This window comes from Pinus tabuliformis, chromosome 1_2 (genome assembly GCF_031772625.1).
Source record: "Pinus tabuliformis cultivar Carrire ecotype Pingquan chromosome 1_2, CPIR1, whole genome shotgun sequence".
Taxonomy (NCBI): domain Eukaryota; kingdom Viridiplantae; phylum Streptophyta; class Pinopsida; order Pinales; family Pinaceae; genus Pinus; species Pinus tabuliformis.
Window position 1 is genome coordinate 705,581,935 of NC_142298.1, and position 288,358 is coordinate 705,870,292.

At 37.0% G+C, this 288,358-nt stretch overlaps 2 protein-coding genes across 2 annotated transcripts; both read right to left on the reverse strand.

The window, feature by feature from the left end:
• Positions 1-139,106: 139,106 nt before the first annotated feature.
• Positions 139,107-139,928, reverse strand: LOC149207684 (uncharacterized). Its single transcript, XM_089398119.1, has one exon. The coding sequence runs from the start codon at positions 139,926-139,928 to the stop codon at positions 139,107-139,109; it is 822 nt and encodes a 273-aa protein (XP_089254245.1).
• Positions 139,929-142,099: 2,171 nt separating this feature from the next.
• Positions 142,100-143,113, reverse strand: LOC149207685 (uncharacterized). The gene has a single exon (XM_089398120.1). It carries the CDS (start codon positions 143,111-143,113, stop codon positions 142,100-142,102), a length of 1,014 nt encoding a protein of 337 aa, XP_089254246.1.
• Between the last annotated feature and the right edge of the window lie 145,245 nt (positions 143,114-288,358).

A 288,358-nucleotide genomic window follows, 5' to 3' on the forward strand; every position in this document is an offset into this window, starting at 1 on the left:
ATGGTCAAAATGTCATATTTAATGAATATCATTCTTACTACTAGAGGTAGTGATTTGTTCTTCCACATTGTTGATTTATTCCTTATTTTATCAATAACATTTCTCTCAATACTTTGCAGTACGTCTTCCATCTACTAGAGAAAAGCCTAGATAAATTGTATGAAAAATAAATCGTCTGTAGAAAATTGATTTGTCTATGATAATGGTAGATGGTCTGGCCTGTGGGTCTCTTAAATATTTCGATGGATTTTTTTATTTCTTTGGCTTCTTTTAGACTAACGTATCCTAGAATTAGTACATCAACTTCAAATTTTAAATGGGAAATAGGTCTGGAAGTAGATGGGATTCTTAATCGTTCCAAATGTTTTGATGATGGGGCATGAGAGATGATTTTTATAAGGGTGTTAATTTCAATAACCCAAACTACTATAACTTTTTTATCTAGAAAATCACTTGTCTCAGTTAAATTGACCAGGGATAAAGTTATCCTTAACTAACTAGCCATGCATAAGTGAAAATCTCACACATGCATATCCATTGCATCCTATTAGCCTCACATACTTGAAGCACACATTTCTTAGTGATGACTCTAAGGTTGGCATGCATGAGTGGATTGATGAGCTAGTGGTGCATGTATAATTGGACTCTGCCAAAGTAATTGAAGTGCAACTAATGCACAAATCAAGGAAAAGTGTACACGTATATGGTTGTTGGAGTGCTTTATTTCGCCTATTTTTCTTTATTAGATGACTTTTTCACCTTTTGGACCATTATTTCATTGCTTGGGGAGAAATTTTCCCTAGTTGTATAAATTTAGCCATTGTCTGAGTCGTTTTCTCTCTCCTAGTTGGTCAGAATGATCTGTCAAAATTAAAACCCACAGTGACCGGGGCTCAAGAGGATTTTTGAAAAATTCATGGATTTATTTTGTGTTGATGCCTCATGTATGTTTTCCTTTTGAATGGTAACTACAATTGCAGAGAATTTCACTTTCATTTTGAATAATTTAGCGAAAAAAATTGAGTGCCAAGAAAGAGAGGGAGAGCCATGTTTTCATGGTGAAGTTAGCCGAGTAGGTCAAATGTTACGATGGGTTTAGTTCCCCCTCCAGCTGGGTTCTGTTGTCCAGAGACTTGTTAGCCTGGGTGGAAAAAAAATTGAACGTGTTTAAAATCATGATGAGTAATTCCTATAAGCCCAAAGGAGCAATTTCTTTTTTTTTTGAAAATCTTGATATTGAGGTGAATAGTGTCAATTGTTGTGATTTGACTCCGGGTCTTGCCCAAAACAGTTGTCCAAAAAGTTATTATTTCAACAGTTACCATAGAAAAAAAAAGTTGGAAGGTGAATGGATAAGGTTGTAGATAAGGTAGTCTCCCTAAATAAGAGAGGGAATGCACACTAGTAATTAGGGACCTTGGGGATAAGGAAATGCACAATAATGGAGAGGAAATCACCATGTCACTACCTAGTTAGTGCCTCACTACTACTGTTACTATGAAAATTCTTAGCAAGTGTACCAAAAGTGTTTCACTTAAGTCACTAGTGATAAGTAACTCTAACAACAAAACATGGTCATATATGCATCAGATTTGCAATGAAAAACAAAGAAAAACCTTATAGAAAAATAACATATGCAACCATAAACATATAACAACAAAGAAAAGGTGTAGCATCCCTATGGATCATATAAATAAGAAAAATTTATTAATATAAATGAAACACCTGATGAGGAGAATTTATAATCTTGGGTCTACAGATCCCCCTCCATGGGATGGGTCCTTTTGATGTCCTTGTGCTTCAACGATCTATTTCTCTCTCTTAATTTGCAATGGGCAGAAAACAAACAATAAATAGCTTGAACTCAAGTGGGAGCTCAAATGTGATAAGATGATAGTGGTGCCGATGAGAATGATCAAGGTGAAGAATGAATGGAAAACCCTCATATTTGTAACAAAGTATTGTGCCCAAATAAGGAATTAGAAAATAATAAATATTATTGACCAAATCAAAATCTAGTCATTGGGAATATTTTATTATATTTTTTGAGAGGGAAAATATATTCAAAATGGTCAAATATATTTATTTAGAAAGTGGTTGAAGTAATTAACAAATAAAAATGATTTATTAATCACTTTGAGAAAATTAAGAAATAAATAATTATTAAATAGTGGTTTAATAATTATCTCATAAGGAAAATATGGAATAAATACGTAATAATAAATAGATAGTGATTTATTTATTTATTCGAAGGTGATTAAGTCAAAATTAATTAAGGAATAATTATCAAATAACAATTTAACAATTATTTCTAGAGAAAATTAAATAAATAATTATTTATTTCAATTATTCTCATGGGATTTTTTAATTTTAATAAGAAATAATTTAGGAAAAATGGTTTACTAAATTATTTCCTATGGTGAAAGTGGATTTACAATGGTAAAATTAATTGTACATGGTGTATTTTGGTCCACCTAGTAAGCCATGGCTATGTGATAATTTTTTGGGTGATAGAAGATTGCCCCCCAATGTAAGAGTATCAAGAGCAAATCATATGACCGCAATACGTTGTAGGTCGCACTCTCATGAGACATCGAAGGGGAGAGAGAGAGAGAGAGAGGGAGAGAGAGAGAGAGAGAGTTGAAGCAAGGCAAGGAAGGACTAGGAACGGAGGGAGCGAGACCTACTTAACTAATAGAAGTCTTCTTTTATTGGTAAGTACATAATCTCAAATGAGGCGGGGCAAAAATACCCATACCCGCTGAGATAACTATTTACAAATAATAATTATGTTCCCAACAATGTGGGTCTAAGAAAAATACATGATATTTTGGCATTAATGGGCTAGAAAGTGATACAATGATGCAATGAGTCCCATACACATAATGTGTCTGGAAAACAGAGGATCTGATGATATGAGTACATGAGATATAATGCCCCTCAAGACGATATGGTGAGGGGAGGCCATAACCAAAGAAGCCCTACTAAATAGGAAAGCGCTCTGAACATCTGAATAGATCATTTGAAGGAGACTTGCATGTTGTGGGTGCTCCAAGCAATGGAAACTGAGCCAGTCAAATTGATGGAACTGCATCTAAGGTTGGACCATGAGTTGTTGACATCCATTCATGTGGGGGGATACCTAAAGGGCCACCCCCTCATGAGGTCTGGAACATCTCACACACACCCGGGAAATGTTGGTATAATCTGCTGGATCACTGGACCATCAAGCATACGATTCTCGATCGTGCGATAATGAGCTCGAGTCGAGCATGCAAGGAACAACCATGTCAAAGGTAATTAATGATTCACATTTCTTGATCTGAGGCACTGAACAATGATGAAGGATAGAACCAATGTATGCCACCCTATAAACCACTCTCTTAGAATAAATGTGTTGAAGTCGACAAAAGAGGGCCACCAGAGTTGAGGTAATGAGGATTCCTCAACAAAGACACAAGGATCATCGTAATGTGACTGATGGACTGAAACCAAGGATGAGGATGGAAGGATAAGATGTGAGTGGTGGATTGAAAAATTCCCTTGTCAGAGCATAATATGCATGGTTGACCTAGCAGCAACTGACTTGATTCGAGAGGGGATGGTTAATTACTTAGATGAAGGCTTTTCAAGGGCACATTAGTATAGCTGGAGGAAAAATATGAGAAAAATAGGACGAATGCGACACAAATATGGATGATACACCATAACAGGACTAAATGAGACTCTAAACAAACTCCATGGATGCAAGGGTGACTCATCTCATATTCTCTCAACAAGGGTGACTTGATAATGTTGCTACATGGGAGAGGCCCGAATGATACCACAAAAACATGAGTAAATAATGGTTACTCATGATGAATCTTGACACATAAGTCAACAAGTGCAATGGAAAAGTGGTAATAGAGTACAGGTGACTCATATGAAGAGATTCAGTTTCAATGGGTGGTAAAGTGAGACCTCGTGGAAAAAATGGCTTCCTAGTGAAGTTTCAAATTAACAAAATCAAAGAGAGACCCATTATAGAGCTCGGTGAGAGATTTCCAACAATGTTGACAGTTAATGGGCTAGCAGCTGAAGAGGATTCAAAATTAGAATTAGAGATCATGGTGTTGAGATGGCAGAAGCATTGACTTCAACGACCTTTTTTCAAGAACGAGCCTGACCTCCCTACATTAGCATTATACAAGAAGTGGCTAACCAAAACAGTGGAAAAGAACCAATTTCAAGAGTCAAAACTTCTAATAAAGAGTCCCTGACAACAAGAAGCACCAAACTGATTGAATGAACACCATTCCAAATTCCCAATACATAGAAAATGCAATTGATAGACTTTAAACCCAAATTTCACCAACTTCCTCTAACCGAGAGGCTCCCGCAGGACAACAGAAGGGATATAGCTAGAATTAGTGCCAATAGCTATAGAAAATGAGCCAAATTTGGTGGGGTTTCCCTTCATACTTGGAATGCTAGAAGTTTCCAAATTAGACACAAAGGACTCAGAATTACCTTCAAACGAAGGAATCCATAATGGCCTAATGCCAACTGGAGAGGAGAGCCTAAACGTAGCCAAGGTGCATTGTGAGCCAGAGATACCCTTGTACCAAATAACCCACGAGATGAAGTGTCGAGACCACAGATGCATAGTCCCAAAAATGAAATCCTGGAACCTATAACGAAACTCTTTGTAGAGTGTCTAAGGGATGCATGTATGGATGCCACAACTAATTATAAATACATAACTACATTAAGATTTTCAAAGCCATGAAGATGGAGAAGAAATGCACATAACAAGCTCGTTCATGAGTGAAGCTAGAGCCAAATTTGAGAATAATTTAACACAAATTCGCCTGTCCTTCCACATGATTATCATCATTCTTTCATTAATATCACCTATGTGGCCTCCAAAGAAATCCATCATGGATCTGAGCAGAGGGCTATTCCAAGATTTTGTAATCATAACTGCAAGCATGCGAGAAGGGAAAAACAACATAAGCATAGCAACAAATCCCTTGAGTTCCCACGTCAAGGGAATTCCAAATGCAACTCATCAACCTTATAAGTGAGCCTTCAGAAAGCCTGACGAGGGAGAGTATCCCTTGACATGGAAGAGGCTACATAAAATAAATAATAAAGATGATGGGACAAATATTCCTTGCAGGGACCCAAAAGTGGAGGAAAGGAGAGGAGCGGAAAGGAATATGGAGGGGATAAGGTGGAGGAGGGGGATTAGGGGGTAGGAGGGAGAGACGATAAAGGGGAAGGAGAGAACGGTTAAGGAAATAAGGAGAAATTTCAAAACTAAATTTCTTAAACATAAACCGAGAGAAATACCAAGAACCGAAAGTCATAAGGCCTTAAGGGATGGGGAATAAACTATATGAGTCATTGGTTTCGAGCTTGGACTCTTCCAAGGAGCAAGACTTATCTGCTTATGAGTCAACATCCACATTATTAAATTTGAGAATATAATAGATTTCTTTAGAATGGAAGTAATTAGCTAATTCTCTAATTCTTTGACGCACTTGTGCGAGGGAGTTTTCCTTTAGACTGTCATCCTTAACAAGGTAATGAATTGTGATTAACAAGTCGCCTAGAATGATAATATCTTTGATTACTTTGTCCTTGGCAATGCGTAACCTTGTAGGAGACCATACATCTTTGCCTGATTATTTGTTTTCCTTCCTAGACACCATGGAAATTTAGTCTCAATTATTCTATCAAGATTTAGTAATATCCCTCCCCCTCCTACCACCCCTAATTGAAAGTAAAATGTTATAAAATAAAATATTTATAAAATATTTTGATTTTGAAATGAAGTGGGAAATGGGGGAAACGCGACTAGAGATGGAAAAACAAAGGGTTTACGGCTACAGTTAAAAAATGGGTCATTGTGGCTAGAGTTTTCAGAAAACAAAGGGAAAAATGGTGTTATCATAGATAACAATGGCTCCAATGGGGATGTTGCACCCCTGTGGTGCGCCAAAGAACCAGTAGGCCAGTTGCCTTATTGAAAACTGAAAATTGACGACATAATCTCCAAGTTTTTATGGCCTTCACTTCGGGCTCAAACTTGTCAATATATCATCCACACCTACAATTGAGAAAAACAAAAAAATAGAATATATACAATGGATTTTTCTTTAATTAGATCAAGAGAAATAATGTTTGAGAAACTTGTCATTAACAGGTCCGCTCGCATATAATTGACCATCCATCTCTTGCAATAAAAAATTATTATTCCCATGGTAAGTTGAAATCTTATACAATCCCTTCTAGAGATTCTCAAACTTGTCGTGTTTTCCTTTATCCTCAAGCTTAGCTTCCCACTTCAAAACTACATCTTGAGGACTGAAATTTTCTGCTTTGATATTTTTGTCGAAAGTCTTTTGATTATGTTCTAAGATTGTTGATGGTTGCTATAAACTTCTTCTCTTTTTTCTTGCAGAGCAATTAATTGATTGATCCTCCTTTGGATAGCATTTGGTTCTTCCTCTAGTCCCTGCAACAGTTTCATGACCAGAAATCTAAGCGAACTAGGAAAAACAACTTCCGTTCCGTAGAGTAACTCATCAAGAGAAACTCATATAGATCTTTTAGTACAAATTCTATCAGCTCATAGAGAAAATTTAAACTTTAAATGCCATGACCTTTTATTTTCCTGCAAACTCTTTTTGATGATTCTAACTAGGCTTTTGTTTGAAGATTCAGCTAAGACATTACCTTGGCGATAATAAGCTATAGAATGACCAAGAGTGATATTATACTGGTTACAGAAACTTACCAGCCTTTTTTATTTGAAATCTTGAGCATTGTTAGTGATGATGTTCATGGGGTTACCAAATCTTGACATGATGTTATTTTCCAGAAATTTAATAATGACTGCATCTTTAGCTTGTCTTGTGGGAATTGCTTCAATCCACTTTGTGAAGTAATCAGTGGCTATTAAGATCCAATGATGTTGGCCTAAAGAAGTAGGATGTATTTCGCCAATAAAATCTAACCCCCACTTCTCGAAAGGGGCTTCCACAAAAACAGGTTTTAAAGGCAATGAGAGTAACTTGCTTTTCCCTTCAAATATTCGACATTCATGACAAGCATCAACCTTTTTGTATACATCTATGAACATTGAAGGCCCATAATATCATGCTCTAAGTATCTTATTCACTGTTGCTCTCAACTAATGATGTCCTCCACAATCACCTTTATGAAATTCTTCGATCACCTTTTCAGCTTCATCTTCCAATAGACAATTAAGAAGTATTCCGCCCAAATCTGTCCAATACAAACATTTATTCAAAATACAATATCTCATTGATTTCAACTTGACAAATCTGGATTTTGATTTTGTTAGTTCATGCGGAGATCTATGATTTTGTAGTACAAAGTTAACATCTTTATACTAATCTGACATTGTAAACTTTTCTTCAACAGGGATCAAATCTTCATCTTCAATTGTATCTGAATTTTCTGCTACAAAATTAATATCTAGATAGTGAAAATTTGATTGAGTCATCAACTTTGCCAATCCTTGTCCTTTTACTAATTTTGTAGGCCTAAATCATACTCCAGTATATTAGAAATCCATTTACTCCTTTTACCATCTGGATTAGCTTGAGTTAATATGTCTTTTACTATAGCATTAGGTACATAGCCTGAAATAATGTGTGAATGAATGACATACACCATGAAATATTTAAGAGCTTTCACCAAAGCATAAGCTTGTTTCTCCATGATGTTATATTTCAATTCAGAATTTCCAAGTGTTCTACTGAAAAATGAAATAGGTTTTTCATAACATTGTTTTCCTTTCTGCAACAATACTCCAACAATTTTATGTTTTGAAGCAAAAGTAAAAACCAGAAAATGCTTTGAAAAATCAAGATTTATGAGGATTAGAGCCTGAGTAAGAGCCTTTTTATTTCTTCAAACGAATGTTTAGCCTCTGCTATCCATTTAATATCACAATCTTTCCTAAGCATCTTTGTGATGTATTTCACAATTTCCGCAAAGTTAGGAACAAATCCCCTCACAAAATTTACTTTGCCTAAAAAAGATTGGATTTCATTTCTATTTCTGGGAAGACCAATTTTCTGGATAATAGAAGCCCTACTTGGATCAATCTTAATTCCTTCCTTTGATATAATATGACCCAACAACTTTCCCTTTGTCAAAGCAAAAATACTCTTAGTTGGGTTTAAACAAATACCGAATTTTCTACATTTTTGAAATACTTTCTCCAAGTGCTTCAGATGTTCTTTTTTTTTAGAAAACATAGTGATATCATCCAAATATACCACTACAAACGTGTTTATCTCATCTACAAATGCAATGTCCATACCTCTCTGAAAAGTTGCTCTTGCATTCATAAGTATAAAAGGCATCTTTGCATGCATAAATGTTCCCCAAGGTGTGGTAAAATTTGTCTTCTGTTGATCATCATGATGTACCAATATCTGATTATAGCCTGAGAAACCATCTAGCATTGACATCCTTTGTGATCCTACAATGCTTTGCAAAATATGATCCATTTTGGGAAGTGGATAATTATCTTTTAATGAAGTTTTATTCAAGTTCCTGAAATCAATGCATATCCTAATTTTCACATTCTTATTTCTCACGGCACCAAGTTAGCTAGTGATCCGAATCGGATCCATAAACGACTGTCATAGAACCATGACTATATCAGGATGAAACAAATCCTTGAAGAATCCAAAACAGCAATTGAAAACACCCTGAACCAGTGGCCATGGCAGCCGGCGCGGAACGACGAGGACCTCGGTCAAAGCGCGCTGACCGAGGCCCATGGAGACTGCGCAGGAGGTCAAAATAGCCCCTAGGAGCCCGGATTGGGAAAAGGAGCTTATTTTCGATGCGCGTTAGCTGGGCAAACAGGGCCGAAAAGGAGGAGCCTTAAGCACTCGGTCGCGTGGGGGAACCAGAGGACCGCGGGTGGAAAAAGGTAAAGGCGCTAAAGTACAAAGGCGGGACCCGTGCCCTGGAAACTGGCGGTATTGATCAGGGCGCCCTTGAACGGTAAGCGGTTTTGGAGAAAGTGGAGCGATCACACTCAGCGATCAACGCGTGGCAGTGGAGGTGAGAGAAAAACCGTCGTGATCGCGCATTATCAATTGAGCAAGTCAACCACGCTCGGTGTGCGAATGATGTTGGATCTGGAGGAGCCCAAATCGGACAGCTGAGATTGCGTCCGATAGACAGAGCGAAATTGACAGGGGATTAAGTTGTGATTTAAGGGGATTTGGAATCTGTTGACCGCCATGGTGGAGAAAGAAACGAATCGACGAACAAGCTGGCGCTGTTCCAGTGAGGACACGTGGCTACTTCTCGAGCGTTCATGTTGACGCCGAATAGGGAACTCCAAACACATAGGCGGAAGGCGAATCGATGCAGGCAGGAGAGGAACCGAACAGGCATGGAGGTCGAATGGCTAAAGCCATGAACAAAGACAGTTGAACAGAGACCAAGAGAGAGAACGAAGAGTCCAAGCGACCAAGAGAGACAGTGAACAGTGAACCCTGAGAGGAGGACTGAGCACAGAGAGCAGTAAAGCCAAGCAGAGGAGACAGAGGGCCGAGTTGACCACAGGCAGCATCGAGCACCAGAGAGCTTGAGGAATCAAGCCTTCCCATAGAGGAATCTGTCTGGATTGAGCATCACAGTTGGCTCTTTCCATTGTAGACCGAGGGTCACAGAGCTAGTAGGAAGAACAAGAGTCTGTGTACTCCAAGTGGCTTGGGGAATCCAAGAACCACCCTGCCAAGCAAAATCTACTTCAGGAGAACTCATATTGAGTCCCTGCATTGTAATTTCTCTGCTAAAAGACACAATAAAATAAGGCCACCACTGAAGCTGGACCGGAGACGTAGCCCTGGAGAATAGGGTGAACTCCTTATTAAAAACTGTTTGTGTCTTTGTGTTGCTTACTGTATTTCTCTGTTGTCTTTCCTTTTCTTGTCTGTGTATTGGCAATCTGATCGATCTGTTGTTTCAATAACACAGAACACACACCAACACATGGGTCTGTAATACCTTTTGTTTAATAAATCTTCACTGAGGTCACTCATAGGGTGATTATTAGATCAAGTGGTATCAGAGCTCTAGGCTGTAAGTTTAGACAAGCTTGTGTTGGTTTAGCTGTGGATGCTCACTAGATAAAAGCTCAAATTAGGAGAAGGAGAGTTGGTGGAAACTAATCCTGAAATTGGGAGAGTCTATTCTCGAAAGACAATGTCAGAAGAAGGTTCTATAGGGCCAGACTCTCAATTCATAGAAATTTTCCTAGCTATAAAGTCCATGGTAGAAGAAATGTATAGGGACTTTAGAAAGCATAAGGGTGAAGATTCATCAGGCTCTAAGCAAGATAAAGAAGAAGATGAATCTCATTCCCATGACCACTCCAAAGGAAAGGGGAAAGAAGAAAGCTTCCCTACACCTCCTAGTAGCCCTGTGCATAATAAGAAAGCATCTTTGATTAAGTTAGATGTTAAATTTGATTTGCCTATATATGATGGAGAGTTAAATGTTGAAAAGTTGGACAATTGGATAAGACAAATTGATGTGTATTGCAGAGTACAAAATATAGACTCAGACAAGAGCAAGATTCAGCTGGCAAGCCTTCGCCTAGGGGGCACTGCCTTGGTATGATGGGAAGGCAAAACCCAAGCTGATATGAGGAAGCATGGTAAGACCTTCTCTGTTTGGAGTGAATTTGTTACTGCAATCAAAAAGTAGTGCTATCCATTGGCCTACATGCAACAAGCCATGATGAGTTGGCAAACTCTTCGACAGTTCAAAGGGAAAAGTGTACAAGGGTATACTCAAGAGTTCAAAAAGAGATCATTGATGTTGGGTATTTCATTAGACTCACCAGAAACTATTTTGAAGTACATTGGTGGTCTACACAGCTACATGAGGCATACCATCGTCATGTTTAATCCCACTAGTATAGATGAGATATCTGTACAAGCTACTCATCTAGAAGCTAGAGGAAAGAATGGAAATCCAGAAGTTGGGGGACCATCCCAACCCACTGTAAGCAAAAGCGAGGAGAAAAGAAAGCAGAAGTGGAAAGCAAGGAAGGCTAACACTGCACAGAAAGGAAAAGCCTCATGCACCCATTGTAAAAAGGAGGGGCATGATGATAAGCATTGTTGGATTCTGCATCCAGAGCTGAGACCTAAGAAGTCCGAGGGCAAGAAGAAGAAGACTGCTGCAGCTATTCAGAAAGATTTGGGGTCAGACTCGGGAGATGAAACAATCATTGCAGCCACATGTATAAAAGGTAAGAATTCTAAAGCGTCTACTAGTAATTCTGCTCAATCTATCATTGATGAAGAACATGAGAGAAAAAGGCGTGATCTTTTCCATATTCGAGTTGTTTCCAAATATCAAAAGATTGATACTTTGTTTGATAGTGGCTCACAAGTAAATCTGATTTCTGAAGCAATTGTAAAGAAAGTGGGATTAGCAACTACACCTCATAAGAAACCATACCCATTAGGATGGTTGAATGATAAAGCACAACTACAAGTGAATAGACAGTGCAAACTCAAGTTTTCTTTTGGGTCAACATTTGTAGATGAGGTTGAGTTAGATGTAATTCCTTTGGATATATGTGGAATTGTTTTAGGAAGTCCTTACTTGTATGATAGAAAGACTATTTTCTATAGAGCTGAGAACAAGTATCTACTTGTCAAAGATGGAATCGAATATTTTGTAAGAGCTCATAAGCTCAAAAATAATTATACTCTCATAAACTCGGGACAGATGAAAAGAATGATAAATTCATGCAAACAGTTCTTACTAATGGTTGTAAAGGAAAAGAAAACTGATAAAACCAATGTATTTGAGGGCTGTAATTCTGATCAACAAGCTGATATAGAAAAGATTGTTTTAGAGTATGATGTCTTGTTTCAAGAACCTCAAGGTCTGCCACCCAAAAAGGGAATAGCACATGATATTATTTTGTAGCAATATGTTCCATTGCCTAACATTGGGATGTACAGGTTATCTACTTTAGAGAATGCTGAAATCAAGAAGCAGGTGCAAGAGTTGCTCGAGAAAGGGTTCATCAGGCCTAGCACATCACCATGTGGGTCAGCAATCGTTTTGGTGAGAAAGAAAGATGGCTCGTGAATAATGTGCATTGGTTATCGAGCACTGAATAAAATAATGATAAAAAATCGTTATCCCCTTCCTCGCATAGACGATCTTTTAGATCAATTGAAGGAAGATGTTTATTTCACCAAGCTGGATTTGCATAGTGGATACCATCAGGTCATAGTTGCAGAGCAAGATGCATGGAAGACTGCTTTCAAAACAAAGCAGGGATTGTATGAATGGCTGGTTATGCCTTTTGGCTTGACCAATGCCCCTACTACTTTCATGAGATTAATGAATGATGTACTCAGACCTTTTCTTGATGATTTTGTTATTGTGTATCTGGATGACATTCTGATTTTTAGTAAAACGTGGGAAGAACATTTAAAGCATGTTAAGCAGACATTAGATGTTTTGAAAAGAGAAAAACTTTGTGTTAAACTCTCCAAATGTGAATTTGGCAAAACCTCTCTAAATTATTTGGGTCATATAGTAGGGGGAGGTGAATTGAGAATAGATCCCTCTAAAGTGGCAGTCATTGTAAATTGGCCTAAACCCAAGTCTGCTACAGAAGTGAGAAGCTTCTTAGGAGCAGCACAGTATTGGAGGACGTTCATTTCAAATTTCTCCTCAATTGCAGCTCCCTTACATGCTTTGACAGGATTGAATAAGGTGTTTCAGTGGGGAGGCAAACAGCAGAAAGCCTTCGACACCTTGAAAGAAAAAATTAGTACAGCTCCTATACTAGCACTATCAGATCTACAAAGACCATTTGAGATCCAAACTAATGCCAGTGACTATGCCATGGGAGCAGTGTTGACACAACACGGTAAACCCATATGTTATCCTTCTGAGACTTTTAATCCTGCAGTAGTTAACTATCCTACATATGATAAGGAATTGTATGCATTAGTTCAAAGTGTGAAAAAGTGGAAACATTACTTAATGGGCAAAGAAACAGTAAAACATACCGATCATCAGCCACTTCAATATCTACACTCCCAAACTAAGTTGCAACAATCAAGACATTACAGATGGATGGGTTTTCTACAACAGTTTCATTTTGTCATTAGATATAAAAAGGGCATACATAACAAGTTTGCAGACATGTTATCTAGACCCATTATAAATGCATCTACCATACTTAAGCATAATTATGTGCTACATGAAAGCTACATAAAATAGTATGCTCAGGATATGGACTTTAAAGATGTATATGCAACTTTGAGTCAAGGCAAAAGAGTAGAAGAATTGGACTATCATGTGAAGGACCGACTCTTATATCATTGTGGGAAACTCTACATTCCACAAACTGAGAGAGCAAAGATAATTAGGGAAGCACACACTTCTCTGATATTAGGTCACTTTGGGGTAAGTAAAACAGTTGCACAGCTGCAAAGGTTATGTTATTGGCCAAGAATGAGTGAGACATTTTCTAGATATGTAAAGGGGTGTGCTATGTGTGCTAAAAGCAAGCCCAGCAACAGAAAACTAGGCTTGTACACTCCATTTCCAGTTCCTTCTCACCCTTGGGAAAGCATTTCCATGGATTTTGTAGGAGGACTGTCTAAATCTAGGAAAGGTCATGATTATCTATATGTTGTTGTGGATAGGTTCAGCAAAATGTGTATTTTGATACCCTGTAGTAAACAAATTACAGCTGAACAAACTGAAAAATTATTCTTTGAACATGAATGGGTTCATTTTGGATTACCCACTTCTATTATATCTGATCGAGACACCCGATTTGTGGGAAAGTTTTGGTCCAGTATGTGGGAACTAATGGACACCAAATTAAAGAAAAGCACAGCTTTTCATCCACAAACAGATGGCCAGACAGAATTACTTAACAGGACAGTGATCCAGTTACTGAGAGGATATTGCAGCAAAAACCCTAAGCTTTGGGATGAACACTTGTGTTATGTGCAGCATGCTTACAATAGAGCCAAACACTCTTCTACCCAGAGATCTCCTTTTGAGACCTGTTTTGGTTTCATACCAAGGTCTCCCTTGGATTTTGTCTTTGGTAAAGATACCATGGTTGATGGACACAATGATGTGGACAAAGAAACTAGGTTCATTGAACAGATCCACCAGGCAGTACAGGAATAGCTGGAAAAGAGCCAGGCCAAGTACAAGGCTAGGCATGATAAGCATCGGATGGAGCATAGTTTTCAAGTTGGAGACCAAGTCTGGCTGTATATCAGCAAGGACAGGATGCAAGGTGAAGGTAAGAAGATAAAACCTATCAGGTATGGACCCTTCAGGATACTTGAGAAGATTTGTGAGAATGCTTTTTGCCTTGATCTACCAACTTACATGCACATCTACTCAGTCATGAATGCAGATTGCTTGAGGTTGTTTGAACCTTCAATGGTTGAGGACCCTGAAGAGCAGAGTCAATTGCCTTCTGTTGATGACCTACTACCTGAATATCTTAATGAGTTGCAGGAATATACAGTGCTGGACAAGAAGGTAAGGACGACGCGCAGTGGACAGGTGGAGTACCTCAGAATTGGGCTTAAAGGTTCGAAGCCAAGCAGTCTCGAAGTGGATTGAGATTGGACAAGTGAGACAACGGTTTCCTCACTTAGTCGATGCTTGAAGAAAACCAACTTTTGGTGGTCCAAAAGCTTTTCAGTTGGGAGGTCGTGATCCGAATTGGATCCATAAACAACTGTCATAGAAACATGACTATATCAGGATGAAACAAATCCTTGAAGAATCCAAAACAGCAATCGAAAACACCCTGAACCAGTGGCCATGGCAGCTGGCACGGAATGACGAGGACCTCGGTCAAAGCGCGTTGACCGAGGCCCATGGAGACTGCACAGGAGGCCAAAATAGCCCCTAGGAGCCCCGGATTGGGAAAAGGAGTTGATTTTCGATGCGCGCTAGCTGGGCAAAGAGGGCCGGAAAGGAGGAGCCTTAAGCACTCGGTCGCGTGGGGGAACCAGAGGACTGCGGGCGGAAAAAGGTAAAGGTGCTAAAGTACAAAGGCGGGACCTGCGCCCTAGAAACCGACAGTATTGATCGGGGCGCCCTTGAACGGTAAGCGGTTTTGGAGAAAGCAGAGCGATCACACTCAGCGATCAATGCATGGCAGCGGAGGTGAGAGAAAAACCGCCGTGATCACGCGTTATCGATCGAGCAAGTCAATCGTGCGAATGACGTTGGATCTGGAGGAGCCCAGATCGGATGACTGAGATTGCATCCGATAGACAGAGCGAAATTGACAAGGGATTAAGCTGTGATTTAAGGGGATTTGGAATCCGTTGACTGCCATGGTGGAGAAAGAAACGAATCGACGAACAAGCTGGTGTTGTTCCAGTGAGGACACGTGGCTACTTCTCGAGCATTCATGCTGATGTCGAACAGGGAACTCCAAACACACAGGGGGAAGGCGAATCGACGTAGGCGGGAGAGGAACCGAATAGGCATGGAGGTCGAATGGCTAAAGCCATGAACAGAGATAGTTGAACAAAGACCAAGAGAGAGAACGAAGAGTCCAAGCGACCAAGAGAGACAGTGAACAGTGAACCCTGAGAGGAGGACTAAGCATAGAGAGCAGTAAAGCCAAGCAGAGGAGACAGAGGGCCGAGCTGACCATAGGCAGCATCGAGCACCAAAGAGCTTGAGGAATCAAGCCTCCCATAGAGGAATCTGTCCAGATTGAGCATCACAGTTGGCTCTTTCCACTGTAGACTGAGGGTCACAGAGCTAGTAGGAATAACAAGAGTCTGTGTACTCCAAGTGGCTTGGGGAATCCAAGAACCACCCTGCCAGGCAAAATCTTCTTTAGGAGAACTCATATTGAGTCCCTGCATTTTAATTTCTCTACTGAAAGACACAATAAAATAAGGCCACCACTGAAGCTGGACCAGAGACGTAGCCCTGGAGAATAGGGTGAACTCCTTATTAAAAATTGTTTGTGTCTTTGTGTTACTTACTGTATTTCTCTGTTGTCTTTCCATTTATTGTCTGTGTATTGGAAATCTGATCGATCCGTTGCTTCAATAACACAAAACACACACCAGCACATGGGTCTGTAATACCTTTTGTTTAATAAATCTTCATTGAGGTCACTCATAGGGTGATTATCAGATCATCTAGCCACTTGGAAAACCTCAATGGTACTATGATCTTTGCTTCAAACAACTTTTTTATCTCCTTTTCAATCAATGGCAAAAGCAATGGATTTATCCTTCTCAATTTCTTCTTGAAAGGTTTTTCATTTTGTTTTATTGGTATTGTATGTTGAATATAATTTGGATCATAGCTTTTTAAATCAACATAAATCCATGCAAAAATATCTACATATTTCTTCATCAAATCTAGATATTTTTGTTTTTCCTCAAGAGAAAGAAATTTGGATAACTTGACATTCTTTGGATTTTCTGCAGTACCAATATTATAAGTCTAAACCTCCTCATCATCAGATTTCACCTTCGGGTTTTTGGCCACATCATTCTTGTCAAAAACTTCTCAACAGGAATCAATCCCTTTGGGATACAATTGTTTTTTGAGCTGAACAACTTAGGTATTGACTTTTGTTTCAGCAAAGATGTTTTACTGGTCAACTTGAATAGATTCAAATTCATCTTTCAATTCCAAGAAATTTCTGACTTGTTGATCATTATCAAACACTTTCCAGTTTATTATGTTATCAGGTATAACAGGTCTATGCCTAATTTCAACTTCATATTTATTGTTGGAATGAATTGGAATTGTAAATAAACTTGCTGAAACAACCAAAGAATCTGCAATATTGTTCTGTTCTCTAGGCTTGATGGTGAAATTATACTCTTCAAAATTTTCCAGTAATTCAAGAATCAAATTTATGTATGCTCTCATTATAACATCCTTGGTTTGATGGGCGTTGTTAACTTGTTTGATCATCAATTCAGAATCACCAAAAACAAAGATTTTTTTAGCACCTAAATTCTTCAAGACTTCTAAACCCAAAACCAATGCTTCATACTCTACCATATTATTTGTGCAATCGAAATTGAGTTTATAAGAGAAAAACTTACTTTCATCTCTCAGGCTAATTATCCATATGCCTGCACCAACTCCATCTCTTCCTGTAGCACCATCAAAGCTCATGTGCCACCACCCTTTCCTATCAAACTCTTCAACTTGTTGCTTCTTTTCTGCATGCCGATTTTGCATGTTGTTGGTGATTTCATTAAAGAGTATAGATGAGTCCAATTCAGTCTCCATTGCATATACTAGAAAGTTTGAGGTTCGTCTTTGTTGTTGACCATATATGCCATCCTAGAATCTCTATACAATCTCCTTTGTTCACCAAAAACTGGGATAGTAGCATAGGACATATCCATCTGAATGGTTCCTTTGACTTTGGCAGCCCATGATCTAGATAGCAACATGCCAAACTTTGGTGGAATATCAGCCACAATAATATCCATCAATATAGTCTTAGCAGGAATTTGACTTAAAGCAACAACCACATCTTTGATTAGACCTATACATTTCACCCTTTTTGAATCAAATGAAAACAAGTCTTTGTATGGCCTGGTTATGTCTAAACCCAATCTTTCCATGATGACCTTAGGCATTAAATTGTGTGATGCCCCTGAATCTAACATAACATTATGTACTGTCATGTCATGGATGTTTAAACTCACATAGAAAGGTGGTACCTCTTCATTCTGCTCATCTTCTGCTCTTGGCCCTAAGAACGCAGTATGACAATCTTCATGTAAATTCAAAATATCAAATGATCCAGCTTCAGCATTAAGCATTCTAACAATTTTCTTTCTATATTCTGTAACTCTTATTATTTCTCCAAAGGGGACAACAATCTTTATCTTTGAGATTTCATTCTCCAAGTTGAAAATTGGTTGTGTCTTCTCAACTTCCTTTGCAGGGGTTTCTTTCTTTTGTTCTGTAACCTTTGGAGCATCTTTCTTAGGCTGATTTTTATTTGCAACTACAGGAACATTTTTGTTTCTCAGATTATACTGATTTTGCATCTCTAGAATAGCATGTTGATAGCCTTCTAAGTATTTTGATTGTGGCTCAGTTTCATCACCATCCAAGTCATTATAAGACTCATCATGTTCTTCTTTTGTTAAAAACATTCCTTTTTCATCTTCATCTAAACAATGAATGGTATCTTCTCAGATCTCTGGTTTCATTTCCTCATCATCTACCATGTTTTGATGGAAAGGAGGCCTAACTTGTTGGTTAGGCTGATTTCTCTATTCTCTTTTCCTCTGTTGAATTTGACCCCTTCTGAAATTTGGATTTCTAACTTGTGTCTCGGGTTGTGCAGCAGGAGGATTGTTCCCAAGGGCTAGTCTATCAATGAGTCTTTCCATTGTTTTCATTATGGTATCAAATTTAACATCAGAAGATGTAGAAGGTTGTTCTTCCTCTCTCACTTTTACCAATTTTATACCTCTTTGATGCAGCCATATTAACTTCTACTTTCACAACATCATTCTGCATGTCAGCTAAGGTAGCAAACTCTCTCTCTCTTAATAGAATGGAAAACTCATAATCAAAGGCCTCAACAAAATTTAACTGAGAAACTCCTAGGGGAGGCTTAATGTGATAAGGAATGGAATTATAGACTTTATTGAATATTTTTGAAAAATCTTGTACTGATTCATGGCTTGCTTTCTTCAAATTGTTATATTTAGTTAAAGCTTGTACAAGATTAACTTTACTTCCCCATTTCCTTAGGAAAGCATCTTCTAATTCATTCCAATCATGTAAACTTCCAGGGGTTAAAGCTTTGAACCATTTTTTCACCTCACCAATGAAACTCTGTACAAACAAACTCATTTTAACATCTTCATAATGATTCTACTTCTTCCCGGTCTATAAATTCATTGAACTAGACAACATGTTGTTTTGTAGTTATCCCCTCCTCACTTCCAAAAGTTTTTATTCTAGTGGAGTACCCTTGAGGTAAGTCGTGAATTACGGTTTGTAAAACAAGAGGAACATATCTAGTAGGGCCTACCATAGCAGAAGTACTTAGCAGAAATTCCAACATGAGGGGTAAAAAAGAAACTAGTAGGGGTAGTGATGAAAGCAAATGTACTCGAAGGGGCTTGAGTGACAAATACTTTTGTACTTCTTTCAGGTAAATGGAAACCAATTTTTTTTCTTGACAAAAGTTCAAAAGGATCAAATTCTTTTAGTTTTTCTAAATACTCTTGTTCAAGTACAATTCTGATGCAACAATTTCCCAAAACCTATCTTTAACTTCTTTAGGAACCTCAAAAATAAAATCTAACTCTACTTTTGGTAAATCATTCTCTGATTTAGATATGAGAAATATAGGCTTATACTCTTCATCAAATCTAATACCTTCAATATTTTGAATATCTCCAAAGGGTAATTAGGTAGATCTTAAGAGAAATGAAGTACCTTATTTTGATGAGCTAACATCTTTCCTGATATTTTTTTCTGGATCATCAATTATTTCTGGTGGATTAGGGTTTGGACTACTCCTTGTATGCATCTTATTGGAAGCCACCTTTAAGTTGAGAGTACCAGTGGAGTCGCCAAGGTAGAAATGCATTCTCGAACAATCTGATCTCCTGCTACCTTCAAGAGCTCAGCTTTTGAAATGAAACATCCAGGATGATATAACTTTCGGACTCTCGGCAGATGCACCAAAATGTTATCACTTGGCTGGGACAGGTTGGGCTATATCAACCTTCAACCAAATGTAACTATTTCAAACCAACTTTAGACTGGAAGTTAGTCCTTCCAATCTGAGAGGACTCTCTCAAAATATTTATAAAATGACTTTTGATAAACTCAAAATTCACATGACTAACTCTAATCTCATTTTTTGATTTTATAGGTGAAGAAAAATGTGATGACTGCCACCATTGGGCATGGAGTCAAATTAAAACATATTTTGATAAAAAACAGTGTTTAATGGAAGTTGAGGCATCTATGACTTTAAAACTGATACAAATGGACACCCACAGTGATACACAATAAATGAAGGATATTGGAGTTGTTTGACATATTTCCAAGTAATCAAGATACTATGTAAGACTTGAAACAACATAATAAAAACTCATAAAATCCATAACACGAATCCCAGGTACAAAAACATAGTTGCTACTGATTTTCTATTAAAATATCAAAATATCATAGAGGGTCAGTTTTTCACACTCTCCATCAACCCCTCTCAGAGTCAGAAATCTACTTGTTTATAGAGAAAGATCTCTTTACATCTGTTGCCACCTGGACTAGATTCAATCCATTTTTCTAGAGACACGTTCCTATCTGATTAATAAAACTTTGAGACTTCATAGCGATTTTTGTTACAACGGAATTAGAATACAAATGGAAGTTCGTATGAACAGAGCCTATCTAACAGTTACAATTTTTCAGAAAAATAAAATTGTTGTAGTGTTGGCGCTGTATTTGTGGAAATTCAGAGCATTTGACCTTTCGAATTCTGTTGTGCTTTTTCTGGGCTTTTAAATGAGCAATATTGTTTATCCTGCTGATAGGCATGTTGTTTGTTGTTTGAAATGTTTTTGGAAGTGCCATTACTGTCCCACTGTGTCTCTGTCCTATTTTCTTGTTGTCTCTTTGATGACCATGCCACTGGATATCTATTGAAAAACACCTTCACTGTCCTCTTTTCTTGTTGTCCTCTTTGATGACCATGCTTCTAAAAAACACCCTCGCTATCCCATGTAGTGGAAGTGGAATGGATATTTTAATGTTCATTGATCTAAGTTGTTGTTCCAGGCTGATTTGATCTGGGTTGTTGATTCGTGCCTGATTCGATCTGGGTCGTTGATCCGAGCATGTGGTCATCGTAATCGCAATACTCCATCGGAAAGCGAAAAGGAGCTTTGACATTGATTTTATGGTGATTTCCCATTATGACAGACCTGAAATTTCTCAAAACAACAACACATAAAATTTTGGATCCATTGCAATCACAAATTGGAAGGGAGTTCGGTAGAGGGGGGAGTTATGTCTGTGTGATCCCCAATTGCGACATTGCAATCGGCGAGGGGATGGAACTTTATGTGATCACCGGGGAGGAGGAAATATTGCGATTAACAGGAAGGTCTTTATCATAATCAGCGAGCGGAGTGATAACGTGACTTAGATATAACAATCGGCGGAAAACTGTGATATGCGATATCGACAACGGAAGAAATGTATGTGATATCGCAATATGCGCGGGGGAGGGTTATGTGATATCGCAATCGGTGAGGAGACAGTGCAATATCGACATAAGAAAGTCTTTGCGTTTTTCAATATCGCAATCGCAAGCAAATGAGGGATACGACAGATATGGTTTTGCATAAGGGAAAAGGCTGATTGCGATATAAACTGCAGGTCCTAGCCTTTAAAAAGGCTTACGACATGTTTTATTAAGGTTTTAAAGAAATTTCAAAGGGGAATGGGGGAAACGCGGCTAGAGTTGGAAAAACAAAGGGTTTACGACTAGAGTTTAAAAATGGGTCACTGTGACAGAGTTTTCAGAAAACAAAGGAAAAAATGGTGTTATCATAGATAACAGGAACATAGATAATGAGTAGATCACTTAGATAACAGGAACATAGATAATGAGTAGATCCTAAGTGTGTGTGTGTGTGTGTGTGTGTGTGTAATATTGAAGTAACATATTGTGTTTACTGTTGGACTCATATTACTTATGTTGGAGTGCTTCAATTATTGACTCATAAACAACAGTGGATGATGAATTGGTGTATTCGAGATTTGCATGCTTATAGAAGAACATATAGCAAAGAAGTTTTCACTCAACATTGCAGTGTTAGAATGAGCCTTGTAACCACAAATAAACAAGGGTCTCTATATAAGGGAGAGAATAGATACCAAGATTTTCAACTCTAGAAAGTATCTATGTTAGTGAAGTAAGTGGGATTTAAGTCCCTCATTTAAGGATCATTATTTAATGTGGTGTTATCTAGATGTGGTGGAAGTTGGTGAAGGTTGATTTTCAAGATTGCCTCAAAGAAAGGATTCATGATTTTACTTGCTAGGAAAGAGTATGCATAGGTGAAGAAGTTGCAAGATTTAAAGAGGAACACCTACTTAAGTGTCTATGTCAAATATTCTGGGTAGAAATTTTAGGGAATTTGCATGAACGGTTGGAAAGGTTTGCAAAGAAGCATCAACATTGACCTTCGATGTGCAGAGTTGGGTTAACAACCAAATATTTGTCAAGGATTCAATAATATAGTTAAAATGGACCCAAGTAGTGGATTTTAGGCATGAAGATGTAGTAGAAGACCATGTTTTGAACTTTGAAGTAGAATATCATTAGTTTTTAACCAAGGCCCTCAAATATTTTAAAGAAAGACCATTTGGAAGATTGATAGAAGAAATGCGAATGTGGATAAAGAAATTGATGGTGGAAAAGGGTGTGTTTCTTAGCCCTGGAAGTGTAAGGTTTTCATGGATGGGAAGAACGGTAATAGGACTTGATGGTAGTGTTAGTATCATATGCTACTCAAAGAGTTAATGATAATAAAAGTAGTGGATTCTGAAAGAGAATGGCAAAAGCAACATCAAATGTGTATAGATTTTATAGCATTGATAACAAGAAGAAATGGAAAGAACTTGTACCAAGTAAGAGTCATTATTGAGAGGTGATGGTCCTTAACTACATCAAAAAGGTGAGATGATGCAAAGGATGATGAGAAATTGAAAGAGATTTTGTCAACCTTGAAAGAAAAATTCCAAAAAAATTATTCTTGAGAAAAGAACATGAGTTCTCAAAGTGAATAACTTTGAAAGAAATGATTTAGTGACCATGATGGTATGAGAGACATACATACTACTATAGGTACATAAATATTGCCCAAGTCTATATGTTGTTGCAAACAAATAGAACAAAAAAGAAGCATTTGAAAATGTGTTTGAGTTTATATCTATCATAAGTCATACCCCTTATAACTTTTAAAATTTGAAAAAATACCACCATTATTTTGATTAAATAAAGCACAAATATATGAGTAATTACTATTTAACCTAATTCTTCCACCATACCAATGTAACATTCAAAAAAAATTATATAAAAGTATAATTTAAATTAAATAATTTATTAATATTTTAACTATTATAATTTCCATATTTATTAAATTTTATAATTCTTAAAATTACCATTATTAATGTTACTGAAAAGGACATAAAGTATGCTGATTTGTGTTAGAAAAGCCTTCTATCTCCTTCTATAAAATTAAAACCAAAACGTGAGAATCTCCCTCACCACAAACCAATTTAAGTAGTGGCATTCTGATATGAAGGTTCTCTTTTAAAAAAACAAAATCTCAATTATTATTTCAATATCTGCAAATATTAGTATAATATGTCAACTTATATTATAAATAACCAAACCCATTTTCCACTCCGATGTCCTTTGGCCTATATTCTATGGGTCGACAATTAAAAAAACCATAATTAAGTATATTTATTTAATTTCCATGTCCATTGCCTCCATAATATTAATAATATTTAATATTTATTTATATAAATTTTAAATAAAATATGTATTAATTTAAATAGATTTAAAATTAAAAATATTACTAATAATATTTAATTTATATAAATTAACCATTAAAAAAACTTGATGGGTAGAAAATTTAAAATATGTCCTGCGGCAGTATTTTTTTATTCTTTTCATGATTGCATCTCTCCCCTATTAAATAATATATACACCATCGTTTAACCTCTCTCATTTTTTATTAAAACTCTTGAAAATGCAATTTATTGCATTATATATTTAATGAAAATAAATTTATATACGATTGACTATTGAAAATTTTATGATATAGCATCCGTATCTCAAAATAAATGTAGGCGAAAATATTTTTATTATTTTCCGTTTAAAGAACGAGTTTAGCACCGTACGCCCAAACCTAACCCTTCAATTTGTTGTGATCAAATTATATGTTTATCCATGTGACCAAATGCATCGAATAATGAATTTTGTTTTTAGTGTTAGAGATTCTGTAAGATAATTGTTATGTTATAAACTTTTTAACAATGGTTGACTAATTACAATTTAGTACTCTTATGTTTTAGTTTAATGAAAATATCTTCATGGAAATCTTTTGATGGTGCAAGGCATAGATTACAAAAATAAAATGTAGTGTTATAGAATTCTAAAATCCAATTATAATATAAAATATTAATTAAATTAGTTGAGTTTGTAGGTAAATTTTATATTAGTTGAGATTGTAGGTAAATTTTATATTATTGGAGCAATATTATTATGTTGTTGAGAATTTTTGGAATCTTGTGTGTATTGTTTAGGAAGAGTGCTTGACTAGAATATATAAAGAATGTAGGAAGAGTGCTTCACCGAAATATATAGAGATGGGGAAGAATTAGCCTAGTGAGATTAAAAGGACATTGCATAAATGATAAAAAAAAATTTAACTGTAATAGTTAATATATTTATAGATCAACGGTTGGGCCATAGCCTAATCAACCGACATTACAAAGAGACTTAAGTACAATGTACCTTTCTATTCCTATCAATTTCCTTCGAAGTTTTGAGACTTCAAGGTACATCGCATCGGCAATTGAAGATTACAAAGAGGCGCCTTAAGACACAAAAGGGAGCGATTATCGATCCCCGAGCAATCGCATCGGAGGAGAGCTGTCGGCGGTATCGAGACAAAGACCAAGTCTTTTACTGATGCGATCAGCCCCCGAAGGTTAAGGCCCCTAAATACTTATTGGGCTTAAAATATTGGATGTATATAAATAACACATAAAGCCTTTCGTCAGCGTTGAATCATTATAAACCATTATGATGAGAGTGTCTGCAAAACAATCCTTTCCGCCTTAGTACGATCTTGGCACACATTCTAATGTTCCACCTTTATTGCTATCGGGACTCAACACATCCGCGGCTCTCTTTACAACACTCCTCCTCCACGACCGATATGTGATTGAGCTGTCGGACTTCAAACTTTTTAAGCTCGCACACATAACCACTTTGGGTCTGCACCCATCAACCCTTCACAATGGCTTGTGGCTCTACCGAACCCCGACCCCGATCGGCCAACTTGCATATTGAATCTCCGTCGTTGATCTACTTTGGTTAGATCCGACAGTTCTCTTATGTTTCGGACTTCAAAATTTTTAGGCTCATGCACATAACCACATCAGGTCCACGCCCATCGGCCCATCACAAAAGCTCTTGACTCTACCAAACCTCGATCCCCGATCAGCCAACTTGCATGATGAATCTCCGTCGTTGATCTACTTTGATTAAATCCGACGGTTCTCGTATGTTTCGGGTTGATAACACACCTGTGGGTTAACCACCCGATAAAGCAGTTTCCCAGCCCTCCATTGCTGCTACGTGTCCTCCTCTTAGTGGAATCGGAGCCAAGCTCACGATACCACTTACCACTGCTAATGCAGCCCGAAAAACCACTTGACAATAGAAAATCGCCTTTTCGCTGCGTTAACTTCTATGCTCTTTCATGAGCACTCAATAAATGATCATTTTGACTAACACTGTATTGAGAGAAATAATCGATTTAAAATTAAAATTAAATTATAATTTATTATAATTCAAAAATTTGTTAGGTAAATTAAAATCCTTGAAAAAAAAAAATATATATATATATATATATATATAAATAAAAAGATTAAAATGAATAAATTAAACTTAAAAGATTAAAAAAAATTAATTGGTCAAAATTCAAAAAAAAGGGGCAAACATTAAAATTAAAACATATTATTATTTTATTAATTATATCAAAGGCATAATTAACTAATTATATGATTTATATTAAAATGAAAAAATATAGAAATAAAACAAATTAAAATGAAATTCGATTATAATATATAAATGTTAAAATTATGATTGGAGAACATTTGGAATGAAATATTATTTAAATTATTAAATAACCTAATTTTATTAATTATATCAAAGATAGTTAAATAGAAAAGGTAATTTAATAAGCACGTTAACTTCTGTGCTCTTTCACGAGCACTCAATAAATGATCATTTTGACTAACACTGTATTGAGAAAAATAATCGATTTAAAATTAAAATTAAATTATAATTTATTATAATTCAAAAATTTGTTAGTTAAATTAAAATCCTTGAAAAAAAGAATATATATAAATAAATAAAAAGATTAAAATGAATAAATTAAACTTAAAAGATTAAAAAAATTTAATTGGTCAAAATTCAAAAAGAAGAGGCAAACATTAAAATTAAAAAATATTATTATTTTATTAATTATATCAAAGGCATAATTAATTAATTATATGATTTATATTAAAATGGAAAAATATAGAAATAAAACAAATTAGAATGAAATTGGATTATAATATATAAATGTTAAAATTATGATGGAAGAACATTTGGAATGAAATATTATTTAAATTATTAAATAAACTAATTTTATTAATTATATCAAAGATGGTTAAATTGGAAAGGTAATTTAATAAGCAAATTAAATTAATTAAATATTATAATGAGGGATGTAACGAACTATGTAAAGGGAAATATTAATCATGAGAGGAAACCTGTAAGGAATGGAAAGGGGAGGAGAAAACTTATCACGGAGAGAATTAGAGGGAAGGGGTTAGGAAGGGTGAGAAATTAAATTAGAGGGAAGGGGTTTGGAAGGGTGAGAATTTAAATTAGAGGGAAAGGGTTTAGATGATAAGAGATGGATGGTTTTCTGGATTGGCTTAATTGGTATCCATCATCTCAATTAAAATTATTAGGATGTTTTCCAATTTCAAATGTCTCCTTATTAATCGGATGGAATGATATGGGGCAGAAGCAAAGATAAGGCCAAAGCAATATTATTAGTTTCTTTTAAGATAATATTTCTATTTCATGTATAATACACTGTTATGGTATCCATCATCTCAGTGAAAATTATTAGGATGTTTTCCAATTTCAAACGTCTCCTTATTAATCGGATTGGAAAATCGGATTAGAATGATATGGGGCAGAAGCAAAGATAAGGCCAAAGCAATATTATTAGTTTCTTTTAAGATAATATTTCTATTTTGTGTATAATATACTATTATGTTTTTAATTTTGAAAAAAGTAACTATAATTTTATAATAATTATATTTAATATTTAATTATATATAAAATTATTTTGAGTTTATTTTAAAATTTAAATTTAAAAAAAAACAAAAATACTTTAGATTTTTCAAAATTTATTTGCAATATGTTTATGTTTTAAAATTGTTTTTATTTAAAAATTCATCTTTCTAATAATTCTAAGTGACTTAATTTTTTTTAATAATAATTATGAGTCACTTTGCTTTAACAAATTACAACCGATGATAACTCTCCTCACTATTAATTTGACAAATTTTCAACTGTACAAATAAACAAAACACTCAGACAGCTGAAATGAAAGCCAGCACTGACAGCCGAACTAAATAAAAATAAAGCGTTTTATAGTGCAGCCAATACCTCGTGGTAGTCGGAACACAGGGCCTCGTCGACTGTCGCCCTTGGAATTACAACCCCGGGCTCTTGGAAGTTGTAATAGTGGGCAGCATGTTTATCAGATAAAGCGAAACACATAAGAAAGTGGAGCGTAATCTGCACGTCAATGAAAATAATTGTGGCGGTGCTGTAGTTTAATGACAGAAATTCTGAGTACTACTTTATCACATTATTATTTCCTCATATAAAGATGTTTTTAGTAATAAAGTTGCCTTCCATTTCGGTTCACATTATCAGACCAGACAACAAGAAGTTCAGTTTCCTCTGAGCGAGATGATAAGATGTGAGGCAGCGTAGTTATTAAATTGTATTTTTGAATGTATAAATGAATTTAGTGTATTATGATGGTTATGTTGTTTAAAAATTTAATGAAAATAATATTTTGTAAAAGTTTTTGATAGAGATAAATATGAATGCACATATGATGAAATGATGTCATTCTAAAATTCTTATATGCCTATTATTATTAAATAAATTCTAATTAGTGTTTTTAATGAAGTCTTCCAAAACATTATATGGTCATATATGAAGAGAATCTTCCAAGGATTATGAGTAAACAAAGGGTCATTATGTATCATGACATTTGCATAAATTACTCTAAAATTGAATTAGAGGTTGGAAACTATCTATTCATATAATCTTCATAGTCCAGAGTAAGAAAGTCATCGTTTTCCATTGACTTATACAATTTGTAGTAGTAATTAGTCATTGATACCCATTGACAAGATTTGTCAATGGGTTATCAATGAGTAATGAATTGTAGTTTATGAATGCTTAAGCATGCATATATATATGTGTTGTAACATTGAAAGGAATATAATGAAAAATCAACATGGTAGTCTTGATTTTGGGATCCACGGGAAAATCTTTGTGTATTTGTTTTGTGTTTCTTGCCATTGTATATTTTATGTCTTTCAAAAATTCGTTTGCAGGTAATTTCTGTACAGGGTTAAAACCTACAGTTTTTACATGTGCATATGACATTAAACAACAGTGGATTATGGATTGGTGTATTCTAGATTTGCATGCTTATAGAAGAGCATAGAACAAATAAGTTCTCACTCAACATTGTAGTGTTAGAATGAGCCTTGTAGCCACAAAAGAACAAAGGTTTCTATATAAGGGAGAGAATAGAGACTGAGATTTTCAACTCTACAAACTATATATGTTAGGGAAGTACGAGGAATTTAAGTCCCTCATTTAAGGATCATTATTTAATGTGGTGTTATATAGATGTGGTGGAAGTTGGTGAAGGTTGATATTCAAGATTGGCTTAAAGAAACGATTCATAATTTTATTTGCTAGGAAAGTGCATATATAGGTGAGGAAGTTGCACTATTTAAAGAGGAACACCTATTCAAGTGTCTATGTCAAATATTTGGGGTAGAAATTCTAGTGAATTTGCATGAATGGTTGGAAAGGCTTGCAAAGAAGCACCAACATTGACGTTCAATTGCATAGTTGGGTTAACTACCAAAAATTTGTCAAGGATTCAACAATATAATGATAGTTGACCCAAGTAGTGGATTTTAGGTATGAAGATGTATTAGAAGATCATGTTTTGAACTTTGAAGTAGAAACCCATTAGTTTTTAACCAAGGCCCTTAAATTTTTTAAAGAAATACCATGTGGAAGGTTGATAGAAGAAATACAAGTGTGGATAAAGAAATTGATGGTGGAAAAGGGTATGTTGTTTAGCCCCACATAGATGGAAGTTTAAGCTTTGCATGGATGGGAGGAATGGTAGGAGGACTAGATGGTAGTGTTAGTGTCATAAGTTATTCAAAGGGTTAATGATAGTAAAAGTAGCGGGTTCCGAAGAGAATGGAAAATATGTGCGTAGATTTTATAGCGTTGGTAGCAAGAAGAAATGGAAAGGACTTGCACCAAGTATCTTGAGTCATCAATGAAAGGTGATGGTCTTTAACTACATTAAAAGGGTGAGGTGATGCAAAGGATGATCATAAATTGAAAGAGATTTGGTTAACATTGAAAGTAAAGATAAAAAACAATTATTCTTGAGAAGAGAAGAGAACATGAGTTCTCAAAGTGAATAACTTTGAAAGAAATGATTTAGTGACCATAATGGTATATGAGACACACATACTCAAAGTGAATAACTTTGAAAGAAATGATTTGGTGACCATGATGGTATATGAGACATACATACTCGAACCATAAGTGCATAAATGTTGCCAAAATCTATTAATTTAGATATTATTGCAAATGAGTAAAATCTCCTACTTCCTTTTTCCATATTAATTTAGATATTGTTGCAAATCAGTAAAATCTATTAATTTAGATACCAAAATCTATTAATTTAGATATTGTTGCCAAAATCTATTAATTTAGACACTCATGGCAAGAAAATGTTAGTTTTAAGCAAAACAACTTACAGACAAGTTCAAGAAGCAAACTAGGCACTAGATGGGAAGGATTGTGCAATTTTTTGTGACAAGGAGGACTGGTTTCCTGTGGGAACTGTGCACTGTGCAGTCCCGGCAACCAAGGTGGAAACCTGATGGTTGAAACTCTGCAATGTGCAATTCTGCTTGGGCAGAGGCCAGGGAGAGACTGCGCATTGCACAGTCTCAGTGGCAAAGCTAACAGGCTGGCTCCTGGAACTGCGTAGTGCATATTTGGAGCCATCTTGGATTGCATATTGCGCAATTCCAAAGGCCAAGCTTGAGGCTTGAGTCTCAGGATTGCGCAGTGTCAACTCGAAAGAGTGAAAACTGACTAAGGGAAACCCAGATCTTACCAAGGGAAGTGTGAAAACAAGCATATCTAAGAGATAGTGGGAGGTTGTGGTCCGGATTTAAATAGGAAAGCAACAAATTACAGAGATAACCATAAACACAGAGATGCAACGGAAATAATACTTCATTTAATTAATGTAAAACACTGAAATATGCTTACAAACAGAAATGGAAATAAATCAGCTAGGGCAATGGTAGCTTATCTCTGAGAAGAGATGTGGTGGCTACATGCCTCTGAACTATGTTACATTGAGGCTTGAAGGCCTATTTATTGTTGAGAAACAATGGAAAACCCTAAACATCCAAAAACCTAACCCTAGAAGATGAAATGCCAAACTGTGGGCCCCGTTTTGGTAAATTGGTACATCAGCTTCCCGGGGTCGTAACTTTGGCATACGATCTTCGTTTGACGTGCACAATATCTCATTAGAAAGATCTATCTAAGAACTACAACTTTGGGAAGAGCAACATGCAACATGGGTCCTTGGATCCATGTTGCTCCCAGTTTTCCCAAAAAACATCGTTTAGGGCCTCAAAACGGCTTTGGAAGTTCATGACTCGAAAACTGCTAAAAATAGTAAACTGTGCTACAATTATGGAAACTAAAAAGTTGAAAGAAACAATGGTGGGGGTCCAAGTGGACTTGGTGGGTGCCCACCAATATCCACCTGGATCATTCCTCCCCCCTCTGGAAGCAATGGTCCCCATTGTGTTGAGTTCCTCCATGAGATGAGGAAACTTATGCTGAACTTGGTCCCTGGTGAGCCACTTGCCTTGGTGAAGGAGTTGGCCTGCTTTGACAACTCGATACAGTTGGATATTGTGCTGGTGAGTGTGCTTGATCTATGTGTCCATGATCCGATCAGTTGCAGCTTGTTCCATGCAATATGGATTTAACTATGTGGGTGTGAGTTGTTCTGCAATGTCGGATGTGTCGAGTAATGGTGGAAAGTATGGCCGAAGGTGGTCCACATTGAACATGGGGTGCAGGCCAAGGAATGGGGAATGCTGAGCACAAATGCATTGTCTCCCACAGCTTTGATAATGGTGTAAGGACCATAGCAGATTAGTCTGAGTTTCCGATAGGCTCGGGTAAGGCGTTCCTTTTGCAAATGCAACCAGTGTTTGTCGCCCACCTGAAACTTGTGTGGCACTCGATGTTGATCATGTCGCTGCTTGCACTTGGCATTTGATTTCTCCAAAATGTCATGGACCTATTGGCGAATATGTTGGATGTGCTCAATGAAGTTGTTTGCCTTGTCTATTTCGAACTGGACATGAGCCGAATCTGCGTGAGTAAATGCAAATGGCATGGCCACATCAATGGGGCATAGTGGCTGGAATCCCAAGCCCCCACCTGAAAAGGGTTGTGGGCAGTCAAGCTGTGGAGAGCTTGGTTGTAGTTGTGCTAAACATAGGGGAGGCTCTCGTCCCATGTGCATGGATGCTTTGAGTTGTACATGCACAGAATGTGTATGATCATCATGTTGACAACCTCTGTCTAGCCATTGGTTTGAGGATGGAAGGCTGTGGACTTAGTGAGTTTGGTGTCTAGCATCGACCAGAGACTCGACCAAAATGTACTGAGGAACCTATTGTCCTGATCTAAGATGATAGACTGTGGGATCCCAAAGTGTACCCACACTCGTTCAAAGAAGAGTTTAGTAATGGCTTCTGTTGTGATATTCTTCTTGCAGGCCGTCATAATGGTCATCTTCGAGAACCTGTCAACGACGACAAAAACACAGTCGTTTCCATGCTTATTCGAAGGAAGGCCTGACATGTAATCCATGGAGATGGATTCCCAAGGTCGACTAGGGGTAGACAGCGGGGTATAGAGGCCTTGCTTCTTGATGGTCAGTTTGGAAATGGCACAGGCAATGCATGATCTGATGTACTTCCCGACATCTTGTCGAAGGTTTAGCCAACAGAAATACTTATTCAATACTGCCACCATTTTCTCGATCTTGAAATGCCCAGTAGCCCGACTGTATTGTGCTTCCCAAATCATTTTGGCATGCTCGCTTGAAGGAACACAAAGGTGACCCAGGTGGCATAATAGGGCATCCTGGAGGTGAAACTCTAGAACATGCTGACCCTCCAAGAGTGTCTGGTATGTCTAGCCGAATTCTGGGTTGCTTTTGTAGAGAATTGGCCAATCAGAAGTCTCGTGCCCACAAGAGTTAAGCACGGTGGTTAACTCCATGATCGGTGGTCGACTGAGGCAATATGCAACATTATTGATGTTGCCCTTCTTATACTTGATATTCAAATGGAATTGTTGCAAGTATGTGGATCACTTTTGATGGCTATCATTCTACAATTTCCCTTGGGTTTGTATGAACTACAAGGGTCAGTGGTCTGTGTGGATGACCGTTTCCTTCCCCAAAATGTAATGCTTCCATTGTCGGCAGGCCTGCACAATGGAATACGTCTCTTTGTCATAAGTGGGATACTTTTAGACTGTGTCTAAAAGTGTCTCACTGTGATATGCCACTGGATGCCTGTGTTTAGTAAGGATTGCCCCAATAGCATAGTCAGAGGCATCTGTCTCGACCTCAAATGGTTGTTGCAAGTCTGGTAATGCGAGCTCTGGTGCCGAGCAGAGGTGATATTTCAACTCTATGAATGCCTTCTATTGAGATTTAGACCAAAAGAATTTTGCTTTTGCTCCTCCCTTAGTGACTTGACTCAAGGGCCAAGTGATATGAGAAAATCCCAACATGAACTTGTGGTAGAAGTTGGAAAGACCTAGAATGCTACGGAGCTCTGTCAGAGTGGTTGGAGATGGCCAATCCCGAATGACTTGGATCTTGGCTGGATCCACATGCACCCCCTGTTTATCAATAATGTATCCCAGATACTGAACCTGGGTCATGCCAAAAGTGCATTTATCCAAATTGGCACATAACTTGTGTTGCCGCAGTGTTTGGAGAACCTGTCGGATGTGGTGGAGGTGTTCTTCCCAACTCTGGCTGAAGATTAGGATGTCATCCAAGTATACCACAACAATGAGTTGGTGAATGGCTGCAAGATGTCATCCATTAGCCTCATGAAGGTTGCAGGAGCATTCGTCAATCCGAAAGGCATAACCAACCATTCGAAAAGGCCCTCCTTGGCTTTGAAGACAGTCTTCCACACATCGGAGGATTCGATTGGTACCTGGTGATATCCTGACTTCAAGTCGATCTTGCTGAAATATTTTGCTCCCTTCAATTGGTCCAGGAGGTCATCAACCCGTGGGATAGGGTACCTATTACTGACAGTGATCTTGTTCAGTGCTTGATAGTCAATACAGAGTCTCCAAGTCCCATCCTTCTTCTGTACCAACACGACCAGGCTCCCACAGGGCGATGAACTCGGACGAATGTGACCTTTCTGTAACAACTCCTGAATCTACCTCTTGATTTCATCGTTCTCCAAAACGGAGTGCCGATAGATTGGTCCATTGGGCAGCGATGCACCTGGGGTCAGATCGATGGAGTGCTTGACCTGATAGTGCAGAGGAACCCCTGCGGGGGAGGTGAAGATGTTCTCATACTCCTCCACGACCTAGTGCATTTGTAGTTGTCGTGCGGAGGGGCCCTGTCTAGAGGTCATGGCCACCGTCTTTTTCTTTCCTTGAGGGCTTATCATCAGGAAAACAAATTTCCCAGTTTTGGAAATGAGCTTACTCCATTGTTTTGTAGTAACCAAAGAGATGGCGGTAGGTGGTGCTACCTCTAATATCCTCAACAACTTATTTCCCAAAGTAACAATAACAACACGAGGCCTTGATTCATACACAACATGTCTCTTCCACAAGTATGGTTGTCCTAATAATACATCACAAACTTCAAGGGGACGAAGGTCACCCAATACCTCATCCGTGAAGGGCTTGATGTTGTATGGAAGGCGACATTTCTTGCTCACATGAAGATCTCGTCCTTGGTGAAGCCACCCGATGGTGTACGGTTGTGGATGTGCAGTGGTCGGTAAGCCCAACCGCTTCACGACCTCTGCCGAAATGAGGTTATTTTGGTTCCCGCTGTCGACAATGAACTATAGAGGGGAGCCCTTTACCCACATCTGGGAGTGGAAGATACACTCCTCCTCCTCTGGATCTTCGTGATGGCAATGGTGGCATTGGGCTCCGCATCGATAATTTGCTTCCCTTTGTCAGTCCCCTTGTCGGGTTCTGACACAGAATCGGAACATGCATCTGATTCTGAAACCTTTAGCTCAGCCACCAGTGACTGCTTGGCCCGACACTCACTTGTGTTGTGAGTGGAGCTCTTATGGAACTCACACCACTTTCCCATGTCTTTTTTCGGCTTTGCGGCGCTATTCTTTGCTTGCAGCGTTTGCGGGTTGTCTTCGGCCACCCCACCTTGGCTTTGTCATTTGTTCTACGATTTGGGGGCACCTTTCCCTTGCTTCGCATTCATAGATCCAAAGTCTTGCTTCTTCTGTTTAAACTTTTGCTCGACCTTGACAACATATCGGTATGTCGTGTCGAGCGAGGAGATGTTCAGGGATTCTATTTCTTCCTGGATGTACTTGTGCAGGCAGCCGTGGTATTTCAGTATCAAATTCTATTATGAATCCTTGATACCCAACTTTATGTGAAGGGTATGGAAAGTATTGGTAAACTCTAGCACGTCTTGGTCCCTTCCCTGCCGCAGCGTGGTCCACTTTATGTCTTGATCCTCATAGCTTACGATAGGGTAGTACTTCTCCTTGATGGCATCCCGGAATGAATTCAAAGTAGGTGGGGCTGAAAATAGTGAGCCTGTACTTTCATCCTTCTGCTCGCAGTAGGTTTCCCACCAGTCCTTGACGTGGGAGGCTACTTTGAGAAGAGCGAAAATAATCTTTTCTCGACTGGAAAAATCATGAACAAAAAAATAACCCTCTAGTAGATTTAACCATTTATTGATGGCATCTGCATCTATCTGACCCTCGAATATGGGGATTTCAAAATTAACTTGTACCTTAAATGGTGTGGTGTTTCCAGAGTAGTTGTTCGAAGCTGATGCGTCGCCCTTGGGTAGTCGCTGAAGGATCTGGGAAAAGTTGTCCATCATCGCATTCCTTTGTCGCTCGAGGGCTTTTTTCAGCAAGATTTTGATAGGATCTCCTGCCCCCTCGTCTTTCTTTTCATCCGCCATGGGAGGCCGTCAGGATTTGCGAGGCTGGTCTTGCAAATGTTCGACCAGTTCAAGCCCTAACTCCTTATATCCCGACCTCGTTGGGGACATGCAAAGAAAAAACAGAGAAAAAGCAGACCTCTCTGATACCATTGATCCATATTTAAACAGGAACGCAACAAATTATAGAGATAACCATAAACACAGAGATGCAGCGGAAATAATACTTCATTTCATTAATGTAAAATACTGAAATATGCTTACAAACAGAAATGGAAAGAAACTAGTTATGGCGATGGTATCTTATCTTTGAGAAGATATGTGGTGGCTACATTCTCCCAGTTTTCCAAAAAAACGTTGTTTAAGGCCTCAAAACGACTCCGGAAGTTCAGGATCTGAAAACTGCTAAAAATAGTAAACTGTGCTACAATTAAGGAAACTGAAACGTTGAAAGAAACAATGGTGGGGGTCCAAGTGGACTTGGCGGGTGGCCACCAATATCCACCTAGATCAGGTTGAGTGTAGATATGACTAAGTGTGGATAAATGCATGTGAATCAAGTGTAGAAATTAATCAAAATAGAAGGAAAACGAAGTATGTGAGAAGGGTCGTCGCAACGACGACCATTGGTGCAAAAAATGAGAAAACTAAAGCGACACTTGGGAAATGAAATCTATAACTTAAAAAAACACTTCTACAAGTTAAAACAAGTTAAAATGCCAGCAACCATGAAGAGAAACAAGTGAAATGGCACTCAACAGAAAAACCGGCAAAAGACGATAAAAGCAAAATTCACCCATAAAAGTGCCGACAATCGCACTGAAGGTTCCTTGATCTCCTCGTGAATGCTAGAGCTCCAAGATCTAATGTGAAGATGAGCTCTAGAAGTATCAATTAAATAGATTTGGACAAACTAGGGTTTATGAAGCGCATGCCTAAAATCAACGAAAAAGCGACACTTGATAGAAGTTTCTAAAAATAATGTGAGTGCATCCTTTGGGATACTAAAAATAGATCCCTATTTTTAGGGGTTATTTTTTCTTCTTCTTTTTTTTTCTTTTTCCAGGGAAACTTTCCATGCACACTGTCGGGAAAGACTATGCAGTTATGGGAACTAGGAAACTTTTCGGCTTAGTGCACTGCGCAGTTTCTTAGCTCAAGGAGGGTTGGGAAATTTCTAGGCTCAGTGTTGGATTGCCTCCCATGACTGCATAGTTTCTGAGCTCAAGGCTCAGTGGTAGTCAGGATTGCGCAATTCCCATCATCAAGGTTGTTTGCCCTCAAGGATTGCACAATTTCTGGAGGCAATCCTAGAGCTATTGTGAGACCAAGGTGGGAGATCAACTTGTGACTTAAAAGAATCAACTAAGTTAACAAACACAAGCAAAAATGAAAATATAAGTCTCAATCGAAGCATGAATACCTGGATCAGTGCGAGATGGGCTGTTGTGGATAGTAAAGAAGGCTCCAAAATCGAAGCATATGCAAAATTTTGGAGGGTTGTTGTAACTGCTACAACATATTCCTTAGGACACCCATTTTAGACCTCAAATTTTCTCTATTGAGGAATCATCATAAGAAATCATTCTATCCAAGTAGCAATAGCATCATAAGTAGTCATTTCATCTAGCCTTTCTAAAATAACTTATCTACGTTTGCAACTTTAAGTCTGATATCCAAAAACTATGGGGAATGCAAACATATATTAAAGAAGATGGCCTAAAGATGGCATAAAAAATTAATTTTGTTAAAACTTCAGGTTTCTTTATTAGTGAATTCCCAATGCTTGAAAACTAAATATTTTGTAAGGATCTCCTCTTTCTACTATGGAACTAGTCAAACAGTACTCGCAAGGACCTATTTATTTTGACAAAATGACCTATCATATGGAAATAAGGCATTACATAGAACTATAGTTTAATATCTCTCTTTATTTCCATGAATTAGATGGATTCTTGTACTAGAATGGTTCTTATGGGCCTTGGAATTTCTGGTTTCGTATGGAATAAATTTAGTAGAACTTCATATGGAATGAATTTTGCCTAACTTCGAGAATAAATTTGGGTTTCTAAGAGGTCGAGTTTTCTAAAATTTCGTATGGAATAAATTCATCGAAAATTATGGAATAACATTAGGCACAAAATGCATAGTATTGTTTGCATTCCCCACTAACTGTTGGATGTTGAGATAAGCTTGTCGGTCCTCTAAGTCTGCCTCTAAGTCCTTTACAAAAGTATCTTTAATTTTTTTCCATGTCAGTGATGATCCCTTCTCCATAAACAACTGAGTATCTACATACACTAGCAAATAAACTAATGTTTTCTCAACTGCTACCCCAGTACTGCTCTCAGTGGTTTATTTTGATGCAACTCTCTTAAATTCCATGGTAATAGTGACTACAGGAGAGGTGCTCAACAACTATTGTACCTCTGAGACAGAAAGGACGCTCATGGCAAGAAAATGTTAGTTTTAAGAAAAACAACTTACAGACAAGTTCAAGAAGCAAACTAGGCACTAGATGGGAATAATTGTGTAATTTTTCATGACAGGGAGGATTAGTTCCCTGTGGGAACTGCGCACTATGCAGTCCTAGCAGCCAAGGTGGAAACCTGATGGTTGAAACTTTGCAATGCACAATTCCGCTTGGGCAGAGGCCAGGGAGGCACTGCTCATTGCAGAGTCTCAGGGGCCAAGATGACAAGCTAGCTCCTGGAACTACGTAGTGCATAGTTGGAGCCATCTTGGATTGTGCACTACGTAATTCCAGAGGCCAATATTGTGGCTTGAGTCTTAGGATTGTGCAATGTTAGCTCAGAAAAGTGAAAATCGACCAAGGGAAACCCAAATCTACCCAAGGGAAGTGTGAAAACAAGAATATATGAGAGATAGTGCGAGGTTGAGTGTAGATTTGACTAAGTGCGGATAAATTCATGTGAATCAAGTGTAGAAATTAATCAAACAGAAGGAAAATGAGGTATGTGAGAAGGTTCGCCGCAATGACGACCATTGGTGCAAAAAATGGGAAAACTAAAGCGACCCTTGGGAAAGGCAATCTATAACTTAAAAAAAAAACACTTCTACAAGTTAAAACAAGTTAAAATGCCAGCAACCATGAAAGAAACAAGTGAAATAGCACTCACACAAGCCAAACAACAAAAAGCAACAGAAAAACCAACAAAAGACGACAAAAGAAAAACTCACCCATAAAAGTGTCGATGATCGCACTGAAGGTTCCTTGATCTCCTCGTGAATGATAGAGCTCCAAGATCGAATGTGAAAATGATTTCTAGAAGTGTTGATTAAATAGATTTTGACAAATTAGGGTTTATGACACGCATGACTAAAATCAACGAAAAAGCGACACTTGGCAGAAGTTTCTAAAAATAATGCAAGTGCATCCTTCGGGATACTAAAAATAGATCCATATTTTTAGTGGTGCTTTTTACTTTTTGTTTTTTTTTTTCTTTTTCCAGGGAAACTTTCCATGCACACTATCGGGAAAGACTGTGTAGTTCTGGGAACTAGGCAACTTTTCGGCTTAATGCACTGCGCAATTTTTTAGCTCAGTGAGGGTTACACAATTTCTAGGCTCAGTGTTGGGTTTCCTCACAATTCCCATCATCAAGGTTGCTTGCCCTCAAGGATTGCGGAATTTATGGAGGCAAGCCCAGAACTGTTGTGAGACCAAGGTGGGAGATCAACTTGTGACTTGAAAGAATCAACGAAGTTAACAAACACAAGCGAAAATAAAAATATAAGTCTCAATCGAAGCATGAATACCTGGATCAGTGCGAGATGAGCTGTTGTGGATAGTAAAGAAGGCTTCAAAATCGAAGTATATGCAAAATTTTGGAGGGTGGTTGTAGTTGCTACAACTTATTCCTTGGGAGACCCATTTTAGACCTCAAATTTTCTCTAGTGAGGAATCATAATAAGCAAACATTCTATCCAAGCATCAATAGCATCATAAGTAGTCATTTCATCTAGCATTTCTAAAGTAATCTATCTACGCTTGCAACTTTAAGTCTGATATCTAAAAACTATGGGGAATGAAGACATATATTAAAGAAGATGGCCTAAAGATGGCATAAAAAAATTATTTTGTTAAAACTTCAGGTTTCTTTATTTGTGAATTCCCAATGCTTGAAAACTAAATATTTTGTAAGGATCTCCTCTTTCTACTAGGGAATTGTTCAAACAGTACTCACAAGGACCTATTTATTTTGACAAAATGAACGATGATATGGAAATAGGGCATGCCATATAACTAGAGTTTATGATCTTTGTTTACTTCCATGAATTAGATGGATTCTTGTACTATAAGGGTTCTTATGGGCCTTGTAATTTCGGTTTTCGTATGGAATAAATTTAGTAGAACTTCATATGGATTAAATTCTGCAAAACTTCGAGAATAAATTCGGGTTTCTAAGAGGTCGTGTTTTCTAAAATTTCGTATGGAATAAATTCAGCGAATTCAGGAATAAATTATGGAATAATACTAGGCACAATATGCATAGTATTGTTTGCATTCCCCACAATCGAATATTCAAACATGACCAAGGCAAAAAAACTTATACAACTTACAAACAACACCAACAACAAAGAACGACGCAACTTACGGTTACACTTTAGTGTGGGTGACGTCGACCTGCACTCTTATGGTTGTTGGATACATGTTTCATAATTCGGTTATTTATAAATAGTTTTATTTATAATTTAATTGGATATAAATTAAATCAATGAACATTTAATGAAAATCTATAATTATAATCATATATATTAATAAAATCTAATTATTTAGTAATAAAAATAATAATCATTATTTTATTATTGTACATACAATATTTTAAATAGTCAAAAGCATCATGCTTGTATTATTAATCCTTTGAGTATCACATTAATTCAAAACTAAATTAGAAAATAGAAATAAAATAATATATTGCTACATTGGTTCATTTCCACATAGTAATTCATTGTGAGTAGATCAAAAGAAAAAATTGCATTATAAGTAAGTAAAAGAATAAAATGTACATTAAATTTATAAATTAATGAGGAAATAGAAATATTTAAAATAAATAAGATAAATAAAAATTTTATATTGTTATTGAAATGATATTTCTAATTTGATATAGTTTTTGGGGTGTAGATTAGTTGACTATGTGGTGTATTATTAAGGTATTTTTGTGATGTGATTGGTTCAAATTCTCGATTAGCTCTCTGCCTTGCATGAGGAGTCACATTGGTATGTGTAGAGGTTATAGTGATAACAAGGAATTGACTCCCTTCCCTATCACACATGTATAAGCCCATCTTAGTTGTCGATTCGGATAGTTCAAACAAATTGATAGATATAAAATAGGTTATACAATACTATAAGACCAAAATAAAGTGAAAAGAAACAAATTATAAAAATCATTGTGAAAGACTACCGTAGTATTTTGACATATCTTTTGTTCCTCTAAATGAACATGAAACAATGTGAAATACCAAATATTTCTCTATAATGAGCTTAAATGAATCCATTGAATTGTGTTAGGGATTCTATAGGTTACAACAAACAACATGTAGTAGCCAAGAGGTGTAGACAGAATGCTACCATAATACAATAATGCTAAGGACACTAGATTTGTTGCAAATAGTGTGAAGAGTCTCTAGTTCATGGAGCTAGTTTTAATAGGAAATGATGGAGCATAAACACCAAATTGAATATTGGAACTACCATTTTAAATAAACCTAGAGATAGGAAAAGTCACAATGAATGCAGAGCCATAGGGGATTAAAGAAAGAGATAGAAACATAAGGGTGAATAGAAAAATCATGTAGGATTTGTCCAAGTAGTATGGACTATAAGCTTCAATCCAAAGCTTAATAGGATATAAAACTCTTGTGAATATGTAACCTTTATTGGGATTATACCTAGTCATTATAATAGTTTTCTATCAAGTAAAAATGATAAAACCTAGGGATAGTGGCAACCTCTAATACTACAAAGTACTAGACTACAAGAGGGGTGGCCACACCATAAGGTGAGATAATTTTGACTATAAACATGTACTTCCAAAGCTTAGCTACTCCTCTCTTTGTTAGCCCTACCACTACTTGACTTGAGGTTATGGATGACTATGAATCACCCCCTCCTTATATTGCCACAACATTGTTTATGGAGATTATGCAACCCTTCTTCCTTGGGATCATAATGTGGTATAGGAATTTACAGCGTAAGTTCCTTAGATAGAACACCAAAGGACAATGCTCACAAACAGATCACAAGTCAGTACACCAGTATTCTTGACGTGGTTAAAACCCTCAAAGAGGGAAACAGTCCATGGCCTGAGCCAACACAATCACTTTGAGCAATTTATTAATGTAAAAGAAAGAAAATTTACATAAGCTTCTCTCATGAATGGTCACCTAACAAATTACCCTCCATGCTCTTTAAAAAGATATCATGGACAATTTGGGTGTTAAGCCACGAATCAAGTGTCGATAATACCGAGGAGAGAATGAACCTTCGGATCACTTCATGTCTATAACATATCATGACCATCAGATTGTAAGTTACAAAAAGTACCTACTAAAGAAACACACTTTACCTAATTATACACTAGACCAAGTTATACTTAATTATTTCCTATGTGTTGGAATATCCTAACATCCCCCCTTAAGAACAACTTGGTATAGGATTGAAGGATGTACAAATATGACACAATAGGATAAGGAAGGAGGCATTAGAGCCTATCCCCCCTTAGTGACAACTTCCTGAACTCCAACCATAAATCGAAGTTCAGTAAACTTCGCCTCTGTGAGAGCCTTTGTAAAGATGTATGCAACTTGATCATCAGTTGAATAATATTTCACTTCAAGAACATGGTCATGAATGAGCTTTCTGATGAAGTGCATGTGTAGTTCAATGTGTTTCTTGTGTTGATGTTGGACTGGATCATTGCATAGTTGAATGACACTTTGATTATCACACCAAATTGTAGTCGGATGTTGCTGCTGAAAACCAAAATCTGACAAGATCTAACGAAGCCACAAGGATTCCTTACTAGCTTTAATGGTGCCACGATACTCTGCTTCTGCTGAAGAAAGAGAAATGGCACTTTATTTCTTGCAAGCCCGTTGTAATAGGTCCAGAACCAAGAGTGAATACATAACGTGCAGTAGACTTCTGCTCATCAGGGTCACCAGTCCAATCAGAATTAGTGAAACCAACCAATAGAGGAGATGCTTCTGCACTGTAATGAATCACAAACTAAATTGTACCTCAAACATAACCATGTTCTTAATGCCTAACATCACTCCTCTCAGGTTTACCTTCACCAGTTGATCAAGCTACATGTGCTTCTCCATGGCTTAGTCCATAGCAACATTAATGTCTTATTCTTTACTTACACTAATGCACACAAGTTTCTAAAGGAGTAAGGCATTGTAGCCTTCTTCCCTCTATAGTACATGTATAATTATCCAATAAACTTGGTACACATTAACTCTCATGAAGACAACAAAGGTTCAACACTAAACATGAATGGATGGAGTTGAGCATATGATAAATAATTTTGTAAATATATTGCCCCATAAAGGACCTGTTGACGATGCTGGACCCACCAACATTAAGGGGATCTCCTCGATATGAAGTCCCAACTAGACCTCAAACTGTTTGGAGTAGGAGTCCCAGCAATGGGTGGTAGTGTAATGCCTTGACTGTGGTAGCACATAGAGATAAGTAAGATAACTTTGGGCGAGAGAAAGTGCGTGACCCTGTGGAGAGTCAAGTGTTATGCATGAAGGTTCTGACAAATGGAGGAGAAAAGGAAGTGTGCCCCTTAGAAGCCTATAATAGTATACAACTTGAAAGGAACACACGAGCATAATGACATCACAAGATAAAATGTCGATTAGTCCACAAATCAAAGTGACGGTTAATCCAACAACACACATTCAACAAGATTCGTACAATTTCATACAAAGTAGTTCATAAGAAAATGCATAAGTTAAACGACATACATTGCTAAAGCAACCAGAATAGTCCAGCTACAATAACAACATATGCATGAAAACATGTTGGCTCTGTTATTATTATTATAAGTGAAATTTCCATCAATACATACACCATTGATGACCACTAGCCCCAATAATGGAACATTACAGTCAAGAACACCTTCTCCTCCAAAGAAGTATACTCGCTCTATGCTGTGGAGAATCCAAGGCTTGTCATGATTCTCCCAAGCCTTTTCTAAGCCTAATCCTACCCAAAAGCTTGGCTCCCAAAAGATCGTTCTATGAGTTATGAGGTTCTATTTATAACAAAAGGTCGGGTGACCATTGACATTCCCCTTTGTGACTCTTTGACTACCCTCATTAATCTTCAATTTCCTTACAAGTAACTCATTACATAACATGATAACCTTTCACATTCAACTAATGACACTTGGAATTTCACTTACAACATATTTACAAATAATATTACATTTTCCACATGTACCCATGTAATACAAAATAGGTTAGAGACAACCTAACAAGACAAAACATTATGACTCCGAAGTTTGGGGAAAGACCAACTCAGCAACATCCATTCGCTGCTTCTCAGTCACATATTGATGCCAAGCTTGGTACTGTGCGATGATGTCCCCAAACTGCTTAATGGTGTTTTTTTGAAAGCGGACTCTTACCCCTGTGACATTCGGGTATATGGTCTTAGAACCTATATCCAACTCATTTTGAAACATGAGCATCGTGGTGTTGACCTTGACAGGACCACCAATGTACTTTTTCATGTTATGTGCGCTCAGCTCCAAGTCTTCCCTAGTGACCTCTCACCTCAACTGCTCCATCTACTCATCGATCTCTAGCCAGAGTTGGTTCTTGGGTTTAGCATCGATGAGGGAATTGATTGATGAGATCCTATGCTTTCTCACCATGAAATCCAAACTATTGTACAACCACACATATGAGGCATGTATGTTGCTGATGAATGGGGTGAGCTGCTCATAGTTCTGGATCAACATTTGAAACTTTGCTTTCTCTAGCTCTGCCTGTGGCTTTGTCTTCTTTTCTAAGTCAAGCGGGGCCCCTTTGTACCGCATTGTCCACTCTTGTACATGGGTGATGGCAGCATGCGTTTTCTTGAGAGTTTGAACAAATTTGTTGCTCGGCTATTGTAGACCATGCACATGGACAACTTCTTTATGCACGGTGATAAATCCGTCATAGAGATTCTGCATGGTATCACCAAGTTTTGATACATCAGTAAGTATTGTTGTCCTTATCTTCCCCAATGCAGAAACTGCATTCTCCATTAATGCTCGAAGTGTTCTACCTCTTGTCTAGCAGCCTACAATTTATTTACTATTTGTTCATTCTCGGTCATTGGTTACTGAACATTTGAGCTTGTTTCTCCTGCATAGGCCAAGTTGGCTTGGACAATGGAAGTTGGATGTTTCTTGATGTTCGACACTATCACGCTTTCCTTGATGAATGTCCTCCTCTACTTTTGGTTATTCTAACTCTTCGACCTGTATGGGCATTTTTTCCTCCATCATTGTGCCTTGTCTTTGTTCTTCTTCCTATTTCTGCTTCTCTTCCTCTTATTTCCTCCTCGGCTCCTATTCTTCCTTCGGTTCTTGTTCTATTTTCTATGATCTCAGTTTTGATACCTGCAAGCTCTACTTTTATCTCTTCCTCCGCTTTGATGTCTGTGTCCTCTGCTTCCCTTTTCTTCTGCTACCAAAGTTGCCTACATGAAGATTGAATCTGCTTTCACTCTACAGCTTTGTTCTCCCTCTATTATGTCAGCAACTTCCTCTTTCCCTTATCTTGACTAGATTTTTGCCTTTTGTTATTATTGTTGGACTTGCTGCCATGTTAGTGTTGTCTCCTTTTCTATGAACAGTTGAGTGTCTACATATATTGGCAAGTTAACTGGCGCTTTCTCAATTGCTTCCCCAATACTGATTTCAATGGTCTGTCTTGAAGAAGCTCTCTTTGGTGCCATGGTATAATGCCTTCTAGAGAGAAGTGCTTCACAAGTGTCCTACCTACGGGAAAAAAAGGAGACTCATGGAAATCAAACATTAGCTCTTGCAAATCTAACTTCATAGCATGATCAAGTAGCAATCAGGACATATTATGAGAGGGACTGCGCAATTTTGACTGACAGGGGTGACTGATTGACTATGGAAACTATGGACTGCGCATTCCCCCCAGTCAGTGTGGAAGCTTGATGACTGGAACTGCGCAATGCATAGTTCAATTTGGGTCAGGGCTTGGGAGAGACTGCGCATTCCACAGTCTTAGTGGCCAAGATGGGAGACTGGCTCCTGGAACTATGCAATGCATAGTTAGATCCATCCCAGGCCATGCTCTGTGCAATTCCAAAGGCCAAGCCAGAGGCTTGAGTCCCCAGATTGTGTAATGCATGTTGTGCATAGTGAGATTCAGGCAAGGGAAACCTAGATCTGCCCAAGGGAGTGTGAAAAACAAGCAGATCTAAAATATGGTGTGAGGCTGAGTGAAGATATGACTAAGTGTAGATGCATGCATTTGAAACAAGTGCAACAATTGATTAAACTGAAGGAAAATGAAGCATGTGAAGAGAGTCGCCACAACAACGACTGTTGGTGAAAAAACAGGAAAACTCATGCAACACTTGTGAAAGGAAATCTATAACTTGAAACAATACTTCTACAATATAAAAAAGTTAAAACACCAACAACCATGAAGAGAAACAAGTGAAACAACACTCACACAAGCCAAATGACAAAAAGCAACAGAAATGCGACAAAGAATCGATAAAAGCGAAACTCACTCGGAAAAGCGATGACAATTCTTCGAAGGTTACTTGATCTCCTTGGGAATGATAGAGCTTGATGATCAAATGTACAAACGAGCTCTAGGAGTGGCTATTACATATAATTAAGCAAATTGGAATTTATGACGTGCATGCCTAGATCAAGGACAAAAGCGATAATTGGGGGAAACTTCTAGAAATAATGCAAAGTGCCTCCTTCGGGTTACTAAAAATAGATCCCTATTTCCTAGGGATGTTTTTTTCCCTTTAGTTTTCTTTCTTTTTTGGGGGGGAACTTTCCATGCATTACCCGGAAAAGATTGCACAATTCTGGGAAGAACCAGGAAACTCTTTGACTCATGCATTACACAATTTTTTAGCACAGTTGGTTCTGTGCAATTTCTGGGATGAGTGGCTCTGGGTTTCCTCTCATATTCTGCGCAATTTCCCAACTCAAGGTTAGTTTTCATCTAGTTATGCACATTTCCTGGGCACAAGGCCCATTGTCATTCAAGACTATGAAATTCCCAAGAGCAAGGTTGGTTTCCCTCAAGATTTGCACAGTTCTCTAAGGAAAGCCCACAACTGTTAAAAGACCAAGTCAAGAGATCGTCTTGTGGGTTAGGAAAAGAGCTAAGTGAGCAAACACAAGCCAAGATTGAAAGAATAAAGCTCAGTTGAAGCACAAGTACTTGGATCAGTGTGAGATGAGTTGATGTGGTTTATAAGGGAGGCTCCAAAATGAAGCATAGGAAAAAAATTGGAGGGTGATTGTAGCCGCTACAACAGGACCTTAAGAATTAGAGAACTCGTTCCTACTATGTAGTTAAGCTATGGACCTAGTCCCTACGAATATGAAACTATGAGCCACGGCCTGTCCTCTAGTTAAAATACCTTTGAAGACAACATTTACAATGCTCTAATGGGTGAGCCAATGTTTTCATATACACCCTACCTTGTGTTCCATTAGACAAGATATTTACTCATTGAATATGGTGTTCATGTATCATCTAATGAGAAAATTTGTTGTGGTCACCCTTCTTAATATGTGGTGTATGTAAAGTAATTGGTCTAGAAATAAATCATTATAAACAAAGCCATCTTCTCATAACTTAGGAGTTGGAGTATGCTAGTAGCCTTATCATAAATATGGTAGGAATAGATTCGTTTGTGTGTCAATGACTGGAACATAGATAGTGAGTAGAGCCTAAGTGTGTATATATATATATATATATATATATATCTATATATATATATATATATATATATATATATATATCTATATATATATATATATATATATATATATATATATATATATATATATATATATATATATATATAAGTAACATATTGTGTTTATTGTTGGACTCATATTTCTTATGTTGGAGTGCTTTGATTGTTGATACTATAGACTCGTATCTCTTTGAGCATAAAATATTGCAGACCAAAGAAGAATTTAAAACTTAAAGAAACCAGGCATAGGCAATCCTTAGATGTTTTCTTGGTGATGAATAATTAAAAAGCCAACTCAAAGGCTTGACTACTTGTTAGTTATTTTTTACATGTCCATATGACATTGCGTGATGACATTAAACAACAACGGATGATGGATTGGTGTATTCTAGAATTTCATGCTTATAGAAGAACATAGAGTAAGGAAGTTTTCACTCAAAATTGCACTGTTGGAATGAGCCTTGTAGCCACAATAGAACAAAGGTCTCTATATAAGGGAAAGAATAGAGACCAAGATTTTCAACTCTACAAAGTATCCATGTTAGTGAAGTAAATTGGATTTAAGTCCTCATTTAAGGATCATAATTTAATGTGGTATTATCTAGATGTGGTGGAAGTTGGTGAAGGTTGATATTCAAAATTGGCTCAAAGAAATGATTCATGATTTTGCTTGCTAGGAAAGTGCATACATAAGTGAGGAAGTTGAAGATTTAAAGAGGAACACATATTCAAGTGTCTATGTAAAATACTTCGGGTAGAAATTCTATTGAATTTGCATGAATGGTTGGAAAGGCTTGCAAAGAAGCATCAGCATTGACGTTCGATGTGCAGGGTTGGGTTGACTACCAAAAATTTGTCAAGGATTCAACAATATAACGACAATTGACCCAAGTAGTGGGTTTTAGGTATGAAGATGTTTTAGAAAACCATGCTTTGAACTTTGAAGTAGAATCTTATTAGTTTTTAACCAAGGCCCTCAAATTTTTTAAAGAAAGACCATGTAGAAGGTTGGTAGAAGAAATATTAGTGGATAAAGAAATTGAAGGTGGAAAAGAGTATGTTTCTTAGCCTCAAATAGATGGAAGTGTAAGCTTTGCATGCATGGGAGGAATGGTAGGAGGAGCTGATGGTAGTGTTAGTGTCATAAGTTACTCAAAGGGTTAATGATAGTAAAAGTAGTGGATTCCAAAAGAGAATGAGAAAAGCACCATCAAATATGTGTAGATTTTATAGCATTGGTAGCAGGAAGAAATGGAAAGGACTTGCTCCAAGTATCTTGAGTCATCAATGAAAGATGATGGTCCTTAACTACATCAAAAGGGTGAGATGGTGCAAAGGATGATGAGAAATTGAAAGGGATTTGGTCAACAGTAAAGATCCAAACAAATTATTCTTGAGAAGAGAAGAGAACATGAGTTCTCAAGGTGAATAACTTTGAAATAAATGATTTAGTGACCATAATAATATGAGAGACATACATACTCGAACCATAAATACATAAATGTTACCAAAGTCTATTAACTTAAGCATTGTTGCAAAAAAATAAAACCAAAAAGACGCATTTGAAAATATGTTTAAGTTTTAATCTATCATAAATCATACCCTTTATAGTTTTAAAATTTGAGAAAATTCCACCATAATTTTGGTCACATAAAGCACAAATTTGTAGTTAATTAGTAGTTCACAAACCATATAAATGTGGTATGTCAAAAGAAATAAAAAAATTATTATTTAAATTAAATAATTTATTAATAATTTAACTTTTATAAAATTTCCCATTTATAAAATTTTATAATTCATAAAATTACCATTATTAATGTTGCTGAAAAGGACATTAAGTATACTGATTTGTGTTCGAAAAGCGTTATATCTCCTTCTATAAAATTAAAACCAAAATGTGAGAATCTCCTACCATAAACCAATTAAAGTCAAGTCGTGTCATTCTGATATGAAGGTTCTCTTTTAAAAAAAACAAAATCTCAATTATTTTTCCAATATCTGCAAATATTAGTATAATATGTCAACTTATATTATAAATAACCAATCCCATTTTCCACTCCGATGTCCTGTGACCTATACTCTTTATATTCTATGGATTGACAATTAAAAAGACTATAATTAAATATATTTATTTAATTTCCATGTCCATTGCCTCCCTCATATTAATAATACTTAATATTTATTTATATAAATTTAAAAAAATATATATGTATGGATTTAAAATTAAAAATATTATTAATAATATTTAATTTATATAAATTAACCCAAAAAAAACTTGTTTGATTGAAAATTAAAAATATGTCCTGCCACAGTATTTTTTTATTCTTTTCATGATTGAATCTCTCCCATATTAAATAATATATACACTAGCATCCGTATCTCAAAATAGATGTAGGCGAAAATATTTTTATTATTTTCCGTTTAAAGAACGAGTTTAGCACTGTACGACCGAACCTAACCCTTCAATTTGTTGTGATCAAATTATATGTTTATCCATGTGACCAAATTCATCGAATAAGGAATTTTGTTTTTATTGTTATAGATTCTGTAAGATAATTGCTATGTTATAAACTTTTTAATAATGGTGGACTAATTACAATTTAATACTCTTATGTTTTAGTTTAATGAAAATATCTTCATGGAAATCTTGTGACGGTGCAAAGCATACATTAAAAAATAAAATGTAGAGATATGGAATTATAAAAATAAATTATAATATTAAATATTAGTTAAATTAGTTGAGTTTTCATGTAAATTTCATATTATTGGAGCAATTATTATGTTGTTGAGAATTTTTGGAATCATGTGTGTATTATTTGGAATATATAGAGAAAATAGGAAGAGTGTTTGATCAAAATATATAGAGAATGAGAAAAATTAGCTGTTAGATATAGTGAGATTAAAAAGACATGGCATAAATGATCATTTTGATTAAAATTATATTGAGAGAAATAATTGATTTAAAATTGAAATTAAAATATTATAATCCAAAAATTTGTTCGTTAAATTAAAATCCTTGAAAAAATGAATATATATAAATAAATAAATTAAAATGAATAAATTAAACTTAAGAGATTAAAAAAAATTAATTGGTCAAAATTCAAAAAGGGAGGAGAAAAGATTAAAATTGAAACGTATTATTATTTTATTAATTATATCAAAGGCATAATTGATTAATTGTATGATTGAGCCAAGAGGCTCATTGAGGCCTAGTATGATGTGTAACATTGTAAAATTGAAATTTTGGGCATGTCTGCCAAAATAAAATAAAAAATAAAAAAGTCTAAAAAGATTAAAAAAAAAGACTATATAAAACATGTAAATAAAGTGGACTCATAAAAAAATTTACAAGTGAAGAAATTGGATCCCTCTCCGCTAGTGTTAGAAATGGATCTATGCTAGTTTATATTAAAATGAAAAAAATTATAGAAATAAAACAAAATTGGAATGAAATTGGATTATAATATATAAATGTTAAGATTACGATTGGAGATAGTCAAAAGTGCAAAGGTCAACATTTGGAATAAAATATTATTTAAATTATTAAATACCCTAATTTTATTAATTATATCAAAGATGGTTAAATTGGAAGGGTAATTTAATAAGAAAATTAAATTAATTGAGCCAAGTCTCATTTTACAACCCAGTACGATGTGTAACGTTGTTCGTCCATCATCAAAATTGAATTGATTTTTTCCTCATTTTCGCGAAAATAAAAATTATGAAAAATCTAAAAATAAATAAAATTAAATAACTTTACAAAACATTTAAATATTGGATCCATCTCGGCTCATGTTAGATCCGTATTTAAGATGGATATTAAATATTACAATGAGGAATAGAATTGACTATGTAAAGAGAAATATTAATCATAAGAAGAAATCTACAAGGAATGGAAAGGGGAGGAGAAAACGTATAAAGGAGAGAATTAGAGGGAAGAAGGGGTTAGGAAGTGTGAGACTTTAAATTAGAGGTAAAAGGTTTAGATGATAAGAGATGTATGGTTTTCCTGATTAGCTTAAGTGGTATCCATCATCTTGGTTAAAATTATTAAGATGTTTTCCAATTTCAAAGTCTCCTTATTAACTAGGTTGGAATTGAATGATATGGCCCAGAAGCAATATTATTAGTTTCTTTTAAGATAATATTTTTATTTTATGTATAATCTATTATTATGTTTTTAATTTTGAAAAAAGTAACCATAATTTTATAATAATTATATTTAATATTTAATTATGTATAAAATTATTTTGAGTGTATTTTAAAATTAAAATTTAAAATAAACAAAAATATTAAAGATATATCAAAATCTGTTTGGAGTATGCTCTAAAATTGTTTTTATTTCATTAAAAGTTCATATTTTAGAAAGTAAAAAACAAATTAAAAAGCATGAGTGAAAACCTTTACATATTACTAAGTGATAATTCCAAATGGTTTAATATTTTTTAAACAATAATTAAAAATCACTTTATGTTAGCAAATTACAATTAATAATAACTATCCCACCATTAATAATTTGACAAATTTTTTCACTCACCAACAAAACAAAACACTTATACGGCTGAAATGAAAGCACAGCTAGCCCCAAGGGTTAGCTAATCAGTGCCTTGCCATCAAGAGGTCACAGGATCCATTCTCCCCGAAGTCCTTCAGGTTAAGCCTAACTAGTGAACTTGCGGGACTAGATTCCCTTCAAAATTAATCAGCCCACACAAAAAAAAGCACTGATAACTGAACTAAATAAATATCAAGCATTTTATGGTGCAGCCAATACCTCGTGGTAGTCGGAAGACGGGGCCTCGCCGACTGTCACCCCTCGGAATTACAACCCCGGGCTCTTGGAAGTTGTGGTAGTGGGCAGCAGCTTTATCAGATAAACATATGAAACACTCCGTAGGTAGTAGTATCAGGGGAAAAAGTGGAGTTTAATCTGCACGCCAAAGAAAATAATTGTGTAATTGCGTTGGCACTCTAGACGTTTATTCAGTTTACTCACAGAAATTCTGAGTACTACTCTATCACACTATTATTCTCTCAGATAAAGATGATTTTAGTAATAAAGCTGCCTTTGTTTTCACTTAACATTATCAGATCAGACAACAAGAAGTTCCGCCGTTTATTCAGTTTACTCACAGAAATTCTGAATGCTACTCTATCACACTATTATTTTCTCAGATAAAGATGATTTTAGTAATAAAGCTGCCTTTGTTTTCGGTTAACATTATCAGATCAGACTAGAAGAAGTCATGTGAGACATGCCGATGAGCATGTTATGTAATATAATTTTTTTTATAAAATTGTATTTTTGAATGTATAAATGAATTTAATATATTAGAATAGTTATGTTGTTTAAAGATTAGGGATTGTTTTTAGTGAAAATGAATTTTTGTAAAAAAATTTGATAAAAATAAATATGAATATACATTCAATAAAATGACGTTATTCCAAAATATCCATATGCTTATTATTGTTAAATAATTTTTAATTAGTGTTTTTAATGAAGTTTTCAAAAATATTATATGGTCATATATGATCTTCCAAGTATTATGAGTCAACAAAAGTTCATTATGTATCATGACATTTACATGAATCATTCTAAAATTGAATTAGAGGTTGGAAACCACTTACTTATATAATCTCCATAGTCTAGAGTAAGAGAATCACAACTTTCCATTGACTTATACAATTTGTAGTAATAATTACTCATTGATACCCATTGACAAGATCTATCAGTGAGTAATGGATTGGGGTTTATGAATGCTTTAGCATGTATATATATATGTGTGTGTTGTAACATTGAAAGGAATATAATAAAAAATTAATCTCGTAGTCCTGGTTTTGGGATCTAGGGGAAAATATCTATATATTTGTTTTGTGTTTATCGCCATTGTATATTTTGCCTTTTAAGAATTTGTTTACAGGTAATTTCTGTATAGTGTTAAAACCTACAATTTTTACATGTGTATATGACATTAAACAATAGTGGATAATGGATTGGTGTATTCTAGATTTGCATGCTTATAGAAGAACATAGAGCAAAGAAGTTTTCACTCAACATTCTAGTGTTAGGATGAGCCTTGTAGCTACAAAAGAACACATGTTTTTATATAAAGGAGGGAATAGAGACCGAGATTTTCAACTCTACAAACTATCTATATTATTGAAGTATTTAACTCCCTCATTTAAGGATCATTATTTAATGTGGTGTTATCTAGATGTGGTGGAAGTTGGTGAAAGTTGATATTCAAGAATGGCTTAAAGAAACCATTCATGATTTTACTTGCTAGGAAAGTGCATACATAGGTGAGGAAGTTGCAACATTTAAAGAGGAACACCTATTCAAGTGTCTATGTCAAATATTTGGGGTAGAAATTCTAGTAAATTTGTATGAATGGTTGGAAAGGCTTGCAAAGAAGCATCAACATTGACGTTTGATGTGCATAGTTGGGTTAATTACCAAAAATTTGTCAAGGATTCGTCAATATAATGATAGTTGACCCAAGTAGTGGATTTTAGGTATGAAGATGTATTAGAAGATCATGCTTTGAACTTTGAAGTAGAAGCTCATTATTTTTTAACGAAGGCCCTTAATTTTTTTAAAGAAATACCATGTGGAAGGTTGATAGAAGAAATACTAGTGCGGATAAAGAAATTGATGGTGAAAAAGGGTATGTTGCTTAGCCCCATATAGATGTAAATTTAAGCTTTGCATGGATGGGAGGAATGGTAGGAGGACTTGATAGTAGTTTTAGTGTCATAAGTTATTCAAAGGGTTAATGATGATAAAAGTAGTGGATTCTAAAAGAGAATGGAAAATATTTGCGTAGATTTTATAACAGTGGTAGCAAGAAGAAATGGAAAGGACTTGCACCAAGTATCTTGAGTCATCAATGAAAGGTGATGGTCCTACATCAAAAGGGTAAGGTGATACAAAGGATGATTAGAAATTGAAAGAAATTTGGTTAACCTTGAAAGTAAAGATCCAAAACAATTATTTTTGAGAAAAGAAGAGAACACGAATTTAAAATGATTTGATAACTATAATGATATATGAGACATACATACTCGAACCATAAGTGCATAAATGTTGCCAAAATCTATTAACTTAGGTATTGTTGCAAAAAAATAAAACAAAAAAACATTTGAAAATATGTTTGAATTTATATCTCTCGTAAATCATACCACTTATACTTTTAAAATTTAAAAAAATATCCTAAGTCATACTCCTTACACCTTTTAAAATTTGAGAAAATATCACCATAAATTTGATTACATAGAGCACAAATGTGTGGTTAATTAGTAGTTCACATCATTCTTCTACAATAATAATAAACCATACAAATGTGGCATAAAAAAATAGAATTTAAATTAAATAATCTAACTATTATAAAATTCCCTATTTATAATTCATAAAATTAGCATTATTAATAATGCTGAAAAGGATATAAAGTATGCTGATTTGTGTTCGAAAGCGTTATATCTCCTTGTATAGAAAATTCAAACCAACATGTGAGAATCTCCTCCCATATTAAAAAAAAAAATTAAGTAGAGTGTCGCTATGATATGAAGGTTCTCTAAGGAGAACAAAATCTCAATTATTTTTTCAATATCTGCAAATATTAGTATATTATGTTAACTTATATTATAAATAACCAATCCCATTTTCCACTCCGATGTCCTTTGACATATATACTCTTTATAATTTGACGATTAAAAAAACTATAACTATATTTAGTATATTTATTTAATTTCCATGTCATTTTGCCTCGATAATATTAAGAGTATTTAATATTTATTTATATAAATTTATAATTAAAAATATGTAATTAGTTTAAATAGATTTAAAATTAAAAATATTTAATTTATATAAATTAACCATTAAAAAAATTGACTGGTTGAAAATTAAAAATATGTCATCCCGTGTATTTATTTATTTATTTTATTATTTTCTTTTCATGATTGCATCTCCCATATTAAATTAAATAGTGATATATACACTATCTTTTAACTTTTGTCATTATTTATTAAAACTGTTGAAATTGCATCATGTATTTAATAAAAATAAATTCATATAGGATTGTTTAGTGATTTTTTTTATAACAAACATAGTTTAGCATCGTATGACCGAACCTAACCCTTGCATTTGTTGTGATCAAATTATATGTTTATCCATGTGACTAAATTCATGAGAATCGTTATGTTATAAACTTTTTAATAATTAGTCAATAATTATAGATTAGTACTCTTATGTTTTAGTTTAATGAAAATATCTTCATGGAAATCCTGTGATGGTGCAAGGCATATATTAAAAAAAATGCAGAGTTATAGACTTGTAAAAATAAATTATAATGTTAAATATTAGTTAAATTAATTGATTTTGCATTTAAATTTTATATTATTGGTTTGGGTATGGAGTATGTTTTAAAATTACTTTTGTTTGGTTAAGAGCTGGTATTTTTCTAATATAAGGAATTAAGTTAACGGCCCAAGGCTTAGAGACATCTCTCAAGGGTGAAAGTTTGCTCCTTACGAACCACCAACTGGTTATTCCAGGTGGCATGGTTTTCCTTGAATAAGGGTGATGAGTCAAATAGCAAGCAGAAATAGATTTTTTTTTTTTTTGAAGAAAACGTTGTATAGTATTATATTATAATCTAAAAAAATCTGTATATACATATAATAGCGAGATTATATCCCAGGGATAGTCTCCTAATCAGAAAATATTTTCAGTATTTATATCTTTTTGATCATATTCAAGTATGTGGTCTATATAGAGATCATATCATCTTTAGGAAATATTCCAAAACATTTTCAAAATTATGGAAACACCTAGCGAATAGTCTCCTAATCAGAAAATATTTTCAGTATTTATATCTTTTTGATCATATTCAAGTATGTGGTCTATATAGAGATCATATCATCTTTAGGAAATATTCCAAAACATTTTCAAAACTATGGAAACACCTAGGGAAAGGACTTTTTGTCCAGAAAATAGGAGCATGAAGCATACTAGATTTTTGCCCACTTTAAATACCTGGCATTGAGAAGGGCTGAATGATGTATGAATGATGTATGTGGAGGATGTTGTAGAGATACTCAGATGCCACTTACCATATGGAGACTGCATACCCTTCTTTGATAGTTCATCCGCTTGCTCATTTTGCCCCCGCTTAATGTGTGTGATAGGGAATAGTGAAGGCTTCCTAGAGAAGTAATCCTACCCAGCCATCCAAAAAAGTTGTCATTTTTTATAGTTTGATTTCCCTTCACGTGTTCTATGATTATTTTGGAGTCACCCTATATATTGATAGGGCCGATGTCCATGAATATGCAGAAAAGAAGCAGACCATGTAGAGCCATGGCCTCAGCTTTGTTATTGGTTCCATTGCCACCATTCCAAAACATGAAATAGATATCTTCACTACTAGTTTGACAATTGACTTATGATAGTTTTTCCCACCCTATTAGAAAAAAATAAATAAATAAATAAATAAATTCATATTATTGGAACAATATTATTAGTTTCTTTTAAGATAATATCTTTTTCTATGTATAATCAACTCTTATGTTTTTAATTTTGAAAACAATAACTATAATTTTATAATAATTATATTTAATATTTATTATATCTATAAAAAAAATTGGTTTATTTTAAAATTTAAATTTAATAATAATTAAAATAAATAAAATTCATAAGATTTACTCAAATCTGTTTGGAGTATACTTTAAAATTGTTTTGTTTGGCTCAAGACCCAGAGACAAAACCTGCATCTTCCCAAGAGTAAGTAATTCCAAGTGACATAATTTTCTTTGAATAGCAATAATAAATCAGTATACATTCAAAATTAGAAATAACTATTATTATCTCACATTTAATTTTAACAACTAAATATGAAATAACTATTATTATCTCACATTTAATTTTGACAACTAAATAGGATGAATCAATCTGTATTCAAAATTAGAAATAACTATCATTATCCAGCACTTACTTAATTTGACAACTAAATTATACATTTTAACATTTCTCTAAATGAAAAATCTGACCGCTGAACTCAATAAAAAATCAGAGTTTTATACTGCAGCCAATATCTCGTGGCTACCCATAGTCGGAACACGGGGCCTCGCCGACTGTTACCCTCGGAATTACAACCCCGGGTACTTCGGAGTTGAGTTGGAATTTGCCGGAACTGTTACACTCGGAATTACCACCCCAGGATTTTTGGGAGTTGTGGTAGTGGGCAGTAGGGTTGGAATTTCAAAACAGATTTATTTGTTAAATTTGATGGTTTTCACATTTCTAGATCAATTTTCATAACTTCAAAAAAAACTTTGATGATCTTATAAAATTTTAAGCTATATTTAACAAGTAAATCACCCCATGACAAACAATTCACCCATCAAATTCCATCCCTATAGATAGCAGCTTTATCAGATAAAGTGACACATATGAAACACTACGTAAGTAGTATCAGGTGAAGAAAGTGGAGTGTAATTTGCTCGCCAATGAAAATAATGGTGGCGGAGCTGTAGCCGTTTATTCAGTTTACTGACAGATATTCTGAGTACTACTTTATCACACTATGATTGTCTCAGATATAGATGTTTTTAGTAATAAAGTTGCCTTCGTTTTCGGTTGACATTATCAGACCAGACAACAAGAAGTTCCGTTCCGTCTGGAGCGAGATGATAATCAGTGGGCAGGCCGACTTCACACATATAACATGACAAAGGATACAGCCAGTACGTTGTGTTTGTAATTTGGTTGTATTTTAAAATATATAAATGAATTTAATGTCGTATTTGTAATTAAGTTGTATTTTTAAATGTATAAATGAATTTAGTGTATTAGGATAGTTATGTTGTTTAAATATTAGCTATTGTTTTGAATGAAAATGAATTTTTGTAAAGATTTTTGACAAACTTAAATATAAATAAATGATGTCATTCTAAAAGATTTCATATATTTGTCATTGTTAAATAAGTCTTAATTACTGTTTTTAATGAAGTTTTCAAAAACATTATATGGTTATATATGAAGAGAATCTTCCAAGCATTATGAGTAAACAAAGGTTCATTATGTATCATGACATTTGCACAAGTCACTCTACAATTGAATTAGAGGTTGGAAACCACTTATTCATATAATCTCTATAATCCAAAGTAAGAGAGTCATAGTTTTCCATTGACTTATACAATTTGTAGTAGTAATTACTCATTGATTCCCATTGATAAGATCTCAAGAATAGAATTCTATCCAAAGTGTGTCAGACATTCACCAATAAAAAGATGAGGAAAAACCACCTTATTGAGATGACTATTGAAGCACTTCTCTATATGGTTCTCATTGTAATAACTATATCTCACAAATGTATTTTTTTATTTTTTTTTTTCGATTAAGACTAATTCTATTAAGGAAAAAATATAGTACAAGAGGATACATTGCAGAGATGCAAAAAACCGGCCACCGGAAATGATAGGACTATCAACCTCGGTTCCGGAGAAGGAAAAAAGCAAGCAAAGAGCTACAACGAGTCACTGGTGATCTACAGGAGCAGTGATTCCTACCCTGAAAGGGTAGAGGGATCAACACGAATCTTTTTACCTTTCCTTTTTTTGACTTCAACCCAACCATTTTGGGGTGGATGAGCAATAATAACTTGAAGATTGGGTACCTCCCCAGGAGAACCTTCCTTTTCTGAATCAGAGGAAGAGGACAAATGGACACGTTTCTGAACAATGGCTGAGTCAGTGGAAGGTGCCGGACCATCTGTGGGAGGGGCCTCGAAATGAGGCGATTGAAGCAGCTGTTCATCACTGTCTTCATCTTCATCTTCAGAGCTGGAGGAATCAGAATTCTCGACTGGAGGAGGAGAACAAGGAGCCCATTGTTTAGCCTTGGGCTTGGAGACGTTGGCCTTGTTCTTTCTTACTGGGCGAGATGGGCATGTATCTTGCAAATGCCCCGATTGGTGGCAATGTCGGCACCGGAAAGCTGTATTCTCGTAGTCTAGTGTCTGAGTCCATACGAAGTCGTTAATCTTGAGATTGATTTGTTCTGGAAGTCCTTTGCTCAGATCTAATTCTGCACATATTCTTGCATATGAGTAGAGACCTTTGGATTCCTGCCACAGATCACCATTAAGGAATCTGCCCAATGTGTCTCCTATGGCTCTGAAGACACGAGTACTCCATAGATGGGCAGGGAAGTTTGGAATTCGGATCCATACAGGCGTCTTAGTAATGACTGCTGTAGCTGGATCAAAATCTGGGAACCAAGGAGTCAAGAATAGTCCTGCAGTTCCCATGAACCAAGGGCCTTCTTCTAAGGCCTTTTCATAGTGCTTACTATTGTCAAATAAAACAATGAAATAACCTTTGGAACAAAAAAAGAGCTTACAATGATGTGTCCAGTTTGCGTGGATCCATGCATAAAGATCTTGAGATCGCGGCCACAATCCATTGAATTTGCATATGATGGCTCTTTCTGCAAAATCTTGAAGGTGGGAAGCCAGTTCATCATGCCTGAGTTCAATAAAGGGAATTTCTTCAGCCCTGTCAACCAAGAAGGCCTTAGATTTAAGGGCTTCCTGGGTTTTGGGGAGCTCAGAGTGAACAGCCTCTTTGTATGAGAAAGGCCGAGATGAGGAAGGCTGACCCGCTGCACCTCCTCTCAAACGAAGGGGTACCACTACAGTGTTGTTCCTTAAAATGCTGTAGGCAGAGAGGGAAAAAGGGTCTTCAAGTTGTTTACCTTGAAAGAGGAGTCGCTGAATACCTGTCGGGATCCCCATTCTGCTCTCTAGTTTCAGTTTAAGATCCTGCACCAGATCTGAAGGGCTAACCCATTGCATGATAGTGCTGCCTGTAGGCTGGGAGATCTGGATCTGAAAGGTGTCAGATGAGGGCTTTGAGCTTCCTTGAGCAGATCTGCCATCGCCATTTCCCATCCAGGGGAGCAGATCTGCAAGATCTTGGTCAGGAAGTGAACAGAACTCTAGATCTGGCCAGAGCGGGGGCTGTTCTTCCTTCTGGGTAACCGGATCTGGCTGATCTTTGTCTGATCTGAAACCATGACAGTGCTTCGGAGGGCACGTGTTTTCCCCAGATCTAAACAAAGACCAAGCTAACTTTGTGATCTCCTGCTCTGATTTGTGGCCACATCGCATGGTTAACTGCCCGGTCGAGGCTATAGCGGCGTGTGCAGATCTGCTATAAGGCCATAATGAACCCGGATTGAGCTTGCAGCGGCTGCCCCAAAAGCTGGATCGGAACGTTTCTTGACGGATTTCTGCAAGATCCCGCTTCGTTTCAGTTTGATTGCAGAGTTTATTACCGGTCAACTCATGGGCTGCCATTCCTTCATAGCCATCTTGAGCACCGAGAGAGGCCCTAACCTGAGCGGCTAAAGGCGAAGACGAGGATCGCAAACCCTGCGCCGCTGCTGCGTCCATCGTTCGAAAAGCCTCTCGGCCACTGTATTGCCAGATCCATAGCGTCGCATTCAGATGGGTTGATCTAGCGTTCGATCTCCATGCGTTCCTTGTCGTTTCTGCCTCTTCGCAGATCAGCGTGACGGCGGCACCGTAAACCCTAGCCATCCTTCTCACTCCCAAATCACCCGAGTTTTGAACAAGTTGAATTAGGATCAAACCATCTCACAAATGTATTTTTAATATTCAAAACATAAACAATTAAATTATTTATTATTTCTTTATGAAGATAACACGATAAGAAATTTTACCAAAATCAACATCATCCAATAATAATAATAAATAAAGCTCCCTCATATTATCTAGCAATGAATTTTGAATTTTGTGAATTTTGAATTTTGTGATTGAAGCTTTTACATAGCACAAAAACCAATTAGAGATTAAACACCCTTCTTATTTCCATAAAATGATCAAAAATAAAGTGGAGAAGAAAAAATAAAATCACAAAAAAGACCAATCCTCTTTTCTTTCACAAATTTCCCTTAAACCAAACTTGATAAACCATCAATCCTCTCCCTCACAAATTTCCCTCAACCCAAACTTAGTAAACCATTAATGAAAAGTCATAACTTTAAGCAATGCATAGTCCACAGTGTAAAAGGCTAAGATGCCAATAATACCACAACCCAAAAGAAGTGATAAGAATCTTCATTGAGTCTTGTTCTACTTATATCCCCAAGGGAATGGAATTATATTTTGTTAAACATGGAATTATATTTTGAGCCCATACTTATAAGTTGCATTTTAATTTATTCATAGAACATTTAACTTACAAGTAATACAAAATGGCATTTCAACTCTTTTAATAAATGAGGTTTTACATTAACTTTTAAATTTATAAACGCTACAACAACTCCTTTTAATAAATGAGGTTTTACATTAACTTTTAAATTTATAAATGCTACAACAAATAGCAAACAAGTAGTACAGATGGAATTTCAACTCTTAGAGTGAGATTTTATATTAATTTTCAAATTTATAATATAAACACCAAGATAAACAACTAATTCCAAAATATATATAACATTGGCTTCACGTCTAATCATACCATGTGACACACAATTACATGCAAAAAGATCAACCACTCAAAAATTTGAAAATCATTCTAATTATTTTTTACTTTTGATAAATCATATAATTCTATTAGAAAAACTGGAAGTAAGCATTCACCCTCAAACAAATGGCCTTGTTTAACATTACATATTTGGTTACAATATCTATTAGCAAATGTTTTTAAATAAATCCTCACATTATGGTAAAATCTTATAAGTCTATGAATTAATTTGGAAGATCCACCCATGTTAAATCCTTTAACATAGTGATTAAAATTTAAAAAAAGGCAAAATATGAATTAATTTGGAAGATCCACACATGTTAAATTCATTTATAGGAAAATTTAATAAAATTTTGTATTTTATTTTTTAATTTATAAGAGAAATTATAATTTAAGTAAAATAAATTAAATTGATAACATTCAATAACATATTGGCAAAAATAATTTTATATAAAATATTTAATAAAATATTATATTCTTTTAACTAAAAAATTATAATGCAATAAAATTTTGTAAAGAAATATCATATAGTTAAAATATTTGTAGACCCATTTAGTTATAAAATAAAATTTTGTAAATAAATATCACATAATCAAAATATTTGCAGATCTATTTAGTTATTCATTATCTCATAAGAATGTTTTTTTACATACTGTCTTATTATTTCTTTAAATTGTCTTTTGATAATCATTTTTAATATTGAAATTTGGCAATTCAATTCAAGGAAGATGTGAAGCATGGGATGGTTAGTATTAGAACACTGATTGAGTTTCAAAGTCTCTACAACTTTCCCATTCACTAATAGAAAGATGAAAATAACAATTCATTTAAAATGTTTAATGTTGCGGGAGACCATAATAATGGCAGTCTCCACAACTAAATAATGAGCCATTTAATATGTTTAATGTCGCGAGAGACCATAATAATGGCAGTCTCCGTAACCTTCCCATTGACCAATAGAAAGATGAAAATGATTCATTTAATATGTTTAATGTCATAAGAGACCTTAATAATGGCCATTTTGGTGCCTCTCTCTAACATTTTAATTGAGTCCTTGATGTGATAAATTGAGATGGGATCCAAAAGCCTCCTTGTCTCATCTAGTAGCTGCTAGGCAATTTATTTGCATAAATTGTGTAACACTTATTATCAATCCAAAGTTTGTAAACTTGTGAAATGAAAACAAATTATTACTATTATTGTAATAAGATCTATCTATAAGACTTAATCATTATCCTACTTTATGAAATCAATTACAAAATGAAGCACATCACACCTCATCAATCGAAAGCAATTTCAAGATAGAAAGGAACTAACCTTACCAATTTGGACTACTCAAGATTACAATGGAAAAATATCAAGTTGTGAGATGAAGTATCCCTTTCAAAAATGGGAACGGAAGGCCTTCATAATTATGTTTTGTTCATCGATGTAGGTTATTGATTGGATGAAAAAAATGATCACACTTTTTGTAAGTAAAAACAAGGCACATAACTCACTTAAAATCACTTGATTGATCAAGTATTCACTAGTGTGTCACAAGTAGAAAATTGCGTTGTAATGTCTTTGGTCTACTCCCTTAGGTAGCTCAACTATTTGCAACAATACTCCAAATGACTCCTCAATCTTTACTCTAATCATCAAGATCAATTCTAAGTGTTAAAAGTAAACAAGCTTAAGTCAAGTTTAAACTGATTGATTATGCATATATTAGGGTCTTCTCTAGTAAATAAACTTCCTGAATCTTTTACCTAATCTTTCAATACTAAACTTGTGTCTCAAAACTAATAGCTATTATATGGAAAGGAAACTTAATCTGTTCATGAACACTACAACATTTAAAATATGATAAAGAAATAATAAGGTTATAACTGAAATAAATTTTTTATGAACAAAGGAAATACAACAATTAGTGTATAAACAAAGTGATTTACAACAAATAAGAATAAAGGATAAGAAATTTTTCATTTTTTTTTTAATATTTACCAATAAATAATGTACAGGAAATGAGATTGCATGAAATAAATAGGAGAATATAAAATGAAATAAAATGTCACCATGATCTATTTAGAGTGAGCTCAATTTTTCCAAGAAAAAAGTAGCAAGAGTCTCCAAGAGTTCTACCTTTGGAATAGAGAAGACACTCTTATTTGTACAAAGACTTTCTTTGAAACTAAGATAATAAATAATAAATTCACATCCACATATCTCTCATGTGATCACAACCATTTTCTAATAATTAGCAAGTAAATATATCTAAATATTTAGAATATCTTTTCATGAATATTTCCCAGTTATTTGATAAAAAATCTCCTAGGATTCTTCTCCTTCCAAGATACTTGAGTGATCCCCCCAAATATTCATCAAATCTTCAAAGGTTGAAGATGAAATTTAAATTTGGACCTTAATGGCAAAATTTTGCATTGTTGGAATCTTCAAATATACCTATAACCATAACCAAACTCACCCACCTTTCAAATATAAGCAAAAACATGTTATTTTTCTAATATTTAATCATAATCTCACTCAAAATACTTAAATAAATACATTGGAAAATAGGGAGAATAATCCCACATATAAACATAAAAATGGAGTAAAACAAGGTTATAGAAGAGAAAAAAGGAAAAATGTCAAGGGAAATTTTATGAAAAGATGGTAAAAAGGATGTCAAAATATGGTCATTTTCATGACTCAAATGCAACAATATATCTCTCACAACAAACAAACCAAATTTATATTAAAAAAAGACAAAAAATATCCTCCTTCACCAAAAAAATAACCATAATTCCCACAATTGTAACCAAATTTAAAGAAAACCAAATTGAGCTCAAACTCATTAGCAAGAGTCCTATCCAAGGCCACCCTTTGCACCTACACATTGAAGAGAATGTTGACAAATCTAAAGATATGTATTTAGTTTATGTTAGAGAAGAGAATGTGTAGGGAATTGGCAGCTTGAACAACAAGCGACATATACCATCTTTGGGTGTTGATCACATAAAGAACATGCAAAGGGAAGCAGTTGAGTGGATTCCTTCCCTCATATATAAAAACTCTAACCACTCCAATGTACACAACAGAAATTCCTTCAACCTCATGCTTCAAGGTATCCTAAAAATTATTGCATAGGAAGAATATGAGACTAAATTAAATCAACATACATTCCTCATAACTTGAAGCAATCATAGGAGAAATGTATGGTGAAAGAATGGACATGTGAACCTATCTAAATTTAACAACTCTCACTCATTTTAGAAATTAGATGAAATCCACCATTGTTTTAGTAGTAGAAATTTATAATTTTGTAATTGTTCATCTTGTAAATAAAGGGCATATTAGTGAAATTATAGCCACTGCATATACCATTTGGTATTGCATATTCAACCATGGTTATGTAAATAATGGTTTATTTTTTTCCCCGTGAATGATAAATGAATAGGTGGACAAGGATAATGGCGATTTGTTAAACCTTTCAAAGAAGTGAGATATGATAGCTATTGGTTTGGCATATGGCCATTGGACAAATGGAATGTTGCAAGTGGCTATGGATAGATGATGAAGGCCTCGAAAAGACTAGGCCCTTAAAAGAGCATGTTTATCATAATTATATTTTGAGTAAAATTTTTAATAAACTTGCATATGGTTTAGCTAAAAGTATTCCAACATCTTCTGTAGGGGGATTTGGAAAAGTAGCCTTACATGTTAATGGAACATGTGATAGATCAATGAAATCTAAGCCTTATTTTGAGGGCCTAAAATTTCACACATACATGCTTGATGACATCTTTCATAGGTATGGATGTTGTCCTATATCCTATAAGGCACACATTATAAATGTCAATGTTATGCATAGAGTTTAACTATATGATTAGGTTGTTGTTGTGGTGCCCCCACAACACTAAAATTATTTTAAATGGAGCATAAAGATATTTCTCCAATTTGTTATAGATATTAATAGCTCTAATCGTTCATCCTATTCCTAGTTGGGAGTAAGTAGTTATGGCATAAATTGCAAATGAATCATAGTAAGAGTAATCTCTATTCCATCTTGACCTTTAAAAAATTGTGAATTATGGGAATGAGAGAAATAGAAAAGATCCAACTCAATATCAAAGTGATGACCATCACATTACAAGTGTGATTCTCTAATCTACTAGAGCTAAGAAAGTTGAGTGGAATATAACTTCTCATTTCATTGGCATGATATATGTCGAGCCTTTAAGAATATTAAAATTATAGCGAATAAGATTTAATGACACAATTCATATTACAATTACATTGGAACATCATTTGAATTCAAATTTATTTCTTCAAGCAAAATAAAAGGGAAATAAGGGTCAATTTGTATTTATCTGTCAGCGTCTTACTCACTTTTCAAAATTTATCAGGGGAGGATTATAACATCGCATTGAAAATGAAAAAATATATAATGATTACAAGTCATATTTGGTGAGGGTAGAGATAGAGATGGAAAGAAAGGGGGAGTAGGGGAGGATATTTATGCCAACCAATACTGAGATATATCCAATGAATAATGTTTTTGGAGATTATATACTAACATTGCATTAATGCATGTTGTTGTTCTTTGACAAGGGGATATGGTAGATCGAACTAAGCCTTGGTATAGAAACCTACCAAGTGATAGCTTCCAAATTGAAGGAACCTAGCAATACCTTAAATGGGTAATCCCAAGACACATCCAGTTTGTGGAGATAATGATTTGTTCTTCTACAAATAGGATAGGGATAGGGGTAGAGATGGAATGGAGGAGAGTTTTACAATATTGTAGAAAAACCTGTAGATTCACAAGCTCGTGCAATGACCTAAAGCACAAGACAAGAATCTACTTCTACTTTTAACTAGTGGAAGCCAATAGATCGATCAAACCAATAAGAACAAGAAGAAGATAAATTAATGGCACATAAAACAAGATGTATCTACAGAAATCCACTACTCAAAACCTCGCGATCTGTGTTACATCTATCAGAAAAATGAGTGAAGATACAAAGCTTGTTCTCACTAGAACAATTCCACACAAGTGTGCTCAACTCTCTCAGCTCACAAGCTAGCTCAAGCTAAATCCTTAGCCTATTCAGCAGGTCTCCAAGTGTTACAGGTGAAACCGCCCTAGGGCTTTGGGTTGAGAACCCCAACAGAGCAGAGGGCAAACCTCAACAAGAAATGCTCAAGCAATCATCAAAAATCCTTATTCTACTAAATCGTGTAGGAGTGTCCTTACCTGGATGTCCTTCGTTTGGGTAGATCCCGCAGGGTGCAAACCCTCAGCTTCTCCCGATGTTCTTGAAACCTGAAAATTATTCAAATGGAACATACACGACAGTAGAAACATAAAGCATATACATGATGTTAACTTTAAATCATATAAATGAATGACTAATTATACATCAATATAAGATTCATAAATGAATTACAACATAATTTTGATGCATAAACACATTTCATATCAGAAATAGAACAACATTCCTTTTATTGAAGTAAGCTATAAATAAGGTGGAGAAATACGACCTGAGTCCTTCTCTGGCTCTAAGTGGAACCATCCTTCGGATCCGTCCTTTCCCAACCTTTTGCAATCTTCCTCCATCACCAATACAAGGATATCTCAAGCAAGATGGGGGATATTTATAATCAAGGAAACAAGGGTTTCCTGAAGCTTTGGGGAGTGCAGGAGGCACAGGGATTCTTCAGACTCGATCAGGGATAATCTCACTATAGTATCAATATCTCATCCTTTCTCCCTTAAGGCCTTCCCATGGAGGTTTATTTATACCTCTCCAAATTAGTTTTTTTAGTTGGGAAATAGTTGGGCCATGGGCAATAGGAGGTGAGTAACAGGTAAAACCCGTGAACTCCGCCCGAAATTAAGGAAATTTAATTTTTTTTAAGTGTTTTAACATATGTACGTGGGTTGGATATATGCTGACCTGCGTGTACACGTTTTTATCACAGGGCAAAGTAGTGTACATTGTTTTTTAGATTTTGGACCAAGTCTGGATGTAAGGGTTGCCCTAGGCCATAATAAGAGCATCTGATCTACCAAGAGTGGTAAATGGTGCTATAACAGATTTCCCCTAATATATGAGGTTAGAAGGGGTACATGATGGTCAAAATGTATTAAGTTTATGGAAGGAATCATGCTGAGACCGAGGAGGAGTTCACCAAAATTCAGCCTGCCAAGCCATTGAAAGAGATCAGAAAGAAACTGTTGTCTGAGGTGGGCATACCCATGCTCAGAAATAGTAAAGCATGTCCGCATGTTAAGTACAAAAGCGGATCCAATATGCATACAAGTATAAAGGAACTGGAAATAAATAATGGATCATCTGATCATAATCATGAAAGTACATGTCTGAATATCACCTATAAAGAGCTAATCAATGATGCTGAAGTATGAAGCTGATCATTGAAGCCAAGAAACTAATCCAAATAGTACCAAGTGAACATGATTGAATAAATGGTACTACATCGCAACTTGGGTGCCAGCATATAGGATGTCGTTGTAAGGAACTGCAACATATAATGTGGATGGTGTCAACTAGCAGAAACAGGAGCAACTGACAAGTGAACTAGGACATGTTGATGCAAACTTGAGGTCTTCACCAACTGCTATGGTACATTTCTACACAATGGGAATGAATGATCTGAAGTCGACCATGTGAGAAATTGTTTGATTACTGGTCATTGATGTATACCGTTAACAAACGCGAGACTACTCACCGATAATGATGATGAGAGTCAAGGTACCCAGTACAATCTAACAAGTGCGAATAAATGAGTTGTAGTCGAACACTTGAAAGAATCTATCAATCAGGAGACAATGATGTTTTCCCATTGTCGATAGCGAAGGAATCTACCACTGATGACTACAAACCCTAAGGTACTGCCAAATGGACTCTAGATCCCTTTCCCAGAGCAATGAGCTGAAGTTGATGGGAAAAGATCCGCTAGAAGGAAGGCATTAAGGCATCCTTCATCAATCTAGCACAAGTGTAACCCGTAGGCCAATAATGTGGAAGGAATCAGACGAACAAAGATGTAGTAACCCAACCAAAGCACGTTTACGATGTACACAAGATGTCGCTAGCACATGATAGAAACCCTATGAACCAACCAATAATGAAAGTTGACACAGACGCGAGGAATCCACCAATAGGGTCAAATGGAAACCAAGGCACTACATGAATCCCAATGTGTGATAATGAAAGTTGATGTCAAACACAAGGGAAACGACCCAGTCAAAGACCCATGATACTGATTGATGCTAAGCACATGGTGACCTATCAATAATGAAAATAGGGCCAGGGTGTGGCTCTAGATCTTCCCTCAGAGCAATTTCTCGTAGTTGATAAGGACAAGACCCGCTAGCAAGAAGTCAATGGAGACCTTCTCAAACCGGCACGAGCAAAGTACCAATAAAACTGATGTGATAGCGAACATGACACTTAAAACCAGGGATGGCCAACTGAAAAATAGGTTAAGGGACACTGCAGAGATGCCTGCTCAGGTTTACTTCCCTTGAACAAAAGCACGACTCAATTGTGACTACATGGCAGCATATGATAACTTTGTATCAGTTTGTCATGCAGGAGGCATAACAAAACTCTCCATATGATTGGAAAAGGTAACCAATCAGAGGAGGACTGACTCGATAACAAGGTTAAGGCTCTCCTAAGTCAAACTAAAGCCCGCCCCAATGGAGGAAAGACTTTCTTTTGAGTGCTTTGTTCAAGGGCGACACGACTAGCTACTGACTCTAGTTGCCATAAAAATATGGAAATAATGTCCCGTTCTCGCTCTTTTTTGGAATATATAACTTTTTGTCTTTTTATTTTGTATGAAGCTTGAAAAAGAATAAAATAATTCTATAGTACAATGGAAAGAATGAGTGTCGAAAAAGAAGATGCTCTAGTTCCTAGGAGGGGAACATTCTTATGCTCAATGCAAGGTGGTGAAACTGGTCAAGGACACTCAAAGGGATGTTCTTTCCATGGGTATAAGGGTGTGTCAAGTTGCAGAGGCTAAGTGATTGCAACGTTGATTTTGCATAAGACATGGTCGAAAAGTGGCTTAAACACAAGTCCAAGTGAAGTTGGCTCAAGGCCAAAAGGTACAAGTAGTCAACATGCAATGCAACAGTACAACTCAACACAACGGAGCCTCTAGGGTATAAAGAAAGAAAATAACGAAGAAGAAAGAGAATGAGGCATCATTGCAAAAGTCATGGCGGGACTAAAGAGGACTCCAAGCCTAAGAACATAAATTCAGCATGGGTGCCAAGTGACAACAAGATACTATCTAGGGAACCCATGATAAGGTAGGCTCTACCACACAAGTCATGATACTTCTAAGCAATGAGAAGGTTTTGCACCGTAACTTGGTGGGGTCGACCCTAAGGCCAAAATGGGAAAGGAAATTGATAAGTGCACAATGCAAGGGAAAGACCTAACCTATATGCTAGTTTCGAGGACTAATACGTGTCAGAATGGATCAACCATAAAAATGTCCAAAGGAGAAATCTTCCAAGTTCTGTAGACATAAATAGGAACACTAGACAAGAAGTTAATGTTGGCATTTTGGCACAGGTGTGGCGCTACGGTACAGGTGTTGTCCTTGATGGCAACTCACTTTGATGACAGATCTCAGTCCAGACTACAAGAATGAAGAGAAATTTCATATATGCAGGTTCATTAAGCCCAAGTTGCGTATACACGCTGGTACGCTATATACTAAGTCGCGGATACGCAGGCTCGCTATATACGAAGTCGCGTATACACGGAGTTTCATGAACAGAAAAGAGCGTACATGTCGAGAAGCTTCCCTTTGGTCCATGGTAGTTAGTCCTCGGTACTTGAGCCTATGTTTTTGGACCAAGGTATCTCGACAGTCGTGTTGATCCCGAGTTTTGAAGTTGATGGTATTGTATTACTATGGTTTTGGACCGTGGTATTGAGAATGGCCTAAGACTATATAAGGAGACGAAGATCATTAGGTAATTGTATCGAAAAGGTCTTGAATATCTAATGAGGAAAGAGATCTAGTATGCAGGTTCTGGGTTGATGATACATTGCTTGATCTGAGCTAAGGAGAGATCACACCGGTTGATGGAAGATTAGATCTAAGGATAGATCGGGATCAAATTGTTTGAAATGAACTATCTTTGTATGGTTGATTATGTGTATTTTTAGATCTGCATACTGACACAATGTTATGTTCTGGGTATGACTGATGTCTGGTACAACTGTGAAGTTTTAAGAAAATACTTTTAGATCTGTACGCATGTTGGCTTCGGTAAAAGCGCGTGTATACGCGGGTTTGTTTCATTGAAGTAGCGTATATCTTTTGAAGCTTAATTTTTGGGGTTGCAGTTGGGTCTGACTGTTATTGCAGAGTTCTGTAGTCTGCTGTGTGTTCTAGTGACTGGGTGTTGACAGGGTTTCAGTGGTTCAGTGATTCAAAGATTGATGATGCTAGTATTGGTTGTTTTGTGCTTCAATGATTTGTTATGAAAAGTGAATGAATCGTGGTCTTCAGATTGTAATGTTGTGCTTCAGGAGTATCCAGTCTGAAAATTGATGAAAAGTGGTACCTGAAGGAAAGAAGATTGTAGGCCAGCACCTACGTACTAGTATCTTAGCTAGTACAAGAGCAAAGGGGGTTGGAGCTCCCTTCCAGGATAGTTTGGAAAACGAGAGAAGGTTGGAGCCTTCTGCAGGTTGTAGCCTGCGTACTGGTATAAGGCTGCACCAGTACAAAAGATTGTAAACTGGAGTTTCTTATTAAAGAAAGATAGAGACGACTTGCAGCAGGTGGTTTTCACCCACATTGGGTTTCCACCTTATATCATGGTGTTCATGTGTGTGGCTTTTGTGTGATGATCTGTTCTGTTATACTGCACCTGTTTACTTTTAATATGGTTAATAATGTCCTGATGCATTTAATGAAGATAAACTAACTGAATCATAAGATTTCTGGTTATACGCTAGTTGCTTTAGACGCAGTAGCGTGTACACGCTGGTTCACTTAACTGAAGTAGTGTATATGTTTCTGAGTATTGAAAAAGTTTTATTAATCTGATAATACTGATTCACCCCCCCTCTCAGTATTATTTCCAACAATTGGTATCAGAGCAGGTCCTTCAGAGAAGCTTGATCGCTTGAAGGTAGATCGTTCATCATGAGCAACTACGAGAGAGAAGCATCAATCAGGCCACCGGTTTTTGATGGGACAAACTTCAATTATTGGAAGGTAAGAGTTACTGCCTATCTTCAATCTCTTGGTACAGAAGTTTGGGACATCGTAGAGACAGGCTACGCTTTTCCTTCAGCTACTCCTACAGATCCAGCCGAGAAAAAGAAATATGAAACAAATGCGAAAGCAGTCAGTACTCTATTAGGATGTATATCCCAATCGGAATTCATGAAGGTAATGCACTATAAATCCGCAAAAGAAATATGGGACAAAATTGTCACGAGCTATGAAGGAGACGAACAGGTAAAGCGTGCTAAACTTCAAACTCTCAGGATTAAGTATGAGACTCTCAGAATGTATAATGATGAAAGTGTGGCTAACTATTTCCTTAGGGTAGATGAGATTGTTAATTGCATGAAAAACTTGGGTGAAGAAATAAAAGAGGCTATTGTGGTTGAAAAGGTTCTAAGATCATTTTCCCCCAAATTTGATTCTAAAGTGTCTGCAATAGAAGAAAAGGAAAATCTACGAATTCTTACTATGTCTCAGCTTCACGGAATTCTAACTGCTTATGAAATGAGAAAAGGAGGTCCATCAGACAGAAGAGAAGCTGCTTTCAAGGCTTCAGGCAAAGAAGATTATTATGAAGCAAGTCACGTGCCAGAAGATGAAGAAGAAGAATCAAATTTTGTCAGAAATCTTCAAAGGGGGTCTGGAAGGATCAGAGGTAAGTTACCTTTTAAATGCTTTGCTTGTGGAAGAGTAGGTCATTATGCTGCCAAATGTCCTCACAAAGATAAGAATGACAAGGGAAATGAACCTGTTAAATGGAACAAGAAACAGAATGAAAAGAAGAAAAGCTATTACACTCATGAAGATAGTGATGGTCTTTCAAATAGTGACGAAGATGAACAGGGTAATAGATATAAACTTTTAATGGCTTTTGAAGATGATGACTACATGGATGCTATAGATGTAGAAGGCTTTTGTGAAGAAATGAATAATCTCAAAGTTTGCTTAGAAGAGAAAAATGCTATTATTGATTCTCTACAATGTCAACTGGCGGAAAAAGAAAAACATCTTGAAAAATTGGAATGTGAGATTGTTTGTCTTAGAAAGGAGATTGAGAAAACAAAAGCGATTAATCTTAAATTTGTTAAAGGATCTGAAACCTTGGATGAGATTATCAATGTGCAGCGTTCTCCTCTGATCAAGACAGGTCTGGGATATAATGGAGAAACATCTCAAGCTTCTACCTCTAAAAGTTATCTTGACGCAGCAAGGAGGAGCGAGCAAAGACCAAATAAAAGTCATCAGGTGAATCAGGGACAATTTACCTCAAGAACAAATAAAGACTATCAAGAAATTCGGGGACAAGCTGCCTTAAGGACAAACAGAAGCTACAATCAGCCACAGGTAAAATCTTCCCAATTTGCCCCAAGAATGGATGTCAATAGAAGCTACAATCGGTTGGATGATAGATCTGATTATCGCAGAAATTTCTTTAATGGCCAATGTTTTTCTTGCCATAACTTCGGTCACAAAGCAGCTCAATGTGTTGCCTACAAGACAATCATGACTAGAGAAGCTCAAAAGCAAAGAAGTATGACTGGAACCATGAAAAGGACTTATAACAACTTTTCGGTTCTTGAAAATGAAGTTGAATGCTCTATTTGTAATAACTTTGGTCATGAAGACTCTGAATGCAGGAGCAGGTTCCGGAAGACAACTCAGAAGGAACAAACCTCAAATGTCAGAACATGGAGAATAAAGGAACCGCAACCAGAAAGATGTGGGATAGCCTTTTATGCAGAAGGTCAAGAAAGTCTATGGTACATTGACAGCGGATGTTCGAAGCATATGACAGGGGACAAAGAAAAACTTGAATCATATACCGCATTAGAAAAGGGAAAAAAAGTTTCTTTTGGAAACGATATCTCTGCAGCCATAAAAGGAAAAGGCGTTGCTCCGTTGAAAGAGAAGGTCAAAGCTAGAAATGTTTTGTATGTTGATGGATTGAAGCATAATCTTCTGAGTGTCAGTCAGATGTGCGATCAAGGAACAGAGGTAATATTTAGATCAAATGGATGTTGTGTTCGTGATCTTGATACAGGTGAAACAGTGATCAAAGGAAGAAGGACTCCAAATAATCTATACATATTTGAAGAAAGACAACAACAATGCTATTTGAGCAAGGATGATGAACACTGGCTATGGCATCGGAGGTTGGGGCATCTAAGCTTTCCACAAATAAGGAAAGCATGCAAATATCAGGCAGTTTGTGATCTTCCAGATATCAAAATTCCAGACAACACCATATGCAAATCATGTCAGTTTGGAAAGCAAACCAGAACTAATTTTCCTGAGAAGGAAGGATCAGCTAGCATGCCTCTTGAGCTAGTACATACAGATACATGTGGTCCATTCAGAAAAAGAACACCTCGAGGAGAAGAATATTTGATATTATTCATTGACGATTTCTCCAGGTTTGTCTGGTTAGGACTTATGAAGCACAAAGATGAAGCATTCGAAAAATTCAAATCCTTCAAAGCCTTGGCTGAAAATGAATCAGGACACAAAATTAAGTGCCTCTGATCTGACAGAGGTGGGGAGTTTACCTCGAATGAATTTTTCGATTTCTGTGAAGAACATGGGATAAGAAGAGAATTCTCTACAGCTAGAACTCCTCAGCAAAATGGAGTTGTGGAAAGAATGAACAGAACAGTCCAACAAATGGCTCGTGCTATGCTTGATGAATCAGGTACTCCCGCAACTTTCTGGGGTGAAGCTGCACATGCTGCGGTTATTATTCTCAACAAAACAAATGTCTGAGTAAACAACACTCAAACTCCTCATGAGCTCTGGTGTGGTAAGACTCCTTCGGTGAAGCACTTCAAAATCTTTGGGAGCAAATGTTATATTAAGAATACTGATGAGCAACTTGGCAAACTTGAACCAAGAGCAGATGAAGGCATTCTTCTTGGTTATTCTCCACACAGCAAAGCATACAAGTGCTACAATAAAAGACTTGGCAGAATTGTTGACAACATTGATGTTGTGGTTAATGAGAAGGGATACATTCCTAGGCAAGTTCATCATGAAGATATCGAAGAAGATGAAGGCTACCCTCAAAGACAGAATGATGAAGAAGAACCTCAAGAAGAAGAAGAACCTCAAGAAGAACCAGAGGAGCAGACAAGAATAGAAGAAAAGACTCCATCCAGATATGTTCAGAAGAATCATCCAGAATCTCAGATTGTGGGGCAGAAAGAAGCAGGAGTACAAACAAGAAGAACAATTGCAGAAGCTTCAAGCTATTTGGCATTACTCTCTTCCACTGAACCACAAAATGTGAAAGAGGCATGCAAAGATGAATGTTGGGTCAAAGCAATGGATGAAGAACTTGAGCAGATCGAAAAGAACAACACTTGGGAATTGGTTCCTAGACCAAAAGATAAGAATGTCATAGGGACAAAATGGGTCTTCAAAAATAAATTGAATGAAAATGGAGAAGTAATTAGAAACAAGGCCAGACTTGTTTGTAAAGGGTATGCGCAGCAAGAAGGAATAGATTTTGAAGAGACCTTTGCTCCTGTTGCAAGACTTGAGGCCATCCGAATGTTCCTTGCTCTCTCAAGCTTTCAAAACTTCAAGGTATTTCAAATGGACGTGAAATCAGCCTTTCTGAATGGAGACTTAGAAGAAGAAGTATATATTGAGCAGCCAGATGGTTTCATTCTTGGGAATGATCCAAACCTTGTATGCAGATTGAAAAAGGCTCTCTATGGTCTCAAACAAGCTCCAAGGGCTTGGTACTATCGTTTGGACAAATATCTTCACCAACAAGGTTTTTCAAAAGGATCAGCAGATAGCAATCTCTATATGAAAGTTGAAAATAACAAATTGCTAATACTTGTTGTGTATGTAGATGATATTATCTTTGGCAGCAATGAAGAGGCTATGAGTCAAAACTTTGCCTTGGTTATGCAGAAAGAATTTGAAATGTCATTACTTGGAGAATTGACATACTTTCTTGGATTGCAAATCCAACAAAATGAAGGAGGTATTTTCTTGTCTCAAACCAAGTACCTCAAGCAGATCTTGAAGAAGTATGGCATGGAAGATTCAAAGCCAGTTTGTACCCCCATGGTTACAAGATGCAGCCTCAGTGCAAATGATGAATCAGCAGCAGTTCACCAACCAACTTATAGATCCATGATTGGGAGTTTGCTTTATTTGACAGGTACCCGACCAGATATTATGCATGCAGTAGGAATTGTTGGAAGATTTCAAGCCAACCCAAAGGAAACTCATCTTCAGGCAGTCAAAAGAATCTTCAAGTATCTTCAAGGGACTCAAAACTATGGCTTATGGTATCCTAGAGATACAGATCTCACTCTTCATGCTTACACAGATGCAGATTGGGCCGGAAGTGTGGATGACAGGAAAAGCACAAGTGGTGGTGCTTTCTTCATGGGTTCCAGATTAGTATCTTGGTTCAGCAAGAAACACAGTTCGATTGCTTTATCTACAGCTGAAGCAGAATATGTGGCTGCGACATCTTGTTGCACACAACTTCTTTGGATGATGCAGACCTTGCAGGATTTTCAAATCACTTGCACTCCACCAGTCTCTATCTTATGTGATAATACAAGTGCAATCAACATTTCAAAGAATCCAGTCATGCATTCAAAGACCAAGCACATACCAATCAAGTACCACTTCCTCCGGGAACAAGTGCTTGAACAAAAGGTCAAGTTGGAGTATGTTTCTTCTAAAGAACAAGTTGCTGATATTTTCACAAAACCACTGCCCAGGGAGACTTTTGAATATCTCAGACAAAAGCTGGGATTAGTTGATGCTTCATCCAGCTGTTGAAGCTTGTCTGTTCTAAAGAAAAGTTGGTATACGCGAGTTGTGTAAGGGATATCCGCGTACATACGCTGACTTATGCAGGTGAAGTCGCATATATGGAGTTCTGAACAGCAATGGCAGATTCTGGTTGGAGAAGGTCTGAGATGGGTATGCCAGAGTCCTTCAGGCACAGTTTCAGGGGGAGCAGCAGGCACAGTTTCAGGGGGAGCAGCTTAAAGCATTGTTGGCATTTAGATGCTTTTGGTTCTAGTTCACAACTGTTGTTGGTTTCAGGAGAAGGAAATCTTGGTTGCTGATCTAAAAGATGATTATCAGATGCTGCTGGTGACTTTCATAAGTCTTGGTCTAGAGTTTTCGTCTCTATGTCATGTATCTCTTTTGTGATATCTCTTCTATGATGTCAAGGTCATGTAATGGCCTTTGTTGGTTTCCCCACTATGCCTGGGATGAATGATGTAATGTAATTGGTTGTTATATGTAAATTTCTGATGTATCCCCTCTTGGTTGGAAGTATTGAGTCTTTTGGTGATAGGAAGGTCCTTTATGATGTATAAGTCTTGGTTCCTTTTGAAGGACATCTTTTGCAGATCTTGCCTACAGTTAGGGGGAGCATGTTCAGCACAGAAGAGCAGAGATATCAGCATGTACTCAGGGGGAGCATAGCCCTTTGCCCTTGATGACAAAGGGGGAGAATGATTCTAAGGATCTTGGGGTTGCCATCAAGTCCAAAGGAGGAGATTGTTGGCATTTTGGCACAGGTGTGGCGCTACGGTACAGGTGTTGTCCTTGATGGCAACTCTCTTTGATGACAGATCTCAGTCCAGACTACAAGAATGAAGAGAAATTTCATATACGCAGGTTCATTAAGCCCAAGTTGCGTATACACGCTGGTACGCTATATACTAAGTCGCGGATACGCAGGCTCGCTATATACAAAGTCGCGTATACATGCAGTTTCATGAACAGAAAAGAGCGTACATGTCGAGAAGCTTCCCTTTGGTCCGTGGTAGTTAGTCCTCGGTACTTGAGCCTATGTTTTTGGACCAAGGTATCTCGACAGTCATGTTGATCCCGAGTTTTGAAGTTGATGGTATTGTATTACTATGGTTTTGGACCGTGGTATTGAGAATGGCCTAAGACTATATAAGGAGAAGAAGATCATTAGGCAATTGTATCGAAAAGGTCTTGAATATCTAATGAGGAAAGAGATCTAGTATGCAGGTTCTGGGTTGATGATACATTGCTTGATCTGAGCTAAGGAGAGATCACACCGGTTGATGGAAGATTAGATCTAAGGATAGATCGGGATCAAATTGTTTGAAATGAACTATCTTTGTATGGTTGATTATGCATATTTTTAGATCTGCATACTGACGCAATGTTATGTTCTGGGTATGACTGATGTCTGGTACAGCTACGAAGTTTTAAGAAAATACTTTTAGATCTGTACGCATGTTGGCTTCGGTAAAAGCGCGTGTATACGCGGGTTTGTTTCATTGAAGTAGCATATATCTTTTGAAGCTTAATTTTTGGGGTTGCAGTTGGGTCTGACTGTTATTGCAGAGTTCTGTAGTCTGCTCTGTGTTCTGGTGACAGGGTGTTGACAGGGTTTCAGTGGTTCAGTGATTCAAAGATTGATGATGCTAGTATTGGTTGTTTTGTGCTTCAATGATTTGTTATGAAAAGTGAATGAATCATGGTCTTCAGATTTTAATGTTGTGCTTCAGGAGTATCCAGTCTGAAAATTGATGAAAAGTGGTACCTGAAGGAAAGAAGATTGTAGGCCAGCACCTACGTACTAGTATCTTAGCTAGTACAAGAGCAAAGGGGGTTGGAGCTCCCTTCCAGGAGAGTTTGGAAAATGAGAGAAGGTTGGGGCCTTCTGCAGGTTGTAGCTTGCGTACTGGTATAAGGCTGCACCAGTACAAAAGATTGTAAACTGAAGTTTCTTATTAAAGAAAGATAGAGACGACTTGCAGCAGGTGGTTTTCACCCACATTGGGTTTCCACCTTATATCATGGTGTTCATGTGTGTGGCTTTTGTGTGATGATTTGTTCTGTTATACTTCACCTATTTACTTTTAATATGGTTAATAATGTCCTGATGCATTTACTGAAGATAAACTAACTGAATCATAAGATTTCTGGTTATACGCTGGTTGCTTTAGACACAGTAGCGTGTACACGCTGGTTCACTTAACTGAAGTAGCGTATATGTTTCTGAGTATTGAAAAAGTTTTATTAATCTGATAATACTGATTCACCCCCCCTCTCAGTATTATTTCCAACAGTTAATATATCCCACATATAAACTTCAGATAAAATCTTGTGTTATAGAATACAAAACTTGAAAATGCGTACCTTATATATACAATATGGTGCAAGGAACCACACAACTTTGCGTCTTATGCATAATAGTTCTTCTGGACAAACCCCTTGTAGGGCTCAGGCCAAGGACTCCTTTGGTAGTCAAAACTCATGTCTTCAAAGAGTTCCTCCTATGAAGGAAAATCAAATTTTGAGAAATCTTGAGAACTACAAGGATCAAAAGAGGAAATTAAGGGGTCCCATGTCCCCATAGGAAAAATCACTAGGTGAACCGCTGGGACCAAGTCCCAAGAAGGAAAATAATAGCTCAACAAATCCTTCTCAGAAGCAATTGAACATTGAGGATTAACGCCACATAATTGACTCGTGGCGGGGTAGAGTCTACTTGAACACTTGGAACAAACCAAGGGGTATTCTGCAGTAAATTCGAATTAGGATGGTGATTATTAGATGCATGTTGATCAATAGTGACAATATTCCCTTTATGAGGAAAACACATCACTCGAAAGAGTGAAGACACCACAACATTCATCGCATAGACATAATCATGCCCAAGTAGCATATTAAAGTCTAAAGGGCGATCAACCACCATCATATCGATTAAGACAGTCTTCTCACCTAAAGTAATAGGAAATTGAGGAAGAACACACATAGATTCACCAGGTCTTCTATCATAGGCTAACAATTGATTATTAGTTGTCCACAACTTTGGAGAACCCAAAACTTTACAAGTCAAGGAGGATATAATACTTGTAGAGTATCCTTCATCCACTATACATCGATTGACGTTTGTGGAATTAGCTCTAACTTTTATTTGGAAAGGTGAACGGAAGGAAGATGAGGCTCGACAAGGCTATCCCAATCAAAGGAAACACTCCTAGAACTTGGTGGGGGAACATTCGAAGAAACCGGAATGCCCCCTATACCAGAAGACTTTGTACTAGAAATCAAATAGACTCTGTTGTTAGGCACTTCACCCTCCAAAAGGGGAGTGTAATCAGCCAGAGATTGCACTAGATGAACCACATTATCAACCAATAGTTGATGAGACTATTGAGAAACCATATCAGATTCAGGAGTAGAAGAAATTTTAGACTCGGACCATATCCTTTGTACCTCTGGAATGCTAGGGCGCAAATGAGTAAGATGGTATCCCTTGCATATCTTACAAGGGAACTTAGGTTTAAAACTTCCACTCCTAGGTTTCTTATCAACATCCATTCCGCCAACATGACTAGCAGTGGTTTACGGAGAGTTCCGAACATGACTTGTAGAGGTCAGTGACTCTTTCCCAAGAGAGAAATGATTAGTGCCCCCAGCCCTACTCAAAGAAGTCGGTGAGTCAACAGAAATATGACTCATAGAGGTAGGTGACCCATTGCTAGTATGACTCGTAGTGACTAGACTTATGCCATTAACGTGACTTGCAGCAGCTGAAAGCTCATCTCCAACATGATTTGTAGAGGTTGATGATGAATTGCTAGTATGACTTGTAGTGACTAGTTGTATGCCCCCAACATCACTTGCAGTGGCTGAAAGCTCATCTTCAACATGACTAGCAGAGTTTGGTGATGATTGGATAGAACTATTCTTCTTCTTCATCTTCCTCTTTTTAGATCTCTTATTACAAGAGGGAGGAGAAAGAGGAATACTAGATTTCTCTTTTAAAGAAGATGAACAATTAACACCCATTTGATGCCCTTGAAATAAAACATTCATCTGAGAAGCTTCAAGAACATCTGGAATATTCGAAGTGGAACATAGCCAAACTGGTAGTTCAACATTCAATCCAGGAATATTCAAAGTGGCCTTCAAGGGGGTACCAACGTTTCCAAAGAAAGTAAAGCACAATGATCCCCTTTTGGGAAGGTACCTTGGTTGGTTTCCATGTTAATATTGGCCATATCTAACTTATTCGCAGATCGCTTCCCTTACAGGAATGGACAAATGACTTTCCAAGGAAGATATATGCACAATCAAAACCTTTGCCCTTGAGGAGGCAACTCCACAACTTTCAAAAGAAAGATCAAAAGCCTTTCAAGATTAGCATTGTGGTAGGTTAGTCACTCAGAATCTAAAGTCCAAAAGTGACAAGAAAAAAGTACCTAAAGCCAACTATATACAAAGAGCAAAGAGCACTCAACTATAAAGTCCCTAAAGATACAACCAATCAAGCAACTTCCGAGTATTTCCGCTCCAATTGATGAGGACCGGACACCAAAATATAAGAAAGCAAAGTAAGGGACCTTTCGAAGATATTTTGGGATAATGATGGCCCAAGCCTACCAGTGAAGGTATCAAAATCAGTTACACTGACCTCCAGTCAACAACCTTTTCTGGTGCAAGCACCCAAGCTTCACAAGGGTACCCTCTAGAAGTACTGTTGAACTTGATGAAATTTCAACCTCAGGTGTCATGGGATTCCCCTCCACAACCACCTATGCGATCCCTAGGAAAGGCCACTATATTGGATACCAACTCGTATCAAAATCCGGGCGGAACATTTGTGAGGCGGGATCTAACAAGTAAGAGAGGGGGTATCTCTCTTCCTTGTCTTCACTCTCCCTCGTGCTTAACTCCCAATCACGGAGCTTTCCCAGTATTTCCAACGATATTGGGTTTCGCTCTTTATTCAACTTCTAAGATTCGTAATTTGAGCGGCCTTGGAGAGTTAACTCTCCACTCACCTATTCCAAGGCCCTAATGATCCTAAACTTTATTTTATATAGTTGTTCTTTAAGTCAGGGGAATTACGAGAGTGAAACTGATGATATTTGACGCAACAGAAACCAATAGAAACTTAGCTACATTCCAACGCAGTTATTTTCTTCAATGAAAAGGGATTTCTATAGAGTTCTATGAATAAACTTGTACAAGCAACTTTTTCTTTTTCCAGAAAACACACTCCACACACCCAAAAGCTAACAAAAAGACTAAAATGTATGTAATAAAAACTATCTTAATGCAAACTATAATGATAGTGCATGGATGCTCCTACAAGAAGCAAAATACGTTTCTTTATAGAGACAATAAGCCAACTTGAAAATGAAGAGGGCCAAAAAATTAAAAACAAATCTCTCCAAAGCAAGCAAAACAAATTGCAAAAGATCACAATTCGCTTCTCAACAACAAAACAAAAGAAACCGTAAACCAAAAGCTTGGAAAAAGAAAAAGAAAAAGCAATGTTTTTGTGTTTTTACTTTTAAGGAGACAAAAGCAACCTTTTGAGGTCACAAAAGTACTACTAAAATTTGAAAGATCAAGAAATAAGTACAAGGAGTCTTTCAATCTCGCAAGTTATAAACTCGAAAATGAATGAAACTTGATTAAGAAAGACTACCAACTTGCACAAACTGGTCCAAATAGTAGGAAAAGATTTCAACAAATTGACAAAAATTTCAAGAAAGAAATACTTTCAAACCTGTCAAAAAGACTCTCCAAAAAGAAAGAAAAGCAACAAGGCCACCAAACAAGGGGAATCAAAACAAGGGATTTGAAATCTGGGTTGGAAACGAAATTGAAAACGATTTTTTGTTCTGGAAGACCAGAACAACCAAGAAATTCAGAACGAAGCCTTAAACCCAAGATACAAACTACAAACTTGCTTAAGAAGAAATCCTAGGCCAAATATTTTAAGTGAGAAGGAGATTTTTGAAAAAGACAGCTTGCAGGAAAAATGAATTCTCCAGACAACACATGACCATACGACAGCATAAAACACCAGGCAGAAGACGTAACTGGGTAGAAAGATTTGAAAAAACAATCCAAAAAATTACATATGCGACTGTGTAAAGACGCAGAAGCATGCACACATGTTTCTAATACAGGAAACTCACGTATACGCGAGTCTTCCTTAAAGAAACCTACGTGTATACACTATTGTAGTCAAAGAAAACAGCATATACAAAGCTTTATTAGGAAAAACAAAAATCAAGGTCTGATCAAGAAGATCAGACTTGATGCCTGGGATACTAATGGACCAAACAATACTGTAAAAGCAATCAATCAAGAAAGTGAACCCTGATTGAGAACAAACAACCCAAACCAGGAATAACAAGATTATTATCCCCAACAGATTCTCCAATTATGTTATAGGTGAAACCACCCTAGGGCTTTGGGTTGAGAACCCAACAGAGAGGAGGGCAAACCTCAACAAGAAATCCTCAAGCAATCCTCAAGCAATCATCAAAAATCCTTATTCTACTAAATCATGTAGGAGTGTCCTTACCCGGATGTCCTTCGTTTGGGTAGATCCCGCAGGGTGCAAACCCTCAGCTTCTCCTAATGTTCTTGAAACCTGAAAATTATTCAAATGGAACATACATGATAGTAGAAACATAAAGCATATACATGATGTTAACTTTAAATCATATAAATGAATGACTAATTATACATCAATATAAGATTCATAAATGAATTACAACATAATTTTTATGCATAAACACATTTCATATTGGAAATAGAACAACATTCCTTTTATTGAAGTAAGCTATAAATAAGGTGGAGAAATACGACCTGAGTCCTTCTCCGGCTCCAAGCGGAACCATCCTTCGGATCTGTCCTTTCCCGGCCTTCAACAATCTTCCTCCATCACCAATACAAGGATATCTCAAGCAATATGGGGGATATCTATAATCAAGGAAACAAGGGTTTCCTAAAGCTTTGGGGAGTGCAGGAGGCACAAGGATTCTTCAGACTCGATCAGGGATAATATCACTATAGTATCAATATCTCATCCTTTCTCCCTTAAGGCCTTCCCATGGAGGTTTATTTATACCTCTCCAAATTAGTTTTTTTAGTTGGGAAACAGCTGGGCCACAGGCAATAGGAGGTCAGTAACAGGTAAAACCCATGAAAACCACCCGAAATTAAGGAAATTTATTTTTAAGTGTTTTAACATATGTAAGTGGGTTGGATATATGCTGACCCCCGCGTACATGCTTTTATCACAGGGAAAAGTAGCGTATAGGGAATAAAACATTGTTTTTTAGATTTTGGACCAGGTCTGGAAGGAAGGGTTGCCCTATGACATAATCAGAGCATCAGATCTACGAAGAGTGGTAAATGGTGCTATAACACCAAGCCCCTAATCTCTTGCATCCTTGGTCAAATAATTTGGATGAATACAATATGCTCTGCTCAACCTTGAGCTTAACCTGCACAAGTATTTCCTATCCTCCACCTGATGACTTCCTTTAGCCAATACTTAGCCAAAATTCCAAGCCTCCAAGCTTCTAATTATTTGCACAATTCCTGAGAGAAAAGAAAAATAAAAAGAAAAAGAAATGTTAGATACTAAGTTGTAAATATCATGCATCCAAAATTAGGTCCTTCTCTGATTGCATGCATGATATTTACAACTTAGTAAATCATACAACTGATAGTACATTGTCCTTGCAGTCTAGTCTCAACCGGGTCTTCCTATGAATTAACATGCATGAGTTTCTCATGATGGAATCTTTAGTTAGCTGGAGTAGCACCTAAGGATGCACCAACTCACTAATAATCCTCTACTAGTTCCATAAACAGTTGGAACTAGTTTAACTACCTATAACTCAGTAAACTGAGTTACCGAATTACAACTCAAATAAACTCAATCTAGACCCCTAAAACTTAGGAAGAACATATACATGACTTCCAAAAGACTTTCAACTTGAAATTCCTAAGTTAACTAAGTCAACTAAACTAAGTTAACTATTACAAGTTGCTATGAGAAAAGAATTACAATTTTAATTCACAATTTAATTCAAGGACAAATTAAATTGGAATTTTTGGATTCTATTTTTAACATTTCTTGTTGTTATTTTCAACACTCCCTCTCAACAAAAAAGGAATTCAAGTCTATCTCGATCCTGAACCTTTGGAATGTTTTGCATGCAACACTTCTCTCTAGCGTTGTTGCTACAACAACTCCATAAACAAAAAAAACATCCAACTTGAATCAGTATGATGCATCTGTCATCAAAGTCTTTGACTATTATTGCCTATGTCGACTAAAAACTTTTCACTTCTATTGACTCTGCCTTTATGCATTGTTTCCAACCCTTCTCTGTGCTCTTCGATATCTGAATGATCTAGCCTCTGTCACTCTTATCTCTGACTGAATCAATCACCACAAATTCCTCCCACTACTATGTACTTCGGGCTCTCGTAGCAAAGTATGATCCATGAGATAAAACCTCTCAATGGACCCTGCCCAATTTCAGCCCTCTTGGGACTATCAATTCACATCGCCCAACCTCACACTGGAGGTATGGCTACATGTGATCTCTCTGCCCACCTAGCTCGAAAATTATCCCTACTAAAGGTCTCTACATTATTGAATGCCTCCACTCGGTCTCCTCTCAGCTTCTCTAGTTGTGGTTGTTCCACAACTTCCTGAAACTACTTTTGAGGCTTCTTCTAGGGCTGCATGTTGAAAGGTAATTTACTCTCCCTCTCAACCAACAAGTCTCTAAACTTTGCCTTTCTCCTCAATGATTTTCATGCATCTTGTACCTCAAGTGCATACAGGTTCTTGGCTAGCACACCAATCTATTTCATCTGTCCCGCCGTCACGAAATTTTCTTGAAAAAGAGATGATTTTAAATCAGCGATATCTCCCTTATCCGAACTCCGATTCAGTTGATTTTTATTTTTATTTATTTTATTTTATTTTATTTATTATTATATATATATATATATTATTTTTTATTTCTTTTTTGGGTATTTTTTCCTAAGGAATCCATATATGCTATATGTTTTTGAAAATTTTCAACAAAAATTTTCAGATTTGCTCTGCAAACTCGCCGCCCAAAAAAATCTTGCTCCTCAATTTGCCCACTAGCAGCCTTCTAGCTCCATTAAGAAGTCTGCACATAGGATCTTCTGGATTTTCCCTGAACTATATTTCCATCAATCTGCAAGGAAAAATTCAAATTATTCTCTTCTATATTGTCTTCAGCTCTGATACCATGTAGAAAATTTCTACAAATCTAGCTTCGATACCATGTAGAAGAACTTGTAGATTCATAAGCTCATGCAATGTACTAAAGCACGAGACAAGAATCTACTTCTACTTTCAACCAGTGGAAGCCAATAGATCAATGAAAAAAATAATAACAAGAAGGATATAAATCAATCACACATAACACAAGATGTATATGGGGAAAGCCACTGCTCAAAACCCCACTATTTATATTGCATATATCAAAAACATGAGTGAAGATACAAAGCTTGTTCTCACTAGAACAATTCCGCACAAGTATGCTCAACTCTATCAGCTCACAAGCTATCTCAAGTTAAATACTTAGCCTATTCAATATCTCTCCAATCCCATAACATCTTGTGTCCTTGGTCAATGAATTTGGATGAATACAATAGGCTTTGCTCAACCTTGAATTTAACTTGCACAAGTATTTCCTATCCTCCGCCTAATGACTTCCTTTTTCCAATACTTAGCCAAATTACCAAGCCTCCAAACTTCTAATTCTTTACATAATTCCTGAGAGAATTAGCCAGTATTTAAAGAGAATTTCCTCATCCATAACTGTGCAATCCAAAATTAGGTCCTTCTCTGATTGCATGCATGATATTTCCATCTCAGTAAATCATACAACTGATTGTACATTGTCTTTGCACTCTAGTCTCAACTGGGTCTTCCTATGAACTGACATGCATGATTTTCTCATGAGGGAATCTTCAGTTAGCTGGACTGGCACTTGAGGATGCACCAGTGCACCAAATCACTACTAATCCTCTACTAGTTCCACAAACAGTTAGAACTAGTTTAACTTCATATAACTCAGTAAACTGACTTATCTAATTACAACTCAAATAAACTCAATCTGGACCCATAAAAGGTAGTGAGAACATATACATGACTTCCAAAATACTTCCAACTCGAAATTCCTAAGTTAACTAAGTCAATTAAACTTAGTTAACTATTACAAGTTTCTATGAGAAAAGAATTACAATTTTAATTCACAATTTAATTCAAGGACAAATTAAATTGGAATTTTTGGATTTATTTTTAACATTTCTTGTTGCTATTTTCAACACTTCCTCTCAACAAGAAATGAATTCAACTCTATCTCGATCCTAAACCTTTGGAATGTTTTGCATGCAACAATTCTCTCTAGTGTTGTTGCTACAACAAATCCAGAAACAAAAAAACATCCAACCTGAATTAGTATGATGCATCTGTCATCAAAGTCTCTAAATGCTATTGCCTTTGTCGACTGAAAACTCACATTTTTGTTGACTCTGTCTTTCTGCATTGTTTTCAACCCTTCTTTGTGCTCTCTGGTATCTGACTACTCTATCCTATGTCACTTTGATCTCTAATTACATTGATCACCATTGATTCATCCTGCTACTATGTACTTTGGGCTCTTGTAGCAAGGTAAGATCCATGAGATAAAACCTCTCAATGGACCCTGCCCAATTTCAGCCCTTTTGGGACTATCAATTCACATCGCCCCACCTCACACCTAGAGATATGGCTGCATGTGATCCCTCTGCCCACCTGGCTCAAAATTTTCCCCTACTGGAGGTCTCTGCATGATTGTATGCCTCCACTCAGTCTCCTATCAGCTTCTCTAGTTGTGGCTACTCTACAACATCCTGAAGCTGCTTCTGAGGCTTCTTCTGGGGCTGCATGTTGAGAGGTAATTTACTCTCCCTCTCAACTACCAAGTCTCTAACCTTTGCCTTGCTCCTCAAGGATTTTCATGCATCTTGTACCTCAATTGCATACAGGTTCTTGGCTAACACACCAATCTGTTTCACTTGTCTTGTTGTCATGAAATTTTCTAGGAAAAGAGAGGATTTTAAATTGGCGATATCTCCTTCATCCGAACTTCGATTCAGACTATTTTTTTTTTTTAGGTATCTTTTCCCAACTCTCTCAGCTCACAAGCTAGCTCAAGCTATTAATCCTTAGCCTATTCAGTAGCTCTCCAAGTTCCTAATCTCTTGTGTCATTGGTCAAAGAATTTGGATGAATAAAATATGCTTTTCTCAACCTTGAGCTTAACCTGCACAAGTATTTCTTATCCTTCGCCTGATGACTTCCTTTGGCCAATACTTAGCCAAATTTCCAAGCCTCCAAGCTTCTAATTATTTTCACAATTCCTGAGAGAATTAGCCCATATTTAAAGGGAATTTACTCATCCATAACTGTGCAATCCCAAATTATGTCTTTCTCTCATTGCATGCATGATATTTAAAACTTCGTAAATCATACAACTGATAGTACATTGTCCCTGCACTCTAGTCTCAACTAGGTCTTCCTATGAACTGAGATGCATGAGTTTCTCATGAGAGAATCTTTAGTTAGATGGAGTAGCACCTGAGGGTGCACCAATGCACCAACTCACTTCTAATCCTCTACTAGTTTCACAAACAGTTAGAACTAGTTTAACTGCCTATAACTCAGTAAACTGAGTTATCTAATTACAACTCAAATAAACTCAATCTGGACCCCTAAAACTTAGGAAGAACATATACATGACTTCCAAAAGGCTTCCAACTCGAAATTCCTAAGTTAACTAAGTCAACTAAACTTAGTTAACTATTACATGTTGCTATGAGAAAAGAATTACAATTTTAATTCACAATTTAATTCAAGGACAAATTAAATTGGAATTTTTGGATTCTATTTTTAACATTCCTTGTTGCTATTTTCAACAAATATAATCTCATTTGTTTCAATACTATATTTCTAGAATTATCTATTTACACCTTAAAAGTGGGAGTGGTATATAAAATCAAACAAAACTCACAATTAGACCCTAAATCGTTCCGAGCATTGCATTTGTAGGATAGACACCAAATTCAAAATGAAGTAAAGATTTGACATTATGTAATCCAATTATGAACATATGCGCTCTAGAGAGAGAGTTGAATCAGTTTTTGGAATAAAGGTTTGGATGAGGATAAAGATAGAGTCCAATTGAGATATATTTTTTGGGAATATTTACGTAGAGTATGTCATTAATGTATAATTCATGTGCCATGAATTTAGTCACAATTGAACAATTTGTCATAATTTTAAATACTTTACATAGCACGCATTGCATTGATTAGAACTTGAATCATTCAAAGTATTTTATTTATAAGATACATGTGAGATTCAAGCCATATTAATGAATTGACATAATGTAATCAAATTATGAACTTACTTACTCTAGATGGAGAGTTGAATTAATTTTTGGAATAAATGTTGGGATGACGATAGAGATGGTGTCTAATTGAGCTATTGATTTTGGGATTAACTATGTAGAGAGTATCATTAATCCATAAAAATATCCAATGAGTATTAATTGCAACTAACCAATTTCTCATGGTTTTGACTAGTCTACTAACACTCATCACATTTAAAGATGTGCGAAAGGGTCAAGCAATGGGATTGTGACTATGGGACGCCTCTAGATCAAGCACACTTAATTGTGGAATTTTTGCTCACAATAAAGTCCACTTAGTTTTCTATCCTACTTGAAAACAATTATGATGCAGGAGCATTAGAGCTTCCAAGCCATTAAATCTTAGATGTGAAAGATCTTAAAAATGGGGTCTTGATGTTTTAGAAGAATTTATATTCTTCCATGTAAATAAATTCTATTTTCCAAGATAGTATATTTTATGAGATTTAGAACTAATGATTCATAGTTTTAGAAAAGTTATGGATAAGAGAGATTTTGTCTATATGGAAAAATCAAATCTACCTTGAAAAGCATGAGAGATTCTAGGGATAGATTGAGTGATTTTGGAATTTAGAAAAATATGACTTATGAAGTGATTTATGGAGTGATTTTAGGATTTAGGAAAATCTGATTTATGGGTGATCTATGGAGTGTTTTTAGGTTTTAGAAGAGCTATTTAATTTCTTAATTATACTTATTGTAAGCCTACAGGAAATGAGGACTAATGGCCAAATGAATGTGAAATCAAGCTCATAGAGAGATTTTTTTTTTTTTGAGTATTTGGTATGTACATATTTTAATTAATGAAATAGAGTTTCATACTTTATGTATATGAATTATGTACATGCATGATCACTTGAATAATTTTCGTTTGTGTGTGAAATCTGGAATTAATATGAAATGGAGTCTCTAAATGGGTGTGTTGTTTAAATGCAATTGAATAGCAGAGTTGGGTGGAATTCCATTTGGAATTCCAGCTATATCAAGCTTGAATTTGGGTAGAATCCATAAAGATTACAAATTTTCTAAGTCCTTATGACATAGAAGTGGAGCTTGTAGGAAAAGACAAATTTTCCTGCATCAAGTGGTATTAGAGTTCGTAAGCTCTTTATAATTGATGATTTCAACCAAAAGAAGGACAACTTATAACAAGGAGTAGTTGGGTAGAAGTTGTCAGAGGGTAGTTCCACAGTGAGTGTGGGAAGAATTTCTAAGAGAAGATTCCAGAGAAGGAATCAAAAATACTAAAAGGATAGCTCGGGTGATCCAGGTGGATGTTGGTGGCCACCCATCTATCCCACTTGGACCCCCACAACTATCTCTTTCATTTTTCAGTTTCCGTAATTGTAGCAAAATTTACTATGTTTAGCAGTTTTTTCATGTCCTGAATTTTCGGAGCCGTTTTGAGGCCCTAAACGATGTTTTTGGGAAAACCGGGAGCAACATAGGTTGTAGGCCAATGTTGCTCTTCCCAAAGTTATAGTCCTCGGATAGATATTTCTAACGAGTTATTGTACGCGTCAAACGGAGATCGGATGCCACAGTTACGACCTCGACAAGTTGATGTACCAATTTACCCAAACGGGGCCCACAGTTTGGCATTTCATCTTCTAGGGTTAGGTTTTTGGATGTTTAGGGTTTTCCATTTTTTTCTAAACAATAAATAGGCCTTCGAGCCTCATTGTAACACATTTCAGAGGCATGTAGTTGCCACATCTATTCTCAGAGATAAGCTACCATCGCCCTAGCTGGTTTATTTCCTTTTCTGTTTGTAAGCATATTTCAGTATTTTACATTAATGAAATGAAGTATTATTTCCGCTGCATCTTTGTGTTTATAGTTATCTCTATAATTTGTTGCGTTCCTATAGAAATCTGGACAGTGGTATCAGAGTGGTCTGCCTTTTTTCTCTGTTTTTCTTTGCATTTCCCCAATGAGGTCGGGATATAAGGAGTTAGGGCTCGATCTAGTTGAACCTTTGCAAGATCAGCCTCGCAAATCCCGACGGCCTCCCATGGCGGATGAAAAGAAAGACGAGGGGGTAGGAGAACCTATCAAAATATTGCTTGAAGAAGCCCTCGAGCGACAAAGGAACGCAATGATGGACAACTTTGCCCAGATCCTTTAGCAGCTACCCAGGGGCGACACATAGCTACTCTAGAAACGCCACGCTGTTTAAGGTACAAGTTAATTTCGAAATCCCCATATTCGAGGGTCAAATAGATGCAGATGCTGTAGATAAATGGTTAAATCTACTAGAGGGTTATTTTTCTGTTCATGATTTTTCCAGTCGAGAAAAGACTATTTTCGCTCTTCTCAAAGAAGCCCCACGTCAAGGACTGGTGGGAAACCTAATGCGAGCAGAAGGATGAAAGTATGGGCTCACTATTTTTAGCCGCACCCACTTGGAATTCATTCTGGGATGCCATCAAGGAGCAGTACTACCCTGTCAAAATCTACGAGGACAAATACATAAAGTGGACCACGCTACGGCAGGGAAGGGACCAAGATGTGCTAGAGTTCACCAACATTTTTCATAGCCTTCACACATAGTTAGGTATCAAAGATTCTGAGCTGCATCTGGTACTCAAATACTGCGGCTGCCTACACAGATACATCCAGGAAGAGATGGATTTTCTGAACATCTCCTCACTTGGCACGGCATACCGATATGCTGTCAAAATCGAGCAAAAGTTTAAACAGAAGAAGCGAGACTTTGGATCTGCGAATCTGAAGACCAAAGGACAAAGCCAAGGCGGGGTGACCCAAGACAACTCGTCGAAGTCGCAAGAAAAGAACAACACCACAAAGCCAAAGAAGGACACGGGAAAGTGGTGTGAGTTCCATAAGAGCCCCACTCGCAACACAAGTGAGTGTCAAACCAAGCAGTCACTGGTGGCTGAGTTGAAAGCTTCTGAATCAGATGCATGTTCCAACCTGAGTCAAAACCCGACAAGGGGAATGGCAAAGGGAAGCGTATCATTGATGTAGAGCCCAACGCCACTATTGCCACTGCCAGGATCCAAAAGAATGAGCCCGAAGATCCAGAGGAGGGGGAACGTTTTTTCCACTCACAGATGTGGGTGAAGGGTTCGTCGTTGCAATTCATTGTTGACAGTGGGAGCCAAAAGAACCTCATTTCAGTACAGATCGTGAAGCAATTGGGCCTACCAACCACACCACACCCGCAACTGTACAGTATCGGGTGGCTTCACCAAGGACGTGATCTCCGAGTCCGCAAGCAATGTCACCTTCCCTACAACATCAAGCCCTTCACAGATGAGGTATTGTGTGATGTTTCACAACTCGATGTTTGTGATGTATTATTAGGCTAGCCATACTTGTGGAGGCGACATGTTGTGTATGAGTCAAGGCCTCGCGCTGTCATTATTTCTTTGGGTAATTCATTATACAGGATACCGAAGGTAGCCCCACCTACTGCCACCTCTTTGATCACTCCTAAGAAAGGCAACAAACTCATCTCCCAGAGTAGGAAATTAATTTTTTGTCTGGTTCACTCCCAAAGTAAGGGGAAGATTGTCACCACATCCATGACCCCCGCAAAGGGTTCCTCCACGTAGCAGCAGCAACAACATATGGATACGGTCATGAAAGCAGACAGGAACATCTTCTCCTCACCCACAGGGACACCATTTCACTATTAGGTACCACACAAGCTTCAAGTGGGCGACAAAGTTTGGTTACATGTGCAGAAAGAACACCTTACAAGAACCCATCAGAAGCTCAGACCACTCCGACATGGTCCTTACAGCATTACCAAGGCTATGGGAAACAATTTTTTGGAGCAAAACATTCCTCCATTCCTTCACTTGCACCGAGTGTTCAATGTGGAACACCCTCGACCATGCTTCCCACCATTACTGGACACATCAGAGATTGCAAAACAACTCACCAGGGACCAAGTTTAGCAGATGGAGGAACTCAACGCAATGGGGACCATTGCTTCCTAAGGGGGGAGGAATGATCCAGGTGGATGTTGGTGGCCACCCACCTATCCCACTTGGACCCCCACAACTTTCTCTTTTAGTTTTTCAGTTTCCGTAATTGTAGCAGAATTTACTATTTTTAGCAGTTTTTTCATGTCCTGAATTTCAGGAGCCGTTTTGAAGCCCTAAACAACATTTTTTGGGAAAACTAGGAGCAACATGGGTCATAGGCCAATGTTTCTCTTCCCAAAGTTATAGTACTTGGATAGATATTTCTAACGAGCTATTGTACGCATCAAACAGAGATTGGATGCCACAGTTACGACCTCGGGAAGTTGATGTACCAATTTACCCAAACGGGGCCCACAGTTTGGTGTTTCATCTTCTAGGGTCAGGTTTTTGGATGTTTAGGGTTCTCCATTATTTCTCAACAATAAATAGGCCTTCAAGCCTCATTGTAACACAGTTCAGAGGCATGTAGCCGCCACATCTCTTCTCAGAGATAAGCTACCATCACCCTAGCTGGTTTATTTCCATTTCTATTTGTAAGCATATTTCAGTATTTTACATTAATGAAATGAAGTATTATTTCCACTGCATCTCTGTGTTTATGGTTATCTTTGTAATTTGTTTCGTTCCTGTATAAATCTGGATCATCGGGAGGAAGCTTGGTGAGGTATTGGGTAGCAATAAGAGGAGACTTGCTACAGAAGAGAGGATTGGTTACAGTTCATTGACATGGATAAGCTCACAAACATAGAGTGAAGGATGACCATAGAGGGTTATAAAAAAGTTTGAGGTGGAAGCCATATCATAAGGAAAGAATATGTCAAGGAAAAAGGTGGGAAGAGAACATCAAGAAGAAAACGAGCGATGAAGAGTTTAATAGGGAACTTGCTGAAATTAAGGCACAGTTGAATGTGATTATGTAGCTACTAGAACAAGATGTTGAAGACCAAAGATGCGGATGGGTGCTACAGAAAAAGGTGAAGTGGCACAAGTTACAGGCAAAACTAAAACATAGGTTGAGTATTCAACAGAGGAGTGAACAACTCAAGGAAGCCAAGATGAATGTATGCTTTTGCGAACTAGAGCAGGGACCATTACTTGGTGAGGATAGTGACGAGGATGATGAGAAGAGATCTACAGAAGATCTGCTGAACTATGTGGAAATTTTAGAGCAGTATGAAGAATTGATGATTGAGCCATCGAATGAGACCATAGATTCTTATGATTTGGAAACTAATAGTTTATGTGTCTTTAGTAATGATACCTACACTCATATCTACCCACTGTCATCAGCTTACCCAGGGTAAACATGATATGAGGGGCTACTATGACAAGAGTCAACCTCCTAGGTGTCCTTAAGGAAACATAGCCAACATAAAAAACCTTTCTGCCTTCCCTCAAGTACAACAGACCCTCCAAGAGTATCCCAACACCTCCAGGAGTCCATTCCCTAAGACAACTCAAATTTTCCTTTAGTTTCACCCCCAATCACTCCCTTTCCAAGGCATCCATGTGATTGTGGGTCCCAGTTGCTCCCACGATCCTATATGAGTGCAAATGTGGACTTTTCCTGCCAGTGATGTGCCAATGACTATGAAATCTAAGGCTATGTTCTAGGGTTGGGGCTAATCCTCTGCCCAAAAATCCATGTCACTTCAAGAATTCAAAAAATACATAATAAAAATGATTGTAAACTAAAAACTGACACCAGGACTAGACCTGACCATCCCCAACTGGGACTGGCATTCAGTCAAAAACTTGGTAGATATGAAACCTCCAAGTTATGAATGAAAGTCTAAATATAAGGGACTAAAAAATCATCTGAGACTTAACAAGAAGGGTCACCACCTTCTTGCATTAGATTTCTTAACATCAATTAGGTCTTGCATCCATTATTCTTTCAGTTACAAGTAAAAACATGAAAAGAGCCATGACTAAGAACTGTCACATAACAATGCTTATAACTAGCAGATAACCATATCAATAACAATAAGAGAACAACCATTAAAGCCACATAATAACAAGAAAATTTAACAATCAAAAGCATGACAATATATCTTTCATTAAACATAGGCAAGAGCCAACTAGGTACAAGACTTCCATGTACCACCCGACCATAGACATGGATGAGCCGAATATTTCTTTGAGCTAGTCACCCTCATGCCATATTCCAAGCATGAATGTGGGATCTCATGGATAAACCAATAAAAAAAAACCAAGGGAATCCAGAGGTTAAACCACCTCCACCCTCACCATATCGTGATCTCACCTAAACTAGTCCTGAGATCACAAAACCAAACCGAGCTTGGAATGCCTCTGAATTCCTTCACCGTCCTTGATAAATTTTCATGTCTTCATGCTCGGGATTTCCTGTGTATCTCGCCATTACCATTCAATATATTCCTATGCTTTTGGGAATTTTCCTAAGACCACCTCCACCCAGGATTCCAAAACCACCCAACAATTCCAAAGCTCAAAACCACGAACAATCCCATCACACCATGGTTATGCGAAAATGGAAAGGTATGGATGAAAACCACTGTAAAAACCTGACAAACCATGCCACCAACAACAAGAGAACAAAATACCAACATGCACATACCATGCATGTCAAAACCAACTAGGAAATTATTCATGCAATTTGTTACCTGCAAGTATTCCTACTGAAGCTGATTGAGCCAACCTTTCCTTTCTTGATCTTTCTTTCCTTTTCTTTCCTTGTGCTTTATTTGCTTACTTTCCTTCCTTTTCTAGCTTGATCTTCTTCTCCTCCTAGTGCTCATCTCCTCTCGGAGACTAATTCTGAAAATGAACTGACAAAAGGCTCCAAACTGATGCTCTGAGGTATTTTTATTATTCATGCCTCTAATTTCTTCAATTTTCCATTATTTTCCTTCAATTTCCTCTTCACATGCAACTTGTGACCTCTCACCTCCCTTTTCTCCTATTTTCCTTTATTTTCATAAATAAAATGCCAAAAATATCTTTAGCCATAAACAAATCAAGTTATGCCCACTAGGTTATCTTCGCCCAACATTCATCTTGGAATAAGTGTCCCTTAACCATGGTCTTTTTTTTTCCTTTATTAACTTTTATTACATGAACTCTTAACCCAGGGCTGTTACAGTTTCCTCCCCCTTAAGGGAGCACTGTCCTCGGTGTTAAACCACACCTAGACCCAACAAAATGCCTAAAAAGAAAACATACTTCCCACAGAGATTTATAACTTAGCTCGTTGCAGTATTTACAATAAATAACCTGCTCAAAAGAAAAAATCATCATGTCGACATGACAATATAACAACCATACCGCTTATCGAAGCTTTATAACTTAGCTCATGGCGGTAATTACAATAGCAACCATACATAAAAATGTACAAGTACCACAACTGCTTTTACTCAACTGACAAACAATGAAGGATACATAGCCCGCATCTAATCCACCATCTCCCGGGTAGCTTCTTCGGGCCCAAGTGCTTCCACTGCACTTTAACTTGCTTGATTACTATGTTCTAGAGCATGATTTTCTTCCGCTATAATATGCACTGAGGTTTCAGTTGGAATTCTCCTTCTTGCCACACCTTCAATACAAACCAATCAATAACATGATCAACATATTTTATATGCATTTTAAGCAATGAAACATGGAAAAAATCAAGGACTTTCATTGTTGGAGGCAGTGAAATTCATTAGGCAATTGGTCCAATCCTCCCAAGGATCTCAAAAGGCCCGCAATATCTTGGTGCCAACTTGGCACATGATCCAATCCTTAAGGAGCTCCTCTTGGGCTTGATGCGGAAACACACATGTTCCCCAACCTAAAACTCCTTAAATTCCCTGTGTTGGTCTGCATTACTTTTATTCCTGTCCTATGTTTCCTTTAGATTCTTCTTTATAACTTGCATTTCCTGTTCCATATCTGCCAACATATTCGGTCCAATAAGTAAAATGTTCACTAGATCACTCCAACTAATGGGAGTGTTACAACTTCGTCCATATAATGCCTCAAAAGGGCTCATCCTCAGTGACTCTTGATAGTCGTTGTTGTATGCAAACTCAACCGATGGAATGTATTTCTGCCATCTCCTATGTTGGTGCATCATATACATCCTTAGCATATCCTCTAGGATCTTGTTGACCCCCTTTGTTTGTCCATATGTCTCCAGATGATAGGTTGTACTGAAGGCCAACTCTTTCCCCAAACCTGTAAACATCTCCTTCAAAAACTTGGAAGTGAACTTGGATCCCTGTTCGACACAATCTTCTTCAGAACACCATGCAATCTCACAATCTCCCTGATGAAAACCTGTGCCACCTCACTAGCTGAATATGTATTCTTCACTGGAATGAAGTGAGCCACCTTGTTCAATCTATCGACCACAACCATTTTGGAATCATGATAACTCACTGTCCTCGAAAGACCTGTAATGAAATCCATATAAATGACCTCCCATTTCCATTCTGGAATCGAAATAGGTTGTATTAGACCACCTGGATGCTTACATTCTACCTTCAGCTGCTAACAATCTAAATATCTTGCCACAAATTCTGCCACTTCCTTATTTATATTCGGGCAATAGTAGAACTTCTTCACCATTGTCAATGTCTTTTGATATTCTGGGTGACCCGAGTATGGCATGACATGAAACTCTCTCAATATAAGCTTCTTACGCTCACTCTCATCTGTCACATAGATCATGTCCCTAAATCTCACCAAACCATCTATCGTGAGATGATAGTCTGCATCTTGATCACCTGTACCTACACCTACACCTGTACCTGTACCTGTACCACTACCTATACATGTACTCTACTGTAACATGTGCCTTAGATCCATATACTTGTCATCTTGTTGTCCTACCGTAAGATCTGATCATGTAAGTTTGTCCTACAAGAGTGCGTAGCTGCTATATGATTCACCTGTACTCTCTTGCTAAGAGCATTCACGACCATTAAGGGTGGCCAACCATCTAGCTTGCATGGCATTTAGATTCAGTTCGTCAAACAAATATCTCAACCCACTGTGATTTCTTATCAGTACAAATATGCTGCCAAGAAGATAATTCCTCCACATATTTAAGGCGTGAATAATAGTTGTCAACTCAAGATCATGAGTCACATAGTTCTTCTTGTGCTCATTCAGTTTCTTGGAATCATAACATACCACCTATCCCTCTTGGATAAGGACTCCACTAAATCCTATTTTACAATCATCTGTACACACCACAAACTCTTTATCTGGATCTACAATCTTAAGAACTAGAGCCTTGGTTAACAACTGTTTCAGCTTCTCAAAACTAGCTGCACATTTTGTCCATTTGAACTTCTTACCTTTCCTCTACAAAGATATAATAAGATATGCAATGTGTGAGAAGTTCCTAATGAACCTCCTATTGTAACCTACTAATCCCATAAATGACCAGACTTCCTCCACATTCTTAGGAACTGCCCACTCCATGATGGGCCTTATCTTTTCTGGATCTACTACCATGCCTTCCTTGTAGACAACATGTCCCAAGTAATGCACCTCTATCTGAAAGAAACTACACTTGCTAAGATTGGCATACAACTGATGCTCACTTGGTAATTTCAACATGGATGCTAAATCCTCGACATGCTCTTCTTCATTCTTATAATATATCAAGATGTAATCAATGAATACAATAACAAACTTGTCGAGATAAGGATGCAACACATTATTCATCAAACACATAAAAGTATTTGGAGCATTAGTCAAACCGAATGGAACTAGAACAAACTCATAATTCCCATACCTGGTCCTAAAGGCAGTCTAGTAGATATCTTATTTTTTGAACCTGATGGTATCCTGATCTCAATTTGATCTTTGAGGACATTGTTTCTCCCTTCAACTGATCAAACACATCATCAATCCTCAGCAATGGCTACCTGTTCTTGATTGTCACCTTGTTCAGCTACTTGTAATTAATGCACAACCTAAGAGTACCATCCTTATTCTTCACAAACAACATTGGTGCACCCTAAGGTGATACAATTGGCCTAATTTATCCCTTGTCAAGCATTTCCTTCAACTGCAACTTCAACTCTACTAACTCTAGTGTGATGATCCTGTAAGGTGCCTCTGATGTGGGGGCTACCCCTAGTACCAACTCAATAGAAAATTCCACTTCCGTGTGAGGAGGTAACTCTGGAATATTTGCTGGAAACATGTCTTGAAACTGCTGCAATATAGGGAACCTCTTAAATATTTATGCATCCTCAACATATTTTGCTTTTTAGTAGAGATACGCACTGCAAACATCACACAACTTTTTCTACAACTACACTTAGCTTGCATAGCGGTGACCATCCTTACTGATGTAGGCTTCTTCTTTCCTTGCCATATTCTCATTTCCCCATTATCATCCAGGCACTCAATGGCCTTGTCATAACAAACCACTTCGTCATGTGAAGGTACAGTCAATCCATACCCAAAAGCATATTATACAATCCCAATGGTAGTACATTCAAATGTGTTGTTGTAGGCATAACATTTAACGCAAATGCGCAAGCTCTTACCCAATGATTAACTCCCTTATTTGTACCTGTAGCCAACTTCATCAACCAAGACTCTACATGCACTTCTTTTCTCAAGCCACACTTATCCACCAGGTCAAGATTAACATAAATATAATTAGATCCAAGATTAATCAAAATAGAAACAACTTGTTCACAAAGCTTACCGTCCATCTCAATGATAGATTCCTGGTGTTCCACCTACATATTTTCCACAACTACATAAATCCAAGGAATGCTATGACCAATGTCCCCAAATGTCTGTGCCTCCTGAGCACTATAGATCTGAGACCTACCTCCCTGGTACAATGGACAATCCTTCTTACAATGATCTTTGCCACATATCCAACACTGCAATGGTGCTCTACCATCACCTCTAGTCTGTTGCTCTCCAGGCTGTGATCCATGTCCCTTCTCAACTGTATTGAACTTCTTGTAAGGAGCAACATTTTATTTCTCACCTGCATCTTGAGGTATTCCCCGCTTCGGTGGCCATTTTCCTTTGACTTTCTTATTTCCTTTCAAGTCACATTTAGGCTCAGTTTTTCGCTTTGATTGCTCATAACAATGCTTCAATTTATGGATGGCTTCCTCTAACGATCTAGACTCATAAAACTCAATCCGGTCTCTATATGTTGTTGGCAATCCACTGATGAATATCTGAATCTTAGCCTTCTCCTCCTTGAGATATGGCACATACATCAACAACTCCAAGAATCTGCTAGTGTACTCATCATCTGTCATAAAACCCATCTGTAGCTCATAAAACTCCTTAGCTATATCATCATAGTACCTATCTGATAGTACTTCTTCTTGAAGAGTTTCTCGAACTCATCCCAAGTCAATTCTTCTTCCTGAATACCTTTGACATTCTTCACATCCTCCCACCAGATATTTTCCTTCCCTTTAAGACTGAAAGTGGTTATCTTAGCTTTCATGTTCTCTGTATAGCTATGAAATCTAAAGAATTTCTTCATCCCAAGCAACCATGCCTCTGCATATTCTAACTTCTCCATCTCTACATCAAATGTAAGAGGCTTGACTTTCTTAAACTCCTCAAGAAAGTACTGACCCCTCCGGTAAGGATGATGACAGTGATGACTACGATGATGTCTTCTGGAAGAGAAACTAGAATGATGCCCATACATACCAGTCCCCCTGTTAGGTGTGTCCAATGATCTACCACTTCTAACTATGTCCCCTCTATCAAACCTGTATCCAAACCGAGACCTGCTACCACAGGCTCCATTAGTCTTTTCTTCCCACTCTTAACTGATCCTCAATTGCCCCTGTTTCTGCAATTCTGACAAGCTCTGAAGAATTGTTGCATTAACCTCGATGTGCTTTTCTTGAGCCCTTGCAAGTCTTTATTGAGACTCAACCAACCTGTCATTATCTTCCTTACAACTTCTAATCTCTGCCCTCAATCTCCTCAATGCATCTACCATACTTGGAGAATTCTCATCTCCTTTCTGCCCAACTAATCTGTAAGGGGAGTTAAGGGAGCTATAGTCTACAATTTTTCTCGTCATCCTTGATTTTATTTTTCCTGCAAGTGTGCCATGTCAGATAAACCAAATAGATACCAAAATCAAATCCATACCTCATTGATGTTCACGGGAGGCTTATCTCATCTGTAAGATCAATCCAGATTAGCATGTACATGTATAATCATAAGCATATCCATATAATCAACATATCAACATATCAACATACACCATCATGCATGACCATACCAATTGTATACCATGACCCCATGCATGACAACCATAACCTTGACAACATCAAACTTTTCCCAAAGAGAGCGCAACTCACTCTGATACCACCCATTAATGAGACCTCCCCTCATATCTACACACTTTCACTAGCTTACCCGAGGTAAACATGAGATGAGGGTATATTATGGCAAGACTCAACCTCCTAGGTGACCTTAAGGAAATGGAGTCGACATAACAAACCTTACTGACTTCCCTTGGGTGCTACAAACCCTTTAGGAGTATCCCAACCCCTCCAAGAGTCTATCCCCTAAGGCAGCTAAAATTTTCCCTAAGTTTCACCCACAGTGGCTCTATTTCCAAGGGATCCATGCGAATGTGGGTCCCAGTCACTCCCATGATCTTATATGAGTGCAACTATGGACTTTTCCTACCATTGTTGTGCCAGAGACTGTGGGATTTAAGGTTATTTTCTAGGGCTAGGGCTAAGCCTCTACCAAAAATCCATGTGACTTACATAATTCATAAAATACATAAGGAAAGTTCTTGTAAACCAAAAACTGACACGAGGACTAGACCTGACCATCCCCAACCGGGACAAACATTCCATCAAACACTTGGTAAATATGCAACCTATAGGTCATGAATGCAAGTATGAATATAAGGGAGTGAAAACTCATGTTAGAATTAACAAGAAGGGTCACCACCTTCTCACATTAGTTGTCTTAACATCAATTGTTTCTTGCATCCATTATTCTTTTAGCTACAAGTAAAAACATGAAAAGAGCCATGACTAAGAATGGTCACATAACCATGCTTATAACCAGCATATAACCATATCAATAACAATAAGAGTACAACCATTAAAGCCACATAACAACAAGTACATTTACCAATCAAAAGCATGAGAACTTAGATTTCATTAAACATTGGTAAGAGCCAAATAGGTTCAGGACCCACGTACCACCCGACCATAAACATGGCTAAACAAAAAATTTCTTTCAACCACTCACCCCCGTGCCATATTCCAAGCATGAATGTGGGATCTCATGGATAAAACAATCTAGAAAAAACCAAGGAAATTCAGAGGTTAAACCACCTCCACCCTCACCATAGTATGATCTCACCTAAACTGGTCTTGAGATCACAAAACCAAACAGAGCTTGGAATGCCTCTTGATTCCTTCACCATCCTTGAAGAATTTTCCCGTCTCCACCCTTAGCCTTTACCATGTATCCCACCATTACGAATAAAGGGATTCCTAGGCCTTTGGGAGTTTTCCTTAGACCACCTCCACCATGAATTTTGAAACCATTCGACAATTCCAAAGCTCAAAACTGAGAACAATCCCATTGTTGGGCGTTGTAGTTGCAGTTTAGTGAACTCCTTCAACACTTAATTTTTCGACCCGAGGCTACATAAGCTTCGAGGCATAGGAAAGGAAATTCCAAAGACTTTTGGTTTTAACTTCTGTAAATCCTATTTCCAATACTCTAACTAAATTTTGCAAAATCAACAAGAAATGAAATTGAAAAGAAAACCTTTCAACAAAACAACACCAAGCCACTCTGGGTATTGGATTCAATTCAAGAAAAATACTCGCTAGAAACCTTGACAACAAAATTAAATAATGCCTTGCAATCAATCTAAAAAGAATATTGAAAGATAAAATATGTTCCTGTGATTGAACTCCAATGCTTAACAGAATAGAAAGAATGGTTTTCTATTATACTTTTAAATTTGTTTCCTTTAATAAAAATCATCTCATTCTTGTACCAGAGAAATCACGTTCCAATATCGAAATGAGTCTCGTTCCGGCACTGGGATACTTTGTCCTGGTACATGAATGCTCTTTTCTTGTACTGGAACGTTCTATTCCTATATTGGAATGTTCTGTTCCCGTATTGGAACGTTATGTTCCTATACTAGAATGGTATATTCCCACACTAAGAACTCATTGTTCCTCTACTAGAACTCACTGTTCCTGCACCATGACAATTTTTTTTCAATCACCCTTCACTTAGATATTAATGTGTTATAGCTAGTAAACTAGAAATAAGCAAAAAAAGAAGAAAACTTCAGCTTAAACTTTAATGAAAATGACTCCCAATCCAAAGCAAGTATTCAATAGAAATGAATGTAAAAACTGAAGGGAATTGTCAAGATAGCAGAAAGGAAACACACTTGCGCTGTAAATGAAAGTACTTATCCCAGAAGACAAAACTCAACCCTTTTCAGTTCTCAGTCACAGTAATAAATATACTCTACTTTGAAAGATAAATTTTATAAAATCATTAATCCATAAAAATACCATAAATGATTCCTATAATTGGGAATGTTTAGTTTGCATTTATATGGGAAATCGTTACAGTTTTGACTTCATACACAAAGTTATCATTGTGCTGCTAGAGTTTGCATTCATATAAGGGCACACTATACTGTAAGGAAATGAATTAAACTTAAATCATCAAACTCATAACCCTAACAAATATTTCAGAATAAATGTTTCTCAAAAAAGGAAAGAACAGTGTGATGCTTTCAAGGAGAAAATGAAATACTAAAACTAGAAATAAAAATCAACCCAAACACATGAGAAATCCTCAGATTTTAGATCACGCATAAAACATTCACAAGGATTTCGCCAAACATGCAAGCTCAAGCATGTAAAAGAAACCACTATGTTCACACTAGCATAACTAGATCTAAACACACTATGAAATATGGGGAGAACGAGTTGGGTTGACTAGGCCCTATCCAACCAACTCGTTTCCCTCTACGAGAATTCTGAAATCAAATGCGCGAAGGAAACATTGGAGGTAATGATAGGAACTGAAATATGAAATTGGCATTTGCTCCTTTTTTTATTCAAAGTCTTCTGCAAATATATATCGTAAAACCATGGATCCAACCCAAAGAGATAGGGCGATACAAGATTACAAAATATTACAACAAGAGTGTATCAAGAGTTCTTTATAGTGTCGCTAGCTAAACATATCCTAGAATCCATATTTTATACATAAATACTCGGCTCTCGGCCGTAATGAAAAACTTAACCAGAAAACGCATTTAAACAATGACCGACCTCCACCAGCCTATCTTTAGCCCATCCATAACACTCCAAGCTTGTCTTTAGCCAATCCATAATGCTTCAGCCTGGTGTAGAAAATGGAACAAATCCTCAGCATAAGGTGTGCACCATTCCTTAACAAATGTAGTATTTTTGGAGTCAATTCGAAATGAATGGCCTAGCTGTCCACCTGGTACAGGAACGAAGAACGGTACAAGAACTATGGATCCTGCACCAACCAAACTCCGATTTTGATTAATGAAATTTACTCACCACACCTTAAGGAAATATGAATAGATAAGTTACAAACAAATCTAATCCTATTCAACCTTTTTAGTGACAAATAAGCCCCTATGATCCAAATCCAATAAAATCACAAAAAGATACCAAGAACCATGTGTAAAGGTTTTAACTTAATTGTGAAACAGAGGTTTGGGTAGCATAGTTAGGAAAAAGATAGGGTTAAAAAAAGGAAACTTGTGACAACCAACATACCCCCACCTTCATTTTGTTGTGTTTCCTCACACAACTATTGACCTCTACAAAAAATAAAATTGAAAGCCTTTACTTCTAGATCTGAATATTGTTTCCTGATCCCTCTGCCTTCAGCTTCTTGATACGTGCTTTCCTCAAGTGCTTAAATTCTTTCCTCAAATGAGTTTTACGAACTTAGTAGATTCTGATGAGTATCAGTTGATTCTGAGCAATGAACTCATGAGGACCTGTTGCCACTACATGTGAGAGTGTCCTTTTGTTATACTTTATTTGCTTGTTTAAAGTGAAGGGCTCTATGAGTGAGACTTCTTTGTAGGAGAACATTTCTTCGTACGAGAGACAGTGCCACTCAAGGAGAGAAGCCATTTCTTGTATTGACGAAGCTTTTATGAACTCATTATCTAATTGATGGGATCGATAAAGCAATCATCCCACTATTGAAGCAGGGTCCGGAGACGTAGTCCAAGTTGGGCGAACTCCCTTATCACTTTGTTGTTGTGATGTTTTTTTTTCCTTGCTCTCATTTCTCTATAATTTTATGTTGAGTATGGCATGCTTATTTTATATTGTCAAATTCATTTAATTTAACTATTCATACCTTAACACGTAAGAACTAAGACATTTCTAAAGACCCAAATTTTTAAAATCTTCCAAAGTGTCCATGACGATCTATTTTCATATCAAGTGGTAACAAAGCCTATTAAATAACACCATATTAATTGATAATCATATGAAAAGCCTTATCCTCCATGTATTATATGCCATAAATCCATTTAACCACCCATGAATTTGGTTATTCGTTGATTATAGGGAGGCACTAGTATGGTGGAGCCACCAAATATGGAGAGCTCCGCCCTCATTTTTTGTTGTTAACAAGCCATATCATGATAACATAATGCGATGACCATAACATAATAATAATCTCATTTACAATGGTAAATCGTAGCAATTGTTTCAAATAAGTCTGGTGTTCAAATATCACGAAGTCTTCTTCATTTCACAACATATTTTTAGCATAGAATCCAATATTGCATGGCCATTCTAGATTGGGTGATGTGGCACCCTCTTATTAGGCTATGTGGCACTATCCCATTGATCCACCAAACTGCCTCCTGATTGGTCCATGTGCCCTCCACCTCTGTTGCCACATTCCGAGCTCATATGGACTCGATTTTCGTCTATTCAAGTTGCACCGGAATCATTTTTTTGGGCAAGGGCTAACCAGCCTGCCATAGGGCATTAAATGCCCAGGTACATGCATGCTCTATAAAAAAATAACACACCGCCCTTATTTTTAATTTATGTAGCCACCGCGCATGCGTTATATTTTGTTATAGAGCATGCATGTACCCGGGCATTTAATGCCCTATGGCAGGCTGATTAGCCCTTGCCATTTTTTTGAGATCTACTTAATGTAGCCATTTACAAGGAATTTTGAAAAGTCAAATTTTGAGCGTTTTAATATCCACCTAGAACACTGAGTGTTGAAGATTAAATCTACAAGGAAAAAAAGGACCATCCCGAGAAGAGTTTGGAACAAATATTCCTACAACGACTCTTCCCATGTGTTGATTTTAAGTTTTATTACTTTCCTTTGGTATAATAAAGTATTTTTCATTTTCCTCCAAACAATTGTTAAAGCAATTAATTCATAGGTTATATTTTGCTTGTTTTTTCTAATGGTTTAAACAACACTGTGATGCCATACATGTCTATATTCTATTTTTTATTTTACTTGGTCTATGCTTAGTTTCATAATCAATTAAATTAGGGAATTTGCACCTAAAATCCACAAAACATAGTCAATGACATAGAATTAGTTGAATCCTCAACAACATACCTTTATGCACCTTCATTTAGACTGACTAAGCACTCAACCACTTTATCCCCTAATGGATTTTCTAGGTAAATGTATGTGGTATTAGAAAAAGGGAGAAGGATCTACCATAATTAAGACACAATCTAGCTATTATATGTTTTGGATTTTTCGCTAGAATTCAATTATACAATTTTTTTCTGGCAAGATTATGGTATTTTTGTTTAAAAGCATTTTTGAATATATAAATGGATTCATCATTTTGAAAAACCCCCAAAAACTTAGATTGTGTAGATTTCACATCTCAAACTTGTGATTCAAGCAAATTCCTAAAAATTAACCAAAAAATATGCTCTAAAAAAACCAAAACATAATAAATTTAAACTACAACATTACTTAATTATTCATTTTACTAAAAATTTATATATCTCGATTAAATAAAAAGAAACTACCCAATCAACAAATACATATTAAACTAACTCCTTTAACATCCTTTTACTTCCTCTTTTCTTAATGGTCGTAATTTTATATATAACATATTTTTCTTTTAAATTCTTTACTTCCTCTTCCCTGACTGATCATAATTTTATATATAACATATTTTTCTTTTAAATCCAATCTATATGTCTCACTTGAACTACTTAAATGCCAAATTTGACTTTCATCTTATTTTTTAATTTTAAATCTCATCACATCATTTCACTTACAACACTATCTCACCATGATATATTCTTATCTCCCCCTTTGGATTATTGATGCTTCACATTTATAAATATCCCTATCGTTTGAGGCATTATTTTACTTCTACTCTTACCAATGGTATATGTTTTGTTACCAATGGTCATTAAAGTTTTGGTTCATTGGTTCTTTCATGATTGTTGGTTAACATACTATTCAATTTCTTAAAGTTACATTAACTAGAGTTGGGCTGCTTGATAAACAAGCTTGTGTGTAAAGAATGGCTTGTACTAAGGTAATTTTAGGGTAGTAGATGCAAATACCTTAGGGGAGTAGATGCAAATAGGAAATTTCAACTTGAATTAGAGTTCACTCAAATTATTTAATGACGAGACTCCCTTTGCAAAACCCTAGCCCTAGGGAATAAATAAATGAGACAAAAGAGTTCTGTGGCATCATCTTCGGATTCGAACCCAACCCCTAACAAAAGTGTTATTACCTTGCTTCCTCTTTGGTTCTCAAATTAAAGCATTTTTATTTTCATTTGTAGAGAGTCTTCGTGCATGGTCCATTTTCTGATTAGAATGGTCTCTACGTACCATTATAGTGGTTGCCTCTAAGACTTCCATTAGTGCCCCCCATAATTCTCCAGTTTGACATCTATTACATAAGTTTATCTCTTCTGGAACATGGTTATCCAAGATAAACATCATACATTCCATGCCCCCTCTTTAATGGTCTAACCATCCACCAGTGCTCCCTCTAACCCAAGATTAAGAAAGAGATTTGAGATAAATTTCAACCATGCTTAGTGGCATATTAGAGTATCTCTTCAAGGACAAAAAATAATATCCAAAGGAATTTGGGGATGGACAGATAATAGTAAGGAGTTTGGTTTTTTTTGGATTATAGAAAGAAGGATTATCAAGTTGCCTCTCAAGTAAAATTTTATTGTGAAATTATTGATTTTGTTTATTTTATTGTGAAACTATTTATTTTGTTTATAGTTGCATGTAGTAGCCACACACGTAAATTTCACAGAGATTAGAGGTTTGTAATGGTTCTCATGCATGATTTGGATGACATTCATATTTGTTTGTTCATCATGGAAAAATTAGCATGCTTATCTCATGTCTTCAAGATGGAATATCTACATTTACATGGTGGAGTAATATTTTATTAAAATAATGCATTTTCTTATTTCTAACCATGGACTTGAAACTACATTTGTTAGTGACTTTTTTGTCTGACTTTTAAAATGTATTTCAACTTTTAACCATCATTCACAACTTGAGAAAGAACTATAGAGTGATGGTTGGAGTAAGGCACAACAATATCACAATTAAGGAAAGAGTGAAGCCACCACTCAGTTTTGGGTAAAATCGAGAAACCCTAAAAGGGAGGGGAGGAAGAGAAGAGATGGAGAGAAGACCACTAGATTAATTAGGATATTAAGGTTGATAGGTTTCCTATGGATATATATTAATTAGGGTATTTCATTTAAAGTTTGGTAGCCAAGAGAAAAGAACAACAAATTAACAAACGATAACAAACTAGGCAAGCTAACTCGCTAGTTTCCTTTGGTGAGATAATTAATATTATTGTTTGAAATGAAAGACAAGGGAAAAGAAAGGAAAACCCCCATAAAAAATTTATAGGTGTTGAAGTTGGTTGCACTAAATATGAGTGATGTGACAAAGCTCCAAGAAAATGTTACTCAACCAAAAGGACCTACACACAATGTTACACCTTCCCACAATATATGCTTTATCCTAATCTCCAACACAAAGCAATGTAACATATTATATATACCATACCTAGTGTGCTCTAAGAGAGGTGTTACCTCCTATCCTCATTGTGTTTGAACATCCCTTGAGGTTGAAGAGTTGAATTGTCAATGGTGTGAAACAAGACAAAGGCAATGGAAATGTTGAGAACAACGCAGCAAGCCTTGAAGGAAAAACCAAACTAGAAGCAATAGAGAACTATATTGGGTTTGGAGATGGCATGTCCAAGCAACTCAAAGACATAGAAAATGAGCTATATCAATATTTTGCACTAATTCAGAAGAGTTCCTATGAGTGAGATAGAGAGAGAGTAATCCAAAATTCAAGTGACTTTCTAGAGAGGAGGGGAGAGATATAAATAGGTTATTGAAAGAGTTCAATGCATAAGTGAACATTAGCTTGGTCATTGTGCAAGGCATATCATTTATTGTAATTATAATGTAGGTGTTGATTATAACCCATAGGTTTGAGCCATGTATGATAGCTGCTTCTTTCAAAAATGACATATGTTCCACAAGATATAACTTATATTCATGGTATATCTTAAGAAAATCATAGTTCACTTGGTGCTAAGAAATCAATAAGGGTAAAGGAAATTTTAATCTATCGGACTCCCTTTTAAGTGTACCCAAATATTTTTGGCTTTTTGAGGACCCAAAATGTAGTCCAACTAATTGTGGCCTAGATTAAGGGAACAAAACCTAAGACAAATCCCATAAATTGATTGCTCGAAAGGGTTTAGTAAAGTTAAACGAATGACCAAAGGCCAAAGACAAGGGAGGAGGAAATAGGGGACCCTACTTCAAATATAAACATCTTAAGGAGATTATACATCTAGGATAAGGTAGAGTGACTCAAGAGAGATAAATCCAACATATAAGAACCTTTTTATGGAGCATAAGAGGTATCAATGCCATCAATGTAGCAGTTATGCATGGTTAAAATGCAAAAGTAGGTAACACACAATACCTCTAAGTGGGTAGGCTTTTGTGAGTGCCAAAATATGAAATGCATACACTATAAAATTACCTCTTTCTAAGTATTATAATTCATGAGATGACATAATAGTGAGTTGTAAGGAAGGAGAATAAAGTCAAAAGCAATAGTAGATAATTAGGAAACAAAAGCAAAGAAATGATATATGGAGGGAAGGTTCATACTAGTACAGAATGTGCATGTAGAGTGAGTGAATGCCCCATCATAAGAAGGGAATCCCTCAGAAGTTAGGTCATGATTCCCAACTCTTGCTTGAAGATCTACATACCCTAATAAGTGACACAAAGTAAATCGAAAAGGATTGTAGGTATTGTTAGCCATGAGGTGCAGTGCTACTATTTTGAATACTAAAGGAGGGAAATGGTCTATTCTGCTGTCATGGATAGGTTCCCATACGATCCAAACTTCATCCGACCAACGTTATGCGCTCACCCACTTCGACCAATCACCACCGTTAGATCATTTCCACCAGATCTAATGGCTATCACGCATATCGCTTGGGAAACAAGAGAGAGGGATACCCGCCCAATAAAGCGGTTTCCTCTCTCTCCTCCGCTACTACTTGGCGCTCGATGAATGGAATCAGGCGGGCTCCGACCTTTACCAATTACCACCCAAAAAACCATTTCCGCTTGAGTAAACCGCTCCCAGGCGTTATCCTTCGAGCACCTCCTCCTCTCGATAATCGTTCGATCTACCCATCTAAGATTTGACGGCTCGGACTTATTCCGCTCCCGCCACGACTTCAAGCCTCCGGCGATTGATCTCCTCCACCCATTCCTCCTGATTCAATGGCCCTCGTGCCCTTGTACCCCACTTCCCACCAGTCACCCGAGGAGGAAATTTGTCGGCTTTGTCAGTGTTTTTAACAGTCGGACAATTGAACTAAAATAACATAATGCATGGACGAAAGGGGAAAAAAACAACACGATGCAGCCGAGCCAACATAAATGATCATGGAACATCGTTGGCACGAGTGAACCACCTGATAGCGCAGTGAAATTACTAGAATTTGATTAGCGTGTTTGTTAGAAACAGAGCTCTCTGAGCTCATGTTTGTCTAGTTATGGCATCAAGTAGTTAGAAGACAGAGGGGATAGATTAAGACATCTTGAGCCTTAGAGAGTTCGAGAGTATTGTAAAAAGCCTATAAATGGCTGAAAGTTTGAAGTAATAGAGGTTCAACTTTTGGAGACGGTGCATACTCTATTCCTCCTAGCATCTCATCTTCCTTCTAGTAATACAAGCTTCCTTTCCTGTTACATGTTCAATCGCCATCTTCTCCTCTGTTCTAAGCTTGCACTTGAATAGGTTATTCATGTTTTCTTCTATGTCTAATGCCAGATAACTGCCATCTTATCTCTGCGTTGATAAATTAGATTTGCAAGCTTCATTTACTTTCTGTAGCTAGCCATTCATATGTGTTTATGTATGTATCTATTGGTACAGTCAGGATTCTCCATCTATTCATTGAATCTATAAACTATTGAGCATTAGTGGTCGAAAGCCTTGTCAAGCTGAGGATGTTCATGTATGTCTTGAGTGAAAACAAAGTTGAAACAGTCATCTGACTTGATCCAAACCCCGATCCATTCCAATAGTTCAGAGAACGATATTGAAGACTTATATGTTACCAGGCATCTCCGAGCTACAACTTAGGAGAGTTTCCTGGAGTTCTAACATAATTGGCACCGTTGCCAGGGAGAGGAGACTGAAGCTCAGCTTCCTTGGGGGACGACACAGATCCAACTTTGATCATAGACAAAGCCTGGACACTATTTGGGTTGTAGTCATCTATATGGCGACTCTACTGGAGGATGAACCTCTTGGAAATTCTACTCCATAGTTCTGGCTCAGTTTGTGAGGCATGCCCAGAGAAATCCTCAGAAGCCACAAGTTGACCCAGTACTTGACCCTAAAAAAATCATCAAAGAAAGAAAGGTGTTGTAGAAAGGATCATTAGGTTCAGGTAGCTCTAAACAATATTCTATATATCTTCAAGAAAATCCTATAACAGAACAAATACATGTTGAGAGTATGGCATCTAATACTAGCAGTGAAGAAAAAATCTCAGAGATTCATTGAGCTCCTTATTCTTTAGGTTCTTATTTCGTTGTAAGCACAAAGGAAGCCTCTCCTCCTATCCATCATACTCCTTTAGTCCTATCAGTCACTCCTCAACCCTTTGTCATTCAGACTTCCAGTACCCTTATATCCACCACAGCTATGGCAACATCATAAGCACCTACGAAAATGGAAAGAATCATAGCTACTAGGTATGGACCTCTAGTACTTCCCACTCCTTTGAATGCCATGCCTATTGGAGAATATCATAAGTATATGCCTAATTTCACTGGGACTGAAGGTGTTATAGCTGAGGAACATCTTTAATCATTCTATAGCTATGCTGATAACCTGGACATTAGTGAAGCTGATGTATGGATGAGAGTCTTTGTCCAAAGTCTAGATCGAGAGGCTAGAAAATGGTTTAGAGAACTGACCCCAAGGTTTATAGCAGATATTGAGGCTTTAGATGATGCATTACTAAAGCATTGGGGGGATAAGAAGGATCTACTCTACTACCACACCGAGTTTGGGAACTTAAAGAGGGAAAATGGTGATTTGTTGTCTGATTTTAATAAGAGGTTTAACCACATGTATAGCAAGATACTAGCTGAAGTAAAACCCACCACTACCTCTGCTAAACTCACATATGCTAATGCCTTTGATTCTGACTTCTGTCTACTATTGAGGGAGAGACGATGTGCTACCTTGGCTGATATGCAGGATGCAGCCTTGGAAGTAGAATCAAACATCATGGCTGCAAAGAAGCTTAAGGGTAATGTTGATAGAAGGAGACAGAGGGGCGAACCTTCATCATCTTTAGATCCCAAGATAGATAAAATGACCAAGATGATAGAGTCATTAGCCTCTGAAATTTCCAAATTAAAGGTTGAGCAGCACCCTGGGAAAGGAAAAGTTCCTAATACCTTTGCTCCTAGAAGTCCAAATCCATATAGAAGAGCTAATGAGCAGTTACAGATTTTGTAAAGAAACAAAGATGCCAAAAAAGATCAAAGGGTGAAGACCCCTTTCTAGAATGTAGTCATGGAAGAAGAGTAGTTTGAAGAAGATGATGAGATCCATTTTCTGGAAGACAAAGGCAGTGCCTCCTTTTTGACCTTAGCTGCCTATGAAAAGTCATTATTCAATGACCAGATCAGCCAAGAGTGGGATGGTGGAGCTGTTCTACAAACTGATGATCAACACATATATGATCTGAGGTCGAAGATGAATAATGCCAAGGAAACTCATGTTCAGAGAGTTTTTGTCCCTGCAATACAGCAAGCTAATAAGTAGAAACGACCGGCAGTTGATCCCATCATCCTCAAAGCTCCAGGTCACGAGGTAAGAGGCCTTGACAAGTCTCTTTCTCCTTTCAGTTTTGAATCAGAAATTCAAAAGCTAAGCATACCTATACCTCTTATTGAACTAGTGAAGAATGAATCCTTCAAGAGATCTACCCTCGAGGTCCTTGAGCCTAAAGCCATCCAAGCCTCCACTGACTATGTAAATCTGCCAAACGACAAACCAGCTGTTGTTTGCAGTCTAATGATTGAAAATTGTGATGATAGCTCCCCATCATTCTATGTCTCTTTGACTATTCATGACAAAATCCTTCACAACTGCCTTCTGCACACAGGAGCCAGCTATAATCTGTTATGAAACCAGCTCAAGAAAAAGATAGAAAATATAGATCAACGCCTTAAAATTCAACCTCTTCGAGGGGGCAACCTCCTTTACATTACATAAATGAACAATTCTTGGATGATACAAATGACAAAACCTCCTTTCTATATATAGGAGTCTAAGGAGTCACAATATAACCCAGCCGACCTAACAATAATAATATAAAGCCACAAAAATAACAATAAAGGGATTCTATGGGGCACAGTAATAACAATATGGGGATAATAGGAGCACAACAATATTAATAAGGGGTACAATTACAATAGTAATGGGGTAATCACTAGTATTATAGGGACCCAACATGCCCCTCTCCTTCAAAAAAGTGTTTTCCTCAACGCTTGAGTAGTTTTGGATACTTCTGTATAAAATTCTCATCCTCCCATGTGGAATCTTCAGCGGATAAGTTCTTCCACTTGATAAGATACTCTGAAATTGATCAATTTCGTAGTTGTCGAGTTCTTGTTTCTATGACTGCTTCCGATTCCAATATAATTTTTCCTTCCTCGTCAAGTTCTGGCAATATTGTTTGAACTGGGAGCTTGTCGCCTATAACCTTCTTTAAACATGAAACATGGAAAACTGGGTGCAATCGAGAAGCTACAGGAAGCTCCAATTTGTATGCCATAGTACCAATCTTTTGCAACACCTTGTATGGACCATAATACTTTGGTGATAATTTATTATCCTTCTTAGCTTGCTTGAGGGACATTTGCTTATATGGTTGTAGTAGTAGGAATACACAATCACCTACATCAAAACTTCTTTCGCTACGATGGTGCTCTGCCTGTTGTTTCATTCTATTCTATGCCAACACGAGGTTATCCTTTAAGAGTTGGAGGACTTGTTGTTGATGTTCGATGTGATGTTCCACTGCCTGAACCTTAGAATTTTCTCTTAAATATGATGTGATGGATGGTGGCTGATACCCATAAAGTGCCATAAATGGGGTCATTTTTGTTGTTGTATGGAAGGAAGTGTTATACCACCATTCAGCCAGAGGCAACCATTTGACCCATTGTGTCTATTTATTAGATACAAAGCAACGAAGATATCCTTCCAAACATTTGTTCACTATCTCAGTTTGCCCATCAGATTGAGGATGATAAGATGAGCTATGAGCTAACTGAGTACCAAGACAAGAAAATAATTCTGTCCAAAAAATTCCAGTGAAAATGGGATCTCTGTCACTTACAATAATCTTTGGGTTTCCATGTAGCTTTTGAATTGTTTCCATAAATGCAGTAGAAACTATACTGGCTTTAAATGGATGTGATAATGCACAAAAGTGTGCATACTTGGTAAGTCTCTCAACTACCACCATGATGACACTCTTTCCATCAGACTTGGGTAAACCTGTGATAAAATCCATTGAAACCTCCTCCCAACGTTGGCTTGGAATGGATAAAGGTTGTAATAGACCGGTGTCTTAATTGTTTCAACTTTATTTTGTTGGCAAACCAAACATTCAGCCACAAACTTTTGAATATCTGATTTAAGGCCATCCCAAAAAATTTCCTTCTTAACCCTGTGGTAAGTTTTTAAAAATCCCGAGTGCCCTCCTAAGGGAGAAGTGTGCAATTCCATAAGAATCTTTTGTTTTAGTTGGGAATTCTTACAGAGGTATAAGCGATCTTTGTACCATAACGAATCATTTTTCTAGCTAAATGTATCAGACGTACTGGAATCTTGTTGTAACTTTCGAATAAGTGCCCACCCTTCTTTGTCATTCTTCCATTCCTCCCTTGCTTCGTTTATCCAATCTGGTTGGATATTAGAAATGGCGCACAACAATGCTTCCACATCCTCATCCTTTCTTGAGAGTGCATCTGCCACCACATTTTGCTTCCCTTTTTTGTAGATGATTTCAAAGTCATTACCCAACATATTTGTGACCCACTTTTGTTGCTCTTTAGAGGATAATCTTTGTTCTAAAAAGTATTTAAGGCTATCATGATCCATTTTTACCTTGAAGTGCCTTCCCATTAGGTAGGGTCACCATTTCTTAAGTGCATGGAGTATTGCCAACATTTCCTTCTCATAAATAGCTTTGTGTAAAAACTTTCCCTTGATTGGATGACTTTCAAAAGAAATGGGTCTTTCATCTTGCATTAGGACAGCACCAATTCCATTTCCTGAAGCATCACATTCCATAATAAAGGTTTTTGTGAAGTTCGGTGTAGCTAAGACTGGTGCTTGGCACATTGCCTCTTTAAGATGTTCAAAGGCCTTTGTTGCTTCCGGAGTCCATGAAAATGCATCTTTCTTCAATAATGTTGTTAGAGGTGCTGCTATTCTCCCATAATTCTTAACAAACTTGCAATAATACCCTGTCAACCCAAGAAATCCTCGCAGATGCTTTATGGATGTGGGGATTTTCCATTCCTTAATGGCTTTAATTTTGCTAGGGTCTACCTTAACACCTTCATGAGATACAATATGACCTAGATATTCCACCTCTTGGACTCCAAAGAAACATTTGGATCTTTTTGCATATAATTGTTTTCCTCCAATAATTGTAGCACCCTGTCAACATGTTCAACATGATCCTTCCAAGACTTGCTGTAGATTAGTATATCATCAAAAAATACTAACACAAATTTTCTAAGGAATGGTTTGAAAATTGAATTCATCAAACCTTGAAATGTTGAAGGTGCATTGGTAAGGCCAAAAGGCATGACCAAAAATTCATAATGACCCTCATGAGTTCTAAATGTTGTTTTCGGAATGTCTTCAATCTTCATTCTGATTTGATGATATCCTGAATGAAGATCCAACTTGGTGAAGTAAATTGATCAATGCAATTCATCGAGTAATTCATCAATGACAGGAATGGGAAACTTATCTTTAATAGTGAGCTTGTTGAGCTCCCTATAATCCAGACACATGCGCCATGATCCATCCTTCTTGTGCACCAATACTACTGGAGTAGAGAAAGAACTTTGACTCGGTTGAATTATACCATCCTCTAGCATTTCTGCAACCATACGTTCAATTTCACTCTTTTGGGCATAGGGATATCTGTACGGCCTGATGTTTGGAGGAACACTTCCTGGAATCAGATGAATAACATGATCATGATCACGCATAGGTGGGAGACCTTTGGGAGTCTCAAATACCTTGGAATGATTGTCCAGGACTTTTTTGAGATCTCGAGAAATAGATGATTCCGATGTGGAAACATCTAGCGAACATAATTGTGCAATTACACCTCTTTGTTCCTTTTTTAGAAGCTTTGTCATACCATTAGAGCTGATTATCTTTCCTGGTTTCCCTGCAATACCCCTTAATTCAAATTCCTTTCCTTCCGTAGAAAATTTGATGAAAAGTTCTTGAAAATTAAAAGCTATTGTAGCCATTGGACTCCTAGTACAACATCAGCACCTCCCATTGGAATGGAAAGCATTGGGGTAGTCAATACATATTCTCCCATGGATAGCTTGATATTATGGAACTTTCGAGAGCAATTTATTATTCCTCGATTTGCAACAATCACTTGACACTTTGGTGTTGGATATAAGAAGAAATTCAATTATTTTGCTACCTTACAATGAACAAAATTGTGGGTACTTCCTGAATCAATCAACACTATTACCTTTTTCTTCTTTATTTGTCCTTCTATCTTGATGGTTTGAGGAGTGGTAATTCCTGCCAATGCATTACAAGATATGGTTCGATTCATTTCTTCTTTATCTAGGCTTTGTTCTTGGAGTATATCCTCTTCTTTTGACCCTTCTTGCTCCTTTTCTTCTTCCTCTTCACAATCTATGTAGAATAATTTCTTCTCAGCACACTTATGACCTTTAGTGTATTTACTATCACAACTGTAACAAAGCCCTTTTGCTCTTTTTTCTTCCAATTGTTGTGGTGTCAACCTTATAGGTTGTGGAAGACTAGGGGAAACAACACTTCCGTCTTTATAGTTGTGAGTGGTATGCTTCCTAGTTGCCATAATTTTGCTTTCCATTTTTCTTGCTAACCTGAATGCCTTCTCTAATGAATCAGGTTCCCAAAGGCGAACATCATGTTGGATATTATCCTTTAAAGACCCTATGAACACATCAATCCTATGCTCCTCTGGAATATTTTTTACCCTTATGTTCAATTTTTGGAACTCCTCAATGTGCTCCATTATTGAACCCTTTTGTTTGAGACTTATCAATTGGCTAAAGAAAGTGTTGCTTTTTGTCTCCTCATAATGTGCTATCAATTCTTCCGTAAAAATTGCCCAAGTGATAAATTGTTTACGAGAGAAAAGCCATTGATACCATACAAACTGATTTGGTTCCAAATATAAAGTTGCAATACGTACCTTTTGTGTGTTTTGCACATTATTGAGATCGAAAAATTGCTCCATCTGTAATATCCATGTTGCAGGATCCTTGCCATCAAACTTCCTCATATCGATTTTTGGAATATGGTGGGTCTTCGATCCAGCATTAGAGTCAATGAAATCATGATTAAAATTTCTTTTGTTCTCATCATGAGTTTCCTTTACTACCCTTTCACCATTAGTAAGCATTTCTTGTAGAAACTTTGTTAAATCTGTCTTCAAATCTTCCATGCCTGTCTTCAAATCTTCCATGTTTGTCTTCAAATCGATCTTCAAATCATCCATCTTAGCTTCTACATCTTTCTTTAAACCATCCATCTTATATTATGTTCCTTTTTGTGCAAGGGACAGTTGTTGCACTTGGTCTTGTAATTTTGATATATCATGTTGCATTTCTTCCTCTTCTTCATGAGTCATGCTAAAGCTTTCAGGTTCCTTACCAGGTGTTTGCATTTTCTTTCCACGAAGCATCAATTACCGATAATAATGCTCTACTACGCCCTTTGAATTCCTTCAAAATAAATTTCAAACCAATCTTAAGCAAAAATTTAAAAGAATCTACACACCTTTTTTCACTTTGTAGGAGCTCGATATTGCCTCTGATGTATCTCTGTACATTCAAATCATCCAGTTCTGAAATTGTGATCTGCAGTAGCCCTCTTTGTCCTCTTTCCAATGCCACCAGTCTGATCCAAATTGGATTCTCCAAGGAAGAGTTATGCGAAATCTCCCACAGTGACCTGATTATAGACTAGTTCAGTAGAGCGAAATTGTATGACGTGCCACGATTCATTGTTTTGACCTTTGGCTCTACAAAACATATAAAAGAAACTACAGTCCGTCCTCTTTCTATACCTTCTTACGAAATTTCAATCTGATGCTCAGAGAGAAAGTTATGACAATTTTCCACAGGTCACCTGTTTGGAATGTAATTCAGGAGTCTGCAAAAAGACCAACTTCCTCATATCATATCTCCGCAAATATAGTGCGAAAATATCTGAAATTTGGACCCGAGCTTCAGTGCGATGTTTTCTCAAATGGGTTTTTTTTTTATCTTCTGAAACATCGCAGAAGAATTTTTATAATGAAAATTCCATGATGACCTGTTTGGAGCAGCGAAACCCTAGAATCCAAAGCTCTAATACCAAATGTTATGAAACCAGCTCAAGAAAAAGATAGAAAAGATAGATCAACGCCTTAAAATTCAGCCTCTTCGAGGGGGAAACCTCCTTTACATTACATAAATGAACAATTCTTGGATGATACAAATGACAAAACCTCCTTTCTATATATAGGAGTCTAAGGAGTCACAGTATAACCCAGCCGACCTAACAATAATAATATAAAGCCACAAAAATAACAATAAAGGGATTCTATGGGGATAATAGGGGCACAACAATATTAATAAGGGGTACAATTACAATAGTAATGGGGTAATCACTAGTATTATAGGGACCCAACATAATCTAATGCCCAAGGTTGTCATGGATGAGTTGGGTCTTGACATTACCAAGTCTTATCATGACCTGTTTTCTTTTGACTCTAGAAAAGTGAAATGTTTGGGATTAATCAAATACCTAGCCATCACCTTGTCTCCGCTGCCCACGAAGATCATGATGATGGATATTGTGGTAGCAGATGTACCCCCCAAGTTTGGCATGTTTCTTTCCAGAGGTTGGATCAAGAGATTAGGTGGAACATTGCAAAATGATTTGTCCTATGCTACTATCCTAGTTTTTGGAAGTGAGAGTAGGAGATTATAAAGAGAAGCTCAGTTGGTTTATATCATCAGTGATGAAAGGAATCCCGCTAATCATCCCATCTATGCTATTGACATTGGTTTTGGAGCCTGTATTCTCTAGATTGAAGAATCCTAGTTGGCCTCCATGTAGCTTAGGAAACCGGTTTGCCAGATCATAGAGGAAGAAGGCCCACAAATTTGGGACATGCTCTTTGATGGAGCTTTCTCTAAGGAAGTTGCAGGGGCAGGTGTAGTCCTTGTGTCCCCCACACAAGAATGCATTCATTTATCTTTCAAGTTAACTTTTCAGGTCACAAATAACATAGCAGAGTATGAAGTCTAAATTTGTTCACAGTAGATTTTCACCACCATCAAGTACCACTAACAACAATATATGAGGAAATTCTTTTAGAAATAAAACCATTGATGTACGACAAAAGCTTCCTCTACAATTGGCCTATCCACTCACAAGACATAGATCGCAAGGCCTTACAATGAATGTTTTAGAGTTTGACCCCACTAGAGTTAGACAGCATGGACTTCTCTACACAAAAATTTCTCATACTAAAGATATTCAACCACTCTACCTTGTAAGCAAAATTGTACCCAGCAAGTTTTCCAATATCTATGAAAGTTGCATGTGAAGGGAAAAGACTTCAAACAAAAGAATGTTGGCATTTTCAATATGGATTATGTTCACTAAGAAAAGAACATTATATGCTTATAATTTAATTGAACATGTAAAGTTAACCACTACACCTAAAAAATATCATTGTAACCTATGATCTCATGTCGTCTAATATCTTATGTTTCCATGGAATAAAAACAAATCAAATTTAAAATGCCAAAATGATTTCTTATAACTTCTATCATTTCTCAAAATTGTGCCAACATGGAATTATTACACATTGTGGAAAGAGCATAGTAGTGAAGAAATGTGAAACTAATGGCACAGGGTATGATGAATATGTTGTGCTTGGTTTTCTTTCCAAAGATATTGCTTAAGTTGGAAAATGTTTACATTGCACCACATGCTCCAATTAAATCCTGGCTCTAGTTGGTTAATGCCATAACATAAAATCTACCAAAAAATGGGTGTATTGTTACAGTTAGCAATTTCACCTTTAGCTTTTAAAAAAATCCACTACAAAAAAAAACCTAATGAATGGGAAGACCTAATATGAAATTAAATGCAACCAAACCAACAAGAAACATTGGTTCATTGATATATCAATTATAAACAACTATACCACAAGATGAATGCAAATTCAATATGTTTTGATGCGTATTGTACCAAGACCATTCTATTTGCCTTGCAATTTTTCAAAACTTCTCTAGGATTCAAAGTTAGTAGCACCTACATCCTCACTTTTCCTTGAATTCCTTTGTGCAGTGCATCTTCTACCACCATCTATTAAAAATGCCACTTTTCATAGTAGATACAATAATAATTTCTACAAAAAAGGGAGAATATTTTTGGTTTATAAATATTTTCTGATACCATCACTACAATGTCACAATTTACAATCATTGTAAACCCTAAAATCAAGAAAATGGAACATGCCCTTTGCATGCAATTTTCTACAAGCACCTTGTGTTATTGCACGAATTTCATAGGTTTTGTGTAGCACCACCAATAGCACAACAACAATCCCATATAGAGGTCCCTTATTTCTCATTATCACATATTCAATGCTTTATATTCTTTGAATCTTGTTCTAGTGGAAACACTGATGTTGATTCAAAACCTTGTAGATCTATTTGTGGCACTTATTATAATTTTTGGTATAGATCTATAACATTAGATGCAAAAAGTAACCCAAAAACAATCATTTATTTCAACTTCAAATTTATTCAAGCACCATCCTCTGTTGTTCAATTTTATAGACGCATGCCTATCAATATTATTATGTGGGATCTCTTGGGTTTATATGGTGTTGGTTACAACAAAAAATAAGTTATCCTTGGAAAATAAAAGTAGTACATGTTAGTATTTGTTTCTTAATATTGTCAACTAACATCCTCTACAGATTTTGGTTAAACTCTAATGCCCCAATTCTTTCCATATTTCACACTTGAATCTATGTACACATTTGGAAATTTTGGCCTCAAGCAAATATTATCACTTTCCAACAAGGTGATGCAAAGTATCATACATTATTGAGATTTAACACCATTATTGAACAAATTACACAACTTTATTGTGTCTTTTACATTACAACTTACATCACTCGATCTAAGATTCCATGTGGACCATTCTACAACATCACAAATTATGTTCATTGGATTGAAGAATGGTGTGTCATTGGATTAAGAGTTAGTAACAGCTAATAGTTAAGAAAAAAATTAATAGTTAGAAAAATAAATAAAAAGAATAGCAGTTAGGGAAAAAATGTCAATTATGCAGGGACCAAGCGGATTTATGGAAGGACATCTACATATACTGCCTTCTTTGTTAGCCGTGAGTGCCCTTGGATCTAAATAAGGCAATTTTCTCTAGCAATTCACAAATTTCTTGCTCGGTTCTCTAGTGATTCATAGCAAATTTCTCCTCTTTGAAGGTACTTCTCATCAACTTCACCTACTTGTAAAATGGGTCTTCCACTAGGGTGCCCTCCATGAGAATGGTGTCATTTACCTATATGTTTATGTTGATATGTTTTCTATGATCAAATTTCAAAAATCGTGTTTGAAAGAAGTGTTTGTAATGTAAACATCTTAGAATTTGGGCAGACAACTAGGTAAATCTTTTTCGAATTTGGGTAGTGTTGTAGCAGCTACAAACACCCTCCAAAATTTTGCCTTTACTTTTTTTTTGGCGCCTCCCTCCTTGAAATCTTAGTAGCATGTCTTGCACTGCTCAAGTACTTGTGTTTTATTTGAAGTTATCTTTCAATATGCAGCTTTTGTTCGCTAACTTGTTTTCTCCAACCACCCACACGCTAACCCTGTGACTTGGTTCACATCTGATTCTAGCGTTGTCTTGACAAACCATGCAATCTTGGAGGGCAACCAACATTGCTCTCAGGAATTGCGCAAAGAAGCCTGGCAGTCATCACTGCTCTACAGAAATGCACAGAGTAATCTGGCTGCCTTGCTCAAAGAAATTGCGCAGAACATCCAGGCACTGGGCTTCGGCTCAGGAAATGTGCTGACCTAGTTGACAACTTGTATTCAGCTGGGAAATTTCGCATTGCATGAGAGGTAGCCAGAGCCACTCAACCCAGAAATTACGTAGAAGAATTACTCAGTTTGTTGTCTGATGCATGTGGCGGCAAGTTGCCTAGTTCCCTCAAGAACTACACAATCTTCCCATGCATGCATGACAATCTTTCCCGAAAAAAGAAAAAAATCAAAAAGAAAAAAGTATCCCTAAAAAATAGAGATCTATTTTTAGCACTGGGAGTTACATGCAAATTCAATTTTAGAAACTTTCCACGAAGTGTCATTTTTTCCTAGATTTGTGGAATATGCATCATAAACCATAAATCTTCTAAATATATTTAAACAATGCCCTAGAGCTCATTCTACACACTCGAACTTGGAGCTCTGGCATTCCTAATGCATCTAGGAACCGTCAGCACAATTGGTGTAGCTTTTTTGGGTAAGCTTTGCTTTTCAAGTCTTTTGTTGCTTTTTCTGTCGCTTTTATTTCATTGGCTTATGTGAGTGTTGTTTCGCATGTTTTATTGAATTGCAGCTAGTGTTTCAGTTTGTTTTAACTTGTAGAAGTGTTGTTTCAAGTTTTGCATTGTCTTTCTTAAGTGTCACATACATAACACTGTTTTTCACTAACAGTCGTAGTTGCGACAACCCTCTCCACTAGTTTTGTTGTTCATCCATTTCATTGATTCCTACATTGGTTTTGATTGTATGCATGATCATTCACTCCCGCCTGCACCATCATTTTATTTTTCTTACAAATCTACTCGTTTTCAAGTCACCCTTGGCAATATCTGGCTTGTCTTGGCTCAAATCTTCCTTTCACCAGCATAATCTATGCATTTATGAACTCATGGCTCTGCTATGTCACCAGGAATTGCACAGAGACTGCCTGACGCTGGCCTCCAGCAGTGCTTTGCCTTGTTCTGGGAGTCAGTGCCCAGTATTTCCCACTGGGATTGTGCAATGCATAGTCCCAGCCAGCAGTTAAGCTGGACTGAACTGTGCATTTACGCAATTCCAGTCCACAGTCAGCCCAGCTGGACTGCGCTCTACGCAGGTCCAGTTAGCAACAAGCTCACTGGTAGCTGGGACTATGCAATGCATAGTTCTAGCTGATAGTCCCCATCCTCGCAGAGTCACCAATGTGCAATCTTGCCCAGCAGTCACCCAGTTTGTTGCATGATCATTCCGTGAAGTGCATTGTGTTTTAAACTAACATTTTCTTGCCATGAGTGTCCGCTCTATCTCCAGCTACATCAGTTGTTGAGCAGTCTCTCGACAGTACATGCATCATCGTTTCCAAGAGAGTTGGATAAAATGACACTACAGAGAGCAGCACTGGAGACATGGTTGAACATGTGCCAATAAACTTGCATGTCTATGTAGACACAATTGCTCATAGAGAAGTACATGAAGATCACATGGCAAGAAAGCCAGGACATATTTGCAGGCACTTTAAAGGAAGATCTCAAAGATTGTCAAGGCTATGTCAACATTCATAAGTCAAGCTTTTACATGGTTGCATGCAGGTACCCCACCTTCCCATGCACAGATATCATTCACTTGGTTGTCTCACATACTGATCTCGAGATGATGACACTGAGCAGCGCTAGTGGAAAAAAAAATTCCACCTTCAGGAAGGAAAACTACCATCAGATGTATCACTTGTCGTAGCCAGTGAACTACATGGATTTACTCCTCTTCACTCTCAACAACAATGTGAACTCAAGAGACATCTTGAAGCGTTGGGTAAAAGAGCCATCATGTTTAGGACAACACCCAACGAGGTCTATAAGATGAAGTCACTCAAGAAGGCCTACCAACTCTTGGTCATATTCGCATGTCGCTTGTATGGTCAAGAGAGCACGAAGACCTTCCCGTAGAGTTGGGTTTTTAGGTTGGATCAGTTGGAAAATGAAGGAAGGATTTTCAATTGGTCGGACATGTTGGCCCTTCTGCTGAAAGTGCATGTTTCAAATGCCTGGAATCTACCCAAGGATGGACAAGCAATATTCTATATGTTCGTGTACCTGCTTGATTCAATCTGTGCTCAACAACAATTCCCTGGCATGGGTTGGAAATGGACACCATCACAAGAAGTTGTGAATGTTTATTGCAAGTTTCTCTCTGAGTGAAGCTACCGAGGAGTCACGATGATGATTTCTGACCACTTCATCACCCCGCTGTACAAGATGATATTTGAATAAGACCCACCTTGCATGTCCCAAGAGGCGATGGAGGCATTACTTAACATTGCGGATTGGTATGCCTCACCCAGTAGCACCTTCATCAAGATGTTTGGCACGGAGAAGTGTCCACATGAGCTACCGAGGTTTTTCCATGGCCAAGTTGGTCATGCAAGAGGTTGTATACCACATCTCCATGGGGTTGTCAGCAACACTGCACATGAGAAAGAAGGCACTATGGCCTACTCTTCCTTTGTGGATTGGGGATGTCAAGACTGAGGACTTGAAGAAGTTCTAGTTCGACACCAAGAGTTTCAATCCGTATGATACGCAATGCATATACAAGAACCACTGTTTGAAGGTGTACTTCCCATTGGTCCATGAGGCATGTCATTGGCCAAAGGAAGATGCTTGGAGGTATTGCTATAACTCCTCTAGGTTCAATGAACTAGTCGGTATGGGTGTATAATGGAAAGAAGCACTGTAGGTAGCCGCACCATAGAAAGCAACAACAACAATAGCAGTGAGCAACAAATCGGCGCAAGACAAAGGAAAGAGGAAGATTTCTGAGAGGGCAGAGGCCGAGAAAAGCTACAAGTTCAAAGAAGATCCACTTGTTGAGAGAGTAGCTTTGGAGATAGAAGAAAACAGGTGACATCACGACAAGAGAGTAGTGCAGAGAAAGAGAGAGAAGCAAATATTGGAAGAGACAGAAATCAGATTGCAGGAGACAGAGAAGAAGCTGAAAGCAAAACAAGAACTCAGGAGGAGAGAGAATGAAGAAAGGCAGAAACAGGAATAGGAAGGAGGACAAGGCGCATTTACAGAGAAAATTGCACAGATATAGGTTGAAGTAGCAAAGCAACTAGAAGATGATGAACAGGGTGAGTAGGTGCAAATTCAGGAACTTGCTCAGGAGGTTGAGCAGTTGGCTGAGGTAACAGACATGGAGATGAAACAAGAGCTAGAGGATCAAGACATTGATCTCATGTCGAGGGCATCCGAGGTTGAACCACAGTGTCTGCCACCTCCAGAATCACAACTAGTCCCGAGCAGGCAAGGAGAAGTTGTTCTCCTTGAAGATGATCTAGAGACAGATGTGTACAATCTAGCATTTGACAAGACACAACAGAGAATTGTACAAGAACAAAGAAATTAGCTCCCGTATGATAATACATCACAGCCGCACACAGAAGAAAATATGATTGCACAAGATGTTAGAAGACATCCAGTTTCCATGGACGAGGCTTCTAAGACTTATGCAGAAACCATGAGTTCGACAGTCAAGTTATTGGTAGCAGAGAATGATCGAATGGAGAAGGACTTGCAAGAGGCCAGGCGAAGAGCAGAGTAGTTTGCAGGATCCGCCATGACATAAATGAAGAAAGCAATGGTGGCAGGATATCAACTTTGGAGACCACCATAAAACTAGTGTATAGAAGGTTTGTCACCGTGTACAAAATGGTTGTCCATTTACATGGCTTTCAAAAAAAGTGTGCGCAAACAACCTAAACACTCAAATACATTCACACTGTTATTTTGCACATGTAGGAATTGACAATGAGGTACAAGGGAGCCCCGCTTTACTTGAACAAGAAGATGAAGTTGTAGGATGAGCTAGAAAAAGCATGGATTTAGATGAAAATCCAGAATTATGAACAGCTTCCTCTACTCATCACTATCATTGAGGCTTCCTATGCAACATTGTTCAGGAGTTTGGATGTGATGGTGCAAATGCACAAGATCCCTTCCATCGAAACCCTCACACAGACCATGAGGCAGAAGCAATTCATGTTGTATTTCGACAGGTACATAGATCATTTGATGTGCATAGCGATCAGTGATCACTCGCAGCTCAGCGTAGAGAACATGCAAAGGTACATCAATGGTCCAGCCACACTGAGGATAGTGTTGCGCATGCTTTAGGATGAAATGGACAGAGGTTTCAGAACCATATACCCAGAAACCATGGAAGCAAGGGTCCGCTTCAACAAAGATGCCATCAAATAGTAGGGGGACACAATAGAGCAGTGCCAAGCTTGGTATCAGTTCGTCACCAAAGATCATCGTGAGGAGGTTACCGAATTGGTCTTTCCTCAAGACTTCGAGTGATGTTGTTTGTCTTGTCAGGCTGACTCAAGCCTATTTTTTCCCACATGAGTATATGTGGAAATTGTATTATTGTAAATGTATTGTAAGTGAAATTTCAAGTGTCATTAATGGAATGTGAACAATCATTGTTGTAATATGAAGAGTCATGAGGGTAGTCCAAGAGTCAAATGGGAATGTCAAGGGTCACCCCGCCCTTTGCTATATATAGGACCTCATACATCATTTAATGGGATTTTAGGAGCCAAGATTTTGGCTAGGAATTACTTAGAGAAGGCTTGGAGAGTATTGTGATGATCCTTGGCTTCTCCACAATGTAGAGCGAGTACATCTCTTTGTAGGAGCAATAATTGTTGACTCTAATGTTCCACTATTGGGGCTAGTGCCTATCAATGGTGTATGTATGGATGAAACTTTCACTTTATATAATATAACATAGTCAACATGTCTTCATGCATATGTTGTTATTGTAGTTCGACTATTTTGGTTGCTTTATCAATGTATGTTGTTTAACTTACGCACTTGTGTATGAACTATTTTGTATACAATTGCATGAATCTTGTTGAAGTCGTGTTGGTGGTTTAACCCATCACTTTGGATTGTCGATTATTGTTCTTTCCAGCTTGTCATGTCATTCCATTCGTGTGTTCCTTTCAGGCTGCGTACTATTATAGGATTCTAAGGGATACACTTCCTTTTCCGCCTTTGTGTGTTAGAACCCCCATGCATCTCACTTGACTCGCTGCAAGGTCACACACTTGCTTCCAACAAAGTTATCACACTTACCTCTGTGCGCTATCACAGTCAAGGCATAGCTTAACTACCCACTGCTGAGACTCCTACTCCAAACGGTCTGAGTTCTAGTTGGAACTTCTTACTATGGAGATCCCTTACATCTTAGCGGGTCCAGCACCATCAACATTTCTGGCAATAGAAGGAGGGCAAGATGACAAGTTGAGTCCGCAAAGTTTGTTTTGAATCTCTTCACACCTTTCATGACTAACAATACAATTCAACCTCCAACATGTCTGTCTCATGGATGTGATTTTGATGTGTCAAAGGATCTCCTTAATGACTTGTCATGTTTCACATATGATGGTGCAGGCGGAGTAGCCTTGTTTAGACACGGTGTTCCCTTCATGGATTTCTATGAAATAAATGAAATCCATGAGGATCACATTTCCTGATCGTTGTTCGCATTCACGTTTCGTGGGAACACACTGTAATGGTGTGTCACATTGCCCGTAACATCTATCCACTCTTTTGATCAATTGATCAGAGAGTTGGCATGTGCTTTCAATCGATAAAAAAATCTGAGATTACGGAAAGCACCTGATGAATCCATTCAGCAATTTCACAAACACTTTCGTAATATTGCATTTCAAATTCCTGAAGATGAAATTGATTGAAAATTTCTCAATGAAATATTTCAGTATCTTCTTCACATATATGAAAATTCGCATATCTCTGAATCATTGGAACCCCTCCCAGCATACCTCGGTGTTAGAGATGCCAAATCTAAGATGGAAAAGGTTGCTGTCACAAGTGACCCTCCGTTCACTTCTCATTAAATGACTTTAGCTCCACAGTGTGATGTGGGAGAAGATGCGTGCACATCTGTTGAATTGTCACATTCTCCTACCCCACCTTCTCTGGACATCTGTGCATATTTGGACTGCAAGATTGTTAGTTGTCACATTGTCTTGTCTTCTCAACCTCCGTCCTCTTGTTCCTTTGATCCTCTGGATTGTACTGTCTTGTGTTCTCTTATTCCGGACTCCACACTTTTTGTTCACAAGGATCAAGTTGTCGACAGAGTTGGTGTTGAGCAGTCAACCTACACTGTCATTTATGATGAGTATGTGTGGGAATCTAAAGAAAAACTTGCAGTGAAGGATGACCTCCTTCCGTCCACACCTCATCCGTTGTTTCCTGACATCTTTGGTGATTCTTCCATTTATTATTTTTCCTCTAAAAATTCATTCCCAGATTTTTTTACTTCTAACCATTCACAGAACACCCCCGATGTCAATTTTTCATTGCATTACGGAGAGGACACATCTTTCTTTGCAAATCCGCTCAATCTTTCATCTGTCATTTCCAAAAACACAGAGGGTGAACATTCTTGTTTCTCATCAACCCCTTTGTATGATTCGTTGGATCATGAGGATGTCGATGAACATATCAAACTTTTTGCTCATGGTTGTCGTGATCTCTTTACTCCTTCATTTGATCACGATGTCGATTCATTCGTTATTGATCTTTCTAAACCACTAGTATTTGATTATCTTGTTAGAAAATTATATATTACAGAGCAATGGAACACGTAAAGTATATTGCAGAAATATAAACACATAAAAAAAGAGAGACACAGATATACGTGGTTCACCCAATTTGGGCTACGTCCACAAAGAAATAGCCAATCCTTGCTTTTATATTATCCAACAAACTGAAGAGATACAACCTACAACAGATCTATCGTAACTCCCTCTTCACTCTCACACAATCTCCTCTCTCTTTCTTGCTAAGAATACATATCTACATAGACACAATACAATTCCCTCTTATATAGTGAGGGGTTGCCTTCTAGGGGAACAAAAAACCCAAATTAAACATAACTTCTACCGTTAGATCTCCGCCTAATGAATGGCCCAGATTGACTACAAAATTACAAAATTTTACAAGGCAATTTTACATCTATTTTTAGCTTCGGGGGCACTGCCCCTAATCCCCCGCCAGGGGGGGGGGGCTCCCAAAGATCACAGTCACCCCCATAGACCCTCCTTGAAACATACATTTTATGAGTGGCGTTGCTGCCACATTACGAACTGGGGTCCAAGGTGGTGATACCTCTAAATAAAGAAGATAATCAGGCTCCACACCCAACAATCTCCCACTTGGAGACTGATTATAGCAAATCCACAGTTGCTTCATTTGCTAGACAATGACTCCACTTTGGACCTGGTTGTTTCTCATCTTCTTCATCATACTTGAAGACCAATTGAAACTGAGCAAAATCTCAGTTTCTCCGTGGTTACAACTTTTGTTAACATATCTACAGGATTCTGGCTAGTGTGTATCTTTTCCAGCTTCAACTATCCATCTTCCAATGTTGACCCTATGGAATGGTACTTGAGCTATATATGTTTAGTATTGGAATGAAATGTAGAGTTCTTTGCAAGAAGTATGGCACTTTGGTTGTCACTGTATAACCTGCCCAACTCCTGCTTCTTACCCAATTCATCCAAAAACCTTTGTAACCAAATCATTTCTTTACTAGCCTCTGTAGCAGCAACACACTCTGCTTCCACTGTTGAGAGTGCGACAGCACTTTGCAATTTTCAGACCCAATTGACAGTTGTCCCACCTACAGTAAACACATACCCTGTGGTTTTCCTCCTGTTATCTCTATCGCCCGCCATATCTTCATCAACATATCCCTGTAGAGCAATGTTTGAACCACCAAAGCATAATGCTTGATTTGTGGTACCTCTCAAATACCTAAGAATCCACTTCACTTCCATCTAATGTTCTTTTCCTGGATTGTTCATGTACCTGCTTACAACTCCCACTGCATGTGCAATATCAGGCCTTGTGCAGACCATTGCATACATTAAGATTCCAATTGTTGATGCATATGGAACTTTAGACATATAATCCATTTCTTCCTGAGTCTTGGGACACATTTCCTCAGTTTGAAATGGCTAGCCAAAGGTATACTAACTGGTTTTGCATTCTGCATATTAAACCTTTTCAACACCTTTTCTATGTACTCACTCTAAGACAATGTTAATTTTCGATTCTTCTTGTCTCTATTTATTCTCATACCAAGGATTTGTTTTGCAACACCCAAATCCTTCATTGCAAATGATTTTGCCAATTTTCTTTTGAGCACATTTATTTCCTGCATGTTAGAACCTGCAACAAGCATGTCAGCTACATAAAATAACAATATAATATAACTACCATCATTTTGCCTTTTGAGATAAACACAATGATCAGAGTGACATCTAGTATAACCTTGTTCAGACATAAACTTGTCAAATTTTAGATACCATTGCCTTGGAGCCTATTTTAAGCCATACAAGCTCTTCTTCAACCTGCACACTAGTTTATCCTTCCCTTTTACCCCATATCCTTGTGGCTGCTTTATATACATATCTTCCTCCAAATCCCCATGGAGAAATATTGTCTTTACATCTAAATGCTCAAGATGCAAATCTTCAACTGCTACTAGACTTAAGATAGTTCTGATTGAAGTCATTTTAACAACAAGAGAAAATATCTCATCAAAATTTATACCCTTTTTCTATGCAAACCCCTTCACCACAAGTCTAGATTTCTACCTTTTTCTACCTCTATCTTCTTCCTTCAACGTGTAAACCCATTTATTCTGCAATGTTGTTTTAATTGCAGGAAACCTGACTAAGTCCCAAGTCTAGTTATGTGCTAAGGATTCCATCTCTTCTTTCATGGCTTGCTCCCACTTCTTCCTGGTTTCTACCTGCACTGCTTCTTCATAACATTCTGGTTCACCAGAATCAGTCAACAATACATAATAAAATGAATGACAGTATGATTCAGGGGGTATACTTATCCTGGTAGATCTTCTAACACCACTTTCAGGTGTTTGAGGTGCTTGTTGTTGTTGTTGTTCTAGTTATTGATCATTATGATTTTCAGGCACCTCCATTTTTTCTGTGATCTCATCAAGCACTGTGTATTCTCTATTTTCTTTTTCCTATTTCTTTTCCTACATCTAATCCTTATACAAAACCTTTTATTGAATATGACATCTCTGCTCCTAATGACTTTGTTTTTCTCATAATCATAAAAGTGATAACCAAAATCATTAACACCATATCCAACAAAGGTACATTTCTTTGATTTTTCCTCAAGCTTTGTTTTATTTTCTTTATTAATGTGGACAAAGGCTTCACAACCAAAAGTCTTTAAAAATGAGTAGTTTACCATTTTACCTGTCCATGCCTCCTCTAGAATACCACCATCCAAGGAACTTGAAGGTCCTCTATTTATTAGATAAACAATAGTACCTACATCATCTGCCCAAAATTGTAAAGGCAATCCTGCATGCAATCTCATGCACCTTGCATGCTCCATGATTGTCCTGTTCATCCTTTCTGACACACCATTTTTCTTGTAGTGTTCCTAGAACTATATTCTCTCTGCGAATTCCATTCTCTGAATAGTACCTATCAAACTTTTTGCTGCAATATTCACCTCCATTGTCTAATCTGAGTCACTTCAACCTTTTTCCTGTCTCATTTTCAACCAAAGCTTTCCATTTATTGAAAATATCAAATACATCATATTTATTTCGAATACAATAAATCTAGGTTTTTCTAGTTGCATCATCAATAAAAGTAACATAATAACGAGAGCCACCGAGATATGATACCTAAGCAAGTCCCCATATATCTGTATGCACAAGCTCTAATTTTTTGCTCTTCTTTTCTTTCCCAACTCTGAGGAATCTGACTCTCTTCTATTTTCCATAAACACAATTCTCACAGAATTTTAAATCAACATGCTTCAAACCTAGCAACAAATTTCTTGAGTGAATAATCTACATCCCCTTATCACTCATGTGCCCAAGCCTATGATGCCACAATGTCGTATCTTCTCCTGTAGAGGTTAAAGCATTAACAGAATTAGAAATACCATTGCATAAATACAATGTACCAACCTTTTCTCCTTTTTCTATTACCAGGGCTCCTTTAGTGACCTTCCAGGTTTTATCTGTAAAAGTAGTCACGCAGACCTCACCTCCCAACTGCCTTGTTGAAATCAGATTTGTCTTCAGATCTAGAACATGCCTTACCTCCTTCAATAGCCACTTATTTCCATTCTACTGTTTTATGAAAACTGTACCCATTCCAATTATTTTACAGGTTTTATCATCACCCAATAAAACTTATCCAAAATCTCCTTGAACATAATCATGAAAATGTTTCCTATCGGGTGTGGCAAGGAATGAGGCCCCTGAATCACATTCCCTTCATGATTGTTTTCTTATTGCGTGTCTCCTTCTTTTCCCTTCCGAGACTTGAAGTCTTTCTTCAGGTGTCCTTTCTTCCCACATTTCCAACACATTATCCCCGATCTCGACTTGGATCTACCTTTCCTTGAATTACTGTGATATCCTGGGCTCTTTCCTCTTTCCATTTTTCTTTCCCTAGTCTTTGCAGACAAAGCATTTCCTAATGTCTCATTGGAGATTTTTCTGTCGCATTTCCTCGCTAAGGATTGCACCAACAACATCATCAAACTTTAAAATAGATCCAGAGATAGAGTTACTAATGGCCATAACTAAACCATTCCAACTTTCTGGCAATGAGTATAGAAAGAACAGAGCCCTAACTTCATCATCAAAAGTTACCCTTACAAAACTTAAATGACTGGTAACTGTATTAAATTCATTTAAATGATCGACAACAAATCCACCTTATGACATCTTCATATTAAATAAACGCTTCATAAGAAATACCTTATTTGAGGCCAAGTGTTTTTCATATAGTTTGGTCAATGCCGACATTAAACCCTCTATTGTCGTTTCCTTTGAAATATTAAACGCTATCAATGCCGCTAGGCACAACCATAATGTTCCAAGTGCCTTCCTGTCGAGAATATCCCATTCTGTGTTTGTCATACTTGTCGGCTTATTTGTCTTTCTGCTCAATGGTAGATACAGATCTTTTTGATACAGATAATCTTCCATTTGCATCTTCCACAGCTGGTAGTTTTGGCCATTAATCTTTTCAACCCTAAACCTACCATCCTCCGCCATTGCTACCACTCGAACGAGGAACCCTTCTCTCCTACGATTTCTTCGGCCAAATAGACCTTCAGCTCTGATACCAGTTGTTAGAAAATTATATATAACAGAGCAACGGAACACATAAAATATATTGCATAAGTATAAACACATAAAACAAGAGAGACACAGATATACGTGGTTCACCCAATTTGGGCTACGTCCATGGAGAAACAGCCAGTCCTTCCTTGTATATTATCCAGCAAACTGAAGAGATACAACCTATAGCAGATCTGTTGTAATTCCCTCTTCCCTATCACACAATCTCCTCTCTCTTTCTCTCTTAGAATACAGATCTACATAGACACAATGCAATTCCCTCATATATAGTGAGGGGTTGCCTTCTAGGGCAAAAAACCCAAAATTAAACATAACTTCTATTGTCAGATCTCCACATAATGGATGGCCTAGATTGACTACGAAATTATAACATTTTACAAGGCAAATTTACATCTATTTTTAGCTTCGGGGGCGTTGCCCCCAATCCCCCGCTAGGGGGGACTCCCAAAGATCGCAACCGCCCTCCCTTGGACCCCCCTTGCAGCATACATTTTACGGGCAGCAACACATTATGAACTGGGGTCCAATGTGGCGATACCTCTAAATAAAGAAGATAATTAGGCTCCACACCCAACATATCTAGCCGTTGATGAAGTAGAAACCCCTCAAGCTATCGAGGCACTTCAACCCGAGCTGATGGTTATGACAGGTCCTCGCTATCTTGAGGTTAGTTCCACTTCAAATCAAAAATTTGTTGAAACACTCCAAGCTCCTCATCACTCTCCTATTTGCATTGAAGACCAATCTCATTCACAGATTTCACATCCTCCACCACAATCACATGATCCCATCGCTCATGCATTGGAGGAATCATACACAACAAGCACTCTTGCTAAATGAAAGTTGTCTTACTTTTCATGTTTGCTTGTTTGTCATGGTCAAAAGAGTGTGCATGTCCGTCATCTGCGCACAGTGTGTTGCAACACCATGGAATGTCCGTAGAATGTTTGCCTTACGCTTTTACTATTTTCTTTGTTGTGGATGCCTTTAAACTTCGAGCGTGTTCGTCTTTATTGTCTTATATTTTTTGTGTGTTGGTTTACATGTTTATCTTTCTTTTCAACTATTCCTTCACCAATATGGGCCAACCAATGTGCCGGTGGCTACATTGGAAATATCACTCTACATAAGTAGGTCCATGCACTGTTTAGTGTAGGAGTAGGAGTAGTGTTTTCTTTCTTGTTTCCTTTGCTTTCTTATTTCCTTTGCTTGCATGTTTTTCTTTGCTAACTTTTCTTGCTTTCGTTTACTTCCATCCTTTTCTTGTTTGATTTGTTTGCTTGTAATGCACTTGTAGGTTTAGCTTCGCATGAAACTGTGTTTGGCTCTTGAGACCAGAAGGGTGAGGTACGTGACGACTTGTACAACTATCAACAAATTGGTTATCTATTGTCCTCTCTCTTTATGAATATCTTGTTGTCTTTATTCGATGATACCATAATGGAAAATACGTTCTATTCAAAGTGAGTCTTGGTGAAAACACAACGCTTGCACTTTTAACTAGTACCACCTACTCTAATCAGTTTTTCTATATTAAGTTAAACATTGTCAGCTCAGTTAAGTAGAGTAAGGTGAGGGGGAAACCTTAACAAGTATGTCAGAGGTATATATATAACATACTTCTCTGAAGGAACAACCTCTTCTTCTCTCAATAAGTCGGGATCCCTCTTCCACCTCATGAAAAAAAAAGTGCTTATGCACAGTTCTCTAAAAATAAAAAATGAAAAATGAAAAATAAATAAAGGCAAAATGAGAGAAAGGCTTCTGTGCAGAGAGGTGATACAAGTAATTCCACCGGGGTACTAACTAGGTTCGTTGGTAGCAGAGCACTGCTTGTGTTCCTATGTGACTCCACCGAGGTACTATCCAGGCCTGCTGGAAACAGAGTAAAACCATAAATGAAACTAAAACTTTGATAGTCATGTTACTTGTGCACCAATATACCCCTCATCCCCAATCAAAAAAACTTAGTTGGCTTGGATTGGTATGTGTGATGACCAATCAAAGAGAATGGCAGGGACTATGTCTTTAACACAATCTAGTGTAGAAGCCATGATGATCAAAGAATGGAACAATACTTCTGGAGGAGTTAGACTCACTTTTCACGAAAAAAGGTCCATACAGAGAGCTGGAGTTCTAACAATGTGTCACCAATGTTGTAGCGCTACAACCACCCTCCAAAATTTTTCCTTCGCTTTTTTTTGGAGCCTCCCTCCTCGAAATCTTAGCAGCATGTCTTGCACTGCTCATGTACTTGTGTTTTATTTGAAGTTATCTTTTGATTTGTAACTTGTGTTCGCTTTAACTTTTTTTTGCCAACCACCCACAAGCTGACCCCGTGGCTTGGTTCACATTTGATTCTGGTGTTGTCTTGGAAAAATGCGTAATCCTAGAGGGCAATCAGCCTTGCTCTCAGGAATTGCGCAAAGTAGCTAGGCAGTTAGCACTACTCTCCATAAATGTGCAGAGTAGTCTGACTTCCTTACTCAAAAAAATTGCACAAAACATCCAGGCACTGGGCTCCGGCTCAAGAAATGCGCTGACCCAACTAACAACTTGTATTCAGTTGGGAAAATGAACAGATCATGACAGGTAGCTAGAGCCACTCAACCCAAGAATTACGCAGAAGCATTCTTGATCTGATTTAGAATATTATTTTGTAGTGCTAAGATATTCCTCACATTATAAACAAAATGCTTTCATTATTCTCAAGGATTCATCAATTTTTGCAAGTAAAATGAAGAATTTTTATGTTAATTTTATGAGCAATTTAACATAAACCAGAAACTGAACAATAGCATAAACATATATAGAACATCATAAAAAAACATTACAACAAGCACATGAAAAAGGAGTTCACCCCTCCTGGGCTACGTCTCCTTGGTCTAGCTTCCAATGGCTTGGGCCTCTCTATTATGCTCAAAAGTGTAAAAATATGTGTTTACAATGCTCAAATTCCTCTAAAACCTTCTCCAATCAGTTCAGAATACTAAAAAATGGCCATTTAGCCTATTTTCGCAACCAATTTGGTGGAAAACAGAAGAAGTCATGACTTATCCTTATTTTCCCATTATTTGTTCCACAAATTGCTCCAAACCCGACATGATCCTACAAATTATCTCCGAAAATCTGCTAACTGGGCGAAAATTTTGACTCACGGCGAGCCATAATCTGTCGGCACCAATTGTCTTATCACAAATCGCAATCGATGTAGTTCTGTGGCTTATGTCTTGTGAACACGGTGGGAATTGTGTTATTGTGATGTGGTGGACCCGACGAGATTATTAACTGAAGCCAATGAACATCTCACATCTGGGGACTTATCGCATTTCACAATTCAGCGGATAACCAGGGTTTTGTATATGCAGAAATTTGCACCGTTGCGATTTGTGATTGCGATATCACATTGCAACCTGATACCTACCGAGGGACGATTATGTAACACCGACCCTTTGCCGGTCTACGATTGCGATACATCGCATCGCACCCGACTGTTTCTTGAAAACCTTCCCACCTACCTTATCGCATCGCACCCTTCCCTGCTGGGGACCGATTTCTAATGCCAACCTTCCTGGAATTGCGATTTGCGACATGAGGGTTCCAATGGTGGATTGCCACTTGGCATGTCCTCATTCGTTGAGGGACCTTATCACATCATCCAATCCTGCCATGTGAGCAAGTCAAACCTGAACTTTGACTTGCTATAACTTCTTCATATGAGCTCGGATTTGAGTGTCGTTCACGTTGTTGGAATCATAATGACAAGCTCTTCCATCTGAAGCTAATTTAGGATTATTTTGACACTTTTATTTTTGAGCCTAATTTTGAGCACCTAATCACTCCTCCCCATTGGAAGTCTTTTGGACCCAAAAAGATCACTTTCAATTGACTAGCAGGTGAGGGTACAGTTCCCTCACCTTTCCAATCTCGATCCATTGATCACTGAATTCGAACTTGTGATCTCCATGATTCTTGTCATGCCTTTCTGTGTACTTTTTTTTTTGTAAGGTTCAGCGAGGCTTTATATTAATAAAATACAAATAGAATACATGATGCAGAGTGGGAGTCGATGGGACCTCCCTGTGTCTTCCTTTGAATAGCTAAGCAGGTCTAGTCTCTGCTTTCATTCTCTCCTCTCTTTTTTTTTGTTTGTGTGGATCTCTTACAGCTTATATAGTTGTCAGTGAATGGATATTTGGAAGAATCAATGTGACCTGGCTTTCACTAAGCTTGTTGGTCTGCCTTGTTTATGGTATGGCATTTCTCTCTGAGTTCCCCCTCCTTCAGGTCTTGCCAGAGGATATGATAGTCTTCACCATTGGACTGAACGCCCGCATTGGCTATGGTGTCGACCAACTTGTTTGCAGTTCTTCTGACTGCTTGAAAGGTGATGCCTTGAATGTTAGTGAGATGGACTTGCAAATCCTTCAGAATTGCCGAGAGCCTCCAGCTGGGTGTGATCTTGTCCACCTGCGTGCCATTTTGAAGTTTCCTCATCATCTTGATGATTATCTCTGAGTCTCCTTCCACTATCAGGGGTAGGAATTTGTAGTGGTCAGCCAGGGTGATGCCTTTGATGAGAGCAATCAGTTCTGCAGCGTTATTGGTGTTATTTCCCAGATTGCCATGGTAGATGAGCTGGATGTTCCCCAGATGGTCCCTGATTGCTCCGTCATACCCAGCTTTTCCTGGGTTTTGCTTTGACGCGCCATCAAAGTTTAGTTTGAACGTTGGAAATGGTGGTGTTCCCAATTTATCCTGCTTCATCGCTTGCGTGGTCTGGTTCCTACCTATGTGATTAGTCCGGGCTTGGAGTTTGAGGAGTTGGATAATCCTGTAGTCCTTTGGAGACAGGTTCCCCTCTTGCTGCATTATGTCCATGGCGTGGATTGTTTCTGTTATTAACTGCCTTGATTTTTCCATTAGCCTGTCCACTGTCATCGCAGAGTTTTTAAATATTCGAGCATTGCGCTCTTTCCAGAGGATCCAGACCACAGCTCCCGGAATTAGGTTCGATGCTCTGTTGATCAGATTATTGTTGGACATAGTTATTCGCCAATTGCTCAAGGTAAGACCGATCGAGTCTTTATTTCTGTCGGTTTGCCTGAAGACAAAAGCCATATCATCCCACAGCGCGCAGGCTATGGGGCATGTATTGAGAATGTGGTTGAGCATTTCATTTTCATTCTCGCAAAGGGCGCATCTGGAGGGTCCGATGAAGCCCCGTCACTATAGATTGTTCCATGTGAGCGCTCTGTTGTGCATGACGAGCCAGGAGAACAGAGTTATTTTGGGCCAATTGCCTCTGGTCCATAGGGCGTGCCATCTGGGGTCCGGTTGCCAGTCTGGTGAAGCAACGCTAATTCTATATGCTTCCTTTAGATTGAAAGTTCCTTTTGAATTGATTCCCCATCGTTAGATGTCTTCTCTGGTTGAGGTGAGGAATCTGCGTTGTTCTAGCTGTTGTAGGAGTTGATCTATGTTTCCATTGTGGTTTTGGGTTGGCCATTGATCTTTGGCTAGCCATTTTTGCCAGGTTGTGGTCATTGTTTGTAGTTGCCAGTAATCTGCTACCTTTATTAGCCCTGCCCCTTACATTTCATTTTTGAGTGTAGTCCAATCTGGGTGGTCCAGAGGAGGGAGTTGCTGCCAAGAATCCTCCCAAAATAGGGTGGTGTTGCCTTGGTGCACTTCCCAGAAGCAATGCTGCTGAACTATGTGTCGATTTTCCCATACTTTGTTCTAGAGGGGAGAGCCTTGAGTGTTGCCTGTGAGTCTGATGAGATCTTTGTCCTGTATTTGATTTGTGTTCTTTGCTTTCCACAATGTTCCCCAAAGGGAATTAGGATTCTCCACCCATCTCCACCATATTTTTGCTGCAATAGTCTTGCTAAGGATTTCAGGATCTCTTAGGCCCAGACCTCCTGCCAGCTTTGGTTTGCATATGTCTATCCATTTGAGGAGGGCCCATTTGCGCTTCTTTGAATCTCTGTTCTAGAGGAAGGACTGTTGGATGTTCCGAATGGATTTGTAGACTGATTTGGGCGCTGCGAGGGCTAAGAGCATATAGGCTGGCATTGTTTGAAGCACTGATTTTACCAGTACCAGTCTGCTGGCCATGTTTAGGGCTCGATGAGTCCAGCTGCTTAATCTGGATTTCATTTTGTTGAGGAGATCTTCCCAATTTGCAGCTTTGGGGGCGTATTCTGAGAGTGGTATGCCGAGGTATTTGGTTGGAAGGGAGTTCCTCTGAATCTTGAGAATATTGCTGAGATTTCTCTGTACAGGAAGAGAAGTGTTGAAGAAAAATAATTTGGATTTAGCTAGATTGATCTCCATACCTAAGGCTTCCGTGAAAGTATTTAGCACCTTGTTGAAGGTTCGAGCTTCCTTCACTGTGGGGGCTCCCATCAGCATTGTATCGTCGAAAAATTGCTGATGCGTTACTGTAGGTCCCTGCTGCACTGCTTTGATGCCTTTGAGCTGATTTGTTTGGACCGCTTGGGATAGGGATCTTCCTAGGCCCTCTGCCATGATGACAAAGAGAAAGGGTGACAAAGGATCCCCTTTTCGTATGCCTCTGGATGGCCTGAATGGTTGTAAGGGGCCTCCATTCAACATTATTGAGAAGAATGCTCCTGAGACCATTTCCATTACCCATTTTATCCAAATCTGACTAAAGTCGAAAGCCTTGAGGATTTCTCTGATATATGTCCAGCTGATTTTGTCAAAGGCCTTGGAGAGGTCAAGTTGAATTAGCATGGCCGGGATTATTCGAGATTTTATAGAATGTAGCACCTCCTGGTTGAGAATGATGCTGTCAGTTATCTGTCTTCCTTCAACATATCCAGACTGCTCATGAGAAATGATTGAGGGAAGGATGGGTTTAAGTCTGATGGCCATCAATTTTGAGAGGATTTTATAGATGACGTTGCAAAGCGCTATAGGTCTGAATTTGTCAGGAGAATCAGCATGATCAGATTTGGGGATGAGGGTGAGGAAGGTAGCATTGATAGCTGGCAGCACTCCCTTGGTTCTGTGGAAGTTCTTTATCAGGTTAATAAGGTCAGCTTTGATAATGTGCCAGCAAGCTTTGAATAATTCTATTGTAAAGTCGTCTGATCCAGGGGCTTTCTGAGAGGCCATGGTGAATATGACATCTTCGATCTCCTGCTCAGTGAATTCTCTTAAGAGGAGGGAGTTTTGCTCCTCAGTTACTAAGGGGGAATAGCACTAGTGATTTTTTTGATAGCTTGGGTTCTATCTTGATTGGGCTCGGAGAGCAATGATTGAAAGCATAGATTTAGTTCTGATCCTATTTGCTCTCTGGTTGAGACTTTAGCACCTTCATCCTTTTTTAGAGATAGAATGCGATTGTTGGCTTTGTGTTGGATGGTTGATTTATGGAAGAAGCTTGTGTTCTGCTCCCCATGCTTTAGCCACTGCACCCGCGATTTTTGTTTCCATAGCAGCTCTTCTTGTCTTAACCTTTCTTCCCATTGCTTTTGGAGGTTTGATTCCTGAGCTAGTCTGTCGTCGTTAGGCCCGTCCTTGATCATTGATTGCTGGAGGCCTACCATTTTTTCCTCGAGATCTTTTTTGGCTTGAAAAATGTTACCAAAAGTGTTCTTGTTCCAGCATTTGAGCTTTGTTTTAATGCTCTTGAGTTTTTGCTGAAATATGTACATGATGTTGTCACTCTTAACAGAGGTTTGGGTCCACCAACTTTGTATATTTTGCATGAAGGTTGGGTGGTCTATCCAGAATCTTTCGAACCTGAAAGGGCGGTTTTGGGGCTTGATCATATTGGTGAAGTGCAGCTGTACTGGCCAGTGATCTGAACCACCAATGGGCAGAATGTTGGCTTCCATGTCTAGATTCTGGAGCATGATGGATTCCGATATGAGGAACCTATCGAGCCTCGATGCAACCTGTCTATTTCCCCCCTGCTTATTGTTCCATGTGTGTAGACCATTGACTGTGGGAACATCAATGAGTTTAGATGCTGCTATGAAAGTGCTGAAAGCTTCCGCATCTTTATCTAATCTTCTTAGACCCCCTTTTTTCTCTGCTAGGTTGGTGATCATGTTGAAATCTCCACCTAGGATCCAGTGGTTGGCCCCATGGTGATTTCTGATTTCGTTCAAGTCTTCCAGCATCTTGAACTTCTCCTGAATTCGCTGAGGTCCATACACATTGGTGATGCATATCGTTTGTTTTGACTCTGGCATGTTGAAGATCACGGATAGCGAATGCTTTGTGGATAGTGCATTCTGCTGAAAGAACTTGTTTTTGTTCCAGAACATTAGGAGCCCTCCTGCCTACCCAATGGCTTCTCTACTTGTGCATTGAAAGCATTTTGCAAATAGTTTCTTGAGCATTTCTATGCCGTTGGCTGAGCATTTGGATTCCTGTAGTAAGACCAGGTCTGGAGATTGAGTGAAAAGACGGTTTTTAAGGATTCGTCTTTTGGAGGGGCCATTCAGCCCTCTGATGTTCCATGTTGTTATCTTAATTGAGAAACCTTCGGTGTAGCTAGGACCAGAGCCCTCATCTTTCCTTCATTTATTAGGTGCTTGCCAAGTTCTTGTAATTGTTGCTTTGTCGATTTTCTTCCCTGTTTTCTTCCTGGACCTTTCGGCTTGTATTGGTCTAGGTCTAGGTTTTCTTGGATGCCTGTTTGGCTACTTTCTCCCCATTGCTTTTTAGCTGCATTCTGATTCAGATATTCTAACTGCAAGTATGCCATCTCAATTTTCTCCAGGTGTTCTTGGGGGATGGCGTTCACACCCTGTTTGGACCATTGCTCGTTGACCTCCTGGAGATCCAGGTCACCCAGAATTTCTTCCAAAGGATTGGTGGGAGAGGTTGAGGGCCTCCGATTTGGTTGAGTTTCTGTGCCAGGAGGGGTACACATAGGAGCGAGGCTTGTATCGCTATGGTCTGAGTTGGGTTGCGGGATTTGAAGCTGCTCCTCGGATTGGGGATGGTCTGGGCCAGGGGTGAGGGTGGGTGAAGGGTTGGATGGTTGCGGCTGCCCGGGTGGATCTTGAGCTGGGGGGGCTTGGGATTTCAGAGGGTTTTCGAATGGATCTTGGTTGCTTAGAACTTCAAAGCTGTTTTGATGAGTGGGGATTGGATTGGTGGGGTTTTTCAGAGGATTTTTCCCTTTCTGCTTTCTGCTCTTCCTGGCGACAGGGATAAAATTAGCGGATGGGTTGTCTGCTTTGTCCATTTGGGGTTGAGATGGGGTTTGATTTAGAGGGCACCCATGACTAAGATGTCCGTGTTGTCAGCATTTCCTACATCTAAAAGGGATATTCTCATAGTCGATGGACTGCTTCCACTGAATACCTTTGTGGATCAGAGTAATATAACCTGGGAGAGGTCCTGAGACATCCATATAAACACATATTCTAGCGTAGGCAGTGTATTTACCTTGAGATGTGAGGTCTGAAGTTTTGATGAAGACAACCAGCTTGTTCCTGATGGATTCCAGGATTCGCTCATTCTAATAGTCCACCGGCAAGGAGTATAGCCTGAGCCAGACTAGAACTTTTGTGAAGTCTTCTTGCTCTGGAACAAAGTTTGGCTTCCAGTACGTTATGTAGATTCATGCCGAGTTGTAGAAGTATGGGCCTCCTTCGAAGGTGTGATCTCTGTCTTCCCTGTGGGTGAAGATGACCGTGAAGAAATTCCTTGCCCCTAACTGTAGTTCATAGTTCCCTTTGGGCTTCCATTTCTGGTTTATCCACCAGTAGAAAGCTTTTTCATTGAGTCTCACTCCCATGAAGCGACAGATCAGGGCATGTTTGCTCATGTGATCTCTGTATTCTTCAATCCATGGGTCTTCGATGATTAATGAGGGGGTTTCCTTCACTATCGGTTTGCAGGGGGATGATCTTGTTGCTCCGCTTTGGTTTGGGAGGCTTTTCTCAGCCGCAGGTCCATTGGCTATTGAGGCATAGGTTGCCGCCGGTTCTTTGCCTCTGTCCCTGGATCAGAAGGTGGATGAGGTAAAGGCGGGCTCAGGAGGTAGGCTGCCAAAAATGAAAGGGCCAAAGGTTGGGGGGGTCGATCCCCCCCGAAGGTGTTCATCGAGCGCTGCTTCTAGGGTTTGGTTACAGAGCGTTGCAGACCGGCGATCATAGCGTCGTTAATTCAATCATCATCTGCCTTTCTGTGTACTTGCCTTTAACCCTTTCAAGTTGTTCTTGCATTGTTTGATGTACCATTTGGAGTCATTCAATGAACTCTTTTCCCTTGTCCATGTTACTATCAGTAGCAACATCCTTCTTACCAAGATGATACAATACATTATGATGCAAATGGTAAACAAATTCCTCCACTTGATTCCCTTGACTCAAGCTTGAATATACATCTTGAAAGTATGTATTTTTCTGAACATAACTTTCATGTAAAACAAAATGATTCTTGAGGAAAGAAGTTATATAAACTATAGGCCTAGAAAGTACATCAACAAACTTGTCACCTATAGCTTTCTTATACCTTTTGACCGAGTGGAATAGTAGAAGAAAACCCATCCAATGGAAGTACCTTTGTCGCTGCAACTTAAACACTTTACCATTGCAAATTTCTGAATGAAATTAAATGGGCTTACCACATTACAAAAAGACTGTTCCTGTGGCATAGTCACATACAACAACCTGAAACTTAAATGACTATCTCAAGTCTGGAAAAGCAAGTACTGGAGTTGTACTGATATTTTGTTTTAAAGCATCAAATGCCTCTTGTTGTTTGCCTCCCCACTAGAAGACCTTTTGCACAACTGCCAATGAATGCAAATGAACTACAATAGAAGAAAAAATAACAAAATTTCTCCTCCAACATTGGGTTGCTCCCAAAAAACCTCTTATCCAAATGACTATCTTGATCCTGCCTGCATAAATTGCAAGCAAAGCAAAGGCATCTGCGGCTTCACGAGGATGTATGATTCTTTCACCTGTGTCTGCAAGAATGGAGTCAATACCACCACAGACTATTACGACATCAATCTTGGAGAGGTCTAACTTTAGCTCACCTTCTCCATGTCCCACGTAAACTGCCAAAAAGCCCTTAGGAACCTGAACAAGCTTGGAAGAACCAATTTCACGGCTCAAGTACATCAAAGAAGTTTTATCCAACATATACTTTGATATCTTCATAAACAAATGTTGTTGACATACGACAACAAGTAATTTTTTTCACACATGACATGTTCATAATGAAATTTTCTAAAAATTAAAATGTCATCCAAATAGACTATCTTATCTATAAATGGCTTCAACACATATTTCTTTATATGCGTAAAAGTAGTAGGAGCATGGCAAAGACCGAAAAGCATAAAAATCCATTCAAATAAACCTTGCTTGGTTTTAAATCTCGTCTTCCCTATATCTCATTCAACAAGTCTACTTTAATGAAAACCACTTCTTGAATCCCATTCAAGGAAATTCTTACCATTCTTATCAGATGCCAAAACAAGAGGTGCACCACACGGTAAAGGAGTAGGCCGAATGATCCTTTTATTCAACAACCCCTGGATTTGCGTCTTAATTTATGCACTTTCAACAATCGACATCCTGTACATGCCAATGGTAGGAAGAAGACACCCTTGTTGCAACTGTATATCGTGTTGGATTCCTCTCTTGGGAGGTAATCCCTTTGGTTCTTGAAACATTTCATCATATTGGTTAACTACATCAACCAATTCAAATTTCAAATTCGAATCACAACCTTTAAAAGCTTCATTATCAACATAATTTTTGGGTTTGACCATGAGAAGCATGACATTCTTGCTCGAATTCACCAGTATTTTCATATGCCCTGCATTAACAAGCGAAAGATTTGTTTTATTGCTATGAGCTCTCACAATATATTCTACTCCACTTTATAAATGATATTTGTTTTCATGTCGATGGAACATAGATTTTATGTCATAAAGGTATGGGCTGCCCAAAACGATGCCATAGATATCTAACAACACAATGTCAAGCTCCACTTCATCTATGAATTTTGCAGCAATTGTGAATTTCAGTTTACACTTTGTCGTAACCTGCAATTGCACATTGTCACATACCCATCCAAGTGGATACAGTTAATGATGTGGAATAGTTTCCAGATTTAAACTCTTGACAATGTTTTCTGAGATAATATTGGCTTGAGAGCCTAAAGAACTAGTGCTGGAAATCGATTCCTTTCCTTGAAATCCCATGGCTGTGATTTTTGTTTCATCGCCCGATTCGGATCCCGAATCCTCTTAAGTGATGACAACTATCTTTTCTTTTCATTTGTTGTTGAATTTCTTTGGTTTCATTTCGAGATGAAGCTTCCAACAATGATCTGCATCATGACCCTCTCTGGAACAATGTTTCCATATTGTTTACTCTCCTTCCTTTTTAATGGATGCATTTTTCTTCCCCTTGAAACCCTTTTGTTTCTCTTTACCCTTAAATGGATTTTTACTACCTTCTTCTGGGGTGTTTTCCCCCCTTGCCTCAAGATGAGTGGCTTGCATACACACATCATCTAGATTAATAGGATTAAACATTAAGATAGTATGCCTAAGGTAACTGTGTAAACCCCCTATGTACTTCAGCAAAGTGTCCTGTGATTGTAAATCTACACCTAACATCAGAGACCTTTTTCTGAATTCTTGGGTGTAATATTGCACATTTTGACCTTTTAACTATCTAAAGTTCTGCTAATTCATGATGGCATTTTGCATATAAGCTAGAGGGTAGAATTGTATTTGGATTGCAGCAATGAAATCATTCCAAGAAATATAGATCTTGCCATGTTTTTTAATCTCCTCTTAGGTCTTTGATTCCCACCATACTAGTGTTGCACCCTCCATTCTAAAGGAAATTAACTAAATCTTTATGTCATCCTCTTGAAGGTTTTGAATCTTGCAATAGTCCTCCAACTGAAGAGTCCAACTATCAATATTCTTTGCACTCACTTCACTATTCTATGTGGGCAACTCGAATTTAACATCAAGTTTTAAAAAATGTGATTTACCAGTTCCTTTTGAAGAATTGTGATGAGTATGAGTAAGGGTTGTATTAGTGGAAGAGTGTGAATATGCTTGTGAAGAAGAAGATGAAGAAGATGGTGGAGAGGGTGGAGGTTTGTCTCCATTCCCATTACCTCCTCTTGAAGAGCCTTGCCCTTTGGGAGGTTTGGAACTTTCTCCTTGCAACCTGCTATTCCTCTCTTCATAGAGGACCTTCACCATCTCTGTCATATCAAAGAAAGCCTTTCTGAAGGTCTTCTCATCTTTTTTCATGTTTGTAGGCTCTCCTTCACGAGACATGATCTCTTAAGTCTCAACTGTAACTTGAAGCTGAACTGGTGTCGGAGATTGTGGCAACCTTGCTCTTCTTCCCCTTTACCCAACTTCAGGGCTTCCAACTAGCTTTCCTTCACCTCTTTTGAGTTTTAACCTTGTAAGCATGACATAAACTTGCAAACAATTAAATCCTTCTTTCTCAAAGAAAACCTAGTTCTCTGATACCAAATTGATTTGATTTAAAATACTAGTTTGCAGTGCTAAGATCTTCCTAAAATTATAAACAAAATGCTTTCATTGTGCTCAAGGATTCATCAATTTTTGCAAGTAAAATGAAGAGTTTTTATGTTAATTTTATGAGAAATTTAACATAAACCAGAAACTGAACAACAGCATAAACATATACAGATCATCAAAAACACATTACAATGAGCACATGATAAAGGAGTTCACCCCTCTTGGGCTACGTCTCCTTGGTCCAGCTTCTAATCGCTTGGGCCTCTCTATTATGCTCAAAAGTGTAAAAACATGTGTTTACAATGCTCAAATGCTTCTGAAACCTACTCCAATCAGTTCAAAATACTAAAAAATGGCCATCTAGCCTATTTTTGCAACCAATTTTTTGGAAAACTGAAGAATTTATGACTTCTCCTTGTTTTCCCACTATTTGTTCCACAAATTTCTCCAAATCGGACACGATCCTACAAATTAGATCCAAAAATCCGCTAACTGGGTGAAAATTTCGCCGTGCGGCAGGCAATAATCTGTCGACACCGACTGTGTTATCGCAAACCACAATTGGTGGAGTTCTGCGGCTTATGTCTTGTGAACACAGTGGGCATTGTGTGATTACTATGTGGCGGACCCGACGAGAGTATTAACCGGAACCGATAAACATCTCGCATCCAAGGACTTATTGCATTTCGCAATTCGGCGGATAACCGAGGTTTTTTATATGCGTAAATTTGCACCGTTGTGATTTGTGATTACGGTATCACATCGCAACTTGGTACTAAACAAGGGCCGATTTTGTAAGACCAACCCTTTGCCAATCTGCGATTGTGATCCATCGCATCGCGCCTTCGGTCATTTCTTGAAAACCTTCCCGCCTGCCTTATCGTATCGCACCCTTCCCTGCTCGGGGCCGATTTCTAACACCGATCTGCCTGTGATTGTGATTTGTGATTTGTGGGGTTCAATGGCAGCTTGCTATTTGGCGCCACCTCATTCATTGAAGGACCTTGCAACATCATCCAATCCTGCCATGTGAGCAAGTCAAACCGAAACTTTGACTTGCTCTAACTTTGGCATATGAGCTCAGATTCGAGTTTCGTTCACAATGTTGGAATCAATATGACAAGCTCTTCTATCTGAAGCTAAGTTTATCAAGATTCCAACACTTTGATCTTTGAGCCAAATTTTGAGCACCTGATCAATTCATCAATTTGTTGTATGATGCATGTGTCGGAAAGTTTCCAGATTCCCTCCAAAACTGTGCAATCTTCCCATGCATGCATGACAATATTTCCTGAAAAAGAAAAAAGAAAAAATCAAAAAGTATCCCTAAAAAATAGGGATCTATTTTTAGCACTGGGAGTTACATGCAAAGTCCATTTTAGAAACTTCCCGCCAAGTGTCGTTTTTCCTAGATTTGTGGCATGCGCATCATAAACCCTAAATCTTCTAAATCTATTTAAGCGACACCCCATAGCTCATTCTACACACTCGATCTTAGATCTTTGGCATTCCCAAGGCATCTAGGGATCTTCGACATAGTTGGTGCAACTTTTCTGGGTAAGTTTTTCTTTTCAAGTCTTTTGCTACTTTTTTTGTCGCTTTTATTTCCTTGGCTTATGTGAGCGTTTTTTTGCATGTTTCATTGAATGACCACTGGCGATTTAGTTTGTTTTAACTTGCAGAACTTTTGTTTCAAGTTTTTCATTGTCTTTCCTAAGTTTCACATACATAACATTGTTTTTGCCCTAACAGTCGCCGATGCAATGACCCTCTCCACCATCTTCGTTGTTTGTTCATTTCACTGATTCCTGCTTTGGTTTTGATTGAATGCATGATCATTCACTCCCACATGCACCATCCTTTGATTTCTCTTTCAGATCTAACTGTTTTCGAGTCACCCTTGGGCATATCTGGGCTCCCTTGGCTCAGATCTTGCTTTCACCGACATGTTGTGGGAATTTCTGAACTCGAGGCTCTCCCTTGGCCCCAAGAATTGCACAAAGGCTGCCTGACATTGGCCTCCAATAGAACTCTACATTGTTCTAGGAGTTAGTACCCAGTCTTTCCCACTAGGATTGCGCAATGCTCAGTTCCAGCTAGTAGTCAAGCTAGACTGAACTTCACATTGCGCAGTTCCAGTCCATAGTCAGCCTAGCTAGACTACACTCTGTGCAGTTCCAGCTGAGAGTCGCTAGCCTCCCAGAGTCACCAATACCCAATATTGCTCAGCAGTCACCCGGTTTGTTGCATGATCATTCCGTGAAGTGCATTGTGTTTTAAACTGACATTTGATTTCCATGAATGTTCGCTCTGTCTCCAGGTACATCAGTTGTTGAGCAGTCTCTTAGCAGTACATGCAACATGGTTTCCTAGAGAGATGGGAAAAAGGACACTATAGAGAGTAGCACTAGAGACGTGGTTGAAGAAGTGCCAATAAAATTTCCCATCTATGCACAAACGCAACTATTCATAGAGAAGGACATGAAGATCAAATGGCAAGAAATAAAGGACATATTTGAAGGCACTTTCAAGGAATATCTAGAAGATCGTGAAGTCTATGTCAACATTCATAAGGCAGGCTTGTACGGGGTTGCATGCATGTATGGTTTTGCATGCATGTACCATGCCTTCCCATGCGCGGATATAATTCACTAGGTTGTCTCACATACGGATGTCGAGACGATGACACTGAGAAGCACCAATGGAACACAACTTGCCACCTTCAATGAAGGAAAACTACCATCAGATGTATCACTTTCCGCAGTCAGTGAAATACATGGATGCATTGTTCTTCACTCTCAACAACAATGTGAACTGAATGGACATCTTGAAGTGTTAGGTAAAAGAGCCATCAAATTTCAGGACAACACCCAACCAGGTCTACAAGATGAAGTCACTCAGGAAGGCCTACCAACTCTTGGTCATATTTTCATGTCACTTGTATGGTCAAGAGAGCACGGAGACCTTCCCATAGAGTTGGGTTGTCAGGTTTGATCAGTTGGAAAATGAAGGAAGGACTTTCAACTGGTCAGACATGTTGGATCTACAGGTGAAAGTGAATGTGTCAAATGCCCAAAATTTTCTCAATGATGGACAAGCAAGATTATATATGTCTGTGTACCTTCTTGATGCAATCTGCTCTCAACAGAAATTCCCTGGCATGGGTTGGACATGGGCACCATCAAAAGAATATGTGAATGTTTATTGCAAGTTTCTCTCTAAGTACAGGTACCAAGGAGTCATGACGAGGTTGTCTGACCACTTCATCACCTTGTTGTACAGGATGATATTTGAACAGAACCAACCTTGCATGTCCCAAGAAGTGATGCAGGCATTGCTTAACATTGCGGATTAGTATGCCTCACCCGGTGTTACCTTCTTCAGGATGTTTGGCATGAAGAAGCCTCTGCATGAGCTACTGAGGTTTTCCATGGACAAGTTGGTCATGCAAGAGGTTGCCTACCACATCTCCACAAGGTTGTTAGCATAACTGCACAGGAGGAAGAAGGCACCATGGCCTACTCTTCCTTTGCAGATTGGGTTGAACGAGATCCGTACCTTGAAAGATGCAAATGCCAAGACCTATCACTTGAAGAAGTTTGGGTTCGGCACTAATAGTTTCAATCTGTATGATTCGCACTACATTTGCAAGAACCGCTATGTGAAGGTGTAATTACCATGGGTCCATGGGGCATGTAATTGGCTTAAGGAAGATCCTTGGAGGAATTTCTATAACTCCTTTAAGCTCAATGAACCGATCACTATCGCTGTAGAATGGAAAGCAGCACTGCAGGCAGCCGCACCACAGGAAGCAACAACAACAACAACCGTGAGAAGCAAATTGGTGCAAGACAAAGGCAAGAGGAAGATTACTGAGAGCGCAGAGGTTGAGAAAAGCTACAAGTTCAAAGAAGATCCATTTGTGGAGAGATTAGCTTTGGAGACATAAGCAAATATTGGAAGAGACAGAAAGGAGATTGCAGGAGACAGAGAAGAAACTGAAAGAAGAACAAGAACTCAAGGGGAGAGAGAGTGAAGAAAGGCAGAAACAGGAATGGGAAGAAGGACAAGGTGCATTGACAGAGAAAACTATGGAGATACATGTTGAAGTAGCAAAGTAGCCAACAGATTATGAACAAGGTGAGCAAGTGCAGATTCAGGAACTTGCTCAAGAGGTTGAGTAGTTGGTTGAGTAACATAGATGGAGACAGAATAGGAGCTAGAGGACCATGACATCGATCTCATGCCAAGGGAATTTGATGTCGAACCATAGTATCCGCCACCTCTAGAACCACAACCAGTCCCGATGATCCAGGTGGATATTGGGGGCCACTTGCCAATTCCACTTGGACCCCCACCATTGCTTCTTTCAATTTTTCAGTTTACTTAATTGTAGCACAGTTTACTATTTTTAGTATTTTTTCGGGTCCTAAACTTCCGAAGCCATTTTGAGGCCATAAACGACATTTTTTTTTGGAAATCTACCACCAACAATTTTTTGTCCAAAACATCTTTTTCGTCGTAGTCCTTAGAGAGATCTTTCCAATGGGCTATCATGCATGTCAAATGAAGATAATATGACCAAGTCACGACCCCAGGAAGTTGGCTATCCAACTCACCCCAACGGGGCCCATAAACTCTTGGTGTTAAATCTCCTCAAGTTAGGGTTTTTGTTGTTTAGGATTTTCTCTTATTGTTCAATAATAAAAATGCCCTTGAGCCTCATTGTAAGGCAGTTCAGAGGCATGTAGCCGCCACAACTCTTCCCATAGATAAGCTACTATTGCCCTAGCTGGTTTATTTCCATTCCTGTTTGTAAGCATATTTCAGTATTTTACATTAATGAAATGAAGTATTATTTCCATTGCATCTCTGTGTTTATGGTTATCTCTGTAATTTGTTGCGTTCCTGTTTAAATCTAGATCAGTAATATCAGAGCGGTCTGCTTTTTTTCTCTGTTTTTCTTTGCATGTCCCCAACGAGGTCGGGATATAAGGAGTTAGGGCTTGAACTGGTCGAACCTTTGCAAGACCAGCCTCACAAATCCTGACGGCCTCCCATGCTGGATGAAAAGAAAGACAAGGGGGCAGGAGATCCTATCAAAATCTTGCTTAAAGAAGCCCTCGAGCAACAAAGGAACACAATTATTGAAATCTTTGACCAAATCCTTTAGCAGCTACCCAGGGGCGACACATCGGCTTCCAACAACTACTCTGGAAATGCCACACCATCTAAGGTACAAGTTAATTTTGAAATCCCCATATTCGAGGGTCAGATAGACGCAGTTGTCGTCGATAAATGGTTAAATCTGCTAGAGGGTTATTTTTATGTTCATGATTTTTCCAGTCGAGAAAAGGTTTTTTTTGCTCTTCTCAAAGAGGCCCCCCACGTCAAGGATTGGTGGGAAACCTATTGTGAGCAGAAGGATGAAAGTACAGGCTCACTATTTTCAGCCGCACCCACTTGGAATTCATTCTAGGATGCCATCAAGGAGTAGTACAACCCTGTCAGAAGCTATGAGGATCAACACATAAAGTGGACTACGCTACGGAAGGGAAGGGACCAAGACGTGCTGGAGTTTACCAATATTTTCCATACCCTTCGTACAAAGTTGGGTATCAAGGATACGAAGCAGCATTTGGTACTCAAATACTGCGGTTGCCTGCACAAGTACATCTAGGAAGAAATAGAATTCCTGAACATCTCCTCACTCGGCACGGCATACCAATATGTTGTCAATGTCGAGAAAAAGTTTAAACAGAAGAAGCAAGACTTTGGATCTATGAATCCGAAGCAAGGGAAAGGTGCCCCTAAACTATAGAACACAAGACAAAGCCAAGGCAGGGCAGCCCAAGACAACCCACCAAAGCTACAAGCAAAGAATAGCGTCGCGAAGCCAAAAAAGGACATGGGAAAGTGGTGTAAGTTCCATAAGAGCTCCACTCACAACACAAGTGAGTGTCAGGCCATGCAATCATTGGTGGCCAAGCTAAAGGTTTCAAAATCAGATGCATGTTCTGACTCTAAGTCAGAACCCAACAAGGGGAATGACAAAGGGAAGCAGATTATCGACGCGGAGCCCAACACCACCATTGTCACCACGAAGATCCAGAAGAAGGAACCCGAAGATCCAGAGGAGGAGGAGTGTCTCTTCCACTCCAAGATGTGGGTAAAGGGCTCCCCACTACAGTTCATTGTCGACAACAGGAGTCAAAAGAGCCTCATTTCGACAAGGGTTGTGAAGCGTCTGGGCTTACCGACCATAACACTTCCACAACCGTACACCATCGGGTGGCTTCACCAAAGATGGGATCTTCGCGTGAGCCAGCAATGTCGCCTTCCATACAACATCAAGCCCTTCATGGATGAGGTATTGTGTGACATTGCTCCCCTTGAAGTTTGTCATGTATTATTAGGACAACCATACTTGTGGAAGCGAAATGCTGCGTATGAATCAAGGCCTCGTGATGTTATTATTACTTTGGGAAACAAGTTGTACAAGATACCAGAGGTAGCGTCGCCTACCGCCATCTCTTTGGTTACTACAAAACAATGCAGTAAGCTCATTTCCAAAAACGGGAAATTTGTTTTCCTGATGATACGCCTTCAAGGAAAGAAGAAGACGATGGCCACGACCTCCAGACAGGGCCCCTCTACACGACAACTACAAATGGACAAGGTCGTGGAGGAGTACGAGGACATCTTCACCTCCCCCGCAGGGGTTCCTCTACACTGTCAAGTCAAGCACTCCATTGATCTGACCCTAGGTGCGCTGCTGCCCAATGAACCAATCTATCGGCGCTCTATTCTGGAGAAAAATGAAATCAAGAGGCAGATTTAGGAGCTGTTGCAAAATGGTCACATCCGTCCGAGTTCATCACCCTGTGGGAGCCCGATCGTGTTGGTACAAAAGAAGGATGGGACTTGGAGACTTTGTATTGACTATCAGGCACTGAACAAGATCATTGTTCATAATAGGTACCCAATCCCGCAGAATGATGACCCCCTGGACCAACTGAAGGGGGCAAAATATTTCAGCAAGATCGATTTGAAGTCAGGATATCACCTGGTACCAATCAAACCCCTTGATGTGTGGATGACTACCTTCAAAGCCAAGGAGGGCCTTTTCGAATGGTTGGTTATGCCTTTCAGATTGGCAAATGCTCCTACAACCTTCATGAGGCTAATGGATGACAACTTATGACCATTCACCAACTCATTTGTAGTGGTATACTTGGATGACATCCTGATCTTCAACCAGAGTTGGGAAGAGCACCTCCACCACATCCGACAGGTTCTCCAAACACTGCGGCAACACAAGTTATGTGCCAATTTGGAGAAATGCACTTTTGGCATGACCCAGGTTCAATATCTGGGATACATTATTGATGAACAGGGGGTGCATATGGATCCATCCAAGATCCAAGTCATTCGGGATTGGCCATCTCCAACCACTCTCATAGAGCTTCACATCTTTCTAGGTCTTGCCAACTTGTAGCGCAGGTTCGTGTTGGGATTTTCTCATATCACTTGGCCCTTGAGTCAAGTCACAAAGGGAGGAGCGAAAGAAAAGTTCTTTTGGTCTGAATCTCAACAAAAGGCATTCACAGAGTTGAAATATCGCCTCTTCTCGGCACTAGTGCTCACATTACCAGACTTGCGACAACCATTTGAGGTCGAGACAGATGCCTCTGACTATGCTATTGGGGCAGTCCTTACTCAACATGGGCATCCAATGGCATATCACAATGAGACACTTTCAGACACAGTCCGGAAGTATCCCACTTATGACAAAGAGATGTATTCCATTGTGTAGGCCTGCCGACAATGGAAGCATTACATTTTGGGGAAGGAAACGATCATCCACACAGACCACCGACCCTGCAGTTTATACAAACCCAAGGGAAATTGTAGAATGATCGCCATCAGAAGTGGTCCACATACCTGCAACAATTCCATTTAAACATCAAGTATAAGAAGGTCAACACCAATAATGTTACAGATTGCCTCAGTCAACCACCGATCATGGCGTTAACCACCGTGCCCAACTCTTGTGGGCACAAGGCTTCTGATTGGCCACTTCTCTACAAAAGCGACCCAGAATTCGGCCACACATACCAGACACTCTTGCAGGGTCAGCATGTCCAAGATTTTCACCTCCAAGGGTCACATTTGTGTTCCTTCAAGCAAGTGTGCCAAGATGATTTGAGAAGCACACTACAATCGGGCTGTTGGGAATTTCGGGGTCGAGAAAATGGTGGCAGTACTGCAGAAGTATTTCTATTAGCTGAATCTTCGATAGGATGTCAGGAAGTACATGAGATCATGCACTGCCTATGCCATTTCCAAATCGAACATCAAGAAGCAAGGCCTCTATACCTTGCTGCCTACCCCTAGTCGACCTTGGGAATCCATCTCCATGGATTACATGTCAGGCATTCCTTCCACTGAGCATGGAAATGACTGTGTTTTTGTGGTCGTCGACAGGTTCTCGAAGATGGCCATTATGGCGGCCTGCAAGAAGAATATCATAGCAGAAGCCACTACTAAACACTTCTTTGAACGAGTGTGGGTACACTTTTGGATCCCATAGTCTATCATCTCAACTCGCAACAGCAGTTTCCTCAGTACATTTTGGTCCAGTCTCTAGTCGATGTTGGACACCAAACTCACTAATTCCACAGCCTTCCATCCTCAAACTCATGGCCAGACAAAGGTTGTCAACAGGATGATCGTACACATTCTGGGCATTTACAACTCAAAGCATCCACTCACATGGGACGAGATCCTCCCCTATGTTCAGCACAGCTACAACCGGGCTCTCCATAGCTCGACTGGCCACAACCCTTTTCAGGTGGGCTTGGGATTCCAGCCACTATGTCCCATTGATGTGGCCATGCCATTTGCAGCTACTCACACAGATTCGGCTCATGTCCAGTCCGAAATAGATAAGAAAAATAGCTTCATTGAGCACATCCAACATATTCTCCAGCAGGTCCATGGCATTCTGGAGAAATCAAATGCCAAGTACAAGCAGCGACATGATCAACATCGGGTGCCACACAAGTTTCAGGTGGGCGATAAAGTCTAGCTGCATTTGCAAAAGGAACGCCTTACCAAAGCCTATCGGAAACTCAGACCACTCCGATATGGTCCTTACACCATTACCAAGGTTGTGGGAGACAATGCATTTGAGCTCAGCATTCCCCCATTCCTTGGCCCTCACCCAGTGTTCAATGTGGACCGCCTTCGGCCATACTTTCCACCATTACTAGACACATCCGACATTGCGAAACAGCTCACACCCACAGAGTTAAATCCAGATTGCATGGAACAAGCTACAATTGATTGGATCATGGACACACAGATCAAGCACAGTCGTCAGCAGAATATCCAACTATATCAAGTTGTCAAAGCAGGCCAACTCCTTCACCAGGGCACCATTGCTTCTGAAGGGGGGAGGAATGATCCAGGTGGATATTGGTGGCCACCCACCAATTCCACTTGAACCCCCACCATTGCTTCTTTTAGTTTTTTAGTTTCCTTAATTGTAGCACAGTTTACTATTTTTAGCAGTTTTTCAGGTCCTAAACTTCCAAAGCCGCTTTGAGGCCCTAAACAACATTTTTTTGGAAATCTACCGCCACTGATTTTTTTTATAAAATCATATTTTCTGTCATAGTCCTCAGAGAGATCTTTCCAACGGCCTATCATGCGCATCAAACAGAGATAATATGACCAAGTCGCGACCCTGGGAAGTTGGCTGTCCAACTCACCCCAACAGGGCCCATAAACTCTTGGTGTTACATCTCCTCGGGTTAGGGTTTTGGTTGTTTAGGATTTGCTCTTATTTTTCAATAATGAAAAGGCCCTTGAGCCTCATTGTAAGGCATGTAGCCGCCGTATCTCTTCTCAGAGATAAGCTACCATCGCCCTAGCTGGTTTATTTCCATTCCTGTTTGTAAGAATATTTCAGTGTTTTACATTAATGAAATGAAGTATTATTTCTACTGCATCTCTATGTTTATGGTTATCTCTGTAATTTGTTGCGTTCCTATTTAAATCTGGATCACCCGAGCAAGCAAGGAGAAGTTGTTCTCCTTGAAGATGATCCAGAGACAAATGTGTACAATCTGGCAATTTGACAAGACACAACAGAGGATTGTACAAGCGCGAAGAAAGCAACTCCTGTATGATCATACACCACCTGTGCACACAGAAGAAAGGGTGATTGTACCAGATGTTATAAGACATCCAGTTGCCATGGCCGAGGCTTCTAAGGCTTAAGTAGAAGCCACGAGTTCGACAGTCAAGTTCTTGGTAGTAGAGAATGATTGAATGGCGAAGGACTTGTAAGAGTCCAGGCAGAGAGAAGAGAAGTCCACACGATCCTCCATGATGGAAATGAAGAAAGCAATGGTGGTGGAGATATTAACTTTGGATGCCACCATGGAGACATTGTATAGAATATTTGTCACCGAGCACAAAGTAGTTGTCAATTTACATGGCTTTCAGTAGTAGTGCACGCAGATAGCCCAAGCACTCAAAGACATTCACATTGTTATTGTGTACATGTGGGAATGGGCAATGAGGTACAAGGGAGCCATGCTTTACTTACATAAGAACATGAAGTCGCAGGCTGACCTAAACAAAGCACGGATTCAGATGCAGATCCGGAAATATGAGTAGCTCCCTCCGCTCATCACTAGCATTGAGGATTCCTATGCATGATTGTTCAGGAGTTTGGATGTCATAGGTGAAAACACACAAGATCCCTTCCATCGGAACCCTCATATAGGCCATGAGGAAGAAGCAAGTCATGATGTATGTCGACAAGTACATAGAGAAATTGATGCGCATAGCCACCAGTGATCACTTGCAGCTCAGCGCAAAGAAATCGCAAAGGTACGTCAGTGGGCCAGCCACACTCAGGACAGTGTTTTTCATGCTTCAAGATGAACTGGATAGAGGTTTCAGAACCATATACCTAGAAGCCATGGAGGTAAGGGTCCACTTCAAAAAATATTCCATCAAATAGGATGGGGACATAATAGAGCAGTACCAAGCTTGGTATCAGTTTGTCATTGAAGATCACCGCGAGGAGGTTACCACGTTGGTCTTTCCTTAAGACCCTGAGTGATGTTATTTGTCTTGTCAGGCTAACTCAAGTCTATTTTTCCCACATGGGTATATGTGGAAATTGTATTATTGTAAATATATTGTAAGTGAAATTCCAAGTGTCATTAGTGGAATGTGAACAGTCATTGTTGTAATGTGATGAGTCATGAGGGTAATCCAAGAGTCAAAGGGGAATGACAAGGGTCACCCCACCCTTTGCTATATATAGGACCTCATAACTCATAGAACGCGCTTTTGGGAGCCAAGATTTTGGCTAGGAGTTTCTTAGAGAAGGCTTGGAGAGTATTTTGATGATCCTTGGCTTCTCAATAGTGCAGAGTGAGTACATCTCTTTGGAGAAGCAAGCGGTGTTGACTATAATGTTCCATTATTGGGGCTAGTTGTTGTCAATGGTGTATGTATGGGTGGAACTTTACCTTTATATAATATAACAAAGCCAACACATCTTCATGCATATGTTGTTATTGTAGTTCGACTATTCTAGTTACATTAGCAATGTATGTTGTTTAACTTACGCACTTGTGTATGAACTATTTTGCATACAATTGTATGAATCTTGTTGAAGTCATGTTGTTGGTTTAACCCATCACTTTGGATTGTGGACTATTCTGCTTTTCAACTTGTGATGTCATTCAGCTCGTGTGTTCCTTTCAGGTTGTGTACTATTATAGGCTTCTAAGGGGCAAACTTCTTTTCCCCCCTCTGTGTGTTAGAACCCCTATGCATCTCACTTGACTTGTTGCAAGGTCACACACTTGCTTTCAACAAAGATATCACACTTACCTCTACGTGCTATCGCAATCAAGGCATAGCTTTACTACCCATTGTTGGGACTCCTACTCCAAACAATCTGATATCTAGTTGGGACTTCTTACCGGGGAGATCCCCTAACATGTTGGCGGGTCCAACACAGTCAATAGGTAGACACCCAAGTAAATGTCTTTCGAGTGTTCTATCAGTTCTCATAACTCTATTTTTGTTGCCTTTTCCATTTTTGAATCAAACTTTTGTCAAAATTCTGTTATTTAGTCTTTTTTCCTTGTAAAGTTGCTCGACCTTAGGTTCTAGGTCTAAATTTTGTTATGTTTGTTCTAAAGATACCTATGATTATGCCAGTGTAGGATGTAATTTCATGGTTCCTGTTATTTACGTGAAAGAACTGTAAGGGAAATAAGTCCACCCCCTCTTGTCAGCACAATCACAATATCCTTATTAAAATTATTGTTATAACAATACCCATTCGATTTAAAATTTGTCATATGTCTTCAATTAGTGAATGCCTTTCGATGGTTTTGTTAGTGCTTAGTATTCTCCTTTCACTAGCGATAGAAACAAGCTTTGTTTGCAACTCTGCAACTTGGTGCTCAATATTCCCCTTTCACTAGCAATAGAAACAAGCTTTGTTTGTAGCTTTGCAACTTACCTCTTCAAATTTCCATTTTTAGAATTCTAGAAATGTTTGACTTTAACCAATTTATGTGTCCTTGCATTGGATTCATTCAACCCCACTTTGCACTCAATCACAATATCCTTATTAAAATTGTTTATATAATAGTACCGATTCATTGATGTATGAACAACCTCATTAACAAAATTGAACAATTGGAGCATTTTTTGGTTTGATCAAATTTGGGTTCAAGAACATCGATAACCATCTTGATGACTTCTTCAATAAGAGAAATTTGTAGTTATAGGTAATATGCAATTGTATAGTCATTATCCAAGAGATGATAATTTTGATTAGGACCTTAGGGAACAACCCTCATTACATTTGCAGGGTTGTTTAGATTCTACGATACAGATGTAAACATTGAAGAGTAAGAGCATGCTCTTTCTTTTTTTCGTCATCATTCAAATAATGGCGTTCTTTGTGGAAAATTTTGATTGAAGAAGATTTCAAGGAATTGGGGAAGCATAATGTGATTAGACATCTATAGAAAGCAACCTAACCTTGATTATGGTCTAGTTCTATGCGTTGAATTGAAGGGGTCTAGATAACTGAATGTTGAGCATGGTGTTCTACTGCACTAGGTAAGGATGTTGACCATATTTGTTTTGTTTACTTCCTTGGAAAGTGTTTTACAACTGATTCGACAGTCTCAGTGTATTTAATTGGGATGCATCAATAATGATCTTCATTGTAATGGATGTTTCTTTCATAACTATATCAATTTTCTAATCTGTAGAGGTAAACAAGCATTAGGTATTTTTTAATAATTTAAGCTAGATAGGAAAATAGTTTTTGAAAGTGGAGCCTATTATATGTATGGAAATATGCCAGAAAAAAAATGTTTTGAAATATGGAGTTGATTATACTCATGAAAATTTGATAAGAAATATATCATTTTTCTCATTGTTATTCTTCATATTTTATCTTTCTTTTTTATTTCATTGAAATTTTTCATTTAGCTTAAGGTTGAACTGTGTGGAAGGATTTTCAAAAACCTCATATGAAATTGAAACTTGAAATGTTGTTGGAAAGGATTAGTATACATAACATTGAAGGATAAGTTTGTACAATGATTGTTTTAACCATCAATACGATACATGTTTTATCAATACCATTTTAATGGATACTAACTATTGCATAATTGAATGTGAAGCATGGTGTTCTATTGCATGGTGTAATACATTAAGTACCATTCTTACAGCTACTAACTATTGCATGACTGCAAGTTGAGTATGGCATTCCATTGCACTGGTAAGGACTATGATAATAGAGAGGTATTGTGATTGTTTGTTGAATTTAAGTCCATGATGATGGTTCTTTGTTGCTTAATGGGTGTAATGCAAACTAGGATAATACCACTTGATCATCTATCCATGCCTCTTAGTTTTTATCCTTTCTATTATTAAAAGGATATGGATAATATATCATAGTCTTAATTTTACCATCTTATTATTGTCATTTATACAGTTTGTGTGAGAAAAGATTTTGTAAGTGTTGTTATACAAAAAATCAAGTAAATCATGGAGTGGGGTTTCTGTTTTACACATGTTACTTTTGATCCATATTAGTTGTCATGATTTTGATTTGAAACACAATGCACTTAATTGCTTCATTGGATGACTTTCCAAAATCATATTGCTTTCGTTGTCTACAGATCATATGTTGCTTCAATTTCATAAGTATTTTATCGGTTTTAATCTTCTTTTCTACTACTTTCCTAGGGAATTTGTTGTTGAACTTCATTGTCCTGGACAAATCCTTCCAATACCTTACATTTTTTCAAGGTTGCATCCTTTAAAACTTGCAGTATTTAGTCGAACATACTTGTATTGCCTTCAATCTCAACAAATGGCAATTACAAAAAAGTGTGGAAATGGATGGATTTTTAATAGGAAGCTCGTCTGAGTTTACTAACTTGATCAAAAAAATCTAATTGAAATTGTTTGGTGTGGTGGTTAACTAGATTGCATAACTTGGCAACCGGATCATGAGCTACTTTCAGAGACTACAATGTTTCGATTTTGATTCCTTTAATTCTTTGTTTCATTTACATTCTAAAATTATGTTATACCTTCAATATCCTTTCTCTCAACCTACCACCTCCTTTGGGAATCTAATATGTAGTTGTAATTTGTAGGGTTCATTTTCGTAGAAATCTTCTTCTTCTTCTTCATAAGTTTCGAAGGAAATTCATTTTTTTTTTTTTGTGTCAGCCTTGCTAAAGGTATGCCTCTTCCAGAGCCAATTATTTGTTAACCTTTGATTTCCTTTCCATAATTCCAGTGAGGAAGAAAATATCAAAGAGGAATATGCTCACATGTTAGTGTAAACATCTCCATACACCGGTCATTCATGCGACATTAATAATATTAATAATATTATTGTCTTTAATTAACAATATTACTATGCATTTTGTTCAGGAATAAATAGAAATTTCACGGGATTAACACCTTAAAATTACAGTCAAGTCTTATGTGATTAACACGAACGAAAACTTTTAAATCAAGGCAAACATTTTAGATGAGCATAGACAATTTTCTGTAAGAAAATTGAATGATGATCCATTCAACCAATACATTGACCAAGTGCAAATATAGAGTTGTGAATGCTAACTCAATATTTTCATACTAGCATAGGAAAAGCATTTTTTTGTTTAGAAGTCTAGATAATCATTTTTCAAACAATCTGCTTTTTAAGTATAAGACATATTCTGGTGAACTAATTATACTCATTTATTAAAGTAGACTTTCATAATTGTAATTATAATGATTTTTATGCATATTTTGATGCACATATTTTTTTTTTAGATTGGTGATTGCTTGTTCCACTATTCACCAAGTTCAACAACTTGTGGAATTTGTTACTTTAAGATATCCTTTTGGCATAGTTGCATCAATAATCTCTCACAACCACCACAAAATCTAATTTCCAATCTCCAAAACTAATGCCACTATTGCAACCGTTTCCTTCTTGCAAAGTGAACACTATAAAATGAAATAATGGCATGTACTTTGTACTTCGGATGATGTTTGAAAGGTTTAGATGTGACATACATGGGTGTAATATACTTGTTTGTGAGGTTAATTACGTTATGCAACATCTATGGAATTGTTCAATTATGAAAAAAATTCATTGCTTCACTCCATGTCATTATGATGCCCCTTTAGTATATTGTTAATTAAGGTACAAATGCTAGTTAATTATATTGTTACTTACTAGAATTTGGTGTCAATATCTCATCTTCTTTTTAATTTAAGAAGTAAACTTATATTTTGTGAATATACCTAGTGGAAAATGTGTGAAAAATGCTTGAATAATTTTTCCAATCTATTTATACATTATGAAAATATCACATCTTTATATATCTATTTATACAATAGCAACACCTCACCCCTAAAATTTCTTCTTGATTTATAGTATCATCATCCTAAAGGAGAGTAGGAGGATCTTCTTTTTCCTTTTCATCAAAGTTGTCATGCATTTGTTCTTTTGGGAAAGCAAGGGTGTTATCTTCAAACAAATCAAGTGGATCTTCTTCCTTCAGGCAGCATGTACATCATCATATTTTGGAAACAACCAGAATCCTTCTCTTTCATCCTCAATGCCATTATATTTTCTTTTTAAAAAACAAGAACAATGCCATATGGTTTATTTTTCTACATTTATTATGTGTGGAATGACATTTTTTCTACTCTACCTTCTCAGGAAAGTAAAGATATTAAATATATATTTGATGAATATTTCTTCATTTTGCCATTCTGGGGGCTCTATTTTTCATCTAAGGTCCATGAAATGATGGTATCCTTGCAAGAAATTGAGGTTACCAAGGCTAGGGTAGAATTAAAAAGGCGACAACTTATGGTTGTAGTGGATCAGGCATTGTCAACTTGTTCAAAAAAGGAACAAGAATTGTATATTGCACAAAATGAATTCACATGCATTCATGTGAAATTGGAAGAGGTTGAGAACAAGGATCATTATCTTAACGCTATAATGGATGAATCTTTGAAGTAACAAAATGCAACCTCCAAAATCCCTTCAACGTTGAAAAATCCTTCAATTAGACCTCAAACTTGCCATAAAACCCTTCAAAGTGGGCACATAAGGATTCCAATGATGAGACACCTCCCATTAGTAGGGGATTGGATCACCTAGATACAATTGCAATGCCTTACCTTTGACCTTCAAACACCTTCATCAAAATTGGAGGAAAGATTCCCGAGTATGCATTCGAGAAAATCACAATGGGTTTCGAGATCTTATCTATAACCTTGCAAATACCTCTAAAATATGTACCACACGAGTACTTATTTATTCCTTGATATTCTGAACAATCATAGTTGAGATTATGGAGGGAGATCACTTGACCATCGTGCCAATACGTATTCACTACAACACAAATAGGTTGGCTCTGTCTCGTGTTACTTTAAATGAAACATTAAACATTCATTGAAGAAAGGCCAACTCAATATATCTGATCCCCCTTTACACATATAGGTCGGATCACCACAAAAATTTTGAAGATACTATTATTGTTTAATCAATAAGGTTAGCCTTAGCCCTCTCTCTCTCTCTCTCTCTCTCTCTCTCTCTCTCTCTCTCTCTCTATATATATATATATATATATATGGTCCCCCTTTACACATATAGGTTTGAAAATATTATTATTGTTTAATCAATAAGGTTAGCCTTAGCCCTCTCTCTCTCTCTCTCAATATATATATATATATATATATATATATATATGACCAACTAGCAAGATTTTCCTTAAGATTAATGTGCTAGGAACTCTGTATTTTCCACAAGTCATATGACAAATCTATAGTTTGGTGTGCAGGTCTTTGATTCTGAGTGCTAAATGTTGCTACAAGTCTAAATTTCTTTAATGTTATGTCCTATCTCAAGAAGGTACTTTGCTAACAAATATATCAATTATTTTTCGGATGAACAAGTCTAAAAATGATGATGTAAGTGAAGCATGGATAATAAAAATGGTCTGAAAATAGATTGACTTTGGTTCCCTACAACATGCCTTCTTTATTTCCATTTTGGGAACCTATTAAAGTCATCATCACCAATAGATACGATATCTTACAAGGTGAGCAGAAACCAAACAAATGTGCTTTCTTTCTCACCCCAAGTGATTCCAATCTTCTTTGACAAGTGTCTATAAAGTTTGTGGTATGTCCCTTTTCCTTGGTTCAGTAAGACTTCAAAATGAGTTGGCCACTATGGTAGCCACCATATGATCTCTACATAATCACCATAATACATATCTCAAAAACACCCTGATGGTTGCCCACAAGATTATGGGTAACATTTGGCTCCAACTTAGGACAAATGTCCATCTTAGCGGCACTTGAAAACCCTATAATCTTTGGTTATGAGGAAAAAACTATAACTAATTTATCATTAGAAATATTTGGTTATCAAGATAAAATTTCTAAATCAAAATCAATGATCCAATGAAACCATTTCATCATTTCCAAAATACAAAGCCCTCTTCCTCTATACTTGGTAATCAGGCAAAATAAGGCCATGTTGAGTTTTAAGTGTTTGTGGCTTGAGAGTAGTTGTCTTATCACGATCAGACAAAATCTTGGGACTCAAAATTCAATGCCATTTTCCAACTTACGACCAAATGGAAAATTATTAACATAGGAAATCTCAATGATTCCTTGACGATGATCGTTGCAACCATTCCTAAACTATAACCGCCTCCTCTCACATTTACCATTTTCGTTCGTTTACCTAGTGGTAAACATGAGCTGAGGGTCACTATGATAAGATTCAACCTCCTATATGACCTTAATGAAATGGTGTTGACAACTTGAGACCTTACTGACTTCCCTCAGGTGCTACAGGACTCCAAGAGCAACCTAACCCCTCCAGGTATCCAACCCTTGAGATGAATCTCTTTTTCACTAACCTAGAGCCCTAGTCACTACCTTGCCAAGCCCCCCAAGTGACTGAGATCCTTCAGTCGATCCCATGATCCTGCTTGAGTGCGACTATAGCATTTTTTTGTCAATGCTATGCCAAAAACTACGATATTTAAGGCTATTTTCCAAGGCTAAGACCCAGTCACTGTTGAGAACTCCATGAAGCTTCCAAAACTCATAAAAGACATGAAGAAAGTTCTTGTAAACCAAAACTAAAACCAGGACTTGACCCGACCTTCCCAAACCGGGACTGACATTCCATCAGGCACTTGGTAAACATACAACCTACAAGTCATAAATGCAAGTTTGAACATAAATAGCTGAAAAGTTATCTAATGTTTTACAAGAAGGGTCTCTACCTTCTCACATTAGCTATCATAACATTAATTAGGTATGTCATTCATTATTCATTCAGTAACAAGTAAAAACATGGACATAGCCATGACTAAGAACTGTAAAATAACCATGCTTATAACCAACACATAACTAGATAAATAACAATGAGAGAACAACCATTAAATCCACATAATAACAAGTAAATTTACTCATCAAAAGCAAAAGAATCTTACCTCTTATTAAACATAGGAAAAAGCCAACCAGGTTCAAGACTTCCATGTACCACCCAATCATAGATTGGCTGAACCAAATTGTAACAACACTAATGAAAATTCCATGTAATAAAAGTAATAAAGGAAAAATAATAACCATGGTTGATGGGACACTTATTCCAAGCTAAATGTTTGGAAAAATCTTAATTATGGGGATCACTTGTGATTGGTTAATGGCTATGGAAATTGGCAAATGCAATGGCTAAGGGTTTGGAAAGGAAAAATGGAATTTTTGGCACATTTGTTTATGAAAATAATGGAAATTAGGAGAAAAGTAATGTGAAAGGTCACAGGTTGCATGTGAGGAGAAAAATGAAGGAAAATAATGGAAAATGAAGAAAATAGAGACCTCATTCATAAAAAGGCTTATGAGGATCAGTTGGTAACCTTTGTCAGTTCAGTTTTGGAGCTCTCTCATTATTCTCTCTCTCTCTCTCATACTCTTGGAAATTTAGAGTTTTCTTGGGGCACTCTTGAAGGGTGTGGTATACTTGGAGTTTTGGAGCAAGAAGGAAAAGGAAGAGCAGGAAAGCGCAAGAAGGCATAGGGATCAGCAGCTACAATGGGATTTTCTTGTAGGTACCAAGTTGCATGTATGTTTTCCTCACTAGTTTTGGCATGCATGGCATATGCATGTGGATTTTTGGTCATGATCTGTCACTGGCATGGAGGATTGCCTGGATTGACAGTGGATTGCCTAGCCTTTCCATTTCCTGGATAACCATGGAGATTATGGGTTTATTTCCTTGTTTGTTTTGGTTGGTTCTCATGTTTCCTTAGCTTGGGTTGAGTTATTAGTTCCTGGAAGCCCTAGTTGGAAAAACACTCTTAAAGCCCTGTAACACCTTGGGTTAAGTTACTAATACTATAGGCCTTGGTTGGAAAAATGCTCTAGAGGCCCTTGGTGGGTTGAGTTACTAGTCCTAGAAGCCTTGGTTGGAAAAACGATCTGGAAGCCCGGCGGGAGCTGTGGGTTGACTTACTAGTCCTGGAAGCCTTAGTTGGAACAAATTCTATGGGAGCCCTAGAAGGCTTGGATGGGGACCAATCTAATGATGGTTTTGTGATGTCTGAACGTGAGGTGGAATCACTACTTGAGGGGTTGAGGCAGATGGCCTCTAGAAGCCCCAGATGGTTTTCGATTGATGTGTTCTCTGAGATCCCACATTCATGCTTGGAATATGGCACGTGGGTGAATGGCTAAAGAGAGATTTGGCTCAACCATTCTATGACCGGGTGGAACGTAGAAGTCCCATTCTAGGTTTGGCTTTTGCATCATCAATATGAGGTTATTTCTCCTTGTATTTCTATGAGTATTATACTGGATTATATGTGGTTTATATGGTTGTGATTTCATGAGTATTTATGTTGCTTTTATGCTAGTTATTTATATGTTTTATGGCAGTAGTTATGTATGGCTCTCATCATGTTTTTACTTGGGAATGAATGACCAATGTATCTATGACCTAATGGATGAAATGGTTGTTGATGTGTTGAGGCATCAACGTTTCTTAGCGATTATCAGCTAAGTATGAGACCCCTATGCTCGGATCTGTTAATTACACCTGTATATTACATATTTGTGATATGTTTGACAAAATGCATGTCATGGTTAGTAGGGGTCCATTCAAGGTATCATTCAAATGATTGCTTTTGAATTGTCATTTCCTTGTTAATTTATTGTTCTGGAGGTATCATGAAATTTTAGGCAGTGACCTAGGCTCTAGGCCTGAAAATGTGGCTTAATTCCTGGGGACAATGGCACAAAACTGAAAAAAGGAGACCCTAGACACTAGTAAGAAAGCCTGCGAGAGCATCCAAAGGTCCTTGGACGCTGGCGTGCCCATAACATGAGAGCATCGAGAGGTCAAGTTGTCTGAAAGTTTAGTGGGATGCAAGGGCAAGATGCCTAAATTGTTGTATTGGTTCCTAAGGGTCCTAAGGCTAATGTTGAAGGTATGTATGGTGTATTTCCAACGGTTCCATTTCCTTAACGTGACTTAAGAGGTCAAATCATATCAGAGTGGCCTCACAACGCATGTTTACCTCGGATGGCCGGTTGCTTGAGTAGATGTGGGAGGAGGGTATTACAGAGTGGTATCATAGCATGGTTCACCCCTCAGACTAGATAGAATGTGTGTTGGTCATGCATGCATGTCATTTGCATGTGTCTCTTACACTTGCATTTCGTGTGCTTGTTGCATTTGCATGATGTTGAACATGGTTGTAGTGATGTCATCATGTGGAAGTTGATGTTTTTATTGTGGAATGCATCGTCATGAATGTATGACTGGTTACATGTTATTATATGTCACTTACATGTATCATTCTTGTATGATTGGTTACATTCTTGTATGTTTGGTTACATGTATCATTCTTATAGGTTGGTTTCAAGTATCATTTGTTTATGCTTGATTGTATGTGTCTATGAATGTGTATGGTTGGTTACACCTTGTTTATGCATGTTCATGTTTGCATGTGGTCAAGTGTACGGTGATGTAGTGGTAGTTGTCCTACATGAGGTCATAGTATTTGTTGTTGATAAGGTCATGCATTGATGACTGGACCCTAGCTAGAATGATGGTTGGATGGTCATATGTGCATGTGTTATGTTTCTATATGATGTCATGATTATGTTATACATGTATCGTGTTGATTTGTTGATATTGCAGATAAGGTATCCTCCTCGAGCTATACTGAGGTACGTTGGTTTATTGTGATTTGGTTTAGCTAACATGAAATACCTTGCAAGAAGAAATATCAAATGGCTAGCAAGATGGTTGACTACAAAGACTCTCCCTATGAATCAGAAGAGCAGTATGGTGTTGGGAACTCTTCCGATTTGGAAGTTACACTGAGAAGCTTAAAGGAAGAAATAAGGAGTTGTAAGGAAGATAATGACAGAATCATGTAGGCACAAGAGAAACAAGCAAAGGTAAATGTAGTGATACTTCAGAGTTTGTCAGATTTGCAATGAGAGGGACCATGTCAGATCAGCTATGAACATTAGGATAGAACTAATGGGGCATATGGTAGTAGATCGCATGGTGGTCACAGGTCAAATAGAGATTACATGGTTAGAGATGGCAGGTTGTTGGACACTCCGGATAGGAGAGGGGATAGACATAGCTATTATTCTAGTTCTGATTCAAATAGGAATTATGATCGTCATCGTTATCATCCTTATGAGAGGAGTGATAGGGGATACTTCTCTAATGAGTTTAAGAAAGAAAATCCACCTAATTTTGATTGAGAAATGAAGAAACCAAAGAATGCAGAGGCAGGGTTGCTTGGCATGAGGAAGTTTTTTAGGTTGCATGACTATTCAGAGAACATGAAAGCCACAGTAGCTACATTCAGTCTCAAAGGTAAATCAAACATTTGGTGTGAAGATGTGAAGAATTTCAAATGTATTCATGAAGAGGACTTGAATTGGAGTGAGTTTGAGCGGCTATTCAAGAAGAAGTATTTGTCAGAGAGATACTTTGATCATAAGGAAAAATAATTTTATGAGCTAAAGATGGGATCAATGACAAATGATGAGTACACTAGCAGGTTCTTTGAGTTACTAAGGTATGTTCCTTATCTCACTGAGGAGAAGGCAAAAATTCAGAGGTTCATTACTACATTACCAGTTGATTTTAAAGACAAGATTGAATTCGATGAGCCTATATCGTTTGAGGAGGTCATCCAAAAGCTAAGGCATTGCTATGAACAATCGAAGCACAGATATGAGACTAAGCCAGACTGGAGAGGTAATGCAAAGAACAAAAGGAAAATGGGATAGAAAGCAAACAAGACCTTAGGGTACAGATAATAAATAGAATGCAGTATCATCTAAGAAGTTCAATGCATCAGATAGAGGACATGGACATCGATTTGAGGAGCAGAACAAGAATGCAGCCTGGAAGCATATAAAGTGTTGGACTTGTGGAAAAGATCATCACAAGAGATATTGTTTGTACAATCAGGGTTGTAGGCCTTAGATATATAGTGTACAGGACGCACAGACTGTTGGCAATGTCGGCCGGAGTGTTCCTCATATTTATACAACATTGGATAACAAATAGGCAGACCATCAAGCATTTATCATTGAGATGGACGGTAAGCTTTGTGATCAAGTTATTTCTATTTTGATTGACCCTGGATCTAATTATAGCTATGTTAGTCCTGACTTAGTGGATAAGTGTGGTTTGAGTAAGGAATTTCATGCATAATCTTGGTTAGTGCAGTTGGCTACAGGTACGAAGAAGCGAGTTCATCATTGGGTAAGAGCTTATGCATTTGATTTAAATGGTATGCCTACCGCAACACATTTGAATGTATTATCGTTGGGATCATACAATATGTTGTTGGGCATGGATTGGTTGTATCTTCATAGAACCAAGGTAGACTGTTATGACAAAGCCATTGAGTGTGTTGATGATAATGGAGAACCAAGAGTCTTGCAGGGTAAGAAGAAAGCCACATCAGTTAGGATGGTGATAGCTATGCAAGCAAAGCATAGTCGCAGGAAAGGGTGTATGTTATTTGCAGTACACATTTCTAGTGACAAGGGTAAGGAAGTTGAGGATGTAGATGTTTTGAGAAATTACCCAGTGCTACAACAGTTCAGGATGTATTTCCTGAGGAAATTTCAAAATTACCACCTCACAAGGAGGTAGAATTTTCTTTTGAGTTGGTGCCAGAGGGAGCTCCAGCATCAAAATCACCTTACAAGATGAGCACACCTGAGTTGGTAGAGTTGAAGTTTCAGTTGAAGGAAATGTTGGACAAGGGATACATTAGGCCAAGTGTATCACCATGGGGCGCACCGATATTGTTTGTAAAGAAGAAAGATGGTACTCTTAGATTGTGCATTAACTACAAGAAGTTGAACAAAGTGACCATCAAGAACATATATTTGTTACCTAAGATTGATGACTTATTCGATCAGTCGAATGGAGAAAAAAATTTCTCTAAGATCGAATTGAGATCCAGATACCATCAAGTATGCATCAAAGAGGAAGACATTTACAAGACAAATTTTTGGGCCAGGTATGGGCATTATGTGTTAGTTGTAGTTCCATTTGGGTTAACAAATGCTCCAACTAAGTTTATGTGGTTGATGAATAAACTTGCATCTGTATTTGGATAAGTTTGTTATTGTGTTCATTGATGATATATTGGTATATTCTAAAAATGAGGAAGAGCATGCAGAGCATTTAGCAGCAGTGTTGAGGTTGTTGAGGGAGCATCACTTGTATGTTAAGCTCAGCAAGTGTAGTTTCTTTCATACTGAGGTACATTAATTGGGGCATGTTGTCTCCAAGGAGGGAATTGCAGTAGATCCAGAGATGATAAGGGCCGTCATGGAGTGGGTAGATCCTAAGGGTGTGGATGAGGTGAGATCCTTCATGGGGTTGGTAGGTTATTATAGGAGGCTCATCAAGAAATTCTCATAGATTTCTTATCCTATTACATCGTTGCAAAGGAAAGGTAAGAAGTTCGAATGCAAAGAGGAGTGTGAGGTTAGTTTTGAGAAGCTTAAGCAGTTGTTGACACATGCACTAGTGTTAAAGATTGAAAATCCGGACAAAGAGTTTGTAGTATGCACGGATGCTTGCAAGAAACAGCTTGGTGGAGTCCTTATGCAGGAAGGACAAGTGGTATTCTATGAGTCGCGAAAGATGAATGAGAACGAACAGAATTACCTGACACACGACCTTGAGTTGGCAGCGATCATACATGCGTTGAAAATGTGGAGACAATATCTTTTGGGCATGAAGTTTACATTGATGAGTGATCACAGTGGTTTGTGATATCTATTTTACCAAAGAAATCTGAATGGTAGGCAAGTTCAATGGTTGGCCACGATCAGTGAGTTTGATTTCGAGATCACGTACATCAAAGGAAAGGAGAATAGGGTGGCATATGCTCTCAGCAAGCAGGTACAGGTAAATCACTTGGCAGCCATGAGCTCCTATGGGATAGACTTACAGGATAGGATCTTGCAAGCAGGTTAGCAAGATGTCAGATATATGGAGGTTATGCAAAGGTTGCAACAGAGTACAGGTACATGTGATGGTATAGGTTCAAGTATAGGTACATGTATAAGTATAGGAATAGGTACAAGTCATGGTATGGGTACAGGCATAGGTATAGGTCATGATACAAGTGCAGGTGCACAGGATGTGGACTATTTCCTTACGGTAGATGGATTGGATAGCTTCAGAGACAGGATATATGTGCCAGATAAAAGTGAGCTCAAGAAGATGATATTTAGGGAGTTTCATGCAAAACCATATTCAAGTCACCCAAGTTATCAGAATACACTGACAGCAGTGAAGAGATTTTATTATTGGTCAAACCTGAAGAGGGATGTAGCAGAGTTTGTGGCTAGGTGTTTTGATTGTCAACATGTGAAGGCAAAGTGTAAGCATTCAAGTGGACTGCTACAACCGATTGTGATTCCAGAGTGGAAATGGGAAGTCATTTCCATGGACTTCATCACAGGGTTTCTGAGGACAGTGAGACAACATGATTCCATCATGGTTATTATGGACAGGTTGAAAAAGGTTGCGCACTTCATTCCAGTGAAGTCTACATTCTTAGCTACTGATGTAGCACAGGTATTCATCAAAGATGTGGTCAGATTGCATGGTGTTCCGAAGAAGATTGTGTCACACAGGGATGCGAAGTTCAGTTCCAACTTTTGGAAGTAGTTGTTTGCAGGTTTGGGCATCGAGTTGGCCTTCAATACAGCTTATCATCCACAGATAGGTAGACAGACATAGAGGATCAACATGATATTGGAGGACATGTTGAGGATATATGTGATGCATCAGCATTGAAAGTGGGAAGAGTATCTTCCACTGGTAGAATTTGCCTACAACAATGGTTATCAAGAGTCATTGAGGATGAGTCCTTTCAGGGCATAGTATGGGCGAAATTGAAATACTCCTATCAATTGGAGTGATTTGGTTAATATGGTACTTATTGGACTAGATATGTTGGAAGACATGGAACAGGAAATGCAGGTTATAAAGAAAAATCTAAAGGCAACACAAGATAGGCAGAAGAGCTATGCAGATTGGAACAGGTTGTTCAAGGAGTTCCAGGTTGGGGAACAAGCGTACTTGTGCATCAAACCGAAGAAGAGCTCCTTATGGATTGGATCATGTGCCAAGATGGCACCACAATTTTGTGAACCGTTCAGTATTCTTAAGAGGATTAGGCCAATATCCTATCAACTTGCACTACCTCTGACAATGAAATTCCATGATGTTTTCCATGTGTCGTTTCTTAAGAAGTATGTTAAATATGTTGATCATGTGATTGATTAGTCTGTATTGCAGTTGGAACCATATGGAGAATTCTAGCCGGAGCCTTAGTGTATATTGCAGAAAAAGGTGCTCATGCTCTGGAACTGAGCAATCAAGCAGGTTAAGGTGTAATGGAATTACTTTGGGCCCGATGAAGCTACATGGGAGATGGCAGATCAGATATGGGCTATGTATCCTTCCTTGTTTGACGGTTGAGGAAAAGGAGTTTTGGTATGGTGTTTTGGTAATATGTCTTGGTATATGTTTTAGTATATGTTTTCGTGATGTTGGTATATGTACATATGCATATGGATGTAAATAATTCCATGAGCTATGTTATAAAGCTCCAATAAGTGGTATGGGTGCCATGTCATTATGATGTTGTGTTTTCATGTTTTCATGTTGGTTTGCTTCTCAGCAGGTTGATCATTGTAAATAATGCAACGAGCTAAGTTATAAAGCTCCATCGATAGTATAATTTGCTTACAATAGTTTTGTGGTTATAGGTGTTGTTGAACACGGAGGATGGTGTTCCCCCAAGGGGGAGGGTTCTGTAATAGCCCTGGTGAAAATTCCACGTAATAAAACTAATAAAGGAAAAATAATAACCACGGTTCATAGGACACTTATTCCAAGCTGAATGTTGGGAAAAATCCTAGTGATGGGGATCACTTGTGATTGGTTAATGGCTAAGGAAATTAGCAAAGGCAATATCTAAGGCTTTGGAAAGGAAGAATGGCATTTTGAGCACATTTATTTATGAAAATAATGGAAATTAGGAGAAAAGTAAGGTGAAATGTCACTGTAGAAATTTTGAATAATTAAACACTTATTCACAGAGATTATCCCGATTATGCACTATTGCGGAATACATGCATAATACATAACCTCCTCTACGTTGATCATCAATTTAGCAGCATCAAAAACAATGAAACATCAATCACATGCGCACATTAACACAGTATGTAACCTGGGGAAAGCATACAACTGAAAACCCCACACTATCTGTATATTATAATGATTGAGAACATGTAACAATACATAGTACAATACTCCTCATAAGTACTCAGTAATATCTCCACCTGTTACACACAAAACTAGCTCAGATCCGAACAAGTCACAGGTTCAAATCTCCTCCACTGCTTTGCCTGCCTCCACTGCACAATCCTGCAAGAGAATCCATTGAATCCAAACTCGTTCCAAGTTCTATTTACCTTGGAAAATCACTCACACTGGAAATCACGTGAACACAGGCTATATCACTGGGCATATGATGGGCAATCATCATGGGCATACTCAATACATTGCTTGTGCAAGATCTCATGCACAACTATAGTCACAATTGATAGCAATCTCAACCTCTAACACCTGTCTCCACTGAACTGTACATGCACTGAGTTAACTGATGTATTCTTCAGTTGCATTATGAGTTAATAATTAGTGAATTAATTAATAACTAATTCACACAACTCATCACTTATTCTATTGTCCAGTTAGACTAAATACAACTAGTTCAACTAAGTGAAACTGAACACAACTCCATTAACTGCTCATCCAACTCCACAGAACTCACATGCATGGGTTCTAACTGATGTCCTGCATGCAATAGCTCAACTGACTCATAAGAAAAACGTATTTCCTTCTGACAGCTGCATGTGCCACATCTGTAGCTCAAACTGAAGTGCTCCAAGAGGATAAGATAAAGTTTATAGTCTAAATATTATTATGAGACAATAATATTTGACTTTTCTATTTTTGACTAGCAGTCTAAAAATAGACTCTGATCACTCCTGCTGTGATCGAAAAATAGAATTCCATCTATTTTTCCCAACATGACCAATCATCCATAAACAGTGTTCTGCAACTCATAGACCATGATCCATATGTCTAAAAATATACATAGTCTAAAAATAGACTTTGCGCCAAAACTTACCTGCGGGACCACTTAGTGAAGGCGACTCCTTTCCACTAAGCTCCATCATCTTGTTGCATTCTCAACAAGCATTTATTGTTGCACACTTTTCAACACTCCCTCTCAACAAGAAAGGCTTCCTCTCAAACCCGATCCTGTAGCCCTGGAATGTTCTGCATGCAACACATCTGCCCGGTCCACTTGCTCCAACAACACTTGGAACAAAAACACTCCCAACTGACCACTCTGTTGGGCTAGGAACATACTCTGATGTTGAAGCTCTACCTGTTGCTAACAAGTGCTCCATCTCTGACATCTACGCTACTGCAACATCTCCATGCATCTCGCACCATTTCACACTTCTCTGTGCCACCTAGCACTGTGAAAAACACTTGTGCCTCTTGCATTGCTGCAGCCTGCTAGCTATGCGTTGTCTTGGGATTCCCTACACTGTCGCTCTCTTTGCCGCTCCATCCGCATCTGTCTCTACCCAAACAGTCAGTTCCAGCTACTCCACATCGGGGCTCCCGTAGCAAGGTCTCATCCAAGAGGTTGGGTACCTCAAGGATCCCGCCCCTCCTCCTTGGGACGATCAATCCACATCACCCTACCTCCTACCTGGAGGTATGGCTGCATGCAATCCCTCAGCCCACCTGGCTGGAAGTTTCCCCCTACTGGAGATCTCTGCATGAGTAGATGTCTCTACTCGATCTCCTCTCAGCTTCCCTTGTTGTGGCTGCTCCACAACCTCTTGAAGCTACTACACAAATCGTGGCTCCTCCACAATTGTCTGAGACTTCTTCTGGCTCTACATGTTGAGAGGTAATATACGCTCCCTCTCAACCACCAAGTCTCCATCAGTTGCCTCGATGCTCAAGGCTTTGCATGCATCTTGAACCTCAAGAGCATACAGTTTCTTGACCCATGAACCAATCTGCTTCACCTGTCTAGTGATGATGTGTCTAAGGAAAACCTTTTCCTTACTGAAGACTACATCATAGCCTCTATCTTCCAGCACCGCGATCGACACCAAGTTTCTCTTCAGTCCTGGTACATACTTGACATCGGTCAAGGTAAGGCAAGCTCCATGCTCCCTATGAAAAATAACCGTGCCTACACCTGAGACACTATACTTCTCATCATTACCCATCCCTATGAGTATCTGGAGATCTTTCTCCTCCAAAGTACTGAACAAACTTTTGTCATCGGTCATGTGGAAAGAAGCTCCACTGTCAAGAAACCAACCACTTCCCATCATGGATGAAACCATGCATGCGAAGAGTGTGAAATCCAACTCAAATTGTGAAGCAAGTGCCTCACCTTCAGATCCTTCCCCAGATCCCTTCTTGGACTTCTTCTTTGGGCAACTAGTAGCATAATGGCCCAACTCATGACAACGAAAGCATCTCACCTTCGACTTGTCAACCTTCTTCCCATCATTGGAAGAACTGGATTCGGAAAGAGAAACCTTCCCCTTCCCCTTCTTCGCCTTACTCGCTAAGGCACAATTCTCCTCATCATGCATAGATGAAGAACTGTCTCTGGTGCGCCATCTAATCTCCTCTTGCACAAGATCCGACCAAAGTCTCTCCCATCCTGGCAATTTCTCCCTTCCATTCACCGAGTCCTAGTAGCTATGCCAACTCTTAGGAAGGCTAAGGAGTGCTAGACTCACCATATCCTCATCCTCAACAGTTACCCCACACTTCCTAGCTCATCCCGGCATTGGGTGAACCTCGTGAGATACTGGGGCATACTGTCTCCATTCTCACACCTAATGTTTCTGAGTTTATCCTTGAGCGCCAACTTCCTTTGGTCACTCTTGCTTTGGAATAATTCTGTCAACGTTTTCCACATCAAATATGGAGAAGCCTTTCCATGGAGGCTGGACATAATGTGATCCCTCACGCCCTCCAACAGAATCCTTCGACACTTTGTTGTCTTCTTTTGCCAATCCCCGACTTGAGCAGCAGCAGTAGGTTTTGGGACATCCTCATCTATGAACTCCTTCAACCCTTTATCATCTAACACCGCCCCCATCTTGTCCTTCCATGCAATATAGTTCGAGCTGCCCTCAAGGGCATACTCCAATCGCAATCCTTTGAAAGACATTTCAACTTTGACACCAAGAAAACACTGCTGCAAATTCGAATTCCACCAGCTCAAAAAACTCAACCGCTTCTGATCTAAAAAACGTGAGAACAAAGTATTTCTTGTACAGAGATCGACTGTATGGGCATTCACTGGATATCTCACCTTCCAAAAGAAGGATGAATCCAGAGGCTACCTAGCCCGATCACAGACTCTGCCTGAAGAAATAAAATGTAAACACTTTCTGAATAATAGATCTGATGATCAATACAGCACTGATATCATGTAGAACTTCTTCTACAAATCAGCTCGCTATGATACCATGTAGAAATTTTGAATAACTAAACACTTATTCACAGAGATTATCCCGATTATACACTATTGTGGAATACATGCATAATACATAACCTCCTCTATGTTGATCATCAATTTAGCTGCATCAAAAACAATGAAACATCAATCGCATGCGCACATTAACACAATATGTAACCCGGGGAAAGCATACAGCTGAAAACCCCACACTATCTATATATTATAATGATTGAGAACATGTAACAATACATACTACAATACTCCTCACAAGTACTCAGTACTATCTCCACCTGTTACACACAAAACTCGCTCAGATCCGAACAAGTCACAGGTTCAAATCTCCTCCACTGCTTTGCCTGCCTCCACTGCACAATCCTGCAAGAGAATACATTGAATCCAAACTCGTTCCAAGTTCTATTTACCTTGGAAAATCACTCACACTAGAAATCACGTGAGCACAGGCTATATCACTGGGCATATGATGGGCAATCATCATGGGCATACTCAATACATTGCTTGTGCAAGATCTCATGCACAACTATAGTCACAACTGATAGCAATCTCAACCTCTAACACCTGTCTCCACTGAACTGTACATGCACTGAGTTAACTAATGTATTCTTCAGTTGCATTATGAGTTAATAATTAGTGAATTAATTAATAACTAATTCACACAACTCATCACTTAGTCTATTTTCCAGTTAGACTAAATACAACTAGTTCAACTAAGTGAAACTGAACACAACTCCATTAACTGCTCATCAACTCCACAGAACTCACATGCATGAGTTCTAACTGATGTCCTGCATGCAATAGCTCAACTGACTCATAATAAAAGTGTATTTCCTTCTAACAGCTGCATGTGCCACATCTGTAGCTCAAACTGAAGTGCTCCAAGAGGATAAGATAAATTTTATAGTCTAAATATTATTATGAGACAATAATATTTGACTTTTCTATTTTTGACTAGCAGTCTAAAAATAGACTCTGACCACTCCTGTTGTGATCCAAAAATAGAAGTCCATCTATTTTTCCCAACATGACCAATCATCCATAAACAACATTCTGCAACTCATAGACCATGATCCATATGTCTAAAAATAGACATAGTCTAAAAATATACTTTGCACCAAAACTTGCCTGCGGGACCACTTAGTGAAGGCGACTCCTTTCCACTAAGCTCCATCATCTTGTTGCATTCTCAACAAGCATTTCTTGTTGCACACTTTTCAACAGTCACGGGTTGCATGTGAGGAGGAAAATGAACAAAAATAATGGAAAATGAAGAAAATAGAGGCCTCATTCATAAAAGGCTTTAGAGGATTAGTTAGTAACCTTTTGTCAGTTCCGTTTTGGAGTTCTCTCATTATTCTCTCTCTCTCTCTCATACTCTTGGAGACTTAGAGTTTCCTTAGAGCATTCTTGAAGAGTGTGGCATATTTGGAGTTTTGGAGCAAGAAGGCAAATGAAGAGCAGGAAATCACAAGAATGCATCGGGATCAGCAGCTACAATAGGATTTTCTTGCAAGTACCAAGTTGCATGTATGTTTTTCTCACTAGTTTTGGCATGCATGGCATATGAAAGTGGATTTTTGGTCATGATCTATCACTGGCATGGAGGATTGCCTGGATTGACAATGGATTTCCTAGCCTTTCCATTTCCTACATAGCCATGGAGATTGAGGGTTTATTTCCTTATTTTTTTGGTTGGTTCTCATGTTTCCTTAGCTTGGGTTGAGTTATTAGTTCATGGAAGTCTTGGATGGACAAACGCTCTGGAATCCCTGTAATAGCTTGGGTTGAGTTACTAGTCCTGGAAGCCTTAGTTGGACAAACGCATTGGAAGCCCTTGGTGGGTTAAGTTACTAGTCCTAGAAGCCTTGGTTGGACAAATGATCTAGAAGCCCGGTCGCATGTGTGGGTTGAGTTACTAGTCCTGGAAGCCTTGGTTGGAACAAATACTCTGGAAGCCCTAGAAGGCTTCGATGGGGACCAATCTGATGATGGTTTTGTGATGTCTGACCATGAGGTGAAATAACTATTTGAGGCTTTGAGGTGGATGGCCTCTGGAAGCCCTGGATGGTTTTGGATTGATGTGTTCTATGAGATCCCACATTCATGCTTGGAATGTGGCATGGGGGTGAATGGCTAAAGAGATATTTGGCTCAACCATTCTACAGTCAGGTGGAATGTGGAAGTCCCATCCCAAGTTTGGATTTCACGTCATCAATATGAGGTTATTTCTCCTTGTATTTATATTAGTATTATATTGGATTATATGTGGTTTATATGGTTGTGATTTCATGAGTATTTATGTTTCTATTATGTTGGTTATTTATATGTTTTATGACAGTAGCTATGTATGGATCTCATCATGTTTTTACTTGTGAATGAATTATCAATGTATCTATGACCTAATGGATGAAATGGCAATCGATGTGTTGAGGCATCAATGTTTCTTAGCGATTCTCAGCTAAGTATGAGACCCCTATGCTTGGATCTGTTGTTTACACATGTAGATTACATATTTGTGATATGTTTGACGAAATGCTTGTCATGGCTAGTAGGGGTCTAGTCAAGGTCTCATTCAAATGATTTCTTTTGCACTGTCATTTCCTTGTTAATTTACTATTCTAGAGGTATCATGAAATTTTGGGCAATGACCTAGGCTTTGGGCCTAAAAATGTGGGTTAATTCCCAGGGATGCTGGCACAAAACTGACAAAAAGTCCCTAGACGCTTGTAAGAAGGTCTGTGATAGTGTCTAGAGGTCCCTGGATGTTGGCATGCCCAAAACATGAGAGCGTCCAGAGTTCAAGTTGTCCAGAAGTTGAGTGGGACCCAAGGGCAAGCTGCCTGAAGTGTTGGATTTGTTCCTAAGGGTCCTAAGGCTGATGTTGAATGTCTGTATGGTGTGTTTCTGTCGGTTCCACTTCCTTAATGTAACTTAGGAGGTTGAATCATATCATAGTGGCCTCTCGTCGCATGTTTACCCTGGCTAGCCGATTGCTTGGGTAGATGTGGGTGGAGGGTGTTACACAAACCTTTCTTTCAGCCAATCACCCCCCGTGCGATATTCCAAGCATGAATTTGGGATCTCGTGGGATAAACCAATCCATAAAAAACCAAGGGAATCCATATGTTAAACCATCTCCACCCTCACCATACCGTGATCTCACCTAAACCGGTGTCGATATCACAAAACAAAACCGATCTTGGATGCCTTAGAATTATTATCCAATACCTTGAGGAATTTTCCTGTCTCCACCCTCAAGCTTTACCATGTATCCCGCCATTACCAGTGAAGGGATTCCTAGGCCTTTTGGAATTTTCCTGAGACCATCTCACCTGGATCCAAAATCTTACCACAATCCAAATCTCAAACCGAGAAAATTCCCATCACACCATGGCTATCTGGAAATGGAAAGGCAAGGAAAAATCCACTTTTGAAACCCGGCAAAATCCATGCTAATGACAATAAAATAACCAAATACTAACATGCACATACCATGCATATCAAAACTAGCTAGGAAGTCATACATGCAACCTGTTACCTACAAGTATTCCTACTGAAGCTCCATGATCCAACTTTTCCTTGCTTGATACTTGATTTCCCTCTCTTTCCTTGTCCTTCCTTTTCTTTCTTGCTTTCCTTCTCCTCTTGGTGCTCTTCTCCACTCTGAGACGAATTCTAAAACTGAACTAGAAAAAAACTATCAATTGATGCTCTGAGGTCTTTTTATTATTCATGCCTCTAATTTTCTTCTTCATTTTCCCATTATTTTCCTTCAATTTCCTCCTCACATGCAACCTGTGACCTTTCACCTCCATTTTTTCCTATTTTTCTTTATTTTCATAAATAAAATGACAATAATACCTCTTTGCCTTTTCAAAGCCTTTGCCATTGCCTTTTGTAATTTTTCCTTAGCCATAAACATATCAAGTGATGCCCACTAGGATATTTTTCCCAACATTCATTTTGGAATAAGTGTCCCTTGACCGTGGTCTTATCTTTCCTTTATTAAATTTTATTACATGAACTTTTAACCCGAGGTTGTTACATAAACCATGGTATATATTCCAATCTGGGGAGAAGTCCTCTACCCCAATATTTCTCCAAACTAATAGAAAACTCAATGTCGCTAACTATGTTAGTCACCATATCCACGTCTTATCCCTAGACAAATTCCATTCTCTTAGTGTATCTGAAGTTGGTTGTTTTTCAAGAATTACAAAATTGTCACTTAGGAATCTGGAAATACTTTCCTTAGTTTAATCACATTGGTCGAATCAATATTTTCATGAAGGAACAATGTTAAAGACTTCCCTTTTTCGATGTCATCCTTGTCGACCAAATGTCCTAGACAGTTGTCATTTTCTTTAATTTTTGGGTGGACTTCTTTGTTCATCAACTACATAGAATTTTTGAAAGAGACATTGTTGGGTGCAGTATAGGGTCTATAAATGTACCAACATTTAATTTGTCAATCCGGAGAGTTCGTGAACTTCGAGACGCAACACTAGAAATGCCAGAGAGAGTCCCTGGTAACCTGCAAAACAAATTCTAGTCTATCTTGCGATTAATCTTGAAAATAAATGTAATCCTGCACTAGTGTGAGAAACACCAATCCAAACAATTAAAAGCATGCGGGAAAGTAAAAGCAATCAATGCGAAAGGAAATTCTAATTGCAAGTAAACATAAGGGAAATCAGAACTGGAAATCAAGCAGTGTCATCACAATAATGAAAAGACTGTAATTGCTGGAATAAATTCAAAAGCAATTCAAACTATTATGCTTGCACTAATTCTGCCTGTACTAATTCTACTTGCACTACTGTATATTGTAACGTGCTTGCACTAATTATGTGTAAGAACAATCCAGAAGTTAAAGGAAACCATAATATTAATTAAGCATTTATCAATTCAAACATGTAGTTTCCGTATTTATAAATATCGGCTCAACAAATGTAAAAATCGCAGCTTTAAATATAAATTAATAGATTTGGATTAATTTACAGAATTAGAGTTAGAGCTCATAATGGCAGAGCCGATCTTATGGATTCAAACAATCTGGAGGGCGTAATCGTTGTTTAAAATATTTCAGGTGCAAGTATAATTAATAATGCAACAAATGAAATAGAAACAAATTGCAACAACTCAAATTAACCTTAAAACTTGGAATAATGGATTGCAGCAAATCGACTTAATTTTTGGGAATAAAACATCTGCAGCAAGTTAGATAACATCAATCGAAGGCAGAAAGAAATTGTAAAGAAATCAAATTCACATAACAAACAAACAAGAATTGAAATGCTATTTAAAAGATGAGAGCAGTGTCGAGCTGGTCTGGCGGCCAACCCAGCCAACTCGCACCCTCTTTGAGTGCCTGGTTCACACAGAAATCAAAATCATTAGATGCAATAAATAAGTAGACAGAACATGGATAAAAATTGCCTCAATTAATTATTGAAAACAGTCTTTTACATAATGCAGACATCGGCTAATCCCAGCAAGTAGGAGAAGCATTCCACACTAAAATCCATGTGCTGCTACATTGGAACAACTTCTCCCCCCTTCTGTGCTATGCCTGCCTGTGCGTGCTTCTTCCCTCTACTTAATTGATTGACTAAATTAATTAGCTAGGCTTGGAGCCATAGCTCTTCTTTTATAATCTTTTTACATTCCAAACTTGGCATAAAACAAGCCAATCCTTTGCAAACATCATGGGGATTGAATCCCAACTAATTATCATTAATAGAATATCAGTACAACTGTTTCCCTACTGAAATAATGGAGATTTACCACGAATTTCCCAAATCTGGGCATTTTCTAGAATTCTGGAAAAGTTGGTATTTTTAACAAACTTCCTCCAAAGCCCCCTTCGTATCTCCTTAACCATTACGAATTTTGGAAAATGGCCCGAGGCTTACTCAATTTCCTATGCTGGGAGAAAAACCCATGTTTCAGAATTATGAGATTCACTATGATCAACACGGAAATCGAGGTGTAAATAGGCAGTCTGGAAACTGCTACAAATTTGGGGTTGTAGCATTAATTATTCTCTAAATATAAATCTATATGACCTGGGTGTGTCTTGGCTTATGTGGAAGTGTTCAAATGACATTTTGATCATAAACCTCTTTCAGATTCTCCCATAAATGTGTCAATGTATGAAAGCCCCAAATTGGTGGAGGCATGCTGTAAAACTTGCACTGGTGTAGGCACGTTGTAAGAACTGAATTGGTGCAGGAATTTGTTGCACAGTGCAGGTAGGTAAGTGTAGGTTCAAAACATGATCAAATCAACTTTAACCTGCAACATACAAACCTTTATTAAACTTCCATTAATGGTATTTTAATCCCGTTAAAACAAAAGAAGTAACAAATACTTGCAACAATAATCATTTAATCAAACAGTAGCATGAAAGATTTTGAGTGAAAAATGAGACAAAACTGAGGCCCGACAGACATCTTCAATATTAACTGACATATACCTCTCCTCTTCATATGTGATGGAATTGTTATCAAGCTCACTCTCTATTAAAGGAAAACAATCAACCACCTCCTCTCCAATAGAATGTTCATCTACCAATTTTGTGTGCTATGTTCACCTACAACTCTGTGTATTCAAGGGTAACTAGTTTTTAGATGAGCCCTGTTGGTATGCTTCATCAAGGGCATAACCTTGTTCCTTTATATTAAAAATTACCTCTTGATCAACCATAGTAGGTTCTATAAGAAGATCATACTCATGTTCCTTGCCCTCAAGGTGATAATCCAAATGCAGTAAGTATGACCTACCTTCACTCTCTTTAAAACATAAATCCATGTCAAAATGCATGTCATGACTGCTACTACATTTCTCTTTTGGTTCTGCAGCACACTTTCCAATGGGGAAGCAAACAAAATCATCTCTTACAGTAGTGGAATCCTAGTCTCCACCAAGATTTTGCTTAGTGATGTCATCACAACCTTCATGATGGCCTTCATATGTCTGGGCAGAAATGTTGTCTTTTCCAACTCCTATGCACAGAACCCTGATTATGACATTAGAAACACCTAAGCTCCTAAAATTTCTTCTTGATTTGGACTATCATCATCCTAAAGGAGAGCAGGAGGATATTAATTTCCTTTTCATCAAAATTGTCATGCATTTGTTCTTTTGGGAAAGAAAGCATATTATCTTCAAACAAATCAAGTGGATCTTCCTCCTTTAGGGTAGCATGTACATCATCATATTTTGGAAAGAACCATAATCCTTCTCTTCATCCACCATGCCATTATCTTTTCTTTTTCAAAAACACAAATAGTTCCATATGGTTTCTTTTTTTGCATTGATTATCTGTGGAATGACATATTTTCTACTCTGCCTTCTCAGGAAAGTAAACATGTTAAATATATATTTCATGAATATTTCTTCATTTTTCCGTTATGGGGGCTCTATTTTTCATTTAAGGTTCATGAAATGATGGTATCCTTGAAAGCAATTAAGGCTACCAAGGCCAAGGTAGAATCAAAACAACAACAACTTATGGCTATAGCAGTTCAGGCATTGTCAACTTGTTCAAAAATGGAAAAGAACTATATATTGCACAAAAAGAATTAGCTTGTATTCATGTGAAATTGGAAGAGGTTAAGAACAAGGATTTTTCTCTTAATGCTATAATTGATGAATCTCTGAAGCAATTCAGTGATCTTGAAGATGAACGTACATAACTCTTCACAGATTTGGATCAAAATAGTAGTTGGGGTGAGGAGAGGCGGAGGAATGAATCTGAAAATAAAGAACTTGAAAAACAAATGATGACAAGACAAAAGATGGTTACTCAACAAACGCCAATAAAGAAACAAAATTCAATAAAAAAATCTATTTCCTTTTTCTATGCCACTCTTTCATATGCTACCACCTTACGACGTTTCCTTTGCAATATCTGGTGTAGTTGCTAGTTTAGTTCATTTTTATTTGTTTTTTATCTTCCCAATGTGAGATATATGATGACGTAAGTGTTTTAATGTTTATCATGAATTCATACTTATCCACATTTAACAACCATTTAATTTGTACAATTACACTAATCTTAAATTAAATTAAAATAAAACAAATTTAAAACCAACCATTTAATTTAAAAGTTAATCCTATTAACTGTTGGTATTGGTAGTTACGTGTCAGGCCGGTTATTGGGTTCTTCTGGATTAATAATAATAATAATAATAATAATAATAATAAATAAAATCATAATTTAGTTATTTTTTATTCGTTTTTTTTATATCTTCACAATGTGAGATATATGATGACAAACTTGTTTTAATGTTTATCATGAACTCATACTTATCCACCTTTAACAACCGTTTAATTTGTACAACTATATTAATCTTAAATTAAATTATAATAAAACAAATTTAAAATCAACCATTTAATTTAAAAGTTAATCCTATTAACTGTTAGGTTCCTCTAGGTTATGAATAATAATAATAAAGTCATAATTTAGTTAATTTATATTTGTCTTTTTTATATATTTTTGCAATGTGAGATATATGATGATGTAAGTGTTTTAATGTTTATGATGAATTCATGCCTATCCACGTTTAACAAGCATTTAATTTGTATAACTACACTAATCTTAAATTAAATTAAAATAAAACAAATTTAAAACTTGTCATTTAATTTAAGAGTTAATCTTATTAAAAATAACTATATTCAAAGGATACAGGGTTTTGAGCCGACATGTGCTCTCCAACCAAGTATGGTTCCGAGATTTTGTCATGTCCTCCTTCCCATTTAATATTACTAAAAATAATATTATAAATTAAAGTAAAATAATCAATTTACCTGTGTTTGGACTCTAGATTTTGAATGTAATATTTTAAAATGCGATATTAATTTTTAAATAATATAATATTGTTATATATATATATATATATATATATATATATTCATTTTTTAACGTGTGAAATAAAATAACAATAAAAATAAACTTGCATGAATTTTTTTTACTTGGTCAACATAAAATAAAATTAATAAAAAATGCTTTAAAATAAAAAATAATTTCATGGTATTTACCTATGGTATAAGAATTCGTGATATTCTTGTGGAATATAGCTTATTTAAAGGAGGAAATTAAATTAGCATAGATCCATCTTAACTCTGGATCTACCATGGGGGGAGAGGGATCAAATCTCCTTTCACTCTAAAAGAGGTTTGCATCTTTCACTCTAAAAGAGGTTTGCATCTCAAGGGATTTGATCCCTTTAAGTGCTTGGTAAATGGAGTATGCTTTAAAATTTCTTTTTCTTGGCTAAGAGTTAGTTTTCCTTAGACATAAGGAAAGAGGTAATGATTCAAGACTCAAAGGCATTTGACACTAGTGAAACCCTACTCCCCTAAAAACCATGAGTAGTAACTATAGTTTTCCTTGAACGATAGTGATGAGTCAACCTACATTTTCCAATAACATCAACTAATGACTGTCCCTACTATTAATTTGACGACTAAAATTATGCTAAATTTTCCATTATTAAAAAAAATATCAATTATGAGACGCTCACTCTCTCCCATCAAAAAAAACTGACAACTGAAATAAATAAAATTCATCAAGAAACCTGACAACTGAAATAAATAAAATTGAGAATTCTATACTGCAGGCAGTACCTCGTGTACTGCATGTAGTTGGAAGTTGTACCACAGGGCTTCGCCGACTGGCACTTGTCGGGAATGGAGCCATTCACAGTAAAAGCTATTAGCTACCTTACAGCTAGTTGTGGCAGCTTTATGATGTGAAGATATCCGTATCATAATCACATGAACATGAAAGTTTGATGAGGACTCACGGCCCATCGCTCATATTATTGGAATGTCACTGTATATATCTTATTCTTTCCCTTCAAATTTTGTTTTTCTGTCTCCTATGTACAGATGTGATTGCATCTCTAGTTACCTCACTAAATGTAGTAAGGAATCTTTGGAAATTGAGAAAGGGAATATTCAGAAGAGAATCTCGGTTGGTTACATTGTCAAGAGTGAAGGGTTGGAATTTTTCTAATAATTTTTGTTTTTGGTGTTTGAAAAGGAATCTATTGATTGGTTATTTTTAAGAGGGGGCAGGACGTTGTGAAATATAAAGGAGAAAGGGCAAAGAATTTGGTTTTCTCCTCCTACATAATATTCTTTAAATGTGGTCAAATTGTTTCATACCTCTTTGGACATTAATATATTATTATACACCAATACATGAGTAAGAAACTTAAGTTGAGTTTATATGAGTAAGAAACTTAAGTTGAGTTTATATGAGTAAGAAATTTAAGTTGAGTTTCTATAGATTTGCCATGGGCACAAGAATTTCTTTTTCTTAACTCTAAATATCTTTGTTTTAGTGGACAAACTTAGCATGGAGTGATGGTTTTGATCCTTTATGATGTTTAGTGAAGGCAAGGAAATTGGTTTCTAATAAATAAAACTTATTTAATGGGGAACATTTAGATATTTTTGAGAGTGCACCTGGCAATATAAGTAGATGAAAGTAATTATATGAAATATAGTTATGTTTTATATTGATTATTATGGTTGGTTACATTTAAGAGTGATGGAAGAAAACTTGCAAATGTATCATCATAATCATGAGGATTTCATTTTTTAATAATATATTATCATGTTTATTTATAAAAGAGGTTTTAAAATTATGAAAGATAAATTTAATATATTGTAGGTATTAAAAGTGGTGGCAAGGAAGGATGTGGGGTACACGGAGGTTTATAGGTATTGAGAAGTATATAAAGGTGTATTTGATAAAAATAAGGGATATCTAGTAAAAGTTGGATTTTTTTATTTGGATATTTATATTGGAAGGGGGGTTCAACAAAAATATTTTGGAGTTACATACTTATCATTCATTTACCAAAAGAGTATGTTTGGAGATAATAGTAGTTTCTTGAGTACTTATAAGTGTACCTCATAACAAAAATATCCCTTGAATTAAGTAAATTTTGAAAAACATTATAAAGAGTAGAGTTATAACATCAAATTTAGATTTACCAAACTTTGTAAATTTGCTTCCTTTACTAGATTCAATCGGTTCATGGTTGTAGAAAATAATCCTCTTCAATTATATTGGAGCCTAGTGATTGAATCCTTGGAGAACTGGACATGAAGTTAGTCATATAGTGCTTTAGCCATTTGTTTTTTTTGTCTTAACTAGGCAATTTCTTCCACACGTGCCACCAAGGTTTAAAAATAATCTCAATTTCTTGATCCTTTACTTCAATCTGTGTGATTTGATTATTCTTTAGATAGCTTATATCTTTCCCATGCTAGATAATTTGTTGCTCCATAGTGAAGTATCCTTGGTCTCCATTAATGGGGCCATTGGGAGAGGTTTTGTACTACATGTTAAAAAAATGGATTAATGCAAAAAAGACAAGAGTGTCACCCAAACTAGATAACCACCACCTTGCTAAAATACTAAATAAGTTATGAATATGTGAACAAGACTATTTAAGGACCAAAGAGAGAGAAAGGAAAGAAATCTCAAACCAAATGCATCATGAAGGGAGTAATGCTAGAGCAGAGATCAAAAGGAGAACAATCAAGACTAATGGTTGGTTTGGTACCAATAAATTTATAACCAACCAATTATGAAATCCTATCGAATTTGTCTAATATTCTGACTAAGATATCATAACAGAGTTTGAGAGGTGCATTTCCTTCACATGCAATCAAAAAATCCCACCTTGAAAAACCACTGCATAAGAAGGTTGAGTAAATGTGGACCAAATACAAACATTTGTGTGGCAGTAACTCACATGTTATCATGGAGGTCATAAAAAATGAGATGGTAAATGTGTCATCATAAAAGTTCCATGAGTGTAAAGAGGGTTGATTATTAAACTAGATGGGTTGATGTTCCAAAAAACCTATATTTTAAGTTTTAAGTGCATTTAAATCACGGAGGTGGAGGTTAGGGCAAGAGAAGTTCCTTTTCTCCAAAGTTTAAGCACAAAGTCCCTTCCTTCAAGGAAAGTGCCCTTTCAACAAGTTTGTTTGCTCTATGATTATTGTCTTTAAGTACATTACAGAATACAATCTCTTTGAAATTATTAATTTCTTGCTCAAGCCTTAGGGAATTTTGATTTGAATTATGTATCCTTTCTCCATGTAGTCTTTTATTACTTTGATTATTATCTTGGAATCCCCTGAAACCATAAATTTTTTAATCCTTTCAGCAAATGACAACCATAATCCCATATATATGGTTAGATGCTCTGCTTTATTATTGGAAGAATAAAGCATGTTGAGTATGATGTGCTTGGTTTCCTTTCCAAAGATACTGCTTAAGTTGGAAAATGTTTACATTGCACCACATGCTTCAATTAAAGCCAGCTCTAGTTGGTCAATACCATAACATCAAACCTACCAACAAATGGGTATATTGTTATAATGGGTAATTTCGGCTTTAACATTTTTTTAAAATCCACTATAGGATATAAAAAAAAATACCCTCCAATGAATGGGAAGTCATAATATAACATTACATGCAACAAAACCAACAAGAAACATTGGTTCTTAGATAGATCAATTATAAACAACTCTACCATAAGATGAATACAAATTCAATGTGTTTTTATGTTTATTAGACCAATCATCATTCTATTTGCCTTGCAATTTGTCAAAACTTCTCTAAGATTCAAAAGAAATAGTACCTACCTCCTCAGTTTTCCTTACATACCTTTGTGTAGTGCATATTTTACCACCATTTATTAGCAATGTCACTTTGTAGAGTAGCTATGATAATAATTACTATTAAAAGGGATAAAAATGCTTTGGTTTATAAGTATTATCTAATACCATCACTATGGGATCATGATTTGTGATCATTGCAAACCCTATAATCAAGAAAATGGAACACACCCCTCGCATGTAATTGTTTACAAGCACCTTGTGCTATTATATGAATTTCATATGGTTTTTATAACACCACAAATGACACAACAACAATGTCATCTAAAAGGTCCCTTAATTCTCATTATCATAGATTCAATGCTTCAATTCTTTGCATCATGTTCTAGCAGAAATACTAATCTTAATTCAAATCCTTGTATATCTTGTTATCACACTTGTTATTATTGTTGGTATAGCTCTATATCATTAGATGTAGAAACTGATACCAAAAGAAATTATCTATTTCAACCTTGACTTTATTCAAGCACCATCCTTTATTGTTCAACTTTGTAGACACATGCCTATCAATATGCTTATGTGGGATCTCTTCGGTATGGCTTCATTTCAACCAAAAAAAAATAATTATCCTGAGAAAAACAAAGTAGTACATGTTGGTATTTGTTGCTTAATATTGTCAACTAAAGTCCTATATGAATTTTGGTTAAACTCGAATGCCCCAATTATTTCCATATTCCATGTTTCATCTTTGCATCTATGTACACATTTGGAAATTTTTGCCTCAAGCAAATATCACATTCCAACAAGGTGATGCAAAGAATTATACATTGTTGAGATTGAACACCACTATTAAACAAATTGCATAAGATTTGATCTAAAATTCCATGTGGACCATACCTACAACATCACAAATTATGTTCATTATAAACTCTATAGTGACAAAATGCAAAGAGACATGCTAAGTAGCCTTGCTTGTGCAAAATGTATATGTGTTACATGCAACTTATTCTAATGTATGCTTTTCTACAATTTACTTCTTCTCCCATAAGTTTTTTTTCTTACTCTTTTTCCATGCTTAAAATAAAATAAAAACAAATATTCTATTGTTTTGACCATAAGTTTGTTTCATATTTCACATCTAACTTTTATGTACACATCTAAAAAAATTTGCCTCAAGCAATGATCAAATTCTAGTAAGAGGATGCAAAATGTTGCATAGTGTTGAAATTAAACACAATTATTGAACAAATTTCTCAAGTTTACAACAATTATTATCTTCCACTAACATCACCAAACTATCAAAAATTCCATCTAGACCATAATTGTGACATCATAAATTTTATTCATTATAACATTTGACAAAATTGCAAAGAGCCATAGCAGGCAACTGTATTTTTGCCTTATAAAATTATATCTATTATTTTACATACAACTCATATCAATACATATTTTTCTACTATATACTTCTTTTCACAATATTTTTTCTTTACTTTAATTAAAATAAATAGATTTTTTTACAAATGTTATACCTTATCCTCAACATAAAATAATAATAATTAATATTATTTTCATGTTAGGAAAAAAAATAAATAAATAAATAAAATAAAAATAAAATACTCCATACACATTTTCTTCACTTCCCTAATAAAATTCTAATTCATATACTTAATTTCTTAAACTTCATACATAATTATACTATTCTAATTCTTATACTTAATTTCTTAAACTTCATACATATTTTATACTATCTATAACTATTCAATTCCTCAACAAAATTAGTATGTTAGGTATGCATTAATACATACATCTTACTACAAAAACCATCATTGTTTCTTACATCTTACCCCTGGCATACAATTGTTGTATATGGTTTTTGATTCCCACTTGGAAATATCAACATGTTATCTTTGTTTATGTTATTTTATTTTATTATCTATATTATTATAACGTATAAAAATATGTATTATTTTCACTAATGGCTATCACCCCCTTTTATAAAATCATGCAATGCATTTTGTATGTTTTCTAAAACACTTTCAACTCATTCGTTATTCTTTAAGAAGTGTGATTTTACAAATTGATAACTTTGTGTCTCTTGCAAGATCTTTACTCTAACAACATTGGTGCTAACAAAATTGGTTATGTCTCTTTATTTTTGGTGCTAACAACATTGGTTATGTCTCAATCGATAAAAAGAGATAAATGATAAGATTCTTTAGCTAATTCAACATAGTTTATGTGTTTTACAATGTACTCATAAGTTTCAAGGGCACTCTGGATCTAATAAGCTTTATAGCTATTGAAATCTACATGAAAAGTAGATTAAAAAGTAGACTAAAATATTTGAAAGGAATAAATATAATTGTGATGTCCACTGTTTGTAAAAATCATTTCTTCAATAATGATGTTGGGTCCCTATAATACTAGTGATTACCCCATTACTATTGTAGTTGTACCCCTTATTAATATTGTTGTGCCCCTATTGTCCCCATATTGTTATTACTGTGCCCCATAGAATCCCTCTATTGTTATTTTTGTGGCTTTATATTATTATTGTTAGGTCGGCTGGGTTATATTGTGACTCCTTAGACTCCTATATATAGAAAGGAGGTTTTTTCATTTGAATCATCCAAGAATTGTTCATTTATGTAATGTAAAGGAGGTTGCCCCCTCGAAGAGGCTGAATTCTAAGGCGTTGATCTATCTTTTCTATCTTTTCTTGAGCTGGTTTCTGAGGGATAATAAATTATCACCAAAGTATTATGGTCTGTACAAGGTGTTGCAAAAGATTGGTACTATGACATACAAATTGGAGCTTCCTGCAGCTTCTCGATTGCACCCAGTTTTCCATGTTTCATGTTTAAAGAAGGTTATAGGCGATAAGCTCCCAGTTCAAACAATATTGCAAGAACTTGACGAGGAAGGAAAAATTATATTGGAACCAGAAGCAGTCACAAAAACAAGAACTCGACAGCTACGAAATCGATCAATTTCAGAGTATCTTATCAAGTGGAAGAACTTATCTGCTGAAGATTCCACATGGGAGGATGAGAATTTTATACAGAAGCATCCAGAACTACTCAAGCGTTGAGGACAACACTTTTTCGAAGGAGAGGGGCATGTTGGGTCCCTATAATACTAGTGATTACCCCATTACTATTGTAGTTGTACCCCTTATTAATATTGTTGTGCCCCTATTATCCCCATATTGTTGTTATTGTGCCCCATAGAATCCCTCTATTGTTAATTTTGTGGCTTTATATTATTATTGTTAGGTCGGCTGGGTTATATTGTGACTCCTTAGACTCTTATATATAGAAAGGAGGTTTTGTCATTTGAATCATCCAATAATTGTTCATTTATGTAATGTAAAGGAGGTTGCCCCCTCGAAGAGGCTGAATTCTAAGGCGTTGATCTATCTTTTCTATCTTTTCCTGAGCTAGTTCCATAACAAATGATTATAAAAACTTTTGCTTTCTCAATCCATAACTACAAAATTGTACTACATTAACACTTTTGCTATCAAAAAATATTTCCATTCTACTTTCATGTACACAAATTTTGTATCTTTGTTATTTTTGGGTATTTGTAGTTCACCAAACATAAATCATTAATAATACATTTTTTTTTTAGCAGTAGTAATAACATAACAATAGAGGTGTTAGAAAAGTATGTTTTTCCCATCGTCCTAATGATTCTTTAAACTATTTGAATTATGTTTTATTATTTGCAGTCGACCCATTCTTTAAACAAATTCGTCAATATGTTTTATTATGTTTTATTAGAAACATTGACATCATTTGAAAACCTTGTATACCATGTTGTGTCAAGTGGTCTTATTACTCATATAGCTTATGAGTTGCAAATAACCTTGTATACCATGTTTTGTCAAGTGGTCTTATTACTCATATAGCTTATGAGTTGCAAATAAAAGTTTAATAGGGTAAAAGTGGTTTATTTCAGCTTCACAAGAATTCGAGTGTTATTTTCTATCATTTAACTTTGCACATACAAACTAGACAAATTGTTAGAGGGTGATATTTTTGTAATATAGGGCTCTCTTTGTAATAAAGATGTGAAGTCTCCTTTGAAAACAACAACAGTGCATGCTAGTCTTGTCAATAAACATGGTTACTTAAGAATAAGTGTCAACCTTAGTGGATTCCATATTTAAGATTTGGCATGAATGTGTGTGTCATAAACTTTGGCCTTTGACCAAAGACCACAAATGAATGAGGTAATGCAAAGTAATATATAGTGCTCAACCTAATGTACACCGCCATTTAATTAACGGCTTGAGTTTGCAACAATGACCACTTTGCATCAAACAACACCATATCAACACTTATTGCACCCAAACACCACTTATGTTGTTGGATATGTTGATGTTATTGTCACCATCTACCTTAATAACAACAATCAATATGAAATATTTGTGAAAGATAATATTTTGAAAAAAAAAAAAAAGTATTGTTAGTTATACAATGCCATTAGTTCCATCCCTATCTATAAATGTTGTCTTCTCCACTCTTCAAATATATCTTGGATGGCAATGTCGACTCTGAGACAAGAAAATTGTTTATGTCCCTCTCAATTACCATTAAATTAATGTTTTTGCGTTTTCGCAAGTTTGCATTGAAGAGAGTTTTGGAGTTTTGCAAGGATAATTATTTAATTGGTGATTCAGGCTAAATATCATAGCCCATCATTAGGGGATTCAAGGAAGAATATTCAAGTATGGGAACATTTGGCATGCATTGTTATTTTGATGTGCTTATTTAAAAATATTGTTTGCAATGGCCTGAAGAGAAATCCCAAAGTACCAACCAAACTATTAACTTTTATTGTGTTGCTGAATAAAAATATGATAAAATAAAACTTATAATCATTTGGCAAAACTATCATTTAGAACTATTATAGAGAGTAGATCTACAGTTCAGGAGTGGAAAATGTAATCTGCAGTAACCCTAGGTTTTGTGGACTAGGCTTGTGGCCCTCAGCCACGATCTTTGTATCTGTGTTTTAATTTTGGTTGGTTATTCATGATTGGATCGATTCTTCCTGGATCTCGTTGCCCTCTTTTTGGTGTAGAATCTCTGCTAGTGGAAGATGCTTTGATCATTTCCTTCGACAGGTTTGGCATCCATCCAAATCCTGAAGTCTGTTTTCTATCATAGCTTTGTTTTGATCTTGAAGTTTTTTGGTTGGGTGGCCTCCGTGGCTGATCTAGCCCAGGAGACTCATCTCTCCAAAGAGATTGCATCCTTCAACAACTTAGTTTATAATGGCCCTAAGTTTCAAAAGCCCCCTCCTTTGAAGTTTATCAAAAAGATCGATGAAATTCCATAGATTGTGATCTTGACTCCACAAGCTAGGACAAAGGCCTTCAGCTTACAATTCGAGGTCTGATTAGGCAATTTATGGGTGTATGTCCCTCCCCTAGATTCGTCAAAACTCGGATCAATATAAATTAGAAACCAAAAATAAAAGGGGAAGTTGTTTCTTCCTTTGTTGGGAAGGGTTTCTTTGATTTTTAACTTTCAACTCAAGGAGGATTAGGACCTGATTTTCAGAAGCAGACCACATTTCATGGGACCATAAGGGTTATATCTATATCAATGGAACCCTAATTTCAATCCAGACTGTGACATCCCCACACGGCATTCTAGTCTGGGTTAAATTGTCGTATCTCCCTCTGCATGGTTGGAAAGATGCCACATTCAGAGTTATTGGTTAACTCTTTGGGGAAATATATTGATTGTGCATAACCTAGGGAGGGTATGTTTGCTTGTGCCTAAATCTATGTATAAGTGGATCTAGAGAAATGGCTCCCAACAGTCATCAATCTTTGCATGGATGATTGGACTCATATTCAGGAAGTTGATTACGATCATCTTCCCTTTAAATGTAGGATTTGTCACGAATATGGACACCTCACCAAGAGTTGTTCAAAATCACTAGTAGCTCCTAAAAATCAAGGGGAGCATGGGGAACAATGGCAACAATCCAAAAGGTGAAAAGGCCCCAAAAAATAACAAGCCTCAAATAAGGGTAAATCAACCCAACAATCTAAAGGAAAAGGGAATAAAAATAATTCAGGTAAGAATAAGGAGAGTTCAAGTCAGTCAGGGAATCACAAGGGCTCAAATAACAAATATGATTCCCTGACAAAATTGAATGATGAAGAAGGCCCTTCTCATGAATCTTAGGCACCAATTATCCAACACAGCGAGAAATCCCTGGTAAAGGAGAATCAAACTCCTGGAGACTCCCAAGACTCCTTAGATGAATTGTCAAAAGATGAGGAGGAGTCTTACCTTTTCAAAGGAAACTATTGGCCAAGCCCCTGCGTCAACCTTAACAGATGAGAAATCAAAGATGTAAAAAACTAAAGAAATGGACCAAAAAGTTAGGCAAACAGGGAGGAAAACTAATAAAGGAAAAAGGAAAAAAAAAAAAAAAAAAGATAAAGAGTTGGGCTTTTAGAGAATCATTCATCACCAACTAAAAAACCATGGAAGAAAATAAGGAAAAAAGGGAACAAAAGTAGGCCCCTTGAAATGGGCATTGCACCCAAAGGTAAGTAATCATTATAATCTCCTGGAATTGCAGAGGTTTCAGTACAAAGAAAATGACAATAGAGGCAAAATAATTAATAGTAAATGAGAAACCATCCGTAGCTCTCTTCCAGGAGACTAAAATGGATGAGAACAGTCTCTCTTCTAAACATAATAAAATTTGGAGAAAAAGCCTTCTTCTTTTAGTTAGTTTGCGAGGAGCATCAAGAGGTCTAGTTAATTTCTAGGATTTGGATCAGCTCAAGCTATTGAACAATAGAAATTCAAAGCACTGGATCGCCACTACTTTCCAAATTTTAGATTTAAACCAAGTATGCACAATCATCAATCTTTAAATGCCTATTTTCTTTGGAGATAAGCAGGAGTGTTGGAAATCCCTTATGGATTTAAAAGACTTGGAATTTGAGGAAAACTGTATTATTGGAGGTGATTATAATACCATTCTCCATCAAAAAGTTAAGATAGGAGGGACGTTGGTTCGGGATCCCTTCCAAGAATCTACGTAAGATCTAATAAGCTCTCTGCACCTTTTGGATATTAATGCCTCCATAATGTGCTTCACATGGAATAATAGACAAACTAGACTCGGGCATATCGCTGCAAGACTAGATGGGTTTTTGATATCTGACCTCTTTCTCTCAGCAAACCTATTGCTTCAATATTTCATCCTCCCCTTGAAGGGATTTGATCATCAACCCATCAAATTGGCAATGAGCCCCCCTCAAAATTATGGTCCCCTCGCTTTCAAGTTCGTGGCCCTTTGTGGAAGGTAGTCCTATATCTATTTGGGAAAATAAAATTAAACAGATTAAGCAAGACATCATGCGGTGTCTCAAAAAAGGGAATTCCAAAGATCAAATCTCTCTTGTTTCACTAGAAAAGAAAGTAGAGAAGATTCAATCTCAGATGGAATTCTACTTTTTCTCAAAAGAATTATTGCAACAAGAATTACAAACCTTCCAGTCCTATCATGTTATATTAAAGTAGGAAGAAGAGTTTTGGAGACAAAAATCAAGAAGTGTTAGGTTACAGTTTGGAGACAAAAATAAAAAATTTGTCCATAATCAAGAAAAGAACAAGGAGCGCAAAAATAACATCTCAGAGATCCAAGTGTAGGGTCAAAAAATTGATAACTTTCAGTCAATCCAAGTTGTGTCTTTCGATCACTTCAACAAATTATTTATATTGCGCCCCTGACCAAAGTAATGAAGAGGTAGAAAACTTCATGTTGGAAAACATCACGGGTTAAGTGTCAGAAAAAATGAATTCCCATCTCATAGTCCCTCCAATAGTGGAAGAAATATGTCAGTCAGTGTTCTATTTTCACTGGGGTAAGGCTTCCAGGCTAGATGGATTCCCTCCATTATTCTGTCAGTGTTTATGGGAATTAATTAATAAGGATCTGGTTAGAATGGTTGGCTACTCTATCAAATGATTGTGTATGGGGGTGGCATTATTCCTCCTCCTTAGCATCAATACCAAAAGAAAGGAATCCCTCTTTGTTTGCCATATTTAGACCGATCTCCCTATGCAATGTCTCATATAAGATTATTGCAAAAAATATGGCACTAAGGCTTAAGAAAATTATTCCTTATATGATATTAGAGAATCAAGGATGCTTTATCCCAGAAAGACAAGTTTTTGAAAATATTAGCATGATTCAAGAAGTTGTGGATTCCAGTTGGAGGAGGGGAGATCAAGGTATGGTGGTCAAATTAGACATGGCTAACACTTTTGATAAAGTCAGACGCAACTTCATCTTCAAATTTATGCAAAAGATTGGCTTCCAAGTAAAATTCATCCAATGGGTGACCTTTTGTATTGGATATGTTACACAGCATTTTGTCACGGTCCCTGTACTCCCCGTTCCTTGATCCTGGAGGACCTCTATAGTGAACCCTACATGCTTTCCCTTCATGAAGAAACTCACATTGTGTCCCTCTTCATGAGCAGAAAAATTCCCTTTTGCACCATCTCCCCAAAATCTTTTGTTTTTCCCAGTTTACAAGACCGACGCTAATGACCCTTGTCCTCCTCGCACCGATATGTAGGGATTAAAACTATCCCTAGTGCCAACCAGAGCGACTGAGCCTTGTTCCAGTCATGCCAATCATCTTTTTTATTTTTTTTTAAATAAGGAGCTGAAGCTTCCATCTCTAGAAGCTTCGTAACAGAAATCTGGTAAATGGTTGGGCCGGATGGACTCGAGGATGTCAGTTTGGGCTCCTTTCCCCTATAACGATGGAACTACCTCAAGAGATAATACCTTCTCCCATGAGAAGAGGAACCATCTCCCATCCAGTCATGCTATATAAACCTCCCTTTTTCCCAAGCACAATCTAGTGTTAATGTTGGTGTGCTAGTGCTAATTAAGTTTGGAGTAAACAACAACCTATTCATAGTTGTAGCTCTCTAGTTGTGTGTGAGGAAGAAGTGTGAATTTGGTTTAATGTGAAGCCTAAAGGGAAGACCCTTAAAACTATCATTGTTGAGGCCATCATGGAATGCTAACGAAAGTGTGTGGGAACCTGGTTTTGTCAGAGGAGAACAACAACGTCAAGACAATGGTTGTAATCTCTTCTTGACTCAATATATATGCAACTATCGATTAATTTCCTACATAATTTGTCATCTCACATGTTTATGGCTTAATGTTTCTTAACTTGTTAAGTAGGTTGAATTACAATTTATCTATTATCATGGTTGTTGTTTGTTGTTGTTTACTTGTTTCAGGTGTTTGAAGAAGGAAATGGGAAATAGTTGGAGCGAGCAAGCAAGGTCATCACCAAACGGGATAATCGTACTAAGAGGTAGGCCCCCTTAATTGGTTCTAACCTAAGGAAATATTCCATAAAATGTCTTGTTAGTGGCTAGACCCACTATCGGGCTAGAGGAACTGTTTGTGTCCACACTTATAATTTTATTTCACCATTTCCCTTTATTTCTATTTGTTTTCCTTTGCTTACTTCTCTAGGTTTGAAATGCATAGTAACAAGTATGGTCCCAACTTTTGAAATTTTTTTATTTTTTTCTTAGCATCCTTGCTCAACGCGTTTAATTCGCTAACAGTTGTGCCGATCAGTGCAATATGCTGAGAAACAGTCACGTCGACCCCCTTCTGGCGCTTTTTGTCAGTTAGGTAGTCGCATCAATGCCTGTAAGGGAAGATTATGGTTTGCCCCAAATCTTGGCCAGCGTGTTTTTCTCTCATGATTTCGACCCTGTAAGCTTTTTAGATCGTCTTCTCCCTGACTAGAAAGCTTATTTTCATTTGGTTTGTTTGCTTGTTGATTTGTCATCTTTTCGCTTGATTTCTTAGGTCATTGGATGGTTAGTGGCACTAGGGCATCTAGATTGTCATCCATTCAGCTAATTGTGAACTCAGTGAGTCAAGTTGTTGGTGTGTTTACTCCTCGCATTTCATTTATGGTCCTTCTATGGCTTTGACCTCCATTACACAAGTTTGAAAAGTTTTTGTTCGCTTATCTAAACGTCTCCTTTTCGGCATAGATTACATTGCTTGTCTTGTTTTTGGCGAAGTCGTTTTGTCATTAGTTTTAAAGAGATTCTCTCTTCGTGTTTTTCATTTGCTTGAGAATTGATTGTCTTGAAAACTTTTTCATTGAATTGTTTTATGAGAAATTCATTTTTTCATTTCATGAAAAGTACAAAATTCTAGTTTGTTGCATCAATGTGTTACGGTAGTTAGCATCATTGAAGGCTAGGATTGTATTGGCATTAAAAAATAAAAAGAATTCTCTTTGCTTTTGAAAGGACTGTTAGGGTGTACTTGTTAGGAATTTAGGAATTGGAATGTATTTTTCACTAGTTTATTTTTCTCGAAAAGTGAAGTAGTGAAAATCATTTTTATTTTAGTTGCTTGGTTGTTTGCATTTGATTGTGTCTTCTACCCTCTTTAGTGTAGAAAATTCATCGAATTGAAAGGAACTTGTCCCATTTAGCTGCACTTAGGGTTTTTCGAGTCACATCACTAAGGCCTAAAAACTGAGACATAACTCAAGATAAACTTTAAAATGAACTCAATTAACCTAAGGCACATTTGAAACCTAATGATCACATCTAGAATGTCTAGGCTAGAGACGTGTTCCGACATCTTTATACCTAGCAACTGTCATTATCTTTGGCACTAGAAAATGCTAGTACAGATTTGTGCTCCCCGTACCATCAAGTATATAATGAGAGACCCCTCTAGGCTTAAATCCTTTATCCATAGGAAGTCGAGTCGCCCACCTTGAAAACGTGATGCACCGAACACAACATTTGGGGAGATTGCCTACCCGTACTTCTCGGTTGGCCGGGAGGTATTCTGTAGTTCACGGTTGCCTAGAAATCCTTTTTACCTAGATCATCCAAAGTAGTCATTTGATCACCCCGATCGGGGTGAAGAAAAGGACACGACGCGGAGAAATGATGGCAAGCAGGGCATGGCAGCTCAAGCCAACTCCTGAGTTAATCATCCACAGGTATGCAGAAATGATGGAAAGCAGGACATGGAAGCTCAAGCCACCTCCTGGGTTAATCACTCTCAGGTATGCAGAGCCGGCATACAAAGGTGGTCGAAAACTGAGGTGTGGAGAAGGAGTAATGGCGAGAACAGGGGAGAATGATGGAATAGTAGGGACGATAGAGCATAGGATAGGCAATGGAAAATATTTAAAAGCTGGCGAAACTAAAGAAAAAATCACCCAAAGGATTAGAAAAGTGGTGAGGGCAAAGAATAACAGACAAAGAAAACTAGGTATTCGACTCAGGAGAGGGCGGGGGACAATGGCGGAGAGAAGAAGGAGGGTAGGAGGAAATATAGATGAGAAAGGGAGCCAAATGGGACAGGATAAGGACAAGCAGGGAGCTCAGAAGGATAAAGAGCAAGCTAGGCAAAGACCTGAGGTGCGAGGAAATCCGCAGGAAGTTGAAAAGCATTCGCCATCCAGAGGAAGAACGGAGAGGGTGAACAATCAAGAGAGGGAACATTTGGAAGAGGAAGAAGGGAGAAATGGAAGCAGGCAGGGAAGATCCGAGGGGAAAGGCGACGGTCGAGGACGGGCAAAGCAGCCAGAGCTGTAATAGAGGAAGACCCTCTCGTAGAGGTAAAGGTAGAGGTCGCAGAGGCCGGGGAAGAAGCTGGCAAGAAAATGCTTATGAAGTCGAGATGCAGCATACAAACCGCCAGAAACGAGGAAGGAGAACGACAGAGCAAATGGCTCAGGACGCGGAAAAGGCGTATAATGAAGGGACGAATGAGGATATTAGGAAAATTATTCAGGAGCTGGAGAACAGTGTGTTGCAGGAACCCTCTGACCCTGAAATGGAGGACTGGAGTACTCTTTTACCTGACCCAGGAAACACTAGGGGTCGGTTATCTCAGTACAAACAAGCCCTGCATGTTTACTGGGTAGTGAAAAGGTTAATAGCCAAAGCAATGGAACAGGTAGTAGAAGAGATGGTTGAAATAGCTCAAGGAATCCCCAACCTAAGAAGGGAGATGAAAAATCTTCATGTCACTATCCAAATGCAGGATACTAGGTTAGAAGAAATTCAAACTATGCTGAGGAAGATAACTAATGGACAGCACAAGGAGGAGGTCACGATGGAAGCCATGGTAGATTGAGTTTTTTGTTCAGTCTTCTTTTTAATCCTTCAGTCAATCGTAAGGAGAACCAGTTTTTTTATATTGTTCCTGAATTGTTATAATGTTGTATGTAGGTAGAATCATAATGTTGTATGTTGGTAGAACCATAAGGCTGTTCGTAGTTAAAACAAGATACATTTTGTAGATTCGGTGGTGTATGTTCACATGCTTTGAATTGTCTTTCTCAGACTGATGGGGATCAACAAACCTGGTTTCCCTTCGGGGCGGGTTGAGATCACCTGTTGCTTGTACATATTTTTATGCATATAATAGAATAGATCCTTCTGTAGCTTACAAAAAAGAAAAAGTAGTCATTTGATCTTTTTGACTCATTAAACCTAAAACATCATATGAGCACTTGTCCTTTCGAGCTCATTTCTAATCAAAAGTGATAAAGTCATCTTTGCTTCTTTCTCGACTCTTAAAACATGAAAGAGCACCAGTTTATTTATGCGTCTTAAAAAATTGATTGCCCACGATCTTATAACATCCTGTTAGTCTTTTCTAGACCAAATCGTGAGTTTTCCCTAAAGAAAATTTTAAAGCCTTGAAGTTTATCTCTCTTTTCCTGTTAACTAAGACAAGGTCATTGTGGCTGAACCATCTGGTTCACCTAGTTCCTCTTCCTCTCCTTTGTCTAAAAGATTGTCTGAGGACCCTTTTCCTAAATTACCAGAGTCACTCGAGAACCAAGGTGTTGTACTCATAATCATTCTGAGCATTCAACCTTTGTCATCTCGTCCTCCTCCTACTTCAGATACTAGGTCACCTGCTGGTATTGGCCTGGAATCTCCGGACAATCCAATCCAAACTCTTGAGAGTTCGCCGACTACTGACGATCAGCATGGACTAGTTATATATACTCTGAATCCTTTGTTCGGCCCTATTGTTATATCACCGCAGGGTCCATACAATCTGTATGATCAGTCGGGTGTTACTTTGGAATTATCCCCTCGTACATCTTCGGTCGTTCGTCGTCGTTTGTTCCCAGCTATGGAACCCGAAGGTGATGCTCCAGTTACCTCTCTGGATGAATCAGAAGTTTCTACTCCACACACTTTTGAGGAGGAAGAACACCAATTTCCTCCAAAAGTTTTCCCCTATACAAGGATCATTCCCATCAGTGTGTATCAGAATTTACCGCCTAATTATGTGACTTTGGCACAATTGGTCTCAGGTACACCTAGTCCCTCATCACTTTACCAAAACCCTGTTTGGGCGTCTGGCACTATGCCTACTACTGGTTCGTTCATCGCAAACCCGACCTCCCAACAGGTCGTTACCTCAGTCCCGTGCAACCCACTATCCCGAACTCTCGTGTATCGTATGTCCTAGTCACCCGTTTAGTTCAACCAATGGTCTAAAAGAATGTTGTTGTCAGTTCTTCGATCCCTCTAGTAAGTGGCCAAGTTGTTCCATCGCCTAGGGGGCAGAATCTAAGTGTTTCTATGGTGTCAAGCACCACCAATGTGAGTAGCTCACAGGCTCACATGGTTGGCATGAACCAACCTTCTTTTGGCGTTATCAAAAACCCTGCTGGTCCTACTAGATCAAGCAATGTCCAGTACCAACAGGTTCAAAATCGCGTTGGTCCACCTGGGTCAAGAAATTTCCAGTATTAGTAGCCTTATGAGGCTCAGGTTCAGTACCAAACTCCTTATGTTCCATATGGTTCTCAAGGAATGGTCAATCTGCCTTACATCCTTCAATCTGGGCAGTATGCTCAGCTTGGCCCATCCTCTTTTCAAGGTGGCTATGGCCAGATACAGTTTAGAAATTTTCCCAGAACTGTTCAAGTACCCTTGCAACAGCAAGGCCGGCCTCTGCAACAACAAGGGAAACATTTTTTGCAGCAAGGGCTATCCACGCAACAGCAAGGGTAGATGATACTACAACAAGGTCAACTGTAACAACCACAGGGGCAACCCTCACAACCGTTGCAACAAACCATGCAAGAGCAGATGCAGTATGCTCCACTAACCTCCAAGCCTATGTCTTCACAGGGCCAACCTCTGCAGCCGCAGGGGCAGCGTTTGCAGCCACAAAGTCAACCCTTACAGCAGCAGAGCCAACCCGGGCAGCAACAACCCTTATATACATATCAACAGGGTCAACCCTTGCAAGGACAAGGCCAAGGTCAAGTCCTACAGTAGCAGGCCCAAAATCCTAATGTCCTAGGTCAACAGGTACATAATCCTCTTGTCCAAGGGAAACAGGTCCAGAATCCCTATGTCCAAGGGTAGCAAGTTTATAATCCTTATGTCCAAGGACAGCAAGTCCAAAATCCTCTTGTTCAAGGGTAACAGGTTCAAAACCCATATGTTCAGGGACAATAGGTGCAATATCCATATGTCCAAGGTCAACAGGCTCAATAGCCTCTTAACCTGTATGTTGCTTATCGGAAACCTCTGAATGGACAGTTTCAGGGTGTTCAAGGTCAAAATCCTCCCTATGGCCAAGGTAACCTACAATGGGGGCATAATCAAATGCCATATGGCTAAAATCCCCCACTATGTGGCCAAAATCCTTACCAACAGGGATGGGCTCCTCCGGTTGGACCTACTTATCGACCTCCAATGCTTTTCAATACTCAATTGTCGTTCTTGGCCACACTAGAGTTGTCAGATGTGTCTTGCCTTACGAATGATCTAATTCTTCATTTGCCATACTAGCCTCCAGTTCCGTCCAAGATCCCGAGCAATTGTACTAATTTTGATGGGAAAGCAAAAGAAGATCCTCAAGCCCATGTGATGACATATCACCTCTGGTGCTCTTCGAATTCTTATGTTGATGATTCTATTCATCTCTATCTTTTCCAACGAACCCTCACAGGCACTGCAACCAAGTGGTACATCGAGCTTCCTCGAAGTACTTACCATGACTTCAACTCTTTAGCCATGTCTTTCCTCACGCATTTCCAGTTGTTGGTTCACTATGAAACTAGCACCTATTTGCTCACATCGCTTAAGCAAGATACTGCGACACACATCTCCGATCACATCCATGAATAGAGACATAGACGTCGTCTAATCAAATTCGAGATTGTTGATCAGTTTCTCACCGAATGGTTTACCAAGTCATTCGTCACTCCAATTGCTCGTGATATAGCTATGGGTGGATGTGTTACTGAAGAACAAGCCATTGCTCGTGCCCAGTACTTAGATCTTGTTTATTCTCAGTCTGGCACTTTGTATGAGTTATTACCTGATGCTCCACAACCATCATCTAATCCCACAACATCCAAGTCATAGGCTACACCTCCTGTTGATGGAGTAATTGGTTCAGCATCCCAGACCCTGCCAAATCTTCTTCCAAACAGAATTCGATCTCAAACGCTGCTTCCAATAGTTCCTCCCAGAATCCGTTTGGCCCTAGTAAAACCTCAGAGGTCCACGCTGTCCAGTCTAACACAGAGAACAAATCCTCGAAAGGTAAGAAGAAAGGCAAAGGCAAGGGTAAATTTGGTGCCCCAAAACAGGGTCCTCCTAAGTCGTCTACTGGTGATTCTTCACAATGGAATCCCAAGTATCCATGCCTCATTTTCGAGGAGGATCACTATATCAAGGATTGTCCCTGACAGTCTGAAGTTAGTCGTTTTCTCAGAGGGACCCCAGCTTTCCTGAAAGAGTTGTTTCCATCTCAGCATACCCAAATGGTAAACCAACCTCAACCATCCGCTTCCTCAGGATCGCAAGTGTTCATGATGAGTATGCCTATTAATGTGGCTACTAGATAAAAAGATTACCAAACTCCTGCTCTGACAGTCGGGAAAGAGAAAGAGACCACCCCTTCTTCTTTTGCCCCAAGTTCTGGCCCTCTTCATATTGAGCACCCTAACCCAGATTCCGCTATTCAGCCACCCTCTTGAGGTGTGCTAAGTAAATCCTCATACAATCCCAACGCTCGAGCCGCTCAGCGCTATAACATTGTTGAGTATTTAGCTCAGGCGCCATTAGCTATGTCATCTCTCGAGGTACTCCAAAGTTGTTTGTCTCAGAAAAAATCCTTGTTGTCAGCTATTGGGGGTATTCATCCTACCGATTCCAATTTGATATACTTTTATCTAGAGAACCATGTTCCACACCTGCCTCATCAGATTTCATTTCTCATTCAAGTAATCATCAATGAGAAAACCATTCAAAGGACTATCATCAATTAATGTGCTTCTACCTGCATCATGTCAATCACCTACTGAAAGGCAATTGGTTCTCCTACTTTGAACCAATCCCTGAACACTTTGGAACCTTTCGACGGGCGCGATCCACGACCCTTCGGTGTCTTACCTAACCTTGTCATTACTTTGGAGGGAAAGAGAGTACAAGTCAAGGTAGATATTGTTGACGCTAATCTCAATTATAATCGTCTACTCTAACAGAGTTGGACCCATGCCATGCATGTTGTAGCTTCCTCCCTATTCTGAATGATTCATTTTCCCCATCAAGGGAAGATCGTCACTGTCGACCAGCTGTCCTTCTTTGCCTCTTCCTCCTTGGATGGCAATGTTCTGTATGTCAAGCACACTGGTGCTCCTTATGAGAGTGTGGGGGCAGGTCTTTTTAAAGATTTTGCCTTGATGGGAATTTTTCCAATCCCACCTCCTCATGTTGCCTCTGTCAACATGATCTCGGTCAAATATGATCCTTGGGTCATACCTTCACTAGATCTTGTTGATACCTAGGGCGAGGTTATGCCACTTAGTCCTGCCGAAATCAATTACATGGAGATTGTTTCGGCCTCAAGTTCCATATCCTCTGATTCTCATGTTTCGAGGACTTCTCTCAATACGTATTCTCAATCCCCATGGCTTGGTCTTCAGAATCTCCTGATCCCTTAGCCGAGACTTTTCTTTTTGATGAAAGTATCATGGAAGTAATGTCTCTCGAGGAACCACCTTGGAATGATACTCATCATTGTTCCTTGTTCCTGCCATGCCTGATGGTCATGTCTACAAGTCTCGAGGAGTTCTCTTCTCAGTTTCCTTCCCTCCCTCTTTTGGCACCAATCCTGAATCATGAAGTATGGTCAGAAGGAAATTTGGGTAATATTACCCAAACGATGCCAATTGATATTTCTATCAAGCCTGGTATTGTTGAACATGTCCACATCAGGGTAACTTGTTCTCCGGATGAGATCAAGACCTATACTCGTCTATTTCACGATTCTATGATGTGTTCATGTGGTCATATGAAGAAATGTCTGGCATTGATCCTAGCATCGTTATGCACGAAATCCTAACTTATCCTCACGCGAAGCCCGTTTGCCAACGGCTCCGTCCAGTGCACCCTAGGAAGTCGCCGCTATCAAGGGTGAAGTTGAAAAACTTTTCCAAGCTGGATTCATCTATCTGATCCCTCTTATAGATTGGGTGTCAAATATTGTCCCGGTGACAAAGAAACATGGCACGATCCACGTTTGTGTTGTTTACTGTGATCTCAATCGTGCCTGTCCTAAGGATGACTACCCTACTCCCTTCATTGATCAAATCATTGATGAATCTACTGGGAGTGAAATTTTTTCCTTTATGGACAGTTTTTATGGTTACAACGAAATTAACATTCCACTGCCCGATCAACAAAAGACATCTTTTCTCTGTCTGTGGGGTACTTTTGCGTACAAAAAGCTCCCTTTCGGCCTCAAAAATGTTGGGGCTACATTTTAGCAAGTGATGTCCTATGTGTTTCACGATATTCGCAACATCGTTCAGCCTTACTTGGATGACCTTCCCACTCATTCTCGTAAGTGCCAAGATCACCCTAACCATCTTCGGCAGATTTTTCTTCGTTGTAGACACTACAACATTCATTTAAACCTACATAAATGTGTTTTCTGTGTAGAATCTGGTTGACTCCTCAGATTTACCGTTTCTAAGGACGGTATTCGCCTTGATCTTCTTAAAGTCGAGGGCATTGTAAGTTTACCCTCTCCATATTCATTGCACCAACTCCAGAGCCTGCAAGGAAAGGCAAATTTCCTCCATCGTTTCATACCCAATTACGTTGGGCTAGCTTCAGGATTTACTTGATTGCTCAAACAAGGAACGCCATTTGTCTGGGATGAGGTTTCCCAAAACTCTTTCAATGACCTCAAGGTTGTCCTCGTAAATGCTCCTTTGTTGCATCCCTCGGATTATCATCGCGATTACTTCCTTTACCTAGCTGCAGCCCCTAGCACCATTGCTATGGTATTGGTACAAGATGACGACGAAGGAAATGAACATGTTATCTACTACCTTAGTCGTAATATCCTTGACACCGAAACATGTTATGCCCATGTCAAGAATTTGTCTTTGGCTGATGTACAGGCTGTTAAAGGCTTTCGACACTACATTCTCTTACGCACTACTACTGTAATTTCTGAATGCAACCCCATGACCTACATCCTGACTCCTCAGTTACTGGGGGGAAATTATTCTAAATGGATCTTCATCCTTCAAGAATTCGATTTGGTGTTTAGCACTGCCAAATCTAAGAAGTCACTAGTTTTCGCCAAGTTGATTTGTTCTCTTCCTTCTACATCTCTCCCCACTGGTGCAGATGAACAGCTCCCAAACGAGACTCTTTTCCTGATCAGCACCCTTCACCCATGGTACGGTGATATCATTGTGTATCTCCAGAAATCCACGTTCCTGTCTGCGTTGGCGATACTTTATTCCTTGTCGGTGTTCATTTAGTTCTTTGCTGATGCCTTAATCTCAAGGAGGCTGAGAGAGTTCTCAATGACTACCATTCTGGGGCATGTGGCGGTCATATGTCTCGCTATGCTACCATTCAAAAAATCCTTCGCGTTGGTCATTTCTGGTCGTTCATTTTCAAGGACTGCATCCTTGTTGTTCGCAAGTGCCATGAATGCCAAATTTACCAACGCAAGATGCACGCCCCACCCACTCACCTACACCCTGTCATTACCGTTGGTCCTTTTTCCAAATGGGGCATTGACTATATGACATGTAACCCTCGTTTGGTCGAGGGGCATGGTTATATTATCGTTGCTATGGATTATTTCACCAAATGGGCCGAAGCGATGCCTACATACTCTACAGACGGTAAAACGACAGCTCAATTTCTTTTCAATCACGTTATTTCCAAGTTCGGCGTACCTCAAGCCATTGTCACAGACCATGGCTCCCATTTCCGAGATTACATGATGGTTGAGCTGACCTCTACGTTGGGTTTGCACCATGATGGCTCAACCCCGTATTACCCTCAGGCCAACGGTCAAGTTGAAGCTATGAACAAAGTTTTGGTTACAATGCTTCAGCATACTATTGGGATGCACAAGTCAAATTGGCATCTCATGCTCTTCTCAACTCTGTGGGCTTATCAAACCTCGACCAAGGACGCAACTGGTTTCACACCATTCCAGCTTGTCTACGGTCTGGAAGCAACGTTACTTATTGAATGTGAAATTCCTTCACTCAAGCTAGCTGTCAAACTTCTCCTTGAAACATCACCTCAGGAAGAGTGCCTCTTATATTTAGAATGACTGGATGAGACTCATCATCTCGTTGCTTTGGTCATCGAAGCACAAAAGAAGCGAGTCAAGTCCCATTTCGATCGGTCGGTCTCCCCCCGTGCATTCTCTGAGGGTGATTTGGTTTTACTATACGATCAAGTTAATGATAAGCTGGAGGCAGGCAAGTTCAATCCCATGTGTTATGTGTCCTACATTGTAAAACGTGTTTTGCAAAAAGGGGCTTATGAGCTTATTGATTATGAAGGCAATCCTTCGGACAAGCCCCGAAACGGGCTTTATCTCAAGAAGTACTATGCTTAGGTCATCTTGCATGGTTACTTGTGTACATTAGCGTGTCATTCATTTTTGTGCAGTATGGTTTGGTGTGTTGGTTTTCCAACAGCTTTCCTATTTACTATGTTTTCCTTGCTTTGCAGATGTTTGTGGCTCGTCACATTGATTTCGCTAATGGTGCTTTCCGTAGTACCTGGAATCTATCCTCTGCGGCATGGGTTATTTATGACCCTCACGGTGAGTTGATTGATCTTCAAGGTATTTGTTTAGGTCGCATAACTAATAACATTTTTGAATACAGTGCAGTCATCGAACTGTTGTCAAAAACCATTGCTCTTTAAGTATGGGGGTTTTACGTAGTGCATTATATTAGATATCATTTTGGGATTCAACTGCGTTAAGTAAGTCATTCATGTATGACCATTTCCATGAGAGGTAGTCGTAACTGACTAATTTCTCATGATTTTTGAATAGTTCACTTAGCACTCATTGCGTCGGGTGATGCTCACAGGGGTGAAGAAGTGGGATTGAAACTAGTGAAATGAATCACATAGCATCAATCATCACTTCCGGGGCTTGCACCATTGCTCTTGACATTCAAGAGTTGGTTGTCAACCTGGATTCACAACTTGTTGTCCTTCAACTCAACAAGCAATATTCCATCAGAAACCCTCAGATATTGAGAATGTATCTACATATTCATCTACTGGAAAGGCATTTTGATTACATTACATATCATCATATTCCTAGACGCATGAATACATTGATAGATGCATTAGCTAATTATGTGTTGGATAGACATTTACGAAACATGTGAAAAGCCAAAACAAATCATTTGTACCATAGTAAGCAAGAAAATACAGTATATATATATATATATATATATATATATATATATATATATATATGGTGATAATGTTTGATACATCAAAACCCCAAAAAATAATATGTGTGTTCAAATAACATCGGCAGCTCGCAGGCCTCATATATCCGTGGCACACAGGCCTCAAAAATGTAAAATGATGGACCTAGGAACTAATCAGCATGGTGATCGTGGTAGCATGAAACTGCTCATGCAACACGAGTCAGCAATCAACGGATCCAGTCCGATACTCCCACCATGTGTCTCTGGTACTGGCGAGGGATGTCTCCCACCCGAGCATACTCTGAGATACCACAAGTCAACACCTCAAGGTTCCTCGTGATCTCCTCCTCGTTTTCACTCCCCTCCTAGTGAGGTGCGACATCAAACCGGCGAGTGATGCGCCTAGATATTAGAGACATCCCGGTGGGACGCTCTGGCCCAACATCTACATTGACAAAATGAAATGCTATAAACACATATATACCAAAACAAATTAAAAAAATCACAAAATTAAAAATTGATTCTTTACCTTCATTGTCAAAATCCTCCCCATCTGGCAGTGGCATGTCTAGATCTCCGCAAAAGTTAGTGCCACTGTATGGCCAATCCTCCATGACGATTAGTTGTCGTCGTAGCCATGAAAAGAAGGCGGGCCTGTAAGAAATATGCTGGCCCCAGTGATCCTAGTCATCAAACGACTCCAACGGGCCATCCATGCGTCTCATGGCATTGGAGGATCTACCTCAGTCAACTGGTACTGGAATAGCGACACTCGTTCCAAGAAAAAGGTCACTAGGACAGATCTGAAGCAAACTTGCTTCAGATTCCCCGCCTTAGCTTTTTTCAGTTGGCTCTTTATGTTGATCTTGATGGCTTCCACCCAATTGAATATCATCGGTGTTGTACAGTCGATGGCACATAGAAATTTCGACTTGTTAGTCTCGTGCACTGCTTGGGACCCTATCACTCCGTTGATAGTCAACAATAGCACTCTCAATGTCAAATCTCGCATTGTGGTAATCTCAATCTTTCCACTCTTGGATTTGAGGGCTTCAGGGCAATGTTCGGCAAGTAGCATGGATATGCTTGTCCCAATCGGATGTGATCCATATAGGTTGACTGGTTCATCTTCGAGACAGTCCTATCATGAAAAATATGTCTGAAGTTTTTAACTCCTGCTCCTAGTCACCAATGATGAATATATCCTGATTTATGTCACAGAGACTAATAAGATATCGAAGCATCTCAGGTTAAGCCTGCATCCCTGGTGTGAGAAAGAACTTGAGGAGCCTACAGTTACTCAAAGCGTTTGGGAAATTTGGATCATTCAGTGCCTGAGTGTCCACATCTTTGTGCTCACGTTCTTTTCAATCTACCATTTTCGACGATTTTTTCCTGCAAAAACCATTATTCAAGTCAATAATCTTTTTTAGCTAGTAAAATTTGGATTCAAACGATGATTTTGGGAGGAAAATGGTTTTTTCCTTGTTCGCAACGCTGACGCGCCTATTTTAAAAACAGTTGCACCGACGATGCACTTGGGCGTTTTAATCACCCTCAGCCAGTGCGATTTCATGCCCAGAACTCATGCCAACTGAGGGTGAATGTTTTTTTGTCAAAACCTCCCTCCAAAATCTAAAAAATGGAAGAAAGCAAGAATAAATAGTATGAAAATGGAGTTTAGGGCCTTGGCTCTTACCTGTAACTAGCGGCTCAGCGAATGACCTCTTTGATCTCCCGCAATCTGCTCCAAAACAATTAGGGAAAAAGTGGGTGAAAAGTTTTTCATAGCAAGGTAAAATGGTAAATGGTAAAAAATATTTACGTTTCCTCCTTTTTATTTAGTTTTTCATGAAATAATAGGTTTTGTAAGTATTTTGACCTATTTTGCCTCAAGAATTGGATAATGCACTTTACCATTTTTGCGCAGCAACAGGTAATGGATGTTTGATGATGATGTTGAGTCACGTTTCATCTCCTTTATCGACTTGTAAAACTCAAATGAAAAGATTGTCGATTATTTTTCCCTTTTGACTCGTAAAAGAGAATAAAATGGGGGGTCCGCTTTCAAGCTCTTTTCCGACCCTTTAAACACGAAAAGATAGTCGAGCCCTTATCGTTTCAAACTCATTAACGGATGTGAAGCATCGTGCGACTAGTATACGTTTACCCCTTTTTCAGGCTAGGATGCACTATTTACGAAAAAGGTACTCCTTGACTGACATGGACAAGCGGTTCTCTCAAGTATCATTTTCTACCTTTTTGGGCTTGAGAGACACAAATGTACGAAAAGGGACCATGTGGATTTTTCTTTTCCATGTCTTTTTCAAACTCTCTAAACATGACAAATATATCGAGTTACACCTTTGTCGGACTCATTAAAACATATAACGACATCAGATTCGTCGCCATGACGAACATGAGCTTCTCCTTCCTAGGGCTTGTTAAACTTACCAGGTCAGATTCATTCGAAGGATGAACTTACAATGAAAGCATATGTTATCCCCTTTAAGCTTGCGATTAAAAAATAATTGGGGTACCTGCCAGAAATGGTGGGGAGGAAATTTGGAAATTCAATCAGTTGTGTTGGAAGCTCACTCTTAAACATGACACTTACTACTTCGTTTCGAGTTGGGACATCCTCCTTTTTATCGTTAACCTTCCTGGGTTGGGCCATTTATTTTTACCATCCATTTGATCTCTATCATGTCATCATGACCCCCGATCCCATGGATCCAAAAGCTTCCAAACTTCCAATCGTGTCACAATTAATTACAATTTGTTTATTATCGCAGTTGTTGTTTGTTGTTGTTTACTTGTTTCAGGTGTTCGAAGAAGGAAACAGGAAATAGCTGGAGCGAGCAAGCAAGGTCATCACCAAACGAGATAAGTGCACTAAAAGGTAGGCCCTCTTAAATCTTCCATAGAATGTCTTGTTAGTGGCTAGACCCACTATCAGGCTAGAGGAATTGTTTGTGTCTGCACTTATTATTTTACTTCGCCACAGAATATCCCTAGATTTCTCCCTTAATTAATGGCAGAGGCTCCTATTTCTTTAAGGCCATAAGGGGGATCAGGCAAGGTTGTCCCATTTCTCCATTCTTTTACATCATTATGGTTGATTCCATGTGTAGAAGATTGGAAACCAAGAGAAGAAACGATTGATAAACAGGAATCGACTTTTAGGAAGGAATCAAAAGAATCAATCATGGTTAGTTCGTCAATGACATGATCCTTCTGGGAAGAACCTCAATCGTGATAGAAAAAAGATACAAAATGATTCTTGATAAATTTATGGATGCCTTTCGAGGCCTAATAAACAAGTCCAAATCTCAATTTTTTTCCTAGAACATAAGTTTGCTCCATCAAAGGAAAATTGAAGAGGCCCTGGGATTCAAAGTATTAATTGATTGGTCAGAATTCAAATATTTGGGGATGACAATAAGCCTTAAGAAATCCTCTTCTCGGCCATGGAATAGTACCATTGAAAAAATAAACAATAAAATGGAAAACGGGGGGGCTTTCTGGCTTAATCTGGTTAGGTGAAATGTCCTCTCTAAAGCAGTTATGATCATGATTCCTTGGTTCCAATTATGCATTGTTTTGGTTCTCAAGTTCATTCTTCTATGCCTTGGAAGTTGTTGAAAAAATGTGGTAAGAAATTCCTAATTTAATTTTCCCTTGAATTAAACTAGGAGAAAATTGAAATTCCACGTATCAAGACAACTTGAATGAGTTAACAGATTTTTTATCACTCAGTTAGCTTAGTTAATTTAATTTGAGGGATTAAATTGAGTTGTGTACAGTGATTCCTAAATTTTATGAGCCTGGGTTGAGTTAATTTCAGTTGTAACAATTTAATTTAGTTAAATTGAGTTAAGGTTAGTTAAACTAGTTCCAACGGTTGGAGGAACTAGTAGGAGGTCTAAAAGTGGGGTAAAACTTCGATGTTCAACCAGTTAACTGATAAATCAACCTTAATTAACTCATGCATGTAGAGAATTATAGTTACCCAGTTGAGATTGGAGTTCAAGGGCAATGTGCTATCAGTTGTAGACAATTCCAAATTGCACAGGTGGTGCATGCAATCAGAGAAGGGGCCTACAGGGATTGCACAATTCTAATTAGGAATTTGCCTAATTAAGAGAGGGATAATTCCTTAATGAACAATGCAAGGAAATAGGGACTTGGGCAGGCTTGGATTTGGTTAAGTATTGACTAGAGATTGTCTAGGAAGAAGTGAGATAGATTATGTTAGTGCATAGGTTGCTCGGGCTTGAGCAAGCATTGTATTTATTCTCTATTTTTTGACTAATACAATACATATAGGAAGGGGTTTTGAGCAATTGCTTTCCCCTTAGATAAATCTTTGATCATATGTGATTGAATCTTGTCTCATGTTGATGTTGTGATTTCTCAATCGTTTAGCTTCTATTGATGAGTAGAGCAGATTCAATTCTTTTGTTTTAACATATTACATAAGTAGTTTGAATCTACAAGGAATTTCTACATGGTATCAAAGTAGGAATCATAATAGAATAGAATAATTCGAGTTTGTCTTTACAGGTGAATCGAATTTGCAGTATCATTCTTCAGATCCACCAGGATGTCGTTCTACAGATCAAGGCTCGAGTATGCCCTTGAGGGTAGCTCGAATTATATTTCTTGGAAGGACAGGTGGAGGCAGTGTTGGGAGATAATCGGCTGAAGGAATTAATAGATAATGATATTCGTAAGCCTCCAACAACTGATTCTCAAGATTTGAAAGAGTGGAAGAAATGTGTGCAACAGGCGAGGAAGATCATACTAGAAGCCTGTTTGAGATCATATTGTCTCAAATCTCCACGGGAATGATACCCCATATGCAATGTGGCAAGCCTTGATAGACTTGTTTCAGAATAGCAGTGACCACAGGAAGTTGCCACTGAAGGACAAGCTTTGGAGGATCAATATGGAGAAGGGTGACACAATACCACAGTTACTGAGCAGGTTCACCCAATGTCGGGATGAATTTGTGAGTGCCGATATTACATTTGTTGAAGATGATTTGGTAAGCCTAGCACTTTTAGGCCTTCCCAAGATCTGGCGTAGCTACCAGGATTTAGTAAATGGGAGGGAGAAGCTACCAAATTGGGAATGATTGTGGTCTGACTTGGTGCAAGAAGAGATAAGGCAAAACACCATAGGTGGAACCTCATCCAAGCATGATGATGAGGAGAATTGTGCCTTTGATGGAAAGGCAAAGAAATGGAAAGGGAAGAAGTCCCAATCCAAAGGGGATTCCATCAAGGCAGCAAGCATAAAGACTTGTCAAATATCAAGTGCTTTCAATGTCATGAATTGCAACACTATGCCACAAAATGTCCACATAAGAAGGCGAGTAAGAATCCCTTAGGAGGAGCGGCAGATGAAGCTCTTGCTACACAATTTGAACTTTATTTCACCCTCATTGCTTGTATGGTAAGCACAGTGATGGGTAGTGCATGGCATCTGGATAGTGGATCCTCATTCCTTAATATGGGAAACCAAGATTTCTTAAGTGAATTGGAGGAGAAGGACCTCCAGATGCACATCGAAATGGGAGATGACGAAAGGTATAGCGCTATTGGTATTGATATAGTTACTTTTCAGAGGGAGTATGGCTCCCCTATCAAATTAAAATATGTGATGTATGTTTTGGGTCTGAAGAAGAATCTTGTTTCAATTGCTATATTGGAATATCGTGGCTACGATGTGATATTTTCAAAGGAAAGGATTTCCTTAAACGCATCACCATAGGGCAAGTGAAGTGGATCGGGGTTTGGGTGAAGAATCTATACAAATTAGATGTAGAAGAATGTGCAGCGTTGAGCACAAAAGAAGACAAGGTGCAGAGCCGAGACATTGGTGAATTATGGCATAGAAGATGGGGCCATTTGCACCAAGGATCCTTGAAGATCATGCGGCATGTTTCTACATGACTTCCCAAGGGTGCACTGGAGCAGAGAGATACATGCAAAGGGTGTACATTGGGGAAGTACATGAAAGCCACCTTCAATGAGGGGGACTGTAAAGTGCAAGAAGTCCTTGAAAGAGTTCACTCAGATGTGTGTGGACCTTTCTCAGCAGCCTCCACGGCCAAGCACAAGTACTATGTGATATTTGTAGATGATTTCTCATGGAAGTGTTGGATCTTCTTTACACAAAAGAAATACCAAAAATTCTCCAAATTTGTTGAATTTAAAGCACTTTTTGAGAAAGAGACTATCAACAAATTTAAGACTTTGTGCAAATGAATTTAAGACAACGATGAAGAATATGTGTCGAATTAATTTAAGAACTCATGTGCAAAAGAAGGAGTTCAACAGCAGTTGGCAACACCTCATAACCCACAACAGAATGGGGTGGTTGAGAGGAAGAACAAAAGTATTTTGGGCACTGCGTGGGATATGTTGCATGATCAAAGTCTATCGTTGCACTTGTGGGTTGAAGCATGAAACACATCTGTTTATTTGCAGAACATGAGTCCTATTCTTGGCATGATTAAACCAGAGGAAGATTTTTCTGGGAAGAAACCAGATGTGTCATACTTTAGGATATTTGGATCATCAATCTATTGTCATGTTTCCAAGGATGTAAGGAAAAAGCTAGAGCCTAATTTTGAGTTGGGCATATTTTTGGGGTACACTGATACACCTCACAACTATCGTGTGTACTTTCCATCTCTAAGGATGATATTTGTTAGAAGAGATGTGAATTTTGATGAGGAGAAGGAAATGAAGTGTTCCCTTGAGAGGAAGCTTCATTTGCATTCACAGCATGAGCTTTTGGGTCCAAAGGAGGGACCTCAGGAAGTTGTGGAGAAACCACAAGAAGAGATAGAGAGAGTGGAGACATCCAGAGATGGAAGGAAGCACACCAAAGAAGCTAACAGTTTATTGCATGATGCTAGAGAGAATGTGGGAGCACCCACATCATAACTCATGTAGAGGAGGTCACTAGATCGGTACACTGGCTACATGGATCTCATGAGTGAGCTTGTAGATACAGAACCATCCTCATTCTAGGAAGAAGTGCAACAACTAGTATGGGTTGAAGTCGTGGTAGAGTATGACTCCATTATCAGAAAAAATGTTTGGGAAGTGGTCCCAAGACCAAAGGACAAGTCAGTGATAGGTTCCAGGTGGATCTACAAGGTGAAGCAAGCAGCAGATGGAAGCATCAAAAAAATAAAGGCTAGATTTGTGGCAAATGGGTTCTCTCAGGTGGAGGGAATTGACTATGAGGAGACCTTTTCTCCAGTTGCAAGGTACTTTTCAATCAGATCAATTCTAGCTCTTGTAGTGTAGATGGGATGGAAGATACATCAAAGGGATGTGAATAAAACATTCCTCAATGGAGTGATTGAGGAAGAGGTGTACATTGAGTAGTCATTTGAGACCTTCGACAAAGAGTCACATGTGTGCAGAATCAACAAGCATTGTATGGATTCAAACAAGAAGCCCGTGCTTGGTACACTAGGATCGATAGTTATCTCACAAAGTTGGGCTTCACCAAAAGTGAAGCAAATGAAAACCTTTACCATATTGTTTTTGAAGGTAAATTATTGATTATAGTACTATATGTCGATGATTTAATTTTAACCGGTTATTGGGCTTCAAAATTGTCCTTACTTTCACTCCATTATTCACCAATATCTTCACATTCTACCTTCATGTCACCTCCATTCCACCTCCACATCATTACATTTACCTCATTATTGGGTTATAACTATGCTTTTCCAAAGTTTATTAATTCTTAACATTTTTAAGTGGATTTATGGCTAAACTTTAGAAAATAATATGCTTATACTTATACCTAACAATTAGAATGAGTTTGTTGACATGTGTAGGTATAAAGGAAGCTTCCAGGGCATCTTTATGTGGCCTTGAATGATCAAATTCGAATTTGATAAGATAAGCCTCATGGAAAAGATCATGATCTCATGGAGAAGATCATGGACCTCATGGAGGAGATCATGGAGGATAGGGTTATGTGTCTAGATGGTTGAGAAATGTATGGAACTAAAGAGAGATTAGTGGATCATCATTATGAGTTTGTTATCTCATCTCATTGTATAAATAGGAGTACCTCCTCCATTCCAAGGGGAGGACTCTCGGAGCATGTATCCAACTTATGATGGAATAGAATAAGCTTCATTTTACATATATTTCCATTATGTAGTTTTAGATATAAGTTGCCTTAATGTAGTATATGGAATAGCTTGTCACTTTGTTCTTAGGAGAATTGAGCTCACTCTAGAAGGATCAAAGGAACATGTTATTTCATATTAGATCTTATTTCATTTAATTGCTTAGATGTTTGAGGATTTGTTTATGATTGATGAATGAGTTTTAAATTAGAATCTTATCAGCATATGAGAGGAAAACCAAGGGTCTAAGTTAGGCTCTTCCTCTATTTGATTTGCATGATAATTGAAATTCATTCTTTTGCTTTTATGTTTCAAGTATCATATGAGGGGATAACCAAGGGTATAAGTTAGGCTCTCTCTCCATTTGATTTGTATGATAATTGAAATTCATTCTTTTGCTTTTATGTTTCAAGTCATTTCATTTCTTATGCTTATGAATGAATCTTAGTTTAGTTTGGATTAGTATATGAGGGGACAATCAAGAGACTAAGTTAGTCTTTCTCTCTCTTTGAATCTGAACAACAATTAAAGTTCATTCTCTTATCTTCATTTCAAGTTTCTGGTTTTATGTAATGAATGATTTCTCTATGATACTGTAGGGAAGGACAACCAGGACCTCCTTCATTAGGAGCCTCTTCCCTTGCATATTATATTGAATCGTAAATAATTTAGCTAGACATAGAGTTAGTTGCCTACTCCTGCATATATATTGCTGGCACCATCACAAGCTTACGAGTTTCCCTGGTTGATAATTTAATGAAAGCAATTTAAGCAAATAAATTGCCCAACATTTTGGCGCCGTTGCCGGGGATGGTGCTAAGGGATTAGGCATTAGGAATTTAATTCAGTACTAGTATTTTTCTTTAGACAAAATAATTTGTGAAACCTGGTGACAACAGGATCTTCACAAAGGAGTTTAAGTTTGAGTTTTCTGATGTTTTAGTGTTTAGCTAGTTTTAAATTTCGTCTTTTCAAAAAAACCCCCCTGCATAAATAAAAACAAATCAAGCGATTAGTATGCTCTCTTCCTGCGCTTCGTACGATCAGGAAGATCAGAAAATCTATTGATATTGTTCAAATAAAAATACTCTTGCTGAAGAACTAATTTGCAAAAAGACAATAAAGAATTTTGTGAATGAAAAAAAACGTCTTTAAATTTTTAGATGAAATTTAGTTTTTTTTTAATTTTAAAAAATAAAAATTTCCACGAATAATAATAATATATGTATCATATATGCAAATATTATTATTAAAAAAAAAATTAAATAAAAAAAAACTAACTATTTCTTTTGTTTTTTTAGATATTAAAAAAAAAAAACTAACCATTTTTTTTGTTTTTTAGATATTTAAAAAATGCAAAACATTAAATAAAAAATTAAAAATAAAAAAAAAAAAAAAAAAAAAAAAAAATCATCTTAAAAAGTTTAAATAAAATTTAGTTTTAATTTTGGTTTAAATGTTCCTTTCTATGCAGGCTTCGACATGTCGAGACACGTCAGGGATCGCAATTTGACGGCGAGGGACCGCACCGGGATCGAACTCGTGAAGTTTCTGAGGAGCAAACCACAATGGAAGAAAAGAGGGGGCAGAGATCATTTCATGGTTATTGGACGGATTGCTAGAGATTTCATGAGATTGCGAGATAGTCCTACGGCTTGGGGCAATAAGTTCCTTTTTCTCCCGGAGATGAAGAACATGTCGAGTCTTTTGATCGAGGCCCAGCCGAGGGACAAGAACCAGCATGGTATCCCGTATCCTTCTTATTTCCATCCCCGAAATCGGTCAGAGATAGATCGGTGGCAGAAGAGAATGAGATCAAAGAGGAGACCGTTCCTTTTCTCCTTCGCCGGTGCCCCTCGGCCCACACTCGATATAAGAGGCCAAATCTTGGAGCAATGTTCGTCGTCTCCGCGTTGTGAATTGTTGAGATGCTAGAAAGGGGAAAGCATCTGTAACAAGCTTCCGGAAGTAATGAAACTCTTCACCAACTCCGTGTTCTGCCTACAACCGCAGGGGGATTCCTTCACGCGGCGTTCTATTTTCGACTCCATGCTTGGAGGCTGCATCCCGGTTTTTTTCACTGAGCATTCGGCATATACGCAGTACAAATGGAATTTGCCTCGAAAGGAAGAAAGGGCCAGCAGTCATGGCAGCATCATCATCAACTCTGTTCACAAAAATCCTTATTTTGTATACTCTTCTGGCGATCGCATTAGAGGCACAAGAGGCCAGTGGTGAAGGGGAACGATGGTCGGAGTCCAGTTCCAAGCTTTCTGGAGTTATAATTCCGGGATTTGCTTCAACGCAAACTTAGAGCATGGGCTACGCTCGATTGCCCTTTTCTCCTCTTGATTTCCACCCGCTGGATTCTGTTTGGCTCGACACCAGAAAGGTAATTTCTGTTGTGAATTGTTGGCTAAAGTGCATGATGCTTGACCCCTACAATCAAACAGACCATCCTGAATGCAGGTCGCGACCTGACACAGGTCTGTCCGCTATTACAGAGCTCAACCCTGGTTTTATAACAAGTCCACTATCTTCTGTTTGGAGAGAATGGGTTCAATGGTGTGTTGAATTTGGAGTTGAATAAAATGCAATTTTGGCTGTTCCTTATGACTGGAGGCTACCAGCTTCGAGGCTTGAGGAACGAGATCTTTACTTCCATAAGCTAAAGTTGACTTTTGAAACTGCACTTAAGCTTCGTGGTGGTCCATCATTGGTGTTTGCACATTCAATGGGGAACAATGTCTTCCGATATTAACCGAAGCTTGTATTCAGTTTATATTCTCGGCAAAAAAGTGCAGAATGTCGGCAATAGGAGCATTGAACAACATCTACTGTCCCTCAGTGCGGATCAAGTCCACCAAAAGCTCCCCATGGATACAGCGAGATCAAGGAAAACACGTAATAGCGAGATTTATGTTTCAAATTGCGTCCCAAAGCTTTATTTTGGATGTTATCCGTCGTCTTTCCCTTACAAAGAACGATGAAGCTGATCTAAACGCAGAAGTCGCCGAGGGTAAAAATGCCAACGGAGACGAAAAAATCTCAGCAGAAGATAAAAAAGAAAATAATGATGGGAAAATTCTCAAGGAGTCTGCAGATTGATTGGGATTATCCTTCCAAATCTGCCCACAAATTTTTATGGAAGAAGAAACTTCCAAATCTGTTTTGGAAGTCGATCTTGGCTTTCTCTGATTGTATCGGTTGCGTGGGGATCCTCCTGGATCAAGGGCACAAAAGAAGATTCTCAGATTTTCCTATGGTTTGTTGTTTTGTTTTTTTTAATTAGTTTTTTTTTTTTTGTTACAATTAAAAAATATAAAAAAATCAACATAAATAATAAATTAAAAAATTGTTTTTAATTTGTTATTTAAAACAAAAAAAAAAAAAAGATAATGAATATTGTGTGTATTGATTGTGGATTTGTAATTAGTTTTTCTTTATAACTAAAAAATATATATATAAAAAAATCAACATAAATAATAAATTAAAAACAATTGTTTTTAATTTGTTATTTAAATAAAAAAAAAAAAAATCAAAACAACACAAAACATATTTTATTTTATTTTTATTTTTAATTAAAAAAAAATGGATTTTTTTAATTTAAAAAAATAAAAACAAAAAAATACTAACTTCATTTTAGTGATAGTTTATTTTTAGGTTTTCCTAAATAAAATTTTGTTGATTTTACAATTTAAAAAAAAAAAATTTAAACTTAAATAATAAATTTAAAAAAATTATGTTTTTAATTTATTGTTTAAAAAAATCTAAAAAAATAGTAAAATCAACATAAAAAATTTATGTTTTTATTTATTTATTACTTTTGATAAATTAAAAAAAAAAAATTCACAAAATTCACGCAGATTTGAAAAAATAAGATACTTGGAAACACATTTCGAAAATCGATTGGAGGATTCTTATGACGATAATTATTTCTGATAGCTTTAAGTTGGCATTAACTCATCACATCTTTCTGTTGTATGCTTTATGATGCACTAATATGCAGAACACAACAGATAATTCAAATGTCCATTTCATGAGTTATCTATCACAAACAGGGAGTATTATTTTACATGGTTATTTTTAAGATTGGATTGAACTTGATATCATGAATTGAGTTACTTTCAACACTTTGATTTTTCTTAAATCTGTTTTATTTGGTATGAAATTTTTGCATAAGAATCATGAAGGAAATGCGCAATTCTTCTTGAACAAACTTATGTTTTCTTTCTGCCAAGTTTTTTTTACAGGTTACAGGATAACAAAGTGATCATTAAGGAGATTGCATTGTGACGACAATTAGTCTTCCAAAGACTAAATTCATGAAAAATTCTGAAGACAAATCCATCTCCACAACCACTACCTTGCACTTCCCTTTCTTTAAAAAGATTTTGAATTCCACCAATTGTAAGCATGACATTTCCATATCCATTTTTCACAGCAAGAGTTCTTATTCATACACCATGCATTTCCTTACATCCATTCCTTACACACATATTGCCATTTTCCTTGTCATCACGATTCCCCTTCATTTTCGCCAATAAAACCCTACTTGAGTCAAAGTCCTAGAGTCTAAGTATCATTGAAAACACACCTAGAGGCTTGCATTCCTTAATGGCAAGTACTCTTGCCAATGAACAATGGGAGTACATTAATATCCCTTGTTCGTTGGATCTTGTAGGTGACTCGACCACGACAAATTTATTCGTACCTACAAAGATGTGTTAGGCATCCTGACTCCCATTGGAATCAATGGTGGGAGCTCTTGTGTTGGCTAGGGGCATTCATTAACGGCCACTAAGTCAACAACTTCTTGCTATGTTCGACATCGACACATTTAATCACATAGTAAGATTTGTGCCATCGAGCGTTGAAGACTTGAAGACCCATATTTTGTAGCAGATGAAGCCAATTTCCTTTCATTGTTTTTCAGTTTGTCATCACTTGAGGACAAGTCAATCAATAAGGTTGGGAGGGGAATGTAACTTCTATATTTTGTATACCTTCCAAGCCTTATACATTTTCAACCGCATTTAGCAGCAAATTCCGAACATTCAGCAGAAGATCCAACAACAGATTCGACAGCAGATGCAGCAACAATAAAAGATTCACTTTTTTGATTTCATCCACCATTTTCACAACCAAGTAAAGAAGACTATGAACAATAGTTTTTGCAGCCACATATGCACAACTCTCATCCATTTTTGGAAGGGTAAGTTAAGGTATGATATTTTCTAACTTTTAACCATTAAATTCCTTGAAAAGTTAGAATAATAATTTTTGGAAAAACTTCACTTCCTTTCCCCTTCCTTTCTCCATTTCACATAACTGCCCAAACCATCCGTTTAAGGGGAAGGATACATTTACATACATACTTTGTCAGATTCATATAACATCCACATTCATATATCACATTCTAAACCCCACTTACCTTCAAAATATATTCACTATTACATGAGCATACAAATGGCTTTGTCAAAAGTATTTAAAAGTTAATTGGATGCCAACACAATCATGGTTGTTACACAAGAACCAACCATGATGCATTCCAACAAAAATACTCTGCAATAAAAATCACATTATCAATATGCAAAGATCATACATTGAATGGAACAAACAAAATATGGTTGAAACACGAGAACCAACTAAGTTGTAGTTCATCAAAATAACGCTTTGCAAAAGTTAAGTAAATGATATCATGCAGAGTTTAAGCCAAAGCTCAAGTACCAAAAAGTAATGTAATAGATTGCATGAGGACATGCAATACCTTCAGTTTGGGGGTATGTTGGGCTTCAAAATTGTCCTTATTTTCACTCCATTATTCACCAATATCTTCACATTCTACCTTCATGTCACCTCCATTCCACCTCCACATCATTACATTTACCTCATTATTGGGTTATAACTATGCTTTTCCAAAGTTTATTAATTCTTAACATTTTTAAGTGGATTTATGGCTAAACTTTAGAAAATAATATGCTTATACTTATACCTAACAATTAGAATGAGTTTGTTGACATGTGTAGGTATAAAGGAAGCTTCCAGGGCATCTTTATGTGGCCTTGAATGATCAAATTCGAATTTGATAAGATAAGCCTCATGGAAAATATCATGATCTCATGGAGAAGATCATGGACCTCATGGAGGAGATCATGGAGGATAGGGTTATGTGTCTAGATGGTTGAGAAATGTATGGAACTAAAGAGAGATTAGTGGATCATCATTATGAGTTTGTTATCTCATCTCATTGTATAAATAGGAGTACCTCCTCCATTCCAAGGGGAGGACTCTTGGAGCATGTATCCAACTTATGATGGAATAGAATAAAGCTTCATTTTACATATATTTCCATTATGTAGTTTTAGATATAAGTTGCCTTAATGTAGTATATGGAATAGCGTGTCACTTTGTTCTTAGGAGAATTGAGCTCACTCTAGAAGGATCAAAGGAACATGTTATTTCATATTAGATCTTATTTCATTTAATTGCTTAGATGTTTGAGGATTTGTTTATGATTGATGAATGAGTTTTAAATTAGAATCTTATCAGCATATGAGAGGACAACCAAGGGTCTAAGTTAGGCTCTTCCTCTATTTGATTTGCATGATAATTGAAATTCATTCTTTTGCTTTTATGTTTCAAGTATCATATGAGGGGATAACCAAGGGTCTAAGTTAGGCTCTCTCTCCATTTGATTTGTATGATAATTGAAATTCATTCTTTTGCTTTTATGTTTCAAGTCATTTCATTTCTTATGCTTATGAATGAATCTTAGTTTAGTTTGGATTAGTATATGAGGGCACAATCAAGAGACTAAGTTAGTCTTTCTCTCTCTTTGAATCTGAACAACAATTAAAGTTCATTCTCTTATCTTCATTTCAAGTTTCTGGTTTTATGTAATGAATGATTTCTCTATGATACTGTAAGGAAGGACAACCAGGACCTCCTTCATTAGGAGCCTCTTCCCTTGCATATTATATTGGATCGTAAATAATTTAGCTAGACATAGAGTTAGTTGCCTACTCCTGCATATATATTGCTGGCACCATCACAAGCTTACGAGTTTCCCTGGTTGATAATTTAATGAAAGCAATTTAAGCAACTAAATTGCCCAACACCGGTGATGAGTAGATGACCAAGTCTTGCAAAGAGGATTTTGTAAGAGAATTCAAGATGAAGGACCTGGGGCTCATGCGTTATTTCCTCAGTATGGAATTATGGCAAGGAGATGGGGAATGGTTTGTCTCTCAGGGAAAGTATGCCAATGAGATACTGAAGAAGTTCCACATGGAGAGTAGCAAACCCATGGAGAATCCTCTAGCAGGGAATTAGAGGGAGGAAGACACTACTTCAAGTGAAGTAGCAGAGGCCGCCATATTTAGGCAACTTGTGTCTTCACTTATGTATTTGGTGAACACACTACAGAACATGTGTTATGCATTTAACCAGCTTACTCAAGCTATGGTTAAGCAAACCAAACTGTATTGGAAGGCAGCAAAGCATGTGTTGAGATACCTCAGAGGCACCACTCAGTTTCATCTTTGGTACAGGCGGATAGAGGGAGTAAAGATGCAAGGCTTCATAGATGCATATTGGTCGAGTAGTCCATCAGACAGGAAGAGTACATCAGGAGGAATTTTTAGTGTTGGGTCAACAACAGTTTCTTGGTACAGCAGAAAGAAGCAATATGTTGCACTCATCTCAGCAAAGGCAGAGTACATGGCTACTAGCTAAGCAACTTGTGAGGCTATTTGGATGATAAATATCCTTGTTGGATTATTTGGTCAGATGATGGATCCTACAGTGGATTACTGTGACAACCAGAGTTGTATCAAACTCTCTGAGAATCCAATTTTTCATGATTGATCCAAGAGTATTGGCATCCAGTATCACCATCTACAAGATTGTGTGCAGAGGATAACCATGTTGTTGGAATACATTCCTATAGAGGAACAAGGTGCATATATTTTTACAAAGGCGTTTTCAAGATGAAAATTTGAGTTCCATAGAGGCAGGACCAGGGTGGCAGATAATCCCTTTCTTGTTGAGAGGGAGTGTTGAAAAAATGCAACAAGAAATTCCTAATTTATTTTTCCCTTGAATTAAATAAGGAGAAAATCAAAATTCCACATCATAAGACAACTTGAATGAGTTAATTGAGTTGTTATCACTCAGTTAGCTTAGTTAATTCAAGTTGAGGGATTAACTTGAGTTGTGTACAGTGATTCCTAAATTTTAGGAGCCTAAGTTGAGTTAATTTTAGTTGTAACAATTTAATTCAGTTAAATTGAGTTAAGGTCAGTTAAACTAGTTCCAACTGTTGGGGGAACTAATAGGAGGTCTAGCAGTGGGGTGCAGTTTCAATGCTCAATGAGTTAACTGATCAATCAACCTTAATTAACTCATGCATGCAAAGAATTTAAGTTTCCCAATTGAGACTAGAGTTCAAGGGAAGTGTACTATCAGTTGTAGACAATTCCAAATTGTACAGGTGGTGCATGCAGTCAGAAAAGGGGCCTACAAGGATTGCGCAATTCTAATTGGGAATTTCCCTAATTAATAGGGGGCTAATTCCTTGAGGAACAACACAAGGAAATAGGGACTTGGGTAGGCTTGGATTTGGTTAAGTATTGACCAGAGCTTGTCTAGGAAGCAGTGAGATAGATTATACTAGTGCAGAGGTTGCTCGGGCTTGAGCAAGCATTGTATTTCTTCTCTATTTTCTGACTAATGCAATACAAATAGGAAGGGGTTTTGAGCAATTGATTTCCCCTTAGATAAATCTTTGAACATATGTGATTGAACCTTTTCTCATGTTGATGTTTTGTTTTCTATATCGTTTAATTATTTCCGTTGATGACTAGAGTATATTCAAGTCTTTTGTTTTAGCATATTACATAAGCAGTTTGAATCTACAAGGAATTTCTACTAAAGCCTCCTTAGAATTTTTTTATGGAAAGGAGGAAAATATTCTACAAAAAAAATCCACCTAATTAAATGGGGCATCGTCAAAGCTCCCAAATTCCACTATGGCTTGGGCATTAGGGACCCTTCCTTGTTGAATTTAGCCTTTGGTACGACGCTAGATTGGAATCTACGGACACAATAAAATTCATGTTGGGCACAAATTCTAAAAGCTAAATATCTCCAGCCCTTAGAAACAAGTTTAATTAGATAATTCTCCCCTATCTAGAAGCTTATATATACAACATCCTTTTTAATTAACTCTCATCTCAACTGGATCCCTAGAAATGGTGAAACTAACTAAACTTGGGAGGACACAATCCCACATCAAGAATCATTAGTTAAATCAGAGCAATTTTGACCATTAAGAGACTATATGCCAATGCATGGAATATCAACTCTAGTCCATGTCTCTCAATGGAATTAGGATGTATTATGGATGAATTGGAATATGGGGAATCTCACAAAGCACATCAAGCCCCTTTTGGAAATTCTAAAAATAAAGTTATCATGCGGTGCTCCTATCAACGACATCTTTAGGACAAGATAGGATGGAAACCTTCTGCATACTTAGTCAAAGAGGGATACTCATAATTTCTCTTTCGATATAGAATTCCCCCCAAGTCTTATATATGGAGTAAAATATGGAAACCAAATGCTCTTACGAAAGTCAATATCTTATATTGGCTATTGGCTTACAAAAATATATTAAATTCAAAAAATATGAGGAAGAGAGGAATACAGAGCCCATCAAGATACCCTATTTGTAAAGCCTAGGAATAATATATCCCCAACCTTATTCCTGAATGCTCTTTTACCAAGTTTGTTTGGTCTACTGCCCTTGGTCCTTTATTTTCAATGATCTGGTGTCCTGAAGGAATTCAATATTTCTTTTCCTCCTGGCATAAACTCTATTCGGGCTCCCTTCAATCCAAACCTTCCTTTAAGTCTTTCTAGCTCGATATTCCTAAATTTGCTTGTTGGAAAATATGGCTATCTATAAATTATGCATATTTTAATGATCTCTCCGAGTCATCCAAGTATGTCGCTTTAAAGGTCATTTCCTTATGCCTTGACGTCAATCCTCTTCCTAGAGAAGCTTCCTTAAATTCCCTTGAAGACGAATAGGTCAGTCCCCTCTCACCTAGTCCCTTCTTTGCTAAAATGTCACCCTCTAAGTCTAAATTCCCTAGCTGGACGCTGCAAATTTTTTAGTAAGAAATTTAAGTCTGGAAAATGCAACAGAAAAAATGGATCTTATATTTCGATGGGGCTTCAAAAATAAACCCAGGGGTGGTAGGAGGGGGATGGATTTTGATCAATCCTGAGGGAATAATTGAAGTAGATTTTTCCTTGGGTCTAGGAAGAATATTAAGTAATCAAGCTGAGATGTATTGAATCCTACATGTATTATACATTAGTAAGGACGTGTGGAAGAATTAATCATCTTAGGTGACTCTTTAATTATGATCCAATATCTAAATTTGGAAAAGCATCCAAAAGATAGCTCTCTTTCCATGATTCTCCAGAGAATCAAAATTTTGATGGTATCCTTCCACTCTAGGGATTCTTACCATATCCTCAGATCTAATAACTTGGAAACTGATATGATGGCAAACCAGGCTTGCACCATGGAAGAATTTGAGCATAAGATCAACGATCAATGAACCATATGTTCGATTCCCTAATTTCACTAATGACATTAAAAGAGTGGATCCCTAGATATTGTTATTCTTGGAATTTGGAAATGACAATAATTAATTTTAATACCTCTCCCCTAGTTATATATTCCCCTTCCCAATTACCCCTTGCTCCAAGTAATGATGGCTCATATTCCATTCAGGTGTATGGAAGGATAAGTGTTGGCACATTCTTTCATCAAAACATTTCATATTACATCAGCTCTTATCATTCAAATGCATTTTCTATAGCCTCACATGCTCGAGACATCAGAGCTCACCTGCTCAAGCATTGAAAACATCCTTCACCCAGTGTCATGATTAACATTTTGGATCGATGCATAGGGAAGTTTAATGTTTTGGAGATGAAATTCGTGTAGATAGGCAAGGGTTGTAGAGTTAAAATGGAAAGATGCCTCTCATCATTACATTATGTACTCCTTCCCCCAGGTGTGATTTCTCCCTAGACGACTACGGATTCGGTTCTGGTTCAGCTCCCCACCTCAATTGTGGCATTAAGAAAATTTCCTCATTGGCAACTCTCTGAAGAGCTCCAATTTCTCTTCGGGATTTTCTTAGAGTGGGTGAGGCATTCCTATTTGTGAGAATTTTGGCGCTCGAGGCTACTTGATTCGGAGGCCAATAAAAAAGGACCTAAGGCAATCCAACCTTATGCATCTCAATTTGAAGCGAATTTCTTTCAAGGTACCTTTGTTTATATCATTTCTAGCTCTGTAGTTTGGATAAACTTGGGTCACGATAGAAATTCCATGGAATTTGTCTCCTTCATTGGCCACAGGGAGGCTAAGGGAAATACGTTAAGATTACGTTGTGTTTCTTCGGTGAACTTGCCAAATGTATTTGGAAACGGTGTCATCCCTCTAGTTCATATTTTTATTTCAAAGCATTTTGTAGAACGATTGTCTCCCCTTGTCATAAATTGGGAAGGAATCAAAATATCACTGGTGTCCCCGCCTTCATATGCCCTTCTAGGTTTGGTTTTTAATCAAAAAATCATGATGAATATAGATTCATATTATGATACCTCTTATGTAAACAACCCTTGCTCTCATTTCTTGTCCTCTCATGAATCTCTCCACGGGGTTGATTATGATTTGCAAGTTAAATTCTGCAATATGTCTCATACTCGATTGAGCTTTTTGATAAGCTTTTGTCCTTCCAATTCCAATTCTCTCACCTGGTTGATGAATTTGATGCTCTGAGGAGTATTGTTATGGATCTGAAACTAAGTAAAGAAGCACAGGAAGATTTGGTCAAACACCAAGATAATACAGGAAAGCGCGAGATTGACCTCAACAAGGTAGTTATATACAACAACTAATTCTTCCTGCTAGCACATGATGCGGAGTTTTATATTTTTGTAATCATGTATATGTGATTCTATTTAGTGTTTTGTTGGAAATGGTCTTATGATTTGTGTAATGATGTAGACATAATATGAAACTATCCTTTACTTGTTGTTTTGAGTCCTAAGGTTTTAATATGTAATCTTGCAGTTGGGTTAAGCATCTAACTTATGTAAGTCTTTTTGGTATACAGGTATAGAAGGTCGGTGATGTCTTTGTCATACAATAAGATTTGAATATTGAATATGTAATCCCTATGTATTTTGCTACAACCATGCACAAATTTAATTTAATATTACTCATTTTTATTTAAAAAAACTATCGTTCAAGTAAAATATTTGTTGCGAAATTTTGCTTTCACCCTAATTGCACTTGTGATGATGTTCACTTGTCTGCATCATTCTCTTTAGCAATAACAAGTAATAAAAACAATTACTTCTCATGAATTGTGATAGGAGAGAAAATACTCTTCTTATCAATCTTTGAACAATTCTATACGAATTTTGATTATGTTGTATCAACCTTCTTCTTTATGTGAGAGGAATTTACCTGAGAGAAAATACTCTTCTTACCACTCTTTAAACCATTCTACACAAATTGCAATCATGTTGTCTCAACCTTTTTCCTCATGTTAAATGGTTTTGCCCACTTTGCTCACTGCAAAGTACAAGTTGTACTTTCATGATCATAACTTAAGCACAATAAACAAAGATGATTCTGAGATCAATTAAATGATATACAAACTATTGTCGTGGGAAGTATTTCCAAAATGAATAAGAATTGTCTTTATTTTCTTTTTTTCCTTAGGAAAAAATGGTAATTTTTATTAAGGTGGTAAAAATATAGTATAGTATAGTAATCTAGTAGATGGTCCTATAGTATCAAGAACAATTTTGTGGAGACAAAACCGTAGAGGGGCACGCACCCCTGATAGATGAAATATACAAGAAAACATATAAGTTTATAAGCAATAGATCAACAAGAGTCTCTGAGAAAAGAGATCATGTAATGAATTGGTTATTGTAGTCCCCTGGTCGGCTGAAAATGTGGATCTCGAGATGGCCTGTGGAAATATGTATGACTGCTACCCTCTCAATCTTCTCTAATCTACCATAGTCCCTCTTCAAGATCTAAACCTGCTTTGGAAAGTCAGTTAGCCTCCTGGTTCTGCTCCCCGTAAAGATGATGGCATGAGAATGAAGATAATGAGCTTTTTAGATGTAAATCATATTCCAAAAGAGGTACAAGATTGATATTGCGACAAGAATGTATATTATTCATCCAGTTAACCACAAACATGGAATCACCAAAACTTTGTATATAAAATAAATTAATTTTTCTCTTGTCAATAAAGTAAAGCCCAAAAAAAAAAAATTAAGATGAGCCTTAAATGATTTTTGGTGATTTATTGTAAATGACTTTGACATTATTTAAATCATTAGGAGTTTTGCATTTGCATTCGTATAAACTTATCTCGATGATAGTATGCTTTCCCACTGGATTTTCCATGACTTTATTATCCCTATTGCAGGCAGATATATTGTGTTTAGTTTTTAGTTTGACTTTCTATTAGTTTGTTTTAACTTAAAAAAATTACCACTTTCTCCCAAATTTAACATTACAAATTCAATTTTTTTTTTTAATGAATAGTTTAACTTTTTATTTTTATTTTTCTAATTTGATTAGTTAACCTCCTATTATTTTGTTATCATTACATTTGATTTATGATATGAGGCCCCGCGTACCCAATTCTGATTTCAGTTATACCATAAATTATTTGGTCATTGTATTGTTAAATCTTTGGTTGTATAGGCTAGGGATGTGGCAGTGCTGTTAACCATAGCCTTGGTTCATACACATTACCTGTTACGTCTCAACTATAATGGCTCTATTAAAAATATTGACATAAATTCTTTGCTTAACTATATGAAATATACGAACATAGTTTCCATGTGGTTCTTGGGCCACAATATACACCTGGCATGGTTTTGAAAAACATAATAATTGCGACCCACATGATCTTCCCATGGGATTTTGGGCTATTAGACAATCGACAGTGGAGAATAATTAGGGTAAAACAAAGTAATTAACCTATATTTCTCGTTCTTACTCTCCTTCATTGTTCTATTCGTTCCACGAGCATTGCTATACCATCACGCAAGTGAAGAGGTTTTCCGTTACATCAAAACCCGCAAGTGTTGGTAAAAATTCCAAACCAGTAACTAGGATCCTCAGTGTAAGGACCTGTGGTCCGAGTGACCTTCACTGTGCGAAGGACGGGCGAGGAGCTCATGCGAAATGTGAAATGAATAAACCAAGGGTGAGTTTATACGATGTTGGGCAAGTTGAGAGGGCAGTCCCACGAGTTGGGTGCGCCGACTCTCCACTCAGGCGAAGGAAACATGCTAAACGAGTCGGCTTGGGCGTTAGGCATTGGGCGTGGGTTGGTCGGGTGACATAACCCACCACCTGCCCGTATATATTAATGGACGATTTGTGGAGGCAAATCATTATTCGATCAACACGAGTTCGATCAAGGAGTTCTGCGGTGCGTGGATGAGCCCGCATGACCGGCAAAACTCAAGTGAAAAACTCGTTCAGAAAAGTCGAGTGAAAAACTCGAGTGAGAAACTCGGGCGAAAAACTCGTGTAGGAAACTCGGGTGAGAAACTCAGGCAAAAAACTCGTGTAGGAAACTCATGCAGAAAACTCAGGCGAGGTCGTCGGGCAGAACTTGAGCGAAGTCGTTCAGGCAGGACTTGGGCAAGGTCATTGGGCAGGGAACTCAGGCGAGGTCGTTCGAGCGAACTAGGTGAGGTTGTTCGGGCGAGCCGGGTGAGGTCGTCGGGCGACCCGGGTGAAGTCGTTCAGGCGAACCGGGTGAGGTCGTTGGGCGACTCGGGTGAAATCGTGTGGCGACTCGGGTGAGGTCGTTCAGGCAAACCGGGTGAAGTCGTGTGGCGACGTGGGTGAAGTCATGTGGCGACTCGGATGAAGTTGTTTGAGTGAACGAGTTTGGGTGGACGTGCAGACGGGCAGTCGGGCGAGGGCGCGTCGTGCACGCCAGAACGAAGAATCGTGCGAACATGCGACTTGGGTAGGGCGCGTCGTGCACTAAAAAATGAAGAATCGTGCGGATGGACGACTTGGGTAGGGCGCGTCGTGCACGACGAAACAGTGGAAACGATGAAGTGTTGGAGTTGTGAACGAAGGTGTGACTCGTGCGGAGGCGCCCGTGTGTGGCGACTTGGTTACGACGAGGCGTGCCCAAGTAGGGCAAACAACACAATCGTGCGATGAGGGGAACGAAGGGTTGGTGAGTCGTGTGGCCACTGTGTGGAGGCGCCAACGAGCTGGGCAACCGAGTTTGCCGAAGTTGGAAATTTGGCTAAGTGTAAATTTGGGGTTTCCCAAGATTTAACTTGTACTTATAAAAGAAGATTATATATATTGATTTGGGCAAACTCATATTGCAGGGAGTTGCCCCTCCCTTTATATTGTTGTGCATTTCTCTTGTATAATGTTGTTTATGTGAATGTTATAGGCTTTCACTGTATAAAGGACAAAGATAATACTTGGTAATGAAAAATAAAATAAGTATGGAATGTTAGGCATAGTCTACAATCGTAAGTATTGGTAAAGTATGTGAATGTTATAGGCTTTCACTGTATAAAGGACAAAGATAATACTTGGTAATGAAAAATAAACTAAGTATGGAATGTTAGGCGTAGTCTACAATCGTAAGTATTGGTAAAAAGAAAACGGTTGGTAGTGCCGCACCTCACTATAGTGCAGTTGGAAGAGTACCGCCGGTGTAGGGGTGTGACAGGTGGTATCAGAGCTGGTGAAGTGCAAAGGGGATTTGCAGAAGAAGTTGATCCCACTGTCACTTCGTGACAGGTGGTATCAGAGCTGGTGAAGTGCAAAGGGGATTTGCTGAAGAAGCGGATCCCACTGTCACTTCATGACAGGTGGTATCAGAGCTGGTGAACTGAATCAAGGAGCTGATTCTATAAGACTGAAGACTTGAAACAGAGTTCAAGTTTTGCAGGTGACAAGTGGAATACCAGGGTGATTCAGGTGAAGGGTGAAACAGGTTTAGCAAAGGAGAAGCTTTGTGCTTAGGCCAAGCTGAACGACAAGGCATGGCAGGTTTGGAAGAATGTGAAGGGAAGCTCTTGCTTACCTTATACAGGTTGAAGCGGTTGAACGAAGAGAACCCCCGGATTCGAAAGGAACTTGAAGTCTTGGAAAGGAATGTTGAAGGCGAACTTCTTCAACTTGTTTGGACAATGGAGTAGGATGAGTTGCAGATTATGCTAACAAGGAAGAGGAAGTCGTGATGATCGAGGATGTTGCAGATGTGACCATGATGGAGGATGAACTTGAGATTGATCAAGTTGGACCAGGATCGTGCGGTTTGCAGACATGGATGGATGAGGATACTCACATAGAGGAGCCTCATGACGATGATGTAAGTATTGTTAATACTTGTGTTTCATTTGAGCATTTGGTAGATGAACCGTATGCAGGGAAGAGCAAAGTCAGTTTGTCGATGCAAGGGAACATCTTACCATGGATGTCTATGATGAGACCTTGTATGGAGAAGCAAGGATTGTTGATTGTTGCAGGACTTGTTGGGGTTGTTTGTGACCTTATGGTAGAAGGTACAAAGGCCCGTGACAAGGGAGGAACATGATGATTGTTGTGGAGGAATGGGTCATGCTTTAGCCACATGGAGAATTGGCTAAGTGCCCAGCATGACTCATGGGCAAATTGAAGGGCACACACTTGGGTATGATGATACTTGGGTGGAATTCTCATGGCCGAGACCAAGAGCAAGTCTTGGTGGAACCTTTAGTGGGGGAGCTATGATGGACTCATGTGATGATGATGTGGTTAGGTGACTGAGTTCACTAGACCGAAGATTGCAGGCTTGGATGAGGATGACTAATTGTTGTGATGAGTCTACCTAGTTGGACTACATGGGCAACTTAGTCATGGACATCAGGTTGGAGACATGGAGCATGGTAGTCTTATGTAGGGATATTATGCAGGAGCACTTGTAGAGGTGTCACTTATGGGCATCCAATGAGGAGTGCTAAGGTAGGGATGTTATGTAGGTGGATTTGCTGGTGTGACATGGAGACTTATTACTTATGAGCCGATGGAGAGGTTGTGCACTTATGTAAAACAAGGCCATGGACTTGGATGGAGTTGTGAGCAGACTATGGAGAATTCCTACTACATGGAGAGCTAAGGCATCTTGCAGAGACCTTTTGGCCGAGACTTGTATGCTTGCTAGAGTGTTAGTTGGAGATGACTCATGGATCTCATGATGACATGAGAGTGTTGTGACTTTGGAGTGATGGAGTTACGACATGATGATGCCTTGGTGGCAACACTTGGGCATGGGTTGAGCCGAGACTCAACCACTTTTGACACATGGGAGCTGATTGATCTATGATCACGGGCAGCACATGGGAGATGAGACAGGTGTATACTTATTTCTATGGAAAACTTGAGGGATGGCACATGCAGATATGATGGAGATTGCTTCATGGACCTGGATGTGGCACATCGAGAGTCGGAGTTTGAGGAGATGATCTCTTCACTTTGAGGAGATGGATGTTTTGCAAATGGATGATGATGTTGGATAGAAAACATCATGGACAGCATGTTGCAAATGGGATGGAGACTACTTCATGGACCTGAGCATGGCTTACACTTATATGGAGATGGATTCTTGATCGAGTTGAGGATGTGATAGGATGTTTAGAGAAATGACTGATGGTGGCATGAGGATGTGCATTCTCATGGTTTGGGCGTGACGGTTGGATTAGCTACCCAACTAGTTCAAACATGGGGCTGCAGCGTGTACAGAGATGTGTTAGCATTATGTTGGAGTATCATGGCAGCAGTTCACACGATGATGATACATGATGAGTTCGACACGATATGTTGCAGGAAGCATGTAGCTTGAGATGGAGGGGCCAGCCTTCCACGATGGGGAGCAGCATGTGGAGATTGTGACAGGGTGGTTGATGATCATGGATTGAGATGATTTTCCAATATATGACATACCGATGGGGTGTATGCCTTGGTATGGTGATCTTGGTGACAGGTATTTGCTGGGATGAGATATTGTCGAGGATGACAATGACTTCAAGTGGGGGAGGATGTAAGGACCTGCGGTCCAGGTGACCTTCACCATGCAAAGGATGGGTGAGGAGCTCTGCGAAATGTGAAATGAATAAACCAAGGGTGAGTTTATACGATGTTGGGCGAGTTGAGAGGGCGGTCCCACGAGTTGGCCGGGCCGAACCTCCACTCAGGCGAAGGAAACATGCTGAACGAGTCGGCTTGGGCGTTGGGCGTGGGTCGGCCGGGTGACATAACCCGCCACCCACCCGTATATATTAGTGGATGATTTCTGGAGGCAAATCATCATTTGATCAACACGAGTTCGATCAAGGAGTTCTGCGGTGTGTGGATGAGCCTGCACAATGGGCAGAACTCGGGTGAGAAACTCGGGCAAAAAACTCGTGCAGAAAACTCGGGCGAGGTCGTCGGGCAAAACTCGGGCGACGTCGTTCAAGCAGGACTCGGGGGAGGTCGTTGCACAGGAAACTCGGGCAAGGTCGTTCGGGCGAACCAGGTGAGGTCGTTCGGGGGAGCCAGGTGAGGTCGTCGGACGACCCAGGTGAAGTCGTTTGGGCAAATCGGGTGAGGTCCTTGGGCGACCCGGGTGAAGTCATGTGGTGACCTAGGTGAGGTCATTCGAGCGAACCGGGTGAAGTCGTGTGGCGACTCGGGTGAAGTCGTGTGGCGACTCAGGTGAAGTTGTTCGAGTGAATGAGTTTGGGTGGATGTGCAGACGGGCGGCCAGGCGAGGGCGAGCCGTGCACACCGAAACGAAGAATCATGTGGATGGGCGACTTGGGTAGGGCGCGCCATGCACGATGAAACGGTGGAAATGGTGAAGTGTTGGAGTTGTGAACGAAGGTGTGACTCATGCGAAGGCACCCGTGTGTGGCGACTTGGTTACGATGAGGCGCACCCAAGTTGGGCAAACAACACGATCGTGGGACGAGGTGAACGAAAGGTTGGTGAGTCGTGCGGCGACTGTGTGGAGGTGCCAATGAGTTGGGCAACCGAGTTTGCCGAGGTTGGAAATTTGGCTAAGTGTAAATTTGGGGTTTCCCAAGATTTAACTTGTACTTATAAAAGAAGATTATATATATTGATTCGGGCAGACTCATATTGCAGGGAGTTGCCCCTTCCTTTATACTGTTGTGCATTTCTCTTGTATAATGTTGTTTATGTGAATGTTATGGGCTTTCACTGTATAAAGGACAAAGATAATACTTGGTAATGAAAAATAAACTAAGTATGGAATGTTAGGCGTAGTCTACAATCGTAAGTATTGGTAAAAAGAAATCGGTTGGTAGTGCCGCACCTCACTATAGTGCAGTTGGAAGAGTACCGCCAATGTAGGGGCGTGACACTTAGGGTGGAAATTACGAATTCCATAGAGAGGTGCAGTGATTCTTCCAACACCCCCCCTCAAACACAACCCAGGGGAATCGAACCTAGGTCCAGGCTTTGATACCATGAAGAGGTTTGTTGTTACACCAAGTCCCCCGCAGGTGTTGGTAAACATACCAAACCAGTGACTAGGATCCCCAGGGTGGAAATTATGGATTCCATAGAGGTGCAGTGATTCTTAGCCATATGACCTCCATTATGCCTACAATATTTTGGAGGTTTTTAATCTCACAGGTAAAAACTAAAATTTTATGAATTTGTTATTAACCTTCTTATTCTATTTTATTGTTTACAAGGTTTCTCACAAAAAATGTTTATATTTGCAAATCTCCCTCAAGATGGAAGCATGTAGTTTAGATTCCAAAACCGGTTGTTACAGGATGAACCCCACTGGGTTTTTTTTCTACGCGGTAATGACCCCACACGATTATTCAATTGCATTTTTCCAGTAGACAATTGTGGTCAAGAGATGAGCGTATATACTAATAAATCTCCTCGCCTTTCTACAAATGTGCCACTGGAGTGTTCCCACAAATTCCTCTATGCTTTGGCAAAACCTATCCTGGATAATAATTAATGATTTTCTCATAGTTACAAGGGTGTCACTCCTATGCATTGGAGAGTACGTACTTGAAGCTCCCCGCTCCTGGGAGCTTGTGAGCTGATCGGAAACGCTGCAAAACTGTCAACGGAGCTTTGGGGAGCTTCATTGCAATCGATTTTTTACGTTTTGGAAGCTTCACTACAATGAATAACTGCAAACTTAGAGGTATTTGAGGTTACCAGCTTTGGAGCTTTGGCGCTGCTTAAACTAATGGAGTTGTGCGAAGGGAAGGGTATGCTGTTGGGTTTAGATCTAGATATGATGGAACTAGGGAAGGGTACGCCATTGGGTTTAGATCTGGATATGGGTCTAGATCTAAGAGAAATAACCCGTTTATGGAAAGCCTTTCTATCAAAATGAAGATGAGGCGTCTCGCCAATCCTGATTTTTGTCATTGGAAAGCTATTCATTCTCCTCATATACGCGGATGGATGGGGTATGGATAAAAAAGAATTTAAGAAGATTGTGGCCTACTAACAAAACCATCATTACGGCTAGAGTTGAATGGACAAAAGATGGAATACTAAAGGAAAGGAAAATAGTTGAAATAATGAAATATAAATATTATTAAAAAACATTTTTAATTTAATTTTCATATTTATTTAAGTATAAAATATATATTAACTTGGAAATTTATAATTTTATTATACAAACTCGTTTAAAATAACATTGGATTTAAGCTCTATTGTTTTAAAAAAAATTTAATTACTATTATATATATTTTATTTTTTCTTATCTCTATTATAATTAGATGTAATAAATATAATATTGGTAAGATTACATCAAGGGCGAAGAATTGAACTAGTGACTTAACATATAGCGTTGCATGAAATCACCTAGTAATCGAGTAATAACAAGCTTTTTTCTGGTTTGGGAGTTATGCATGTTTCTTTGCTCAGAAGGAATTTGATTGAGAAATTGTTGATGGATTAATTACATTTTTTTTGCAAAATGAAATTTGATTGACAAGTTTTGGATGGAAATAAATAAATTATTTTATTTTTATTTTTAATATATATTAAATTTTAATATATTATATTATTACCACTCCATACGGCATACTCATTCCCACGTACATATCAGAAATACACTTATCCACCATAACATTTTTCTACTTTTATACTTTTATATAGAATGGAACTCTGTGACTAGATTTGTTGGATTACGGAATAAATTTATACTTGGTCACCCATTCTTTTTACAAGATATATTTGTTTACAACGGGAGAGCGTTGGTTTATTTTATTACCAGTTCGAACTTCCAAGGATTTCCTACCTCTATAGTTTAATTTCCTTTCTAAGAAATTTCCAGGCAACCGCTGATAATGGCTGAGGCTCGTCACTAAAGTGAGGGTGGTTTCTTTTATTATTTTGGGTTTTTTTTGGGTCAGAATCTTGAAACCGTTTCTCTTAGTTGCCTTTTTCCTTTCATAGGCTTGGATTCCTGGTTCAAACTTTTATTAACTTACAATTATTTTGTGCTCACAACCATGTATAACTTACAATTATTTTGTGCTCACAACCATGTATAAGGAGGTATTGCACTCTATTTCTTAGCTATATAGCTTTTCCTTATTCATTTTCTTGTTTTGTCTATCACTTTGATATTTGGTTAAACCCTTTAATGGGTGTTCAAAATTCCATCACTAATTTAATTAATTATTTTTGGTTATAAGTACGCCCTTCATATGAACTAGTAGCTTGATTCAGAGTAGTTTATATATTCAGAGGTTTAAAAAAAAACACACAGACAATTCAACCCTTGTGGCTATTGTAGGTTTGAGTTTTAAATGATGATAACCATTTTTAATTTAATAAAACTTTATTTGATATTATCAATTTCTCTTTTTTTTCTATATAAAATAATGAGATATTTGAATTAAATATTTATCAACATAAAATTAATTATATTTAAAAATATTAATTACAATTAATGAATTTACTTTTGAAATTAATATTTAATTTTTTTTATTAAGTTTATCTCTCAAATTATCATATAATTTTTTTAATATTAATTTTTTATTAAAATATAATAATTAATATTAAAATTATCTTTTATTATTATAATAATTTTTTAAGAGGTGACAAGTATTAGGATGGCATTTTTTTGTCCTAGGAATTAAGAAGAATATAGGTATGTTTAGAGTTTAGGTCACACTTCCAACAAGATTGTTGAAGCCTATGTTTTATATCAGAGTTTGAGGCAAATTAAGAATCTAGGTCGGGAAGTGATTGTTTTTGGGGATTCCTTGATGTCACGATCCCAACGATAAATATGTAAAAATAAAAGAAAAAAAAATATAGTTACAAGGCTTATTAAATTTTACCCCACCCATCTATTCGAACATAGAATACACATATGTAAAGCATCGTTCTCAAGTATTAAACGCGCTGCTGTATATATATATACAAACCTTATCAACACAAAGTCTCACTCTTGACTTAATACTATATGATTACGCTTGGCGACCTTCACGAATTAATGTCTAAGTCAAGTTAGTTCATTCACCGGATTGCTGCTCTGTCCAACTCCGGCGCCAGGTGGTGGACGGAATTTTAATTGACTTCACCCACCCTTGCCAGGTGGCCTAGCACCGTGCTGAAGCCATGTGACTCCTCGGTTGTCACGCTGTGGACTTTCGCGCCCAGACTCCCGCTTGAATGAACGATGGGGATTCAATACTCACATCTAAGGGCTCAAACTCGCCCAAGGGTTTAGAGGGTGATTCATATACCACCGAGTCACTTGATTTGATTCATTTGCGTGTGTCTGGTGAGGCCGAATACTACTCAGCTCGGCGGTTCCTCCCCTGCACCATTTGCCAGGTTCTGCATTGCTATCTCAGGTATAATAATGACTGATGCCCGCCGTTTACTCGTCTACTCTTCGGCTGTTCAGATATATATACAATGCGTTTGTTTTCTCAGAGTTTATTAGTTTTGGATTGTTTTACTCATGAGCTAACTCCGGATGCATTTGCCAGTGTACAGGCGGTTGCATCTACGGCCCTCCTACCGCTCAAGGAACGATTATGCTGCCCAAGGCGCTCTCAGGTATGTACTCATATCTTGATTAGATGCGGAGCCTGAGATTTAACCTGATGGGTAAGGGTTTATACATATGAGATTTGTTTGGTGTCGATTTCTTGGCCAGAGGAGTTCCTCATGGCGTTCTCTATTTTATTTGTCTCAGGGTTTCTGCATTCGGACCAAACCCTGGGTTATGATTCGCGGTCGGCCATTCCATGCCGGAACCTGTGTCTTGTTTGATTTATTTAGACTTATGTTAAATACGGTTTCTGGCATATATGCCCCATGGTTGTATGTACATTTACTTTAAGGGTTCACGGCCTCCATGCCTGAAATTGAAGTCTGAATATTCGCCCCTCTTTGTTTCTCATGCTGTTAAAAATGTTAAATATGAACTCTCAGATTATTGTCTGTATTTGTGAAGAACTATATGGTATTATTCGATTCTCTGGACATTTAATAAACATTGCTTCCGCTATACCCATCAAGGGTTTCTATATAGCTTAACGTTAATATACTTCTTTTCCTCTTCTGAATACGATGTTTATATTTCTTCATTCGGTCAAGTTTTGCACCCATGGCCGTCTTGTCTTATACGCTAATAATCTTGCTTCAGGGAACATGCCTTGAGCTCGCCTTACGATAAGATTTATTGTTATTTCCATTGGTTAACAGAGTCGAGTTATTCTGTTAGAGGGTTTTATTGTAACAGTCGTATGTATTTGTTTCTTATTACGTAGCTGTACCACAGCGGGGTACGCGGCCGTTTACCCACGGCTGGGTTCTGTTCTCAGGTGATATAATGTTCGACTTTTCAATGATTATTTGTATTGGTTACTTATGCGCTGAGCCGGATGAGTCCTGGCGTAGCGTATTATGATAACACAGTATTTGCTTTCATACATGTTTCAAAATGTAATGGAATGTTGAACCCTCGGAACAGGGTCTGTTAAGTTTTCGTTACTGCTTCGTTATTTATTATGCACAGCACTGATATTTCAAATGTGCCTCTCTACTGTTCTGGTATTTCAATGAATCTTTCTACCGTTCTGGTATTTCAATGATTCTTTCTACTGTTCTGGCTGGACACCATGCCGTAGCTGGGTACCACGCCGTGCAATACTATTTATCTGCACTGTTTACATAAATATTCTGCATACTGCTATGGTCTTTCAGGACCACATTTGGGTTTCGTACAGTTTATATAGATAACATGAATCGTATTCAGCAGATGATTTTTCTCATTTACTGTCTTATACAGCTAGTTCCAGATATTCATTTGAACTGTACATAATGTTTATATTTTACAGATATCCCACTGTTATATTTCTCTTTACATATAGCTATTAAAAGAGATTCAGATTCAACTGTATTTTCCATCTATATACTCAGTATACTGTTTACTGTAGTCTAAATCTTGTAAATAACTCGTACCTGGTCTACCAGTTACAGGAGTTAGCGCTCCAGAAGTTCACCTGCATTTCATACTTGCTCTTATCCACCCAACCTTGAGATCCATCAGCATGTTGGATTCTCCCCCCGAGCTGTCTTGCAGGCCTGCAGCCCTCAACAAGACTCATGCACCTCCGTGCTTGGGTTATCTGGTCCTTACCAGACTTAACCCTTTTTCCTTTCTTTCCCTTTCTTGGAATTTTTCCCCCCTGTCTGTCCCAACAGCCCAGGGGTTTTCCTTCCCAGGACTTTTCCTGTGTGAAAGGGTAGTTTTTCAGTTTCATAACTGATTTCTTTTTCTTTAAAAATCCTCCACCAAGAGGCTGCCAGCATTTCAAAGATATATATTCCAATATTTTCAATTTCATAAATAAGATAATGTCATTTAGTAAACAATAATTAACAACTCACATTAGTTTCTTACCACAGTAACATTCCATATTTACATGTTTCACGGGGTCATCACACTTGAATATAATTCACCATTTATATTTAGGATCTTTCCTCTCAAATACAAAGTTAAGCCATATTTTCAAGCAGATTTATCAGTGGTATCAATCTATCCCCCAAAAAAAATGTCTCCATGCTCTTAGATCCAACAACTCCAAGAATGATCACATGACTAATTTGGGGTCAAGGCTAAATCAAGGTGAACTTTGGTGGCAAGGGTAAAAAGGGTATGTCTTCAGAAATCAAAATGGAAGGATAATTCCTCATGATTTAATGCAACATTATAATGCTTTGTAAATTTTGATTTTTATTAGATCAGTGTTACTCTAAATATTGGAGCATTTTGTTTAAAAACTTCAAAGTCAAAATTATTTACATGATCCTTGATACATACTCTATTCTAACTATATTCACTAGAAATGGTCATAGATGAATGACTTTCTTAACCCAGTTGAATCCCAAAAATTGATATCTAATATTTCTACTAGTTTCAACTTATATTTTAATACAATAATTTGTTAAAAAAATCAATAATTTCTTTTAATTTAATAATAAATTATGATAAAAAAATTGGAATGTTCATTCAGCAAAATTTCCAATAAATTTTATATAATCTTAAATCAAATTTAAAATAAAGAAAAATCTTTACCCAAAACTTATCGAAAGTTTATACTTCTCATCAAAAGTTGAACCTTTTATAAATAATCATTTCTAAAGGAATAAAGTTTTTTAAAAATTGCTTAATGACGTTAAGTAGTTATTATAAATATTAATCATATTTGATAAACAAAATACTATCAACTGTCTAGAACACTGTGACATTAAGATTCCGTTTTGTTTAATTGTAATTTTTTTTTAAGTTTTTTTACTGTTTTTTTTGTGAAATTTTCAAATTTTTATTTTTATTTTAATTTAATTCGTTAAAATGGATTTTGGATATGGTGTATGGGAATTTAGTTGGCTAAAAACTTTTGATACACTGAAATGTGAATAGTTTTTACTGGAACTTGTAATTTAAATAAATCTACCAAATTCTAAATCATTTTAACAGAAAAACTATGCAAACATCCTTAAAATAAAATAAAACACATTTTTATATTTAAAATATTAATTCATTATATTGTAATAAAATAAAAATAAAAACACACATTTTTTATTATGTTAAAATTGTTTAAAAAATCTAAGAGATAGCCTAAGCTTTCAGATTCAAGCACACCGCACGCCTCACTCACTCCCGTCCAGAAACCTGACAACTGAAATAAATAAAAATGAGAATCCTATACTGCAGCCAGTACCTCGTGTACTGCACGCAGTTGAAACAAGGGGCTTCGGCCACTGCAACTTCTCGGGAAGAGAGCCATTCATAGTGAAAGCTCTTAGTTACCTTCTGTTTTAAGGTTAAAAGCTATTAGCTACATTACTGGAAGTCGCATTTTAAGGTTAAAAGCTATTAGCTACATTACTGGAAGTCGCTTTATCAGATTAACTGACACACACATATGACTACGTCGGTGGTATCAGGTGATGTCAGTGCAGCGCAATTTGCACTCCCGTCAAAATAACACTGTAATTTAAATCTTTTACTTATTGTTTTTACTTATCGAAAAAGTTTTATTTTAATTTATTATTGTTATTTAAGGAAAATCATATTATTTGGAATTATCATTCAGGATAATTAAGAAAAAAATAGTTTCTAATTTAATCTCTGAAAATGTTCCAATAACAAAAATATTTTAACAATGACCACTCAACCAATTAAACTAAATTTTTTTCAGCAACCAATTAATTAATTAACTAACCCTTATGACTAAAAATCATATAACCAATATTAAATATTAATTAAAAAAAATAAAAAAACTTAAAATAATTATACTAAACCTACAAATTTGTACAAAAGTTATTGCCATATATTCAGTTAATTCACACAAATTCTGGACACATTTCAGCAGCACTGTTATTGTGTCGAGAAAGAATGTAAAGAGTAATAAATCATCTTCTGTTTTTGCTTCACATTATAAGGTGTTCCGTTGCAATCTCTCAGTGGTGGGGCCGGCGGACTTCATGGATCAAGCATATAACATGACATGTGAAGATATCCATATCATGTGATGCAGCAGCTTTATTATGTGAAGATATCCATATCATGTGATGCATGAACATGAAAATTGAGGAGGACCCATGGTCCCTCGATCATGGTATTGGAATGTTACTTCATATATCTTATCCTGTGCTTTTAACATTTTTTTCCAATTTTCAAGATATATATTTAGATGGGTTGTGTGTTATTTTAGGATTTTTATGTTAGATGGAAAAATTTGAAGTGAAATTTTGATTTATGTTATTTAAATTGGTTTTTTCACTGTATATATAGATTTGGCACTCTCAAAAACTCTAGTATACTTCGATGTGTAGGGGTTATTCATTAAGCTTGTGATTTCAATAAATTCTTCCCTGATTTTAGAGAAATTACACTGGAATAAGCCAACAAAAAACTTCCAAGAAATCTCACTAAAAATCTGGCAAAACAAAAATTTTGGGAAGTTGCGAATCTATTGATTAGTTTAAGGACAAACTTTTGATTACATAACAAATTCCAAAGAATTTTGGAAATTAGTTTTCTCTTTTTACATTGTTTACATGTAGTCAAATAGTTTCATATCAGCGTGGACATTATTATATGAGTATACATATTTGTTATAAGAAAATTTGTGGTGTTTCCTTTACAACATGTGGTGTTGTTTTCAGTTTAATTATTTTTTTTAAATTTTTTTATTTTCGCAATGTGAGATATATGGGGTCGTAAGTGTTTTAATGTTTATCGTGAATTCATATTTATACATATTTAACAACTATTTAATTTGTACAATTATACTAATCTTAAATTAGAATAAAACTAAACAAATTTTTTTAATTTAAAAGTTAATCCTATTAACTGTTAGTACTAGTAGTTACGCATCAAAGTTATTGTGTTCCTCTAGGTTAATGATAATAATAAAATCATAATTTTTATTTTTATTTTAACAACCATTTAATTTGTACAACTACACTAATCTTAAATTAAATTAAAATAAAACAAATTTAAAATTAATCATTTAATTTAAAAGCTAATCCTATTAACTACTAGGTTTCTCTAGGTTAAAAATAATAATAATATAGTTAATTTTTATTTGTTTTTTTATATCTTTGCAATGTGAGATATATGATGACATAAAAATAAAAGTTAAAAAACTAAAATTAAATAATATTAAATTATAAATTAAAATAAGATAAAAGTAAAATAGTCAATTTACAAGTCCTTTGACTCTACTTTTTTAATATAATATTTTTAAATGCGATATTAATTTTTAAATGATACACTATTTTTTAGTATAATATTTTTAATTTTTTCTATAAAATTATTCAATTTTTTAACTTATGAAAATAAAATAACCCTACGCGAACACATTTTTACTTGGTCAACATAAAATAAAATTAATAAAATAATAATGTTAAGATAAAAATTAATAAAATAATAATGTTAAGATAAAATTAACTTTATGGTATTTACTCTTGGTATTCATGTGGAAACTCTAGATCTACCAAGCTGGCAGAGGGATCAAATCTCCTTTCATTCTAAAAGAGCTTTGCATCTCAACAGATTTGGTCCCTCTAGATGCTTGGTAAATTCAAAGTTAAGATGGATCTAGACTGGTTATAAATCGCTTAATGTTTTAAACTAGTTACTATAAATATAATCAGGGCTGGAGTATGTCTTAAAATTGATTTTGCTCAGCTAAGAGTTAGTTTTCCTTTGACATAAATTGATTTTGCTTGGCTAAGAATTAGTTTTCTTTGGACATAAAGAAACAAGTTAATGACTCAAAGCTCAAAGGCATTTGACACGGGTGAAACTCTACCCCATACAAACCACAACAAGCAATGTGGTTTTCTTATCAACTTACATTAGGGAGAACATCAAGTGATAACTGTTCCTACTATTGATTTGACAGCTAAACTTATAATAAATTCCCACGCTTGTTGTATTAAGGCTTCTGTGATCCATATCAAATTTATGAGAGATATTTCGAAGTAAATTCTCACACTATTATAAAAATATTATTAATCACTCGCTGCCATCCAGAAACCTGACAACTTGAGAATTTTATACTGCAGCCAGTACCTCGTGTACTGCATGTAGTTGGAAAACAGGGCTTCGCAGACTGCCACTTGTCGGGAATGGAGCCATTCACAGTAAAAGCTATTAGCTACCTTACAGGTAGTTGTGGCAGCTTTATGAACATGAAAGTTGATGACGACTCACGGCCCATCGCTCGTATTATTGGAATGTCACTTTATATATCTTATTCTTTCCTCTTCAAATTTTGTTTTCTGTCTCCTATATAGAGATATAGAGATTACATCTCTAGTTACCTCATTAAATGTAGGAAGGAATCTTTATGAGAAAGGGAATGTTCAGATGAGAATCTCGGTTGGATACATTGTCAAGAGGGAAGGGTTGGAATTTTTTTAATAATTATTGTTTTTGGTGTTTGAAAAGGAATATATTGATGGGTTATTTTTAAGAGGGGGCAGGGCGTTGTGAAATATAGAGGAGAAAGGGCAAACTATTGATTACGTAATCAATTACAAAGATTTTTTGAAATTGGTTTTCTTTTCCGGCATTACATTACATTACATTGTTTAAATGTGGTCAAATTGTTTCATATTTTTTTGGACATTAATATATTATTATACACATGTTGTAAGAAATTTAAGTTGAGTTTTCATAGATTTGCCTTGGCCACAACAATTTCTTCTTTCTTAACTCTAAACATCTTTGTTTTAGTGGAGAAACTTAGCATGGAGCGATGGTTTTGATCTTTTATGATGTTTAGTGAAAGTAAGGAAATTGTCTTCTAATAAATGAAACTTATTTAATGGGGAATATTTAGATATTTTTTCAGAGTGTACATGGCTATATAAATAGATGAAAGCAATTATATGAAATATAATTATGTTTTATATTGATTATTATGGTTGGTTACATTTAAGAGTGATGGAAGAAAACTTGTAGATGTATGGTTATCATCGTTATCCCACTACCTTGTATTATTAGGTGCATTGGTTAAGCGTCATGAGGATTTTATCTTTATCTTTTTGAATAATATATTACCTCAAAAGAGGTTTTAAAATTGTGAAAGATAGAGCCAATATATTGTAGGTATTGAAGGTGGTGGCAAGGAAGGATGTGGGGTACACGGAGGTTTATAGGTATTGAGAGGTATATAAAGGTGTATTTGATAAAAATAAGGGATGTCTAGTAAAAGTGGGATTTCTTTATTTGGAACTTTATATTGGAAGGGGGTTCAACAAAAGGATTTTGGGAGTTGCAAGGAAGGATGTGGGGTACAAGGAGGTTTAGAGGTATTGAGAGGTATATAAAGGTGTATTTGATAAAAATAAGGGATGTCTAGTAAAAGTGAGATTTCTTTATTTGGAAATTTATATTGAAAGAGGGTTCAACAAAAGGATTTTGGGAGTTACATACTTGTCATTCATTGACTAAAAGAGTGAGTTTGGAGATAATAGTAATTTCTTGAGTACTTATAAGTGTACCTCATAACAAAAATATCCCTTGAATTAAGTCAATTTTGAAAAACATTGTAAAGAGTAGAGTTATAACATCGAATTTAGATTTACCAAACTTTGTAACTTTACTTCCTTTACTTGATTCAATCGGGTCATGGTTGTAGAAAATAATCCTCCTCAATTATATTGGAGCCTAGTGATTGAATCCTTGGAGAACTAGACATGAAGTTAGTCATGTAGTGCTTTAGCCATTTGTTTTTTTGTCTTAACTATGAAATTTCTTCCCAGCTCAACATGTTGGTGCATTCTTTCATTAAAAATTATCACGTTATATTAGCTCTCGTCATGAAAGTGCATTTTCTACAACCTCACATTCTCGAGACATCAGATCTCACCTACTCAATAATTGGAAACATCCTTCACTCAGTTTCAAGATGAAAATTTTGGATCAATGCATAGTGAAATTTAATGTTTTGGAGATGAAATTCATGTAGATAGGCAGGGGTTGTAGAGTTAAATTGGGAAGATGCTTCTCTTCATTGAATTATGTGCTCCTTCCCTCGAGTTTGATTTCTCCCCATACGACTATGAATTTGGTTATGGTTCATCTCCCTGCCTCAATTGTGGCATTAAGACAATTTCCTTGTTGGCAACTCTGTAAAGAGCTCCAATTGCTCTTCAAGATTATATTAGAGTGGGTGAGGCATTCCTATTCGTGAGAATTTTGCTACTCGAGGCTAATTGGTTTGGAGGCCAATCAAAAAGGACCCGAGACAGTCCAACCTTACACATCTCATTCTAAAGCGAATTTATTTCAAGGAAGGTACCTTTATTTATATAGTTTCTAGCTCTGCAGTTTGGATAAATTTGGGTCAGGATAGCAATTCCAAGGAATTTGGCTTGTTCATTGGCCACAGGGAGGCTAAGGGAAATGCGTTAATATTTTGTTGGGTTTCTTTGGTGAACTTGCCAAATGTATTTGGAAACTATGTCAAACCTCTCGTTCGTATTTTTATTTCAAATAATTCTGCAGGACGTTTGTCTCCCCTTGTCATAAATTGGGAAGAAATCAAAATATCATTGGTGTCCCCACCTTCATATGCCCTTTTGGGTCTGGTTTTTAATCAAAAAAGCATAATGAATAAAGATTTTGATTCTCAGACCTCTTCTGTAAAGAACCCTTGATCTCGTTGCTTGTCCTCTCATGAATTTCTCCACAGTGTTGATTATGATTTGCGAGTTAAGTTTTACGATATGTCTCATACTCAAATTGAGCTTTCTGATAAGTTTCTGTCCTTCCAATTCCATTTCTCTCACCTGGTTGACGAAGTTGATGCCCTGAGGAGTATTGTTATGGATCCAAAACTAATTAAAGAAGCACATGAAGATTTGGTCAAACACCAGGAGGATATAGGAAAGCGCGAGATTGACCTCAACACGGTAGCTATAGACAACGACTAATTCCTCTTGCTATCACATTATGGGGAGTTTTATCTTTTTTTAATCATGCAAATGTGGGTCTATTTAGTATTTTCTTGGTTGTGGTCCTATGATTTGTGTAATCATGTAGACATAATATGAATCTGTCTTTTACTTGTTGTTTTGAGTCTTAAGGTTTTATTATGTAATCTTGCAGTTGGGTTAAATGTTTATCTTCTGTCAGTATTTTTGGTATAGAGGTACAGAAGGTCGGTGATATATTTGTCATACAATCAGATCTAGATATTGAATATGTGACCCCCGTGTATTTTGTTGCGACTAGGCACAAATTTAATTTAATATTACTCGTTTTTGTTTAAAAAAAATTATCGTTCAAGTAAAATATTTGTTATGAACTTTTGCCTTCACCCTTATTGTACTTATGATGATGTTCAATTGTTTGCATCATTCTCTCCAGCGATAAAAACTAATAAAAATCATTACTTCTTAGTAAAGTGTGATAGGAGAGAAAATACTCTTCTTATCACTCTTTGAACCATTCTACACAAATTGTGATTATGTTGTATCAACCTTTTTCTTTATGTGGGAGCACTTTACTTGAGAGAAAATACTCTTCTTACCACTCTTTAGAACATTCTACACAAATTGCAATCATGTTGTCTCAAACTTTTTCCTCATGTTAAAGGGTTTTGCCAACTTTGCTCATTGTCAAGTAGTAAGTCGTACTTTCACAATCATAACTTGAGCACAATAAACAAAGATGATTCTAAGACCAATTAAGTGATATACAAACTATTGTTATGGGAAGTATTTCCAAAATTAATAAGAATGGTCTTTATTTTTCTTTTTTCCTTGAGGAAAAAATGGTAATTTTTATTAAGGTGATAAAAATTGTATTTTGTAGACATATTGTGTGTATGCATAAAAGGTGTGTTGAAAGCATAGTAAGTTAGTAGATGGTTTTATAGTATCAAGAACAATTGTGTGGAGACAAAATTGTAGAGGGGGGTACCCCAGATAGATGAAATATACAAGAAAAAATATTAGTTTATAAGCAATAAATCAATAAGAATATTTGAGAAAAGAGATCAAGTAATGAGTTGGTTATTGTAGCCCCTGGTCGACTGAAAATGTGGACCCTGAGATGGCTTGTGGAAATATGTATGGCTAGTACCCTCTCAATCTTCTCTAATATGCGACAATCCCTCTTCAAGATCTAAACCTGCTTTGGAAAGTCTATTAGCCTCCTAGTTCCACTCCCTGTAAAGATGATGGCATGAGAATGAAGATAATGAGCTTTTTAGATGTAAAGCATATTCCAAAAGAGGTACAAGATTAATATTACGACTAAATGGTATGCTATCCAAAAATGGAATCACCAAAAAATTGTATATAGAATAAATTAATTTTGCTTTTATAAAATAAAATAAAATCTAGAAGAAGTTTAAATGATTTTTGGTTATTTATTGCAAAAACTTGACATTATTTAAATCATTACTAGTTTGCATTTACATTTGTATAAACTTATCTCGATGATAAAATGTTTTTCCACTCGATTTTCCATGAGATATATAGGCAAAATATATTGTGTTAAGTTTTTAATTTGACTTTTTATTAGTTTGTTTTGCTAAAAAAAAATATTGCAAACTAAACATTACGTGAAGAATTTAATATTACAAATTCAAGTTTGTTATTTTTTGATAATACTCTACCCTCTTTTTTTAATTTGATTGATTATCCTCTTATTTTGTTATGAGTACATTTGATTTATGATCTAAGGCCTAGCGTACCCAATTCTCATTGTATTTGTGCCCTAAAATCTTCCTCCCATGGGCCTTTGGGATATTATACGATCGACGATGGAGAATTGGGATTTTAAATCATATGAGGAAGAATAATTATGGTAAAACAAAGCAATTAACCTTATATTTCTCAATCTTACTCTGCCTTGATTGTTCTATTAGCTGGAGCATCTCTCTACCATCAGGGAAGGTGCCTTGTTCCTAGGATGGATTCTTAGCCATTATGTTGCAATATTTTGGAGGTTTTTAATCGCACAGGTAGCTGGTAAAATTTTATGAATTTGTTATTAACCTTCTTATTCTATTTTACTACTTGCAAGGTTTCTCACAAAAAAAGTATGTGGTCGTTTGGTCTGGTGGTTGGGATTATCTGCTTGTGGCTTTCCCACCTGGGTTTGCTGTGTTGCCTGTACGCAACAGATGTTGGTCATTATGATGTACAGATGATGTATATATTGTATATATTGCTTTTTTAGCGAGTATGCCCTTTCCTGAAAAAAAAGTTTCCCAAAAAAATGTTTATATTCTCAGGTCTCTAGTTTAGACTCCAAAAACTCCAAAACGGATAGTTATAGGATGAACCCCTTTGGGATGTTTTACCATTTTTTTCTACGCGGTAATGACCCAACACGGTTATTCGTTTGCATTTTTCCAGTAGAGAATTGTGGTCAAGAGATGAGGGTATATCCTAATAAATCTCCTCACCTTTCTACAGATGTGCGGCTAGAGCATTCCCACAAATTCCTCTGTATTGCGTTGGCCAAACCTATCCTGGGTAATAATTTATTTGTTGGGATAGGGTACAAATTTATACCCAGTTACTTAAAAAAAAAATGTGTGTTTACAACGGAGAGATTGGTTTATTTTATTTTTAGTTTGAGTTTTTTCTCTATGATTTAAATGGGAAGGTATATAGGGTTTGTATTGGTAGGGGTTAAATAGTGTTATTTTTAGAAGTATTTTTCAATATATAATTAAATTAAATGTATGGTTTAACATGTGATAAACACATGTGATAAATAGATAAACACATGCGATTTATTTTATTTCCAGTTTGAGTTTCTTCTCTATAGTTTAAATGGGAAGATATATTGCGTCTGTATGGGTAGGGGTTAAATAGTATTATTTTTAGAAGTATTTTTCAATATATAATCAAATTAAATATATAGTTTAACTTGCGATAAACACATGTGATAAATACATAAATAGTTTTAAGATACTAAGATTTACAATATTTTTAGTAGTTTTTCATGTTTTTTCCATAAAAAATTCATTACATAATGAATGATCCTTTACTAAAAAGAGTATAAAGAAAAAAAGGAATTGGACAAGTTGAATTGTGATCACAATCATCATGCTACCTGTATTAAGCAGTGGCTACTGAAGAATCAGTGCCTCATTTGCAAAGCTCCAACGACATCCTAATTGGAGGACACTGATTCCATTGGCTTTTGAATATTGATTGATGAGATTAAATGTTGATCATTGTTTTCCATAAATAAATAAAAATACAAAACAAAAACAATTCAAGTCTCTTTTCACCCATGGCCTTAGAAGATAAGGTGAAATCTCTGTCTAATTACCCTTGCATGCAACATGCATTTGGGTCTGCAAATTCATTTGAACACCTTGTATCTATGAAAAGGAAATAAAATAAATTTATTAAATGTTTTCATGTTGTGGTTAGTTCCCTTTTTAAGTTGTTTATTTCTCAAAGTAGTCCAGCTACCAAACTTTTGTTGGCTCTGGAGTATTAAGGTGAACTATGTAACGTGTTTATTACATGTTCAAGAAAACCAAAATCCTAAAAAAACACGTGGACCATTTAATTCTTATGGGTATTCTGTGTTTGAGTTTTAAATGATGATAACTATTTTATATTTAATAAAATTTTATTTGGTATTTATCATTTCTCTTTTTTTCATATAAAATTAATGAGATATTTGAATTAATTATTTATAAACATAAAATTAATTCATATTTAATAATATTAATTATAATTAAGGAATTTACTTTTGAAATTAATAAGTATTTTTTTTATTAAGTTTATTTCTTAAATTAACATATAATTTTTTTAATATTAATTTTTTTATTAAAATATAATAATTAATATTAAAATAAATTTTTTTCGTTATAATAATTTTTTAAGAGGTGACAAAAATGAGGGTGGGTAATTTTTTGCCTCAAAAATCAAGAAAACCATAGGCATGCTTAGAATTTAGGTCACACTTCAATAAAATTGTTGAAGCTTGTGCCTTTTTGAGGCAAATTAAGAATCTAGAAATTCTTGAGGTGATTGTTTTTGGGGATTCCTTGAATATAATTCGCCATACCATTTATATTTAGGATATTTCCCCTCAAATACAAAGTTAAGTCATATTTTCGAGCAAATTTATTAGTGGTATCAATCTATCCCCAAAAAGAAATGTCTCCATGCTCTTAGATCAAACAACTCCATGGATGATCACATGGCTAATTTGGGGTCAGGCTAAATCAAGGTGAACTTTGGTGGCAAGGCAAAAAGGGGCATGTCTTCAGAAATCAAATTGGAGAGATAATTCCAAATGATTTAATGTAACACCAGCATAGATCCATCTTAAATATGGATCTAACATGAGCCGAGAGGTATCCAATTTCTTAGGGTGCAATTTTTTTATGAGATGACATTATTTAAATGTTTTGTATAGTTATTTAATTTTGTTTATTTTTATATATTTTTAAAAATTTTATTTTAGTGGACATGAACAAAATTTCAACTTTGATAACCGATTGAAAATGTTACACATCATACTAGGTAGAATGAGTTTTGGGCTCAATTATGATGCTTTGTAAATTTTGATTTTTATTAGATTTTAGAAACTTCGTAGTCAAAATTATATAGATGATTATTGATATATACTCAATTATAAGCATATCCACTTATTTCAACTTATATTTTAATACACTAACTTTTCTAAATTTTTATTAAAAAAATTACAATAACTATTTTAATTTAATAATAAATTATTATATAAAAATTAAAATGTTCATTCATAAATTAAGAAAAATCTTTTAATTTGTAGATTAACCAAAGGTTATATTTCTCATCAAAAGTTGGACCTTTTATAAAGGGAGTTGAGTTCTTTTTAGACTTTTTGGAACATTTTCGGATGGATTTTTCCAGTCTAATTTCTCTAAAAATCCGGCACAAATTCATTGAAATCACATGTTTAATGGGTAACCCCTGCACAGTATAAGTGCCCTAGAGGTTTTTGAGGGTGCTAAATCCATATATACAGTCAAAAAACTAGTTTAAATAACACAAATCAAGATTTCATCACAATTTTTTCCATCGGATTCGGGTACCTCAGAAACTCCAAAAAATCGCACTAAAAACAACTCCTTTATAAAAAGCCATTTCAAAAAGATAAAAAGTTTTTTATAAATTGCTTAATATTTTTAGCTAATTATTATTTATATTAATCATATCTGATAAACAAAATACTATAAACATTGTAACATTAATATTCAGCTTTGTCTAATCGTGAATTTTTTAGAATTTTTTACTATTTTTTTGCGTGAAATTTTCATTTTTTCATAGATTTTAAAAGTGATATATATGAATTTAGTTCGCCATAAAAAAAATTTCCAACTCAAATTTGTAATTTGAATAAATCTTTTAACCAAAAATAATTACCCAAACATCCTTAAAAAATCTAAGAGATAGCCTATACTTTCAGATTCAAGCACGCCTCACCCACTCCCGTCAAGAAACCTGACAACTGAACTAAATAAAAATGAGAATTCTATACTGCAGCCAGTACCTCGCGTACTGCACGCAGTTGAAACACGGGGCTTCGGCCACTGCCACTTCTCGGGAATAGAGCGATTCACAGTAAAAGCTCTTAGGTTACCTTTTTTAACAGCTAAAAGCTATTAGCTACCTGACTGGAAGTCGCTTTATCAGATTAACTGACAAACAGATGAAAGACTACGTCGGTGGGATCAGGTGATGATGGAAGTGCAGCTTAATTTCACTCTGGTCAAATTAATACTTTACTTTAAATCTTAAAATGTTTTTATATAGCCAAAAAATTTATTATAATTTAGTTGTTAAATTAGTAATGTGATAATTATTATTAGCTGTTATTTGGTAATGCAGGTTGATTCATCACTTTTATTCAAGGAAAACCACACTACCTAGAATTACTGGTTCATGGTTCATAACGGGGCAAGTTTACTCTTGCTAAATTTATTTGATCTTGAGCAGAGTTAAAAATCCAAAAAAAACGATCTCAAAACAATTTTAGGGCAGACTCCAATCCCAATCTACTTATTATTTTGTTTGTGTAAAATTTATATAATTTAAATTTTTTATAGTACTAAATTTATTTATGTATTTATAAATATATTTTAAGTAGTTGGCTTACCCACATAACCTGATCCCAAAAATGTTAAAAAAATTAAACCATAATTTCTCAATAAAAAAAATTAACAATACAAATCAACCAATTAAACTAATTTTTTTCAAGAAATAATTAAACAACCAATTAAACTAATTTTTTTTAAGAAATAATTAAACTAACCCTTAAGACTAAAAATTATATAACTAATATGAATTAAAAAAATCAAAAGCATAAAATAACTCTCCTCATACAAAGTTAGTGCCATTTATTCAGTTAATTCACACAAATTCTGGATACATTCCAGCAGAACCGTTATTGTGTCGAGAAAGAATGTAGAGAGTAATAAGTCATCCTCTGTTTTTGATTCACATTATCACCCCAGAAGATAAGGTGTTCCGTTGCAATCTCTCAGTGGTGGGGCCGGCGGACTTCATGCATCAAGCATATAACATGACATGTGAAGATATCCATATCATGTGATGCAGCAGCTTTATTATGGGAAGATATCCATATCATGTGATGTATGAACATGAAAATTGAGGAGGATCCACTCTCTCTCGATGTACATATTTAGATGGAATTGTGTGTAGTTTTTAGATTTTTTGGTGTTGGAAATTTGTTAGAAAATTTTGAGATGAAATTTCGATTTATGTTATTTAAATTAGATTTTTAATTGTATATATGAATTTAACATTTTTAAAAACGTTAATGCATTTTGATTGTACAGGGTTACCCATCAAATTTGTGATTTTAATACATTTTTGCTAAATTTTAGAAAAATCAGACTAGAAAAAATCACAAAAATCTTTCAAAAAATTCTTACTAAAAACAACTCTTATTCGACCTTATTTAATATGTATTTTTTTTAGTTGTCATTAAATGGAAGGAGTTACCATGTATTATTATTAGTATATGTTGAAAATTGAAAAAGGGTATGTTCAGAAGGGAATCTCGTTTGGATACATTGTAAAGCAGAAAGAGTTGGGTATTTTTATATATTTTATGTTTCTACTGTTTGAAAAGGAATCTATTGATTGGTTTTATTATTTTTTTGGGGGGAGGTTGCGAATGTATGGATTAGATTAGTTTAAGGACAAATTTTTGATTATATAACAAATCCCAAAGAATTTGAAATTAGTTTTCTCTTTTTACATGGTTTACATGTAGTCAAATAGTTTTATATCAGCGTTGACATTAATATATGAGTATACACATTTGTTATAAGAAAAAATTGTTTGGTTTATGTGGATTTGTCATAGGCATAAAAAATTCTTCTTCTTTTATTCTAAATATCATTGTTTCAGTTGACAAACTCAATGTAAGGTAACAATGTTGATTTTTTATGGTGTTTATTGAAAGCAAAGAAATTGTTTTTAATCAATTTATTTAATGCTAAAATATTTAGATATTTTTTTAGAGGGTATTTGGCTATATTGATCAATTTTGTTGATGAAAGTAAACCTATCAAATATTGTATATTATGTTTTATGTTAATTATAGGTTTAGTTCGATTCAAGAGTGATGGAAGAAAACTTGTAAAGATATGGTTGTCATTGTCATTTCATTACTTTGTACTAATAGGTGCATTGCTTAAGTAAGTCATGAGAATAAAATTTGCAAATATATGGTTGTCATTGTCATCCCACTACTTTGTACCAATAGGTGCACTGCTTAAGCAAGCCACAAGAACTTCACTTTTTTACTAATATTTTATCATGTTCATTTATAAAGGGGGTTTTAAATTTATAAAAAATGGAGTCAATATATTGTAGTTATTGAAGGTGGGGCAAGGAAGGATATGGGGTAGAGGGGGTTTTCTAGGTGTTGGGAGGTATATAAGTTGGCCTATGATAAAAGTAGTGGATATCTAGCAAAAAGAGAATTTCTTTATTTGGAATTTTATATTAGGGGTTGAACAAAAAGATTTTGGGAGGTACTCATTAATATCTATTGAAATTAGAGGTATTATTTAATATCTCATGAACGCATGTGCCATGTCATATGTTCATTAAGTAGAGAGTCTGTGAGACATGCACAAAGGGTTGATGCAAAATGTTGCAATGTCAGAGATTTCCTATGTTACCAACCTTCAACAATACTAAGAGAGGGGGGAGGGAGAACGGGGGTGAATCCCGGGTTAAGATTCCATGTAATAAATGGACATTATAAAGACAAAAATAAAACCAAGGTCATGGGACATGTATTCCAAGTTGAATGGTGGGAAAAAATTATAGTGGGCATCACTTGTGGTTTATGAATGCTTATGAAAATTGGCAAAGGCAAAGAGGCAATAAATGATATTTAATTATGGGAAATAAAGGAAAATAGGAGAAAAGGGAGATGAAGAGACACAGATATGCATTCAAGGGAAACCATAGAGAAAATGAAGGAAAATGAAAGAAAAAGGAAAAAGGAAAGGAAGAGACTAGACATCAATGATAAAAAGGCATATGAGAAACAGTGCACAACTTTTGGTCAGTTTTAGTTTTTTGGCACAACTTTTGTCAGTTTTGCCTTTGGATCAAATTCAAAGAGAGAGAGAGAGAGAGAGAGAGAGAGAGAGAGAGAGAGTTCCAAGAGGAGAGAGCAAGCAAGCAAAGGAAAGCAAGGGAACACAAGGAGAAAGTTAGATCAATAGCTTCAACAGGGAGATTTTGCAAGTAAAAAGTTGAATGTGTAATTTCCTTGTTGAGATGTGAATGCATGGTACATGCATTTGATTTTTTGGTTCATTTGTTGTCATTGGCGTGGGTTTTGCCTGGATTGATAGTAGTTTCATCCTTGCCTTGCCATTTCTTGGATAGCCATGGTGTAATGAGATTCATTCTTGATTGAGCTTTGGATTACTAGAAGATTTTGGATCTAGTTGAGGTGGTCTCAGGAAAATCCCCAGGGTTAGGGGTGGAGATGGTTTTCTCCAGGAAGCCCTTGAAAGGTGGGTGGAGACAAGAAAATTCCTTTGGGGATGGTGAAGGAATTCTGAGGCATCCAAACTTGTTTTGGTTTTGTGATCTCAGGACCAGTTTATGTGAGATCAAGGTAGCTTAAGGGTGGAGGTGCTTTAACCTTTGGATTCCCTGTTTGGTTATGTCTTGGTTTATCCCATGAGATCCCACATTCATGCTTGGAATATGGCATGGGGGTGATTGGTTGAGGGAGAGATTTGATTCATCCCAATTTATCGTCGGGTGGTACGTGGAAATCCCTGACTTGGTTGGCTCTTGTATATGTTAATATGAGCTATTTCCTATTGTGATCAATGAGCATATGTACTGGTTATTATGTTGATCTTATGGTTGATTTTTAATGGTTTCTATTTTGGCTATATGTTGGTTATACACATGGTTAAATGATGTGCTCTTACTATGGATCTTGTTCATGATTCAATAATTTATTGATTGGTTGATGAATGCATGGGCTAAAAGGTGTTGTTGCAACTACTTGAGAGGGAATTGGACCTTCTTAGTGATTCTTTGGTGAAGTTAAGACAATCAGGATTAGATATGCATTCATGGCCTGTAACTACTATGTTTATCATATGTTTGATGAAATGTCTATAATGTATTATGGATGTCTTGAGTAAGATATAATTTTATTATTGGTTGCATAGGCTTAGTATCATATTAGATTGCATTCTAGAGAGTTTTGGGCATTTCTGGGTAGTGCCCTGAAGGCTAGCCCTGAAAAAGTGGCATAGATCTCATAATTGTTGACATAAAACTATAAGAATTCAGTCACAACTGCATGCGTGAAAGCTTATGGGCATGGTTGTAGCATTACAATCGCATGCACGATGTGTTATGGGTGCGGCTGGATGTCAAGCTTGCAAAAATGAGTTCCAACTCAAGGATTGATGACCAGGGGTGGTTTTCAGGCTACTCAGTGATCTAGTGTCCCTGAGGGGTGGTAGTATGTGTTCTAGTTTATAGGCCCCACTTCCATAACTGGAACTTGGAGGTCGAGTCATGTCATAGTAAAACTCAATTCATGTTTACCCTGGATAGCTTGTGAAAGCGGGTAAATGTGAGAGGAGGTATTTACAGGGTGTTATCAAAGTGAGGTTGTAGTACTAGACCTCGAGTAAATGCATATTGTTATGCATGAATGTCATTTGTCTATGTGTTTACTATGCATGAATTGTTATCGTTATGGTTATGATATTCATGTATGAGATGATATGTTTGTCATATTGTATTGTGTTAATCTGAATTGGCATGTGCAGTTGCAATAGCCTCCTTTGAAATTCATTGAGGTATGATTTTGATTATGATTTCTATTTAGTTTACCTAACATGGAATGTTTGCGGGACAGATAAGGTCAAAGATGAAGAGAAGGATGGTGGACTACAGTTCACATGACTCCCCTTACAGACCTGATGTGAATTCCATGGAATGGGAAAAGTCAATTGAGAAGAAAGGAGAAGAGTATTACACTAATCTAGCAGATACACTGAGGAGTTTGAGGGAAGAAATTAAAAGTTGAAAAGCAGATAATAACATGTTGGTTAAGGCACAAGAAATACTTGCAAGGGCTCAACAAAACAAGAAGAAGTTAATGCAGTGATTCGACAATGTCTTTCAGAGTTGCAGAAGCAAGGATAGATGGGGATCAATCATGGAGATAGGCAGGAGGAGAAGACTAACGGGGCATATGGTAGCAGGTCTCAGAGGAGACATGGGTTGGATAGGGAAGATATAGTGAAGAGCGGCAGATTCTTGGATACACCTAACAAGAGGATTGGTATGTATGGATTTTATTCTAGTTCTTCTTCCAGGAGACATCATCGCCATCACCATAGGAGGAGTGAGTACTTTCCAGAGGAGTTCAAACAAATACAAGCCTCCTACATTTAATGAGAGATGAAGAAAACAAAAGATGAAGCATGGCTACTTGGGATAAGGAAATTCTTCAGATTGCATGACCATTCAGAGAACATGAAAGCCAAGATAACGCAAAGGGAAAGCAAATATCTCGTGGGAAGATATTAAGAATTCAAAAGGCATTAGAGAATAACAGCCGAGTTGGGGTGAGTTTGAAAGACTCTTTAGAAAGAAGTACATGTTCGAAAGGTATTATGATGGAAATGCTAAGGAATTTTGTGAGCTCAGAATGAGTTCCATGACAGATGAAGAATATACAACCAAATTTCTAGAGTTGTTTAGGTATGTGCCTTATCTCAAGGATGATAAAGTAAAGATTCAAAGGTTCATCAGTGGGTTTCTAGTAGAAATCAAAGACCAGATTGAGTTTGATTAGTCTTTGTCATTGGAGGAAGCTATCAGGAAATTGAAGCATTGTTATTAGTATTCAAAGCGCAGGCCTAAGTTCAAGCATGACTGGAAAGGGAATGAGAAGACTAAAGGAAAATGGCCTAAGAAGCAAGGAATATCTCAGGATGCAGGTGAGAAAGAAAATGTGGCTCCTTACAAGAAGTTTAATGTAGTTGAGAAAGGACACAGGTCTCACCCTAGAGAGGAACAGGATAAAGGTAACGGTAGGGGACTGTTTTAGTGTTGAATTTGTGGTAAATACCATCGCAAGAAGGATTGTCCACTGTACCAGGGTGGCAGACCTCAGAGAATAATTAGGGTAAAACAAAGCAATTAACCTATATTTCTCGTTCTTACTCTCCTTGATTGTTCTATTCGCTCCACGAGCATCGCTCTACTATCACGCAAGGTGCCTTGTTCCTGGGATGGGTTCTTAGCCATATGACCTTCATTATGCTTGCAATATTTTGGAGGTTTTTAATCGCACAAGTAGAAGGTAAAATTTTATGAATTTGTTATTAACCTTCTTATTCTATTTTACTGTTTGCAAGGTTTCTCACAAAAAATGTTTATATTTGCAGGTCTCCCTCAAGATGGAAGCAAGTAGTTTAGATTCCAAAACCGGTTGTTACAGGATAAACCCCAATAGGATTCTTTTCTATGCGGTAGTGACCCAACACAGTTATTCGATTGCATTTTTCCAGTAGACAATTGTTGTCAAGAGATGAGGGTATATACTAATAAATCTCCTCGCCTTTCTACAAATGTGCGACTGGAGTGTTCCCACAAATTCCTCTATGCTTTGGCAAAACCTATCTTGGATAATAATTAATGATTTTCCCATAGTTACAAGGGTACCGCTCCTAGGCATTAGAGAGCACATACCCGAAGCTCCTCGCTCTTGGGAGCTGATCATAAACGCTTCAAAATTGTCGGGAGCTTCAACGCTTATTTTGGAGCTTTTTGGGCGCTGTGCAACGGATTTTTTTACGTTTTGGAAGCTTCACTGCAATGAATATTCATTGCAAATTTAGGGGTATTTGAGGTTACCAACTTTGGTGCTGCTTAAATTGATGGAACGGTGCGAAGGGAAGGGTATGTCGTTAGATTTAGATTTGGATATGATGGAACTGTGCGAAGGGAAAGGTATGTTGTTGGGTTTAGATCTAGATATGGGTCTAGATCTAAGAGAAACAACTCGTTTATGGAAAGCCCTTCTATGCAAATGAAGATGAGGCACTTGGCCAATCATGATATTTGTCATTGGAAAGCTATTCATTCTCCTCATATACACGGATGAATGGGGTATGGATATAAAAGAATTTAGGAAGATTGTGGCCTACTAACAAAACCATCATTATGGCCAGAGTTGAATGGACAAAAAATGGAATACTAAAGGAAAGAAAAATAGTTGAAATTATGAAATATAAATATTATTAAAAAAAAAGATTTTTTAATTTAATTTTCATATTTATTTAAGTATAAAATATATATTAACTTGGAAATTTATAATTTTATTATACAAACTCGTTTTAAAATAACATTGGATTTAAACTCTATTGCTTCAATTTTTTTAATTACTATTATATATATTTTATTTTTTCTTATCTCTATTATAATTAGATGTAATATATATAATTATGGTAAGATTACATCAAGGGCGAAGAATTGAACCAGTGACTTAACATATAGCGTTGCATGAAATCACCTAGTAATCTAGTAATAACAACATTTTTTCCAGTTTGGGAATTCTGCATGTTTCTTTGCTCAGAAGGAATTTGATTGAGAAATTGTTGATGGATTAATATTTTGATTTTTTGGCAGTGTTTCAAAGTTCAATCTTTTACATATTTCTTTGCAAGATGGAATTTGATTGGCAAATTTTGGATGGAAATAAATAAATTATTTTATTTTTATTTTTAATATATATTAAATTTTAATATATTATATTATTGCCACTCCCAACTTGACGTTTCTTGTAAATTTGGACAAAGTTTTCTATAAATTTAGGCAATACTTCTAATTTAGCCAATACTTCTAGCCATATCAAATACTAATTCCACATATCGAAAATACCCACGTACCAAAAACTCATGCAACAAAACATTTTTCTACTTTTTATATGAAACTCTATCTATCACTAGATTTGTTGGAATAGTGGACAAATTTATACTTAGTCACCCATTCTCATGTTGATTTTTTTACCAAATATATTTGTTTACAACGGGAGAGCGTTTGGTTTATTTTATTACCAGTTCGAGCTTCCAAGGATTTCCTTCCTCTATAGTTTAATTTCCTTTCTGAGAAATTTCCAGGCAACCGCTGATAATGGCTGAGGCTCGTCACTAAAGTGAGGGTGGTTTCTTTTATTATTTTGGGGTTTCACTTTGGGTGTTTTTTTGTCAGAATCTTGAAACCGTTTCTCTTAGTTGCCTTTTTCCTTTCATAGACTTGGATTCCTGGTTCAAACTTTTATTAGCTTACAATTATTTTGTGCTCACAACCATGTATAAGGAGGTATTGCACTCTATTTCTCAGCTATATAGCTTTTCCTCATTCATTTTCTTGTTTTGTCTATCACTTTGATATTTGGTTAAACCCTTTAATGGGTGTTCAAAATTCCATCACTAATTTAATTAATTATTTTTGGTTATAAGTACGCCCTTCATATGAACTAGTAGCTTGATTCAGAGTAGTTTATATATTCAGAGGTTAAAAAAAATAACACAGAGACAATTCAACCCTTGTGGCTATTGTAGGTTTGAGTTTTAAATGATGATAACCATTTTTAATTTAATAAAATTTTATTTGATATTATCAATTTCTCTTTTTTTCCTATATAAAATAATGAGATATTTGAATTAAATATTTATGAACATAAAATTAATTCATATTTAATAATATTAATTACAATTAATGAATTTACTTTTGAAATTAACATTTAATTTTTTTATTAAATTTATTTTTTAAATTAACATATATATATTTTTTAATATTAAAATTAATTATTAAAATATAATAATTAATATTAAAATTATCTCTCATTATTATAATAATTTTTAAGAGGTGACAAGAGTTAGGATGGGTATTTTTTTGTTCTAGGAATCAAGAAGAACATAGGTATGTTTAGAGTTTAGATCACACTTCCAACAAGATTGTTGAAGCATATGCTTTATATCACCGTTTCAGGCAAATTAAGAATCTAGGTTGGGAGATGATTGTTTTTGGGGATTCCTTGAATATAATTCGCCATATCATTTATATTTAGGATATTTCCCCTCAAATACAAAGTTAAGTCATATTTTCGAGCAGATTTATCAGAGGTATCAATCTATCCCCAAAAAGAAATGTTTCCATGCTCTTAGATCAAACAACTCCAAGGCATGGCTAATTTGGGGTCTAGGCTAAATCAAGGTGAACTTTGGTGGCAAGGGCAAAAGGGGCATGTCTTCAGACATCAAAGTGGAGGAATAATTCCTTACCATTTAATGTAACATTATGATGCTTTATAAATTTTGATTTTTGTTAGGTCAAATATTGGAGCATTTTGTTTAAAATTTTCAAGATCAAAATTATGTAGATAATAATTGATACATATTCCATTCTAGTGATATTCTGATTTCAACTTATCTTTTAATACAATAATTCTTCTAGATTTTTGTTAAAAAAATTACAAATATAATTTTTAATTTAATAATAAATTATTATATAAAAATTAAAATTTTCATTCATCACAATTTTCATTGAATTTTATATAATCTTAAATCAAATTTAAAATTAAAAAAAATCTTTTAATCTCTAAATTAACAAAACAAAAGCTTATACAAAAGTTTTACTTCTCATAAAAATTGGACCTTTTATAAATAGCTATTGAATTTTATATAATCTTTTTTACTTCTCATCAAAAATTGGACCTTTTATAAATAGCTATTGAATTTTATATAATCTTAAATTAAATTTAAAATAGAGGAAAATCTCTTAATCTGTAAATTAACAAAAAAATTTATACAAAGGTTTTACTTCTCATCTTATAAGTAGCTATTTCTACCGGAATAAAGGTTTTTTATAAATTGCTTAACGTTTTTAACTAGCTAATATAAATATTAACCATATTTATAAACAAAATACTATCCACAACATTTTCTTGATGATTTTTTTGTCTGTTTTTTTGGTATGTTTTTAGTTAAAGTAGATTTTGAATATGACATATATAAATTTAATCGGCCGAAAACTTTAAAGTCATTTTAATGTAACAAAATTCCAAACTCGTAATTTCAATAAATTTATAAAACTATGAATCATTTTAACCATAAAACTACCGAATATCTTTAAAAAAAAACTAACAAATAACCTATTCTGCTTTCAGATTCAAGCACGCCGCACGCCTCAATCACTCCCGTCAAGAAACCCGACAACTGAAATAAATAAAACTGAGAATTCTATACTGCAGCCAGTACCTCGTGTACTGCACGCAGTTGAAACACGGGGCTTCGGCCACTGCCACTTCTCGGGAATATAGCCATTCATAGTGAAAGCTCTTAGTTACCTTCTTTTTTAAGGTTAAAAGCTTTCAGCTACATTACTGGAAGTCGCTTTATCAGATTAACTGACACACATGAATGACTGCGTCGGTGGTCTCAGGTGATGGAAGTGCAGCGAAATTTGCACTCCCGTCAAAATAACACTGTAATTTAAATCTTTTACTTATTGTTTTGTTTTTACCTACCGAAAAAGTTTATTACAATTTACTTGTTAAATTAGCAGCGCTATAATATTTTGGTAATACAAGTTGACTTATTATTGTTATTCAAGGAAAATCATATTATTTGGAATTATCACTCATGATAATTAAGAAAAAACAGTTTCTATCATTATTATTCAAGGAAAATCATACCACTTAAAATTATCGCTTATGATGGTAAAAAAAAACAGTTTCAAGACACAGTCCAACCCAATCTACTTATTGTTTTGCTTGTGTAAAATTTATATAATGTAAATATTTTATAAATATTTTGTAGTATTAAATTTATTTATATATTTAAAAATATATTTTAAATTAATAAAAAAAATCAAAAATTTTATTTAAAAAAAAAATTATATAGTTAACTCAACCACATAACCTGCCCCAAAAAATATTCTCAATAATAAAAATACTTTAACAATAACCACTCAACCAATTGAACTAATTTTCTTTAACAAACAATTAACTAATTAACTAACCCTTAAGACTAAAAATCATATAACCAATATTAATTAAAAAAATAAAGAACTTAAAATAATTATACTAAACCTACAAATTTGTACAAAGTTATTGCCATCTAGTCAGTTAATTCACACAAATTCTCGACATATTTCAGCAGCACTGTTATTGTGTCAAGAAAAATGTAAAGTGTTTTTGGTTCACATTATCAGCCCAGAAGATAAGGTGTTCCGTTCAATCTCTCAGTGGTGGGGCCGGCCGACTTCATGGATCAAGCATATAACATGACATGTAAAGATATCCATATCATGTCATGCAGCAGCTTTATAGATATCCATATCATGTGATGTAGCAGCTTTATTATGTGAAGGTATCCATATCATGTGATGCATGAACATGAAAATTGAGGAGGACCCATGGTCCCTCGATCATGGTATTGGAATGTTACTTTATATATCTTATTCTGTGCTCTTAACATTTTTGTCCAATTTTGAAGATATATATATTTAGATAGGGTTGTGTGTTATTTTAAGATTTTTGTGTTAGAAGAGGAAAAATTTAAAGTAAAATCCTGATTTATGTTATTTAAATTGGTTTTTTAACTGTATATATGGATTTAGCATTCTCAAAAACTCTAGTGTACTTCGATTTTGTAGAGATTATTCATTAAGCTTGTGATTTCAATAAATTCTTCCCTGATTTTAGAGAAATTACACTGGAATAAGCCACCAAAAAACTTCCAAAAAATCTCACTAAAAATCTGGGAAAACAAAAATTTTGAGAAGTTGCGAATCTATTGATTAGTTTAAGGACAAACTTTTGATTACATAACAAATTCCAAAGAATTTTGGAAATTAGTTTTCTCTTTTTACATTGTTTACATGTAGTCAAATAGTTTCATATCAGCGTGGACATTATTATATGAGTATACAAATTTGTTATAAGAAAATTTGTGGTGCATGTGGTGTTGTTTTCAATTTAGTTATTTTTTTTATTTTCGCAATGTGAGATATATGGGGTTGTAAGTGTTTTAATGTTTATCATGAATTCATATTTGTACATATTTAACAACTATTTAATTTGTACAATTATACTAATCTTAAATTAGAATAAAATTAAACAAATTTAAAACCAACCATTTAATTTAAAAGTTAATCCTATTAACTGTTGGTACTAGTAGTTACGCATGCGTTCCTCTAGGTTAATGATAATAATAAAGTTGTAATTTTTATTTTTATTTTAACAACCATTTAATTTGTACAACTACACTAATCTTAAATTAAATTAAAATAAAACAAATTTAAAATTAACCATTTAATTTAAAAGCTAATCCTATTAACTACTAGGTTTCTCTAGATTAAAAATAATAATAATATAGTTAATTTTTATTTGTTTTTTTTATATCTTTGGAATGTGAGATATATGATGACGTAAAAATAAAAGTTAAAAAACTAAAATTAAATAATATTAAATTATAAATTAAAATAAGATTAAAGTAAAATAGTCAATTTACAAGTTCTTTGACTCTACTTTTTTAATATAATATTTTTAAATGCGATATTAATTTTTAAATGATACAATATTTTTTAGTATAATATTTTTAATTTTTTCTATAAAATTATTCAATTTTTTAACTTATGAAAATAAAATAACAATAAAAATAACTCTACGTGAACACGTTTTTAATTGGTCAACATAAAATAAAATAATAATGCTAAGATAAAAATAATTTTTTGGTATTTACACTTGGTATTCATGTGGAAACTTTGGATCTACCAAGCTCGTAGAGGGATCAAATCTCCTTTCACTCTAAAAGAGGTTTGCATCTCAACAGATTTGGTCCCTCTAGATGCTTGGTAATTCAAAGTTAAGATGGATCTAGACTGGTTATAAATCGCTTAATGTTTTAAACTAGTTATTATAAATATAATTAGGGCTAGAGTATGCCTTAAAATTGATTTTGCTTAGCTAAGAGTTAGTTTTCCGTTGACATAAATTGATTTTGCTTGGCTAAGAATTAGTTTTCTTTGGACATAAAGAAACAAGTTAATGACCCAAAGCTCAAAGGCATTTGACAGGTGTGAAACTCTACCCCATACGAACCACAACAAGCAATGTGGTTTTCTTATCAACTTACATTTGCAGAGAACATCAAGTGATAACTGTTCCTAGTATTGATTTGACAGCTAAACTTATAATAAATTCTCACACTTGTTGTATTGAGGCTTCTGTGATCCATATCAAATTTATGAGAGATTCTTCGACTTAAATTCTCAGACTATTATAAAAATATTATTAATCACTCACTGCCATCAAGAAACCTGACAACTGAAATAAATAAAATTGAGAATTTTATACTGCAGCCAGTACCTCGTGTGCAGCCAGTACCTCGTGTACTGCATGTAGTTGGAAGTTGGAACACAGGGCTTCGCAGACTGCCACTTGTCGGGAATGGAGCCATTCACAGTAAAAGCTATTAGCTACCTTACAGGTAGTTGTGGCAGCTTTATGAACATGAAAGTTGATGAGGACTGACGGCCCATCGCTCATATTATTGGAATGTCACTTTATATATCTTATTCTTTCCTCTTCAAATTTTGTTTTCTGTCTCCTATATAGAGATATAGAGATTACATCTCTAGTTACCTCATTAAATGTAGGAAGGAATCTTTATGAGAAAGGGAATGTTCAGAAGAGAATCTCGGTTGATACATTGTCAAGAGGGAAGGGTTGGAATTTTTTAATTATTATTGCTTTTGGTGTTTGAAAAGGCATATATTGATTGGTTATTTTTAAGAGGGGGCAGGGCGTTGTGAAATATAAAGGAGAAAGGGCAAACTATTGATTACGTGATCAATTACAAAGATTTTTTGAAATTGGTTTTCTCCTCCTACATTACATTACATTGTTTAAATGTGGTCAAATTGTTTCATATTTCTTTGGACATTAATATATTATTATACACATGTTGTAAGAAATTCAAGTTAGGTTTTTATAGATTTGCTATGATATCAATATATAATTATATACATGTTGTAAGAAATTTAAGTTGAGTTTCCATAGATTTGCCTTGGCACAAGAATTTCTTCTTTCTTAACTCTAAATGTCTTTGTTTTAGTGGAGAAATTTAGCATGGAGTGATGGTTTTGATCTTTTATGATTAGTGAAAGTAAGGAAATTGTCTTCTAATAAATGAAACTTATTTAATGGGAATATTTAGATATTTTTCAGAGTGTGCATAGCTATATAAATAGATGAAAGCAATTATATGAAATATAATTGTCTTCTAATAAATGAAACTTATTTAATGGGAATATTTAGATATTTTTCAGAGTGTGCATAGCTATATAAATAGATGAAAGCAATTATATGAAATATAATTATGTTTTATATTGATTATTATGGTTGGTTACATTTAAAAGTGATGGAAGAAAACTTGTAGATGTATGGTTATCATCGTTATCCCGCTACCTTGTATTATTAGGTGCATTGGTTAAGTGTCATGAGGATTTTATCTTTATCTTTTTGAATAATATATTACCTCAAAAGAGGTTTTGAAATTGTGAAAGATAGAGCCAATATATTGTAGGTATTGAAGGTGGTGGCAAGGAAGGATGTGGGGTACATGGAGGTTTATAGGTATTGAGAGGTATATAAAGGTGTATTTGATAAAAATAAGGGATGTCTAGTAAAAGTGGGATTTCTTTATTTGGAATTTTTTTTTTTTGAATGGGGAGGGCGAGGTCCCCTAGGAGAAGCTGTAATAGGCCCATTAATCAATATACAATATGTACAATCACATCACAATCAAACCTCAAATAATACATCATATGCTGCCTCGGCAGTGCTACAAAGGGGGCTCGAACGCGGACCGGGTGCGAGAAAACCGTCAACCCCGGCCGCGTGACCATAAATTTATATTGGAAGGGGGTTCAACAAAAGGATTTTGGGAGTTGCAAGGAAGGATGTGGGGTACAAGGAGGTTTATAGGTATTGAGAGGTATATAAAGGTGTATTTGATAAAAATAAGGGATGTCTAGTAAAAGTGAGATTTCTTTATTTGGAAATTTATATTGGAAGAGGGTTCAACAAAAGGATTTTGGGAGTTACATACTTGTCATTCATTGACCAAAAGAGTAAGTTTGGAGATAATAGTAATTTCTTGAGTACTTAGAAGTGTACCTCATAACAAAAATATCCCTTGAATTAAGTGAATTTTGAAAAACATTGTAAAGAGTAGAGTTATAACATCAAATCTAGATTTACCAAACTTTGTAACTTTACTTCCTTTACTTGATTCAATCGGGTCATGGTTGTAGAAAATAATCCTCTTCAATTATATTGGAGCCTAGTGATTGAATCCTTGGAGAACTAAACATGAAGTTAGTCATGTAGTGCTTTAGCCATTTGTTTTTTTGTCTTAACTATGAAATTTCTTCCCATATGCCACCAAGGTTAAAAAAATAATCTCAAATTCTTGATCCTTTGCTTCAATCTGTGTGGTTTGGCTATTTTTCAAATAGCTTATATCTTTCCCATGCTAGATAATTTGTTGCTCCAGAGTGAAGTATCCCTGGTCTACATTAATGGGGCCATTGGTAGAGGTTTTGCACTACATGTTAAAATATTGGACTGATGCAAAACAGACAAGAGTGCCACCCAAACCAGATAACCACCACCTCGCTAAAAGACTAAATAAATTATGAATGTGTGAACAAGACTATTTAAGGACCAAAGAGAGAGAAATGAAAGAAATCTCAAACCAATTGCATCATGAAGAAAGGGAGTAATGCTAGAGCAGAGATCAAAAGGAGAGCCATCAAGACTAATGGTTGGTTTGGTACCAATAAATTTCTAACCAACCAATTATGAATTGCTATCCAATCTGTGTAATATTATAACTAAGATATCATAACAGAGTTTGAGAGGTGCATTTCCTTCACATGCAATAAAAAAAACCCACCTTGAAAAATCACTGCAGAAGAAGGTTGAGTAAATGTGGACCTAATACAAACATTTGTGTGGCAGTAACTCACGTGTTATGATGGAGGTCCTCAAAATTGAGATGGTAAATGTGTCATCATAGAAATTTCATGAGTGTAAAGAGGGTTGATTATTAAACTAGATGGGTTGATGTTCCAAAAAACCTATATTTTTTATTTTTAAGTGCATTTAAATCATGGAGGGGGAGGTTAGGGAAAGAAAACTTCCTCTTCTCCAAAGTTTGAGCACAAAGTCCCTTCCTTCAAGGAAGATACCTTTTTAGCAAGTATGTCTACTCTATGATTATTGTTTTTAAGTACATGGAAGAATGTAATCTCTTTGAAATTATAAATCTCTTGCTCAAGCCGTAGGAAATTTTGATTTGAATTCGTGTACCCTTTCTCCCTGTAGTCTTTTATTACTTTGATTATTATCTTGGAATCCCCTAAACCCGTCAAATTTTTAATCCTTTCAGTAAATGACAACCATAATCCCATACATAGGGTTAGATGCTCTGCTTTATTATTGGAAGCATAAAGCATGTTGAATATGATGTGCTTGGTTTCCTTTCCAAAGATACTTCTTAAGTTGGAGAAGGTTTACATTGCACCACATGCTTCAATTAAAGCCAAACTCTAGTTGGTTAATACCATAGCATCAAACCTACCAACAAATGGGCATATTGTTATAATTAGTAATTTTGGCTTTAACATTTTGTAAAAATCCATTATAATATAAAATAAAAAAACCCTCCAATGAATGGGAGGTCATAATATAACATTACATGCAACCAAACCAACAAGAAATATTGGTTCATAGATATATCAATTATAAACTACTCTGCCATAAGATGAATGCAAATTCAATGTGTTTTGATGTTTATTGGACAAATCATCATTCTATTTGCTTTGCAATTTGTCAAAACCTATCTTCGATTCAAAAGTAATAGCACCTACATCCTCAGTTTTCCTTACATAGCTTTGTGTAGTGCATATTTTACCACCATTTATTAGCAATGTCACTTTGTAGAGTAGCTATGATAATAATTACAATAAAAAAGGATAAAAATGCTTTGGTTTATAAATGTTATCTAATACCATCACTATGAGATCACAATTTGTAATCATTGCAAACCATATAATCAAGAAAATGGAACACACCCCTTGCATGTAATGGTTTACAAGCACCTTGTGTTATTATATGAATTTCATATGGTTTTTATAGCACCACAAATGACCCAACAACAATGCCATCTAAAAAGTCCCTTAATTCTCATTATCATAGATTCAATGCTTCAATTCTTTGCATCATGCTCTACTGCAAATACTAATCTTGATTCAAATCCTTGTATATCATGTTATCACACTTGTTATTATTGTTGGTATAGATCTCTATCATTAGATGTGGAAACTAATACCAAAAGAAATTACCTATTTCAAATTTGACTTTATTCAAGCACCATCCTTTATTGTTCAACTTTGTAGACACAAGCCTATCAATATGCTTATGTGGGATCTCTTGGGTTTGTATGGTTTTAGTTACAATATCTATATATATATATATATATATATATATATCGTTAGGAAAAAAAAGTAGTAAATGTTGGTAGTTGTTGCTTAATATTGTCAACTAATGTCCTATATGAATTTTCGTTAAACTCTAATGCCCCAATTATTTCCATATTTCATGTTTGCATCTATGTACATATTTGGAAATTTTTGCCTCAAGCAAATATCACATTCCAACAAAGTGATGCAAAGTATTATACGTTGTTGAGATTGAACACCACCATTAAACAAATTGCACAAGGTTGTAGCAATTTTTGTCTTACAACTTACATCATTTGATCTAAAATTCCATGTGGACCATACATACAACATCACAAATTATGTTCATTATAAACTCTATAGTGACAAAATGCAAAGAGACATGGTAAGTAGCATTACTTGTGCAAAATATATATGTGTCACTTTACTTCTTCTCCCATAAGTGTTTTTTTCTTACTCTTTTTCCATGCTTAAAATAAAATAAAAACAAATATTCTATTGTTTTGAGCATAAGTTTGTTTCATATTTCACATCTAAATTTTATGTATACATCTAGAAATTTTGGTCTCAAGCAATGATCAAATTCTAGTAAGAGGATGCAAAATGTTGCATGGTGTTGAAGTTAAACACAATTATTAAACAAAATTTCTCAAGTTTGTAACAATTATTATCTTACACTAGACATCACCAAACTATCAAAAATTCCATGTAGACCACAATTGTGACATCATAAATTTTGTTCATTGTAATCTTTGACAAAATTACAAAGAGGCATAATAAGTAACCGTATTTTTTCCTTATAAAATCATGTCTATTACTTTACATACAATTTATGTCAATACATATTTTTCTACAATGTACTTCTTTTCATAATATTTTTACTTTACTGTAATTAAAATAAATAATTTTTTTTTACAAATAATATACCTTATCCTCAACATAAAATTATTATTATTATTTTCATATTTGAAAAAAAAAGAATTCACTTCCCTAATAAAATTCTAATTCATATACTTAATTTCTGTTAGGTCCCGATACTACTAATGTAACCCCTTATTGTTATTAGTACAACCCCCTTATTATATTGTTGTGCCCATGTAGTCCCCATATTGTTATTATTGTGCCCCATAGAAGCCCACTATTGTTATTATTGTTCCCTTACATTATTATTGTTATGTCGGCTTTGATTATATTATGACCCCTTAGTCTTTTATATATAGAAATGAGGTCTTGTCATTTGTATCATCCAAGAATTTTTCATTTGTGTAATGTAAAGGATGTTCCCCCCTTGAAGAGGCTTATTTCTAAGGCATTGATCTATCTTTTCTATCTTTTTGTCAGCTGGTTTCATAACATTTGGTATCAGAGCTTTGGATTCTAGGGTTTCGCTGCTCCAAAGAGGTCATCATGGAATTTTCACTATAACTTTTTCTCTACGAAGTTTGAAAAGAAAAACAAAAACCCATTTGACAAGAAATAGGTCTGAACCTCGGGTCAGAATTTCAGATCTTTTCTCACTATATTTGCGGACATATAATCTGAGGAAGTTAGGGTTTTTGCAGACTCCTGAATTACATTCTAAATAGATGATCATAGGAAAATTGCCATAACTTTCGCTCTGAGCATCAGATTGAAATTACGTACGTAGTTACAGAAAGAGGATAGACTGTAGTTTTATGTGTATATTTTTTAGATCCGAAGGTCAAAACAGTGACACGTGGCACGTCGTACAATTTCGCTCTACTGAACTAGTCTATAATCAGGTCATCGTAGGATATTGGGCATAATTATTTCTTCGGGAATCCAATTACGATCAGACTTGTGGGGTTAGAATGAGGACTCAGAGGGATATCACAAGCCGATATTTCAGAAATTTCAGATTTGAAATTACAGAGTTACAACCTTTTCAAGTTCAAGCTCCTAAAATCAAGAAAAAACTATATGAGGAGGTTTGATGGCAAGGATCCGGGGAATTGGATACTACATATGGAGCAATATTTTGATCTACATGGTGTACCTCTGTTACAAAAGGTACATATTTCATCTTTATATTTAGAACCGAACCAATTTTTATGGTATAAAGGTCTTTGTTCTCGTAAACCACTTGTCACATGGTCAATTTTCACAAAGGAAATGATAGCACATTATGAGGATACAAAGAGAAACGCCTCCTTTAGCCAATTGATAAATCTCAAACAAAAGGGTTCAATGGCAGAGCACATTGAGAACTTCCAAAATTGATGACAAGTGTAAATGATATTCTATAGAAGCAGAATATTGATGTCTTCATAGGGACTTTAAAGGATAACATTCAACATGAGGTTTGTCTTTGGGAACCTGATTCATTGGAGAAGGCATTCAGGCTGGAAAGAAAAATTGAAAGCAAAATTATGGCAACAAGAAATCCTACCATTCACAATTATAAAGATGGAAGTGTTGTTGCTCCTAGCCTTCCACAACCTACAAAGTTGACACCACAACAATTGGAAGAAAGAGGATAAAACGGGCTTTGTTACAGTTGTGATAGAAAATACACTAAAGATCATAAGTGTGCTGAGAAGAAATTATTTTACATTAATTGTGAAGAGGAGGAAGGAAAGGATCAAGAAATGTCAAAATAAGAGGATATACATTGGGAACCAACCCTATAGAAAGAACAAATGAATCCTATCATATCTTGTACTGCATTGGCAAGAATTAACACTCCTCAAACTCTCAAGATAGAAGGACATATCAAGAAGAAAAAGGTTCAAAAAGTGAAAGATCACATCGAGAATGAATAAATGAATCCGACCATATCTTGTAATGCAATGGCCGGAATTACCACTTCTCAAACTATCAAGATAGAATACAAGGAAATATCAAGAAGAAAAATGTTCAAGAAGTGAAAGATCACATCGAGCATCAAGAAATGAATCCGACCATATCTTGTAATGCATTGGAAGAAATTAACACTCCTCAAACTCTCAAGATAGAATGACATATCAAGAAGAAAAAGATTCAAGCAGTGAAAGATCACATCGAGCATCAACAACAAGTTTTCCAACTTTTAAAGGATAACACCACTTTGGTGCAAAATCGAATGAAACAACAGGCAGATCAACATCACAGTGAAAGAAGTTTTGATGTAGGCGATTGGGTATTTTTACAACTACATCTCAAGCAAGTTATTTGTGAGAAGGAAATGTTGGAAATACTACATGCACTTAAGAAATGGCGACCTTACCTAATGGTAAGACACTTCAAGGTAAAAATGGATCGTGATAGTCATAAATACTTTTTAGAACAACAATTATCTTTAGAAGAACAAAAAAAATGGGTCACAAATATGTTCGGTGATGACTTTGAAATCATCTACAAAGAAGGGAAGCAAAATGTTGTTGCAGATGCACTCTCAAGAAGGGATGAGGATGGGGAAGCATTGTTTTGTGCTATTTCTATTATCCAACTAGATTAGAAAAACGAAGCAAGGGATGAATGGAAGACAGACGAAGAAGTGTGGCCACTCATTCAAAAGTTGCAGAAGATCCCAGTTCAAACAATACTGCCAGAACTTGACTAGGAAGGAAAAATCATAATTGGAACCTGGAGAAGTCACAGAAACAAGAACCCAATAGCTACGAAATCGATCAATTTCAGAGTATCTCATCAAGTGGAAGAACTTACCCGCTAAAGATTCCACATGGGAGGACAAGAATTTTACACAGAAGCATCAAGAACTACTCAAGTGTTGAAGACAACACTTTTTGAAGGACAGGGGCATGTTAGGTCCCTATACTACTAGTGTAACCCCTTATTGTTATTAGTATAACCCCCTTATTACATTGTTGTGCCCATGTAGTCCCCATATTGTTATTATTGTGCCCCATAGAAGCCCACTATTGTTATTATTGTGCCCTTACATTATTATTGTTACATCGGCTCGTATCATATTATGACCCCTTAGACTCCTATATATAGAAGGAGGTATTGTCATTTGTATCATCCAAGAATTGTTCATTTGTGTAATGTAAAGGAGGTTGCCCCCTCGAAGAGACTTATTTCTAAGGCATTGATCTATCTTTTCTATCTTTTTGTGAACTAATTTCATAACAATTTCTTAAACTTCGTACATATTTTATACTATTCTAATTCTTATACCTAATTTCTTAAACTTCATACATATTTTATACTATTTATAACTATTCACTACCTAAAACAATTAGTATGTTATGTCTCTTACTACAAAAACCATCATTGTTAATTATTCAATACAAAACCCATCATTGTTTCTTTAACAAATGGAGGGACACCACTACTAAACCATTAATAGAATTGTTGTATATGGTTTTTGGTTTCCCACTTGGAAATATCAACGTGTTATCTTTGTTTATGTTATTTTCTTTTTATAATATTATCTATACTAGCAGTTGCCCTAAAAAGTGCAAAGAGAGGCCGATAGATTTTTTAAATTAGAAAAATAGTATGAAAATTGGAAAAATGATAAAAAAAATGCATTTATAGATATGTATATCATATGTATTCGGCCCATAAAAATGAAGGCCGCCCATAACAGAAATGAAGGCCAGGACGAGTTCCGCCAATCACTGAAGGATGAAATAATCACAAATATTCAAACTAAAAGTATTAAATAATCACAAATTATGAATTGCATTACCCTCCTGAATAGCATCTCAACTATGTCAATTCCTCCTCTGAAATTTCTTTTGAAAGTTTCTTCGAAAGGATCACAATTATATATCCTGAAACCTTGATCGGCGCCACAAGCAAAACAACCAGTCTTGGTTGAAAGACGTGGCAAGCAAGGTGGCTTCATTATTGCTGCTGGACTCTGATGTGGACTGAAGAGGTGAAAAGGATGCTGAAGATTGATGGCCAGATTGTGCAGGTGACTGTTCACTGTCAGTAGTTTGATACCCCGATGGGGATGGAAAAGGTGGTGAACGCTTAGGCATAGAAGTAGTTGCCATCATATTCTCAGCAAAAACTCTTCAATGAAGAATTCCCCCAGTTGCAAAAATGCGTCAGCAGAGCGAGTCAAATATGTCCAAAATCCATGAGGTTTGAGCTACAAATTTCCCGTTATTTAAGATACCCAAAACAAGAACTGTCCAACTCGTCTATATGATCAAAATTTCCTGTACAATGAAATCACAAATTGGTGTTTGTGGTCTACTTCGCTTTCCCAGTAAAATGAGATCAGAGAAAACCTTAGGAACCATATGTTTGTTATAAATGTAGAAACTTTGATAAATATTTGTAATCCCAGAAATATTCACTATAAAGATTTGGCAAAAATATTGCAAAATTTTCTAAATTTCCAGGGATTTGATATATTTTATTTTAAAAACTAGAAATTTATTAACCAAACGACAAATGTTAAAAAAATTCCAAGATTCTGCCCTACGAACACAAGGTCCATAGAAATCCACGACGCAGAGTAATTTCATACTCTGTGTTTACAACTTTTCTAAAATTAAGTTGTTCTTAAATATAACAATCAGTTTTAACGAACCTTCTGCGAAATTCAGATTATCTAACAAGCCGACAATATTAGGCAAAGTTATATTAAATTTGTAAAAGACCATTTGATATTCTCCAAACCCTATCGAAAAGTTCATACATTCAAATATAGTGTAAAGTTTAACCATTTTGTGAGACAAATTATTGATAGTAAAAGACACTGACGAAAATGCGGTAAATTCATATTATGTACTCACAAACGGAGGGGAAGAAGATCAAATTTATAAAAACCATCCAGATTTCCCAAAATTTATTAGGTATTTTATTGATATTTTGCAGCATTTACCAATTCTAGATAACTTCCACCAGAATTGAACGAAAATTGACGAAATTGTCGAACGGCTACGGAATTTCGAAACAACCCGCTAGAGTCCTATCAGCCGCCCGGCAAATTCAAAGGAGGTTTGTCTAATATGACTCATCTTAGAAACTGCAACATATACCCTAGCTTGATTTAAGCGCGCGAACCTCGGTACCCCAGATTTCAGCCAAAAAATTCCTGTATCCACCAAATATCCATAACATAGACAGCAAGATTTGAATACCACAATCCTACACAGGTGGTGACCATTATCGTTCCAAAAAACGGAAGCAATAGCTTCGAATAGGTAGGGACGACGAATGGTGAATAGTAGCAGAACATGTGTTTCCGCTTTGCAGATACAGGGCTCAAATCCGAAGATAAAGTAGTCAATTCAAATAATTGTAGGTTACAGGGTTCGAATCTGGAATCAAATAAATAAAATGCGGGTTACAAGGTTCAAATCTAGGATCAAATAAATAAATTGCAGGTTATAGGGTTCGAATCCAAAGATAAAGTAATATAATCAAATAATTGCAGGTTACAGGGTTTCGAAAACAAAGTGGACGAAATTCGTCAAATTAAATTATTCTAATTAAAGAACAAGCATTAAAAAAATGTATTTATATATTAATAATGAATGGACAACTAAGCATTGAACAGAGGAAAGGAAACCAGACTCACATGGTTTTGCAACTGGCGATCAAACCCTACGAGCTCCCCCACAAGGAGCTGCCGAGATCCTTGCTTTGGAAGACTTAATTTCTGTTCTGCAGGGATTGGAAAAATTCATCTCTACATCGTTAAGAAGACTGCCAAGCAGACAGAAGTCGTCCTTGAAGGTCTGGAATGAGATCTCCTTAGCAATATCGTCTGCGGTGTCCGTCATGACGTCTAACGAGAGTCGAACCCTCGACCTCTGAACGCTGAATTACACTACGCCGCAGCTCAACAGTCGACCTCCCTCTCGTCCATTCATTTACAGAATGGAGAGATATTTACAGGGTAATATTTTCCGAATAATCTTTGGGTACTAATGGATACAGAGTTTTTGCATAACAGGGCCAGGTTCAATGCACAGCAAAACTTGAACGTGAAAAGAAGCAACTCAACTGATATTTGGAAAAAGTAGTCAAAGTGCAGTGCATGCTTGTCAGATGACATTTCAAATCAACGGTCGAAAGAGTCTCACCTGATCGAACGGAGCAAGGTAAAAGTGTTGACGATTGTTGATGCATAGGAAGGCCTATCGGCCTAAAAATAATTGTAGGTTACAGGGTTCGAATCTGGAATCAAATAAATAAAATGCGGGTTACATGGTTCAAATCTAGGATCAAATAAATAAATTGCAGGTTATAGGGTTCGAATCCAAAGACAAAGTAATACAATCAAATAATTGCAGGTTACAGGGTTCCGAAAACAAAGTGGACGAAATTCGTCAAATTAAATTATCTAATTAAAGAACAAGCATTAAAAAATATATTTATATATTAATAATGAATGAAAAACTAAGCATTGAACAGAGGAAAGGAAACCAGACTCACATGGTTTTGCAACTGGCGATCAAACCCTATGAGCTCCCCCACAAGGAGTTGCCAAGATCCTTGCTTTGGAAGACTTAATTTCTGTTCTGCAGGGATTAGAAAAATTCATCTCTACATCGTTAAGAAGACTTCCAAGCAGACGGAAGTCGTCCTTGAAGGCCTGGAATGAGATCTCCTTAGCAATATCGTCTGTGGTGTCCGTCATGACGTCTAACGAGAGTCGAACCCTCGACCTCTGAACGCTGAATTACACTACGCCGCAGCTCAATAGTCGACCTCCCTCTCGTCCATTCATTTACAGAATGGAAAGATATTTACAGGGTAATATTTTCTGAATAATCTTTGGGTACTAATGGATACAGATTTTTTGCATAATAGGGCCAGGTCCAATGCACAGCAGAACTTGAACATGAAAAGAAGCAACTCAATCGATATTTGGAAAAAGTAGTCAAAGCGCAGTGCATGCTTGTCAGATGACATTTCAAATCAACGGTCGAAAGAGTCTCACCTGATCGAACGGAGCAGGGTAAAAGTGTTGACGATTGTTGATGCATAGGAAGGCCTATCGGCCTAATTAATATAACGTAGAGAAATATGTATTATTTTCTCTAATGTCAATCACCCCCGTTTATAAAATCATGCAATGCATTTTGTAAGTTTTCTAAAACACTTTAACTCATTCGTTACTCTTTACGAATGAGTATTATAAGTTTTCTAAAACATTTTCAACTCATTTGTTACTCTTTAAGAAGTGTAATTTTGCAAATTGATAACTTTGTGTCTCTTGCAAGGTATTTACTCTAATTTATTTTTGGTGCTAACAACGAAGGAAATAAACGATAAGACTCTTTTAACTAATTAATGTACTCATAAGTTTCACTTGCACTTTGTATCTAATAAGCTTTATAGTTATTGAAATCTACATTAAAAGTAGATTAAAATATTTGAAAGGAAAAAATACAATTGGGATGTCTACTACTTATGAAATTGTAAAAATCATTTCTTCAATCATGATTATAAAAACTTTTGCTTTCTCAATTCACAACTACAAAAGTGTACTACATTAACACTTTTGCTATAAAAAAAAATATTTTCATTCTACTTTTATGTACACACATTTTGCATCTTTGTTATTTTTGGGTATTTGTAATGCACTAAACCTAAACAATTCATAATACACATTTTTTCTTTAGCAGTTTCAATAACATAACAATATAGGTGTTAGAAAGACATGTTCTTCTCCATCATCCTAATGATTCTTTAAACTATTTAAATTATGTTTTATTAGAAACATTGACATTGCTTGCAAAACCGTGTATACCATGTTGTGTCAAGCGGTCTTATTACTCATATAGCTCATGAGTGTTGCATATGAAAATTTAATAGGGAAAAAATTATTTATTTCAGCTTCACAAGAATTTAAGTGTTATCCTTTATCATTTAACTTTGCACATATAAACTAGACAATTTGTTAGAGGGTGATATCTTTGTTATATAGGGACCTCCCTGTAATAAAGATGTGAAATCTCCTTTGATAACAACAACAGTGCATGCTAGTCTTGTCAATAAACATGGTTACTTAATAATAGGTGTCAAAGTTGGAAACAACCTTAGTGGATTCCATAGTTGAGATTTGGCATGAATGTATGTGTCATAAACTTTGGCCTTTGACCAAAGACCACAATTGAATGAGGTAATGCAAAGTAATATATAGTGCTAAACCTAATGTACACCACCATTTAACTAATGGCTTGAGTTTGCAACAATGACTACTTTGCATCAAACAACACCATATCAACACTTATTGCATCGAAACACCACCTATGTTGTTGGATATGTTGATGCTATTGTCACCGTCCACCTTAAAAACAACAATCAATATGAAATATTTATGAAAGATAGCATTTTGAAAAACAACAATAAGTATCGTTAGTTATACAATGCCATTAGTTTTATCCCTATCTATAAATGTTGTCTTCTCTCCTTTCCAAATATATCTTGGAAGACAATGTTGACTTTGAGGCGAGAAAATTGTTTATGTCCCTCTCAACTACCATTAAATTACTTGCATAAAGACTTCTATATCAAGTATGGGAACATTTGGCATGCATTCGTATTTTGATGTACTTGTTTAAAAATATTGTTTGCAATGGCCTCAAGAGAACTCCCAAATTACAAACAAAACTATTAACTTTTATTGTGTTACTCAATAAAAATATGATTAAACAAAACTTATAATCGTTTTCCAAAACTATCATTCAGAACTATTTTAGAGATTTGAACTACAGTTTAGGAATGGTGAAGGTAATCTACGGTAACCCTAGGTTTAGTGGCTTAGGCATGTGGCCTTGGGCTATGATCTCTGTCTCTATGTTTAATTTTGCTTGGTTATTCGTAATTGGCTTGATTGTTCTTGGATCTCATTGCCCCCTTTCTGGCATAGAATCTCTACTAGCGGAAGATGCTCTGATCCTTTCCTTCGACAAGTTTGACATCCATCTAAATCCTGAAGTTTGTTTTCCGTCATAGCTTTGTTTTGGTCCTGAAGTTTTTTTTGTTGAGTGGCCTCCATGGTTGATCTGGCCCGGGAGTCTCAGCTCTCCAAGGAAGTTGCATCCTTCAACAAATTAGTTGCTAATGGCCCTAAGTTTCAAAAGCACCCTCCTTCGAATTTTATCAAAAATATCGATGAAATTCCAAAGATTGTGATCTCAACTCCATAAGCTAGGACAATAGCCCTTCAGCTTTCAAATCAAGGTTTGGTTGGGAAATTTATGGGACTATGGCCCTCCCCTAGATCCATCAAAACCTGGATCAATATGAATTGGAAACCAAAAATAAAAGGGGAAGTTGTTTCTTCCTTTGTTGGGAATGGTTTCTTTACTTTTTACTTTGAATGCAAGGAGGATCAAGACCTGGTTTTCAGAAGCAGACCATATTTCATGGGACCACAAGGGCTATATCTATATCGATGGAACCCTAATTTTAATCCATATTGTGACATCCCCACAATCATTCTAGTTTGGGTTAAATTGTCGTATCTCCCTCTGCATCATTGGAATGACACCACATTTAGAATTATTGGTAACTCTTTGGGGAAATATATTGATTGTGCATAACCTAGGGAGCGTATGTTTTCTTGTGCCCGAATCTATGTAGAAGTGGATTTGGAGAAAGGGATCCCGACAACAATCAATATTTGCATGGATGATTGGCCTCACATTCAGGAAGTTGATTATGATCCTCCCTTTAAATGAAGGATTTTTCACGAATATGGACACTTCGACGAGAGTTGTTCAAAATCATCAACTTCCCCTAAGAATCAAGGGGAGCACGGGGAATAATACTAGCAATCTAAAAGGCAAAAAGGCCCCAATAAACAACAAGCCTCAAATCAGGGGAAATCAACGCAACAATCTAAAGTAACATGGAATAAAAATAATTCAGGTGAGAATAAGGAGAGTTCAAGCCAATCAGGGAATCAAAAGGGCTCGAATAAAAAATATGATTCCCTAACAAAATTGAATAATGAAGAAGGCCCTTCTCATGAATCTCAAGTGTTATTTATCCAACACAGCGAGAAATCCCCAGTAAAGGAGAATCAAAATCTTGAAGACTCCTAAGACTCCTTAGATGGATCGTCAGAATATGGGGAGAAGGGTTACCTTTCTTCAAAGGAAGCTACCAGGCTAGCCCCCGCGGTAAGCTTAGAAGATGAGAAATAATAGATGGAAAAAGCTAAAGAAATGGACTGAAAAGTTAGGTTAACAGGGAGGAAAACCAATAAAGAAGAAAATAAAGAACAAACTGAAAAAGATAAAGAGTTGGGCTTTCAGAGCACCATTCCTCGCCAGCTAGTAAACCATGGCAGTAAAGAAGGAAAAAAGGGAACAATAGTAGGCCCCTTGAAATTGGAATCACACCCCAAAGGTAAGTAATGATAATAATCTCCTAGAATTGCAGAGGTTTCAGTACAAAGAAAAGGATAACAGAGGCAAAATAACTAATAGTAAAGGAGAAACCATCTATAGCCCTCTTCCAGGATACTAAAATGGATGAGAACAATCTATCTTCTAAAATGAATAAAATTTGGAGTAAAATCCTTCTTCTTTTAGTTAGTTCACGAGGAGCATAAGGAGGTATGAGTAATTTCTAGGATTTGGATTAGATCAAGTTGTTGAATAGTAGAAATTCAAAGCACTGGATCACCACTACTTTCCAAATTTTTGCTTTAAACCAAGTATACACAATCATCAACCTTTACATGGTTGTTCACTTTAGAGATAAGCAGGAGTGTTGGAAATCCCTTATGGATTTAAAAGTCTCGGAATTTGGGGAAAACTGTATTATTGGAGGTGATTTTAATACCACTCTCCATCAGAAAGAGACGATAGGAGGGTCGTTGGTTCACGATCCCTTCCAAGAATCTATGGAATATCTAATCAACTCTCTGCACCTTTTGGATATTAATCCCTTCATAATGTGCTTCACATGGAATAATAGACAAACTGAACTCGGGAATATTGCTACAAGATTAGATAGGATTTTGATCTCTATCCTCTTTCTCTCAGCAAATCTATCACTTCAATCCTTCATCCTCCCCTCGAATGGATTTGATCAACAACCCATAAAATTGACAACGAGCCCCCCTCAAAATTATGGTCCCCTCGCTTTCAGGTTCTTGGCCCTTTGGTTACAAGTCCTTCGTTTCCCTGAGTTGGTGAATGATTCATGGAATCAATGGGTGGAAGGTAGTCCTATATCCATTTGGGAAAATAAAACGAAACAAATTAAGAAGGACATCACGAGGTGGCTCAAAAAAGGGAAGTCCGAAGATCAAATCTCTCTTGTTT

Excerpts from the sequence above, each read along its gene's own strand:
- LOC149207684 (XM_089398119.1), bottom strand. The coding sequence starts at position 139,928 with ATGTCCAACAATAATCTGATCAACAGAGCATCGAACCTAATTCCGGGA.
- LOC149207685 (XM_089398120.1), bottom strand. The coding sequence starts at position 143,113 with ATGCCAGAGTCAAAACAAACGATATGCATCACCAATGTGTATGGACCT.